This window comes from Leopardus geoffroyi, chromosome C3 (genome assembly GCF_018350155.1).
Source record: "Leopardus geoffroyi isolate Oge1 chromosome C3, O.geoffroyi_Oge1_pat1.0, whole genome shotgun sequence".
NCBI lineage: Eukaryota > Metazoa > Chordata > Mammalia > Carnivora > Felidae > Leopardus > Leopardus geoffroyi.
The window spans coordinates 112152178-112398843 of record NC_059338.1 but is presented as its reverse complement, the minus strand read 5'-3'; the positions used below and the strand labels follow the sequence as shown (position 1 = coordinate 112398843).

Genomic DNA, 246666 nt, shown 5'->3' with positions numbered 1-246666 from the left:
TCAGGAGCTGGATCAAGGGAAGCACTCTAACAGGGGCTTCTTTAAAGACTTCTCCCCATGTCAGATGGTTAATTAATTTAGGTTTCCATTTAAGCAGTTCCTCATTAATTACAAAAACCAACATAAACTCACGTTCATTGATAAATGTGCATGGTTCAAGGTCAACTACTGACACACCACACATTTTCACCATATCATTTAGGTATTTTTTCCCACCTGTTTACAATTTCATGTTCATCATCATCATTATCCTCATGATTACCTGTATTTAACATTTTTTTAGTGTTTATTTTTGAGAGAGAGAATGCAAGCAGGGGAGGAGCAGAGAGAGAGAGGGACAGAGGATCTGAAGCAGGCTCTGCACTGACAGCAGTGAGCCCAATGTGGGGCTCAAACTCACAATCCGCGCGATCATGACCCGAGCCAAAGTCTGATGGTTTACCGACTAAGCCACCCAGACGCGCATGATCATCTACATTTAAAACCGTTTCACACACCCATTAGGTTGGTTACCATTAAAAAAACAGGTATTGGTGACGATGTAGAGAAATCCGAGCCCTTGTGCACTGTCGGTGGGAATGTTAAAATGATGTAGTCACTGTGGAAAATAGGATGACATTTTCTCAAGAAGACAGAATCACCACATGGTCAACAGTTCCATACAGTCAGATTTCTGGGTACTCAGAAGAATTGAAAGCAGGGTCTCGGATATATATGCACCCATTTTCATAGCAGCATTATTCACAATATCTAAAATATGGAAGCAACCCAAGTGTCCATTGACGAATTGATAAGCAAAATGTAGAACATACAATGGAATGTTAATTAGCCTTAAAAAAGAAGGAAGTCCTGCAATATGCTACCACATGGATGAGCCTTGGGGACACTATGCAAAGTGAAGCAGGCTAGTCACAATAAAGATAAATACTGTATGATTCCGCTTATAGAAGGTACTTCAAGTAGTCAAAATAAAAAACAGAAATTTTAATAGTGGTTGCCGGGGGTGGGGGGTGGGGGGGTGGAGGGAAGAATAGGGAGTTACTGTTTCTAGGTATAGAGTTTCCATTTTACAAGATGAAAAGAGTAATGGTGAAGCTTAGTGGCAAAGGTTGCACAACAATGTGAACGTATTTAATACCAATGAACTGTGCACTCAGAAATGGTTAAGATGGTAAATATTACATGCATTTTTTAATGTTTTCTTTACTTTTTGAGAGAGTGTGAACAGGGGAAGGGAAAAGAGAAAGGGACAGAAGATCCAAAGCAGGCTCTGCACGGACAGCAGAGAGCTCGATGTGGGACTTGAACTCCCAAACTGTGAGATCATGACCTGAGCTGAAGTCGGACACTCAACAGACTGAGCCACCCAGGCACTCCATTTTTATGTGTACTTTGCCACAATTATAAAAACCTTTGTGCACACAAAATCTTCAAAAACACTTCAGCAATTTTCTCACTCAAGACGTACAACAGGAGGACCGTTCGCAATGAGGAACATTCTTTGATGTCAGCCTAATACTTTTAGCTGAGCTGACAAACTTTTGGCATAAGGTGGTCTTCTCATTAGTGATATGAAATCCTTCAAAGTTTTTATAGATTTGGTTTCAAACATCACCCTAAGCCAAAGTCCATGCCAAGCATTTTCGAAAATAAATTTCTATTTTTGAAGTAATCTTAGATTTACAGACAAGTTGCAAAGACAGCACAGAGTCCCGTGTGTTTGGCACCCATCTTCTGCTAACATTAAATAACCATGGCACATTTGTCAAAACTAAGAAATTAGGGGTGCCTGGCTAGCTCTGTCAGAAGAGCTTGCCACTCTTAAGTTTGGTGTTGTGAGTTTGAGCCCCATATTGGGTGTACTTAAAAATAAAATATTAAAAAAAATAAATAAAAATAAAGTTTACTCAGATTCACTAGTTAACATTTTTTAAAAAGCTAAGAAATTAATAATGGCACAGTACTATTTACTAACGTCCACATTTTATCAGATTTCACCAGTTTTCCGCTAATGGCTTTTTTTTTTTTTTTTTTTTTTTTCCTGTTCTGGGATCCCGTCCAGGACATTTCACTACATTTAATCATCGTGTCTCCTTTGCCTCATCAAGTCTATGGCACTTTCTCAGTCCTTCCTTGTTTTCCACAACCTTGAAACTTTTGAGGAGTACTGGTCACATATTTTATAAAATGTCCCTCGATTTGAGTCTGTTTTTATGTTTCTCATAATCAGTGTGTGGTTATGCATCACATCAATGCCAAGCATTAAAAAAATTTTTTTTGATGTTTATTTATTTTTGAGAGAGACAGAGTGGGAGTGGGCGAGGGGCAGAGAGAGAGGGAGACACAAAATCCGAAGCCAGCTCCAGGCTACTAGGTGTCAGCATAGAGCCAGACAGGGCTCAAACTCACGAACTGCGAGATCATGACCTGAGACGAAGTCAGATGCCCAACTGACTCAGCCACCCAGGAGCCCCATCAATGCCAAGCATTTAAAAAAAAAAATTATTTTTTTGTTTTACTGTTTATTTTTGAGCAAGAGAGAGAGAGACACGGAGCGTGAGTGGGGGAGGGGCAGAGAGAGTGAGGGAGACACAGAATCTGAAACAGGCTTCAGGGTCTGAGCTGTCAGCACAGAGTCCGACACCAAGCTTGAACTTGGGAATAACAAGATCATGACCTGAGCCAAAGTCGGATGCCTAACTGAGCCACCCAGGTGCCCCTAGCATTTGTAATAGTAATTTATCAATATCATTCCAGGGTTTAGTTAACCGTATTAATGGCATCCTGAAGGCAGGAATGCCCCAGCCCCAGGAAGTCTTTTTATTTCTTTTTTTAAGATTTTATTTTTAGGTAATCTCTACACCCAACATGGGGCTTGAACTCACAACCCCAAGATTAAGAGTCACACGCCTCCGCCCACTAGCCAGCCAGGCACCCCTTCCAAGAAGTCTTTGACTCCGAGGCCCTTGTTAACTGCAGCAAGCAAGCACCTAAGACAGTTTTAATGTTTTAGGTGCTTTTGCTTCATCACAGAGGATATGATTGCACATCAGCATCACGAGAAGTTATGGCGGTTGTGGGGAGCACCTCTGTAGGAACAGTAAAACCTCACAGGCCTTCCTGACCAGCCTGCCTTCAGGAAGTCCCACTCCTGCCATACAGTCATTATTGACCAGTGGGAGGATTTCTCTGGCTACCGTGTTTTGTTTGCATAGAAAAGCCCAGGGAAATTATATACACCTTTTGAATATTTTGCCTGTTGTCCTTTCTCATTCACTGGTCACCCGCCAGTGTTATTGAGGTTTTTCCAGGAATGCAGCTTCGGGAAAGAGCTGTTTCATCAGCATTGTCCGTTTTCTCAAGAAAAATGTTTTACTCAGATAGGATTTTATCAGATTCATTAATATAATTTTCCGATGCTTCCTGATCATTAGAAGCTTCTCCCAGCTGATTTGCAGATTTTACACAACGATGCCTCTTCAAGTTCTGTAGCTACCTTGATGAATGTTCAGACGCACCTTCAAGGTGCAGTTCCTCAGGGTATGTTCTAGCTGTATTCTAGTTACATATTCACTTTCACTCAAGCAAAACGTGGTCAAGATCTTAAATTCTGGGGGGGCAGCTGGCTGGCTCACTCATTAGAGCATGTGGTTCTTGATCTCGGGGTTGTGAGTTCGAGCCCCACATTGGGGGTAGAGATTACTTTTTAAAAATCTTACATTTTTGTCCTATGCAATGTTTTCTTATTTTTATTGATTCTTGTTCATCCATCAGTATAAAACTTAGCTTCTGTTTCTTCAGCTCATATGTAGTAATGACTCTAGTCCATTATCTTTAGTAAAATGCCTCACGAACACATCAGGATCTAGCTTCTGTAGTAACTTCACTCTCTGTGCTATTGTGAATGAGAGGTGCTTCTTTTCTTCTTTTTGTCTTCTCACTATTACCAGAAAGGTGTCTTTGACTCTGATGTTTCATGGTTACCAAAGAACAACAACAAAAAAAGGCAACAGAATACCAGCACTCAGCAGATATTTTGAGAGGGATGTTGTGACAGCTGAGTCTTTGGTCAGTTCAAGCCTGTTTTGCTGCAAAATAAGTTTTGGTGCCAAACTTATGGGATAACTTTTGCTTTTAAGAGCTTTTCAGATCATAATTTCAGATAAGGAATTGGGGGCCTAATTTTTTTGCAGAGAATTTTTTATGCAGTGGAAGAAATATCAGTTTCCTGATATATTAAGAAATGCTTCCTGAGCACTGAGGACAGGGACTCCTAATTTTTTAAACCAGAGACCCCTTTAGTCTTGGAACAATGTATACATAATGGTCAAAGGTTCTGATTGCCGTGGATAACCAGCCTAATCACACTGAAAGGTTGTCATTTATAGGAAGAAACATTTTGACTGGCATACCAACTCAGGTTATACAGAAAATATATTGGCTTTATATTGTAGTTTAAATTTTTTTAATGTTTATTTATTTTTGAGAGACAGACAGACAGAGTGTGAGTGGGGGAGGGGTAGAGACAGAGGGAGACACAGAATCCGAAGCAGCTCCAGGCTCTGAGCTGTCAGCACAGAGCCCGACTCAGGGCTCGCACTCACGAACCGTGAGATCATGACCTGAGCCAAAGTCGGATGCTTAACCGACTGAGCCACCCAGGTGCCCCTGTATTATAGTTTAAATATATATTGAACATAACACACATTCCTTTTTACTAATCTTGCCGGAAGTCCTAGGGTGTTAGGCTGCAAACTTCCACATACGTGTCAGGCTCTGCACTCAGAAATAAACGTATGGCCCTTACTGGTGCCTGGGTGGCTCAGTCAGTTAAGCGTCTGACTCTTGATTTCAGCTCAGGTCATGACTTATGGTTCATGGGATCGAGCCCCCCATCGAGCTCTGTGCTGGCGGCATGGAGCCTGCTTGGGATTCCTTCTCGCCGTCTCTCTCTGCCCCTCCCCTACTCTCTCTTTCTAGATAGATAGATAGATAGATAGATCTCTCTCTGAAAATAAATAAACATTAAAAAAAAAAGGAAAGAAATGTATGGCCCTTAAAAGTACAAAAGTGAGTAACATGAGAACTCACACATACAAAGGTGAGTCATAGGTGTCCATGGTTCAGGACTTACAATTTAGAATGAGACCTGAATAGAACCCAGATCATGTCATCATAGGGCAAAACGCAAGTAGAGATAAAAGGGGGACTTGAGAGCAGTGAGTGATGAAGAGTTTGCCCAGAAGAAGCAGGGAAGACCTGTCGGAAGTGACGCCAGTACTAGACCTTGTAGGATAAGGGGGTGTGGGGGATCCCCCTCCCCTGACACCTGTCAGTAATACATCTAATTCAGCTGCAATAAAGACAGTTTCCCATTCTGCCTTGCAGCGAGGGGAGGCCACTGACTGAATATGAGTTAGTGCAATGTAAGCAGAAATGGGGTATATAACTTAGGCAGTGAGGCATGAAAGTGTGGCTGGTCTGAAGGTCACAAAATAGCAGAGGGAAGTAGCAAGATCGGTATAAAAAAAGAGAAGAAATAAAGCCTTGTGCAATTTCTTAGAGCCTGATGCAATGCTTTTCTCTCTGTGATTTCTCAATAGCAATTCAACACTGAATCTGAGGTGGTCCTAACACAACAAACAACACAGAGGCAAGCCAGACCCTTGTCCCGTGAGATCAGTACCACTCAACAACTAGAAACTTCCTTAATAGAACCATTGTCCACTAGTCCACCCGCCCAAGGGGAGGGCCAGTGCCCTGCCTCATAAATGGCCCAGTCCCTTTTCTATCCCACTGTCATCCTGTCGGCCACTTAGGTTTTATTTAGTATTTACATGTAAAAGAATTACTACAGAATAGGCCCAATTTCAGCTTACTCTACCTATTAAACAAGAACAGCCACAAAGAATGGACGCAGAAGACAGATCACTGGACAGTGTAGTATCAGCTTATAAACTCCTGTAGTAAAACTTAAACCCACTACAATAATCTAAGGATTGCAATCCTCTGGTGCCTACCTTTTCCAGAGTATCCCGTATGAGAGCGGCAGAGGCATTTACTAACATCTTTGCATTAGCCACACATCCTCTGGTACTTTAACACCCTTCCTGGAACACCCTTCCTGGAACTTCAGCTACAGCAGAGGCGTTGCTATCGTATACAACAGGAACCCACATCTCCCAGTTTCCAGATTAGTGTATTTTCCTCCAATATAACAACTGAGAGAAGTAAAAGTAAGCTCTGTCAAAATTTGACAATGAAATGTATAATGCTTTCGGTCTGAAATGGATTATTTTTGTGTAATGACAAGATGGTTGAATTATAAGTATATTGACAATGGCACCCCACCCCCAAACTGGCTCTAAAATAGAAAATGCAAAAGGGGTGTCTGAGTGGTTCAGTTGGCTGAGTGTCTGATTCTTGATTTCAGCTCTGGTCATGATCCCAGGGTCATGGGATCGAGCCCTGCATCAGGCTCCACACTGGGTGTGGGGCCTGCTTGGGATTCTCTCTCTGCCCCTCTCCCTGCTCATGTGCGTGTGCTCTCTCTCTCTCTCTCTCTCTCTGAAAAATAATAACAAATAAGAAAAAAGAAAATGCAAGGATAAAAAGGAAAAGAAAATGCAAAAAAAAGTAAATAAATAAGTAAAGGAAAAGAAAATGCAACCACAAAGAATCTCTAAGAAAAAATTTAATGTATCAACACTATAGAGATTTTAGAAAACATCAATAAGTGTAAAAATTCTGCTTAAAAAGTAGGGCAAAAATTCAGTTGCAACATAAAAGTAGGTCATCCACTCTTTGTCAAATCTTCCCCTAAAGTTTATAACCTCATGTGTTAATGGTTTACCAATCCAATTTTATAGCAAGGGTATAAGAAATAATTCTTAAGTTTATTCACTTTCCTTTAAGAATATACATCAATTTTGGGGTGCCTGGGTGGCTCAGTCGGTTAGGCGTCCGATTTCGGCTCGGGTCATGATGTCTCAGTTCTTTGAGTTCGAGCCCTGTGTCAGGCTCTGTGTTGAAAGCTCAGAGCCTGGAGCCTGCTTGGGATTCGGTGTCTCCCTCTCTGTTCCTCCCCCACTTGCACTCTGTTTCTCTCTCTCTCTCTCAAACATAAATAAATATTAAAAAAAAAAAAAAAAGAATATACATCAATCTTGTTCTCATGTTTGCTACTTAAGTACAAGGTATCAATAGCAGCCTCTGTGTGCTAATAGCAATCCCGTTACCCCCGAGAATTTCTGCAGCACTCTGGGGCTGCAAATGGACATTCTCTAGCACATGTTGTTGCCAAACGCTTTCTTTGTCAAATGTTTTAGGATCAGCAAAGCTGTCTCTTTGTTTCTTTTCAGTCGTTTTTTAGTTGCAAGGCTTTCTAACTTGCTCTGGATTACTGGATAAATATCTGTAATCTTTCTTTCCCCCCCCCCTCAGAAAAAATATTGCCTGACCTGTAAAACTCAAGAACTTCTAAGCATGTTGGACACCCCTCCTGATCACTGCCATCAACACGATCCAGGCTCATCTGGGAGAAGCCACTCTTCTTCGTGTTCCCTGGGGCCCAGGCTTGGTTTGAAGCAGGTAACCCTGGCCTGGGCCTCCCAGGATTTCCGAGGCAGTGGTGACAGGGTAGGTCCTGGGAGGCTGGCTGAGAAAGAAGTTGTCCGGGGAAGCCACCACAACAGACTCTATTAGTGTTATTTTAGAGGCTTTGTTTATCACAGATAAAGCCTGGTCAGCTCTTTAATTACCAATCCATTTTTCACCTTTGTAAACTTCTCTAGAGGCTATTTTTAGCCTATGAGATAGCTGTATAAAATATCACTTCATTGATTTCTGTGTGATGATTTACTCTTGAATATAGTTTTCGAATGTTTCTTTGACACGAATAATTTTATTCCTGTAATTCATTGTTCAGAGCACCCCACGTGGAGGTTGGTAGAGTGTATCCTTTTTCTGTCCCCAGGCCTGCCCGAACTAAAAAGCCTCCTTTTCCTATCCTCTTCACCCCCACCTCTATTACACACAGTTCTGTCCTCACAGGACCCCCAACACCCTCCTCTCCAACGCATACTCCACATTTTGCCCCAGGGGGGTGTTCAGTAAATGCCGAGCAACTGATAACATCCATCTCCCTTTTCATTCCTTATATTTGGATAGGAGGTTAATTTTAATTTAGTTAAACATTAAATTTTATGCAAAACCACCAGGCCAGGGTGTATTGAAGCAACTTTAGGACATATTCTCTTCAGGTAAATCATTCAACATCAAAAGAAAAAAAAAAACAACAAAAAAAAAAAGTTCGAAGTTTTATTCCTCTTATAGGAAACAAACCCCTCACTTCTTGTAGGAATCCCTTTGGTTCCTATCCCTTTGAATACGTAGTTTTTAGCTTATAGAACTTGAAAATAAAATATCACCCCACTAGATGCACCAGCATAATCAAGTGAATAAAAGCATTTAAAAATGCCCATCGCTTTCCTCCTTATTAAATGTACCCCATAATTACTGATTGTTACTTATTCTCAAGTAAGAAATCAAGTACCTGGGAATGTCATTTGTTTGGTGTAGTCGCCATGATTTGCTCTATCATTTTCAGACCAGGCATTCATATCTTTGAGTCCACCCACTGCTTTTGTCTATGCTTAGTCCATCCCAGCGGCAGAGAGGATCCTGTAAGACCTTTCAAGAGTGATGTCCCCTCTTCCCAATCCACCAGGCCCCCCGACCAGTGCGGAACAGTACTCGGTCTCCCACAGGCCAGTGTTCTGCTTCTGCAGACATCCTGAGTTCCAGATGGTTTGTATTATCTGAGTTCATTATCCACAATCAACACTATAAACCAGTCAAGTTAGCAACAAAGTCTAAAATACAGCAGTGAATTTAAAAATAAATAAAATATAGTAGAGAAACATTCAGAAGTCTACACTTGGAGCAATATATTAGGACCAAAATTTCTAAATAAAATGGAGCTGATTCAGGAAGTATCCATGGAGATGATAGATAGATAGATAGATAGATAGATATTTTTTTAATATACAATTTCTTATAGCCTTACTCACTTTGGCAGGTCACACTCCAAGTTTAAAGGAGGTAGCCAAGCAAGAAGGATGAATCTTAATAGTCCCAGTTTCGAATGAAAACGCGAGTTAAGGTCATGTTGAGGATCTGCTAAGTGCAAGACACTGGTGAAGATCCAGTGAGTGACCACCACCTGTGGCCAAGCTCCAAGAACCCCTAAGTGAAGCAGGATTACATGTGTTTGGAGAGATCAGCGTGCTACCCAGAGAAGGGCCTCATTGCATCGGGTCTCACTGCATCTAAGATACCACGAATTGTAAGAAAGCCCGTTTTGTGTGTCACTAAGAAAGAACAGTCACTTATGCTATGGCATGCCACTGACTGTGGGACACATGTGGATATCACAGGTGTTAAAGTGAGAATCAATGTGCATCTTAAAAGTGGTGGAACACGGACGTTTCCACAACAAGGGGAATGGAAGGAAAGAAATGTAGACAATTCAGAGGGAATAGAATACCTAGCAGGAAAAACAGATTTTTAAAAAACTCTTTTTTTTTTTTTTAATGTTTATTTTGAGAATGAGAGAGAGGGAGCAGGGGAGGGGGAGAGAGAGGGGGAGAGAGGGACTCCTAAGCAGGCTCCCTGTTAGGGCAGAGCCTGACACGGGGCTCAAAGTCACGAACCATGAAATCAGGACCTGAGACAGAATCAAGAGCCGGACGCTTAGCCAACCGAGCCATGCAGGCGCCCCAGGAGAAGCAGATTTAAACAAGAGCAGCAGATAAAAATTTTGGACCACATAACACCAGATGTTAGGACATTGCAAGTCAAATTTAGTGAGCTCCAAGCACCCCTTCTACTGGCTTGCGAGAGAGCCCCTTGTGTCCCTCTCCCAGGATCAGGCAAGAATGCTAGCAGATGGTACAATAAAAGGGGGGGGGGGCAGCTGGAGCTGGATCCCACTGTGGCTGCCGTCACTGCCAGGCAGCCCCACGTTGCAGGAGCTCCAGTGCCCTTCCAGAGCTCTGCCTCCCAGCTCTCAGCCCCTTGCCCTCAGAGAGCTGTTGCCTCAAGGGCTGGGTTTTACACTGAACAGCCTCTGCCAGCAACCCACAGCAACCCCCCATTTGGGGTACCACACCCAGCAGGGGCTGAACCTCCATAAGCAAAGGTCTTTCACTCCTGTCCCTGCTCATGGTCTCAGCCACGCTCCTGGGCTCCCAGCACTCACCTCTACCCATTCTCTAGGGCATACCCAGCTTAATCCTGGTCAGTGAGGCTGAACTAAAAGCTCTTTGATTGCTCTACTAGGAGCCAAGAGGGCATAAAGAGAACCCAGCCCAAATCAGTTTAAGCAAAAAGAGAAATCTTACTCACCTACACAATAGTCCAAAGGTAGAGCTTGATCAAGGCAGTAAGGTATATCACCAAGCAGGGCCGTCTCTCCTTCCCTTCTTCACTTCCTCCACACGGGCTCTGCCCCCAAGAGCCTCCCCGTTTCTGGGCTGACAGCATGGTTGTAGTTCTAGGTTCAGGTGTTCCTTGACTGAAGTCAGGTGGAAATGGGCCTCAGACTCTCTCTCTCTGCAGGCTCAAAAAGAATCTCAAATGCATCTCATTAGCTTTGGGTAGCTCACAATCCTATCCATGGGCTCACCGCTGTGGCCAAGGGGAGTGCATTTCTGCCAGGCCAGGCCTCATTCATACGCTTACTCCCAGATCTGGGAACATTCAGGCCATCTGTAACTAATGTGGATCATGGCAGGAAGAATAGAGGATCCCTAGATGAAAATAGGGATGCTACCATCAGAAGGAAAATGGTTGAGAATTTGCACAAAACAACCCATCTCTGCTTCATTCGATGTTTTCCCTAGTAGACGTATTCTTCCTCTTGATAACATCCTCCAGTGGTGTGATGATGGCTGCAGTAAGGGAAGGGTGCCACAGGAGCCCACGCAGGCTTCTCCCTTGCCTTTGTCAGAGAGAAGACACAATCATCTGCTGAGAGATCAGGACAGCTTTGGGTTTGAGTGGTCTCTCAAAGTGTGTTCCCTGGACCCACTGCAGCAGCCACACCTAGGAACTTGCTAGAAATACACATACTGGGGCCCCAACCCAGAATTACTGATTACACACTTTGGAGGTGGGACCCCGTGATCTGTGTTTGAACGAGCCCTCTAGGTCATCTTTTTTTCCCTCCAAGTTTTTATTTAAATTCCAGTTAACATACAGTGTAGTATTAGTTTCAGGTGTAGATTTTTAAAAATTTTTTTAATTTATTTTTTATTTATTATTTTTTTTTTAACGTTTTATTTTTATTTTTGAGACAGGGAGAGACAGAGCATGAACAGGGGAGGGTCAGAGAGAGGGAGACACAGAATCCGAAACAAGCTCCAGGGTCTGAGCTGTCAGCACAGAGCGGACACGGGGCTCGAACTCACGGACCGCGAGATCATGACCTGAGCCGAAGTCGGCCGCTTAACCGACTGAGCCACCCAGGCGCCCCTGTAGAATTTTTAAAAATAATTTTTTTAAGTTTATTTATTTAATCTCTACACTCAACATCGAGCTCGCACTCACGACGCATGCTCCTCCGACTGAGCCAGCTAGGTGCCTGTCAGGTGTAGAATTTAGTGATTCACCCCTTATATATAACACCTGGTGCTCATCACAGCAAGCACACTCCTTAATCCCCACCCACCACTTATTTAGCTCATCCCCTGCCCCTACCTCCCCTCGGGTAACCATCACTTTGTTTTGTATAGTTAAGTCTTTTTCGGTTTTCCACTCTTTACCCCCACCATGTTCGTTTCTTTTGTTTCTTAAATTTCACACGTGAGTGAAATCATATGGTATTTGTCTTTCTCTTGACTGACTTATTTTGCCTATTATTAGACTCTCTAGCTCCACCACATTGTTGCAAATGGCAAGATTTCATTCCTTTTTATGGCTGAGTAATATTCCATTGTATATATATATACCACATCTTCTTTATCCATTCATCAGTCCATGGACACTGGGGCTGTTTCCATAATTTGGCTATTGTAGATAATGCTACTATAAACACAGGGGTGCATGTATCCCTTCAAATTCGTATTTTTGTATCCTTTGGGTAAATACCTAGTAGTGCAATTGCTGGATCATATTTTTAATATTTTTAATATTTTTTTAATGTTTTTAATATTTTTAATATTTTTTTAATGTTTATTTATTTTTGAGACAGAGAGAGACAGAGCATGAATGGGGGAGGGGCAGAGAGAGAGGGAGACACAGAATCCGAAGCAGGCTCTAGGCTCTGAGCTGTTAGCACAGAGCCCGACTCGGGGCTCGAACTCACAGACCGTGAGATCATGACCTGAGCCGAAGTCGGACGCTCAACTGACTGAGCCACCCAGGCGCCCCTATTTTTAATTTTTTGAGGAAGCTTTATACTGTTTTCCAGAGTGCCTGAAGAGCCCTCCTGTAATTCTGGTGCTCACTCAAATTTCAGAACTGTTTGGTTAGAGCTTTGCTACTCAAAATGTGGCCCATGAACTCACAGCATGGACATCACTTGGGATCTTATTAGAAATGCAGCATCTCTGGGCGCTTGGGTGGTTCAGTCTGTTAGGTGTCTGACTTTGGCTCTGGTCAAGATCTCATTGTTCATGAGTTCCAGCCCCACATCTGACTCTGTGCTGACAGCTCAGAGCTTGAAGCCTGCTTCTGATTCTGTGTGTCTCTCTCTCTGGCTCTCTCTCATTCAGGCTTTGTCTCTCTCTCAAAAATAAATAAGCATTAAAAAAAAAAAAAAAAAGAAATGCAGCATCTCTGGCCCCACCCTAGACCTACTGGATCTGAATCTGCATCCTTACTAAGATTGCCCAGATGGTTCGTTTGCACATTAGAGTTTGATAGCATTGGACTTGGGGGCTCGAAGAGAGTAGAGAAAGGGAAGTGCATAGAGTTGATCAGAGGCATGCAGAATGGCCAAAGAATGGCACTTGAGCTTGTATACCCTAAGTATCTCATGGTCCTGCTCCCCACAATTGTGTGATTTTGTACCGTAGCTCTTGAGCAGCTCGATCATAGGAACAAAGTCCTAGACTGAGGTTGACATGAAGTCATGTCATGAAGTCATGACATTAAGTCATGTGGGAAAGATAAGAGATTCAGTTGAGCATGTAGTTGTGGGAATGGCCAAATGGTGCAGAAAGAGGTGTAGACTGAATGGGGGGGGGGGAGATGGTGGCCGCAGAGAAAGTGGGTGGGAGCCTGAATATTTCTAGTAACTTGAAGCAAGTAAAGTGGGAGAAACAGCTACATGGAGGAGTAGTGGTACTGGGTTGACTGAGGAAGGATCTGCCCCCATGTTCTCTGGGTCACTGGCAGTTGGCTTTCTTTGTGGCTGTAGAACTCATAGCAGCTGTCTCTTTCAAAACCAGCAGCAAACTGCTTCAAGTCCGTGACCCCTAGAGTCTCTTTCAAAGAGTTTGCCTGATTGGTCAGTCCTATCGAGGAGAATCTCTTTTTTGATCTTGAAGTCCACTGATTAAGGCTGTGATTACATCTGCAAAATCCCTACCTTTGCCATAGAATGTAACCTAATCTAGGAGCAGCATCCCCTTTGTCATATTCTACTGGTGGGAAGCAACAGGTTCAGCCCTCACTGAAAGGGAAGGGATTGGTTGTAGAAGCTGTAACTTACACAGGTCATCTTAGGTGGGTGTCCACCACAGACTGTGAGAAACCCGGCTCTCATTTTCTATCACACATTCACTGTTCACTGTATTCACTGTATACACATAAAATAATGACATAATTGCTATATCTCACTGCTATGTCTGTGAGAAATAGATCTAATAATTAGAGCAGGTTATTTGTGCAGTTTTGTCCCAGCTTTACATACCTGGTCAAAATACTGACTTCCTTTTGCTTAGTTCTCCCCCGCCCCTTTCCTTTCAGTGTGGTTATGTACTCATTTCTAATAGGTTCAATTGCCCTTGCTTCACCTTTGGGGTTCTTCCTCTCCTCCAAACACCCTGGTTGATTTTCATTTTTTATTGGGAGGTATTGGAAGCATTTCTATGGTTCTTTTTCTTTTTCTTTTTTTTTCTTTCTTTCTTTTTTTTTTTTTTTTTTTTAGCATTTCTATGGTTCTAAAAGCTGAAGTTGTACAAACGGGGATGCTCAGAGAAATGAGGCACTCCCTCATCCCCGGAGACCTGATCCACCTCCTCCCTTGTGTCCAACTCTTTTTTACCCATCCTCTGTAGGTGACCAGTCTCTTTAGCTTCTGGCTTATTCTTCCAATATTCCGCACAAATAGATACGTGTGTGTTTTCTTACATTCTTTCTTACATGAAGGGTAACTTACTATATTCTTTTGCACTTTGCTTTTTTTTTTTTTCATTTAAAAGTCTCAGAAATCAATCCAAATCAGTTCGTAGAGGTTATCCTCATTTTTTTTGGATTGATATGCATAGACCTCCATTGTGTGGATGTGTCATAATTTTTCCTTCTATTTTTAGCACTTAATATTTTATTTATTTATTTATTTATTTATTTATTTATTTATCTATGTACAAGTTAGTTAATATACAGTGTAGTCTTGACTTCAGGAGTAGAACCCAGTGATTCATCTCTTACATATGATACCCAGTGCTCATCCTGAAAAGTGCACTCCTTAATGCCCATCATTCATTTAACCCATCCCTCCACACACCTCCCCTCCACCAACCCCTCAGTCTGTTCCCTGTATTTAAGAGTCTCTTATGGTTTGCCCCGTCTCTGTTTTTGTCTTATTTTCCCATTCCTTCCCCTATATTTATCTGTTGAGTTTCTCAAATTCCACATACAAGTGGAATCATAGGATAACTGTCTTTCTCTGACTTATTTTGCTTAGCATAATACCCAATTCCATCCACATGTTGCAACTGGCAAGATTTCATTCTTTTTCACTGCCAGGTAGTATTCCATTGCATATATGTGTCACATCTTTTTAATCCATTCATCAGTTGATGGGACATTTGGGCTCTTTCCATAATTTGGCTATTGTTGATAGTGCTGCTATAAACATTGAGGTACATGTGCCCCTTTGAATCAGCATTTTTGTATCCTTTGGATAAATTCCTCGTAGCGCAATTGCTGAGTCATAGAGTAGTTCTATTTTTAATTTTTTGAGGAACCTCCATACTGTTTTCTAGAGTGGCTGCACCAGTTTGCATTCCCACCAATAGTGCAAAAGGGTTCCCCTTTCTCCACATCCTCTCCAACATCTGTTGTTTCCTGAGTTAATTTTAGCCATTCTGACTGTTGTGAGGTGGTAGCTCATTGTCGCTTTGATTTGTATTTCCCTGATGAGTGATGTTGAGCATCTTTTTATGTGTCTGTTTGCCATCTGGATGTCTTCTTGGGAAAAGTGTCTATTCATGTCTTTTGCCCATTTCTCCACTAGATTATTTGTTTTGGGGTGTTGAGCTTGGTAAGTTCTTTATAGATTTTGGATACTAACCCTTTATCTGATAGGTCGTTTATGAATATCTTCTCCCATTCTGTCGGTTGCCTTTTAGTTTTGTTGATTGTTTCCTTTTCTGCTCTTTTTGTCTTGATGAGGTCCCAGTAGCTCATTTTTGCTTTCATTTCCTTTGCCTCTGGAGACATGTCAGGTAAAAGGTTGCTGCCTGTTTTCTCCTCTAGGATTTTGATGGTTTCCTGCCTCACATTTAGGTCTTTTCATCCATTTTGAATTTATTTTTGTGTATGATGTAAGAAAGCAGTCCAGTTTCATTCTTCTGCACACTGCTGTCCAGTTCTCTCAGAACCATTTGCTAAAGAGACCTTTTTCCATTAGATATTCTTTCCTGCTTTGTTGAAGATAGTTGGCCATATATTTGTGGGTCCATTTCTGGGTTCTCTATTCTATTCCATTGATCTTTGTGTCTATTTTAGTGCCAGTATCACAATGTTCTGATTACAGCTTTATAATACAGATTAAAGTCCAGGATTGTGATGCTTCCAGCTTTGGTTTTCTTTTTCAGCATTACTTTGGCTATTTGGGGTCCTTTGTGTTTCCATACAATTTTTAGGATTGTTTGTTCTAGCTCCGTGAAGAATGCTAGTGGTTTTTTTTGATAGGGATTGCATTGAATGTGTAGATTGGTTTGGATAGTATTGACATTGTAACAATATTTTTTTCTTCCAATCCATGAACATGGAATATTTTTCCATTTCTTTGTGTCTTCTTCAATTTCTTTCATAAGATTTCTATAGTTTTCAGTGTACAGACCTTTTACCTCTTTGGTTAGGTTTATTCCTAGGTGTTGATGATTTTTGGTGTGCCATAATATTTTCAATCATTCTCCCCTGTATAAGGATTTAGGTGGTTTTCAAGATGCTGCATTCACAGACAATGCTGAAATGAATAACCTTCTGGTAAGTACAAAGGAACTAGATAATCTTTTTTCTTTTTTAATGTTTATTTTGAGAGAGAGAGAGAGAGAGAGAGAGAGAGAGAGAAAGGGAGGGGGAGAGGCAGAGAAGAAGAGAGAAAATCCCAAGCAGGCTCTGCACTGTCAGCATAGAGCCCGACTTGGGGCTCCATCTCATGATCATGACCTGAGCCAAAATCAAGAGTCAGATGCTTAAACGACTGAACCACCCAGGCACCCCAGGAGCTAGATAATCTTAAGCCACATGTCAAACTGAAACTTTGACATGCCCATCCCCACAAAACACCTTCACTTCTAACTTACCTTACAGACTCCATGTAGTCACTGCCTTTGAGATGTGATGGAGCTGCTAGATACCTCAGTCACTCCTTTACCTTGTTAAGTAGGCCTGGCAAACACTTCTCAGCAATGACTACTCACCTGCTGTTCCAGGGTTGGGTCTTTCATTTCAAGGTGCTCTTTCCACCTTTGGGGTGACCCCTCTTCATTCCCAGTCGCAATCTTTACCTCTCAGCTCAGAGTCTCAGAAATGATAAAGATCTGTCTTGAAATAGGCTAGTTCTAGAATGAAGAGCTTCCCCAAGGATTCATTAACATGGGAGATATTCTTTGGGTTGTCTGAATGTTTATTGGCCTAATTAAACTAGAGCTCCGCAATAAGGGTATTAATGGACACGAGGAACGTTCATATTGCTCTAAAATGTTTGCATAAGCTTGTGTCTGTATTTAACTGGGAAAGAGCCATTGAGAATTCGCCAACCTAGCTTTACAAAGGCTAAGAACTAGTGTATTAAATTCTGTATTAAATTCTCTATTTGGGGACACCTGGGTGGCTCAGTCGAGCATCTGATTTCAGCTCAGGTCATGATCTCACGGTTTGTGGGTTCAAGCCCTGTGTGGGGCTCTATGCTGACAGTTTGGAGCCTGGAGCCTGCTTTGGATTCTGTGTCTCCCTCTCTCTCTGCCCCTCCCCTGCTCACGCTCTGTCTCTCTCTCAAAATAAATGAACATTAAAAAAAATTTTTTTTTTAATCTGTATTTTTTTTTAAACACAGATTGGTCGGAAGGAAAAGGTACTGGCTGGAAGTCATTCTCAAATTCATGTTAACTTAAATGTTCATGCATTTCAGGTGAAAAATTTTAACATACTAATTTTATACAAGTTTCAAAAACAGTATTTAAAGTGAATAGTAAACATATATTCTGGGCAAGTAAAACTAAACAGCAAGTAATTTCATTCAGTTGTATCTAGTTTTAAGGCTGATGACCATAAAGATAAAATAAGAGAATCAGACGAATGTGAAGTTAAAGAACATTTTATTTACTGACAGATTAAAAACCACAACTCCAAGTAGTGCAAAACGCACCACTGAACTCAATTACAAAGAACTGGTGTTAATACACAATATTTAAGCAATGCTACACTTATTTTTGGCAAAGTGCTGTATTGTTTAGTCTGTGTATAAAACTGACCATCTATGAACCAATCAGTATAAAAAATTCTATAAAAACAAATTTAGACAGTGGCTCAAGAAAACAAGCTGCCATTTATGCATAGATGATGTACAGTATATAATCTAACCAAATGTCCCTTTTGAGTTTTCAAGTTGAAAAAAATTTGTGTTTAGGAATACATCAAGAAGGCACATAGTACAATCTACAATTCTCTTCAGTCTCTATAACTGATGCCCTGTCTTTGAAAAGCAAATGTGTTCACAATTTTACTTGAGACAAAAAAACCAAGCCACTCAAAAAAATAATAACAACACACAATTACTGATTAAAATTCCAAACTTCTGGAGGAAAATGCAACCAAAAAGCAAGCAAAAACCACTCATACACATCAAGCTTAGATACACACACATCTAGCTCCCCAAGTACTGATTTGGTTTTTAGAAATTCATCTAGAAAACAAATACTAAAACTTCAGGCAAATACAGAGCAAAATGGGGCATTTAACAATTATACAATTAAAAAAATATGTTGTAAGGAAAATTCTAAACGATATATAAAACATCCACTGAAGCTGCCTTCCTTTGAATAGTAACCTCTCCTCCCCCATAAAGGATACTGTTGCAAGGAGAAAGAAATATCCTTATCTGTATGCTTTCCGGTCCCTCTTTCTCCACCCCAAACCACTGTAATTGGTGTCATATTTCAAGTGAAATTGGTACATGGCAAGGCTGACACCACCGAATTAGGTAGGTTTCCTAAATAAAGCATTTCATATAAAATTTTCAGCATTAAAATAAGTAGATAAGGATGCCATTGATAATGCATCAACATGGCTGATGACAGTGAAGCCATCCATGAGAACAGCCCAACTTTTAAAAGAATTTAGCCAGCATGAATGGGCATTATAAAATGAAGATAGTTTTAAGGTAACATTACAAACATGCTAGTGTCTCCAGTACAAGGAGCAGTCTCTTAACCGATTCTAAAAACAAAGATACTTGGAAACTCTTAAACTTTCTCCACTAACCTATTTAAACTTAAATGTTTATCTTCTAGTTGGAGTCCTTCATTTTTTTTGTTTGTTTACAATTCAAAGAAAAACAGGATAAGAAAGACACTCTTTTTTGTTCTTTTTTTCTCAAGATATAAAAAAGACAATATATTTCCTTGAAGAAGAGGATAGTGAAAACACTTAGATTCAATGAAGATGTAAAGATAACAAACCAGTGTACTACATAGATTTGAGAAGGAAAAACAACAGGCGATGCTGAACGCCCTCTCAAGTTTTCAGTAAACTGTGTTCTCACTAGAATCAAAGCACTGATAAAACAGAGAAGGTATGTAAACAGGAACAGCCTGCATGGAAACTGGGAAAATGTACAGGAAATTAATGTAGAAACAGCTCGCTGGAGTAGAAAGTCAAAAATCCAATCACTGTGAACCTTTCTGTAAAAAAAATCCCCCACCTGCCCAGCCATATAAATGCATTGCCACAGAAGATAAATAATGCAGGGTTAATCTTCAACTCACAGTGCAATACATAATTAGTGGAGAAAGAAAAAGTAACAAACATAGAATACACATTATAAAATGTTTTATTAATGAAAACACAAACTTTGAGAAACACAGTGCGTTATAAAAACTAAGGGACTCATCCATGAAGCACTGCTTGTGCACCACACATTCCAGACTTTTTCCACGTAACGTTCTATATATTATCAGTTTAGAAGTAGAGCACTAAATTCGGAGGGGTCTTATTTCTCACTGCTTGAATTTTTAAGAAATATGCACTGAAGCACATTTATGTAAACCACTAATATTTACAAGAGCAAAAATAATAATTAACTTATAATAAATTGCGTTTTGGCCATGTTTCAAGGAATACTTAACAGGTCAACATCATCCTGGTACCACACGTAGTAGATGCCTAACAAACCCCTAATGACCAAGAACTTCAAATGAATTATGTAACCACTTTCTTCCATTGTAACATGTGCCAATTTAAGACAGAAAACTTAGATACTGATACAAAAACCACAGTATGATATGACAGATGGCATGATAACCCTAAAAAAAAATCCCAAGCCTGAAAGTATTTGTTTTCCAGGTATAAACCATAAAAAACTAGGTCCAGAGAAGGCCAGAAAAAAAGTCAATAACTGACAGAGATGTAGATGTATTTCAGGTATCAGGAAATTTGAAAAATAACAGTAAAAAAAAAAAAAAAAAAAGAGAGAAAAGACCCTAGCTATGTTATACACAAATCTGTTCATGCTGCCAAACAAATTCTCATGGCTGAACTTCTGTAGCTTGTGAGGTACTAACAACTTGCATGTAATATATGAAAAAAGAGACCCCCACGTAGTCAGCGGCTTATATCCAGAAAACATTTAGCTGGTCTATTTTCAAGTTACCAACATATGGCCCTAGAGACAGACACGATGTAAAACATACACACCTTCATGAAAACTCTACCTCACCTCTCAACTCTCTAAACACAAATAGTAACAAAATAACTTCTAGCTCAGTTTGACAAAACTTTACAGACTTGGCCCCTAGTTAGAAAACAAATAAATAAAGGGGTGGTTCAAATGGAAAGGGAATAAGGAAAGCAGGGGGTCTAGACTCTTGTTCTAAAGAGACATTCCTGGCACTTCGTCACAGCCAGTGGAAGAACCACCTACCGCCACCATCTGACGATGCTGTGTGACCTCTTCCGCCTCCAAACTTCCCAGCCCTGGTCAGAAAAGAGCTCAGCTCTTCACTTGAAAAGTCTCCCATAGTTCCCTGCATCCAGCTGCTACAGGGTTATTAGAAAATATAATACTTCACATAACTATATGCTGCTTTTTCCCTTGAAACCCTTGTATAGACATGTATTTACTTAATTAGGGTTGCAGAGGCATTGGAAAAATAAGCTCTTTGACCACAAAGGTGATACTACTGTTTGTCAGTAGAATGTGCTTTGGATTGTCTATGTTTAGTTTAGTTTGAGAGGAAATTGGTGAATGTGGATGGCTCAGCAAAACCCATCACAATCGCTAAAAAAATAAAGTGACCGGCTAGAGGTAAGATAGATTTTCTCTAAATGATAAATAACTGGCCTCCATGTGACTCGAGCCCTGAACCCTGGCCTCATTAGCACCAACACTCTGAAGAACAGTTGTGGCCCCACCCCCACCATCAGATTCAGTAGAGAGGCCCCTGGAATTTCACACAAGGTTCAGTCCTGGACAGGCCACCTCCATCAGTACACAGTGCGCACAACGACCGTGAGGGAGGTAAATACTACTACTCCCCCATAGGTGGAGGAAACAGAGGCCAAAGTGGTTAAAGATTCTGCCTGAAGCCCGAGTTAGGGAAAGAAAAAAAAAAAAAAAAAAAAAAAGAGAACTCAAGGAAGCCAACCCGTCACTCTTCATCTAGATGCTAGGAAAAGTTGTCACCAGGAATTCCTTCTCAGCCTCGCTTGCCACTTAGCAGGGCAGGCTCCACGGCAGATGATCCGTCACCGTATCAGAAATACAAAGCCTACCTCTTTTTCCTTGGACAGTTATAAATAAGAAGTCACTAAAGTGCCTGGACAGGTACTTCTGAATTTACAGCTGATGTGAAGTGCCAAGTGGGCAGAGCCGGCAGGAAAGAATCCACACAAGTCAAATGGTGGACTAATGGGGTAGGTGGAGACATACATTTTCCCAAACACAATTTCACAGATCTGACGGATCCCCTCTGCATGTGAGACAGCGCTTCTGTCCCACGATCCTTGTAATGTCTCTGTACCACGTCACACAGTCACATCGGAATTACTGAAAGCACTGTTCACTAACACTTAATGTACCTGAATTCCAAAATGAACTGTATGGCTAATCTGGAAAAAAAACACAAAAAACAAAAAAAAAACCTGTACACACAGAAATATATCAAGTTTTCTTTCAAGAGAAAGTTCAGCCATAATTCCATTATATCCATGGCAACTATCACCTGTTAATGCTCATGTTAGTGTGTAAAAATGTATTCGCTATATACAGAAAAGATTATCAAGTACTGGTCAATAAAGTGTATGGCTGACCCTGAGAATAAATTTTTGCTTACTCGAAATATTGATTAATATAAAATAAAATGAAATTGAAAGATGCCTATCCTCATACTTGGGAAGAAATGTCTTTAGAAGGCTAACTCATATACACCTTAATAGATTTAAAGACATCCCAAAACACCAAACACTGTAACTGTATTGATATGTTTCCAAAAATATTCTGAAAAAATTTACAAAAAAGTAAATGTTAAAAGCAAGGCATTATGTGATACACAGCATGTAAATCTGGTTTTCAAGATAGTGTCTAAACACATTGATAAAACTATGTGATTGGTCATCAGTTGGCTGAAACAGCATCTTCATTGTCCGTACACACACATCCACACACATATGCACAAACCAAGAGAAACCAATCAACCTTGAAATTCTTAGTAATTGTACTGACGTGGGCAGGGCTGATGGACGGCCCAGCCACTGTGCTTGACTTGCCTAGAGTGGCAGTCCCTGGTAAGATTTTGGCGACGAAGGCTATTTCTGTTTAAAGACTGTCTTTCACTATGTTCTTTTATCCACTGGGAAGGGCGAAAGCTCTTGGGTTGTTCCAGAAAAGCTGTATGAGCAGCAAGAGCTGCAACATAGCAGTGAATGTGCTGCCCCATCTCATCCTGAGCTTCCACTCTGAAACAGAAAAACACGAGGATGCATTCAGTAACAGAGTACGTTATTCATGAACTTGAAGAAGTTACTTAGTGATTCAATTTGCCACAGTGATTTGTGGCTGAAAGAGAGCTTACTGTCTGATGGCTGACAGACCAGTTTATATTTTGTGACCACAATGACTGATAATGTTAGAAAGGAGAAGCCACCTTTTCACAGAAATATGCCATATAATCCACAGCGGGGGTTGGAGGGGATTAAGTAGACTGTCTTTTAAAAAGTGCTTTACAGGGGCGCCTGGGTGGCTCAGTCGGTTAAGCATCCGACTTCAGCTCAGGTCACGATCTCACGGTCCGTGAGTTCGAGCCCCGCGTCAGGCTCTGGGCTGATGGCTCGGAGCCTGAAGCCTGCTTCCGATTCTGTGTCTCCCTCTCTCTCTGCCCCTCCCCCATTCATGCTCTGTCTCTCTCTGTCCCAAAAATAAATAAATGTTAAAAAAAAAATTAAAAAAAAAAAAAAAGTGCTTTACATTTTGAGTGAATTTCAATTATGCAGCATTAGATAAGTTTTTCTGTGAGGAGAACTAACATTTATTGCATATCTGTATTTGCAAATATAATGTATTTAATTCTCGACATAATCTTAAAAGGAAAACATATTAATTCTCAAATTTTACTGATCAGGAAGCTGAGGCTCAACAACGATAAGGTCACAACTACTACCTCATACAACCAAGATTCTAATACAGGTCTTACTCCAAAGACTGTTATGAAGCAGGTTGACACTGGTGAACTATGCTAATTGCACCTTCACACGTTTTCTGTCTCTAAGTAACGGTTCCAGGAAATAAGCTGCAGGTCTCTATGTAATAGAAACATGCATAGAAAATTCTACTCATTTAACATTTTTATAGATAAAAAGCTACCTGCTTACTATAAAATTTGTATCACAACAGGGCACAGTTTGGAATGGCATTTGCATAGAAATGTTACAAAGACCTGAGGAGAACATATCTTAAAATCCGGCTACAAACCATGTGGTTATTATCTGTCTTATATATTAAAAGCTAATTTAATAGGATAGATGTAAACTAAATTAACACATAACATGAAGAGTTTTAAGAGTTTTAGGGTTATTTTACACAACACGGGCAGTTATAAATTGTGGCTATAATCACTAGAGGAAAATGCTATTATTTTTTAAAGATTTTTAAAAAAACAGTAGAATTAAAGGGGGTCACACTAAGAAACTAATAGAAAGAAGTTAATACAAAGAGAGCAGTTTTTAAAAGGTGGGCATTTTGAGTTCTTAACCTTCCTGTTCAGACTGATAACACATATCACACAGTCTCAAAGGGAATATACTTACTCTGTGCCAGTGAGTCTTATAAGCAGCTTTTCCTGGCCCTACAAATGTTAAATGGTGAACTATTAAATCACTAGTAAGATTTAAAATGCTACTTAATTTTACTGTTAGGACATGGTGCATTTTCTATATTAAAACTGGCTTACTATGGGTCATTAAAGGCACATGTATTACTTGAGATTATGATAGCACATAAACCTTCATAAACAATAAAGGTCAAAATGCAATAAAACACACACTCTGAAGCCCATCTACTGTAATTATGAAGCACCTTATTCTTACATGCTTTATGTAATGCTTTATGGTAATATTCCCAAGGATAGACAGGATGGAAGCAATCTAACTTCTGAAAGACATGATTTGTTTCCTGCTCAGAAAATACAGATATTTACTACATAGCCATCCTAATGTTGGTAACACCTGATCTATCTTGATTTAGTGGGCTTTTGTAAATAAGAATTTGAAATCCAGAAATAAAGATGTTAAAAACATTTAGTTTTTATAAAACTAAGATAGTTTGCAGTACTTTCCTATGTTCAGAAAGAATTCATATAAAGTTAAGGGTATTCTTTTGATCCTATATATATGGAAAAGCGCGTATTTGTTTAACTTTCTTACATGTTATACCAAAACATATAACAAGATATAAAAACAAACAAGATACAGACAATGAACATAATGACTACATCAAAATCTCCAACACATAACCAGACGCAGCACATGGTCTTGGACTGGATGCTTGTCTGGGCAAAACTAGGTGAAATATTCTGGGCTCTGGTGCAGAAAACAGAGTATAGTTTGGGTAGTAGATGAAATGAAATTTTACTGGGAAAAAAAAAGGTGGAGACCATTGCCTAAAGAAGCAGATTACACAACTATATACGAGTATATACAACCTGATCCCTTTAGGTTAAAAATGTGTGTGTGTGTGTGTGTGTGTGTGTGTGTGCACGCGTGTACAAACTTGTGGGCATATAGAGAAAAAACCACCTGGAAGGATACACTCTAGGGTGTTAACAGTATCCATCTCTAGGTAGTACAAGTGTCTTTTTAAATTTTTTAATTTTTACATATTTGCATTTTCTAGCTTCCTGCAATGCATATGTACTGCTTCTGTAATAATGTTATTTATAAAGTGCTGTATATACATACACACATGCTTTAAACACTGAGAAGTAAGTACACAAATCCCAGTAAGTTTATAGTGACTATTAATCATGGGAAACTCTTGAGTCCAATTCCACAGAGGTGAGATCAGAACCAGGTGGGAAGGATTTCTAAGAACTGAAGAAATTAATTTGAATAGACTATATGGCAATTTAATCAATACCATGTCTAAAAAATCTTATTTTAAATTTTTGTTGAAATGCCTGAAACACTGATCTCTTGATAAACTTACAGCATTGAACAAAGTGCCAGTTAAAGTAACATTTCCCATCAAAGATCTTACCCAGTATAAAGCCTGGGTAACTATATAAGCAAATTATTTTTCAATTTGGTAAAGGATATGTTTATCCTCATAGAAAATGATGAGATTATCTACAATATTAAGACTTATGAGTGCAGCAAACTCTGGTAAAGTTAAATTAATGAGCTGCCTGGGTTTTGTTTATTATCTGGCAAACAGGAAATAGTAGAAGATATATACAATGATCCAGTTAGTCAAGGTAGAGCCTGGACAATCTAAAAAGAGGCCCTTTGGATTACAGGACTAACTACAGGAACATTCTGAGCTGCTCCAAAGATTCCAATTCACCTGTAGCCTTGACAGGTATTTAGGGAATTAAGTCGGTACCAACATCACCAAAACATCGTTAATACCACAGGCACAGCCCACTACCATGCATCATGACTAGACAGAATTCGAGCTGATTAACAAGGCCATAGACTTTATTTTAGCAGGTGGGAGCAATCTTGAAAATGCTCGCTGGATAAAGGTGACAGTATTTCTGTAAGTTTGCTTGGGAACATGTCAATCTTTACTGGCAAGGTACTCTCTCCCTGAACCTTTCCAAGCCCTCAACCCATCTGCCATTCAAACAGAGCCTTTCAGACCCCTTGAACTCCACACAACAAAAAAGTATTGTTTGGGTATGAAGCCTTTCCTCTGTAAGACAGAAAACTCATACTTGAGATCTGCCAGGTTTTTGAGGTTAAGTGCCATTTGATGCAACCCAGCTAAGACCACTTGGAAGAAAATAAGAGTTTTATTTTAAGATATACTATTCTTGTTGAATTTGATACACCAAATAACTCAGTGTATAAAGTGCCAGAGTTATATTCTAAGACACTTAGCAGAAATGCTAGTCTTTTCTTTCTGGTCACCAGCAGAGTACTGGTGTGTGTGTGTGTGTGTGTGTGTGTGTGTGTGTGTGTGTGTATTTAATGTTTATTTATTTTTGAGAGACAGAGACAGAGAGTGGAGGGGTGGGACAGAGAGAGAAGGAGACACAGAATCTGAAGGAGGCTCCAGGCTCTGAGCTGTCAGCACAGAGCCCGACTCAGGGCTCGAACTCACAGACCGTGAGATCATGACCTGAGCCGAAGTCGGCCGGCCACTTAACCGACTGAGCCACCCAGCCGCCCCAACCAGGAGAGTATATAAATGCAACAGTTCTGCATTATATAATTGGGGCTGTGTTCTAATGAATTTTTTTGAAAATGTAAAATGAACACTTTTTTTTATACCATCCACTACCTTGTGCACTATAGACATGCCTTCATAAATCTCTAATATTACTCTGCATCTTCTAAAAAATTAGCTTCAAGTTGTAGTAGAAACAAATAAAATGCATGCCAAACAGACTGCCCATGGACAGAATAAAATACAGTTGGCCCCTGAGCAACTCAGGGGTTAGGGGCACCAGCCCCTGTGCAGTTCAAAATCTATGTACAACTTTGGCCTCCCCAAAAACTTAACTGCGAACAGCCTACTGCTGACTGGGAAGCTTACCAATAACATTAACAGCCAATTAACACATATTTTGCATGTTATATGTATTACCTGCTGTGTGCTTACAATAAAGTAAGCCAGAGAAAAGAAAATGTTAAGAAAACCGTAAGGAACAGAAAATACATTTACAGTACTGTACTGTGTTCATAAAAAAAAAAAAAAAAAAAAAAAAAAAAAGAAAAAAAAAAAAGAAAAACAACTCTGTGTATAAGTACACCCATGCGGTTCAAACCCACATTGTACAAGGGTCAGCTGCACTTACAACGTACCTGGGGCTACTTGGGTTATGAAATTCATCAGCCCCACAGCTGGCCTCACTGACAGCAGGGCAGGAGTTATGCACAGCATAGACAGACATGCTGGGATGTTCGATGAGAAGGTTTTCCATAGGACTGGTTTCCACCTTGAGAGTGGTTAATCCACCTGCAGTAAAACATGGGGGAGGGGTGATAAACCAGCTCTCCTCCATTGGACAGGACTCAAATTGGAGGAAGCAGGAATCGCTTGTATCAGCCAAGCACTCAAGAGATGCAGGTAAACAGGAAAAGACTGAAGGGTGCTCAGTGGGTGACTCTTCACTGATGTCTTCTTCTTCATCTTCTGCTGCTGAGAAACCAGTGCAAGTGTCTACATCACAGTCCACATACGTTGGTGAAGTCCCACGGGAGGATGGGCATCACAATGACAGCAGATTGAGAGCACAGAAAAAGAAGAGATGATACTGTTAGCTGACGTTCACATTTCTCCTTTCATTTAGGACAGACACAAAAGCATTTACGTTCACTCAATGATTATAAAAGAACTTCTGAGCACCTAGTGTGTGTGTGTGTGTGTGGTGTATCACTGCATCAGATGTATTACGGTGGCTTTGCAGGAGACGAGTTTTCTATCCTGCTAAAGTAAACATGATGAGCAATGTGGGTTACAAGGATTTCCTATTAAAGTGCATCTGATCTGAGCAGGGTATGAGAGTTGCAAAACTGGAAGATCTGACGTCAATCAATTTCACTGATTATCTGGCACAGGATGTTTCCTGCAATTATTTTAGACAAACTCTTGCTTATTTACTTTAAAGGCTTAAAAACCTTCAGAGTTACTGGTTTACTTCTGCAAAAACTAAGATGCAAGAGTTTCCATTTTTGCTGTGATGATTCACCGCTGAGAATACCTTACCTATGAAGTCAACAAGAATCCATTCATCATCTTCTTTCTCACTAAATTCTGGTTCTTGATTGGAAGAAGTATTGACTTCACCCACAAACATTTTATTCAGTCTCTGGAACATCGTTAAGGCAAGATTGAGACTTTGGCGGGATGTCTTTACAGCTGAGATTTCAAAACACTGTCTTCAGTCAGCCTGATGGCACGACAGGAGATTAAAGTGCACGAGGTGCTTATTCAACTTAGGTGGGAAGCAAGAAGAATCATTATCCCTAAAATAAAACAGGAAAAGAAGGTTATTTCAAATCAGTATATATTTATATAATATGTGTGTGTGGTTTTCAAAGCACGTGCCCACACACACACGTGCACACCCCTCTAGAAGAAAGCTCATGCCTTAGTCTACAGTTACAGCCGTTCCCTTCCAGCAGGCATCAAACACAAGAAATGCAGTACCTTTCATCTATAAACCATTATGAATTGAGTTCTCAATGCAACCTGTGAACATCTTACATGTGAAATGAAAGGCTCTTTTCCACATCTGTGCTTTTATAAGGGATCAATCTAAATTATGTATTTCAAGGTGACATACTCCTTTCCTGTAAGAAGAGAAAAACTAGATACTAACGGTCTTGCTATATGATATTCAACTGCCCCAAAGCTGCCAAAGGAAGGCTGCAGCAGGACCAGATGTCTGCCATGTTTCCCTGGCTCATTTTCTCTTCTGTTCTGTTCTTCTACAGGGCTGCAAGCAGACCCAATTCCATTTAAAATCAGTAGGTACAGCATGATTTGGCCTTCAAAACAATGTCTACAGCTGGCACAGGGAAATTTATACCGTAGAAAACTGAGGACGACAGCAACTAGAACTGGAAACCATTCACCGTGTGGTGGCAAGCAGGAAGGTGTTGTAGTCAGTGTGCTTGGGTTCAAATGCCGTCTCTGCTGCCTACGCTCTGCGCGAGTTAGGAAGTTACACTACTTCAGCTGGCAATAGTTCTACCTCATGGAGTTCTGTGAGTTCTAAGTGAGGAACTCCAGGCTTGTCTGATCTTATTCCAGAAATCCAGATTTATATATCCATTTCTCCCTGGTTACTTGATAGGCATATCAATCCTAACACATACCAAAGAGAACTTTTAATTATTTCCCCACAAACTTACACTGTCCTTCTTTCTCTTCTCAGCAAGGAGAAGCAGCAGCACCCAGCGGTTACCCTTGACTCCTTCCACTCCCTACCCAACCCCTCAACCAAATTCTCACCAAGTCCTGTTGACTCTAGCTGAGCACGTGCCTCAAATCTGCCCACTTCTTGCCACCACTTTTATCCTAGTTGAAACCAATCTGGTGTCCCTTTGGACTTTGCCAATCACCACCTCCTAGATGGTCTCCCTGACCCCACTCTTGTGAAATGAGATAATGCAGGCAACCTACTTAGCAAGGCACTTGGCACAAATTCTCAGTCAGTGTCAACTATTATTCTACAAATATTTACTGAGTACGTATCATACATCAAGCAGAGTGCTAAGCACAGGGGAAGATAGGTAATGTGATGAATGCCATGGAAAAAGTACTGAGTGTTCCTCAGATCTACACAGGTAGACGTCAGGAAGGGTTCCTGCAGTAAATTACTTTGATCTGGAGTGGTTGAGAAGATCAAGAATGGAGGAAGGGGGAGAAGGAACACCGGAAACCTGCAGATGAGTGAGAATGTGGCACCTTCTGTATGGCTGAAGATCCAGATGTACAGGTGTGAGAGTGTGCTAGGGGTGCTAAGCAGGAAACAGATCCTGTAGGACCATGTAAGCCAGAAATGAAAAGTCAAGGATGACCCAGGTTTATGGCTTGGCCATCTGGGGAGATGGCGGGACCATTTAGTGGAAGAGGCATACTGCAGAAGGCGTAGGCTGGGCATCTTGGACGTGCTGAATTTGGGAATCTGCAAGTCATGAACCTAGAGATGTCTAGTAGACTGCTGGATATAGGGCTCTGGAGTTCAAGGGCGTGGTCTCAGCTGGGGGCACTGATTTGGGAGTTGTCAACAAAAGGGGGTGACAGAAACCATAAGTAGATGAGACCATCCAGGGATAGTGAAAAGCATCTTCCTAAATGATACTCTTTCTCACCAGCATCAGCCTTGAATCTAACTTCAGACTCTTGACATGTCACTTTCTTTTATTTATTTATTTATTTTGAGAGAGAGAGAGACAGAAGGCGAGCACACACACAAGCATGTATATGCACACGAGTGGGGGAGGGCAGAGAGCAAGGAGACAGAATCTTAAGCAGGCTCCACTCTCAGTACAGAGCCTGATGCGGGGCTTGATATCATGACTCTGAAATCATGACCTGAGCCAAAATCAAGAGCTGGATGCTCAAGCAAAGGAGCCACCCAGGCGCCACGACCCTTCACTTTCAAACAATCATCATTTTTAGCAGTACATGTAGTTACAATCCGTATTTGATGAGATTCTTGGTTGAATTCTTTATGTGCAAATGGGAGTGCTACAACTGTTTGGCATGCTACTACGAATGTGTAATACTACGAGTGTGTGTTCAAATAAATGACATCTGAGCACTGTTGTGGTCACAATCCATCATCATCAGCCATTAATTATTAAAAGAGAGTCAACAGGAAATGTTACTTGCATAACCAGTCTTCCTGAAAGCCTTCTGGAAAGCAGCAGGGCCAAACCATGAAGGCTGGAGCTCTAGTACAGAATTCAAATTCAGCTTTATGTTCCATGTAAAAGAAATTAGGAGAAAAGTGGGCTTGTGTAGTTTGCTGGACCTACTGTAGTGTAGGTGATGAGCTACCACAAGTTCTGACGTATGTAAAGGTTTTGAGCACGTTAAGTGAGGAGGGAAAAAAAGATACTTAAGAAATCCCCCCTTATCTTAAATTACAAAGGCATACATTGGTCCCAAGTACAATTCTGTGTCTGCTGAAATAGTTGAGAGAATAATCCCAATTCTCCAGAGTATAGGGCTGACTGCAGGCCCTGCATCAGCTAGGAAGGTAGAGCTGTTGGGCAGGAAGCAGAGCACCTCACAAGAAAACCCTTGCTCATCCTGAATGAGCACCTTGTCCCCCAAGAGCGATGCCACACCAGGGTAACTTAACAGGGCCCAGGCCAGTTAGGTGGCAGCGAGAAGGCAGAGAACAATGCTGGGGCCACTGTGGTCGGGCAGCTAGCTGCAGGTTCCTGACTGCAAATTGCGCTCCTCTAGCTCCAGCTCCAAACCCATGTGATGGAAGCCAGCTTACGCCTGGAACATATACAATTCTGCCACAGGAAAGGTGTCTCTGGAGGAACTTTCCACAGGGCAGCACAAGTCAATCTTCTTTTGGTTTCCTGAAGCAGTGGCTGCCTTAAGATATCCCCTATTTCCTGCAAGAGCAACCATCCGTGGGTGGGCAGAGTATTCAGGAGCCCAGCCAGGCAAGGGAAGAGCTCAATCTCATCTGTCCTGAGTCAGAGCTGGTATTTACATGACACACCTTTTGAAGCCTGAGGGCAGGACACAGAGTCGTCTTAGGGAAGGAGTGCTGGCCTGGGCCCCAGCAGTAGGGGGTTCTGGCTTTCCCCCTACCACAGGTGGCTCAGACTAAACAATTTAGCCCTCCTGAGCCTCAGTCTTACCACCGGAAAAATGGATCACATCTTTACTCTCTCCACAGACCTCTAGCACAATGAAGAAGTGGGGTTGGGCTAACTATGCAAAGTTCCTTTACCCTGCTTTCTGTAGGTGTCACAAAGGACAAAGAGCTGTTGGGAGAGACCCCAACATGCTAGAACGGTTCATGAGGTGGTTGCAAGGCACCCTGGGTGGATGAACACTTGAAATATGACTTGTATGACCAAAAAACTGAATTTCAAATTTTATTTAATTTTAACCCATTTAAAATTCAAATTTGGAAGTTGACAATTGAGCTATTTTTGGAAAAATTTCAAGTATGTTCAGAACAATTGATTAAGCATGTCCAATGAAATTTTTATATGTGAATTAAGATGTGATATAGGTTAAAATAGATACCAGAGTATATTTAAATTTTTTTAAAATCTTTATTTATTTTTGAGAGAGAGACAGAGTGTGAGCAGGGGAGGAGCAGAGAAAGAGGGAGGCACAGAATCAGAAGCAGGCTCCAGGCCCTGAGCTGTCAGCACAGAGCCCGATGTGGGGCTCAAACTCACGAACCGTGAGATCATGACCCGAGCCAAAGTTGGACGCTCAACCGACTGAGCCACCCAGGCGCCCCTACCAGAGTATATTTTAAAGACTTAATACCCCCTCAAAAAGAATGTAAGATAGCTCAATAATTTAAACAGGGTGCCTAGGTGGCTCAGCTGGTTAAGCAGCCAACTCTTGTTTTTTGGCTCAGGTTCTCACAGTTTGTGAGTTGAAGCCCCACATAGGCTCTGCACAGATAGCATGGAGCCTGCTTGGGATTCTCTCTTTTCCCCCTCTCTCTGCCCCTCCCCCTCCCTCTACTCTCAAAATAAAGAAATATTTTAAAAAATTTAAACATACATGTAATTCACATTACATATTATACTGGACAATGCAGTTCTAGAAAAATCTCTCCAGAATCTTGAGAGCCTATCCTGCTGACGACCCAGGGACCGTCCCTCTCCAGTCACTGCTATTCTTCACCTTGGCTCCTGCCCAGAAATGGAGGCTCTTGATGGGCCTGGTTCTATGTGAAGCCGTAAGTCAAAGCAGAACTTCAGACTTCAGTCCTCACTACATGTCACAGACTTTTAAAAAAATTTTAAGTTTTTAAAAGGTAAACCCCCAACATGGGGCTCAAACTCATCCTGAGATCCAGTTGGATGCTCTACTGGACTAAGCCAGCCAGTCACCCCTGTTGTGGACTTGTTGATATTTACAACTCTAGGGCAATGGATAAAACTAAAATGAAAATTCCAGAAAAAGAAGGTGCCCTAAGAGGACAAATTTACAAATAAAATTCTGGAATTCAGCAAAGAGGGAGGGGCAAAGAAGACTGGTAAGGTAGTACTGCTGTTTGAGGCATGTGCAAGCTTTCCACCCGATAACCAACCAACATCAGCCAACCTGCCAGGGCAGTTTCATCCCAGTGGAGAAAAGAAACAAAGTATCTGGGCACCAGCATTTTAAGAAGGCAGCTTTGTCTCTCTCTCTCTCTCTCTCTCTCTCTCTCTCTCTCTCTCTCTCACACACACACACACACACACACACACACACACACACACACACAGTCTTTTTCCTTATAAAATTAACTACATTATAGGAAGTTTGGAAAATAAATAAGGAAAACAATTATTCCACTGCCTTGTTACAATCACTGTTGGTGTATTATGCATTTCCTTCTAGCTTCTTCTACACATAAGGTTTCTTTTTACCATAAAGTCTAGTGAAGACACAATGCTGTTTCCTGCTTTGTTACTTAACATTTTATCATTGTTTTTCATATTATTACATGAGTTAGAAATGCTCAGTGGGCAGAAAGGTGGTTTAATACCTTTAAGTTTAATACTTAAGAGGAAGAGCATTCTAGTTCGAGAACTCAGAAAAGGCATTGCTAGTCTAGAAGAGCTTGTTAGTATAATTTATCCTATTTTTGAGACAGGCAAACAACCAACAGGCAGTGTGGCTCTGGAGTTACCCTGCTGTGTATGAAATCTTGGCTACACGACTTGCAACTTGTATGAAGTTAAGATATTTAGTAACCTTTTGGTGCCTCAGTTTTTTCATCCCTAAAATGGAGAAGATAGTGCCAATGTGAGGATTAAGTGTGTATCCCTTAGAATAGAGCCTGCCACATAGCAGGCAGCCAGTAAGTATTAACTCAGAATATGAAATATAACTTGGAATATTTAACTCCATTCCACGCCAGCTGTGTGACTGTAAGCCATTTAGCATCTTTGGGTCAGAATGCCTTTATCTACAAAATGTTTATATAATAATTACAGCTACAATCTACTGAATACTTGTGATATATAACAGTGAGTTGAGGTACTTATTTGTCACATTTTACTAATAAGGAAACTAGGCTCAGAAATTAAGTAACTTGCTTGAGAGTGATAGAGCTGGTCAGGTGTGGAGCCAGCAATAGAGCATAAGTCTGTGTGGTTCCAAGTGTCTTGCTTTTCCCTGCACATCATTTTGCTCAGGCTCCTTCCAGCCTCAACTCCGGCTCTATGAATTTCAGAGAACAGTGCTTTTCAGTTGGTTTTGGCTGCCAGTAGGCGGCTCCAAAAACAACATTTTTAAATTAAAAAAAAAAAAAAACAAAAAACAACCCACAACTTTGATGATCTAACTTCGAACTATGTGTACAGTTGTGGCTTCTTGACAGTTTCGAAATATCAGGTGGCTGAACTAACACGTCTTCACTGAAAAGCAGCCTCAAAATGATTTTTCTCTTTATATCCCACCCTCCCTATTTTAGAAAAATAAATATGCTCATTCAATTTAAAATTGATTTTAAACTGCAGAAAAACCAAGCCAAGAAAGCTGCCCTTGCTTGCTCCACTCCTACTCCGCCTACTCAACTGGTCATGGGGAGCTTTTCCTCTCAGGGACCCACCACTGTCTGCCCTGAAGGCTGAATGCCAGTGGACAAAGACAGCAGTAAGCGGTAACTCCTAGCCCGTTAACCTCAAATTTTGAAAGTAGGACCATTCCCAAGAGAAACAGGAGGGAACAATTGAGTGAGCAAGCAAGCATTCACAGAAAAGAACAAAAGAAGGGATGAAAAAACAAAAGAGACTTTGGTCATATAAATTAATGAGGTCTTGGTTCCAGATAGGAGCTCTTAAAAATTATGCTGCACATTCAGAATTATAGTGGCTGTGACTTAAAAGTCAAAAGCTTCCCAGGGATTTTCACATCTGCAATGAAAAATGTATTTCAATTACCACGCAAATGATTTCAGGATCTGGGGGTACCTCATTATTACGACTGTTCAATGACCCTATGGGTCACTTTCTCCTCCCCTTTTCGGAAACTACTCTGCATTCAGAAAAGGCTCTTTTAGCAACAAATGCCCAAGTTCTTGGAAGTTACAGATGGAAAGGGGCTCTTCCTTAACCCACTCTAATTTGGAATTGGCACAGAAGATGACGAAAGAGGTAATTGCGAAATACAATACAAAATGAGGAATGCCCACATATAAATTCATCTGCAACTTTGAAAGAGAAAACACCGTTTCCTTTTAATTGGCTGTGTGGCCTCGAGTAAAATAACTTAATCTCTCTGGGCCTCGGGTTTCCTATCCACAAGATAATAAAGCCTACTTCAGAGGGTCTCTGCGAGCAGCAACGGAGATAATGCACGTAAAGCCCTCGATGTCGTATCTGGCACAGAGTAAGGTCCCAATCGGCGTCAGCGACCAAAACGATTAGGATTTTACTCCTGACGGGCAAGTACAGTGTCCTTTCCACAGGTGCAATCTCATATAGTGATGTGTAAGATCAGGCAGGGTCAGGGGACATGCGGCAGACAGGCGGACACCTGGGACACTTAGGCGCTGGTCGCCGGGCAAGAAAGGGGGGTTCCCCGGCGCCGCAGGACCCTTGGTGCTACCGGGAGCGAGCCGGTGCCGCGAGGGCTGGCGGAGGAGGCGAGGAGCGCAGGGCCAGCGGGCCGGCGGACCGGGGCGCCGAGGTCGCTCCTCCCGCAGCCCCCGACGCCAGTCCAACGGCCGAGTGCTGGAGCAGGAGCAGGAGGAGGAGGAGGAGGAGGAGGAGGAGGAGTAAGGGGAGGAGGAGGTCCCGCCGCGGCCAAGAAAACAGGCCAAGCTCGCGGGAGGAGACAGAAACTGAACACCCACCCGCGGCCCAGCGCCGGGCTCGTCCGCCTCCGCCCGCACCCGGGGCCTCGGGCCGGCCGCCGCCAGGGGAGGAGGCGGGAGGCGCGGAGGGTGCCCGGCCCGAGGCCCGCGGGACGGCGGGAGAGAGCGGCCCGGGGCGCCGGCCCCGCCCGCACTTACGTGGGCCCCACCGGCAGCGGGGACCGGCGGCGAGGGAAGCGGGCGCGCCGCTCGGAGGAGACCGGCGCGCACGGGCGCGGGGCTCTGCTGAGGTAGCTGCGGCTCCCCGGCCGGCGGGCGCAGAGCGCGGAGCGCGGGGCGCGGGGCAGGTCCGGCGGTCGTGGTGCTGAGCGGCTGGCCGCCGGCCGCCCGTCTCGCTCCTTTTGTTGTTGTGCAGCGCTCGGAACAGCTGATCGGCCGCTGCGCCCGCCCGTCGGGCCCGCCCGCCCGGCCGCTCCGCCCCGGGGCCGCGCCAGGCCCGATCCCACCAATCGGCGGCGCGGGGGGCCCGGGGCCGCCCTGCGAGAGGTTGTCACTAACGCACGTGACCTGGCGCCGAGCCGGGCGACGCTCTCAAGTTAGAAACAAGCCCGGGCAACAAAAGCCGAGGGGCGAGAAGAGGGGCGAGCGGAAGGGGGGGCGAGAAGGGTGTGAGGGGGTGGGTGCCGGCACTGGGGCCACTGGGAGGGGAGGGGAGGCCAGGCGGGCCTGGGGGCGAACAGAAATGGGAACCCGCGGGAGTGTGAGGAGAACGGGAAAGGTGAGAGGAAGAGCCCGACCCCAGTGGCCCGTCTGCCCCAATAAGGGGGCAGGGGCCAAGGGGTTGGGGCACTGAGGGACACAGCAGTTTTTGCTGTGAGCAGAAAAAAAAAGAAAAAAAAAAAAAAAAAAAAAAAGGCGTTGAGAGTGATGGAGGCCAGAGACCCCAAGAGGCCTGTTCAGGCCAATATAGGGGTAAAGCCTTAGACATGGCTCTGTAAAGGCAGCTCCAAGCCCGCTTCTTGGCCTTCTTGGGAAGGAAAGTCTGGCTCTAGGTACAGGGGATGCTGGCCCCCTTAGCCTCCTTTTCGAGCCAGGCCCCAGCACCCTGTGGTGACTGACACTGGGAGCTGACCGAACTTGCCTGCAGGCTCAGGATTCAACCTGCAGGCAGGCAGAGCAGAAGAGGCCATGAGACCAAACCTGAAGGCAGTGAGGTCAGTGATCTGGCTGGGCTTCTGCTCCAGCAGACTTGAAGAACCCTGGAGGGAGGAGAGCGTGGAGAGCTGCTTCTTCCCTAGGCTCTGCATCCAAGCTCGCGAGTGACCCACGGAAGCTCTGACCTCTTACTGTTGTCATACCTGCATACCGTTGGCATTCACATGGGGCCTACCTGCTCACCGGTTATTTATAGTGAGAAGAGAATGAAAGGGTGAGCTGACAGATGCTTTCCAAATCAAAGTTCTGTATGCAGATGGATGGATTAACTGTGTCTGGCAGAGACAAGGGAGTCATGTTGATGCATCTCTTCTCTCCTGGTTCCTGTTTGGACTGAGATGCAATTCTCTGACCCAGGGCGAAATTTATAGCAACTGCTCACAGGTATAATCATACAGTGTCTGAAGAGCTCTCACCATTCTGACTCTCACAAGAATCCTGGTTTTAAAGGATGTAACTCAAAGTTCAGGGGATTTTCTGATACCCAGAAGTAATAACAAAAATAAGGTGGCCATTTGAACTTTCCTCAGGAGGTAGACTGAGGCTGTAACTTGGATTGGACAATCTCATGGAATTGAGTATGCTTTAGATTTTAGGTTTTGGCAAATCAGGCTCACCCCAATATTTTCTAATATCATTGCTATCTTTGGAGCTCCATAAACTCTTGCTCCTTCTTAGGAATCCATGAAGAGACCATCTCCCCATTCAGAATAAAGGCACGATAATTCCAAAGGTCTAATTCGTAATTTGAGACCTACCTTTTCCAATCTGATAAGGTTTATCACTGTTAAAGGCAAAATGTGAAAGCATACAATACTTTGTTATGATGGAGTAAACAATGTGAGGTAGATGATGCTTCCAAAGAGGGTCACAACAATATTTCTTGCATCATGAAGTGGAGACTGTTTTTCTTCCCCTTGAATCTGGGCTGGACCTGTGACTGCCTTGACCAATAGAATGTGGCAGACATAATGTTTCTAGCGTGTCTAAGACCAGACACTAAGCAAACCTGACAACCTCTGCTTTGCATTCTGGGGAAAGCCTGCTACCGCATAAGAAGAGAACACCATGCTGCGAGGAAACCCAAGCTAGTTATGTGGAGAGGCCACATGGAAAGAGAGACATGCCTGGCCAGCCCCTAGATTATTTAGCTCATGGTACCTGAGATCCCAGACATAGGGGTGAAAAAGCCCTCTAGGAAGTTCCAACTCCAGCAGACGCCACAGGGAACAACGATGAGCCATCCTCACTGAGCCCTGTCAAACTGCGGAATCACAAACAAATAAATGACTGTTGTTTTAAGGCACTAAATGTTGGCATGGTTTTACAAGCAGCAATAGATAACCAAAACGCAAAGCTAAACAATAGGGAGGCCCCTGGCAGACAGATCAACCTTCTCTAAACCCCACAAAGTAGAATTTGGGGGATAAAAAAAACTTCTTATCTCAGGGGTCATTTGCTTTCTGTTTACCCTCTCACTGATTTGTAATCTCCCCACCCGGTGCTTGTTTATCCCAGTAGCGTACCAAGGGGGTGAGAGAGGGTGTGTGGGAGAAGTCTGCCCCTATGAGGGAGAAGTATTCTATCCCTGTACATTGTTTGGAACTGTTGGAGCATGAAAATAATAAAAAGCAAACTGACTTTTACTTAGTTTTATTATTGTTTGAAAATTTTCTACAGACAAGCACACACACAGAAATTTTCTGCTTACTGTCTGCACCGGGAGTGGATTGCTCCCACTGACTCCCTCCTCGGGTATGCCACTGGTTTACATAGATGCATGCGGTCAGACTCAGGAGTAATGTCATCTCCACAACATAGAGCTGTCTGAATACAACCAAACTGTCAAATCACACAGCTGCACACCAGCTTCTCGTCTGTCTGCTGACAAAGACCCAGCCAGGTTCCCTGCCTGGGCAGACCCAGTGAATCCAACCATCCTTTAATAGGCAGGATAATTCTCAGCAGGTTGCTATAGTACCCACGTCCAGGCTGACTCCCTGCTGTGGGGGTGACCCTTTCCCCATCTGTCAGAGTCCTCCTGTCTGTTTTCCATGGAGCTCAATACACTCCCTTATCTACCCCAACAAAAGGGATTCAACCTCAAGTTTTGTTGTGAAGGACCACGGGGCAGGGCCACATTTATGCCAACATCCAGAAACAATACAGTTAATGCCCCTGCCTCCTGCTTACAAAGGCAGGCTGTGGCCATTGCCCTGCCAGTCGCTTCAAGGCTGCTAAAGAATGTTGCTTCCTATCAAGCCACAGATGGAGAACCCCACTGGGTGGCTACTCAGGGCAAGCTCAGAACAATAAAGCAACAAGTCGCCCAGTCTATACTGAGGAGGGTCTGAAAGTGAAGTCCGCTCAGGCAATTTACAATCGGTCAATCAGCAAATGCAGCCTGTTGGGCTTGTATCGTCCATCCAGCATGCTGTCAAGTGTCTGGGAAAGACAGAAGAGTTTTTGTTTAATTGCATTTTAGAAGAGCAATCACTTGGAATTCCAGTGAAATCTGTTCTAAGAGAAGAAAAGAAAGGGTCTCTCATGGTCTCCAGAAAGCCTGAAACAGAAGGAAGCCAGAGGTTTGGTGCTCTACTTTCTGAAATAAAAAACAGAAAACAAATCTAACTGGGATGCCCTTACCATCTCAGGAAGAAGTCAGAAATGATACCAGGGCCATAGGTGTTAACAGCTTTCCAAGCCCCTGGAACCTTATAACTCTTGCATATTCATTTTTTTTTAAACCCTATATCCTACCTATGTTCACATGGTGATTAGAAACAAAATCCTCAAAATGAAAAGAGCCTGTGTTCTGGCTGAGGCACCAGAAAGGAGAAGCGAGGTGGGCCTAGCCCATTCAGCAGCCAGTATTTGGGGAGAAGAGCCCTTGGGGCTGTGGTGGCATAGGCTGGATTATGAGTGATCGATGACAGTCTCCCAGACGCACAGTGCTCTCTCCAGTTCCTCTAAAGTCCTGAATTTAAAGGCTTCTTAGTTTTTAGGTGAATGCACAAATAAGTACTCAATTATTTTAAACTGTATTAAAACTTAGCTGCAGAGCAGAAAGGGAATCATCCTTATGATGATTATCCTTAATCATATCCTTAATACATATGGCCTGGATACATGATACAGAATGTCCCTGTATACACCATCCCAGCCCTAGGGAGCCGCAAAGCCCTAGGGACCAGTTACGTGGGGTAGACCCAACCGGGTGAAAGGGCAGTTGCAGTGGCTACCTGTGTGAGTGCAGGTCAGGTCTTCTACAACTCCTGCTGCCAAAGCTAACTCTTCACTCACATGCCTACTTCTGGGTCACTGCCCAACTGTTGCCATGTGCCAGAGGCAGCCCCGGGTGGGGTCTGTAGCCATGAATTGCTCTATTATGGGGACAGCTTGAGTAGAATGTGTCTTTCTGCTCTTCTTAAAAGGATGATGCAGATAATATGATTGGTACTTACATAAGCTATACACCACTTACATAGTCTTCCTAATTTAAGGAAACTTGTTTTTGGGTTATTCTTTTTGCTGGAATTAACTACCTTAAATATCTACTACATTTTGCAAGATTAATTTATGTTCTTAAATGTCCAGATTGTTCATGGCTTTCGCAAAAGACCTAAGCATGTTGATAATCTGAGGCAGGAGGGTTTTTGGTTTCTGTTCTTTTGGGGCCTCTTCCGCTTTAGTCCTCTTTGGTAGGAGTAGCCATTTCTTTCCCTTTGTAGCTCAGGAAGAGGGAACACATAAATATATAGACCTGTAGTGGTTAAGCCCCATCCACCCATTCATTCAGGTCTATTGTATTCACAGAATCCATTCATTCCTCCAATAATTATTTAATGAGCACCTAGTTTATGCCAGGCACCAGAGACTCAGTAGTGAACAAAACAAAGTCTCAGCCATCAAGAAGTTTCCACCTAGTGGAAGAGAAACAATAAGCAAGTAAATATATAATGTAATGAGTGCTGCAAAGAAAACCAAAGCTGGGTAAAGGGTTAGAGAGGCTGGTGGGGACATAGGATGGTCAGGCAGGCTTCTTTGATGAGGTAGCACTTGAGCAGCCAGAACAGGAGGGCAGACATGAGGGGAAAGGGTAGCCTAGGCAGCCAGAAGAGCCACGGCAAAGGCTGGAGGCAGAAGAGTTTTTGTGCTCGAGGAACAGCACTGTTCTTGAACGAAACAGTGTCAACTGAGAATTGGGTGTGATCTGGTATCTGTTGGTTACCTGAGCAGACCCACAGATCTATGAGAACTTTAAATTCCTTTGCAGTCTTTTGGGTTTCTGCAACACTTCCAGAAAGGCACATAGGTCCCTAGGAAGTAACTTTTCATGTTTACCATAGCATGGAACTAAATTTCAGAGCCCGGAGAACAGGAGTCATGGAATGGGCCTCAGGTAATCAATTACATTGCATGCTGGGAAGGCAAAACCACTTTGGAGCATGTGGTAAGCAAGAGGAGGAAACTGGGGGGTTCCTGCTCCGTATGGGGACATTACTTACCTTCTGAGTCCCTCAGTGTCCTCAACTGGAAGAGCAGGAAAATAATACCAACTTGGAGAGACAATGAAATCAGTAAAGCGTTTGGGACATTAGGTGTTCGATAAATATTTGTTTTCACCAGCACACAGACCTTTTTCTAAGGACTTTATTGTAAGGGTTTTGTTTCTAATCACCTTGTGGAAATAGGATTTTTTTTTTTTAAAGGAAAAATCTAAAGCTTAAAAGCTTTAATAGCTTCTCAGAACTTGAGCCTAAAAAAACCCAACAAGGTTAAGGACAAAATGCTCTCATCTTCTTTAATAAGTCTATACAAGCAAGCCACAGAGGTCTAGACCCATGTTTGAATTTGTCCCTACTTAACCTGCATTTTGTATTATCTGAACGTTTAAAGCCACAGTTTGGAAAATAAGCCCTCCCCAACACACACCGATACCCCTGAGTTACTTTACCTCCTCAAACACAAGTGCAACTGAAACCAATCAAGCCTGGAGGCCATACCGTCCATAATTAAGAATAGCATTTAAAGTGAGAAGCAGCTGTTTCTAATGGTTAAGAGTGCTAGTTTTGGAATCAGACCTTAGTGCAAGCTCTATGACCTTGGATCTGACCTCTCTTAGCCTTAGTTTTTTCATTTGCAAGTGGAGATAAGATTGTCTCTACTAGGTGGTCCTGAGGATTAAATGAGATCATGCATATAAAGCATTTAATATAATGCTTGACACTATAGTATGAGGTTATTAAAATGTTATAAGGGTAACCTGAGAGTACTGAGTTCTACAACCTTTAGGAGAGTGATATGTGAGACAGTGGGTCGAGAAGGTGAATTTTGAGCCAAGCCCTGAATGATGTAAAGGAGTAAGTAAGCTCTGTGAGGCTCTATCCAGTGACTAGTAGTAGAGGCAGAAGGAACAGTAAGTGTGTGCATAGAGGGCCAGCAGTGTGGCTGGAGGGTGGTGAGGGAGGAGGGCAGTGGAAGATGAGGTCAGAAAGGTCATGAGGAAACGTGCAAGCAGGGATGAGAAGTTTGGATTTCATTCTAAATGTGATGGGCCATTAGAGTTTCAGACATGTTGAGTTTGAGATGCTCTTTGGAAATCTAGGGGGCAATTGCATATTCTTGTGGGCAATTGCATATTTGAGCACAGAGCTAAAGGCACAGGTAGGGGCTGGTAACATAAATGTGTGACTTACCAGCTTTTAAATAATATTTAAAGCCACAGAATTGGATGGAATGACCAGAGAGAGGATCTGAACAGAGAAGGCTGAGGCCTGGGCCTAGGGCTCTGATATTTAGAAGAAAGAAGGATAAGGAATATTAGCGGAGAAGACTGAGAAGTAGCAGCTGATTAGGTGAGAGAAAAATTAGAGTGAGGTAACCTGGAATCTAAATGCCAAAAATGCCTTTAGAAAGGAAATGGGGACTGAGTGTGGAGAAGCCAAATATGATTAAGGACAGTCAAATGGTCTCTGGCTCCAGCAAGATGGTGGTCAGTGGTGCTAAGAGTATCAGTTTGCTGTGGCTACCATAACACAGTGTTGCAGAAGCGTGACTTAAACACCAGGCATTTATTTTCTCACGGTTCTGGAAGCTGGAAGTCCAAGATCAAGGTGTTGAAGGATTGGTTTCTCCTGAGGCCTCTTTCCGTGACTTGCAGATGGCTGCCTTCTCCCTGTGTCCTTGCATGGACTTCCTTCTGTGTTGTCTGCGTCCTAGTTTCTTCTGGTAAAGATGGCAGTCAGATTGGGATTGGGCCCAATCAGACTGTCTTGGTTTAACCTAAACCTCTTTAAAGGCCTTGTCTACAAATATAATCACCTTCTGAGGTGCTGAGGGCTAGGGCTTCCACATATTAATTTTGGGGTTGCGGTGGGGGGGGGGGGAGGTCACACACAATTCAGCCTGTACACTAAGCAATTCTTTTTTTTTTTTTTTTAATTATTTTATATAATAGCGTGAGCAGGGTACGGAGGCAGAGGAAGAGAGAGAGAATCTTTTTTTTAAAGTTTATTTGAGAGAGAGAGAAGGAGAGAGGGAGGGAGAGAGAGAGAGGGAGAGAGAGAATCCCAAGTAGGCTCCGTGCTGTGAGTGCAGAGCCTGACGTGGGGCTCAGTCTCACGAACCACTTCATGACCTGAGCCGAAATTAAAAGTGGGCACTTAAGGGACTGAGCCACCCAGGTGCCCTGAGAGAGAGAGAGAGAGAGAGAGAGAGAGAGAGAGAGAGAATCTTAATCAGGCTGCACTCTCACACAGAGCCTGATCCAGGGCTGGATCCCACCACTCTCGGGATCATGACCTGAGCCAAAATCAAGAGTCAGACAGTCAACCAACCGAGCCACCCAGGTGCCCCTAAGCAATTCTTTTTTAGGAATTTTGTTGTGAAGGAGAACAGAACAAAGGATTAAGGTGGAACTAAAGACATTCTCTCCAAATGGGGAGACAGGGAGGTTTTGTATTTATTTTGGATTTTTACTACGGGAGAAGTTCCAGTCGCTGGTATTGCTGGTGAGAACGGCACGATAGAGAATCTGAGACTGTGGCTGCAGGAGAGAGGGGGTTATTTCAGAAGCAAAGTTCTTGAATACCAGAGAAGGGATGGGATCAAAAGGTGTTAAATGACTTATCCAGGTCACTAACTTGTGAAGGGTAGGGCTTGCACTTGATCCCAAGGATCTTAACCCCAAAACACACTGTCCCACTGACTACATTTCAATACCTGTTCTTGGGAGCAGCAATAACCAGAACAATCCCCTAGGAAGGAAGGAGAGTAACACAACAAAGGAAATGTGTTCACATATGGAATTATAGCTGTCCTGGCCACCTATTACCACTTGCAGGGGTGAGGGAGGTTGTGAGGGGTTCACAGAAGGGGAAGGAGGAGAAACGGGTGAGGCTCTATTTGACTGATTGATGAACGAAAACACCCTCAGGAAGTCCAGTCCCCAAAGTGGTTGGATATTTCTGATCTGTGCCCTGGAATTGGCCTATTTATCTGGACTAAGCTTGGCTTCAGGTCACCACCAGTTTCAGACAGTTACATCATCAGCTTTCCGTATGCAGATTGCTACCCTCTTTCACCAGAGCCAAGAAGCATGTGGCTTTGTGATTTTGCTTCTACAAACTCTCTTATCATAGCACTTGCATGCTGGAGCCCAGATGTTAAACAAATCAATCAGTAAATAAACCTTGGCCTCACATTTTGTACGGACAAATTTAACACATACACACACACACACACACACACACACACACACACACACACACACACCACACAGTGTCTCTTAGTGGCTGCACAGCCTCCCAGTCACAGGATCTCTGCCTGTAAACACTTCATTCTCTTTTGCTACCTACCTTCCTTCCTTCCTTCCTTCCTTCCTTCCTTCCTTCCTTCCTTCCTTCCTTCCTTTTCTTCCTTCCTTTCCTTTCTCTCTTTCTTTCTTTCTTTCTTTCTTTCTTTCTTTCTTTCTTTCTTTCTTCTTTTTCTTTCTTTTCTTCTTTATTGAGCTACAACTCACCTGTTACAGAATCCACCCATTTGTAGTGTACAAGTCCTTGTCTTTCAGTGTATGTTTTTTGTTTTGTCAACACTTCATTCTTGACACTGTGGTTTTCACTTCAGCGGACAGGTCAATCTCCCGCTGTTGGGATGGCTCTGCTATTTCAGTCACAGCAATAACCCAACCTAAGGAGTTTATCTGAAGGCAAATATCACTCTGTGACTTCCCTGGGGCCTAGTGAGCAGCTGATGAACCATCCCAATTCACTGATGAAATACAGTGTTGGTTGCATGGGTGACTGCTGTGGAATGAATAAACATGGAACTGAATGAGCAGGTTTTCCTACAGTGAGGGACGGACAATCTACTTGGTGCTCAGACAATGGCATCTCAGTATTTTTAATCCAAATGGTAGAACACCAAATCCCTTACATTTGTCTCATATCTTCTTACCAACCCTTTCCCTTAAATACTCCATCTCATTATCCTCCAAAGTGTTTGTTTTGAAACCACGAATGTCCTCGTTCCTCTCATGGAAACCACCTGTAGCAGCAACAACTGGGGCTGATGCAAACATTTGTTTTTGATAACAGTGTATTTTGAACGTCTGTGGTTTCAATTTCTATTTTCGTCCTTTACTGTCGTAATTTTTTGATCTCTTCATACTTTGTACAGATAGTTTTGCTTTTCCCAGGCTTTTCTACTCTGCTGAATACATCAGTTACATAAACTGAACTCAGAACTTCTAAATTTCCAAAATCAGTACCGTTGTCCCATGACTTACATTTTTCAGTATGTTTTCATCTGCAATATTTATTTTATTTTTTAAAGGTTTTTTTTTTTTTTTTATTTTGAGAGAGAGAGAGAGGGGAGGGGCACGAGCAGGGGAGGGGCAGAGAGAGAGGGAGAGAGAGAATCTCAAACAGGTTCTGTACCATTAATGCAGAGCCCGATGCCGGGCTCCAGTTCACAGACCATGAGATCATGACCTGAGCCGAAATCAAGAGTCAGATGTTTAACTGACAGAACCACCCAGGTGCCCCTCATCTGCAATATTTAAATTGGTCTTCACAACAATTCAGTGAATAAAGTTGGGACAACCTTTATTATTCCCATTTTATAGATCAGAAAACTGTGGTCTCCTGGCTGCCCTGTAGCAAAAATTATATTTAAAAAATGGGCGAGGGACCTGGGTGGCTCAGTCGTTAAGTGTCTGACTTCGGCTCAGGTCATGATCTGACAGTTTGTGAGTTTGAGCTCCAAATCAAACTCTCTGCTGTCAGCATGGAGCCTGTGTCTTTGGATCCTCTGTCCCTCTGTCTTTGCCCCTCCCCTGCTCGCTTGCTCTCTCTCTAAAATAAATAAACATTAAAAAGAAAAAAAGGGCGATTTCAATTCCAGTCTAGGACTTTTTCCTTACCATACAACTGGCCATAATATAGGACTAGGGTTCTCCAACTTCAGCTGAATGGGAATCATTCAGAGGCTCATTACAGCACAGAATGCTGGGCTCCACCTCCAGCATTTGTGATTCCATAGGCCTGGGGTTGGGCCCAAGGATGTTCTCATTCACACCCTTGCTCCTCCACTTTCTCCCTTACCTACCCCTCCCTTCTCAGTTTTCCTTGCAGCTTGGGGTGGTCATGTGACACAGTTCTGGACAATAAGATATAAGCAGAAGTTTTCTGGGAAAACCTGTGTTTTCCTGATGCAAAGGGTTATACTTGGCTCTTCACCCTTCCTAATTCTTCCTGCTTAGAACTGATATGTGATGCTCAGAGGTAAAGTAGTCATCTTAGGACCAACACATTAAAACCAGCAGGATAGGGATGCTGGGTGGCTCAGTCAGTTAAGTGTCTGACTCTTGATTTCGGCTCAGGTCATGATGTCACAGTTTGTGAGTTTGAGCCCTGAGTCAGGCTCTATGCTCCGTGCTGAGAACACTGAGCCTTCTTGAGATTCTCTCTCTCCCTCTCTCTGCCCCTCCCCTGCTCTCTCTCTCTCAAAATAAATAAATAAACTTAAAAAAAAAACAAAACCCAGCAGGATAGAAAGATATGAAGCAGCTTTGTGTCTGACAGTTCTGAGTTGCTTACCTATAGACTTGTTTCTGTGTGAGAAAAATAAATCTCTATTTAGGCCACTGTAGTCAGGTTCTCTGTTACTTGCAGCCAGATGCATCCCTACCCAATACAGAGGAATGGGATAGAATGGTGCATGAGAGTCTAGGGGACCGCATGAGAAATGACGTTTAACAAGCATTTGTGAGGCCTTGTTCTTCAGCTGACACTGTGCCAGGTGAATGAGACATGGTTCTTATCCCCAAAATGTTCATACTCCAGGTGAAAAAGCCACAGGGTAAATACATGAATAATAATACATTGTGACAAGCACAGAGGTATGAGCAAGATGCTGTGAAATCCAGAGAAGGAACCCTGCCTAGGGAGGTCAGGGGAGGCTCCCAGGAGGTGACATCTGAGCAAAGCCCTGAAGGATAAGTAAAGTTCTGCCAGGTAGAGAAGAGAAAAAAAGCTTTCTGGGCTTGTGTCCCTTCTCACCCCTATCCTTCAGGGCCAGAGGCTGGCCTAGCTGGGTGGGGGCATGCTGGAACAAGCTGCTGGCAGAGTCAATAGCTCTGCAGGAAGCTCAAAGTCCAAAGAACCAGGAGGGAAGTTGTGAGGGTTGGCCAAAACCCCTGACAACAGGTCTAGGGAGCCAGAAATCTGGGGCAGAAAGACAAGAGCAAGAGATCACAGGGCAAGTGGGGAGGGGCAGGGCAGGAGCCCAAGAAGATGGGTCAAGGCTTGCTTCTCAAGGAAGTAAGAAATTCTGAGCACTAAATACCCCATTTCATTTCTTATCATTCAGCTTCATTTCAGCCCCAGGCCCTATCTTATTAGGCTTGTATGAAATTAATCTTAGTCCTTCCTGGGGCTTCCCCACACACCCATGGCTGTGCTAAAATCCTGGTGTGCTATTCAGCCTGCAGGGCCCTGCACCACTGTCTCAATGACACAAAACCCTGGCTGTAGAATCTCTTCTCGGTGTATCATGGGTAATCCCACCAAGTGCCTGCTATACCTTTTGGTGCATCTAGAAAGCAGGGCACAGGTTCCCTGATGCTGGTGGGTCCCAGAGACCTCTTTCCTCTCCCCAGGCCCAGGCATCTCATCTTGGTTTTAGGGAAATACCTCCCTCTGGCCCTGCTTCCTCCAGGGGCACACTCTCACCTATTCAGCTCAGCGGGCTTAGGGCTTGGGAAATGCAAGCCAGGAGGGCAGTGTCTCCAGGCCAACTCTGCTGTCCACCTGCCTAACCTCCCCTGAGACTAAGAACAGATTCTTTTAGAATGGGTGGAGGAAAAGGGGGAAGTGCAGGGAGTAACGTTTTAAACTTTCAAACTGTTATTGGGCCACCTATTGATGGTGACGGTGTGGTTTAAAGGATCAAGGGTGGAACATACACATCCCAAAAGCTGTGAAGACAGAGTCAGGAAATGGCCTAATATGTCTGGAGAATGGTGAGTTCCTGGGGAGAGAGGAGCAAGAAGCTGAATGGGATGCGATGGGACAGCTTCAGATGACCGTTTCTTGAATCTGGATTTTATTCTGTAGGCAACAAAACTCAGGAAAGGTCCATAAGCTATGCAGAGACAAGATCCTGTTTTGTTTTGTGTTTTGTTTCCCAAAGGACAACTCTGATAGAAAGGTGGAAGATTGCGTTGTGAAGAGCCTATGGTTGGCCACAGAAAGAAGCCAGGTAAGGGCTGGTAAGAGTAACACTGGAGATAGAAGAGCACGATCACAGTTGTAGGATAAAATCAACAGAATCTGGTCACTGATTGGCTATGAGGGAAGGATGGGGACCGACAGAAGCTGAAGAAGATTCCAAGATTTCTATCTTGGGAGACTGGGTAGTTGGTGAAGACATGTACCTGAAGGTAAGAAGAAGAGAATGGACATGGGTAGGGGGTGGAGATGGGTGACAGGAAGGAGAGAATTACAGGTATTTAGGGCTGGTTATATGACAAGCACTGTTTTACATATATTTGTTTCAAAAAAACCCTATGAAGTAGTATTACTATGTTCATTTCACAGGTAAGAAAACTAAGGCTCAGAGATGCCGTTGCTCACTCCAGGTTACTCAGAGTTGTGGAGTCAGGACTGGAAAAGATATCTACCTGACACCACAATCCATGCGATCCCCCGAATGCTTCTAAAGTGCCATCCAGTGGCGATATCAGGAGTCACTTGTGACTCTGGGTCTGGAGTCTGGAAAACTGGCAGGAGGCACAGGCATCAGTTTGGGAGTCTTTATTACATAGAAGTCATGGAGATTCTTGAAGTCATGGGAGCAGATGAGGTCAGCTGGGAAAGGTGTGTGCATGAAAAGAGAAGACAAGGACAGATTCTGGGGAAGTTCATATTTAAGGGTTATGTCAGCTATGCTATAGAGAACAGAAAAAACAAGATTAGGATTTGTATTTCTCTCATCACAGAAGTTCTGAGGTGGGGTTCTCAGGGTTAGTATGTTGGCTTCATTAGAGACATAGGCCCTCTCTTTTCTTCCACCATATTTAGTGTGTGTGTGTTTCATCCTCAAATTTGCTTCAATCATAAAATGGCCACATCAGGTCCCACCATCACATTTCAGGCAGCAGGAGAGCGGAAGAGGACAGACAAGTGAGCCTCTTTTAAGAATGTCTTTCCAGGGCGCCTGGGTGGCGCAGTCGGTTAAGCATCCGACTTCAGCCAGGTCACGATCTCGCGGTCCATGAGTTCGAGCCCTGCGTCGGGCTCTGGGCTGATGGCTCAGAGTCTGGAGCCTGTTTCCGATTCTGTGTCCCCCTCTCTCTCTGCCCCTCCCCCGTTCATGCTCTGTCTCTCTCTGTCCCAAAAATAAACGTTGAAAAAAAAAAAATTAAAAAAAAAAAAAAAGAAGGTCTTTCCAGAAGACCCACCCCGTAATGTTTGCTTACAGTAGCCAGAACTCAGTCACATGCCTTATCTTCAAAGGAGGCTGGGAAATGTAGTTCTTTAGCTAGGCCCCTTATTCCTTTAACCAAATCACGTTCTCTTGATAGAGAAGAAGGGAGAATGGAAACTGCATACACAACTGTAATCTCTGCCATTAAGGGGGTAGGCAGAGGAAAGAAAAAAAATAAAGAATATTTTGGGGCAGGGGAGAGAATGATGCTATAAAAACTGTAATAGTTAGGATGCTTTTCATTTCAAAGAATTGAGAACTCAGCCCAAGCTAGTTTAAACTTTGCTCAAGTAACCAAAAAATTTCCCAGGTAGGCCAGGTGTGTTCCCTGGGTCTCTGACTCTGCAAATGTATTTTCTTGGCTCTGCCCCCTCTGTATTGGCCTTGCATTCAGGATGGCTTAACAAATGGTAATTAAGTGGCTGAAGTAGTTTCTGGTACTCACATAGGCATACCTCACTGTCCTGAGCAAAACAGACCGTCTTCCCAGCACAACTGAAATTCATTCATTCATTCAGAAAAATCCTAAGTAACTACTGTGTGCCTTTTCTAGATGTCGGGGATAATGTGAATAAAACAAATAGTAATCCTGCTCCATTGGATCTTGTTTAGTCAGCTACTGCTGTGTGACACATTTCTCCAAAACCCAGGGCTTAAAACAAACATTTATTATTATTATTTAAATAATAATATTTATTATTATTATGTTTCTGTGGATCAGGAATTTGGGCATGACTTGGGGACTCTGGGTGCCTCTGACTTGAAGTCTCACATAAGGCCATAGTCATCTCAAGGTCTGCTAGAAGAGGATCTATTTCCCAGCTCACTCAATGTAGTTGTTAGCCTCATGTCTTCCTGGCTGTTGGCCAGAGACATCAACTCATTGCAGTGTGGGCCTTTCCAATGGGCTAGAGGTCAAGAAGCAGGATAGCAGTTAGTCTTTTGTAACTTAATCTTAGAAGTGATGTCCAATCACTTTTTCCACATTCTGTTTGTTTTGAAATAAGTCACTAAGTTCCGCTCACACTCAAGGGGAGGGGATTATCTAAGGGCAGGAATACTGGGAGGTCAGGATCATGGGAAACCACTTTAAGGTTTCTACCATAGAGCTATATTCTAGTCAGTGGAGAGAGACAATAAACAATATATACATCATATGTAAGTGACAACAAGCGCTATGGAGAAAAATAAAGCAGAGTAAAGGAAGGCCTCTTTCATGAGATGACATTTGAGTAGAGACTGAAGCAGACGAGGCAGCAAGGGTATCTGTGGAAGAGCATTTCAGGTAGAGTGCAGAACAGGTGCAAACCTCCTGAGACAGGAGCATGCTTGGTTATCTTGACTGAATCATACAACCAAGTTGGCTGGAGCAGAGTAAGCAAAGGAGAAAATAGTCAAAAAGGTGAGGTGGGAGACAGATTATGTGCCGACTTACGGGATGTGGTAAAGACTTTATTGGAAGGTTCCAAGCCGTGCTGTGACACCTTTTAAAAGGCTGTGGTATGGGGAACAGATGGTGAAAGGACCAAGAGAGAAAGCAGGAAGACCAGTTGAGATTCTACTGCAGTAGCCCAGGTGACAGATCTTGGATTGGGTGGAAGTGAAAAGTGATTGGATTCCAGATACATTTGATAAGATTTTCTAATAGACTGGAGATTTGGGGTATGACAGAGTGGAGTCAAAGATAACTCCAAAGTTTTTAGTGTATCTATAAGGTTGAAGTTGCCTTTTGCTGGGATAGGGAGGACAAGTCTAGGAGAGTAAATCAAAGATTTGACTTTGGTCTTGTGGCCACGTGTGAAGTTTGAGATGCCTGTTAAATATCCTAGTAGAGATGGTGCAGAGGAAGTTGGGAGTATGGAGTTGAGGGGTGAGGTCCCGGTCGGCAATGGAAATTTGGGAGTCACCAGCATGGAGTTGGCATTTATAGCCAAGGACTAAATGAGATTAATCACCTGGGGAATAAGACTTAATGAACAAGAGGAGACATCTCTCAGAACCTTTGGAAATGGGAGGATTAGGAGGATTAGGAGGATAAGGAGGGTCTGGTGAAGGGGACTGAGAAGGAGCAGCCCATGAGAAACAGCAGATAATGCTAGGGAGGTAAAATCAACAGGGTCCACCTTGGAGGTCACGGGGAGAGATGCTCTCCACCTTCCAGATGCTTCCAGGTCACGTGGGGGCCATAAGATTTCAAAGGTCGTAGAAGATCATTGGTGAATTTACAGAGAACAGCTTGGAAAGAGTCCTAGACTCAACAGCTGGATGATGGTGGATTCTGGAAAACAGTGGAGTTTAAAAAAGCAACCTGGGTATGAGCTTCTCTTCCAAGAATTTCTTCTTTTTTAAAAGTTTATTTAGGGGCGCCTGGGTGGCGCAGTCGGTTAAGCGTCCGACTTCAGCCAGGTCACTATCTCGCGGTCCGTGAGTTCGAGCCCCGCGTCAGGCTTTGGGCTGATGGCTCAGAGCCTGGAGCCTGTTTCCGATTCTGTGTCTCCCTCTCTCTCTGCCCCTCCCCCGTTCATGCTCTGTCTCTCTCTGTCCCAAAAATAAATAAACGTTGAAAAAAATAAAAGTTTATTTATGTATATTGAGATAGAGATAGAGCGGGGGAGGGACAGAAAGAGGGGGAGGGAGAGAATCCCAACCAGGTTCTGCACTGTTAGCATGGAGCCTGACATGGGGCTCAAACCCATGAACCATGAGATCATGACCTGAGCCAAAATCAAGAGTTTGATGCTCATCTGACAGAGCCACCCATATGACCCTCTTTCAAGAATTTCAATGTGAGAAACAATAGAAGTACAGGGGAAAAGCACTTATTAAGTTATACAAAGTAGAAAATCTCTATATCAATAAACAAACACTATAGCATTAAAACCCAGGCCACAGAAAGAGGGAAATTGTTTTCAGAAAATATGATAAGGTTTAGAATCTTTAAAATGGAAAAAAAACTTGGGGCACCTGGGTGGTTCAGTCGGTTGAGTGGCCAGCTCTTGATTTCGGCTCAGGTCATGATCTCACGGTTCATGAGATCGAGTACTGCATCAGGCTTTGTGCTGCTGACACAGAGCCTGCTTAGGATTCTCTTTCTTCTTCTCCCTCTGCCCCTCCCCCGCCATTCATGCTCTCTGTCTCTGTGTCTCTTAAAATAAATTAATAAACTTAAAAAAATTTTTTTAAATGGAAAAAAACTCATGCAAATTGATAAGAAGAACATTAAGACCCTGATAGGCAAATGGACAAAGGACACAAACAGACAATTCACAAAGGAGGAACTATAGCTAGTAAACAAAGATAGAGAAAAATGTCTGGCACCATTAGCAAGGAAAGAAATACAGACTGAAACCACAAGATGACGTGTTTTAAACTATCAAATTAGCAAAAGCTGTTTATTCCCTTTAACCCGGCAATTCCAGTTTAGAGAATCCTAAGAAACTAAGCCACATTGCAGATGAAAGAGCTGGCCACAGTTTTATTTACAACAGTAAGAGGAAATAATCCAAATGCTGAACACCAAAAAAATGGCTTAGAAAATTTTGGTACATTCACACAAATGTTAATATTAATCACATGCACACCACATGCACACACACACACAAATGGGAAGAATTTATGGGAACCCAGTATCTTAGTGCATTTGGGTTGCTGTAAGAAAATACCAGAGACTAGGCTGTTTAAAAAATTTTTTTAACGTTTATTTATTTTTGAGAGAGAGAGAGAGACAGAGCATGAGCAAGGGAGGGGCAGAGAGAGACAGGGAGACACAGAATCTGAAGCAGGCTCCAGGCTCTGAGCTGTCAGCACAGAACCCGATGCGGGGCTCGAACTCACGAATCGAACTGCAAGATCATGACCTGAGCCAAAGCTGGATGCAAGTTGGACGCATAACTGACTGAGCCACCCAGGCGCCCCAAGACTAGGTTGTTTATAAACAACGGAAATTTATTTCTTACAGTTCTGGAGGCTGGAAGTCCAAGATCAGGGTGCCAGCATGGTCGGGTAAGGGTCCTCTTCAGGTCGCACACTTGTGATATCTTCACATTGTAAAAGAGGGAAGCAAGCTGTCTGGGGATTCTTTTATAAGAACACTAATCCCATTTATGAAGGCTCCACCCTCATGGCCTACTGACCAAAGGCCCCACCTCCTAATACTACCACCTAGAGCATCAAGTTTTCAACATGTAAATCTGGGGTGGGAGGCCCAATTATTCAGATGATAGCACACAGGAAAATGCCTGCATCACATTAATTGAAAGCAAAAAGTAGGATTGCAAATTGTACATACTTTATATTCTCACCCCTGGGAAAAACATTTATAGAAGAAAGGAGACCTATCAAAATGTTCCCTCCAGGTCTCTCGGGAAGACTGGCTACCTTTCTTTCTTTGTTGTCCTCTGTGCTGGCTTCCACATGTCAAGTCCTGGGATTACAAAGATAATTCAGAAATTTCTGCCCTTGAGGAGTCTGTATCTAACCAAAACTTAAAAAACAAACAAACTGTTCTTTGGAAGTAAATAATAAAGTCTCAAAAGGTATGAACATTAATTGGGATCCCAAAATATCAGAGCAAAAATGAGCCACCAAGTGAACACCAGCCACATAGCTGGGCCTTCGGGGGCCCTGCCTAGACCTGCAGCCCTAGGGTCCAAGTGATCGGGTGCTGGGTGGGCAGTCGTAGCTGTCAGTTGAGTTCTTCTTGGAGACCCCAGCGCTGGAGTTGACGTGGCCCTGACCCCCAAAGGATTGAGAGTCAAGGAATAGCTAATGGAATTGGAGGATAGAGCTGAAGCTTCCAAACAATACGTGTTATCTAATTTCCTGTAACAGGTTTGGTGCAATCTTGCCTCCACAGGCCTTTGCTCAAAAGCACTTGGGCAATAATGTATGGGTCATTGTTGTCCTTTCCTTTCCTCTGCGGTTGCTTCTCTATCCTACTGATTTGGCAAAGACTGGCTTTGGAGGTTCTTGCTGTGATGTCAGGATCAGGCTGGTGGGAATGCTTCTGTTTTCGGGGTTCTCGTGGATGAAGAGCGCAGACAGCCATAACTTCTATTTCTCTAGTCCTTTATGTGTATTTCACATATGTTTTTAAAAATTCTGACTCACCTGAATATTGAAGAATGGTGTTGTTAGTTGTGAAACCAACCAGCTATTATTTCTTTTCTGGCAAGTGTCACCTCAACCTTGCTTCCCTCACGTATCAAATTGCAGCCATTTGACAAATGCTAAATAAGAAAAATAGTGGCTCTGATAGCATCAGGGAGAAAGCTCTCCTGGAAAGCTGTTTTCTGAAAAGATGAAAGAGGTTATTTTTCAAAATGATTAAGTGATTTTTAGTCAATAGCATGCAAGACAGATTTAGAGAACAGAGACGTGATCTTTAAAATTGGTCATAAAGGTCAAGCTAAAGGAAAATGAGCTTCTAATTACAAAAATAAGTACATTTAAAAAATTCAATTCTCAAGAGGAATTCTCAGGAATTGCCCTTGTAATTAGGATTGCACTGTTTAAAGACAAACTGGGTTCAAATCCTGGCTTTGCCACTAATAGCTGTGTGACCTTGATTGAGCAAGTTACTTAATTTCTCTGTGTCATCGTTTTTTCCTCATCTGTGAAATGGGGACAATTATAGGACCTACCTTATAAAGTTGCTATGAGAACTAAATGGGTTAGCATTCATTTTTTTTAATGTTTATTTATTTATTTTGAGAGAGAGAAAGAGAGTGTGCACTCACACAAGAGGGAGAGGAAGAGGGAGAATCCCAAACAGGCTCCAGGCTTTCAGCACCGAGTCTGATATGGGGCTTGATCTCACGAACTATGAGATCATCACCTGAGCTGAAATCAAGAGTTGGGTGCTCAACCGACTGAGCCACCCAGGTGCCCCAAATGGATTAGTATTCATAAACAGCTCTGAGCAGCACCTGGTATATGATACCTGCTATATATGTTGCTTGTTAAACAAAAATATTAATAAAATAAAAGTAACTGCTGATTTTTTCTTGCTATCACTTGTTAATAAGGCAATCATTAGAAGTAAAAACTAGCATGTAAAATAGTTCTGTGACAAAATATTGAAGTATTCATTTATGTTTCCTCTTTCTCTAGGCATCCTTCTCTCCCCCTTTCAAGCAGGGAGCCAGGCTCGCTCATGCCTGTGGCTTGAGGGATTCTTGCGGGCTGGGAAGTCCATGGGCGCCTGAACCCAGTAGCTCTTCCATTCTTTAAGGAAAGCCTAAGCCCAGTGAAGTGACAGATGATGCTGAGTGTCCCTGGAGAGGTGGAGGTGAGTGAGGAATGTGGGTGCAGGAAGACATTTCCTGGAGGAGCCCTATGAGCTAGCATGCCCCTGCAGGGCCCCAAGTGGTGGCATCCCCTCAGAGGGATGGCTGTGCTGTGCTGCAAGGAAGGCACACCCTTCCTCCCATGCCTCGTGGCCCAGATAACCTTTTCAACAAATGTTGCTAGAACAATTAGAAATCACAGACCAAAACCAAAAAAGAAACCCCCAAATCTTGGCCTATGTCTCACACCTTACACAAAAATTAACTCATGGACTTAAATGTGAAACTACAACACTTTTAGAAAAGAACATAAGGAGAAAAATCTCAGAATCTAGGATTCTCTGACTTGCACCAAAAGTATCATCTGTAAAGGGAAAAATGGTTAAACCAAACTTCATCAAAATTACAAACTTGCTCTGAGAAAGACCCTGTTAAAAGAATAAAAAGAGAAGCTACAAAACAGGAGCAAATATTTGCAAATCACATATTCCACAAAGGACCAGTATCTACAATATAAAAGAACTCTCAAAACTCAACAATAAAAAGTAAATCGTATTATAAAATGGGTAAAATGAAGAAACACTTCACCAAAGAGGAATACAGATGGCAAAGAAACACATGAAAAGATGTTCAACATCATTAGCCATTATGGAAATGCAAATTAAAGCCACAGTGAAATATTGGGGCACCTGGGTGGCTCAGTGGGTTAAGCATCCAACTTCGGCTCAGGTCATGATCTTGCAGTTCGTGGGTTTGAGCCCCCCATCGGGCTCTGTGCTGACAGCTCAGAGCCTGGAGCTTGCTTCGGATTCTGTGTCTCCCTCTCTCTGTCCCTCCCCTGCTTGTGCTTTGTCTCTCTCTTTTTCTCAAAGATAAATAAGCATTAAAAAAAATTAAAAAAAAAAAACCCAGTGAAATATAATGTACACCTATCAGAATGGCTAAACAAACAAACAAAAATAGTGACAATAACAATTCTGATGAGGATGCAGAGAAACTGGGCCACTCATACATTGCTGGTAGGAATGTAAAATGGCACAACGACTCTGAAAACTAGTTTGGCCATTTCTTTTAAAACTAAACATGTAACTATCACATGACCCAGCAATTGCACTCCCAAGCATTTAGAGAAATGAAGAGTCATAGTCACACAGAAACCCACACATGAATGTTTACAGGAGCTTTATTTGTAATAGCCCAGACGTCTTTCAATGTGTGAATGTTTAAACAAACTGTGGTGCATGGAAAACTACTCAGTAGCAAAAGGGAACAAACTATTGATAAAAGCAATGACCTGGGGCACCTGGGTGGCTCAGTGAGTTAAGCGTCCAACTTCATTCAGCTCAGGTCACGATCTCATGGTTTGTGAGTTCGAGCTCTGCGTCGGGCTTTCTGCTGTCAGCACAGAACCTGCTTCGGATCCTCTGTCTCCTTTTCTCTCTGCCCCTCCACTCTCTCCTGCTCTCTTTCTCTCTCTCAAAAATAAGCACTTAGAAAAATTAAGAAAATAAATAAAATCAATGACCTGGATGAATCTCCAGAGAATTATGCTGAGTGAAAAAAAGCTAACCCCCAAAGTTACATACTGTATCATTCCATTTATACATTCTTGAAATGACAAGAATGAAATTATGGACAAGAAGAACACATTAGAGGTTGCTGGGGGTCCTCTGCTGGGGCCAGAGGTGGGTGTGGCTATGAAAAAAGCAGCAAGGGGCGCCTGGGTGGCGCAGTCGGTTAAGCGTCCGACTTCAGCCAGGTCACAATCTCGCGGTCCGTGAGTTCGAGCCCCGCGTCAGGCTCTGGGCTGATGGCTCGGAGCCTGGAGCCTGTTTCCGATTCTGTGTCTCCCTCTCTCTCTGCCCCTCCCCCGTTCATGCTCTGTCTCTCTCTGTCCCAAAAATAAATAAACGTTGAAAAAAAAAAAAAAAAAAGCAGCAAGAGGGATCCTTGCAGCAATGGAAATGTTCTGTATCTTGACTCTTTCAAAGTCAATATCCCAGTTCTGATCCTGTACTAGAGTTTTGAAAGATGCTATACCATTGGGGGAAACCGGTAAAGGATACCGGAGATCTCTCTGTATTACTTCTTATAATTGCATATAAATCTACAGTTATCTCAAAATAAAAAGTTTAATTAAAAAATCTTTGCAAGGAGTGTCTTGATATACTTCCAAATAGAAGTCTCATGCAGATTAATATTTTATCAGCAAGATCCCAGCCCAAGATCCTTCAGAGGCAAGTTTATCGGTGGATGGAACTATCTTTTTCAGAGGGTCTTTGTAGACTGAAAATGCTAATGGTCCCTCCCAAACTAAATTCACTCCCTTTATTGTGGATAAAATGAAATCTAGTGTATATAAAAACATCTGGAGAAAGTTGTATAAATCCAGATATTTTTACACCCCTAAAAATAGATATCCATAGGGCATTATAACTATGTGAAACATATGTGCATAGCAAGAGCACATGCTTATAAATAGTTTGGAGAATATTACAGATCTCACCTGTGTGTTTCAGCTCTCAGGTCCTAGAGAGAGAACAGCTTCCGGTTAGTAACTGAGACTTGGTTGTAGGGATTCCTTCAGAAGGGCAGAATGACTGACCATCTGTTGAGTACCTCCTCTGTGCTAGGGGCTTTACATTATCCAGTTTAATCTCTAGCCCTATGCTAGGAGGTGGGCGATATTATCACCGGAACAGGTACCAAGTCTCTGAATGCCTCAGTGAAGACATTTGCCTCAAGCATTGACCTGAAATTGAAACCCAAGGCATTCAAGGTCCCAAACGAGTAAGTGGCAGCCAGGAAGTCAAACCCAGGTTTGTTTCCAAAACTCTAGCTCCTCACTGCTGTCTTTCTGGCCTTCCAAATTTACTGTGTGGGGTGCTTGCCAGCCCCACCTGTGTCATGCAAATACTAAATTGTCCGTAGGATAGAGCAAGCCTTTCTCTGCCCGCCCTGATGCTGCTGGGGCCAGCAGAGACAGAGACGGGGGTGGGTGGGATGGAGGGTCCCCTTTCATCCACATGCTGCAGGTGGCTTTCTTGAGTCTATTTTCCCCGTTAAAGCTGTCCTAATTGATCATTTTTGCCAGATTTTATCTTCCTAGGAGGGAGGTGTGGGAGTAGAAAAGAGTAGATGAAGGCACAGTGAGATGTCTACTGAACTATTCCTTCGTTCAAGCCTTCCCCATTTGTACCCTCACTGAAAGTTCCAGGTGTGCCTCCCAGGCCCTGAGTTTGAATCCCACCAAGGCTCAGGCAAAGGGGAGCCAAGGCAGTTAGAAAGAGCACACTTTCACAGAACTCCTGTGACCTGCAGCTGCTGGTCTCCCAGAAACTTTTTTGTTGCTCGTGTTTGCTAGACTTTTATATGGTGCTCTTTTGACTGTATTTACAGGATCTAAGATTGGGAATAGAGAAAGAGAGGGAGGGAGGGCTTGGGGGAGGAAAGAGGCAGAACGAATGCTGGGACATGGCTCATCTGAAAGGACTGCCTTCAGGTCATTTCCAGTCAGATATTCAGGTTATTAATTTTTTTCTGTCTACAATTTTATTTTATTTTATTTTATTTTCAGCATCATTAGCTGATTCTTTCTTAGGATCATGTGTTGTTGTTTTATAGCCTTCTGTTTTCGTTTTTTAATGTTGAGTTTTGAGAGAGAGAGAGAGAGAGAGGGATAGAACACAAGTGTGGGAGGGGCTGAGAGAGAGGGAGACAGAGGATCTAAAGCGGGCTCTGTGCTGAGAACAGACAGCCCAATGAGGGGCTTGAACTCACAAACCACGAGATCATGACCTGAGCCCAAGTTGGACGCTTAACCGACTGAGCCACCCAGGCGCCCTAAGCCTTCTGTTTTCATTTCATGAATGTGATTCCCTACTGGATAGCTGAAATCAACCTTGCCTGCACACTGGAATCACCTGGAAACTTTAAAAATACTGATGCTTGAGTCCCAAGAAATTCTGACTTAACTGGGGGTTAGTGAAGTCTAGGGAGCAGTTAAATGTGGTCTGGGGAGCAGTGGGTATCTTGATCTGCAAAAGCTCCTGGGCTATTCCAGAATGGAGACTGAGAACTGTGTCTCTGAGGATCTGAAATCCCTAATTTTCACATCCTCATTGTTCTGGTATCTGTGTTTTCTCAAGTGCAAGGTCCTCCTTTTGTGGAGGTTTCTGTCTCTTTTGGATGGTGCTGGCCTTTTTCAGAGGCTGGGTGAGCTCACCTGCTACCTGGACTGTATCTCTGCCTCCACCCTGAGTCCGCTGTGGCCTGGCTATGTTAATGCCCATGTGGAGGTTCCGGGATGGGGGGCCTCAGCTCCTCACATGGTTTCCCATCTCCCCTTCCTTAAGGAATGCTGCTCAGCCATTATGGAGAGGGGTCCTTCTTACTTCCAGGAGTGGCTATATTGTTTTTACTTTTCTCCCTCCGTCTCTTCCTTCCTTTTCGTATCTTTAAAATTTCTTCTCAGGGTCTTATAAGGAGGTAGAGATTTCAGCATGAGTTTAGGTCACATTCTTAAAACCTGATGATTTTACTTTTTAACTTTACACACTTCTGTGTTATTTGAATTTTCCCCCCACAAACATATTACTTTTGTAATAATCTTTTGAAATATATTTTTAAAATATTTATTTATGTATTTTGAGAAACAGAGAGGGAGAGAGCTCGGGCAAGCATGGGGGTGGGGGGCAGAGAGAGAGGGAGAGAGAGAGAGTCCCAAGCAGGCCCTGCTGCTGTCAGCTCAGAGCCCAACATGGGGCTCGATCCCATGAACTGTGAGATCATGACCTGAGCCAAAATCAAGAGTCGGACACTCAACCGACTGAGCCACCTTAAAATATTAGGTGCTCCTTAAAATATTTTTATAAAAAGTTATTACACTCATTAAGTCTATGTAATAATCTGGAAAGATGTTCATGATATAATGCTAAGGAGAAAAGTAGAAATATGTGTAGGAGGATGACAATAATGTAAAACAAGGCAGTGACAAAACCCAAACTTTATCCATGGAAAACAGACTGGGATGAAATATATATATATATATATATATATATATATATATATATATATATATATATATTTATTTTATAATGCTGGGGAAGTTGAACTACTCATGTTGAAGTTTAGTCCACTGCAGAAATTGCCCATGTTAAGAAATGGTTTGTGAGAGATACCCAAGCTCAAAGAAGCTGACTGGGGTACCTGAGGAAGGTGTGCCTGTGGTTATTGTCAGAAGAAAACTAACATTGTCACCTGATACCTTAACTGTATTGGGCATGAAGCCATAGTTTAGTTGATCTTTGTTTACCTCTATTCCCATTTTTTTCAGCAAGAGTGCCTTTTCTTGGTTTGGGCATCCATCCTTCCATAGCCCATGAAGTGTCTGGGGCTCCACCTTTGCCTCAAGAGGAATAGCACATGATCTAAGCCCACGCCAATCAGCATTTCACATTCCTCTTGCCTCATGATTGGTTCAAAGGTGAGCAAGTAATTTAAGCGAGTTAAATTGAAACCACTGTAAAGAGGCTCCTTTTCTTTCATGTTGTACTTGGACCTTGTGGCTGCAGCAACTGTAGCTGTAGCCATCTTGCTTCCACGTGGAGCCTGAGAATTACACAGTACATGGAAAGCAGCAAACCATCTGGCCCAATCTGGCCATGGTGAGGCCAGGTCTTCTGCAACTTAGATTTTCAGTAAGCCAGGTGAGTTGGGCTCTTAGATGCTTATAATCAAGATAGTTTTACAAACTGTGCTTATGGAGATTTGTTTTAATTTTTTTTTTTTAACACTTACTTTTGAGACAGGGAGAGACAGAGCATGAATGGGGGAGGGTCAGAGAGAGAGAGGGAGACACAGAATGTGAAACAGGCTCCAGGCTCTGAGCTGTCAGCACACAGCCTGACGCAGGGCTCAAACTCACGGACCATGAGATCATGACCTGAGCTGCAGTCAGATGCTTAACCGACTGAGCCACCCAGGCACCCCTATGGAGATTTGTTTTAAAAGGAAGACTAGAAAATAAGAATTGTTACCTTTTATTCAGTGCTTTCTTAAGAGAGTTGATAAGAGCTCTGTTTCTTGACCTCCACCCCTCTTGGTTGGACAGATGTATCCCTCCCATGCAGAAACAGTCATTTGTTTGCTTAACCTAGCATGATGAAAATATTGCCGCATGGCATCCCACTCCTATTTCTGATTCCAGATTTACCCAACTATCTTCTGACCTGTGATTTAGTCCCTTGACTGGGTTGATATTCAGGTAGGTACCCTCCCGTTGTCCATGAACATACTAGCATTGCATGTGCTTGGTCAGCCTCCTATGAATTTGGTTAAGCAAGTAGTTGCTAGAGTTTGCATAAACTGGAAACCTTGAGATTCTGGCTGCAAAGCTGAGAAGAGTCCCAACTCACTGGTGACCCACCGTAATACAGAGGAGCCAACCAACTTAAGACTCATTATATCTCTAACTTTAACAGGCTCATTCACATAAAGAGAAGATTCACAAAGGCAGAGTGTGAACATTCAGTATTGTGGTTCTGACAACACTAGTCGGCTCTGGGACATAGCACACCTGGATTTCCTGGCACTGCTTTCAGTATAATCTTGGGCAGGTCACCATCTCCCTCAGCCTCTGTTTTGATTCTCCTACTATAAAGTGGAGGTAATAACAATTTTCTCATGGGGTTGTTGCAAGAACTAAGTAGAAGAATATACATGAAGCCTGAGCACAATAAAAGCTACTTAGCAGCGGATTTTACAGGAAGCTAATGAATCTTCATAGTCTGCAGGCCAGGCAGTCTGCATCCAAAGGGTGTCCAGGGCCCAGGGTTTATTCATTCCACCTGGTTCCCTGAACTTAGCTGGGCTGAAGAATCACCAGAAGGTTCTTATTAAAGTGGAAATTCCATGGCTCACCTCAGAGCTACCAAATTAGGCTCTCTAGAGGAAGGACTTGGGACTCTATTCTTGGTATTCTTCCCAAATGAATTTGGTGAGTAGGTAGATAATTGCTCTTCAACTGTGGCCTCTGGTATAGTAAGAGTTCAATACAAGTTGGCTAAGATTGTAATAATTGTTTTTATTACAATAGAGACCTCAATCTTGGGTTTCACAGAGGAGGCAGAATTTAAACTAAGCCGTGGAGAACAGACAGAACTTTGTAAAAAGGGAACAAGGGAGGAAGCTCTGCTGTGTACATCTTCTACAAAAAAATGTGATAAAATGCAACCTCTGTAGTTCCTTTTATATGAACTGAAAGACACATTTACTGAGATCACATAAAGAGTAAAGTTGTTATCTCACCTAAAAGAATTTTGGTTAATTTTGTCTTTGGTTAACTATTGTTGCCAAAATTTGGTGTCAGCTGAGTCAAAGGTTTTTTTTTTCTTTTCTTTTCTTTTCTTTTTTCTTTTCTTTTCTTTTCTTTTCTTTTCTTTTCTTTTTTCTTTTTTCTTTCCTTCTTTCTCTTTTTCTTTTCTTTCTTTCTTTCTTTCTTTTTCTTTCTTTCTTTTTTCTTTCTTTCTTTCTTTCTCTCTCTTTCTCTCTCTCTCCCTTCTCCTCCTTCCTTCCCTTCCCTTATATGAAAGCTCTCTAGCTTACTTAAGCAAATGTGAAACCATCGCACTTGGAACCCACCTGACAAAGACCCAACATGGCCACAGAAGTATCTAATCAAAAGAAAAAAGTACATATCAACAATAAAGTACATTTTAAAAATGTTTATTTTGAGAGAGAGAGAGCATGCAAGACAGGGAGGATGAGCAGGGGAGGGGCAGAGAGAGAGAGAGAGGGAGAGAGGGAGAGAGAATCCCAAGCAGACTCCTTGCTGTCAGCACAGAGCCTGACATGGGGCTCTATCTTACAAACCATGCGATCATGACCTGAGCTGAAGTCGGACACTTAACTGACTGAGCCACCCAAGTGCCCCTCAACAGTGAAGAACTTTAACATCATTGACGAGCTGGCACATGTTCATACTCTGCATTGGCACTTTTTTCCCAAAAGTAAATGGAAGAATAAAGCTTCATGACTCATTGAATCTGGGGAAGGAAAGAAGAAAACCCTACCAAAAAGACTGCAGATTTTGTGTCTGAATTGAATCGAAACTAATTTCCCATGTGTAATATTTGAATATCTACTATACTTTCTACTAAATACATAACCATAAGCTTCAAAGGTTCTGAAACATGGAGAACCAATTAGTTTTTAATTTTACTTTTGGAAATTCTAAACACACACAAATGTAGAGTAGTGTAATGAATTCCCATGCACCTACCATCCAACTTCAACAACTATTAACATGTTACTGATTTTGAGAAGCAGGTTAAAAATCGATAAAGACCAGTGCTTATAAGTTAAAGAATTTGAAAGGGTGAAAATAGTCACTCCAATAATTTGGGAGAGGAAAACAACTGCTTTTAGGTCAACTTCCTAAATAATTTGGGCAAGAAATATTTTTATAGTTAAAGCACAGTGTAAAACAGAAAAAGACAATGTTAAACTTTTAGGGTGGCTCCTTTGTGCAATATCACTTCACTCAAATCCCCTCAAATACTATAATATGAAGAGAAACTTGTTTTCTATTAAATTTCCTTCTTCAGCTCAGAGGGCAAAACAGTTCAATTCAATTTGCCAGAATTGTTGAGCCTTTGTAGACCCTGTGCTAGACCTTATGTCGGGGAATTTCCCCATGTTATGGGAGACCAGAGGAAAGAGTTGCAAAGAATGACCAATTATTTGGAAGGCTTTACTGAGACAGTGGTGTTCGAGTGGCATCTTCAAGAGTGGACTCTGTGTCTAAAAGCAGATGGGGAAGGAGACAGAAGCCCAGGCTGAGGGAACTGAATGTGCAAAAGATGGGAGGCAGAAAGGCGTAGGGTGAATTTGAGGGTGTGGTACATTACAGACTTTGTGATGAAAAGACCATTTAAGAACTGGAATAATTTTAAAGGTGACATCATGGAGTAAAGCATTGGTTATGTCTGCTGATAGACCTGACTGGTCACCTACTACCTTGGCTGACAGTGCTGGTTGCCAACCCAAGAGCCATTCCCATTGTGTTTTCCTTGCTGGTAGAGCTGCCTCCCTCTCTAAAGGCTAAAAATTAACCAGCCTCTCTTGCAGCTAGGGGATGGCCACGTGATCCAACTCTGGCAAAAGAAACCTGAAAGGAAATCTACAGGTAGACTTCTGGAAAGAGTTTTCTCCCTAATAAAAAAAAGACTCTAAAGCAAAAACTTCTTTTTGCCTTTGAACACAGTTACATGACACTGAGTTTTAAAGCTATGGCAGCCATCTTGTGTCCAGAAGGCACAAGTTCAGGATGAACGCCAAGATGGTAAGGATGGCAGAGGAGGAAGATGGAAAGTGACTCAGACCTCAAAGACATCATTATGTTACTCTACATGTGCCACCCTACGTTTGGAACTCTATGTTGTATGAAATAATAGGGGCGCCTGGGTGGCTCAGTTGGTTAAGTGTCCGACTTCAGCCAGGTCACGATCTCGCGGTCCGTGAGTTCGAGCCCCGCGTCGGGCTCTGGGCTGATGGCTCAGAGCCTGGAGCCTGTTTCCGATTCTGTGTCTCCCTCTCTCTCTGCCCCTCCCCCGTTCATGCTCTGTCTCTCTCTGTCCCAAAAATAAATAAAACGTTGAAAAAAAAAATAAAAAAAATAAAAAAAATAAAAAAAATAAAAAAAAAACAAAAAAGTGAAATAATATATTTTCCTTATTGTTTAAGCCATTTTGATTTGCCTTGCCCCTGGGTTAACATCAGCCCAGAAGACAGAAAAGAAGTTACTCTCCTACTTAGATTATTTCTGCTTATTACAGCCTTTTCTTACTTTTAAAATTTGTTTAGAATATACAAGTATATGTAGACAGCAAGAACAATTCTTCTGTAGTTTTGAAAAATCTCATACCAAGCCAAATCACGCATGACAAATAAAAGGGCTTATGGGAAGAACAGAGTTAAGAACAGGCACTCAAAATCTTATGAAGTTTGTAAGCAGAGCCCTAATAAAAATAACCATCCTAATAAATATCCTGGCACACTTCACTCTCCATTCGCATTTGCAACCAAACACATGGCCTTTCTTTGCAGCCTGTATCCTGGCACCCCTGTTTCCTCCTTAGAGATGAGGGTCCTTAAAGGCCTTTGCTTCCAAAACAGATGCTCATCACCATAATTAAAAATACAATCTAGTTTTCTTGGGGCTCAATTGGTTAGGCGTCCAACTCTTGATTTCAGCTCAGGTCAAGATCTTGGGGTTTGTGGGTTCAAGGCCCGTGTTGGGCTCTGCGCTGACTGCACAGAACCTGCTGGGGATTCTCTCTCTCCCTCTCTCTGTTCCTCCTCTGCTTGCTCACTCTCTCTCTCTCAAAATAAATTTAAAAACTTATAAAAAATACAATCTAACTTTCTTGAATCACTTTATTTAAACATAAGAAGGGTCTTCATAATTTGCCATCTGCACTGCCAACTTCCCCAGACGGCTTCGGGTAGTGGAAAATGCAGAGGTTCTTGAAGCCACAAAACCAGCCCCTATATCCACTCAAGGAAGGCACTGATGTGGGATTTTCAGCTCTTTCCTTGGGGTCCTCAAATATGATGAACACTTCCTCTTTGTGAGAAGGTTTGCCCTGATCATTTCAAAATACTAACATACTGGAAAAGTTGTGTATGAACCAACTGCATTTCTGTGTCATGTTGATATTCACCTGTCACATGTGAGCCAGTATCATTAAAAGAACACCTGTGTGGTTAAAATGGTAAATCGTATGTATATTTTACCACAATTAACAAAAGATGCTGGGGCGCCTGGTGGCTTAGTTGGTTAAGCATCTGGCTCAGGTTCATGGGATCAAGCCCCGTGCCAAGCTCTATGCTGACAGAAAGAAGTCTGCTTGGGATTTTGTCTTGGCCTCTCTCTTTGCCCTTCTGCTTGCATGCATGCACACTCTCTCTCTCAAAACAAAACAAAACAAAACAAAACAAAACAAAAAGACTAACTGGGCACATGAAACAGACAAATTGAGGACTGGAAAGAGCTCTCATTTATGTGGTGGTGTCTCTCAACATTTACTTTGTTAATCGTTAAAACTGACAAACTGAAAAAAAAAAAAAAAAGGAACTCCATTGTGAACAGATGGTGCTCCTAACACTCCTGTACCCATCACTCAGCTTCAGAAATTAAACTCCTGATACCATTGAGTTCCTTTGCCTTTCCCTGAAAGCACTGCTTCTTTGTCACCTAGGGGTAACAACTATCTAGGATGGTGTTTACATTCTCATGTATTTCTTTACTGTATTTCTAAATTTGGATATATCCCTGGGGACATATAGTTTTGAAATTTTAAGCCAATGTAATCATACTATATGTAGTATTCTTCAACTTGTACTGGTTATTCTCGGTTTGTTCGCCCTTACAGATGAACAAGCAAATCAGAGATGCATTCTTCCTAGTACTGTATTAATATGCCTTGATGTTTTGCTCCTAGTCTCTTTCAGAAATTATAGTAGGACATTGTGAGATAATAAAAACTATACACTGATCTCTGCTCTTGGTTCCTGACACAGGGCTCCTGAAATCCTTGCAATTTCCTGGGCGATAGGAATGTCTTTTATTCTAAGAAGGCAACCCTGGGTGCCTCCAGGTTGAGGGCTGGTCACTAGAAACACCAAGCCATGATTAGAAGTTTGGAATTTTCAGCTCTGCTCCCCTCCCCCATTCTTTTGAAAAGGGAGAAGGACTGAAAACGGAGTTAATGACTCATCATGCCTACGGTGATGAAGCCTCCAAAAAAATCCCAATAGTACTGGGGGTGGGGGTGGGGTTCAGAGAGCTTCCAGGCTGGTGAACACATCCATCCCGGGAGGATGATTTTGCACCACAACTCCATGGAGACAAAAGTTCCTGTGCACAGGATCCTCCCAGATCTTGCCTTATGTATCTCTTTATCTGGCTGTTCATCTGTATACTTTATCATATCCCTCAATAAACTGGTAAATGTAAGGGTTTCCCTGAGTTCTGTGAGCTGCTCTAGCAAATTAAGCAACCCCAAGGAGGAGGTCACTGGAACCTCCTATCAATAGTCAGTAGTTCAGAAGCACAGGTAATAACCTGGGTTTAACAACTGGCATCTGAAATGAGGGTGTGTCTCTGGCTAGATAATGTCAGGATTGAGTCAAATTGTAAGACATCCAGCTGGTGCTGGAGACTTGCTTGTTGTTGTGGGGAAACCCCTCCCCCCACACATTTGGTGACCAGAAGTGTCAGAAGTGAAGTGTTTTGTGTGAGTAGTAAAAGAAACACTCAGGAGACAGACAGAACTGAGGGTTTCCCCCCCTCCCACAACAGGAGGGAAAGACCAGGTTTTTCATTTTAGACATACACTCACTCCTCTCCCTTGGAGCTTCCTGCCCTGAAGGAGGTCTGCTGTCCAAGAGTGCTGATTTGTGGGTCTCGTTATGTCTCCAGCCACGCCAGGACAGAGCAAACCATTAGAATAGGAGGTGCACTGGAATTAGAATATGTTTAGAATTAGTTCTTAGCACACAAATATTCATAAGAGGAGCAGCAGTCACTATTGACTGGAATAGTTCCCGGCTGGCAGATGTACCCAGATTTAAGCTGGCTAGCTAACTAAGTCCTGGAATAGGAAACCCCAAGAGAGGAAAGCTGGAGACAGAGGGGAAATGAGAGATGAACTGCAAAAAACTCACTGGGGTTGAAACATCAATTTGGTATTCTGCACAGTAAATTCTGACATCTTCTTGTTTATATCAGCCTCCTTCCCTTAGCCTGGCTTACTATGCTGGTATTTAATTGTGATGTTTCTGAGTTAATTTATTCAACGTTATTAGCCTTACTATATGCTATAGACTGGATATTTGTGTCCCCCCCAAATTCATATGTTGAAATCCTAATCCCTAATATGATGGCTTTTGAAGATGGTGCCTTTGGAATGTGATTAGGTCATGAAGATGAAACCCTCATGAATGGGATCAGTGCCCTTACAAAAGAGACCCCAGAGAGCTCTCTTGCCCTATCATCTGCTGTCTGAGGACACAGTGAGAAGATGGCCGTCTACGAACCAGGGAGTGAGTCCTCACCAGACGCTGAATCTGTCAGCACCTTGATCTTGGACTTCTCTGACTCCAGAACAGTGAGAAATTTCTGTTGTTTATAAACCACCCAGTCTATGATGTTCTTTATAGCAGCCTGAACAGATTTTCACAGTGTTGTGATTAATGTATTGAGACTGTTTTCCTAGTAGGTCCAGGTTAGAATCTATGCACTGTTTCACTTGCATATACAGTATATTGATTTTTATATCATAGAGCGTTGGTTGACAGTTTACACAAGACTCACCACATTACTATATGTTACAGTAAAGTTATCTGGAGAGAATACAAAAAATGATTTTGGCTTACCATTAGAGAAACCATTTGTAAAACTCATGTAAAGCTTATCAAGGAGTCTGGATTGGTTTTGTTTTACACTATATGGGATGAAGAAATGTCAGTGGAGCTCATTAAGGCCAGATGCTCTGGCCAAGCTACTGAAAAACAGAAGTTGGCTACTCTTGGAATTTGATCTAAAGCTGGACAGATTTGCTTTGTTATAGGGTCTTAAGTTGTTTTCTTTTAAAATTGAATAAAATCTCCATATACAGAAATAATTATTATAATGTAGTAGCCTCCACTACAATATCTCCCCACCAAGTGCCTCATCTAAGTGTATAAAACTATTGGGTAGACAAGAGTAATTGGGATGAATTTCTTAACATTTGCGTATGTGGCCTGTGGATTCTGGAGCCTGTGCCTTGGCAACTGAAGTTGAATGATGATGGCTGTTGACCTCTGATGTACTTCTTTTTAATCAGGAACTTTTTTCCTCAGTCTTAGCTCTCACGGGCCCATTCTAATGACCTATGGCTTGTTCACAGACAACAACATAAAAGAGAGACATAGAATCAGAGAAAGGGACAGGGGCAAGAGTGAGAACTATGTTCGGCAAAGGACCATTTTTTTATTGACTTTTCTTTTTTCCCTGGAAATTGGGAAAAACCTGTAAAAGGCAATAGCAAATAGTGAGGAGGCTGCTGAGGTGATGGTCCTAGAATCTATGTTGCATTTCTTAGCTTCATTCCCTATTGCACAATCTGATTGATAAATATGTTTTAGATAGAAATGAACATGTACTTTTAAGTTATGGGACCTAGTGGATTTTCTGGAATGAGCACTGGATTGGGAGCCAGGAAACCTGGCTTTGAACGATCCAATTATCTGCATTAGTTTCTTCACATATAAAATGAAATACTCCAAAGTATAAAATGAAGTGAAATACACCATCTATTAATTAATGGATAAATAAAATATGAAATATCAACATAATGGAATATTATTCAGCCATAAAAGGGAATAAAGTACTGACACATGCTACAACATGCATGGGCCATGAAAACATGATGCTAGGTGAGAGAAGCAAGACACAAAAGGTCATATTTTATGATTCCTTTTTAAAAAAATTTTTTTTTTCAACGTTTATTTATTTTTGGGACAGAGAGAGACAGAGCATGAACAGGGGAGGGGCAGAGAGAGAGGGAGACACAGAATCGGAAACAGGCTCCAGGCTCTGAGCCATCAGCCCAGAGCCTGACGCGGGGCTCGAACTCACGGACCGCGAGATCGTGACCTGGCTGAAGTCGGACACTTAACCGACTGCGCCACCCAGGCGCCCCTATGATTCCTTTTTAAGAATATGTAGAATAGACAAATCCATACAGATAGGAAGCAGATTAGAGGTTGCAAGGGGTTAAGGATAGGAGGAAATGGGGTGTGATTATTTAATGGGTACAGGAGTTCTGGAATAATGAAAAAGTTTTGAAACTACAGAGAGGTGTTGTTTATACAATACTGTGAAAACCCTAAATGTTACTGACTTTATTATTTTTTTTTAATGTTTTTATTTATTTTTGAGACAGAGAGACAGAGCATGAGCAGGGAAGGGGCAGAGAGAGAGGGAGACACAGAATCTGAAGCAGGCTCCAGGCTCTGAGCTATCAGCACAGAGCCCGACGCGGGGCTCGAACTCATAGACTGTGAGAACATGACCTGAGCTGAAGTCAGACGCTTAACCGACTGAGCCACCCAGGCACCCCTAAATGTTACTGACTTTAAAGTGTACTAAATGTACACTTTAAAATGGCTAATGATGAGGCGCCTGGGTGGCTCAGTTGGTTAAAGTATCCAACTTGGGCTCACGTCATAATCTCACAATTCAGATTTGAGCCCTGCATAGGGGTTTCTGCTTTCAGCACAGAGCCCGCTTCTCCCTCTCTCTCTGCCCCTCTCCGGCTTGTTCTCTCTCTCTCTCTCTCAAAAATAAATAACCATTACAAAAATAAAAGCCACTGAATTGCATACTTTAAATGTTAAGTTGTATGGTATGTGAATTATGTCTCAATAAGGCTGTTATTTAAAGGAAGGAAGGAAGGAAGGAAGGAAGGAAGGAAGGAAGGAAGAAAGAAAGAAAGAAAGAAAGAAAGAAAGAAAGAAAGAAAGAAAGAAAGAAAGAAATTTCCACCCAGCTCAAATATGTGGAGAGGCTCAAATGAGTTGTTTTCCAAATAAGAAAGGTATTTCAAACTATATAATGCTGATTATTTTTAGACTTCACTACTTCCTTCAGCTGGAAGCTGATAGGCTAAGGGCTCTCCAGTGACAACTGGCACTCGTGCAGATCGAGAGACAGAGCTCTGGCTCTGAAGCCTGAAGATCAGATGAGAGGGAGCAGTTTGAAGTTTGGGAGTGGTGAGGGAGAGAACTACAGCTGGACCATAAGCTCCTTGAGGTCAGGGATTGCTTCTCTGTCTTGTTCTGTTGCAAGCGCAGTGCTTAATATGACGTCTGGCTCAATACATACGAATGAATGAGAAAATGAGCAATGAATAAGTAGTGAAATTAATGAACTGAGGGTCCCTGAATGAAAACAGTGAGACACTGCCCAGCCAATAAACCATTTCACCAGCCAACACATTCAGATGTTTGCTTTGATGCTGACAGTGGATTGGGGGTTGGGGGGAGGGATCTGGGTGTCATACTTAATCCATTACCAAGGGAGTGCTAAGTCTCTTTCAAGTGTTGCAGATCACAGTGGTTCTTATTTCCCCTTAAGACCACAAAGAAGGAAAGTTTTACCCTACATTGACTTTAGCAGTGTCATAGCTAAGATTGCTTCATCTTCTATTAGTTGTCATGAGCCAAGGAGAGGCTGGTCTCCAGAACAAAAGCACCACAAGGTGTGGTCTAGTCATGCTGGGAGTACCAAAGGCCCGTGGGCCAAGGCCGGATGTCAGCTTTGCTGCAAGACAAAGGCAAAGTATTCATAAGGTAGTTTGGAACTAGGGCAACAATTTTGTGCGGTCCTTGCATTGTAAGTCACTGCAGTGAGGACAGGAGTCACCTCAGGAAAAAGCGACTACTCTATTATTCCATCTTTATCAGAGAACTGAGACATGGAGAACCCTCCACTTTCTACTATGGGTTCTGAAGGTTCCCCTCTTTTTCACTAAACTTGAAAAAAAAATCCTTGCCATTCAGAGAGTTCTAATTAGAACCCCTCTGAAGGACCACTCAGGTCTTACACATAAATAACAACCATGAATATGTAACCAATGGACTTCAGGATGTGAACTACTCAGAGTAAGAGCTACTTCATTCAAGGCTTGGATATTTCCATTTAGAAAAGGATTCTGGCCTAAGAGAGATTTCCTTATGACATGGAAAAAAGGACACAATTAGTTAAGAAAAGATCTAGAACACTCAGTATAACTTAACTGGGTGCCAAAACCTTCTTGTCGTTGGATGAACTCCAGACTTTTCCATTTATGCTCAGACAGTAAGTCCTTTCTACCCAGAAGACTTGTAGCAGTGATAGCAGAAGTCTTAACCAGGAAAGGACTTTTCTTCACCTTTTATTTCCCTTCCTTTATCTCCAGGCTTTCTTGGACCACATGTACAGGAGCTAAACAGCACAAATGCAAAACTTCAAAAGCTTCAAAAAAATTATTTGCCTAAGGGAACTGTATATACCACATAAAGTAGATCATCTTTCCATCCCCTCCTCCACTTATTGCTTCCAAACCAGACATCTAAAAAGCCAGGAAGCCAACAAAGGAACAAATAAACAAACACAAACTACCAGTAAAACCAGCCACTCTAATAAAAAAACATCTCCCAATCTCTAACCCCTTATATTTGCATAAACATGTTAAAATATGTTTGGCTATTACTTTTGATTATTCTGCCTTTGATGTCACTTATTTTAGATCATAAATCTGAAGACCAGGGGCCTGTGTTTATTTGGGGAACAGTTTGAACGATGTTACAGCATGGACTTTGGAGCCAGGCAGAGCTAGACTGGAATCAGGCTCCTTGTTTACCAGCTGCCTAAACTGATAAACAAGGCAAGTGACTTAGTTTTTCTAATCTTCATCTGTAAAATGGGGATAATAATACTTGCCTTAGATTTGTTATAAGGATCTAATAACATTGTATATAAATGGGAAAATAATCTAGGATGATCCTCTGTCCCTATCTACACCCTTCTCTCCAGGTAACCAATTCTATTTGCTTCTTATCCCTTTGGAGTTTATTTATGCAAATATAAGCAAATTTAAAAATACATATATTATTTGTATACTTATAAATGTATTCTTCTTTTGCCTACTTACTTACATAAAAGGAGCATACAACTGTTCTGTATCTTATTTTTTTCATTTAATCTATCTTGGAAATCTTTCCATATCAGTACAAGAAGAGCTTCCTCATTTTTTAACAGCAGGATAAGATTCCATTGTGTGTCTGTAGCACAGTTTATTTAACTGTCCCTTATTGGAAGACACTTGGATTATTTCCGACTTCCTATCATAAAGCTGTAGTGAATATCCTTGTACATAGTGCCATTTTGTATGGGTGTGTGTAAAGGATTTATGCATTTGTAATGTTTTTTAAACAAGTTTATTAAAGTGTAGTTAACTGCATTTATAATTTTGATTTTTTTTTTTTATTGCCAAATCGCCCTCCAAAGGGGTTCTTCCATTTTGCACTCCCCAGCAATGTATAAGAATGTGCACTAAACTCTTGGAAGTCTGTACTTCCAAAAGGTAGGGGTAGAGGGCCCAGAGAGGACTTCATTTTCTTTCTTTAAAAATTATATGGGAGAGGGGCACCTGGGTTGCTCAGTTAAAAATATTCAGGCTCTACACTTGGTGTGGAGTCAGCTTAAGATTCTCTCTCTCTCTCTTTCTCTCTCTCCCTCTACCCCTCCCTAGCTCATGTGCCTGCATGTGCACTCTCTCAAAAAAAAAAAATAAAAAAAAATTAAAATGATTATATGTTAAGAAAAAATTTACATGTAGCTATATCCTTAATGTAAAACATACCAAGCAGTAGAAATATACGGTAAAAATGTAAAATTCTCCTTGATGAATTTCTTCCCTGCCACCCATCTCAGCCCCTCTCACACTGCAAACTATTTGGTGTGTCAATTACCAATTTTCAAATCTGATGGCCATTTCCCAGCCCTCATCCTTCTTGAGATTTCCAAAGATCTCTTGCCAAGATTCTCTTTTTCTTTGGCTTCTGTGACACAAACATTCTTCTAGTTCCCTCATATTTCTCTGATCCTTTACAATTTTCTCTGGCTTCTCTTTCTTCTCTTGCCTTGAAAAACAGGCTTAATAACACATAATATTTATTTAATGCCAACGATGCACAAGAACAACAGAATTCCAGACCACAAGGAACATAAGGTCTTGGAGGGTGTGGCAGATTGTCGGATAAGCTATAGCCGCAACAATTCTTCCAGTCTAAGTGCACTAGTCTGCTGGGCCTACTGTAACAAAATACCACAGATCAGGGGGCTTAAACAGAAATTTATTTTCTCACAGTTCTGGAGGCCAGAAGTCCAAGATCAAGGTATCAGCAGGGTTGGTTTCTTCTGAGGCCCCTCTCCTTCGCTTGTAGATGGCTGTCTTCATGTTCACATGGCATTTGTCCTTCTATGTGTATCTGTGTCCTAATCCCCTCCTCTTACAAAGACAACAATTATATTGGGTGGTGCTCACCTTACTGGAAAGGACAGCAAAATGACCTTGGAAAGGAGCATGCTAGTTGGTATGAACTGATCCTGCTGTGCTCCCCCAAATTCGTATGTTGAAATCCTAACCCCCAGAACCTCAGGATGTAACTGTATTTGGAGACAGGGTCTTTAAAGGGGTAATTAAGTTAAAATGAGGTTTTCAGGGTGGGCCCTAATCTAATATGACTGGTGTCCTTATAAGGGAAGGAGGTTAGGACACTGGCACACACAAAGGGAAGATGATGGGGAAACACAGGTAGGAGAAGATGGCCACCCACACACCAAAGAGAGGGGCTTCGGAAGAAGCCAAGCCCACTGACACCCTGATCTTGGACTGCTGGCTGCAGAGCTGTGAGCAAATAAACATCCGTTGTGTAAGCCACCTGGTCTGGGGTACTTTGTTATGGAAGCCATAGCAAATGAATATAGAGGATCATGCCATTTGCTTTGCAATAAGTCTGGAAGATAACTTGTTTCAGAAAAGAACGTGTGTTTGAGAACATTAATCTGAAAAGGCCCATCTCAGGGCTCCCCATGTGGAGTCCATCCTCCACGCTGAGGAGAGGAACCAGATGCAGCACGAGGGAGCAAGTTCCCTGCTGCTTTTGCACACAGCTCTGGGGCAGGCCCTGACCTGGGGCCAGGGTCACCCCTGCCAGGATTTCAGCAGGCACTTCAACAAAACAGAAAGCGAGAGGGAGGGAGGGAGGAAATGGAAGAGACAGGTTTGTAATGTAATGTAAAAGGGAAAACTATCTTTTCTTCCACAACAGGTATGCTTGGAACACCTCAATGATACTCCTAAAGTAGGATGTATTTTGACTCAGAATCCTTTCAGTGACTTTAACAGAGGATGTTTTGCTAGGTTTTAAGAAGTATGCAGATCTCCACAGTCGTTCTTGTTATAACATGTAGAGTAGCTGGCTCTCAATTAGTTGTTTTATTAAAAGGATTCACAGGGTTACCTATTATTAGTGTATATTATTTTTCTCAATGCTTCAGACACTTGGGCATTTATTTTACTGTTGTCATAGAAACCCAGGTCTGTAATAAGCAGCTCTTTTAATTCTCATAATTAGCCTTATATAAAGGAATATTTTAATGAGGTGAAGAATTTGGAGAGCCCCATCAGAGGAATGCAGGAAGAAGAACCCTATTCTCCAAATGCTTACAAAATTAGCTTAGATTCTACTTTGTTACCATTGCCTTCTTTGACAATTGCTGAGTGTTCATTAGTCAGGCTTTCCTAAGGACCTGTGGTTTTCCATAAAGGTTGGAGGTTTGCTTATTTCTGGGCAACTGCAATTCCATTCACCCCAGTCTCCCCCTTACACCCAGGCTGTCCTGGTTAGACGGAGAGGCAACTTCTCCTTTTTGCTGTAAATCAGAAAAAGTCTAGGTTTATCTTTAAGTGTCACAGACGATACAGGCTTTTTTTTTTTTTTTTAAATCAGTCGAGAAAAAATAATTATGCCTTTCTACATGTGGGATATTTGGAAGCCATGAATCTTGTCTTTTTTTTTTTAATCTTGTCTTTCTTATATTCACTGCTTATAAAAGTATTTTGGAGGAATATTTATTAATTTTCATGACAGGTAACCCATGCACACAGCACAAAAATCAAGAGGCAGAGAGTGAAATAGTGTCCTTTCTATGCCTGTCCCCAGGTGGCAACCACTGTTACTTAGTTTCCTTTGTATTCTTCCAAAGCTACTCTCTGCCACCAAACACACACACACACACACACACACACACACACACACACACACACACACACTGGCAGCATGTTATCCACACTGTATGGCATCTTGCTTTTTCACTTTCTGCTGAAAAATTTGGATGCTTCAGTTTGGATGCTATTCTATTTTATTACATAAAGAACTGCTTTGTTCTTTGTAAAGGCTTTGCCCTGTAATTATTTGACAGTCATGTACTGAGTGCTACAGCCATTGTGTGGGGCCCTGGCATATGAGGTAAGGACCATGAAGTCCCCATTCTCAGGAACCCACACTAGTAGAAGAGGTGACTACCTGTCTAGTGAGCAGCACTGTGATGAATCAGGTGGAAGGGGAGGGGGAAACACCTGGTAGGGAGTCTGGATCTGCTCAGAAGGATCACAGGGGTTCACAGGGGAGAGGCTTCAGCAGCATCTTGAAGAGAAAGCCAGGGGCCCACAGGTAGACAAGGAGAGCAAGTACGTTTCAGGTAAAGGAAACAAGAAGTACCAGGTCCTCTAGAGCAGAAACTGGCATGACATTTTAGGGAACTGAAAGTGGTTTGTTATGGCTGGGGAGCAGGGTGTGTGTATAAATTAGACCTGACCAGTGGCTCTCCAACTTTTTGACTGCAACCCAGAGTTAAGAAATACATTTTACATCACCACACAGCATGTGCAAAACGGAAACAAAATTTCATGAAACAATATCCTCATTAAATGTACTGTTTTTTTTTTCCTACTGAATTCTATTCTTTTTTTATTTTATTATTTTTTTTAATGCCAGCTGTGATTCACTGCACTAATTTCACAAACCACTAATAGACACTATCTGCAAGTTGGGAAACTATGGACTATAGTGTCTAAAGACTCTGATTGTTGACTAAACAGCCTTTCCCTAATTTATATGACTGTGAACACTTTTTAAATTAGAATAGAATGACAAGAGTAAAGAAGCTTATTTGGAAATTCATTTGGCACCTACAGCATCTTAGACATTGTGCTATGTGCTAGAGGTACAGGGTCAAGGCAAAATAACATGGTCTCTACCCTCACAGAACCAAAATTTGGTCTCACAGATGAATTATGTGCTGCAATAACTTAAAAATGTGCATTTTAGTGTAACAGTAAAACATGCCTATTATAAAGAAAAATTCCAACTATGTAATAGTTGGAATAGTTAATCCCCTTTTCTTACAAGAAAAAAAAATCCTTAGGTGTGATATTGCCACTGTGACTACAAAACGTCATATTTTGAGATGTATAATGAAGTATTTTGGGGCGAAATGACATTTAATGTCTAGGATTCACTTTAAAATATCCTAGCCAAACCAAGAGGGAGATAGGAAACAAGACAGCAAAATAAGATGCTTATTGGATTTAGGTGAAAGATTCATGGGGGATTTTTTTTGGGGGGGGGTTATTTATTTATTTTGAGAGAGATAGAGTACAAGCAGGGGAGGGGCAGAGACAGAGAGAGAGAGAGAATCTCAAGCAGGCTGTCAGTGCAGAGCCTGAAGCGGGGGCTCAAAGCCACAAAAGTAAGATCATGACCTGAGCTGAAATCAAGAATCAGAGGCTTAACTGAGCCACTCAGGTGCCCATGGAGGATTATTATACTTGACTTTTGTGTATGGTGGGAAATTTTCACAATAGAGCCTATAAAAAAAGAAAAATATGACATGATGTAGAATGTGGTTTATAACTCAGGTTTGGTGTTTTATACTAAATGCTAATATGTGTTCATTTTTCTTTTTATTTAGATATAAGTAAATTTTTCAGTAAATATATGTAAATGCACCAAAGGGATGATGGAGTCCCAACAAACCATTCAAAGCACTAAGCTCTTCCTTCACAAAGTGCCCAAGAAGCTTCTTCTAAAGAGCAAGCTTGTGTCTACAGAGCACAAAGTAAAGCAAAATCATATAATCATCTGATGACAGGGAGTAGGATGCACAATTCAGATAATTCAGTCTTTCCATGTATATTCTGACCTGAATTGTTCAGTTTGGCTGTTTCAAAACTTACAATGCTTTAATAATTGTACATTCTTGGGGTGCCTGGGTGACTCAGTTAAGCGTCAGGCTCTTGATTTTGATCTCAGGGTTCGTGAGTTTAAGCCCCACATCAGGTTCTGCGCTGACAGTGCAGAGACTGCTTGGGATTCTCTCTCCGCTGTCTCTCTCTCCCTACCCTGTTTGCTCTCTCTCTCAAAATAGATAAATAAACTTAAAAATTTTTTTTAAAAAGAAAAAAAAATCCTCTGACCTTTTTGTGCATAAAGTTTCTGTATTTATTTCACTAGGGTAGAAGGACTAAATTTCCAGTTGGTTGAATCTCTAACCCACTGGGAACTGTTTTGGGGGAGTGTGACTTAGTTTCCCAGAGTTTGGTCACCCTTCTATGATGGTTAATTTTATCAACTTGATATGGCTAAGGGAGACCCAGACAGCTGGTAAAACATTATTTCTGAGTGTGCCTGTGAGGGTGTCTCTGGAAGAGATTAGCATTTGAATCAGTAGACTGAGTAAAGAAGGTCACCCTTGCCAATGAGGTGGGGATCCTCCAGTCTACACTGAGGGTGTAGAGGAATAAGAATGGAATAAGGCAGAGAAAGAATAAATTTGCTCTCTCAACTTGAGCTGAGACATTTCTCTTTTCCTGCCCCTCAGATATTGGTGCTCCTGGTTGTTGGATTTCTGCCTCACCCGGGACCAACACCATCATTCCCCCCTATCCCCAGCCCCCATTCTCAGGCCTTTGGACTCAGACAGAACTATATTGCCAGCTTTCCTGGCTCTCCAGCTTACAGATCAGGCTCCATAATCACAGGAGCCAATTCCTAGGATAAATCTCCTCCTAATATCCTACTGCACAAGGCATTCCTGGTTCCGTTTCTCTGGAGAACTCTTGACTAATACGCCTATCTTGAACAATAGGTCCAATCAAATTTCTGATCAAATGCAGAAAAGTTGAGGCCCTGAGCCTCTGGTGCTTCACCCTGGTAATGCCACTTTGTGATGACACCCTGCTGAGCAGCCAGCCGGCTGGTCTCTCCAGATCGTAACTGCAACAAGGAGAGCTTTCAGGTGACTGAGGACACCGAACAATGCTCTTACTGCTGAGGTGACATAATCACTTTGGGCATATTTGTCAGATGCCTTTTGCCTGATTCTCCCAAGGCTATCCAGAGATTAGACTAAGATTCCAAGATTCTGGCATAGACTTCTGCTTCAATTTGGCTGTCCAGCTGGACTCTTAAACCTCTGAAGGAGCTGAAGAGAAAACTGTGAGGAAGTTGGATATGATCACACCTGAGGGAGAAGGTTTGATTTAAGTTGCTCACCATTCATCCAACAGATATTCCCTTCCCAGAGTGTCTGCAGATTGAAAGCTTCAGGGTGGTGGTGCATGAGGGCCACAGAGTTGAATGAAGTTCTGCCACCATATTTAAGATAGAGCCGGAATAGTTGGAACAATGTAAGCTTCATCAGTGTTCTCTGGAGAAGCAGGGCATTAAATTAAATTAATCAATTAAGTTATTTAATTTTTTAAAAATATAATTTATTGTCAAATTGGCTTACATACAACACCCAGTGCTCATCCCAACAAGTGCCCTCTCAATGCCCATCACCCATTTTCCCCTCTCCCCCACTCCCCCATCCACCCTCAGTTTGTTCTCTGTATTTATGAGTCTCTTGTGGTTTGCCTTCCTCCCTCTCTGTTTGTAACTATGTTTTCCCCTTCCCTTCCCCCATGGTCTTCTGTTAAGTTTCTCAAGATCTACATATGAGTGAAAACATGATATGTGTCCTTTTCTGACTTATTTCACTCAGCATAATACCTTTCAATTCCATCCATGTTGCTGCAAATGGCATGATTTCATTCTTTCTCATTGCCAAGTAGTATTCCATTGTATATATAAACCTCATCTTTATCCATTCATCAATTGATGGACATTTAGGCTCTTTCCATAATTTGGTTATTGTTGAAAGTGTTGCTATAAATATTGGGGTACATGTGCCCCTGTGAATCAGCACTCCTGTATCCCTTGGGTAAATTCCTAGTAGTGCTATTGTTGGGTCATAGGGTAGTTCTATTTTTAATCTTTTGAGGAACCTCCACACTGTTTTCCAGAGCAGCTGCACCAGTTTGCATTCCCACCAACAGTGCAAGAGGGTTCCCGTTTCTCCACATCCTCGCCAGCATGTGTTGTTTCCTGAGTTGTTAATTTTAGCCACTCTGACTGGTGTGAGGTGGCATCTCCGTGTGGCTTTGATTTGTATTTTGAAGCAGGGCATTTTATAGCAATTGTGTTTATCTAGGGTTACACATATACGGGGAATCAGATTAACTTACTTGTATTTAATTGGAAAGAAATTTGGAGACAGTGAAAAGAGGATTTACTGACTCCTATGGTTGCTAATGTATACTTGTGGAAATGCTGTGTTTGACTTTATTTGTGAGTGGTTTTATATTTCCAGTATATTTGGTTCCTGATCTACTTATAAAATGTTTCTGAGCCTATTCTGCATTCTTCTAACACTTCCTGATAAAAATATCTTTTGCTCTCAGTCTAGAGCTTTGTTTCTCCGGAAGGATATATGTTACTTTCTTTCTTCTCTATTCATTTTCTATTCAGGCCAAGGCAATTCCCATTATTTGTTGAACATGTGCTGCGAGCGCCTCAGAGCAGAAACTGAGTCTCACTGTCTTTCTTTTTCCCTCTGTGCACATGGGAGAGCAATGAAGAAGAGTTAACTTTTACTGAGCACTTACTACACAGACTTAAGCCCTGCATCCAGTGTATTTATTATCTGGTAGGGAGAGATGGCCAATAATGCAAACAGCCAAAATAAGAAGCAAAGTCTGTAACAGGCCACTAGGAGTCACAGTTAGAGTTCTGAGAAGGATCCTATTTGGTCTGAAGGTTTAGTAAAATTTTTATAGATGGATATGAAATTGAATTGGGCCTGGAATGATTGTTAGGATTTCAATGTTTCTTTCACATTATTGGTCACCCTTTATGCAAGGTGCTGGGATTCAAAGTCTATGTCTAGCTGAGGACTCATTGAGACTCTTTTGGGAGCAAGTAAACAAAACCAGCTCATGCAGGCTTAAGCAAAAAAGGCACTTGAATGGCTGGTACAATTGTGAGTTCCAGGAAAGAAGGTGACATCAGGTGGCATCAGTCAAATAATGTGATCCCTGCCTGGGTTTCCGTCCCCCTCAGCCCCCCATTTCAATTGGCTTCCTTTATGTGGAAGTGGTTAGAAGTCAAGGTGTGGAAACTGGCCACAGACAACTTCTGGATGACATCATCTCAGCTAGTAGACCTAAGAGAGAGAGATCTTTTCACTTTCCATGTATATGATCCCGAGAAAAGATGCTGATTGGCCTGGTTTGGGTCATGTGCCCACAACTATAGCCTGATGGTCCTGGAGCCGCACTGGGAGTCATGCCAGATCCAGATGAGTGAAGAAAGGGCAATTATCTAACTGCACGGTAGATCTGTTGCCAAAAAAAGAGAGGGGCCATGGTAGAAGGGATGTTGGGCAGATGAGTACAGCAGATACCCTTGACAAATGTAAACAAAAAAGTTAGAATAAAATGTGGCAAGGGCTGTAATAGACATGTGCATTAAGTATCATAAGAATGCTGCTAAAGGAGTGTGATTTATGTCATGGAGAAGACATTCCTGAGGGAGTAAAATACATAAGCAGTGGACAGAGGTAAGAAAGCAATGGAGAACTTATAGTCCAATTTGGTTCACTATTGGGTAGGTCTACCAAGAGGAACAGAAGGGACAGAAGATGATGGGGAAGGTTTTGGGAATATGTCTGAAGTGGGACACATTTGGACCCCACTGGGGAAGGCTTTTAATGCGAGCTCAGTCTTTATTTAAGTTGGTGGATTCAAAGGGAGGGATGTGATTGAAATTGTACTTCAAAAATGCTCCCCTGATAAGTGTGGGTAGCATTCGGTAATGCTCTCCACTTCCTAACCCCTCACCCTGCTGGCTACTCCTCCCCCACCTTCAGAGCTCTGGGCCCCCTGGTAACTCCCCATGGCTTCTGCCTCTTCAGCCTTCAACTCTCCTGCACCTTCAATTTTGTACCATCTGGGGAAACCCTAACTCAGAGCAGGCCCCTCCTTCCATGCTCTCTCCAAATCTGACTCCGGTAGCTGAGCAGTGCTGGAGAAAGTCACCTATCACTGCAAGACAACCCACCTTCACTCCTCATTCCCTTTCCCACATGCTGACTTCAAACCTTCTCCAGTCTTTTCGACTTCTCTCCTTCAGTCTCACCCCCCTGCTGCCCCCAGCTGGTGGATCTCACCTTCTACTTCACAAGAGAACTGAATCCCCAATCGCCCTCATCTCTCCTTCTCTTCCTTTTGCTTTTTAGGGGCAGTTCCTCTTCCTGTCTCAGCCCAGCCACTGTACCCATGCTTTGGACTCTGCTGCTCTGCCTCAAGCAAGTTGCCCTTAGACGATCCCTTCATTCTTCTGTGACCCCTCTTTTCAATCAGTATCTTCCCCATCAACATCAAACATATTCAATTCTCTCATCTTATCAAACTTCTTGACGGACTTAGCTACAACCACCCACATTTCCTCCTCTTTTACTTACTCCTCAACCCACCCTGTCTGACTTCTACTACTATATTTCCATTGATCGGTTCTTGCTAAGGGGATCAGTTCACTTATTCACCTTTAACATTCTTAATTAACTACTTTCTCCTTTGATAAACTTTCTTTTCCTTGACTCCATGAGGCCACACTCTCTTGCCATCTTCCAAACTCTCTAGTCATTATTATTTTTTTGTGGTAAAACATACATAACATAAAACTTGTGTTTTTAACCATTTTTAAATATACAATTCCGTGTCATTAACAACATTCACCATGTTGTGCAACCATCACCACTATCTCTTTCCAAAACTTTATCACCCTGAACAGAAACTCTGTTCCCATTAATACATAGCTTCCCATCTCTCCCTTCCCCAAACCCTGCTAGCTCCTATGAACTCGCCTATTTTAGATACCTCATGTAGGGGCGCCTGGGTGGCTCAGTCGGTTAAGCGGCCAACTTCGGCTCAGGTCATGATCTCGCGGTCCGTGAGTTTGAGCCCCGCGTCGGGCTCTGTGCTGACAGCTCAGAGCCTGGAGCCTGTTTCAGATTCTGTGTCTCCCTCTCTCTGACCCTCCCCTGTTCATGCTCTGTCTCTCCCTGTCTCAAAAATAAATAAAACGTTAAAAAAATAAAAAAAAAATAGATACCTCACGTAAGTGGAATCATATAATTTGTCCTTTTGTGTTTGGCTTATTTATTTCACCTATAATGTTTCCAAGGCTCATCCATTTTTAGCACGTAAGAACTTTCTTTCTTTTTATGACTGAATAACATTCCACTGTATAGGTATACTACATCTGTTGATATACTTTTTGGCTTTTGTGAATAATGTTACAATGAACATTGGCATACAAGTATCTGTTTGAGTCCTTGTTTTCAATTAATTTGGACATATACCTAAGAGTGAAATTGCTGGGTCATATGGTAATTATATGTTTAGCTTTTTGAGGAAACCCCATACTGTATTCCACAGTGGCTATGCCATTTTCTGATCCCACCAGCAATATATGAGGGGTCCAATTTCTCCACATCCTCACCAACACATTATTTTACATTCTATAAATTATAGTCATTATATTAGTTTGCTCAGTCTGCCATAACAGAATGCCACATATAGGTGCCTTAAACAACATACATTTCTTTTCTCACAGTTCTCAAGGCTAGAGGTCCAAGATCAAGAGGCCAGTAGGGTTGGTTTCTGATTAGGTCTCTTTTCCTGGCTTGCAGACAGCAACTTCTCACTGTGTCCTCACATGGCTTTTTTTCTGTGCATATGCAAGTAGAGAGAAGGTGTCCCTTTCTCTTCTTATAAGGACATCACTGCTATTGGATTAGGGCCCCACTCTTAGTACTTCATTTAACTTGAATTACCTCCTTACAGGCCCCATCTCCAAATACTGTAACATTGGGGGTTAGGGCTCCAACATACAATTTGGGTGGGGAAACACAAATCAGTCCCTAACAGTCATCCTAATAGGTGTGAGGTAATATTTCATTGTGGTTTTCTCTAGACATTTTTTTTTTTATCTCCTTTGATGTTTCAACTTCTTTGATGAATCTCGTTTTAATGTTGTAGGTGTCAAGACTTGTCAAGACTTGTCAGAAGCCCTCTCCTCTTCTCATCCCATACTCTCTCTCTAGGCCATTTTGTTTTCCCTTATGATTTCAGTTACATGCCAATGAGTCCTAATTTTAAAATGGAGGGGCGCCTGTGTGGCTCAGTGGGTTGAGCATCTGACTCAATTTTGGCTCAAGTCATGATCCCAGGGTCTTGGGATCGAGCCCCTACATTCATTTCTACACTGAGCATGGAGCCTGCTTGAGATTCTCTCTCTCTCTCTGCCCCTCCCCACCACTGGTGTGGTCTCTCTAAAATTAAAAAAATTAAAAAAAAAAAAAAGAAGAAGAAGAAGAAGAAATCTCTTCTGAATTCCAGACTTCTGTTATCAACTCTATTCAATATTGGGATGCTTTATGTGTTGTCTATGTGTAAATAAACTTTTGTAGTGCTTACTATGTGCCAGGCACCATTTTAAGTGCTTTAGGTTCAGCTCATTTTCTCCTCATGACAACCGTATGAGAAAGGTCATATTATTCCTAGTTACAGGTGAGGGGGCTATAGCTAACAGATTTACATTAATGTGAGTGTGCTCCCGTAGCTGGTAAGGAGCACAGCCTAGCTTCAAACCCAGGCAGATGGCTTCATAGTCCATGCTTAACTACCTTGTGATGCTGTTTCTCAAATAGCCCCTTAAACTCAGCTTGTCCAGGGTCAAAGTTCTGATTTTCCTTCCTGTATTAGTTTCCTAGAGCTACAATCACAAAGTACCACCAACTGGATGGCTTAAAAAAACAGAGATTTGTTGTCTCCCAGTTTTGCAGGCTACAAGTCTGAGGTCTAGGTGTTGGCAGGGCTGGCTCCTGCTGAGGGCAATGAGGAATATTCTGTGTCATGCCTCTCTCCTGGCCTCTGGTAGCACAGGTATGCCTTGAACTATAGATGGTGTTCTCCCTGTGTCTCACATGGTCTTCTCTCTGTGCTTGTCTCTTTCCAAAATCCACCCCCCCCCCTTTCAAAAAGTTATTTGAGAGAGAGAGAGAGAAAGAGAGCAGGGGAGGAACAGGAAGAGAGGGAGACAGAGAGAATCCCAAGCAGGCTCTGTGCTCTGTGTAGAGCCTGAAACGGGGCTTGGTCTCAAGACCATGAGATTGTGACCTGAGCCAAAATCAAGAGTTGGACGCTTAACTGACTGAGCCACCTAGGCGCTCCCCAAATTCTCCTTTTAGTAAGGACAGCAGTCATTTTGGATTAGGACCCACACTAATGTTAACTTGGTTACCTCTGTAAAGACCCTATTTCCAAATAAGGTCACATGCTGAGATACTGGCAGTTAAGATTTTAACATACCTTTTCTGAGAGGACACAGTTCAACCGATAACAATCCCCAAACCTGGCCTACCATGTTTTCCTAGCTCAGTGAATACCTTAATCATTTGTTCAAGTCAGAAACCTAGGAGTCATCCTGGCACTTCACTCTCCTTCCTCCCCTGCCCCACCATGTCCAGTGCACTGCCAAGTTCCGTTATGGCTCCTAAGTCACTCTTCATCTCTTCACTGCCCTCCATCTCCATTGCCACCATGATAGGTCGTGCTCTCATTCTGTCTCACCTGGACTTCCACAATAGCCTAGAAGTGGTTTCTACCCACCCTCCAATTCAATCTCTGTGTTGTAGCCAGAGTGATCTTCCAAACCAGTTCTGGCATCTGACTGTATCCACCCATCCTCATTCCCTTCCTGAATTAAAATGCTTTGTTGGCTTCCCACTTGCTGTTAGGATATAAACCAAAATCCTTAACCTGGCTCATGAAGCCTCCCATGATCTGCCCTGGCTGCCCTCCCTCGCTCCACTCAGGCCACAATTCCCCTTCCTGTGCTTCTCTTTGCTTCTGGAGGAGCCTGGCTCCCTCCCACCACTGGCACTTCACCCTTCCATCTTCTGTGTTTAAATGCTCTCTCCAGCCATTTCTCTCCTCTTTCTAATCTCCTTGATCTCTCAGCTCCTGTCCTTTTCTCTGGGAAACCTTCCCTGGCTCTCAAAGTTGGTTCAATTTCCTTTATTATACTCTCTTATTGACCTGTGTTCCTTTTCTTCACCGCTTTTCCTTCTGTTTGAATTAGGCTCATTCTCAGTGGCCTTCACCAAACTGTCAGCTCCACGAAGAAAAGACCTGTTCTGTTCACTACTGTAGGCACTGCGCCTGTCGTGGACTACACACATTCAGTACGTATTTGCTGAGCAAATGAATAGATAGAGAGCTGCTTATTCTTCATTTGCCCTTACCCAATCCATTCCCTACTTCTCTGTACTGGGAGGCTGACCCTTGCAGATTGCAGACCTGATTCCGTTTGGCCGTCTGGCTTCTGAGTTGGAGCAGAGCATGGCTCCAATAGATCACAATGGCAGAAGAAGAGAGACGTTTCCCAGCTGCTTCCTTCCATGGTTGTAGCTCCTAAGGGGCAGGCAGCTCTGGAATATTTTGGCCCTAGACATGGTTGTAGTTTCCCACTGCTACTAGTTTCTGGATGTCTCCCTATTGCTTAAAAGAATTCTTTACCTTGCCCACAACTCTGTGAGTAGATCTCCCATGACCTGGCTAATAACACAGAAAGACCAGTTAAAAGACTACTGTCCAGGCAGTGAGGGCCCGTACCAGATACTCAGAAGAGAAATATGGGGAGAGGTATATGATAAATGAATCCTATACAGTTTAGTAACTGATTCCATGTATGAACTGCATGCTCTCTGGGGCCAGGAATTGTATTTCATTCATTCTTTAACCCCAATGCCTAGCTCTTAGTACATGCTCAATAAATAGTGGTGGAATGGTTGTTTGGAAGGGTCAACAAAGGTTTAAGCCTGTGTGATTTCCCTTAAAGAAAGGGGAAATCAAGTCAACTTACGAGCAGTAAAGTAACAGTAAGAATGACACAGAAAGATACTGTAGAAATAGAATCATTTTTAGGGTCAGATGGATCTAAAGCCCAATTTTCCCACCCAACCTCGGGCAAATGACTTGACATCTCTTTTTGAGGTCAGTTTCCTACTTTGTAAAATGGGAGTAAAACTCTCCAACTCATAGAGCTGCTATGAGGAATACTTGAGATTATATATTCAGAGCATACACCCACCCTGAGTGAGACCCTCACCAAGCTAGACATCTTGAGGTGTGACACACAGACCCAAAGACATCAGGGACATTCAGAGGGTTTCTCTTGAAGTATATTTCAGGTCACCATGAAACAAACCATTAGTTGTGGCTGTTATGCTCCTTCCTGGAATACCACTGCAGATTTTAAAATCTTCCTCAACCTGCCCGCTGTGGAATCCTAGAAAGTTACAGCTTGTGCCATTGTTCCTCAGTAGCTTGCATTTTAGCTCTTAGAACTCTGGGCTCTTCAGAGTGGGGCTGATGCTATGAGCCTTCCTCCTTTTATCGTGCTTTTACCTTAGGCACTTGTCTTAACACCAGTGGGAATACATTAACTCTGTAGCAGAGATGGAATTCAGACTCAAACTTTCCTTTCACCTTTGGTGCCCTTTATATCTTTTTCTCCTCTATTCTTCTCTGAATTCCCTTGGTCAAACCAATGCTATGGGTCTCAAAGATATAATTTCCCAACTGGACAGCTGCCTTCATATTTTAGTCTGTTAAGAGGTCTCAAAATGGTTGTTTCTATTACTCTGTACTGAATTTGCTGAAAGAACCATAAATGCTTCCCCAGGAGACAATGCAGTTATGGGGATTGGGAAAACAAGAAGTTCCCTTTCAGAATATTTGTAATTCAGATAATGACCTCTGTTGACCTGCTGCCCAGGATTAACCTTCCCTTCTAAGTCATGACAGTTGACTTTCTTATCATTCTAGTTGTCACTCCTTTCTCCTTTTTTTTTTTTTTTTTTTTTAATTTTTTTTTTCCAATGTTTATTTATTTTTGGGACAGAGAGAGACAGAGCATGAACAGGGGAGGGGCAGAGAGAGAGGGAGACACAGAATCGGAAACAGGCTCCAGGCTCTGAGCCATCAGCCCAGAGCCTGACGCGGGGCTCGAACTCACGGACCGCGAGATCGTGACCTGGCTGAAGTCGGACGCTCAACCGACTGCGCCACCCAGGCGCCCCTCTCCTTTCTCCTTTAAGACATCTCTGTAAGACCTGTCTTTCAAAGCACCTCTATCTGTCAAGTTTTATTTCAGCATTCCAAGCCTCAGGTGTCCAAGAACACTGGTTCATCATGCAGGCTACTCTGGTTGAATATTCATAGCTTCACACACGTGCTATTTCTATAAGTTTACCAAAGCAAGTTAGTGACTTCATGCAGAGAAAGTATGCTTTAAGGTGCAGATATTATGTATCTGAAATATGTATTAACATGTGGAAATAGTAAGACTGAAATACCCCTTAAAATTCACAAAATCCAATATAGAGGCAAAAAAAAAAAAAAAACCAACAAAAAAATGTTGCAGTGAGTTTTCATTTGAAGCATACAATTCATTCTTTCCTGTAACCTCCTTTTCTGGATTTCTTAGTCTATAGTTTCTTAGGTTTATATGCAAATACTCTTGCTTAAAAAAAAAAAAAAAAGAAAATACTCTTGCTACCTCATGGAAATATTTGCATTCTAACCAAATAATTTCGGAACTTTTCAAAGGCTGAAGATCCGTTGCCTCCATTATTTTTGAGGTTCCTAGTATAGTACATTTTTTTAAATGAGGTTTGAAAATTACTGTGTTTTGAATGTTTACATTTTTAATAATCAATGCCTTTAATACAAAAAAAAATTACAATACAAAACAGTTGTGCTAGTCAGAAGAAAATTTAAAGATTTAATTTTTAGAAGCTACTTTTAAAAGTTTGTTTGTTTATTTATTTTTGAGAGAGAGAGAGCAAGCGCATGAGGGGCTAAGAGAGTAGAGAGAGAGAATCCCAAGCAGGGTCCAGGCCAATTCAGGGCTTGATCTCATGAACCATGAGATCATGACCTGAGCTGAAATCAAGAATCAGATGCTTAACTGACTAAGACACGCAGGCACCCCAAGATTTACTTTTTAAAATCTATAGTACACTAAAGGTGATATAGTTTAGTCAGGGATCTCAATTTTAAATTTGGATGAGGCTGTCTTATTTCAATCCCATCAGCATATTTTTGTGTAATCTCTTTTGGAGGTAATGTCAAAAGCCTAAATGCAAGCCCCTTTATAAATGTAAGGACTGGGCCAGATAGCTTTCCAGCTCTGTGCCCGCTTCTTCTCCTCTTCCTTTCCCTCACCATAAACTGAGAATATTTAATCAATAATGGGGAAAGTACATTATTATTTAGCGAATTAAAGATGATGATCATCAGGTCTTATCCATTACCAGTTGTGTAAAGAAAAACCTTGAATAATCCTAGCTTGGGAAGTGTAACAAAGGGCAAATTCTAAGACCAGTTTGTCCCCCAGATGCTGAAGCCTAGGCCTTTCTTTCTTTCTTTCTTTCTTTCTTTCTTTCTTTCTTTCTTTCTTTCTTTCTTTCCTTCTTTCTTTCTCTCTCTCTCTCTCTTTCTTTCTTTCTTTTATTGAGAGAGAGGGGGAGAAAGTGAGTGAGGGCAGTGGGGTGGGGGAGGTGGGTAGAGAGAGAGAATCCCACAAGGGGCAGAGAGAGAGAGGGAGAGAGAAGTGGGGCTCACCCAAAGCAGGGCGCGTGTTCACCCAATGCGGGCCTTGAACTCACAAACTGTGAGATCAGGACTTGAGCCAAAGTCAGATGCTTAACTGGGTGAGCCACCCAGGTACCCAAAGCTTAGGCTTTTCTTAGCTAACTTTTATAGTATTGGTTTGATAAATCTTGTTTAGATCACAAGCTCCTTACGAGGAACTCTATTTATCCTGAGCTGTTACTAAAAACAGTAATTAATGTTATTGGGTAGTTCCCATTTAAACTGTTCAAGATTTTTTTTAAAGTTTATTTTTATTTATTTTGGGAGAGAGAAAGAGAGGAGTCACACGTGCAAGAGAGCTGGAGGGAGGCAGAGAGAGAATCCCAAGCAGGCTCTGCACTGTCAGCCCAGAGCCTGACTCAGGGCTCCATCTCATGAACTGGAAGATCATGACCTGAGCCGAGATCGAGAGTTGGCTACTTAACTGACTGAGCCACCCAGGCACCACTCAACTGCTTAAAATTTAAACAATTGTCCATTTATGATATGGGCTACACTAACACTTACACATACATATTATAAATGTGGAAATATTCTGAACTCTGTGCTTGTGAACACAGACGCCATCACTGTTAGCCAACATATAATACATACATACAAGGACACATAAGTAAACACTGTTCACTCAAATGACTGCCTTTGATTTGGAAACACTCTGTCTCAATTTTAGTAGCATAGGAAAGACACTCAACCATCTCTGTGTAATTTGTAGCTGAAATGACCCTTTCCTGTAGATGAGTTGGCTGTTTCATGGTATAGTTGGAAAACTATAGAAACCAGGTATAGTTGGACTTAGATCCTTAGCCATCTTGTCCAGGGAACTACTGGGTCAGTGGGGCATGGGAGAGAGAGGGTGGGTGGTGCAGGAGAGACCCTCAAAGCAGCAGCAGAGAAAGGTCTAGAGACCAGAGTCATCCTAAGAGGCTAAGAAATCTCACTGTAACCTCATCTGCTCCAGGCCAGCTGGGGCAGAAAGTGGATAAATGAAGGTCAAGCAGCCTGGGTCTGAAGTTGAGCTTCTCCTTTTTGTAAAGGAGAAAGAGCCAAGTGGAGATGTAATTTCAGCAGAGATCACACAAGAGGGCAGAGAACGGAGCGTTTAGAGAATAAAAGGAATTGATATGCATTATTTCTCTATTACACACCCAGAAAAATCATTTTGAGTGTCATCTTCCCCTTAAACATATTTGAAAGCTTATTAAACAAGTAATAACTATTTATTAATGTTATTTTAAAACATTTTATGCATTTTTAAAGTAATTTTTCTTCTTAACAAAGAATGCTTCTCCCCACAAAACACACTGTATTGAGTTAATATGACTGCAAATTCCCCAGCACATAGAATAGGCCAGAAAGGCGAAGTGGTCTTATGCATTGCTTTTCTGAAAAAGAAAACAGAATTGTCCTGTTTTTGTTTTTAATGTTTATTTCTTTTTGAGAGAGAGAAAGAGAGAGAGGGGGAGAAAAAGAGCAGGGGAGGGGCAGTGAGAGAGGGAGACACAGAATCCAAAGCAGGCTCTAAGCTCTGAGTTGTTAGCAGAGAGCCAAATGCGGGGCTCGAACTCACGGACTGTGAGATCATGACCTGAACTGAAGTTGGGACACTTAACTGACTGAGCCACCAGGCGCCCCTGGAATTGTCTTTTTAAGAAATACAACTGAGGGGGGGGGGGCCTGGTGGCTCAGTCAGTTAAGAGTCCAGCTTCGGTTCAGGTCACAATCTCAGGGTTTGTGGGTTCGAGCCCCATATCAGGCTCTATCTATGCTGACAGCTCAGAGCCTACTTGGGATTCTCTCTTTCTCCTTTCTCTGCCCCTACCCCACTCACACTTTCTCTTTCAAAATAAATAAATAAACTTAAAAAAAAAAAGGAAATACAATTGGTAAGTTGAAAACAATGAAAAGGAAAATATATCCATTAGAAAAAAGAGACCCTAATGATTGAACTTCTTGTTCTCCTTTAACAAATGCTAGTTTCTCTAGGTGGGTGTTACCACCTAGAATGACAGTAATCCTGAATAATGCAAACACAGGTATAATTATTTGGAACATCATCTGTTTTAACTAAGATGGCTGCAAAGTTGTTTTGTGTTGTTTGTTGTCTGCTTTTGTAACTGGAGATCTAGATTATAATTTTCAAGGGCTCTATGGATAAATGCTCCAATGTAAAGTGAGGGACTTTAATTGGAACACACTTTGAGATCTTTTCTTATTCTAAAACTAGGATTCTACTTTCATAAAATTTAGAAAGTTTTGTAGCAATACTTGTAGGTAATTTCCCCCCAGAATTTCTTTCATTTCTCTTTGACAACAAAAAAATGAAAAGGAATTATGTTCCTGAGGGAATCTGCGACTGTTTGCTCAGACAAAATCAGCCATCATTCAAGGTTACACAGTGATTGTGTGGTAGAGAACAGATTGGCAATTATTTGGTTTTAAATTCTGAACTTGAAATTAAAATGAGAAAAAGTTCCATTAAGTGTCTTAAAAACCCCCACTGGTGTGAGTCCGTCTACAGTTGTAAATGAGGGTCTTTAGCTGTGCCAAGTGGGCTCTCCAGGGAGCAGGTGCTGAGATGGGGAAGGGGTGGAAAAGGCTTCTGTAGGAGTAAAAGGTGAAGACAAAGGGGAGGCAAGCCAGCTTGGGCAGTGGGAGCCCTCCAACCCAGGCCAACTTGACAAAGGCTTTGCCAAAATCAGAGATGCTCACAGCACAGCTTACATGGTAAAGAGGCCTTTATCTGGCGAAAAGATCTAGCTCTTGTACAGGGCTTGCCTCAGGCATTGCTGGGGACTTCCCTGGGAAGAGCAGAACCCCTCCATACCCCCCTCCAAAAACAAAAACCAAAAAACACCAAAAGAACAAAAAAACAAACCTACAGCAGATCCTGAAGGAGGTATAAGCTGGAGGCTATCAGTCAACCTATGCGGCTCCCAGCTGGTGGGGAGGCGGGGGTAGAGAGGGATACCAGTGCCCTGTGCTGGGTGAGCCTCCCCTCACTCTCAAACCCCTCAAATCTCACCCATTTCCCTGACCGGCATCTTCTCCCTTGCCCTAGAAGTCTAGTTTCTTCTCACTTTTTAAAAAATTTTTGTTTAATGTTTATTCGAGGGACAAAGAGCTTGTGGGAGAAGGGCAGAGAGAGAGACACACACAGAATCTAAAGCAGGCTGCAGGCTCCCGAGCTGTCAGCACAGAGCCTCACGCAGGGCTCAAACCCACAAACCATGAGATCACGACCTGACCCGAAGTTGGACGCGCAACCGACTTAGCCACCCAGGCGACACTCTTCTTACTTTTTTTTCCACAGAGCAGTTAGTACGATAAAAATAATTCTTCTTTCCTAGTGAGAGGAGTCAACTTTTATATTCAAAGAGGCCTACCTACTACCTGGTCTTTCCCCTGGCTATAAATATGAAATATAAAGCTGCTCCCTTAATATGAGAAAGTGGTTGTGGCAAATTCTTGCTCTAAATAGGACTTTCTCCTTTATTTTTTTTAAATGTTTATTTTTTTTTTTTTAATTTTTTTTTCAACGTTTTTATTTATTTTTGGGACAGAGAGAGACAAAGCATGAACGGGGGAGGGGCAGAGAGAGAGGGAGACACAGAATCGGAAACAGGCTCCAGGCTCTGAGCCATCAGCCCAGAGCCCGACGCGGGGCTCGAACTCACGGACGGCAAGATCGTGACCTGGCTGAAGTCGGATGCTCAACCGACTGCGCCACCCAGGCGCCCCTAAATGTTTATTTTTGAGAGAGAGGCAGGGGAGAGGCAGGGAGGGAGGGAGACAGAGAATCTGAAACAGGCTCCAGGCTCTGAGCTGTCAGCACACAGCCCCATGTGGGGCTCAAACTCACAAACCGCGAGATCATGACCTGAGCCAAAGTCAGATGCTCAACTGACTGAGCCACCCAAGCACCCCAGGATTTTGTCCTTCTTCTATTATTATTATTTTTACCAGTTATTTATTCTTGAGAGACAGAAAGAGACAGAGCACAAGGGGGGCGGGAGGGGCAGAGCAAGAGGGAGACACAGAATCTGAAGCAGGCTCCAGGCTCTGAGCTGTCAGCACAGAGCCCGATGCGGGGCTTGAACCCACAAACCACGAGATCATGACATGAGCTGAAGTTGGATACTTAACTGTCTGAGCCACCAAGGTGCCCCTCTCCTTCTTATTATAAACATAAACAACTAAGGATGGCAAAAACAGAGAGTGACATTTGGGAGCAAAAGCTGACAGGTTTACTGCCCTGGATACCCTCCCCGCCCTTCTGACTTCTTGCCTTCTCAGCTTTGGGGTTTAATGGTTTACCTACACCAGAGACTGATTTAGGGTAGGAGTGGTAGAAGCTGAAGAATCATTTTCTTAAATATTCACAACTAAATCCCTAAAACAGCATTTTGAGGAATCTGACTACATCCCTTGCCTCTACTTGCCATTTGATAAATGTTGATTGTGCTATTTAATTAATTCTGTAGAGAACAGGAATTTTACTCCATAAATTCAAAAGTACAAGAAATAGCATATTCTTGATTTTTTAAAAACCAAATGGGCACCCCTGTGTCTTTCCTGTATTGAAATTTGGGAGTTTTATTGATATGTATCATTTTGAGGGATTCTTTTATAGGATAGATTCTTAAACATGGGATTTTTAGGACAGAAGGTCAATATATTTCAAATCTGAACATACAGTTCCATATACTGCCCCACACCCAGAAGTATGAAAGTTCCTGATTATCTACACCCTCACCAGCCTGGAAGTTATCAATCTTTTCAACTTTTGCCAAGCAGATGGGCAAAAATTCAATTTTGTTATTATTTTAATTTGCATTTCCCTGGCTACTGGTAATAGTGAGCAACTTTTTTTAAAGTCTATTTATTTATTGAGAGAGAGAGAGAGAGAGAGAGAGAGAGAGAGAGAGAGAGAGAGAGAATCCTAGGCAAGTTCTGCACTGCCAGCACAGAGCCTGATGTGGGGTTTAAACCATGAGCCGTGAGATCATGACCTGAGCCAAAATCAAGAATCAGAGGCCCAACCGAATGAGCCCCCTGGGGTCCCCCAGGATGGAGCAGCTTGTAACGTCTCTATGGCACCTGCACTTCCTTTGGTCCACTGGCTCATTTGTCTTCTTACTGATTTATAAAAGCCTTATGTAAGTAAGGGCTCTTAACTCTCTTTTGTGTAGTATGCGACAAATATTTTCTTTTACCACTTGTCTTTTGACTGTCTCTGGGCTAGCAAAGACAGAGCCTCCTGCCCCTCAGCTCACAGTCCAAAGGGGGCATCAGATGAAAGATGGATAATAATAAGACCACTTGATAAAGTTATATACAGATAATACATCACAATAAATGCCACAGGGGGCACTCCTAATATCTTCAGCAGGCAAAACTTGTTTTCATGTTAAAAAAATGCTTTTTAATGTGTAATGAACACAAGGTAACTCCATTGATGGCCACTGGCATACTTTTGTCATGAAGTCAGGCATAAAGATCACTACTTTAAGATTTTGCAAGAACTTGACCACTTTTAACCTCATTCAACTTCTACCACTTCTCACATGTCCTCTCTCAACCTACCACCCCCAAATTCCATTCTTCCTCCAAGTGTTTCTATCCAGTCTTCTATTTTCAAAGTAATGGTATTTGTTAGTCTGTAATAGAGATTTTGGATAGATCTCCAGTGAGTCTTAGACTCTGAATATGCACATCAAAGAAACTGGAGAAGCCTTAGTGTCTTCAAATACTTGACTTTGCAAAGAGAAGTTTCAGACTTTAATATTTTTAAATTGGAGAATCTATTTTCTTGTTTAGTATTCACTTGTTTACCAAATATTAGATTGCATACCTTCTATATGCTTAGGCACTGTTTTAAATAGTGTGGATGTAACATCATATCCACATGTTCATGGAATTTACATCTTAGTTGGGTGAGAGAGAGACATTAAATGATAAAAATAGGGGCACCTGGGTGGCTCAGTTGGTTAAGTGTCTGACTCTTGATCTCAGCTCAGGTCATGGTCTCACGGTTCGTGGGATTGAGCCCTGTGTCGGGCTCTGCGCTGACAGCATAGAGCCTGCTTGGGATTTTTTCTCTCCTTCTCTCTGTCCCTCCCTCACTCTCTTTCAAAATCAATAAATAAACTTAAAAAATGTAACATAAGTTTATGTCAATGGTGATACATACTATAAAGAAGAATAAGACAAGATAAGAAGAGTGGTATGAGTTGAACTGTGTCCCCCCAAAAGATGCTGAACTCCCAGTACCTGTGAATGTGACCTTATTTGCAAATCGGATCTTTGCAGATGATCAAGTCATGATAAGGCCATTAGTGTGGGCCCTAATCCAATAACAAGCGTCCTTATGAAAGGGGAAATTTGACACAGAGAGACATGTACAAAGGGGGAACACGGCATCAAGATGAAGGCACAGATCTGGATTATGCTTCTGCAAGCCAAGGAACATCAAAGATTGCCAGCAAACCACCAGAAGCTAGGAGTGGGACATGGAATAGGTTCTCCCTCATGGTCTTTTTTTTTTATTATTTATTTATTTTTTTTTAATTTTTTTTTTTTTTCAACGTTTATTTATTTTTGGGACAGAGAGAGACAGAGCATGAACAGGGGAGGGGCAGAGAGAGAGGGAGACACAGAATCGGAAACAGGCTCCAGGCTCTGAGCCATCAGCCCAGAGCCCGACGCGGGGCTCGAACTCACGGACCGCGAGATCGTGACCTGGCTGAAGTCGGACGCCCAACCGACTGCGCTACCCAGGCGCCCCTCCCTCATGGTCTTCAGAAGAAACTGACTCTGGGGTACCTGGGTGGCTCAGTCAGGTAAGTGACTGACTTTAGCACAGGTCATGATCTTGCAGTCCATGAGTTTGAGCCCCATGTCAGGCTCTGTGTTGACAGCTCAGAGCCTGGAGCCTGCTTCGGATTTTGTGTCTTCCTCTCTCTCTGCCCCTCCCTGGTTCATGCTCTGTCTCTCTCTCTCTCTCTAAAAAACAAATAAACATTTTTAAAAAAAAAAAAAAAAAAAAAAGAACAAACTGACTCTATCAACACTTTAAACTCAGACTTCTAGCTTCCAGAACTGTGACACAATAAATTTCTATTGTATAAGACTTTTAGATTGTATTTTGTTATGACTGCCCTAGGAAACTAATACCAACAGGGATATTCAGATTTTAGATGGGGTGATGAGGGAAGTTTCCATATGAAAAGAGAACAAAATACAGTCAAGAAGGTACCTGGGAGAAGCATAGACCAGACAGAGGGAAGAACAGGTGCAAATACTCTCTGGTGGGAGCACATGAGTGGCAAGTGTAAGGATCACCAAGGTCAGGTTTCCTGATGCATTGTGAGCAAAGGGAAGGAAAGGGGGAGGTTAGAGATAAGGTCAGACCACATAGGGACCAACTGGCCATGTGTGGACAGTCGTCTTCTTCCCTGGGAAAGAAGAGAAGCCATTAGAGGGCTGTGGGCAGAAAAATGCCATCATCGTTGTCAAAAGCAGCACATTCAGTTTTCTGTTAAGGAGAAAACAAATTCCAAGTTCCTGATTTATGGTTTCGCTTATGCATCTGTTTTAGCCAGGACTCCTGGGGTTGCAAGTGACACAGAATCAACTCAAACTCTCCTAAGCAATGGAAGGAAGTTATTAGCTCATATAACCAAAAAGCTCATGAGTAATTTACGCAGAGCTGTGGATAAAACCTGTCTCATCAATAATCTGTCTCCTTTTCTATTTCTTTCAATTCTCCTTTCCTCTGTGTTGACTTTATCTGCAGGTAGGCTTTTATTATTATGTGGCGAAAGAACCGCTAGAGGCTCTAGACTTTCACGCTTCTTAGTATTAGAAATCTCAGGAGAGATTCTTTCTCTCCTACCATTCAAACAACCCCTCAAAGAGTGCCGTTGGCTTCCTTGGGTCATGAGCCTTGTCCTACAATAATCAGTGGTGGTTTCTAGAGATAGTTCTCTGACTAGCCTAAATCACATGTCCACTTCTGTGGCAAGGAAGCAGACCCACAGATTGTACTATCTAGGTAGATGAGGTACATTTACCAAAAGAAAGAGTTATGTCAGGGCCACAAAGTTGTACAGCTTCAGAACTCTTATTCCTGTTCGAGTCTGTATGAATGGGACTCACTGCAGAGTACAATCCCTGAGAGAGCGTACATGGTGGCCCCTGGTTCTCTAACCTAAGGAATGGGGAAAGGAAGCTGTACATGCAAAAATAACAGGCATCCCTTGTTAGATGTAGAAGGCAGAAGTCATGAGCATCCACTGATGTAGTCCATACAGGTCAACATTCCAGGAAGAGAGCAGGATGGAGAGGAGAAAGAACAGATCTGACTGGAAAGGTCAAAAGATATTTTGCCAGAAGTCTCTACAGGATTTCTACCAACCTCCAGGTATTTAGCTGGTATTGTGCTACCTAGATTGATCCCGTTCTTCTTGACCATATTTCATAATTCATAGATGCTGGATATGTATTAAAATATGCCAAAGTGCCTATCTGCTGATTCATGGGATACCCTGACAACTAGACAAGTTGTGTCAATTCCTGCTTTTCTAGTTTCAGAGTTATTTGCTGCTTTATTCCCCCTCCCCAGTCAACTCCTAAAAATGTACAGTCCAATTATCCATACTTGGAACAACTCCCTAATTAAGTAATGAGATCCTTAAAGAAAGGCACTTTTGTCATCCTGCTATCACCTCTATTACTCATCTTGGTTTTTAAAAATCTTCTAGAAATTTTGAAATATGAAAAACACCATGGAGAAAAAGATAATGTCTTTCCATATATCCACCACGCTGATTTAGAAAATGTTAATATTTTGGGGCGTCTAGGTGGCTCAGTCGGCTGGGTGTCCGACTTCGGCTCAGGTCATGATCTTGCGGTCGGTGGGTTCGAGCCCCGTGTTGGGCTCTGTGCTGGTGGCTCGGAGCCTGGAGCCTGCTTCACATTCTGTGTTTCCCTCTCTCTCTGCTCCTCTCCCTCTCGCACTCTGTCTCTCTCTGTCTCTCAAAAATGAATAAATGTCAAAAAAAAATTAAATAATTTAATATTGTGACATTTGTTAAATAAAATATCACAGATAGAGTGTAAGCCTTCTTGTCACTTCTCATTACCTCCTATTCATTCATTCATTAATGCCGTCATTCATTACTTTCATTTTAAAAAGATTTATTGAGGGTGCCTGGGTGGCCCAGATGGTTGAGCATCTGACTTCAGCTCATAGGTCAGGTCATAGTCTCACGGTTTGTGAGTTCAAGTCCCACATCGGGCTTGCTGCTGTCAGCGTGGAGCCTGCTTTGGATCCTCTGTCCACCCCCCCCTGCACCTCTTCCACTCTCACTCTCTCTCTCAAAAATAAACATTTTAAAAAATAAAATAAATAAAATAAAAAGATTTATTGAACAACTATATACTATGTTATAACACCATGGGATAAAAACAAATAAGATTGAGACCTACTTCCTTTCCTCAAGGTTCTCCCAATCTAGTAATGATATCCCCCAAATGGTTGATAGTCTATTTTTAGTAGGTGGGTGTGAACATATAAAAGGGGGATGAACTAAAGAAATGACAGCTTCTGCATTGAAAAATTGACAATATAAGACCACAGTGGAAACCAAAGAGTGAGATGGATAAAATTCCAATTGCATTAACATAGTGACCACTTTGCCTCTTGTTTCTGATAGAATTGTATGGTAAATGTCCTTTTAGCAAATGAAAAACCTGCCACCAAATAGTTATTTGACACAGGTCAATTTTTATTACAGTTTTTGGTGCCTAGTCCATACTGAGCATAGAGACAGTATTAAAAGTTCAAAAAAAAAAATCAATAGATAACTTTCAGGCCTAAAATTGTATAATTTTATACATTTTAAAAATTGTAATTGAGGAGAAAGAACTAAATACATTACACTGAAAAGCATAATACAAATTCTTCTTATTCATAATTGACAATAAGTTCTCTAAAATCAGGTAACTGTAAGGCTTGCCTATTAAATGAGTAGTGGAAACTTTTCACAAGGGAAACTACTCTTTCAAGCTTGAATTTCTTCATATTCTGCCATTCTGCTGGGTCTGGTTTGTCTGGGTCTGCAATCGGGAAGACTGCAAGCCTCTGTAGTGTCTTGGTGCAAATTAGGAAGTACCCCTTCTGGGCTCAGACAGCCCTGCCAGCTAGTGCCTCTGTATGAAAAACTAGGCTCCCTTTCCGCAGAGACAGCCCCAAAGCAGCCCACACCAGCCCCACTCACCACCTTGGCCCAGCATGTTTGTGTACTGCACACTTTGTACAACCAGGTGCCTTGTTTCCAGTGCCAAAAGACATGGCTTTCAGCACACTACACCGAACACCTCCCAAGGCCGGGCACTTGGCCAGGCACTGGAAATAAAAGGGGGAGTAAGACAGAGTCTACCTTTGGTGTCTGGGAAGAGGGCCAAATAAACAGATCACCACAATAAGACCTAGTACAGTGATCAAGGAGAAACATAAACAGGATCACAAATGAAGGAACCACTCATTCTTCTTGGATGGAGCTGTGGTCAAGGAAAACTCAGAAAGGAAGAGGCTTCTGCATTGGGGTTCATAGAATGAGTAGACATTCATGAGGTGGGAAAAGAGCATTAGGACACTGATGACAAGGATAAGATTGAGAGTCTCTTCCTGCACCCCTGCTTTCTCAGGAAAGCACAGGGCTGCAGCTTTATCACTTTGACCTAGATTTTGGGTCCCACCATTTTTGTTGGGTTTGCCTATGTCTCTTTTTGTCACTGAAGTGATCCAGACAAGCTTAGCAGTGAGGCTTGTATAAACAGTGTAAAAAACAGTGTTCATTTGCCAGGACTGTCCCTCCACATAGTTCTCTTGGGAGTCTGCAGAGGCAGGAGGTGGCTGGTCAAAGGCCAGGGATTTGGGAACATGGCCAAATGGCCTCCTTGAAGATATAGCACACAAGGACATTCCAGGAAGAGGGAACAGTATAATACCACAGTATTTTGTTTGCCAGATGGAAATATCCTAGTGACAAACATATTTAATTTGGCTGCAGGTGTGACCCATGATTATGCAATAGAATTGTGGATCAGCTAGAATGTAATTTTTCAAAGACCTAGACTGCTTATTTCCCTAGAAGGATCAGTTACTTTTGCCCAGAAAAGCTGTTCTAAGCCCACAGACTACATTTCTAACTCTAATGAACCTTTCCCCCTGTTGGCCTGTGCTACTGGTTGCTAGAAGAATCAGGAGGAAGCATGTGTAGAGCATAGCTCCACAGAAGCCACTGTGACTCTCAGAAAAACAACTAGGTGTGTGTCCTTCTGGCAGGAAGTTAGAGAGGGCTTCTCTGGGTCATTAAGGGAGAGTGGTCATATGCAGTCATCAGACTGATTGTATAGGGTGGGGGCATCAGAGGCCATCACCTTTATTTCTTCCCCTATGGTAGGGACTCTGATGTTGCTGTGATGTACTAAAATGACAGTGTCCCCTGAACCTGTTTGTGGAGTTAAAGGAGGACTAGAAGCTTCACTGAGCACTGTTCTGCACAATAAGGATATCAACAACAAACCTGCTGACTGTGTTTTTACTGATTAGTTCCAAACTAGCTATTCCAGGCCACACACTCATAAACTAGGTTCTCCTTTGATGACCCCTGTGTTGAAATAAAAGGAGGTGGTGAGTTTTGCAGCACCAGCCCTCAGGAACTGCCTGAGAGCCCTCATTGCAACAATCTGATAACCGCAGAGAGCACTGAGAAATACCTCCCCGCCCATGTTTTCGATCCTCCAGTGCTCCAAACATTCTTTCTGAGGCTCTCACTGACTAGGGAATGGAAAACCTTAGCCCATACTAGTACCTAGGTAAGAATCATCATGAGAACAAGAGACAAACTCAGAAACACTTTGTAAACAAAAGAACATTCCTACAAAGTAGGCAGGCACATTAAAATATGGCATGTTAAAAAAAAATAATAACCAGACCAAGGATATGTTGGCCTGTATTTAAGGACCCTGCAAAAGGGGATCACATGTCAATGAATATCACTGAGAAAGTATCATAAAGACTTCACATTCTTCAGCTTAGGAATGTGAAAAAGATAACCCCATTCCAACAGTTGCATATGCCAAAACTACAGGAACCATCATTTATTTCTCTTCTCTCCACTACTTTTCCCCATCAGTCTGTCAGCAAGTCAATCTCCAAATTATATATTGATCTGTCCACTTCTTTTTATGTCTTCTACCATCATCTCAGTCCAAGCCACAATAATCTCTTGCCCAGACAACCTCAATATCCCACCTACTGGTTTTTCTATACTCACTTTGGCTCCCCTCCACCTCTGATTTCAGTACGGGAACGTCTTTCTGAGCATAAACTAATGGAAGAAATTAAGAAAGTAAGAATTATATATATTTGACAACAAAGAAAGCTTAAAATCTTGAATGTTAAAAAACATCACCACACAAAGCCCTTAGCAGAAGTGAGAGGGTTGGGGCAAAGAAAAAATTTACTTTTTACTATATTATCACTTATTACTATACTTACTATATTATTTCTGTATTATTTAATTCATTCAGTGAGTATGTATTTTAAAACTTCTTTTTTTTTTTTAATGTTTATTCATTTTGAGAGAGAGAGAGAGACAGTGTGAGCAGGGAAGGGGCAGGGAGAGAGGGAGACAGAATCTGAAGTAGGCTCCAGGCTCTGAGCTGTCAGCACAGAGTCCAACGTGGGGCTCAAACCCATGAATGGCGAGATCATGACCTGAGCAGAAGCTGGACGCTCAACCGACTGAACAACCCAGATGCCCCTCAGTGAGTATGTGTTTTAAAATAAAAAAAAATTGACACAAAAAACCATATTATAAATAACAAAAAATAAACAAAGTGTTAAAGTAGTTGACACAAATATAAGACTTAATAGATTTGAGAGCCTTAATATACAAAAGCTCATACAGATCAAAAAGAAAAACATTAAGACCATCAGCATTAAAATGGGTAAGGAAAAAAAATTATACTTTGAAATAAACTACTAGGTTTTTAACAAAAAAAACAATGAGTAAGGATGTTGACAATAAATCACTAGAAATCAAATACAAATACGTAGTAAACAAAAAATGTCCTATTTCACTGATGATTAAATAAATGAAAAATAAAAGTGAGATATCACTTTTGACATGTTAACATAGGAAGACTGTTAAAAAATTTAATAAATCTGGGGCACCTGGGTGGCTCAGTTGGTTGAGCGTCCGACTTCAACTCAGATCACGATCTCATGGTTCATGAGTTCAAGTTCTGCATCTGGCTCAAGTGCTGTCAGTGCAGACCCCACTTGGGATCCTCTGTCTCCACTCTCCCCTGTGCCCCTCCCCTGTCTCTCTCTCTCAAAAATAAATAAAAATAAATAAATTAAATAAAATAAAGTTCACAGCTCTGTCTTAAAGTTCTTAAAAAGAATTAATAAATCTATCACTTTCATCCACATTTTGTGGGAAGACATAATTTCTTTGGTAAGAATTGTGACAATGTCAGACGTCTCAAAAGTTCACAGCCTTTGACTAGTGATTTTACTTCTAGGAATTTATCACAAGGTAATAATCACAGATATGGACAGAGATTCAACTACAGTGGTTCATCTAAGAATTATTTATAAAATCAAAAATTGGGGAAAACATAAGGATCAAATAACAAGAGCACAGTTAAGTCAATGGTGTTATCAGTAAGATAAGTAATAACATTGTCATCAAAAATGTTTATGAAGGCTCAATATAATAAAAATACCTATTTTTGTAAGTTAGATATAAATTTAACATAATTAAAAAAATAACTTTAGAATTTTTTTAATAGAAAAACTGATCCTAAAGTTCAAATGGAAAAATAAATAAGAATGGCCAGGAAAATACTGGCAAGGGAAAAAAAGCAATGAGAAAGAACCAGTATTACCAGATATATATGAAAACATATTTTAAACTTGCAATAGGTAAGAGAGTACAGTGCTAGAATACTAATAGACAAATGGAACAGTATACACAGAAAACACATACATTAGTTCATTCCATGAAAGAGGAAGCATCTCAAGTCAAAGGGGGAAAAGGTGGACTGATGAATAAATGATGAACTAGATAGAAAGAAAAAAGTTGGATCCATGCTTTGCAACATTTATTTCCTCCAAAACAAACAAACAAAAAGCCAAGAAAGAAAAAAACTAAAAGTTAAAAGTATAGAAGTACTAGAAGAAAACAAACAATAATTTAAAAAAATTTAATGGGAAGGTCTTTATAATGATGATTCAAAATCCAGAAGCATTGAAAGTAAATATTGATAAAGTCTGACTAAATAAAAATATATTACAAAATTTCTACATGGAAAGATTTTACAAGAAAAGTCAAAGCCACAACAAACTGGGAAAAAAAGTTGTGATCTATGTCCCAGACATAGGACTAATCTCCCTCATGTACACAGAGCTCCTACAAAGCAATACAGAAGGCCTGTAACCTATAGAAAAGTGAGCAAAGCTTATGAAAAGACAGTCTACAGGAAATGATATAAGAATAATTCTAAAACTATGAAAAAATGCTCGTCTCCCCTTTGAATAATAGAAATGTAAATTAAAATTATACTGAAATACTACTTTTTAACTTATCCAATTGGCAAAAATGCCAAAACTTTCGAGAGAACTGGGTTCTCTCACATCTAGTAGGAGTGCAAAATGCCATAAACCTTATCAAGGGAACTTAGCAGCATCTATCAAAAACACAATTTTGACCCAGAAATTGTACTTCTGGGAATTTATTTATGCATTAGCATACAAAAGTAATGTACAAAGCTAATAATTTCAGTGCCAGTTGTCACAGGAAATGAATAGAAAAAAAACAAGTGTCTCCCACTAGAAGACCGGTTAAATTAACCAGTATGTACCTATAAAAAATTGGTGAAACTCACTATGACCTTCTATGGAAATACCTATAAGAGAAATTATGCTAATGTCATAATGTGAACAATATACTATCTTTTATATGAAAAGGTGGGGAGACAGCAGAATCTATGTTCATATTTGTATATATGTACGTAAATAAAGGAAATGACACTGTATTAGTATTCATGGCCATATAATGAATTATCCTAAACCTTAATGGGCTAAAACAACTGATATTTAATACCTCAGGGTTTCTGAGGGCCAAGGATCAGGAAGCTGCTTTGCCGGGTGGCTCTGGGGAGCTGTGGCACAGGGTCTCTCATGCAGTTGCAGTGAAGTTGTCAGGGTTGCAGTTCATCCGAAGGGGCTGGAACATCCACTTTTAATTTTCTTTTTTTAATGTTTAATTTTTGAGAGAGAGAGAGACAGCACGCATGAGTGGGGGAGGGGCAGAGAGAGAGACACACACACACAGAATCTGAAGCAGGTTACAGGCTCCAGGCTCCACACTGTCAGCACAGAACCCATCACTGGGCTTGAACTCACAAACTCCGAGATCATGCCCTGAGCCAAAGTCGGACGCTTAACCTAGTGAGCCACCCAGGTGCCCCAAAACTAAACAGATGCTTCAATACAGAGAACAAACTGGTGGTTGCCAGAGGAGAGGTTGGTGGGGGTAATGGGTGAAATATATAAAGGGGATTAAGAGGTACAAACTTCTGTATAAAATAAATGAATATAGAGATGAAAAGTACAGCACAGGAAATATAATCAGTAATATTGTAATAACGTTGTATGGTGACAGATGACGACTATACTTACCATGCTGGGCACTGAGTAATGTACAGAGTTGTTGCATCACTATATTGTAGAACTGAACTAATATAACACTGTATGTTAACTGTGCTTAAAAACAAAAACAAAACCCAACCAGCTCAGCTTCAAGGGGGTGGGGAATAGACCACCTCTGATGAGAGTAGCTGCAAAAAATCTGTGGCCATATTTAACACAGGAATATATTACTTATTCCAAAAGAATAAAAATGTTTATAAGTAAATCTTAATGATATGGGAAAATTCATGTTATACTGTGATAAGCAGAGAGCAAAACTGTATACAACTTATGATTTATATCTCTACCACCATTGTCTCCTGGCTTTCCTGCTGCCTCCCTGACTACTCTATTTTTAGTATTTTTTCCTGTCTCCACTAGAGATAATGGCTCAACTCAAAATGCTTAAATAGTAAGGAATATGGATTCTTTCACATAACAGAAAGTTAGGAGGAAGGCAGCTCCAATGGCTGAAAATGCATCTACTGCTAATGTCAGCAGGGCTCCAGGGCCAGGTCAGCATTTCAGCTAGATGCTCCACGCTAGTTTCCCTCATGGCTGCATGATGGCTGCTTCAGTCACGAGCATCACATTCAAAACTGACAACATCCAGAGGAAGAAGAGGTATGTGTCTTCCTTGTGTCTCTCTGACCCCTCATCTCTTCATTTTGAAAAATTTTAAATGTACAGAAAAGTTGGGAGTGGTACAATGGCGACCCATATACACTCTACCTAGATTCAACAACTGATGACATTTGCCACACGGCACAATTGCTTAACCTCCCACCTTCACTCTTTTTCCTGTATCATTTGACAGTAAGTTGCAGACATCATGACACTGTACACCTACATGATTCAGCCTGTATTTCCTAAGAATATATATGTCTCCTAAAGATCCACAACAACAGCATACTTAAGACAAATTAACAGTAACTCCCTAATATCACTTAATATAGTCTATGTTCAAATTTCCTCATTAGTCCCTAAAATGTATTTTATAGCTTATCTTTTTCAAACCAGAATCCAATCAAGTTGCATACACTGCATTTGGTTTTATATTTCTTTGGTCTTTTTTTTTTTTTAAGTTTATTTATTTTTGAGAGAGAGAGAGAGAGAGACAGAGTGCAAGCAGGTGAGGGGCAGAGAGAGGGGGAGACACAGAATCTGAAGCAGGCTCCAGGCTCTGAGCTGTCAGCACAGAGTTCGATGCGGGGCTCGAACCCACGAACAGTGAGATCATGGCCTGAGCTGAAGTCAGACACTTAACTGACTGAGCTGCCCAGGTGCCGTGATATTTCTTTGGTCTTTTTAAATTTAGAACATTCCCCCAATTCATTTCTCATGCCACTGTGTTTTTCTTTTGAATTATTCTGATATATTTCCTCATGACGCCATTTGTCTCGTTCCTCTTATCTTTATATTTCTTGTGAACTTCAAAATTATATTTAGAAGCTTAATTAGATTTCTGTTAAACCTTTTTGGCAATAATATTTCATAAGTGAAATTGTATATTGTACCTTTATTACTGAGGCAAATTTCTCAGAAGCCCCACAGTAGACTTTTTCTTAAGTGTCATTGACCAGAGCAGGGAAACATGCACTGGCCTGGACCAATCACTGGTGATGGGAGTGGAAATACCATGCTTAGGTTCTTTTGTAAGATGTACGTCTGTGGGCTGAGGATGGTACCTGGCTCTTCTAAGGGAGGAAGGGGAATACATGTACAAAAAGGGTTCTGCCAGGTGGAGGAAGCAGGAAGCATCCTTTCTCTGACCCCTTCTGTGCATCAGCAAGTTCCGCTGGTGCTACCTTCACCACATGATATTCACCCACTTTTCTCCATCTCCACTGCCACACCTGTCCACGTCCCCAACAACACTGGCCCAGGCTCCAAGCAGAAGCTCCTAACCAGTCCTCCTGCTTCCAGTCTATTCTCCAAATACGCACGAGAGCTGTCTTCTAAAATCTGAGTTTTTGGATTAGGCCAAACCCCTGCTTTAATCCCTCCAGGGCCTTCCTTGTGCACTTAAAATCCTCAATTCTCAACTTGGCCTACAAAAGATCACAGCACCAAGGTTCCTGCTTACCTCTCCATTTTCACGTGGTCCACCCTCCTGCACATTCGGTAAATGCCAGCTACAAGGCTTTCACTCTTTGAACGTGCCGGACCCTTTACTGACTCGGGGCTTGTGCACATGCAGTTTTCTTTTGTGGAACACTACCCCCACCTCCATGCACACACACACTCTTCGCCTGGTAGCAGAATGCAGTAGTTGTTATGGGCTCGAATTGTGTTTCCCCCAAATTCATATGTTGAAGTCCTAACGAACCTCCAGTACCTCAGAATGTAACTGTTATTTAGAGATAAAGTTTTCAAAGACACAATTAAAGTAAAATAAGGTCATTAGGGTGGGCCCTAATTCAATGAGTGGTGTCCTTATAAAAGATAATATGAGGACACAGATATAGAGGAAAGAGCATGTGAAAACACAGGGCGAAAGTGACCATCTACAAGTCAAGGAGAGAAGCCTCAGAAGAAATCAACCCTGCTGATACTTTGATCTTGGACATCTAGCCTCTAGAATTGTAAGAAAATAAACTTCTGTTGTTTAAGCCACCTGGTCTATGGTACTTAATTACAGCTGCCCTAGCAAACTAACACAGCAGGTAAGCAGGTAGACTGGAGCAACCTTCCCAGATGTAAATCCTGACTCTGCCAAATACTAGCTGTGTAATTTTGGGCAACTTACTTAACATTTTCATGTTTTGGTTTCCTTTTCCATAAAATGGGGATGACAACAATAGCACCAACACAGTGGCAGCCATCCAGTCTTCCCTAGACTGAGGGGTTTCCCGGGATACAGGACTTTCAGGGCTAAAACCTGAACAGTCCCCCTGAACTGAGCATGGTTGTTGTGAGACAGAATTAATATGGGCAGCACACTAGAAGAATGTCCAGCACGTGGTAAGCACTCAATAAGTAACAGGTTTGGCACTATTATTATTATTATTATTCATATTTCAGATCTCTGTTTAACTGCACTTTCTCAGAGATACTTTTCCTGATTCCATAATCTGGATTAGGACTCACTGTTAAATTTTTTCATAGTATAAAGTTCATTTTTTTTTGTTAGTGGTACCCCAATATCCATTCTCCTCATTTTCAGTAATAATAGGACCCGTGATTTCTAACTGGGCACATGGCTGCCTGGAATAAAAACTACTTCCCAGCTTCCCTTGTAGAAAACTAAATTCTGACTAATGCGATATGAGCAGATGTGATACATGCAAATTCTGGCTTGTACCCTTAAAGCAGGAGATTCTTAACCCAAGGGAGTTCTGCACGGAATTCATGGAGTCGGTGAACTGGAATGGGAAAAAAATTACATCTGTATTTTCATGAATGGCTAATGGAAATTTAGCATTTGCTTCAATTAAGAATACAGGCAACGAAGCATAAAAGTATTAGCAGTAACTATGATCTTGTCACCAAATGAAATCACAGATGTTTTCATATCACATAATAGTTTTGTAAATATCTAATATATCATGTTCATCACCACTATGAAATTTGAAATTAGACTCACTGCAACTCTTATTAGTTAATGCTTAATGAAGCACATGCATTGCTATATGCCATGGCATAGAAATGACTTCTTTAAAAAAATTTTTTTTAACATTATTTATTATTGAGAGACAGAGAGAGTGAGCAGGGGAGGGGTAGAGAGAGGGGGGAGACACAGAATCTAAAGTAGGCTCCAGGCTCTGAGCTGTCAGCACAGAGCCCGACGCGGGGCTCGAACTCACGATCTGTGAGATCATGACCTGAGCCGAAGTCAGTCACCTAACCAACTGAGCCACCCGGGCACCCCAGAAATGACTTCTTATTTATTTAATTTATTTAATTTGAGAGAGAGACAGCAAACGCTCCCTCTCAGAAGGAGAGGGAAAGAGAGAGAGAGAATCTTAGGCAGGTTCCACACTCAGCACGGGGCCTGACATGGGGTTTGACCCCACAACCTGAGCTGAAATCGAGAGTCAGATGCTCAACCAACTGAGCCACTCCCCCCCCCCCCCCCCCCCCCCGCCACCACCAAACCAAATGACTACTCTCTTAGAGAGAAGAGCATCTTGCCCCTTCTGCTTTCACTCTTGCTGCTGGCTGCCATGTGGAACTAGCAGTGGGCCATCCTGGACATACAGGTGAAGGCTCCACTCCTCAGATGGTAGAATGAGCAGACTGCAAGAGCCTGGGGCTCAGCGATCTTGGAATCTCCAGGCAACCTGAGACTGCTTGCACCCAAACTGCCAGAGGACTAAATGTCTACTTTGTCTGCAGCACTGTTATTTTGTGTCTTAATTTGAGCAGCTGAACTCATAGCTTCATTAACACAATAGCAGTTATCACATTTTGTAATTATATATTTATTTGTGATGACTTTTTGTGTAACTGTCTTTACTACTAAAGAATAAAGCTCTTTGAGGACATGGAACATGTCTATTTGCTTACCCTAGAATCCTGGTTCCTGGTACGGTGTAGGAACATAATAGACTTTCAATAAATGCTTTAGAATGAATGAAATAATAGCATAATAAATGTTTATGACCATGTTTGGCTATTCAAATAATATTATAGGGGCAATATATAAAAACAAGCAAAAAGCCTATACACAGAGAAAAGGTTAGATCTAATACCAAAATGTAAACAGTAACTGTTTGAATTATTGGTTTTAGCATGATTTTTCCCCCTACATTTGCCTATATTTTCCATATTTCCTTTAATCATATATATGTATAGCATTAAAGAATATGTGTGTGTGTATAATTAAAGAATATAAAGTATGTACACAGATATCATTAAAAGAAGTCTAAAATATATAGGCAAATGTGTGTATGTATGTATATATATATATATATATATATATACTATATATATTATATATATACATAATTTTATATATATATATATATATAATGAAAAACATGTAACAAAACAAAATGGACCAAGAAGTCAGTTGATCCCTGAGGGCCTTGGAGAAGGAGGAGAAAGTGTGTGGAGTATTTTTATCCTGGGAGATTTAACCAGCTGTGGTCTGGTGTAGACCTTCCCAGACCATTTAGATGCTCAAGGTGTCATGTAAAAGCCAAAATGCCAGACTGACTTTTAACAGAAGGAATGAAACTCACTTCTTGGCAGAGGCCATGAAAAAAATGAGAGGGGGAGAAATATTATGGGACAATAAGGCATAGCTCTTTAAAATATAGCAATCAACCACAGGACAATCTTTATTTAGCTAAAGCTTGGAAAGAAATGTTATTATATTTCATCCATAATTACACAGATGGAACATCTCACCATGGAGAGTCATATATTCAGAAAGGATATAGTGAGCAACTGTCACAGCTAAAGGCCAAGTTAACAAATTGTGACTCTATGGTTATTTACTTATAAAAGTCAATTTTGGAGTTAAGCACTGGGCTTTTGCCTTGATTGCAACCTTGACTGAATGAAAGTGTATGCCTATTTCAAATATATTCATTTTGATATCAAGTAATTAGACTAAGGAAATACTTTATGTGCTCATAACTCTAAAAAATTAATTTCAACGGGCACCTGGGTGGCTCAGTTGGTTGAGCGTCTGACTCTTGGTTTTGGCTTAGGTCATGATCTCATGGGTTTGTGGGTTTGAACCCTCTGTTGGGCTCTGCTCTGACAGTGCAGAGCCTGCTTGAGATTTTCTGTCTCCCTCTCTCTCTGCCCCTCTCCTGCTTGCTCTCTCTCTCTCTCAAAAGAAATAAACTAAAAAAAAACACATTAATTTCAAGATTAGCAAATAATAGATGTTCTTATAAATGTTAGTTGGTGACAGTGTGTTATCCACAGCATAATTTTAAAAGTCCTCAATTTTTCCTCTACTTCCACTAATTGGAATTCTGCCTTAAAGTTTATGTATCTATAGGCTCATAACACTTTTAGTATGCATGACTTTGATTTGCATTAATTTGTGATTGCTAGAAATGGTATTTTTCAATACAGATTGATTGGCCTGGAGGTGAGAAAACTAAATATGTCCATTAGACACATATGAAACTGGGTAATGGAAATAAAATAGAAGATAAGTTAATAATAGCTAATGGTAGCTGTTAAAGAATAGTTTTTAACAAAACTGTAGAAACATGACTCTCATACAGCTATAAAATGAAGACATGTCAAAAATTGCATTTAAAGAGTGCTTGGCTGGCTCAGTCAGTAGAGCATGTGACTCTTGATCTTGGGGTTGTAAGTTTGAGCCCTATGTTGGGTGTAGAGATTACTTAACAAATAAAATATTAAAAAAATTTTTCATTTAACTCATTAGTGTGGGAACCAGTAAGACGTTGCAATCAATTCAAAGAAATAATCAAAGTACCAGACTATATGGGCAGTCAGGAATGCTTAAGTAAATCTGCTTAACACATACGAAACTAGTCAATATCCATAGAATAATAATCAACTGAAACTCCTACGAACATAATTTGTATGTTTATGGACAAGAATAACGTGCGCTGTTGTCAATATTCTGTAACTTAGAGAAATGTAAAATAGCTCAAAGATGATGAAAGGCACCAAGAACTCTTAGACTCAAATAACCTGAACAATGTCTAGCTTACCATTGAGACACAATCGTTTTACTCCTTTTAAACTCTTTTGTTTTCTGGGGCGCCTGGGTGGCGCAGTCGGTTAAGCGTCCGACTTCAGCCAGGTCACGATCTCGCGGTCCGTGAGTTCGAGCCCCGCGTCGGGCTCTGGGCTGATGGCTCAGAGCCTGGAGCCTGTTTCTGATTCTGTGTCTCCCTCTCTCTCTGCCCCTCCCCCGTTCATGCTCTGTCTCTCTCTGTCCCAAAAATAAATAAAAACGTTGAAAAAAAAAATTAAAAAAAAAAAACTCTTTTGTTTTTTAATTTTTAAATTATATTTTAGAGAGAGAGAGAGAGAGAGTGTGGGAGCTGGGGAAAGGGGCAGAGGGAGAGAGAATCCCAAGCAGGCTCCAAGCTCAGCATGGAGTCTGATGCAGTGTTCGATCCCACGACCCTGGGATCATGACCTGAGCTGAAATCAAGAATTGGTCACTCAACCAGCTGAGTCACCCAGGTGCCCCTAAAAAGTCTTTCTTAATGTTTTCTGTACATAGCTGACTTGTGTTGAGTGCTATTTACGGGCAAGACACTGCCTAGGTGCCTTAAATACATCAGCTCATTTAATTTGTACAAGAACCTTATGAAGTAGGTTTTATTATTATTTCCATTTCCTAGGGCAAGTATCTGAGGCACAAGAAAAGGTAAATCTGTCACCAAAGGTCGCAGGGATAGTAGGAAGTGGGACCAGGATCTGAATCCAGGTTTTGTATCAGCTACAAAACCAAGTATGTGAGTATGTAAAGGAAAAGAAACTGATGGACCTGATCAGTCACATTACATTAGATATAGAAGAGGGAAGACAGAAGGATGACTCCACAGTACTTCCCTTGGTTGTGAGAAGGGAATTACTGTCCAGTTAAATAAAGAGACTAAAAAGTGGAGTTAGTGGACTTTGAAGTCATGGCAAGATGTCCAGATGGAAAATTCCAGCTGGGCAGGAGATCAGAACTAGAGATGTAGATGCATGATTTTTTTTTTCTTTTACATATCAGGCTAAATTGTGGTATCAAAAACACTAATAGTGTGTGTCTGTCAGAGCTAAAGAGAGAGAAGAGAACATTATGAAGGAGGGACTGAGGTCCTGCATAGGCTGCAGAGGCAGTCTTGGCAGTAAAACCAAAGCAGGGTTAATTGGAGAGAGTTGGTAGGACCATGCAACAGGGTACACTCCTTTGGGTTTAAGGAGAAACATTAAACTGGAGTCACAAATGCAAATAGGGTTGAGGCTGAAAAGTAAATAGAGGGCATATATCATGGAAGGGCTTTATCCAATGAGTAGTAAAGGCTGTCAAGCAAGCAAAGATCATGATAGGATGTACACTTTTTTTTTTTTTAATGTTATGTTTATTTATTTTTGAGAGAGCGAGATAGAGTGAGAGCAGGGGAGGGGCAGAGAGAGGGAGACAAAAATCCGAAGCAGGCTCCAGGCTCTTAGCTGTCAGCACAGAGCCCAACGTTGGGGCTCGAACTCAGGACGGTGAGATCATGATCTGAGCTGAAGTCGGACGCTCAACCGAGTCACCCAGGCACCCCCAGAAGTACACTTTAGAAAGAACCAGCCTGGCTACTGCATGAATAGACCGGGCAAATCTGGGAGGCAGGAGGTATCACTGGGATCCAGATGTAGGCGGAGATGGATGGCTTGGACCAGGTCAGGTCATGGCAACTAGACCCAGCTTTAATATTTGAGAGACTGCGGGTAAGAGTACCAAAGGAGGCTCACATACTATGTGAATACTGAAAAGTTATATATTAAGCTAGTAAACTGTCAAATAAAATATTCTCTATCCTCCTACCTTGATAAATACATCTTCGGAAGGACCCGGAAGGAAGGAGGAGAGACAGCGTGGGGTCCGCCGATTTCGGCGGGGCTTTTCTGGAACCCACAAAGCAGAAGAGCGCGGCGGCGACGACCCAGATGCAGAGGAGCACAGCGACACCTGGCTCCCTTCCGAGCGGCGTCCCCAGGCCGTCAGCCCGCCGCTGAGAAGTGGGCGGGTGGACCTGAGGAGGCGTGGCGGGGTCGGAGGGCACGCGGCGTCGGTGTCATGGCGGCCTCCGTGCTGGTTTCCACCTGCGGCCCGCTGCGGCTCGGCGTTACCGGCCTGTGCCGCCGCCGGCCGCCCCAGGGCCTGTGGGCTCGTGCGCGGCGGCTCCCGGGGCTCGCGGGGTCTGGGCGGAGCGTGGCCGCGGCCAGCGGATCGGGCGCCTCGGGCACCGACCGCTATTGCATGGAGCTGCTGCGGTGAGCGAGCCCGGCCTGCGCTGGCAGGTGGTCCGGGAGTGGCCCGGAGGGACCCGGGTGGGCGCGGCGGGACTCGGGGCTGGCCGGGGCGAGCCGGTTGGCGGGGACTGAGGCCACCGGAACTTTCGCGCAGGCCACGAAATCGTGGCAAAACTTCTCGTCTGTCACCTTGACTGAACCTTAATTTTTACCTAAACCTACTGCATGCACAGCTTTGTAAAATTTGACGGACGACTAGTAATTTTTACCTAAGCGAGTTCTTCTGTGTCAGGCACTATGCAAAGTACAAGTAGTTTACTTAATCTTCTTTACAGATTGTGATGCACAAATGTAGACCTACCGTTTAGGGTTATGAGGATTAACGCATTTAGAACAGTGCCTGGCACAAAGCAAGGGCACAGTTAGTACAGTATAAGCCATTATTATCTTATTTAATGGATGAAGATACGAAGGTTTAGAGAGATAAGGGAATTTACCAGAGGTTGAGTAGAATAGTATCATAAAGTTAGGGCCTAATGACAATTTTGTTCAGCCTTGATAACACCGGAAGGACTTGGCGCATGGCAGTCGCTGTTAATCATGCGCGGAATCATTAGAAGAATCAGGTCACCAGGTGACCTAGTGAGTCTGGGCAGGGGCCAGTTTTGGTATTATGCCTGACTGCAAAGATCAATGGCTTAGCCTCTGGTGCCGTTCTGCTGCCTTTGACTTATAACCTTGGTGAAAGGCTCAAAAAAGTACCTGGTCTGAAGAACTTCTGGGAGATGCTAGATTAAGCTACCTTGGATTTGACTGGACTAGTAAATCCAAATTTTTTATATTCAATTTTAGCAAAATGTAGCATAACAACAGAATTCTCATGCATTTCAGCATTTTGTTTTTAATCACTTTTTAAAATAATGTTTCTGCCCTATTTGTGGATTACTTACAGGGGAAACAAGATAACAATAGTGGAAATCAGAGCAATAAGCCAAAATTCCTAAAAAGTTACACACATTTTTATATATTTTAAAGTATAATTTTTTGATAAGAAACACAAGTTATCAAAATGTATACCGCCCATATCCACTTACTTGTTCAGGGTAATTTTTGACACCAGGAGTGTCCTAACTTCTCTATCCAGAGGTGAATAATCACTCTTCCTAATTTCTTATGTATTACTATATAGAAGTAATAGTATCATCACTATGTTATAGTATATGTATACACAGTTATTATACTATTCTTTTAGTAATAGTTTATGGGTATCACATGACAGTTTTCTCAAATGGGCAGATACTTTGTCTATGTAGATATTTGGGTGGAATGGAGCCTTCTGACTAGTGATTTATTAAAAAGCCTGGATTTCACAGGCATACTTCATCTGCATTTATTAATCCTGGGTTCATCATTTGGGAAAGTTGCATTAAAATTCAGCTATTTGCTCTTTTGTAAATTTCTACTCCTACGTTATAGCCTGGTTATGAGGGTTAAATGCGATGACGTATGTAAAAATGCTGCACATAACAAACGCACAATAGTAGTTTCATTCAAAAACAAAATAAAACTTGAAAGGAAGACTGCACTTTCTGGCTTCAGATTGTCCATTAATCTTTGAAAAATTTGGCCTCTGAAATTATTCATGCGAGGTTGTTTTGGACATGTATCTTATGCAAGGCTTCCAAATGTTGGAAAAGATACCAGGCCAGAAATTCGGGTTAGCCATCCAGAGCTCTGCTAGGAATCTAGGTTCCTGGGAATATCTCAAACCTAATTTACATAGGCATCTTGGGACTTGTTTCTGAGGAACCCCAAGGCTGCCTCAGGCTTTGGAATTAGTACTATAAAGGGGTAAGGAGATGTTAGTGAAGATGTCTGACAGTGCACCTGTTTTCCATCCTCCCTCCACCTCATTGGAGAACCACTTTTTTGTGCTTCAGTGGTACAGGTCCATGGAAATAGCACAGCAGTCCTGACAGCAGATATGCTTATTTATCATATGTCTGTCTCTCCCTACCAGACTGAGGTCTATACCTGTCTTCAGTGTCTAGACAGTGCTGGCGCATAGCGGGCCCTGAATAAATGTTGCAATTAGTGAATGAATGAAACGCCTTATTGCTGTATAAAACCGTCATAGTGTGGCATTTCTATCTGAAAGAGTTCAATAATTAGACCTTGGTTGGCTACTTAAGATATCCTTGTATACCAGTAATCAGTATTTATAACACTGATCCCGAGTGATGAAAAAATGGTTAAGTAATCAGTATATCTTACTCAATATAAAGAAGTTGGTAATATTGTTAGAAAAATTTCCAACCAAAATTAAACACACACACACACACAACACAGAACACAACAACTTTACAGAGAAACCCTTATTTGTGTAGAGTATCTTATTTCCCAAAGGTTGTTACCATACTAGTATATCTTCATTTTTCATTTCCCTGTAAGAAACCTGATGTACTTCACATATTGGTTATTTTTAGGAGATATGAAACAGGTAGGTTATCAAGCCTCATTTTGGAAATTAGGAAATAGATGTGGCGGATATCACTTCTGTCAGCTAATTGGATAAAAATTAAGATTGTAATCTTGATTGCTATTCAGTGTTTTCTCTCTGTTTCATATTAATTTCCAAACACTTTTGACGTTCAGAGACTTTTAATATTAAAATTTAATTTTAAAACACATCTATATGTATTTAAAAGTATAAATTAGGGGCGCCTGGGTGGCGCAGTCGGTTAAGCATCCGACTTCAGCCAGGTCACGATCTCACGGTCCGGGAGTTTGAGCCCCGCGTCGGGCTCTGGGCTGATGGTTCAGAGCCTGGAGCCTGTTTCCGATTCTGTGTCTCCCTCTCTCTCTGCCCCTCCCCCGTTCATGCTCTGTCTCTCTCTGTCCCAAAAAAAATAAATAAACGTTGAAAAAAAAAATTAAAAAAAAAAAAAAGTATAAATTAGGGGCGCCTGGGTGGCTCAGTCAGTCGAGTGTCCAACGTCAGCTCAGGTCATGATCTTGCAGTTTGTGAGTTCAAGCTCCGCATCAGGCTTGCTACTTTCAGTGCTTAGCCTGCTTTGGATCTTCTGTCCCCACCTCTCTGTGTCCCTACCCCACTTGTGTCCTCTCTTTCAAAAATAAATAAAACATTACAAAAAAATTAAAGTATAAATTAGAGAGCTGTTTTGCCCACACTGTCCATTTTGTAGCTGAAACCACTCATGGTGAGATTTTTTAGTAGAGCTGTTTTGTGATAACAGGGTCACTTGTTGTGATCCCTTCCTTTTGTTTACGTGGAAGTTGGAGGAAATTGTGAAGGGTGTGGCTAGAAGAGGTTTAAATTCTGTTAGGAAGATAACAAAAAGTGAACCAGTTGAAATCTGGGAGTAGTCTAAATTTCAGCATCTAAACTCCATGGAATCAAGTTGGACCTAACTTTATTTAGTTTACTCTTTTATAGGAAATAATGTTATAATAAAGTTCCAATGTATTATAGTGAAAGTAGCCTTGTCAATAGGCAGTCATCCTATGATGTATATATAATGACTATGCTGTTTTAAACTTTTTATTTTGAAGTAATTTCATTACTTTTTAAAAAAATTTATTTATTTTGAGAAAGAGGGAGAGAGAGTGGGGGAGGGGCAGAGAGAGGGAGAGAGAGAATCCCAAGCAAGTCCCGTGCTGTCAGCACAGAGCACCATCCCTCTCTGAGCTTGATCCCATGAAGGCGAGAGCGTGACCTGAGCTGAAATCAAAAGAGACACTCAACTGATGGGAGCCACCCAGGCGCCCCTGAAGTAATTTCAAATTGACATAGAAATTACAGAAATAGTACACAGAGATCCAGTATACTGTTCATCCAAATTACCTCATTGTTAACATTCTGAACATTTCAGAATAAAGTGTGGACATGATGTCCCATTACCTCCCCTTAATATTTTGGTGTGTCTTCCTTCCTTCCTTCCTTCCTTCCTTCCTTCCTTCCTTCCTTCCTTCCTTCTTTCCTTCCTTCCTTCCTTCTTTCCTTCCTTCCTTCCTTCCTTCCTTCCTTCCTTCCTTCCTTCCTTCCCGCCCTCCCTCCCTCCTTCCTTCCTTCCCTCCTTCCTTCCTTCTTTCCTCCCTCCCTTCCTTTCTTTTTCTTTCTTTCTTTTTTTAAGTTTATTTATTTTGAGAGAGAGAGAGAGCCAGAGCATGAATGGGGGAGGGGCAGAGAGAGAGGGAGAGAATCCCAAGCTGGTTCTGCTCTGTTAGCACAGAGCTTGACGTGGGGCTCAAACTGACGAACTGTGAGATCATGACCTGAGCCCATAAAATGCTTAACCAGATGCTTAACCGACTGAGCCACACAGGTGCCCCTAGTGTGTATTTCTTAACCCAGGGTTCCTCTCCCATATAACTATAGTACAATCAACAAAATCAGGATATTAAAATTGATCCAATTTACTGTCAAATCCACAGACTCCATTCAAATTTTGCTGATTATTCAGTTATGTCTTGCATGTATCTAGGATCATATGCTACATTTAGTTGTCAAATCTCCTTACTCTTTTCTAGGCTGAAACAATTTCTCAGTCTTTCCTTATTTTTCATGAGTGTGACATTTTTTTGAAGAGAGCAGGCCAGTTACTGTGTAGAATCTCTCTCAGTTTGGGTTTATTTAATGTTTCCTTATGATTTATACCTTTTTGGCAGGAATATTACAGGAATATGCTGTGCTTTTCTCACTATCATTTCAGGAAGCACATGATGTTGATTACCTTATTTCTGTGGTGTGAACCTTTTATTATTTGGTTGAGAGGGTATCTTCTGGGTTTCTCCCTTGTAAATTTAGTTAATGAGAATATTAGTGTATATTGGGCTCGGAGATTACACTGTGTCTCTATGTGAATATGGATAGTTAGCATTTACCTACATGTATCTGTCTACTTTCTCTTGTTTAAAAAAAAGGAAAAAAAAGGGGCAACTGGGTGGCTCAGTCGGTGAAGCGTTGAACTTCGGCTCAGGTCATGATCTTGTGGTTCATGGGTTGGAGCCCCACATTGGGCTCTGTGCTGACAGCTCAGAGCCTGGAGCCTGCTTCGGATCCTGTGTCTCCCTCTCTGTCTGCTCCTCCCCCACTCGTACTCTGTCTCTCAAAAAATCAATAAACATTAAAAAAAATAATAAAAAATAAATAAAGAAAAAAAACTTTAAAAATGGGGTTATAGAAGGTCAGCAAAGGGTGGGTTTGAGATTTTGGGTGGGTTTAAGTGGGCATTTTGGCAACATGGCTTCTCCTTTGGCATGTTTAACTATGATGTTTAACAGACATCCTTGCAGTTGAAGACACTTTTATTTTTATTTTTTATTTTCTTTTTAAGATTTATTTCTTTTTGAGAGACAGAGAGAGACAGAGCACAAATGGGAGAGGGGCAGAGAGAGAGGGAGACACAGAAGTCAAAGCAGGCTCCAGGCTCTGAGCTGTCAGCACAGAGCTGACGCGGGGCTCAAACTCATAGACTGTGAGATCATGACCTGAGCCAAAGTCGGATGCTTAAACGACTGAGCCACCCAGGCGCCCCTGAAGACACTTTTAAAGTAAAATTCTCTCCTAATGATGTCTTGAGCCCTGCCACTCGATGGGAATCATCAGAACCTGTAGGATCATATTTGGAATTGACATTCTCTATTGTCATTTTGTTCCTGTTTATTTTTAAATTTTCTTTTTGTTTCACTGGAAAGGAATGATGATGCTCAGTTTTAAAAGGTAAAAGTGTACAAGTTGCTTTGTTACAATACAACTAAATGTGTACACAAAGGAAAAGAAAGAATGTTAATTGGTAATACGTGTTTTGTGAGGAGATACTTCACAGCATATGTAAATATTCTATCAAACTTTTACCCATTTAACATTTTAAGACCTTTATTGATGATTTTTGTCTGACTCAATTACTTTGTTATCAAATGATGACTTAAAAAATATTTCATCATGTCTTCTAGACTTATCAGTTGGCATTGTATGGTTGTCGGGTTTTTCCCTTCCCTTCCTATTCATTCATCGTTTATTTATTTTGGTATGGGCTTATGGTGTTCTATTATAATGTTACTATCATTATTTTTTGATGCTCAGATTGACTCAGACTTGGCGAATGGGAACTTTGTCAGGCCAGTTTCTTTTTCTTTCTAATTATTTTTAAAATTAATTAAAACATTTTTTTTTTTTATTTTTGAGAGAGAGAGAGAGAGAGAGACCATGAGCGGGGTGGGGGAGAGGGGCAGAGGGAGACAGAGAATCTCAAGCAGGCCCCATGTTTACTGCAGAGCTGGATGGATGCAGGGCTTGATCCTGTGACCCTGGGATTATAACATGAGCCAAAATCAAGAGTTGGACGCTCAACCGACTGAGCCACACAGGTGCCCCTGTCAGGCCAGTTTCTTTGTTGTTTTGACAAGTCCCTCTACTCTGAACGTTTCATTACTTTCTGCTCAAGAAGATGTGATGTCTCTGGCCTATCTGGTATTTTTCCTGCCCCAGCCCTGGACTTAGTCATTCCTCCAACGAGCCCTCGTTTCTTTCAGTAGAGAATGGTATTTAGAAACCAAAGGTCTAGGTGTTAGGTGTGTTCACTGATACCGGGGGCTTAGGAGATATCATTGCTTCCACGTTCTCTCAGCAGATGCTACTAGGAAACATAAATATACACACACACCCACACTCCTATATTATTTTCTGTTTTTGTGTCTTATCTGTGTATTAAAGAGGTGCCTGGGTCGTTCAGTTGGTTAAGTGTCTGACTCTTGATTTTGGCCCAGGTCATGATCTCATGGTTTGTGAAACTGAGCCCCTTTTTGGGCTCTGTCCTGCCCATGTGGAGCCTGCTTGGTATTCTCTCTCTCCCTCTCTCACTGCCCCTCCCCTGCATGTGTGCACTCTTTCTCTCAAAATAAATAAATAAACTTAAAACAAACAAACTGTGAGTTCATACCATTACTGCTGGGATTACTTTCTTGAGTAGTCCACGTCAGCAGCTCATTTCAATTCTTACCAAAACCAAAGTGACTTGGAGACAATTAAAATTATAAGTACTATAGGGACACCTGGGTAGCTCAGTTGGTTGGGCATCTGGCTTCAGCTCAGGTCATGATCTCCCAGTTCGTGAGTTTGAGCCCCGTGTCAGTCTCTGTGCTGACAGCTCAGAGCCTGGAGCCTGTTTCAGATTATGTGTCTCCTTCTCTCTCTGCTCCTCTCCCACTCGTGCTCTGTCTCTCTCACTCTCTTTCAAAAATAAATAACACATTAAAATTTAAAAAAAATTATAAGTACTACATAAGTAAAAATAATAGAGAATATTTCTTTTTAACTGGTCTGGGATTGGGGGCAGATACATTTTTGTAATTATAAAGAAATAAGTAAGAAATTTCAGGCCTATTTTTTTTTTAAATTTTTTAACGTTTTTATTTATTTATTTATTTATTTATTTTTATTTATTTAAAAAAAATTTTTTTTTCAACGTTTATTTATTTTTGGGACAGAGAGAGACAGAGCATGAACGGGGGAGGGGCAGAGAGAGAGGGAGACACAGAATCGAAACAGGCTCCAGGCTCTGAGCCATCAGCCCAGAGCCTGACGCGGGGCTCGAACTCACGGACCGCGAGATTGTGACCTGGCTGAAGTCGGACGCCCAACCGACTGCGCCACCCAGGCGCCCCTTTATTTATTTTTGAGACAGAGAGAGACAGAGCATGAACGGGTGAGGGTCAGAGAGAGAGGGAGACACAGAATCTGAAACAGGCTCCAGGGTCGGAGCGGTCAGCATAGAGCCCGACGTGGGGCTCGAACTCACAAACTGTGAGATCGTGACCTGAGTCGAAGCCGGACTAATTCTGGTCAGTGTTTTTTTTTTTGTGTGTACAGTTTAGAACGTGAAAAGTAAGGGTCTTTTTTTTTTTTGCCTATTTGTTATAGGAAACGAGACTACGAAGGCTATTTGTGCTCCCTGCTGCTCCCTGCAGACTCGAGAAGCTCTGCCTTTGCACTGAGGGCCTTCAATGTGGAACTGGCTCAGGCTGGTATTAAATACCTTCAAAAATTATTTGCAAAAATGTTGAAAATATTTAATGCTGAACAATAAAGAAATATAGTTATAATTTATATGCTGGATGTGTTTAAGGTCTCCGCTGGTGATTTCTTTGTCCTTCTTCTAGTTAGGCTTATCAATTAAATTCCAAAAATAAACTAGCTAACAAACTTAACGATTCTGGAACTACCATTCTGGAATTTTAATTTCTTTTATCTAAGGTTATTATAAAACTATGCAATTAACATTTATGTTTGTTAGTTGAGTAGGTTAATCACAGTCTCACTGTTTATAGCAGTTTTCTTTTAAATTTTTTTTTTTTCAACGTTTATTTATTTTTGGGACAGAGAGAGACAGAGCATGAACGGGGGAGGGGCAGAGAGAGAGGGAGACACAGAATCAGAAACAGGCTCCAGGCTCTGAGCCATCAGCCCAGAGCCCGACGCGGGGCTCGAACTCACGGACCGCGAGATCGTGACCTGGCTGAAGTCGGACGCTTAACCGACTGCGCCACCCAGGCGCCCCTATAGCAGTTTTCAAAACACTTTTTAAATGGCGTTTTAGCTTTAACGTGAAGTAGGCAATAGAAGTAATTATAGCAAACCCAGGTCTTAGATCATACTAACTCGCTTTTGTCTAAAAAATTACAAAGGAAGGAAAGAGCCTTCTTTTTCTTAGAATGAAAGATCATGGGCTGACGTAACATGAATTGGAGGATGGAAATGTGGGAGTTGAAGTGGTGTGGCTTTGGTCTTCTCAGTAAATTAGATGGAGGGCTCAGACATTAAGAGTGAGGGAGCGGGGGAGGGTTTGAAATCTCGAAGAAAGTGCAAATTTTGGCAGGGCTTCTCCAGTGGATAGGATAGGAAGTGAGCTAGGAAGGAATGAAAGGATGTGAGTAGAGCACTGAGGCACAACTGAGGTGAGACACTGAATCTGCAGACAGTTTGATAGATTCTGGCTGTATTTTTGTTGGTGTCTTCTAGATGTCATGAGTCCATTTTTTTTTTTTTTTTTTACCTCATCCTTTTTCAGCCATAAACTGAACATCTGCATCTTCAGCACAGTGTAGCAGTAAAGAGTCCCCATTGTGATCTTCTCTTATCACTTTACAGTGATTACAATTCCATTTTTAATGAACAAACCATTAGGGTTCTCCCTGAATTGTCTGTCACCTTGTAGGAGTGTTTTGCTGCTGCTTTGCACACACAGTCTTGTTCATTCATTCATTCATTCATTCAATAAGTATTTGATTATCTCAGATATGCTAGGTACTGTTTTAGATCCTGGAGTATAACACTGAATAAAACATATAAAGCCCATGTACTCAAGGAACAAAACAAGTACTGTGTAATGTATCAGATAGAAGCAAGTACTATGGAAAAAAAAAATAAGGGGGATGAGGAAGGCTTGGTGTTGCAGGGGCTCTGATTTTACAGTGGTCAGGAAAAACCTGAGAAGGTAGCATTCGAGCAAAGATTTGAAGGAGGCAAGGGAGTAAGGTATGTGAGCAAAGAGTATTCTACACAGAAGGAACAGGAAGTACAAAGGCTCTGAGGTGCAAATGCACCTGATAAAAGGCCAGTGTGGTATAGCAGATGAGGGAGGAAGGGCATGGGAGGTTAGGTTAGAGGTATCTGGGCCCGAAAGGCAAGGTCTTGGAGAACAGTGCAGTCACTTTGGCTTCTACTCAGAGATGGGAAACCATTGGAAGGTTCTGAGCAGAAAAGGACATCAAAGCTTGGTCACATTTTTAAAAGATTACTCTTGATATTTATTGAGAATAGACCATATACCACCGGGATCTGAATACTAAACATTACTAAGAGACCCACCCACCACCAAGACCATTAACAAAAATAACTTTTCATGTGGAAATAATTTCACACACACAGAGGTAAGAATAGTACAAAAAATACCCATAGACCCTTTCGTTAGTATTCTGCCACACATGCTTTGTCGTTTTGTCTATATATTTAATTCTATGAATCATTTTAGAGTATCTTCACTACCCATGGCCCTTATCCCTTTAATCTTGAGTATGTATTTCACAAGTGAGAATATTCTCTTATGTAACCACAGTAATCAATTTGAGTAAATTTGGTGTTGATATAATGTTTAATCTGTCTGGTTTCCAATTTTGTCAAATGATCCAATAATGTCCTTTATGGCATTTTTTTCCCCCTTCTGTACAGGAGCCAATCTAGGATCATGTATTGCATTAATTTTCATATCTCTAACCTTTAATTTGGAACATTTTCACAGCCTTTGTCTTTTATGACATTGACATTTTTTTTTTTTTTTAAATTTTTTTTTTTCAACATTTATTTATTTTTGGGACAGAGAGAGACAGAGCATGAACGGGGGAGGGGCAGAGAGAGAGGGAGACACAGAATCGGAAACAGGCTCCAGGCTCTGAGCCATCAGCCCAGAGCCTGACGCGGGGCTCGAACTCGCGGACCGCGAGATCGTGACCTGGCTGAAGTCGGACGCTTAACCGACTGCGCCACCCAGGCGCCCCGACATTGACATTTTTAAAACAATACTTTTCCTTTTATTTTTTATTTTTAAAATGCTTTTAAAAATTAGAATGTTTCTCATTTGGAGTTGTTTTGTTTTTTGTCATGTTATGCATTTCTAGTCTAATACTACTAAGTGATGTATGTCCTTTTCAGCAAATCATAAGGAGGTATGAAATATCCATCTGTCTCTTATTGGTGATACTAATTTTGGTCACAGTCAAAATATTAATATTTTTTCCTTGTTAAATGTGAGTAGACATTTTAAGACCATGGTCCTCATCAGAATTTACCTCCTAGATGGGCAACAGGTACATGAAAAGTTGCTCAATACAACTAACATCAGGGAAATGCAAATCAAAACCACAGCAAGATACCACCTCACACATGTTAGAATGACTGGAATCAAAAACCCAAGAAATAACAAGCGTTGGCAAGGATGTGGAGAAAAGGGGACCCTTGTACACTGTTGGTAAGAATGTGAGCTGGTGCAGTCACCATGGAAAATAGTAAGGAGATTCTTCAAAAAATTAAAAATAGAACTACCCTATGACCCAGCAATTCCACTTCTGGATATTTATCTGAAGAAAATGAAAACACTGACTTGAAAAGATATCTGCACCCCCTTGTTCGCTGCAGCATTATTTACAGGAGCCAAGATACAGAAGCAACCTAAGTATCCGTTGATAGGTGAATGGATAAAGAAAATGTGTAAATATACAATAGAACATTTTTCAGCCATAAAAAAGAAGGAAATCTTGCCATCTGTGACAAGTTGGATGGACTTTGAGGGCATTATGCTAACTTAAGTCAGACAAATATATGATCTTACTCATATGTGGAATCTAAAAAACAAAAAAATCCCCAAAATTCATAGATTAGACTGGTGGTTGCAGAGATAGGGTGTGGGTGTAAGAGAAATGGGTGAAGGTGATCAAAAAGTATAAACTTCCAGTTATAAGTAAGTCATGAGGCTGTAATATATAGCATGGTGACTATTATATATTTGAAAGTTGCTAAGAGAGTAGATCTTAAAAGGTCTCATCACAAGAAGAAAAGGATTAGTAACTGTATGTGGTAATGGAGACTTACTGTGGTGATCATCCACAATTCATATATCAAGTTATGTTGTACACCTGAAACTAGTATATGTAAATTCTGTCTTGAAAAAAACCTTACCTCCTAGATTTAGCATGCATTGGTTACTCCTGCCTGAATCTAACAAGGCCATTCTTAATCAGTAGTGGGGAGATGGTATAATAATTTTCTTTTTAAAAATTACTTTGTGAATGAATGAATTTATTTAAATGGACATACAGTAAAAGTCACTTTTTGTGGTGTACAGTTCTATAGGTTTTTTTTTTTTTTAATTTTTTTTTTTCAATGTTTATTTATTTTTGGGACAGAGAGAGACAGAGCATGAACAGGGAAGGGTCAGAGAGAGAGGGAGACACAGAATCGGAAACAGGCTCCAGGCCCTGAGCCATCAACCCAGAGCCTGACGCGGGGCTCGAACTCACGGACCGCGAGATCGTGACCTGGCTGAAGTCGGACGCTTAACCGACTGCGCCACCCAGGCGCCCCAAGTTCTATAGGTTTTGAAACATGTGTAGAGTCATGCGTTGTGGTCATGAAAAAACAATTCCATCAACCCAAAAAATTCCCTCATGTGCCCCTTCGTAGTCAACCACTCCCCTCCCCCATAATCTTTTGCAAGTCCTTCTGGTTCCGTTATGGGTTGTGAGTGTGCACAGCATAAGATACACTACTTTTTTTTTTTCTTTTTTAGAGTTTGTGAGTGAGGGAGAGGGATCAGATGAGGGAGGGGTGTAGAGGGAGAGAGAGAGGGAGAGAAAGAGAGAATACATAAGCAGGCTCCACGCTCAGCATGGAGCCCAATGTGGGGCTTGATCCTGGGATCATGACCTGAGCCAAAATCAAGAATCAGACGCTCAGCTGACTGAGCCAGCCAGGCGCCCCTAAACTACCACTTTTTTGAGCCATAATTTCTCTATTTGTAAATGGGTATATTGGTAATGACCCTGTGAGTATGTAGTGAGGACTGAGATCAGATACTCTCTGGGACAGTACCTAGCAAAGGGCCTGGCACTCGTAGACATTTGGTAAATGTTACTTCCTTCACTGGTTCCTCTAGAAAGCCCTGGCCCTATTTCCTAGGTTCATCTCCAGAATTACACATAATTTTACCATCACTAATCTAATGAAGATTGTTTTTCTTCTCTTATGCCTACTTTTAAAAACGTTTTTATTATGGAAAATTTTTGAATATATATAGAATTGGGGAATGTAGTATAGTAAACTTCCATAAACCCATCACCCAGCTCCACCTGTTACTAGCTCATGGCCAATCTTGATTTTTCATCTCTCTCCCCACCTACCCCATCCTCACCTCCAAGTTATTTTGAAGTAAGTCTCAGATAAATTTTTCCATCCGTAAATATTGCCATATGTATCTCTAAAAGATAACTCATTTAAAAAATAACTACAAAACCATTGTCCAACACTAAAAATTTAATAATTCCTTAGTATCATTAAACATCTAGTGTTCAGATTTTTCCTAGTTGTCTCTTTCTCTTCAAATCAGGATTCAGATAAAGTCCACATACTGCAACTGGTTCATCTATCAAATTTCTTTTAATCTAATTGTCTGCCCCCCACTCTTTTTCTTGGCAATTTATTTCTAGAAGATGATCTCCTATTTTTGAATGCAGACCTTGAAAATATTGGAAGTAGTTTGCAGTTTTATTTAGGAACCTCTTAATGACAAGAATTTGATTGATATATAACTTCAAGGAAAAATTAAAACAAACATACAGAGTTAAACTTCGTTTTTGGCTGAATCATGTGGTTATGCAGTCCCAAATACTGATTTTGAGACTGTGAAGGAAGAGTGCATTTATTAAGGTTTTTGAATGCTGTTTACAGGTTAAGGACTCAGTCTCTGAGAAAACAATTGGACTGATGCGAATGGAGTTTTGGAGAAAAACCGTGGACGACGTATACAGTGACAACCCACCCCAGCAGCCTGTGGCCATCGAGCTGTGGAAGGTAAAAGCAAAATGCTACTTTAAAAAAAATTTTTTTTTAATGTATATTCATTTTTTGAGAGACAGAGACAGAGTGTGAGTGTGGGAGGGGCAGAGAGAGAGAGGGAGACACAAAATCTGAAGCAGGCTCCAGGCTCTGTGCTGTCAGCACAGAACCCGATGTGGGGCTCGAACTCACGGACCATGAGATCATGACCTGAGACGAAGTCAGGCACTTAACCAACTGAGCCACCCAGGAGCCCCACAAAATGCTACCTTTAATTTGTAAGTGTTATTTGCGCATACTTAAAAAAATTTTTTTTTTTTCAACGTTTATTTATTTTTGGGACAGAGAGAGACAGAGCATGAACGGGGGAGGGGCAGAGAGAGAGGGAGACACAGAATCGGAAACAGGCTCCAGGCTCTGAGCCATCAGCCCAGAGCCCGACGCGGGGCTCGAACCCACGGACCGCGAGATCGTGACCTGGCTGAAGTTGGACGCTTAACCGACTGTGCCACCCAGGCGCCCCCCAAAAAATTTTTTTTTAATGTTTATTTATATTTGAGAGAGAGACAGAACACGTTTGGGGAAGGGGCAGAGAGATGAGACAGAATCTGAAGCAGGCTCCAGGGTCTGAGCTGCAAGCTGTCAGCACAGAGCCCAATGTGGGGCTTGAACTCATGAGCAGTGAGATCATGACCTGAGCCGAAGTCAGACGCTTAACCGACTGAGCCACCCAGGCACCCCTTGAGCATACTTTTTGATGCATACAATTTGGCTAGTGGCTATGGGGAATCTATCCTGAAAAAATCTTAGGCTCATGTAATGTTCAAAGCTGTTAGTTTTGATAGGAATTTTAAATCATCTGCTAATAACCTGCACAGATCTTTACTGAATTTCTTTATTAAAAAAAAAAAGAATCTGGTCCCTTTGTGTTACCAACTACTTATTTGTTTTCCACATATTTGGTTGTAGAAATTAAACACCATACATTTTAGAAAATGTTTTATTTATTTTTAAGAGAGAGAGCACGAATGGGGAAGGGATGGGGGTTGGGGGGCAGAAGATCCAAGGCAGGCTCTGAGCTGTCAGGACAGAGCCTGATGTGGGGCTCAAACCCATGAACTGTGAAATCATGACCAGAGCTGAAGTTAGACGCTCAACTACTGATCCACCCAGGCACCCCAAACCCCATACATTTTGAAGCAGTGGCAGGTTAATTGTTCTATCTGCCCAGCAGCTCCTTATTCTAGTGCTCCAATCCATTCCGTGGGCTGTAGAAAAACGCATACTGATCTTTTGTGAAGGGAGACTTGCGATCACCATTGTCCAGACACAAATGTAAAACTGCCTTGTTGCATATTCATTGATGAATTTTAAGTATTAGAGAATGGAAACTTATGGGCTGGAGAATTATTCGGACAGCTAGATGTATACAGTGAATAGTTTCACATTAAAGCAGTTATATGGATCCCTCATTCATAAACAGCCACGCAGAGTTCTGAAATGTGCTGCACCATGACTGGAGGAAGGGAATTAGGTGCCTTTTGTCACTGATCTGTGTCCCCACTGTAGTGTGATGAGTGCTAAAAGACAGGTTCTGTAACGGAGCCATGGACAGGCCTGACAGGGGTGCCCCTCTTCTCAGGTCTGCACACCAGCAGAGGCAGGCCCCGTTCCTGGGCCCCCGACTGACTTCACAGAGCCCCAGTAAGGATGGAAAAAGCCAGGCCCTCCCAAGTCTGGGACTGAGAAGAAAAAGTGGATGGGAAGCTGTGAGTATTAGATTAGTTGTTTATCTCTGTTTACCTCACTTTAAGAACCTCAACCTTGGGGACTCCATTTAGAGAAAAATTTTCTCTAAAATCTAGAAAAACTATTCTTTTACACTCAGACATCCCCGCAGTGGGGTCTTATGCTAAGGCTTGCATCCTTAGAGATTCTTTCAAAACAAATTTATCTTGTCTTGGCCTCTCTCAAAAAAAAAAAAAAAAAAAAAAACAGAAGACCCATCTGAATTGTAGAATGTTTACACATGTGCCAATTGATCTGATTTTAACAGCTCTTTAAATGTTGATGATTGCTGTTGACCAGCTTTCTGATATGACCAGTGTTGAAGGTTATTATGAATATTTGAGAGAAGCAGGTGGTGGTCATAGCAGATGTCTTGATTGCATGTTTACCCTTCCACACTCTGCTGGAGCACATGCTTTTTGCACACTGTCCAGTAAAACTTTTCATTGGTTCTTTAGAGAGCATCAGGTTCTTTTAGAAGATTAAGTGGGGAAAGAGTGACAGTGTATTGTGCAGGGAGAACTCTTCTGCCACAGTGATTCATTAGTGCTTTTAGGATGCAAGATAATTGCATATCTATAATTACATGTGTATTTCATATGGTTTTCTCCATTTCTCTGTGTATTAATGTTAGTTGCAAGCTTGAACTTACGTTTATAGCCAAGGTTTTTGTTCTGTTTGGCTTCTGTTTTAAAAATTGTTGATACTTTATTCAGCAGATTTTCAGCTGCTTATTAAATCCTTGTTTTTTTTTACCTTGATCTCTGATTTCCTTCAGAATCAGACAGAAGAATTATATTTTATGGTCAAGGAACTATAGCTGTTATGGTTTCAGCCTTGAGTAAACAAAAATCTGACTTTCTATGGTTAAATACGTATTTAGTACCTTTATGTGCCAGGAATGGTACTTGATGGTGGTTACAAAGATCAAACATGCCTTGCCCCACTCAGACATGTACAAAATAAAACAAGATCAGGACTCTGTAATGACTGAGGAATCCCAAGCTGATTCCTGGGACTGGGGAGAGGCCTGCAGGGAGTCCTGCCATGTAATAGCAGCAGTGCTGAGAGCTTTGCAACCAACACCGTGCAGCTCCTTTAGCTTCTGTTAGTTCCTGGAAGGCAGAATGGGCTCTGTTCTCTGTGCTTCCAGTTAGTATCATTAGTCATTAGTATCAATGATGTCTTAGAGTCTTAGATGGAGTATAGGATATTCCTGAGACTTTGTTTCACTACCATATTTATTTTTTCTTCCCTTTTTAAAAAATTTATGTATTTTGAGAGAGAGAGAGAGGGGGCAGAGGAGGGGCAGAGAGAGAGGGAGAGAGAATCCCAAGCGTGCGGAGCCTCATGCTGGCTCAAACTCCTGAACTGTGAGATCATGATCTGAGCTGAAATCAAGAGTTGGGCACTTAACTGACTGAGCCATCCAGGTGCCCCTACCATTTTTATTTTTTATGAAAATATATCTTACTTATTGTTGACTTGGCAAGAAAACAATGTTTTTAAAACTTATTTGGAAATAATTTCAAACTTTCAGAAAGGTTGCAAAATTTAAAATGGTACAAAGAACACTTGCATAATCTACGTCCAGATTCACCTGTTGTTAACATTTTTATCCTGTTAATGATTTGTGCAGTGCCCACATACAAGTTCATGTGTGCTCTGTGGTGTGTGTGCATTTTCAAACTCATAATTTTTATCTGAATCACTTGAGTATACGTTCTATACTTCATGGCCCTTCATCCCTAAATACTTTAAGTGTTTCCTAAGAATAGGGATATTCTTTTATGTTATCTGAATAGCTACTAACTTTTGTAAATTTAACTTTGATGTAACACTTTTATATAATTTTCCATTTATATTCCACTTTTGTCAGTTTCCCTAGTAATGTCCACAATAGTATTTTCCCCTCGAGTATAGGATCCAGTCTAGGATCATGTATTAGTTGTCACGTCTCTTTCTCCTGCTTTAATCTGGAACATTTCTGTAGCTTCTATTTTCTATGACATTGATTGACTTTTTTTTTTAAAGTTCATTTTTATTTATTTTGAGAAAGATACAGAGAGTAAGCGGGGGAGGGACAGAGAGAGAGAAGGAGACAGAATCCCAACCAGGCTCCACGCTTTCAGTGCAGAGCGTGATGCAGTGCTGGAACTCATGAAGATTATGAGTTCTGTGAGCCTACTTTGGATTCTGTGTCTCCCTGTCTCTCTACCCTCCCCCGATCATGCTCTGTCTGCCTCTCTCTCTCTCTCAAGAATAAACATTAAAAAAAAAAAAAAAGAATCGGACATTTAACCAATTGAGCCACCCAGGTGCCCTGTCATTGACAGTTTTGAAGAGTATATAGCCTCCTTCCCCTGCTTTTTTAGAACATTCCTCATTTGGGAATTGTCTGATGTTTTCTCATGACTAATTCAGTTTATACATGTTTGGCCAGAATACTGCAAAGGTGATATGTTCTTCTTAGGGTATCACATCTGTTGGCACACTTTGTCCATCTGTTCTTTGTTGGCACTGTTTTCATCACCTGGTCAAGATGTTGCTTGGGTTCCCAGTCTGTAATTATAATTCCTCTCATAAATTAATCAACTTTAAGACTATGCACATATCCTGCTCCATGTCAGTTTCTTCCTAAACTTAGCATTCATTGATGGTTCTTGTCTGATTCAGTCTTTATTTGTTATGATTGCAAAAAGGTAATTTCCAGACTCTAGCACTTGGTCAACATTACTGGTTGGCACTTGGCATTCTAATATAAGGAAGAGCTCTCAATCTCTTGTATTTGTTTATTGATTATTGCTATGAACTCATGAATTCCTGTTTTTTTCCAGTATTTTGTAATTCATTACTATATATGATTATTTTGATGTTCAAGTTGTCCCAGACTTGGATAGTGGGAGTCTTATCAAACTGGGTCCTATGTCCTTATGACATGCACCCTCATCACTTTTTGGGGCACTTTGTATTTTCTGGCACAGTAAAATATTCTGGGATCACCTTGAATCTCCCCTGCCTCTGTTTCTCCAGAGCCCCGTTTCCTTCGGGGGGGAGTGGAACTGGAGACCAAGATCTGGGCACTAGGTGTGCTTTTTCCTACTGGAATCTCTATTTGCTAAGATAAAACTGTACCCTACAGATTATTTTCTTTGGACTTTTAGTTACTCTTTTCGTGTTTGGAGAAGTGGTTATTTTCACTAAGTAAAATTTTTGTCCTATGGAAAAAAGTTTGTGTGTAATAAATAAGCATAGAAGTCAAGATGAATCACATAACAGAAGCTTGTTATTTAATTCTTGTTTTGTTTTTATTTTTAAATTTTTTTTTTCAACGTTTATTTTATTTTTGGGACAGAGAGAGAGAGAACATGATGGGGGAGGGGCAGAGAGAGAGGGAGACACAGAATCGGAAACAGGCTCCAGGCTCTGAGCCATCAGCCCAGAGCCCGACGCGGGGCTCGAACTCACGGACCGCGAGATCGTGACCTGGCTGAAGTCGGACGCTTAACCGACTGCGCCACCCAGGCGCCCCTGTTTTTATTTTTAAAGTGGAATTGTTAAATTACTAATAGCATAAGAAAAAAAATCTAGTGGAAATGTTTTGGACGTGTTATCTATACTTGGAAATGTTTTGAAATGTTTTCTAGGGACATTTTCTTTTCCCCTGATACTTTAACACAGCTATCTGGTGATAGTTATTACAAGTTTCCTTACCTAGTTTTGTATTTGGTTTGTTCATTTTCAGGTCTGCTGAAGTCATTTCTAGTACTTTCTAAAAATTTACAACACTCTTGTTTTTTTCAGGCTGTCAAAAGACATAATCTGACTAAAAGATGGCTTATGAAAATCATTGATGAAAGAGTAAGTTGAAATTGCTCAAGTCGTAAGTGTTTTCTTCCTTTTTATCTGTAAGCTAATTCCTCAGGGAGGAAATGTTTTAATATGTGTATTACATTCTGGAGGAAGGAGATTTTAGAGAACTGTCATTGTATCCATTCTCTATCATTACATGTGCTCATTTCAGCCCCCTGCCCCTGCACCTTGAGTCAGACAGGCAAACACAGGCACCTAGGCAGAGACGGTTATGTGCACCCTACCCCCACTCTACTATTTTGTTTGGGTCTTAAATGGAAATGTTTGGACTTATACAAAAGTAGAGAGAATAGTGTAAAATACTTTCATGTATTTGTTACCCAGCTTTAATTAGTTATAAATACATATCCAATCTTGTTTCATCTATATTCTACCAACTCTTCTCATTAAATGCCACTGGATTATTTTATTTTATTATTATTTTTTTGCCACTGGATTATTTTAAAATAAACCAGCATATTATTAGCTTGCAAATATATATTGTATCTCGAAAAGATTTTTAAAAATGCTTTTAGAAAATATACCCACAATAAATGACCATACCTTAAAAAAATTACAGATAATTCCTTAATATCATCAAAACTTGAGTAGTCATACACATACCTTTATGTACACGCAATATTTGGATCTCTGTCCAGATAGTTGAGGGAATAGGAAAGTCTGATGGTTCTATTCTAGTGAATGGAATGCTATACTATGTTCTAAGAACTGAGTTCTACTTCCAACCAAGCATACAAATTACTCTCTGGCCTGGGCTAATTTATGTGATCTTTCTGACACATGGTTGGCTCAGTGTCCTCATTGGCCTGATATTTATCACATACTGTTGTCATGAAAATGTGAGTTCACTTAGTTTATTTGGATACAGCCTATTAATAATCATAGGCTATAGTAATTACAAACTAAAACAGGAGATAATGACTTCAGCATTTAAAAGAAATAGTTGCAATCCTAAAATTCATATGGAACCACAAAAGGCCCCAAATAGCCAAAGTAATTTTGAAGAAGAAGACCAAAGCAGGAGGCATCACAATCCCAGACTTTAGCCTCTACTACAAAGCTGTAATCATCAAGACAGCATGGTATTGGCACAAAAACAGACACATAGACCAATGGAATAGAATAGAAACCCCAGAACTAAACCCACAAAGGTATGGCCAACTAATCTTTGACAAAGCAGGAAAGAACATCCAATGGAAAAAAGACAGTCTCTTTAACAAATGGTGCTGGGAGAACGGACAGCAACATGCAGAAGGTTGAAACTAGACCACTTTCTCACACCATTCACAAAAATAAACTCAAAATGGATAAAGGACCTGAATGTGAGACAGGAAACCATCAAAACCCTAGAGGAGAAAGCAGGAAAAGACCTCTGTGACCTCAGCCGTAGCAATCTCTTACTCGACACATCCCCAAAGGCAAGGGAATTAAAAGCAAAAATGAATTACTGGGACCTTATGAAGATTAAAAGCTTCTGCACAGCAAAGGAAACAACCAACAAAACTAAAAGGCAACCAACGGAATGGGAAAAGATATTTGCAAATGACATATCGGACAAAGGGCTAGTATCCAAAATCTATAAAGAGCTCACCAAACTCCACACCCAAAAAACAAATAACCCAGTGAAGAAATGGGCAGAAAACATGAATAGACACTTCTCTAAAGAAGACATCCGGATGGCCAACAGGCACATGAAAAGATGCTCTACGTTGCTCCTTATCAGGGAAATACAAATCAAAACCACACTCAGATATCACCTCACGCCAGTCAGAGTGGCCAAAATGAACAAATCAGGAGACTGTAGATGCTGGAGAGGATGTAGAGAAACGGGAACCCTCTTGCACTGTTGGTGGGAATGCAAATTGGTGCAGCCACTCTGGAAAACAGTGTGGAGGTTCCTCAGAAAATTAAAAATACTACCCTATGACCCAGCAATAGCACTGCTAGGAATTTACCCAAGGGATACAGGAGTACTGATGCATAGGGGCACTTGGACCCCAATGTTTATAGCAGCACTCTCAACAATAGCCAAATTATGGAAAGAGCCTAAATGTCCATCAACTGATGAATGGATAAAGAAATTGTGGTTTATATACACAATGGAGTACTACATGGCAATGAGAAAGAACGAAATATGGCCCTTTGTAGCAACGTGGATGGAACTGGAGTGTGATGCTAAGTGAAATAAGCCATACAGAGAAAGACAGATACCATATGTTTTCACTCTTATGTGGATCCTGAGAAACTTAACAGAAACCCAGGGGGGAGGGGAAGGAAAAAAAAAAAAAAAGAGGTTAGAGTGGGAGAGAGCCAAAGCATAAGAGACTTAAAAACTGAGAACAAACTGAGGGTTGATGGGGGGTGGGAGGGAGGGGAGGGTGGGTGATGGGTATTGAGGAGGGCACCTTTTGGGATGAGCACTGGGTGTTGTATGGAAACCAATTTGACAATAAATTTCATATATTGAAGAAAGAAAGAAAGAAAGAAAGAAAGAAAGAAAGAAAGAAAGAAAGAAAGAAAGAAAGTCCCCAATCCTATATAAAAACAGATCAATTCTGTCCTCCTAACAACATGAAATCAAAAAAGAAAGAAAATTAAATTAAAAAAAAAAAAAGAGAGAAATAGTTGTTGGGGCACCTGGGTGGCTCAGTCAGTTAAGCATCTGACTGCGGCTCAGGTCATAATCTCGTGGTTCACAGGTTCAAGCCCCACATCAGGCTCTGTGCTGACAGCACAGAGCCTGGAGCCTGCTTTGTGGATTCTGTTTCCCTCTCTCTCTCTGCCCCTCCCCTGCTCGTACTCTGTCTCTCTCTCAAAAATAGATAAAGCCTTTAAAAATAAATAAATAAAAGAAATAGTTGTTGGCCTACAGAGTTAATTAGCACTAAGAAGATCTATTTTCCAGGTGTTTTCTGTTTTTATGAGGGAAAGACAATTAGAAAATTCAAGACAGGGATAACTTTTTGGTTTAATGGAAAATAACATTTGGCATTTGTAGGGAGGGATATTTAAGAGTAAAAGACTAGGCTCAAGTCTCCCACATTGATCTTTAGATTTAGTGCAATTCCTATAAAAACTCCAGCTGCCTTGTTGCAGAAAGTAACTAGCTGATCCTGAAATCCATATGGAAACACAAGAGACCCAGAATCGCTAAAGCAATCCTGCTAAAGAAGAAAGCTCCAAAGTTATAGTAATCAAACTGTGGATTATTGGCACAGCATAGGCATACAGATCAATGGAGCAGAATTGAAGTCCAGAAATAAACCCATAAATTTATATTTATAGTTGATTTTTTTGATAGGGGTGTGAAGATAATCCAATGGGTAAAGAATAGCCTTTTCAACAAATAACATCAGGACGACTAGATATCTGCATGCAAAGAATGAATTTGGATTCCTGTCTAACACCTATCTAACACCATATGCAAAAACTAACTCAAAATAGGTCAAACACCTAAATGTAAGAGTTAAAACTGTAAAACACTTAGGAGAAAACATAGATATAAATCTTTGTGACTTCAGGTTAGGCAGTGATTTCTTAGATATGATATCAAAAGGATAAGCAATAAAAGAAAAAGCAGGTAATTGGACTTAAACAAAATTAAAAATTTCAAGAAAGTGAGAAAGCAGTCCAAGGAATTGGAGAAAGTATTTGCAAGTTATATATATATATATATATATATATATATATATATATATATATATATATATATATATATTTGATAAGGAATAAGTACCTAGAATATGTAAAAAAAACTCTTAAAACTCAACAATAAAAAGACAAATCACCCCATTTAAAAATGGGGAAAGGATTTGAGTAAACATTTCTGCAAGGGAGATCTACCTATGACCAGTAAGCACCTAAAAGGATGCTCAACATCTTTTCATTATGGAAATGCGAATCAAAACCAGGATAAATTACTCCTTTACACTCATCAGGATGGCTATAATAAAAATATGAACAATAATGAGTGTTGGTGAGGATATAGATAAATTAGAAACTTTCATACGTTGTTGATGGGAATGTGAAATGGTATAGCTGCTTTGGAAAAAATTTGGCAGTTCTTCAGAAAGTTAAACATAGAGTTACCAAAGACCCAGCAGTATCACTCCTATATTTATACCCAAGAAATGAAAACATGTGTCTGTACAAAATCTGTAACAAATGTTCACAGCAGCATTATTCATAGTAGTCCAAAAGTGGGAACAACCCATAGTCTACCAATGAGTGAATAAAAACATAGTGTGGTATATCCATACAATAGAATATTATTAATACTTTCTCCAGTTAAAAAGAATCAGGTACTGATATGTGCTCCAACATGGATGACCCTTAAAAATGTGCTAACTGAAAGAAGCCAGATACAAAAAACTACATATTGTATCACTGCATTTTTATAAAATGTCCTGAGCAAACAAATCCATGGAGAGAGAAAGTAGATGAGTGGTTTGTTGGGGGATGAGAGAAGGGAGAAGTGGGAAGTGACTGCTTAATGGATACAGGGTTTCTCTTTGAGGCGGGAAAACAGTGTGAGATTAGATAGTGGTGATGGTTGTACAACTCTGTGAATATACTGAAAACCACTGAATTGTACATTTTAAAAGGGTACATTTTACAGTATGTGAATTATGACTCAATTTTTAAAAAATGTAAAAGATTGGACATAATTTTTTCCCCTGGGATCATTGCTAGTGCCATTTTCTTCTGATTAAAAAATAAAGAGGAAGGGGTATATTTCCTTGGCAGTAGGGTCTTTGTGGATGTATTATTATAAAAGTGGCTAGATGTTCTTAGCCTGAGATTTACATTTTTCGGTTTCTGGAATATAGTGTGATCAGGTAAAGTAATCACCCCCGTTACTTTATGGAGCTTGGTTTCTTTGGGGTGGGGCCTGGTTATGATCTCCTTTCCTTTTCTACACACCTTTTCTTTATTAAAAACATGGGCTTAACAGTTAAAATGTATAGATTTGAATCCTATCCCCACCATTTACTAGCTATGTGACCTGTGGCTCCATTTCCTCATCTGCAACATGAAAAAAGCATTAATTCTTTATTTTTTTTGGGGGGGGGGTAGGTTTCTAGGATTAAAAAGATAATGTCTAAACTGCTTAAGTCAGAGCTCAGTTAAGTCAGTGTCTCATGATTCCTTGGGCTTTTGAAGGAATTAAAAATTAAGCTAACCCCATGTCTGGGGTGATTTGTGCATTGAGATTATTCCCAAGGTATTATTTTGAGGGGTGATTTGTAATTACTGAATGTGTAGGACTTTAATATTTTAATTTTATTTTAATCTTATCATGTACTAAACAATATATACTAATTATTTTTATTCTTTATTAATTCTTCAGGGCAAAAAGATGGTGCTTTTCTTTATAAAATATTGATAATTCATCAAAATTTATTTGCATTTTGTTTGACTATAGGAAAAAAATTTGGATGACAAACCATATCGTAATATCCAGGAACTGGAAAATTATGCTGAAAACACTCAGAGCTCTCTTCTTTATTTAACACTAGAAATATTGGGTAAGTCTTTTTTTCCAGTTTTATAATTCTGTTTTCAAAGAAAATACCTCTCAGACTTCACTCTTTCATAATCTGACAGTCCAATTGGTTTAACACGAAGGTTTTCTTCACACCATCTGTAAAGGAATGGTTTTTTGTTTGTTTTTCTTTAGCAAAAAGGAGAATATATATATCTTTCTTTGGAGTGCAGACTAATCAAAATACTCAGGCTCTCATAAAAGTACTTTAGCTACCTCATGGGAATGCTGTAATCAATAATCTGGTAATTACAGGTGATTTTTCTTTTTCAAGTGTCTCCTACAATTTGGAAGACCTGGGGCCTGACTCTTCCTTCCCTGTCAATAAAACTTCCCCGTGTAAAAAAAAAATAAAAAGTAGAAAATATAAAACTGCGTTTCTCAAAGTTCTTGCAAGACTTTTCTTTCTCTGTCCTCTTAAAAATAAATAAAACAAACAAATTTAGATGATCCTTTTCCTCATCTACTTTGTTTTAAGTTGGTGAGGTCTTATTGTAATGAGGAGATTGTTTGGATCAAGGACAATACCCTCTCTTGTGAAGAAGGTAATATATCTTTATGTCACCCTAAAGGAGTAACACAAGTCCCTATTGAGATTCCCAGGCTCATTCCGCCTGTATGCCCGGTGACATGTTTGCCAACACAATGAAAGGAGGGAGCAAAGAGCAGACGGTTTGTCAAGCGTATACTTAAAATGAGGTCATATGGAAATTGCATTGAGGAGAAGAAATGGAAGACTTGTAATGTTTTTCCAAGATAGCTGATTAAAATTCCAAATGTGTTCTCAGTGTTCTGTAGTCTGAGAAAAACACTTTCATTTAAAAGTTGAGGTTCCGAAACCTGGTCAGTGGTAAACAGTCAGCTTGTCTTTGTGCCCAGTTTTGCTCACATAAGTCTTGTTTTTCAGATATAACACACAAGATAAACACCTACTTTTACATGTTTAGGTGATTTCTCCAAGCTGCCTCTATTGATTTGTTGTGCATGTAAGCCATGTTGCTTCATTTCTAAAATCCTAGGTGTAAAGGATCTTCATGCAGATCATGCCGCGAGTCACATTGGAAAAGCGCAGGGCATTGTCACTTGCTTGAGAGCAACGCCCTATCATGGTAGCAAAAGAAGAGTGTTCCTTCCCATGGAAATTTGTATGCTGGTAAGGCTGTTACTTGTTTCCTCTAATAATTTACTTCAGGAACATGGGGAGGGACATTATCTCTTGGTTCTTTGCTTCATCTGTTCAAGTGACTGCTTTGAAATGAATGCTAATTGCTTTTTTGCCCCAGTTATCACATCAGAATTTTATCAGTCGGGCACCTGAGATCAGTGGTGGGTCCATATGTTTCCTTGCTTGTATAATTTTGTTCTACCCGCAACTGTTGTTAAATAACATCTTGTCGCATATTCTTCTAGGAGTGTGTGTGTGTACGTGTGTCTGTAGGTGCAGACACAAGTGTGTGTACATGTATTTTCAAAAACAAAATAAACATTGTACTGTAGATTCTATTCTGTCACCTGTTGTTCTTGAACTAAGGTAAAGTGTGCTTTTAGATTCCTAACGTAATGTGTATTTTCCCACACAGCATGGCGTTTCACAAGAGGATTTTCTACGGCAGAACCAAGCTAAAAATGTGAGAGATGTGATATATGACATTGCCAGCCAGGCACACTTGCACCTAAAGCATGTAAGTAGGCTCTCTGCCAAATTATTTAGGAAACTACTATTTCTAGATGTGGCTGTTCCTCGAGCATAGTTAGGGTTCCTGGTCTTTACTCCATTTCTCATTGAAATCCCAGTAGATTTATCTCAGGCACTCTTGAAAACTTTCTCCAGTTTTTTATGGTCCCCCTGTCTCCCTCTCAGCAGATGAACACATCCTTTACCGAGCAAGCCCAGCCTCAGCTTCCTCGGTGAGCTCCTTTGTGTTCTGTGCACCCACCAGCTCTCACTCTCAGGGGACAGGCTGTCTCTGCCCTGCCAGGGCTGATGGCTCCTCTCCCAGTAGCTCATGTCCTCAGTGTCTGCAGCTGGCCTGATAACTCACCCCTTTTCTAGGCAGCCTTCGGATATTCTGTGGCACATTTCCCCCCTCCCGGTTAAACTTTTATGAGTAAGTGGCTACATTCATTGTTACCTCAAGGCCAGCAGGACCATGGCACCGTTCGTTGTGCTATCATTTCGCTTCCATCCTGCCTATTCTAATAATAGGCATCACTAAATAATCTCCTTATTGCCACATTAGGGGGCACTTAAAACTCTCATTCATGCTAACTCTTTCTGCTATTGACATCATAGACGTTTTTGCTCCTTGAAACTTTCTTTTCTTTTTTTTTAATTTACATCCAAGTTAGTTTTTAAAAAAAATTTTTTTTTAACGTTTATTTATTTTTGAGACAGAGAGAGACAGAGCATGAACGGGGGAGGGTCAGAGAGAGAGGGAGGGAATCCAAAACAGGCTCCAGGCTCTGAGCTGTCAGCACAGGCCCGATGCGGAGCTCGAACTCACGGACTGTGAGATCATGACCTGAGCCGAGGTCGGACGCTCAACCGACTGAGCCACCCAGGCGCCACTACATCCAAGTTAGTTAGCATGTAGTGCAATAATGATTTCAGGAGGAGAATCAGGTGATTCATCCCCTGGTGTTATATAACACCACCTCGAAACCTTCTACTATCTTCTTCCCTTGGTTCTCTGACTTAGCCTCTAAACTGGTTCCTGATTTCTCCTGCATATCACTTTAGGTGTTTTCCTAACAGTTCTTCATCTTTTCTCAATCTGTACCTTGTCTTCTGTTGACTCCCCGACATTTCTTTTTTTAAAAGATTTTCTTTATTTATTTTTAAGTTTTTTTTTAAAGTTTATTTATTTTGAGAGAGGGGAGGGGCAGAGAGAGAGGGAGAGAGAAAATCCCAAACAGGCTCTGCACTCTCAGCACAGAGCCCAATGCGGGGCCTGAACTCATGAACTGTGAGATCAGACCTGAGTCAAAATCAAGAGTCAGCCACTTAACTGACTGAGCCACCCAGGCAACCCTTTAAGATTTTATTTTTAAGTAACCTCTACACCTGATGTGGGGCTTGAACTCACAACCCTGACATCAAGTCTCAGTCTCCAATAACTGAGACAGCCAGGTGCCCCCTTCTCCCCTTTCTTGAAACTATGTCCTTCATCTGAATCATGCTATTCCTTCCTGATTCTCCTAGAACCATTACTTCATTTTAGTGTCTCCTGAAAACTTGGTGGAAACTTTATATCTCCCCGATTCTCATGATGCTCTTTCTCCCTGGTTCTTCTTGTGAACCTTTTTCTTTTCCGTTTGTTTGTTTGTTTTCTGAGCCTCAGTGGATCCTAAAGACCTTGTCATTTACCTGCAAACCTCAGGTCCCTTGTACTTGCTGTTTTTCTGCTTGGAAGATGTTCTTCACCCCCGACTCCTCCACTCCCAACCTCATAGGCAGCATCAAATATCACCTTATCAGAAAGATTCTTCCTGGCTACCTTATCTAAAATAACAGCCTCCTTTTCCATCCCCTCAGTCCCTTTACCTGGCCTCGCACTTCTCACTGCCTGACACAGAATGTAAGTGACTTTGGTTCTATGCTGCATTCTTCAACATCTAAAGTGCGTGGTACATTACAGGCACTCAGTAAATTTCTGTGAAATATTAAATAGGTAATCAGATTGTATTTTTTTGAGGGCCAAGATTCTATATTAATCTTTTCCTGAATTTTCTGAAGCATGGTTCTCTACCACAATGGAGGTATAGGTAAAATACATGGAACTTTAGATGAGAAATCACTTAAAACTAGCAGAGTTTTAGATAAGGTCTGAGAACACAACGGAATCATAAATGCAGGAATGCCCTGAGTTGGAACGTGACTAGTCCCAGTTGATGGACACTTAAGGCATCTGAAAAATACAGATTCCCAGGCCTTACCCCCTGGTGATACAGTAAACCTGGGATGGGGCCAGGAATTAAAATTTCCAAATGATTTTAAACACCAGGTTTGAAAACTACTGGTTTGTAGGTTATGTGAAATAGGATCCTGGAAAACAGGCTTGGAAGGGTGGACCAAAGGAAGATAATAGAGTTCGGGAAGATTTGAGAGGCACTGGAGCACAGTGGATGACAGTGCAGACTCTGGAACCAGAATCTGACTTTCAGTCCTAGCTCTGCCATTTCCTAATCACATGATCTTCACCTCTGCGCCTCACTTTCCTCCTGTGGGAAAGAGGGTCATATTAGGGCTGATCTCAAAGAGCTGTGATTTGGATAAATGAGTTAATGTGTGTAAGACTTTATAACCATGCCTGGCATATCATAAGTGACATGTGAGTGGGCTCCCTTCATCATCGCCACCATCAAGTAGAGCAGTGACAGTAGTGTTGCACATTAGAGAACCTGGCCAGCAGTGTTTGAGACGAATTTGGGGGGTGGGAGATCAGTTAGGAGGCTTATTTAGGAGAGAGAGAAAGAAGGTCTGACTTAGGGTAAGTGTTTAGATATGTTTATATAGATTTATACACACACACAACAGAGGAGGAATCAACTAGACTTGACGGATTGGGTGGTAGCAGGATCGGGAAGAAGGAAGGCTGCACAGAGTTCAGGTTTAGGTGATGATGGTGCCGTTCAGAGACTACTGTGAAAAGCAGCGGTGTGCTGGTCTGAATTTAAGGGGATTTGAGGCCACCTAGGGAGATGGGCTATTGAAGACTGCAGGATTGGGACTTTGAAGGGAGGTCAGAACTGGAGATAAAGATTGGGGAGTCATCCACATAGAAAGCCTCTGGTTAAAGTTCTAAGTGTGGGTGGTGTTGCCCGAGGAGAAAGTACATCTAGACATGAGGACCAAGGTCAGGACCCAAGGCCCACCTCCACTTCTCAGGTAGAAGGGAAAAAAGGGCCAGTTACTAAGAAGAAGGGAAAGGAACTAATGGCCAAAGAAGTATGTGCACTGAGAGTCAGTGTCTTGGAAACCAAAGGAGGAGAAAATTCTAAGAAAGGGGAATATTAAAGTTTTGCATGCTACAGAGAGGTTGAAAAGATGGGTATGGCGGTTAGTAAATTTTGGGTGATCTTGAAAAGAGCAATTTTAGTAGATGGTTGAGGGTAAGACCAGAGTGCAGGGGGTTAAGATATCAGGAGGTAGAGGCAGTATCTGACCATGTAAACGAAGACCCGCAGACAAGAGTGGGCTTGGTGAGCGCAGGATGATGGGCATCAGTGTGAGTGGATCAGGGCTTTGTGGTCCAGGGTAGTGGGGAGTTAGGCAGGATAGAAGAGGTTGGAGCCAAGATGTAGAAGCCCTGGGATTCCAAAATAAAGAGAGAAGACTTGGTGTATCAAGGGGTTAAGTTAAAGAAAGTAAAAATTTAAACAAATTAAAAAAAATTTTACACTGAAAGTAAAATAATTCATTTGGCAGCCTGTATAAACTGAATTAAAGGTCGAGAACCAGGCAGGAAGATCAGTTAGGAGGCTCTTACGTTCGTGTAACCAGGAGATACTGACGATCGAAGCTAGGGAGGTGCAGGGACTTCTTAATGCAAGTATTTCATCACTCACCCCTCACCACAGAGCTGGAGGGCCAAAGTTGTGGGTGTTATTAGGCAGCTGGAAAAGGCCAAAGCCAATCCGTAAGAAAGAATGAGATTCTTATTAAAGTACCTTTTCCGGAGTCTTTTAGGCTTAGGAGATTAATTTTAATTGGCAGGAGAGCTATTTTCTGACCTTTCAGAGAAGCCCTAGCTGTGTTGTTAAACTCCTAGTATTGCTTTGTGTTCACTTTCAGAGGGAGAGTGTTTATCTCCAGAAATATTTATGTTTGAAACTGGTTTCCTTTTGTCTTCCTTTGTAGGCTAGGTCCTTCCACAAAAGTGTTCCTGTGAAAGCATTTCCTGCTTTTCTTCAGACGGTAAGTGGATTAACAGAGAAGGCTGGTTAATTACTGAAGCAGATGTGTACGATCTCTTTTTCTGTTTTATAAAGTTCCCAATGAAGTTCTTTAGTTTGGAGTCTTTGTGTTTGCTTCCCTCCCTTAATGGTGGGTTTTGTGAGTTACATTCAGCTTTTGATTACGGTCATGCCTGTAGTTCGCAGAGGCGGGTGAGTGGAGTCGCCAGACTCCATAGGTCTATATAGGTGTGTTTGTGTGTGTGTGTGCGCGCGCACACACACACAAACACACACACACACACATACACACACACACACCACTAGCCAGACTTTCCCTTTGAACCAAATCCTAATTTGTGAATGTCCAGTTGAGCTCTAATTATGAGGTCACGTTTCACCTGTATTTAATGGAATCTTCTCCTAGTTGTAAAAACGAAATTCTCAGAATGGAGATTTAGACAATATAAAAATAATAAAAGAAAATAACAATCACCTATCATTCTGGGACCCAGACATAACCACTATTTATTCTGTTCTTTTTTTTTTTGAATGAATTTCTGTATATAGTTGAAATCACACTTTACATGTCATTGTCTTACTTATCAAGCATCTAGCCACATCATTAAATATATTTGTAACTACAATATTTAATGGCTATATAATATTCTATCATATGTTTGTACCTTGACTTCATTAACTATTCCTTAAATTGGATATTATAAACTATTAAAAATGAACATAGAATTCTTAGAGATGGAAAGTTGATCATAAAATATTAACTATCACTTAATATTACAGAACATTATGAATAATGTGAGCTCTTTTTTCTAAAAAAAAAAAAAAGACAGCATGTGAAAGTACATCAAAATATCTTCAAAGTTTTTTCTTTCATTCTCTTTAAAATTTTTTTCTTTTTTTTCATTTTTTTTTTTTTTTAGAGAGAGAGAGAGAGAGCATGAGCAGGAAGGGGCACAAAGAGGGGGAGACAGAGGAGCTGATAGCAGTGAGCCTGATGTGGGGCTTGAACTCATGAACCGTGAGATCATGACCTGAGCCGGTCAGATGCTCAACTGACTGAACCACCCAGGCATCCCTCTTTTAAAAATTTTAATGCTACAAATGAATCTGATATATCTATATATGTATGCATGTGTTATAAAGCCTAACATCACAAATACCCATGAACTCACCACTCAATCCAGGAGCTAGAATGTCACCATTAAATCCCACTCATGTGTTTTCCCCCATCTCATCCCCCTGCCTCTGCCTGCCTCCTCCAAGTAGCTATCCTGAATTTTGAATTTATTAACCTCTTTCTTTTATTCCACAAAGGCTTTCCCCCATTTTATATATTCCTAAACAATACATTGTTTAGTTTTATTTTTGAGCTTTATAAAAATGGATCATACCTGTTTATGTCTTCTAGGTCACACACGCGCGCGCACACACACACACACACACTCATCCATATTACTTCATCTAGCTATAGTACACTCATTTCACTGCAGTATATTTCATTTTGTGAATAGTATACCTTTTTTTTTTTTTTTTGGTCAGAGACCTTCTAGATTGTTTCCAGGTTTTTCGCTAATATAACACAAAGCAGCTGTGCACATTCATGCATATATCTCCTGTTATATACAAGTTTAGGGTTTAAAAAGTAGATGCTGAGTTTGTACGTATCCTCATCTGTCTTTAAGTGTATAGAAAAAAAGTCTGGGAGAAAATACAATCCTTCTTGTTGTCTGTTGGCTCATAGTCCAGAGAATCCACAGCAGGATCTCTGTTGGATCACACAGGGTGTACTGCAGACATTAGGGGGAGCTGTGCATGTGGACCTAGAGGGCAAGAGGTGCCTCTTAGGAGTCTGTGCAAAACCAAGTGGCTTCTCTGTTAAATAAATAAATATTTAATAAAATAAATTTTATTGAAATAAGATTAAAAGGTACAGATTAATAAAAATAACTGAAAACCATAAAATAAAGAGCACTGTGTTCCATCCTGTTCCTCAATCCTCATGAAAGCTGTATCGAGTTTTATGTGACGGGGGAGGCATGGGGTGATATTTATAGGGACCTGTGATGGTTCTCCCAGGTTGCAAATTGTTTTCTAGCAAGAACATGGAGACCCATTAAATTTTTCCACAAAATAAGTTTATAAATGAACAATTTGAGCTCCTCATTTCTGTGGGAGTGGGGTGGGGTGATGGAATTCACTGTCCTTGACTGAAACACCCCTTTTGTTTTCTACAGAATCTAGTAATAAGACCTGACAAACAGTAATTTCTCTAATCTTTTACACATTTCTGCCATAACCGTATAAATTATGATCAGAATTGGCTTGGTATTTCTAGTACTAGCTCTTTGATCCTGTTTTACTGGCCTAATAGAAACTTCTTAGAAGATGCCTTTGGGGCATCTGGGTGGCTCACTTGGTTAAGCATCTGACTCTTGGGTTTCGGCTCAGGTCATGGTCTTTTTTTTTTTCTTTTAATTTTTTTAAATCTTTATTTACTTTTGAGAGAGAGAGACAAAGTGTGAGCCAGGGAGGAACAGAGAGAGAGGGAGACACAGAACCCGAAGCAGGCTTCAGACTCTGAGCTGTCAGCACAGAACCTGACACGGGGCTTCAACTCACAGAGCATGAGGTCATGACTGAGCTGAAGTCTGATGCTTAACCGATGAGCATCAGAGCCACCCAGGCGCCCTATTTTCTTTTAAAAACTTAATTATTCTATGATCTAATGACCATTATTCTCCTTTTCCAGGTTGCCCTGGAGGACTATTTAAAGAAAATTCAACAGGTGGATTTTGACATATTCCACCCATCTTTACAGCAGAAGAATACACTGCTACCATTATCTTTGTATGTTCAGTCATGGAGAAAAAGATATTAAAATAATTTTATGGCACTGATCTTTACTTTTATTAGTTTTACAGAAGTATACTAGTTACGGTTCTTGTTTACAAATAACAGGAGATGTTTACTTAAGAATTTTTAGGAGGGGTGTGTGGAGCTCACAGGCTTGATGAGATGTTGTTGGGGGACCAGAGTGCCACAACACTGCCCAGGCTCTGCCACAGGCACCAGGGCTGTCACCAGCAGCCCAGACAGTGTCGGTGTCTGCTGTGCTCTGTCAGGTCGGAGCCCCCAGGAGGGAGTGTGGTTTGAGCTGTACTGATGCTGCAGGCCGTGTTCAGCCACCAGGGGGCAGGAGAGTTAACGTCTCCTCCCTGCCTCACCGCTGGAGAAGAGCACAGGGGCTCAAGGAGCACCCAGCTTGCGTGTGGAGCAGCCACAACTCGAGGGGCCAGTACAGCTGGGGGTCATGAAGAGCGAAGTTAATATTCGAGGAGTGTCAATCACTATCGTGAGGGCTTTATCTCCCTAACATTTCGTCTTTACGACTCTGTGAAAATTTACCATGATAAAAACTTCTTTAAGGTAAGGTAGCTGGCTGTCAAGAGCTAGAACCCTAATTTGACTTTAAAAAGCTGACTTGAAAGTTTCACTGTTTTTTTTTTAACCCCGCTGCTTTACAATCTGTCCCTCAGCATTATGACCAAAACTGCATTAACAAAATGTGTATTAATGTAAAGTATATTACCAAAATTGTATTGAGCATTCATAAAGGGGATACTACATTTTTAAAAACTAGTATACTAGCTAAGCTACTAGTATAAGCTCTGGCTGTATACTTTCATCCATGTTCTCATTTGATTTTGAAAAAGAGAACTAAGGATTTTTGGGGGGGTAATTAAAAAATATTAATCATAAAATATATACTAACTACAAAAAACGTAGTTGTGTGCACTTGCTGGTCATTGGAAGATCTGGACTCTGAGTCTCTGACTGCAAGGCCAGGGTTATGCCACAGTGTCCTTTTCCTGCCCTTTCAGTGGTCCTGTCTCCTGCCCACTCACACCTCTGGTGTTCCGTCCCTCTATCTCATCTCTAAACCTTCGGTTGGAATTAGTGCCTACTTCCATTGTGAATCAGTGATGGCTTAAAATACTACATTTTTGCAAAAAAAAACTCAAACCGAGAGCTGCTTGAGGGCAAGACTACATTGTTTTATTCATCGTGGGGTCCCACAGCACCCAGAATGGCTTCTGATACAGAGTACGTAGAGAATAACAAGTGTGTGTCTGTGTGAACATGCAAGGTGGTTGTATATGTGAGTATACTCTTGACAGTGATGCTGAAGGAATATCCTTATAGTTTGATTCTGTGACTTTAGAGCCTTTTAGCTTATCTACAAGCGGCTAGTACAAGGAAATGGGACACGTTCCTCTTGGGATTCGGAATGGCCCAGAGCTGAAGAGTTCATCAGAGACATTCTTTGTTAGGAAGCATTGCCTGTGGGTCTTCCCAGGTCAAACCTGGCAGCAATCGTCTACTAAGCATCTTGGTTCCTATCTAAAAAAGGTTCCTGTCTTAAAAAGAAGGGTTTAAACACGCAAGTGGATTACTGGATTCCTTATTGGCTCAGAAACCAATTTACTATTAGGTAAATAATTTCAAAATACTCTCTAAGCCATTTTAAATTTGATGCTTAGAAATTTGGATGAACTCAAGTTTGCAGTCTCCTGGAGATTAAAGTGGGGTCTTACTTAGTGACATTTACCGTACTATTAACTTCATGGCAGAAAAGACACTCCCTTAGATGGTGCCAACATTGTTTTTCACTTTTCAAATTTCTGGGATTTTTTTTTTATTAGAGCATTGTCAAGGAGTCTGATACGTTTTCAAACCATGTAAGATGTATTTTGGTATTGAACAGGTGGAGAGCAACAGATGACCAATGTTAAGTATAAATTACAGATTAATCTCAATGTAGGTAAAGTTGCACATCGTCATAAAATACGTTCTGAGTAGTTCCCACTCAACTGGCAGGACTCTTCCTCTCTTTTTGATTAAATGTCTCCTTTTGATAAAATTAAATTACTCTTGAGAAACGTAACAGCAGCTAACACTCAGTGGAGCCCGAATTTGGACAGACGAAAGCTCTGTACCATTATGCATTAATCTTTACAGAGTTACTTCTCTGTATTTATTTTCCAAAGGATAAAACTGCCTCAGAGATGTTCAGTTCGAGGTCACATAGCCATTATAACTAGAGCTGGATGTCAAACCCACATTAGTTCATTGCCAAAGCCCACAACCCATGTATTTTTTACCATTCTTGAGACTGTAAAATAAACGGCCAAGTTTAAAAGCTCCAGGGCACGACTTTTTCAAAAAGGAGTATTATTGTATGTATTTTAGGTACAGATTAGGTTAAAAAGTACGGTTACATAAATTCCAACTACAAATTAGGTGAGAGAAATAAATAGGCAACTGGAATAGATACTAAGTGCTGGCCATGGGGTCTATACAGGAGAGACACGTCGCCACTTTGGAGGTCAAAAAGGTCTCCCAGAGAAGGCAGCATGTGACGGTGTCAGGAAGGCTGGGTAGGACCCAGAGTTTGGGGAGGGGTGTAGCTGTAGGGAGGTCCTGGCCGAGGCGGCGGTGGGAACAAAGGCCAGGAGGCAAAACGGATAGCCTGTGTGAAGACCCAATATTTTGGCTTTAACTTGAGTAAAAAAGAACAGAATGTAATGTCCAGAGTTCTCAGAAAAGTCTGTGAATAAAATGTGGCCACATCCTCTGGTCCAGTGAGACATTCTGAATGAAGATCAAAGAGTTGTGAGTTTATATTTTGCCTGTTTCACCAAATCCCTACGTGCCCTTGAATCTGTTTTAGCTCTTATAAATAGGATTTCTCTGAAGACACTGGCCTAATAACCTTGTCCAGAAAGATCCACAAAGTTGTAAACATTATGCAGACAGTTACTGAAAACAAAACATTATCCTGTTTGTACCTGTAAGGAGGACTGAGCAAGAAACCACTAACACCCAGAATTGAGAAGGGTAATGGCAGTGGGTTGGAAGGAGCGGGGAGGAGCTGGGGAGTGAGGGAAGAATCCATTAAGTAACTGGCACTTCAACAAGGCCTGCTTTCTCCTCTGAGAAACATATTTCTTGGCTACCTAAAAAGGTATTTCTAAAAAATTCAGACCCTTCAGATCAGAAAGAGGGTGATAAGCAGGGAATGTCATTACATTTATGGAACAATGGATAGATGGATGTGAATTTTTCCATCAAATCGGTATATACCAGGTAAAGGGGTTTGTTCAGTAAAAGGGATATTTGGCACATTAAATATATAACTCATCTGTAGTATAAGCTGAGTAAAGACATTTTAAAAGTTTAGATACAGAGTAGTATGGTGTTTTCAAGCACTTCTTATAAGAGTGTGGGCTTCTTATAAGAGTGTGGACTGCCTGGGTTCAAAACCCAGGTCCACCACCCTGATAGCTGTGTAACTGCAGCGAGTTACATGAACTCCAGTGTCTCAGTTGCTCCATTTATAAAATGGGCAAAATTATATCTATCTCAACAGTTGTTATGAGGAGTGAATGAATTAATACACGTAAAGTGCCTGGAACAATGACTTAGATGTTCTAAATAGACATTAAATGATGTGTCCGTAATACACAGAAGTCACACACTGGCAGCCCGAACCAAATGAGGCCGGCAGGCAGGGCCTCTGAAAAAGAACAAGACACTGAATGCCTTTGGGCAGAATGTGTACTCTGCATCCGGCCTCGGGCCCCAGGACGGGGGTCTCCCACCCAGCCCGACTCCTGTGTCGGTGTTACTTGCCTGCTCTCTAAGCAGTCGTGCTTGCTGGAGAATTTGTGGGTGGTGGATTAATAACAAGGGAACGCCAATCTGAGGCTGGCTTCACAAGCAGGCCCACTTTCTCCCCCAACCATATGGTAACTGTTGTTGGTGCATCTGTCCCTCGCTCAAAGTTCTCTGAGTGCAAGACAATGTTTTATTCATCTCTGTGTCCCCAGAACCTCCCATAAACCCTAGAGCCGCTCCATGCACCTTTGTATCTGAATGAACATGCTGTGGCATAGGGGTGATGGGCGCTGAGGGGATGTGAACACGATGGGGCTCGTATGTGCAGGCCGAACTGGGGGTGCGTGTCAAGGGCGTGGCTGCTGCGTGGTACACAATGGCGTTCAAGAAACAAGGCTGTTGGGCACCGTGCAAAGCAGGGTGTGAGTGAGGAAGGAAAGATAAAGAAATCACAGACACACTCAGGTGTCTGGATTTTAAGAACGGGCACGAAATTTGAAAATAAATACTTCGCAAATTGTCCATAATACATGTATTTTGTGTATATGTACATGGATATTATTTGCAGTATTACTGGTGTAATCATTTCTTGGATAAGGAGTACCTTTGAGTCAAATATGAGATACAGTGTCTTTATTCTTAGTTGATAAGTCTGAGGGGACCTTTGATTACCTGTACAAATACTGTTTTCCTCTGAGTCACCCTTTTTTCATTAAACAGTCCTGTTTGGTGTACTGTGCACTTTCCCTTTTTAATCACGATTAATCTTCCCAGTCGCTTAGTTATATAATAATATCCCGTGTGTTTAAAACACAGGCCTACAGATTGAATTTCTCAGACAGCAAGTTAGAACCACAGGATCTCTTTTACGGGTGCTACAAAGATTTTTTTAGGAAGTCGACGTTAACGATTTGAGGAGCTATTTCACCCTCTTATATTAATTCCTTGCTGCAGTGGTTTTATCCTATATTAATCTTGTAGGTTGACGAACGAGTCGAGAAAGTTCTCATTTCAATGAATGAACATAAAGACACTTCCTCCATTCCTTGTGAGCTCCTCCATATGGCTGTTAGAAATCTGTTTCAGTCCTGGTTTGGAAGAATGAATAATGTACTCTTTCCTGAGACAGACTTTTTTTTCCCCTGAGATTTTTTTTTTTTTTGGTAACTAATGTGTTTGTTTTTTTACACAAGTAATGTACATGTGTTCACTGCAGAAATATTGGGAAAAAAATAAATACAAAAATATAAAGGAAAAATATTTTTAAAATCAACTATAATTTTACCAGGTAAGAGATGACTACCATTAACGTTTTGGTCTATGTTCTTCCAACTTCTTCCTTGGCATACAAAATATACAAAATTGGTAACTTCTGTGTGTTGTTTTTAGTCTGCATTTTAGTTTAGTGATACAATGTAAAGTAATATAGTGTAAAAAGATATTAGAAAAATATTCTTAATTTTTATTCTACAGAACATTAGTGGCAGTATGTTTTCTTTCTTATTTTGCAATGATAATCTAAGTTGCACCTAGGGCCCTCAGCCTCCTGAGGTCAACCTTCCCTTTTTTAAAAAAGCTTTCTTGTTAACATTTTTATCTTTTTATTTTTTTAAATATTTATTTTTTGAGACAGCACCAGTGGGGGAGGGGCAGAGAGAGGGAGACAGAGTGACAGGATGACAGCAGCAAGCCTGATGTGGGGCTCAAACCCATGAGCCGCAAGATCATGACCTGAGCTGAAGTCGGATGCTCAACTGACTGAGCCACCCAGGTGCCCTTTAAATTTTTATTTTAGAAAGAGAAAGTGAGCAGGGGAGAGAGAGAGAGAGACAGAGTGAGAGACAGAGGATGTTAAGCACGCTCCACACAGCGTGGAGCCCGATGAAGGGCTCGGATCCCACAACCCTGGGATCATGACCTGAGCCTAAATCAAGAGTTGGACATTCTGGGGCACCTGGGTGGCTCAGTCAGTGGAGCGTCCAACTCTTGATTTTGGTGGTTCATGAGTTCGAGCCCTGCACGGGCACTGTGAGTGCAGAACCTGCTTGGGATTCTCTCTCTCCCTTTCTCTCTGCCCCTACCCTGCTTATGTTCTCTCTCTTTCAAAATAAATAAATAAACTTAAAAAAAAAAAAAAGAAGAAGAGTTGGATGCTCACCCAACTGAGACACCCAGGTGCCCTTCAACCTTTCCTTCAATAACCAAATAAAGTGGTATAGGACATCCCATGGGATGCTCCTTGAAAAGCCAGCATAATAGCCTTTGTCAATATTTGTAAGATTTCCAGGCTCGAATGGAACACAGGATTTCTATACTTCTGTCACTTCTCCATACAGTTTCATTTGCCTTTCAATTTCTTTCCGTATTTTTAAAACAACTTCTTTTAATATTTTTGTGTTTTGATATTTTCACATTTAAACCACGTGAAATGAATTTGAGGCAAGATGTGAAATACGGATCTACAGACAGTTGCCCGATTGAACCAATACCATCAGCCATGCTAAGCATATACTCAATGTCCAAGTTGAATCTGAAGGGTAATTTAAATAATTTAGAGGAGGTCACTTTTTAAAGGAATGTTCTAAATTTGTTAAAAATAAAAGATGCTTTGAGAATTGGGCAGTCACTCTCAACACATTACACAGTTCTAAATCTCCTTGACTATTTTCTTTTTTTCTTGTGGTTTTGGACAGGTACAAAGTAAAACAGGATTTTCATTTTGTTTCCTGACGAGTTAGCTCAGTGGTGAGCCATTGTAAGAGAAGTGGCAGGCTGGGTGCCAGGCTTGACCAAGGAATGTGAGACAGATTAACAATAATTTAGCTCTATCCAAACGAATGTTCACTTAAGTAAAATTTCATGATTCATTTAGTGTGGATGGACCTGGTGCCCACGAGGACCATTTTCCCCACTCAAGGCATCGTCTCTTTCTGTGGGAGTGGGATCAGTTTCCATTACTGGTTATGTGAGGAGATGCTTGTGGGATCTGTTATTTCTGTGATGTTTAGTGTCTCATATAGATGGAGACCCCGCCCAGTTGTTCAGCTCACCTTTTAAACTAGTTCTGGGGGCACGAGTTCTTATTCTCTCCAGCTTTTTCATGAGCAGGCCTCTGTGTGTGTGTGGTGGCGGGGGGGGGGGGGGGGGGGAGGGGGCGGGGATGGTGAGCAATAGATGACACTTGTGTTGCCTGAATGTCAGAGGCAAAATTACACCAGTATGTGCCTACAATGTGTGGGCTCTGAAGGAAAAACCCAGCTGGGTCCTGGTGAGAACTGGAGGTGAAAGACACTTATTTTGCTCCCGCCAGAGGAAGACTTACTATTGCAACTAATCGCCAGTGCAGCTACAGTGGTCCCGGCTCATGGAATGTTCCCAGAAAATACACCTAGGAGGATGGAGAAGCAAGAAGGAAGAGGAAATTGAGGCAGGCATGGATCTGAGGGATGACTGCTTCCCGGAAAGGCTGCTCTCTTGTCCTGACCACGGAGCAGTTCACTGAGAGGCCTGGGCCTGGTTCTGCAGTTGTCCAGAATGCCCAGCGCATGGAGAGGTTGTTTTCTGGGGCAAAGGGCACTTTCTTGTCACTGGTAAATTTTCTCCCATAATTAAATGGAAAAAAAAAAAAAAAAAGCATCTGGCTCTTCCTCCATCTTTTTCCCTCTTTGTTCGAGGGAGAAAGGAGAAATGTCCTTGTCTTGATTTTTAAATTTTTCAATCTTGATGCAAACTCCCCAGATGGGAGGTTTTTTTGTTTGTTTGTTTTTTCCCAGTGACATTTCTGGGATATAACTCATTAGATATGTGGTAGCAACTTAAATCACTATTTACGTTGACATGGCACTTCCTGGTGGGAGTTTTATCTTCCCTGAACCAAGGAAACCACACTAGGGAGAAGAGAATGTGGTTAAATGTTAAGTGTGACCCTATCTTAGGGATAGACCTCTTAATTCTGATTGTGAACATCAGCAATTTCTTCATGCACGTCACTGAGTACATCCAGTGGTTCCAACTCCTCACTGTCTACACCTGGAATGAGTTGCCCAGGGAGTTTAAAAAACAAAAAGATTTGTTAGTCACTCAGCAAACTGGATGCTCTGTTAGGGGCTGGGGAAGCAAGGATATCTATGGTGCCACAGCACCCCCTGTCATGCCAACAGTTTGGTTTTATGAGCCTTCCAGCAAATTCTTCCCTTTTGCTTATGCAAGTTTGAGAGTTGAATTTCTGTCACTCATAACCACAATAGCCTGGCCAACTGAGGGGCTGAGAGCCTGAAGGAATGAGATATATGTGCCATATCCTTTGCTGAGTTAAAAGGCACAACCGTCATCTTGCTGCTATATGACAGTGGGGACCAAGTGTGTGCTTATGAGTCTGTTTGCATGCACAGAGATAAATGACAAACTTTCATCATAGCCACTGTACATGCACTTTAGTTAAGGTAGGAAATTGCCTATAGATGTTGAATGTACCTAGTATTAGGAAAGAGAAGTTGGGCTAAATAGGGGAGCTTCCAGTAGAGCAACATTTTGGCCAATCATTTTTTAAAACATCTGTGAATGTGGAAACATCTTTGGAAATCCAGATTTTCATCATTTTGGTTTTCTTAGAGTGCCTCCCCTGTCTTGGGTTGCTGCCCCCTATTTGGGAGAGGAAGAAAGGAGTTATCAGTTGTGGCAGATAAGATTCAGTCAGTATCAATTCATAATGAAAGTGAAATAAATTTTAAATCTTTGCTTTTGATGAACTAACTCCAATATAAACACAATGTGTACATCTAAATATTTAAAGTGCCAATAGGTCTGATTAATGGACTTTTTAAAATTGTGAGCTTTGGTCATAACCCTATCTTGGCATATATTCCATGGGCAACTGAAAAGACTATGTATTTTGCTGTTGTTGGGTGAAGTGTTCCACAAACGTCAATTAAATCCTGTTACTTGATGATGTTTTATAACCTTGCTGATCCTGTCTAGCTGTTCTGTCAGCTGTAGAGAGAGGCATGTTGGATTCTCCACATATAACTGTGGATTTGTCTACTTCTCCTTTTCATTCTATTACCTTTCGCTTTACATATTTTGTAGCTGTTTGGTGCCTCCATCATATTTAAGATTGCTATATCTCCTTGGTGGATTTAATCCTTTTGTCACTACATAATATGCCTATCACTGGTAAATTTCTTCACTCTGAAGTGTACTTTATTGATATTATAATAGCCACTCCTGTTTTCTTTTGATTAATGTTTGCATATGTTTTTTTTTTTTTCTATCTTTTTACTTTCAACCTACCTATATTGTTATATTTAAGTGAGTTTCTTGTAGACAGCATTCATTGGGTCATATTTTCTAATCCATTCTGCCAATCTCTTTCAATTGATGGATTTAGATTATTTACATTTTTGAATTATTTTTATTTATTTATTGAAGTATAGTTGATATACAATGTGATATTAGTTTCAGGTGTACAACATAGTGATTTGATAATTCTATACATTATGCTATGCTCACCAGGATAAATGTAGTTACCATCTGTCACCATACAATGTTATTACAATATTATTGCCTATATTCCCTATGCTGTAGTTTTCATCCCTGTGACTTATTTATTTTATAATTGGAAGTTTGTACCTTTAATCCCCTTCACCTATTTTGCCCCCTGGCTCCAACTCCTTCCCCTCTGGAAACTACCAGTTTGTTCTCTGTATTTATGATTCTGTTTCTGTTTGTTTTGTTTTTTAGATTCCACACAGAAGTGAAACTGTATGGTATTTGTCTTTGTCCTGTCTTATTTGACTTAGCATAATACCATCTAGGTTTATCCATGTTGTTGCAACTGGCAAGATCTCATCCTTTTTATGGCTAGTTCTCCATTGTTTGTATATACCACATCTTCTTATCCATTCATCTATTGATAAATACTTGGGTTGCTTCCATATCTTGGCTATTGTAAATAATGCTGCCATAAACACTGGAGTTCATATGTCTTTTTGAATTAGTGTTTTTGTTTTCTTCAGGTAAATACCTACTAGGAAAATTACTAGATCATAGGGTATTATATTTTTATTTTTTTGAGGAATCTCCATAGCTTAAATCCTTTTACATCTTTTTGCCTTCCCCTGCTTATAAATGCTTTTAAATATTTCCTCTATATACATTTAGAGGCACAAGAGACAGTGTTATATTTTTGCTTTAACCATTACACATAATTCAGAAGCTTAAGAGGAGAAGGAAATGTATTTACTCATAACTTTTACTTTCTGTTGTTCTTTCTCTCTTTGTGATATTCTGAGACTCCTTCCTTTTTCATTTCCTTTTTGTTTGGAGAACTTCCTTTAGCCATTCTCTTAAGATAAGTCTGCTGATGACAAATTCATTTAGTTTTTCTTCAGCTGATAATGTCTTGATTTTCCCATTTTTTCTTTCTTTCTTTCTTTCTTTCTTTCTTTCTTTCTTTCTTTCTTTCTTTCTTTCTTTCTTTCTTTCTCTCTTCCTTTCCTTTCCTTTCCTTTCCTTTCCTTTCCTTTCCTTTCCTTTCCTTTCCTTTCCTTTCCTTTCCTTTCCAGTAGGTTCCATGCCCAGTGTGGAGCTCAATGCAGGACTTGAACTCACAACCCTGAGATCAAGACATGAGCTAAGATCAAGAGACAGATACTTAACCAACTGAGTCACTTAAGCACCCCTCCCTGCATTCTTGAATGATATTTTCACTGGACATAGAATTCTGGGTTGTCAGTTTTTTCACTTCAGCACTTGCAAATTGTACCATTTCCTTCTGGCCTCCATGGTTTCTGATGGGAAATCTGCTATCCTTCAAATTGTTTTTGTTTTGTATAAGGTATTGCTTATGACTGCTTTCAAGATTCTTTTGTCTTAGTTTTTTAAAAAATCAGCTCTAAATTTAATTATATTGAATTAAAATTATATTGAAACAAATAGAAGTACAAACACTATATTCAGTTTTGAGAAATTTGACGTGGTATGGATTTCTGTGGTTTATCCTGTTTCTGATTTGCTTACATCTTGAATCTGTAGGTTTCTGTCTTTTGCCAAATTTGGAAAGTTTTCAGCCATTATTTCTACAAGTATTTTTTCAGCTTTGCTCTCTTTTTCCTCTCCTACTGGGATTTGGATGACACAAATATTAGACTTTTTTGTTATGGGCCCACAGGTCCCTGAGCCTCTGTTGTTGTTGTTTTTTTTCTTTTCTTTCCTTCTTTTCTTTCTTCTCTTCCTTTCTTCCTTCCTTTCTTCTCTTTTTTTTTTCTTTCCAGTCTGTTTTCTTTCTTATTCATATTGGGCAATTTCTATTGCTGTATATTCCAGTTCATAGATTTTATTTTTCTCTGGTCCCTGAATCCTGCTATTGAGCCCGACCACTGAGTTAACTTTAGTTACTGTATTTTTTAGTCCTTAAGTTTCCATTTGGTTCTTCTTTATATCTTCTTATTTCTGTACTGAGACTATATTTCCTTACTCAGACTTTCAATTTTTTCACATTCCAAGCATGTCTGTAATTGGCTTTTTAAGACGGCTTTTTTAGAACCTTTGTCAGGTAATTCTAACATCTCTGTCATTTTAGTGTTGGCATATATTGATTTTTTTTCTTCTGAGAGTTTTCTAATATTTGGTATATGAGTGGTTTTCAATTGAAAAGTGGGGCATTTTGGATATTATGAGAGTCTGGATCCTACTTAAACCTGTGTTTTAACTGGCTTAAAAAATTTTTTTTTAATGTTTATTTATTTTTGAGAGAGAGAAAGAGAGCATGAGCAGAGCAGGGGAACAGAGAAAGGGAGACATAGAATCCGAAGCATCTCCAGGCTCTGAGCTGTCAGCACACAGCCTGCCGAAGGGCTCAAACCCACAGACTGTGAGATCATGACCTGAGCCAAAGTCGGGCGCCCAACCAACCGAGCCACCCAGGCACCCCTTAACTGGCTTTTCTGATGCCAATCTGGCAGAGGAAGAGAGGAGCACTGCCTTGTTACTGCCAAGGTCAGAGAGGAGTCCACATTCACCACTTGATCTGAGTTCACACTGTTAGGGGCTCCTAGTTACTTCTGGGCAGCGATGGGAGTTCTAGATCCCACTGGGCATCCACTCATACATACCACCCTGGCTGGGAGGGGCAGAAGTGCCTTGTTACCGCTGACACCACAGGAAGGTGGCCTAATTATCCCTGGGCAGTGGCGAAAGTCCCAACTCTCCACTAGGCCTCCTTTGACACCACTCCAGCAGGGAGGGGGAGGAGTCCCTTGTTACTGCTGTCTGTGGGTGGAGTTCAGATTCCCCATGTGGTCTCCACTGACACTGTGGTGACAAAGGCCTTGTTACTGTCATGTGAGGATAAAAGTCCCAGCTGTCTATGGCCTTCTCTGATAGCACCTCAGCGTGTGTGTGTGTGTGAGTGTGTGTGTGTGTGTGTGTGTGTGTGTTGCAGTTGGAGCCCTTTGATATAGCTTGGTAAAGCAGGAAGTCTAGGCTCCTGATCCCCCTTTTGCTGCTGTGGGTGAGAGTGGGGCCACTGTTCTTCCTGTGGTTTTTAGCTGGAGCAAGTAGTTACTGTCTAAAAGGTTTTCGTCTTGTTAGGCTGCCCCTTTCCTGGACTTCTGCTTAGAAAGAATAGGCCTGTGTTGGGGAGTTTTTGTTTGCTCCTGTTGGCACTTCTAGGTTGCCAGCTTCTTAAAGCTAGAAGTCTGTGTATATGAAGCTAAAAGAAAACTCGGAGGACTCATTGCCAGGTTGTGCCTTGGATCCCACAGTCTCTGGTCTGGTTGTCTTCTCTCCACCTTTCAGAGTCTTCTCTTTTTTTGAGAGAGAGAGAGAAAGAGAGAGAGAGAGAGAGAGAGAGAGAGAGAGAGAGATGGTGCAAGTGAGGGGCAGAGAGAGAGGGAGAGGGTGGTATGGCAGGGGGAGAGATATTGAGAGAGAGAGAGAGAGAAATGGGGCTCACCCAATGTGGGACTTGAACTCACGAACTGAACCGTGAGATCATGACCTGAGTCGAAGTCAGATGCTTAACGACTGAGCCACCCAGGCACCCTCAGAGTCTTCTTATGTCTTATAAATAATGTCCAAGGTTTTTAGTTGTACTTAGTGGGAGCATTAGGAAACAGCACATCTAATTCCATCTTCCTGGAAGTGGAAGCCAAGACATAATTTAAAAATATTAGTTGGCTTCATGTTTTTGGAATTGTCCAGAGACCTATTTCCCGTGGTGTGCTAACCTCCCCTGCCAGAATAGTGTCTGGCATACGGTAGGAGCTTCAGAACATTCAGTGACTGAATCACCACTTTACCTATGAGAAAATTTAAGGAATTAAATAATCTCTCCCAGGTCTCAAGGCTGGCTAGTAAATAGGAAGAATGGAGATTTGAACTAGGGCATTCTGATTCCAAAGCCCAGGCTCTCAGATGCATCACTAGGGCACTTGTGAAATTCAAGGCCCCTTTTGTTCTCTTAGGACAAAGGACAAGTGAGAGGGAGCCTCCACTTGAGACAGCAACAAAGTGACAACATGACACTTTTCTAGTGAATTAACAATGTCCTTGCATTTACAAGAAAATGTCCAGTGCTGTCATCTCTTTTTCCTTCCATTCGCTGCCAAATTTCCTGTCTAGTGTCCCAATTACTCCTTAAGTCCCGTGCAAATGGGATTCCACTGCAATTTCTCTCCTGCGGCTACCCTTTCTTTTCAGCCCCAAAACCAAAAGCAACAGTGTCTTCCCAACTCTCACCCTTTTAAATCTTTCTGCGGTGCTTCCTAACACTGCTCACCACTTCCTGAACTGTACCCGTAGTCTTGGCTCTCACGGACCTCTACTTTCTGGGGTCACCATTATCCTGCTGCTTGCTATCCGTCTCCTCCTTCGGCCCCATCCTTTCAATGGCAATCTCATCCTCAAATTGCTTACCCAAGTCCATGGCCTCAACAAGACTGGCAAATTCACTCACTCACTCACTCACTCACTCACTCATTCCTTTCTTCAGTGTTCATTTATTGGGCACCTGCTGAGTAGCAGCCACTGTTCTAGAGCAGGGAACAAGGTAAGGTGGCCATTCTCAGGGAATTTATAATCTAGAGGAAGATACAGAGCGTCACAAAGAGCAACAAGTCATGGACTTGTCACGGACTTAGTTATGGAGCCAGATGCCATTTCAACAATACTAATCAAACCTGTAAACTTTTGTGTGCATCACAATGACTTATTAGATTCTAAAATTACTGGGGCGCCTGGGTGGCTCAGTCGGTTAAGCGGCCGACTTCAGCTCAGGTCACGATCTCGCCGTCCGTGAGTTCGAGCCCCGCATCGGGCTCTGGGCTGATGGCTCAGAGCCTGGAGCCTGCTTCCGATTCTGTGTCTCCCTCTCTCTCTGACCCTCCCCCGTTCATGCTCTGTCTCTCTCTGTCTCAAAAATAAACATTAAAAAAAAAAAAAAGATTCTAAAATTACTGAGGGTAAGAATTGTGTTATTTCCGTAAGACCAATGCTACCACCTTATATTTATTTATACTATGGTTTGCTTTAAAGATGTGCTTTCACATAGCTGGTGATTTTAAAACTCCTTTCAATTATTAAATATTTTTTTCTAAGAACTTTATTTACAAATACTTCAAAGCGGTTTAGTGTGTGCTTGATGTTACACAATGACTTTGAAACCTGTCCAGCCACAGCCACATACCAGCCACAGTGTCTGGGGCAGACTTCACTTCTCTGCACCTTGTTTATTCTTGTCCCAGAAGCTCCTTAACTCGTGAGCCTCATACCCACACAATGACTCAGTTCAAGGCAGGTGTCTTGAGGGTCCTCTGTATCCTAAGGAGGGGAGGGCCTTTTTTTTTTTTTTTTTTTTTGAGAGACACTTAATATAGAACAAGAACGTGGCTCTAGAACCAGGCAGCTTGAATTTATGCGCTGGCTCCTTCACTTCCTAGTGTTTGACCCCTAGCAAGTTATTTAACCTCTCTGTGCCTCAATGTTTTCATCCATAAAATGGGGTAATGACAGTGCCTACTCCCTAGAACTGTTGTGAAGATTAAATGAGTTAACACTGGCACTTAGTAAGTGCTACATGCATGCTGGCCATTTTAATCTATCCATATACATATCTATCTCACTTTGAGAGAAAACTGGGTCGCTATATTTTATCTGTTGGTATCTTACAGACATTAAGGTTTGAATCTTGGACTTTTATATCTTGGATGCTTTCATGATTTCAGGCTATCAAACAAATAAATTTAAGAGAGGAAATACATTTTTGTCTCTTTCGACTTCAAAGAATGAGCTTCTAAAAATAAGTGCTGAGTTTCTACTTTAGATTATGAAAAAAAGATATATATACATGTACACATATAGACATATATACACATATCTATATATAAACAAAAAAAAGCACATAAAAATCCATGAATTCAGAAGCTATATTTAAAATAAATAGGCCAGATGGCAGGTAATTAAGATACACTAAAACTGTTAATGTCGCACATAAGGATTAAAATGTATCAACAACCAGAGCTGGGCAGAGAATTTCTGGTGTCATAATTCGCTTCTATAGCACTTTGCTGCGTAATTCACCTGCAATTAAAAGCAGAAAAAGCCTCTCCCACTCTTCTCCTTTTCTCAGGTCTGTGATTTGGAAGCATGTTTCCCATGGCTTTTTCCCCCTCTAATCACTCTCCCTATATTATTTGTCTAAATCAGAGGGAGAAAATAACAAAGCAACAAGCAGTAAAAAGCAATTTCTATTACAGGGAAACAAAACTGGTGATAATCCAGATCCCTTAGAAGTGAAATCTACAGGGGCGCCTGGGTGGCTCAGGAGGTTAAGCGTCCGACTTGGCTCAGGTCATGATCTCTCAGTGTGTGAGTTCGAGCCCCGCGTCGGGCTCTGTGCTGACAGCTCAGAGCCTGGAGCCTGCTTCCTATTCTGGGTCTCCCTCTCTCTCTGCCCCTCCCCTGCTCATGCTCTGTCTCTCTCTGTCTCAAAAATAAATAAAAACATTTAAAAAAAATTAAAAAAAAAAAGTGAAATCTACACTCTGTGGTCAGTAAAACCAACTTGCTTTGCTTTGCGTCTGTTAGCACCCTATGGTCATTTGAAAGCCTAAGGCAGACTTCACTAGCACAGAGCCCCCATTAGTCAGCCAGCCTCACAGTCTCCCATGCACACCACCACAGGTTGTCCTGGGGGCTCCGGGCCTGCAGGGGAGTTCAAGAGGTTGGCCATTCACCAAGGCGGACCCAACAGCCTTTGCAGCTTCTCCACGAGGGCTTCAAGAGTCCTGCATCCGGTTCAGTGGGCACAGCGAAAATGGCTCCCGTCCTAAAAATAGCCAGCCTGGCTCCATTTGGCTGTAAGTAGTTCCTGGCAGAATTTCTGCCAGGAATGAGTTTGGATGGTTGGTGGAGAGGTATCCCTCCTACTTTCAGAGGTGGTGACTGGGTGGCCTGTGGGAATCTTAAGGGAAGTGGGCTAAAGCCCTTCCTGGTCCCTGGGCTTGGCTCCAGCAAAGCCCAGAGGCACCTCAGAGCCAGCTGTGACTAATGCCAGCCTTACGCCCGGGCCTTGTTTGAGGCTGAGGAATGAGCTATATTGGCAGCGAGTTTGGTGCCAGTCACGAGGGGTTTTCTTGCTCCTCACATCCGCTTCTTTCAAGTCTTCTTTCATTCAGCACAGACTGGTTTTATCTTCAAGGGAAAGGAGTGACAAAAGACGCCGGTTTCCACCTCAGCAATTTTTAACCCCTCTTCCCCAGAAGTTAATCTTTGTATGAATCTCTGCACCGGCACAACGCCTTCTCAACGCTCAATAAAATGATAGTTTCCTTTCCTTGCATATGTCCTGCCTTCCCCATCCTGGCCATTTGCTAAGACCCAGGGGCTTCCTGCTGGGCTGCCCCCACTTTGCAGCCCCACCTGGACCTGCCCAGGGCTGCTCCCCCTGCTGGAACCCTCTCAACCTTCATCAGAACTGAACTATCCTTTGTCCCACTCCCTAAACAGCTTAATTTTCATGTTGAAGCCATGGTATCCTTTATAGTAATCTGTATTTTATAGTACATTTTGAGAGCCATTGGGTATCTGTTAGTACTGAGTTAACCTTGTGCCAGAGGCCTTCGATGCCAAATAAAGCTGTGATTGATGCTGAGATTTTGGAAGTGTCTGGGCAGTTGGAAAAGGGGAGCTCAGTGGACTGTGCTTCTCAGCTCACAGGTTTCTACTATTAGGGCTCAGAAGCCCTGACCAGCATTTCCTTTTAAAGAGAGACCTTTGTGATGGGCCCAACCTCTTGCCAGAACTTTCCAAGACAAAGAACTTGATGCTCCTGGCTCTGCAGCAAGGCAGAGCAAAACAGCCAAATGGGCATTACCGGGACACAGGTGACCACGCTGTCTTGATCCACCAGCCTGAGACCAGGCGTGTCTGCCCAGTAGTGGCCTGTGCTGCAGGATGGAGTGTCCACAGGTTCTACCATGGAAGGCCCCAGAACAAGGGTGACTACACATAACCTTCACAGGCAGCAAGAAAGCGGTACACGGCAGTGGGGACAGTGGGTAGGAGGCACTCGGAAGAAGAGCCCAGTCCCAAGTAGTGAGGAAAAGCATGGTCTTGCACACGCACCCCAGGCTGTGTTTCTGTACTTCTAGAGGACAACCCTGTTTCCTCCTGTTTTCTCCTCCCAGACTGCCAGAGCTCCTAAGAGGAGACAGGTGGGGGCCCTAGAGGAGAAGCCAGCCGGCTGCTTTCTATGGAAGGTGAGGAGGGGTGAGCAATGCCCCTGCTCCCATGGGCAGCTCCGAGGTGCAGACACCAGCGTGGTCCCAGAAGAGCCCCCAGGTGTGAGCTGGCCATCCCACTTCAGCCTTGCTCTACCTGCCCTGTCACCTCTCCTGCCCAGGAGAGTCTCTTTCTCTACCTGCCCCTTCCATGTTGCCCTTTCTCAGAGCCCTCTCCTTATACTCCTTCTTGCTGATTCCATCCACAGCCATGGCTCTCTCTAACACCTTCTCTGGGCATCTTTTGTGTAACATTTAAAATAAAAAATGGGTCTGAATCTGATCAGGGCTTCCAATTTCTAGGTCATACAGGAGACAGAGGAACATGTTAAAGCACACCAAGAGCATGGAAAACTCTATGGGCAAAGAATTCCATTTCTTCAAAAATAAAGGGAGAAGATGGGGGGCGGGGGAGAGAATCCACATAGTAAAAGAGACTTAAAAACCTATCAAACAATCCCAATCTATGGTCTAAAATGAATTCTGATTCAAATAAACTGTTTTTTTTTTAATGGAAATTTGAACCTGACTTGATATTAATAATATATTACTCAATTTGTAAGGCATAATAATGGTATTGTGCTTATGTTTCTTAAAAAAGAGTCCTTATCTTTTGAAATTCATACTGAAATATTTATTACGAAAGATATGATGTCTGGAATTTGCTTCAAAACCAGTGCAGGGAGAAGTGGGTGCAGGTTGGGAGAAAACGAGATGGACCATGATATCATCATTGTCAAGGCTGGGTGATGGGAACACGGGTGCTCATTATGTTCTTTCTACTTTTGCTTGTTTTTTAAGTTCTCTATAATAAGAAGTTAAAAAATAGAAAGAAAAAAGGAAGAAAAGGCTATGTCCCAGCTAATTAGTCTCAAACATTGCCAGGGCTACATACAAGTATGTGAAGATAACCTGAGAAGATTTTTGTTACTGACTTGTGTGACTTTTCTGGTGCCCTCTGACCCCTAACTGGGTTGATCTTTGACCTGTTTTTTTGTTTTGTTTTGTTTTTGAGAGAGAGAGGGTGCAAGTGAGCTAGGGGCAGAGAGAGAGAGAGAGAGAGAGAGAGAGAGAGAATCCCAGGAGGGGCTGAGAAAGAGAGAGGCGGGGGGAGAGAGAGAAAGTGGGGCTCACCCAAAGTGGGGCTAGTGCTCACTCAGTGTGGGACTCGAACTCACGAACTGTGAGATTGTGACCTGAGCCAAAGTCAGATGCTTAATGACTCAGCCACCCAGGCACCCCGTCCAAATTCCCCATTTCTATTAATGGTTGAGTACTTCCTCTGCTGCTATCACAGACTAGAGCCAGACTATTGAGCCATCTTCAACTCCCCACTCTTCTTCTCTCTGTATATCCATTTAGTCAGCAGGTTCCATGGATTCTTCTTTCACAGTGTCCCTCAGACTCATCTCTTCCTTTTCACTCTTATAGTGATCCTCCAATCCCAGGTGTGGGTTCTTTCTGTCCTGTGTGCCTTTACTTTCTCACGAGCTCCTGTCCTTAGTGTCATCCTTCCAGCCATCTCATTACCCTTGGCCATTAGAGAGTGCCATTAGATCAAGAGCCTCAGGTTTAGTCTGAAGCCAAAAGAGGGGGAATCGTGATGTAGGCATTGCAAGGTGCCTGACAATCTCAAAGGAGTCTCATTCAAAGGAACCTGGAATGATGTTTATCAGGCAACCAACAAAAAGGGCTCCACACCTCATAGAGTCTAACGTGCAAAACATTATTTCTCAATACATCCTTCACCAATTGTTGATACGTCCATAATACCCCAGACCTGGTTGATCATCAAGCAGAATTCAAGGTCAAAAGGATTCCATTCAAGTGGGTCGACAGACAAATGAAAGAACTCTTATGACAGAAGGAAGATCCAGAGATTTCTGCTAATTTCTCTAGTATGCTCTATAGTAGAGCAATAATACATCAGGTTTTCTAAACCAAGGACATAAGATTTGACAAATCATTTTCAGATTTGTTCATTCATTCATATGAAATTTGTACAAAAGTGTACAAAAATCATAGTTATATACTTAAAAATCATCTTTATTGAGGAAAACTTACATTAAATGAAATTGGAACCGTCCAGGAAAATTCAGGCTATGGGGTCACCAGGGCCAAACAGCCTCAAAATGCTTGAAAATAAAACTAATTTCTTTGAGGCCCCCAAAGAGACCTTTATTATCAGCCTAGATTAGCACCCCCTTCTTTTGAGGAGGGATTTTCTCCTTCCTAGGTCAATCATAAGCATCTCTTGGGGCAGGGGTGGGTAAATGAACCAGTGTTTCCCTAGAATTTTGTAATTGATTCTGGTAAGGAAGGTCCTCTGTCTTCTTTGGAAGAAATTAAGGATGTAGCCATTCAGGTTGTGGGTCTTGTGCAGCCAGCCAGCCTGAAAGAATGAAGCCAACATAAGAGAGATTTGAAGGACTGGAGTTCTTGGTTCCAAGCATGACTGAGGCCAGCTGCATCCCTACCTCTCTAGTTACTTGGGCTTAGAAAACGTTTGGTTTTAACTGGTAGCTTTAGTCTTTTGTTTTTGTTTTTAATCAATTACCATAAGAGAATCTCTGACAAACACAGATCAGTGATAGCGTGAGCAGGGCAAGGTAACCACGTGAAATCAAAACAATAAAAGAAGAGAGCCACTTGCTGGGGTCTCCTGGAAGGCAGTAGAAAGACTTCAACTCTTTAAAAGTTTTAAGCAAGGGTAGTGATTGACACCTCCTAGAAAATGACCTTGTCATGTCATAAAAGGACCTGCTGATTTTATTTGAGAGAGAGAGAATGAGTGTGCATGTAAGTGGGGGAAGGACAGAGAGAGAGAGAGAATCCCAAGCAGGCTCCATGCTCAGGGGCTCAGCGTGGAGCCCAACACTGGGTTCAATCCCACGACCCTGGGATCATGACCTGAGCCAAAATCAGGAGTTGGACGCTCAACTGACTAAGCCACCCAGGTACCTCTAAAGAAGTCCATTTTATTTTATTAAAAAATTTTTTTAATGTTTATTTATTTTTGAGAGAGAGAGACAGAAAGACAACATGAGCAGGGGAGGGGCAAAGAGAGAGAGAGGGAAACACAGAATCTGAGGCAGGCTTCAGGTTCTGAGCTGTCAGCACAGAGCCCAACATGGGGCTCGAACCCACAAACTTTGAGATCATGACCTGAGCCAAAGTCAGACGCCTAACCGACTGAGCCACCCAGGTGCCCCTAAAGGATTTGATTTTCAAATGAGGCCTCAGTGATACTGTTACCTAATGTTACATCATGAGAAAGATCAACCTTTGACCAGAAAGAAGCAGGTTCCCCCTCCCTCCCCTGCCTAATTCACAATTTTCTCAAATTCTTAATAAAAGTTGCATATCTTTAGACAGAAGCTGCCTAATGCCAGATTTTACACTAACATTAAAATGCCATTTGCCTCAAGTTCTTCCTCTGCTCAAGACTTCTCAGGGCAGCTATGTTGGTTGCAGGGTAATTTCCGGATGCCTCAGTTGGGCACTCTGGGCTTCCAGAAATGGGCCTGACCTTCAACTTCATTTCCTACAGCTCAACAAAATAAACATCTTATACTGACCGTGCTATTCTCTGCATCCCTTCACGCTGGTCATGCTCACGCCTTTCCACAGTGTGGTTTAAGCTACTAACTCTGAAACCAGTCTGTGGTGCTTTGTTATAGCTGCCCTAGCCAACCGACCGAGAGGGCTAACATCCGGGGAGGAAGCAGGGCAGCAGGTACAACAGAGATTGGCAAGCACTATGCCAGGAGGCACATCCACCTCAGCTGTGGGGAACTTTCTCAGGGGGAGTTACTCTGGGTTGTAAAGCTCTTCAGAAGTGCCTGCCTTTCCCAAGGAGCCCAGGGGCAGTGGTCTTCCTGTGTATTTCACCTTCCTACTTCCACCCCATACAACCAGGTTAAGCACCTTGGAGCCTGTGTCAGGTGCATGCCTGACCCAGGGAGATGAACTTCAGACAGTGGGCCACTGAGCAAGCCCATCTCCCTTAGCAGGGGGAGCCGGTGGGGTGGGGGGAGGAAGCCGAGAGCTACTAAAGGAGACCACAATGGCCACTCATAAAACAAACTGGTGAGGCGCAGAAGAGGTCAGAATAAGCAGTCAGACAGGCAGAAGGAGCCAGTGGAGAGAACGAGAAGTGGAGGCAGGAGCCATAGGTGCGTGGGGGGGGGGGTCTCTGAGCAGCAGGGAGCTATGAGGGTTTCTGCTGGGACCGGTTCCCCTGAGGCAGGCACTTCCCCTGCTACCATAGAGCCTATTAGCGGCTTCATTTCCCAGGAATGGACAGGAGAGGACTTCTTGTGAGGCTAATTACTTTTAAGACATGGGTCCCTTTTCATGACCTTCCCAGATTCAGCACACTGAAGGAACTAGGTGGAGGATCAGAGAGGGGAGGCAGCGGCCAGGCCATCTGACTCACCAGGCCCTTCCCACCCTTTCCTGTGCCTTCCCTCTGCCCGGTAGGCATTTCCTTCCTGTCCCATCCTTTGCAGGGAGCATCACCTCCCCTGGGTGATCTTCCCAGACCTGGGGCAGCACACATCTTCCCTTGTACCTTGGTGTGTCCCAATTGCGACTATTTTGATAATCTGATTAATTATTAGTAATCAGTTAATTGTTGTAGAGCGTAAGTTCTGGGGGCACAGAGTCCACTTTTGCACTTAGTATCCCCAGGACTTAGCACAGTGCCTGGTACACGTAGGTTCTCAGTACATATTGATTGAGTGAAGGACCGATAGGTACTCATTATGCACATAAGGAAAGATGAGGCGATTTGCTTAAAGTCACACATCCAACAAGTGACCTGAGGAGAAAGTCAGATGGATGTGATGTAACCAGCACTTGGGTGTCACAGACTATCAGTCTGGAGTTCTCCCTTGTCCAGCAAGAGAGCAGACACAGAACTGAATACGAGAAACGCTAATGTCTGGGAGGAGACAAGAGCCCCGAACAGGTGTTTTGTCTCTGTATTTATTGAGCTCACAAGATATTACCCACATGGTGAACGAAAGAAAACCAGATCTTACACACATGGTGAATGTGAAGAAAACAAGATCTTACACACATGATGAATGTGGAGAAAACAATCAGACAGTAATCATAACTTGTATGCGTAAGAAGCAAAGGGTCTGGGGGGGGGGGGCAAGTGGATTTGTAAAGTACAATAGTATATTGGTGTCAGATGGAAAGTAACTTCCTGCAGGTGATATTACAAGTTACTTGTGATTCCATTACAATATCTCACTACCTAACCTTGGGCACTTTCCCCTGTGGTGGTGGCTTTCCACCCTAAGCTTTTTTTCTGATCCATTTATGTAAGTAGAACCTATTTCCCCACACTTAGGCAAACACACAGGCACACACATTCCCCTAAACCCCCCAAACCCTGCTGCGGACCTTTTCTCAAAAGAATAGAATACATTATGATTAATTAACTGACCGACGGGGGCAGAGAAACCAATTCTTGTAAATGCACTTGGGTGCCTATCGTGGGAGTGAGCTTTTATAACCAAACTTCACAGAAATAGAATTTGAGAGAGTACTGGGAAACAGAGGGAATATATTTAGAGGCTGTTTTCCTTTTACAGATCTTATTTTTTTTTAATTTTTTAAATCTTTTATTTATTTTTGAGACAGAGAGAGACACAGCATAAGCAGGGGAGGTGCAGAGAGAGAGAGAGAGGGAGACACAGAATCCGAAGCAGGCTCCAGGCTCTGAGCTGTCAGTACAGAACCCGATGCCCACATCGAACCCACAAACCATGAAATCATGACCTGAGCCAAAGTTGGACACTTAACCAACTGAACTACCCAGGCGCCCCTACAGATCTTATTTTAAATATAGTATATAGGCTCAGGTCCAAGTAATTCTGGTTTAGATCTACTTGATCTCTACACTAAAAACTGCACTGCTTGGTCCTGAATCACACTTGACAAATTACAATACCATCTGACAACTCCATAGTAGCATTTTGGCCAAAGACAGATTTCTGACGGCCCCTAGTAACTGGGATCAGATTTGCAGCACAAAAGCCTATTAGCTGTCACACGAAAATTGGACAGAGATCTGCTATTTTGGTAAACTAATGCCTGCCTTTAGGATCATCCAGGGTCCACTTGACCCATAAAATTCCCTTAGATTGTGTGATTCTAAGAATGAGAAAAACTTTAGATTTTGATCTGAGTTCAAAAACTTTCACCACTCAAAAGGAATCTGGGGCTATCTTTTCACATGCCTTTTCATTCCATACTTTACAAAAGACCTGAAGAATGAGAAAAATCCTATGAGCCCTGGCTCAGAGAATAGCAAGAGAACTAGACACTGTCACTAAGGTGATGGAAAGCTTCATCCAGAAGGTTCATAAAATCAGACAGGCAGTGGTTGAGAATGGAACCCTCTAGATGCCATACAGGCCTCTCAAGGTAGAACACAGGTCATCTTTGAAGAGTGTTGTACCTGCATTCCTATAGACCTCTTTAGAATCTTCAACATTATTCAAAAGATTTGAGGGACAAACATGGAAATCAAAAGATTAGGTAATTTAGCTAATACCCCTGTATCTGGTTCTACAGGCTCTGCAGATTGGGGCTGGAACCTGTTTTCTTGGCATAATTTTGAGTAAATTATCTCTTGGTTTAGAAATGGATAACACACCCTGATCATAATCTATTCTACTACTACCTGTCTGGGTTGCAGTATTCAAATGTGTGACCTCCAGAGATCAGAAGCTAGTGCATAGCCATCGCCCCATCACATGAGCAACAGTTGATTGGGCAACAGAAGGAATGAGAAGCTTCCTTTCATCTGACTATAGGTTATGTTCTCTGAACTGCCTTTAGATCAACCCAGATTATGGGGAAGATCTGGATTTCACAGAATACTGTCCTATGGACTGACATTGTCTGCTCTCAGCCAAAATGGGACTGAAAGAGAAACACCTGACTGATACTTAACAGTAAAAACCAGCTCAAATCGAAAAAGAAAAAAAGCAGCCCTACCTTTAACCATGCTGGGAGGACAGACAGATAAGGCCAGCTGCAAAATAAACAGAAAATATTTTTGTCTAGGCTGTAAAATGCCTCAATAACCCTCTCTGAGTGCTAATTGATTCGTATCAATGACGCTCCCAGACCTACCTTGCTATTTACCTTTATCACCGTGGATAGCCCACTGCTCAGCCACAAACAGCACTCAATTCTCAGTTAATCTCAGCTTCTCCTAATGCTGCCTGAGAACCAGCAGTCAATCTGGAAGTGGCCCCTTCTCTTACATTCTCCTCAGTATCCTGAGGAAAGATGCTTCCCTCCTTCCTGTGGTCCTCTGGAGCGCCCTCCCTCACTGCAATCAGGTCAATACACCCTAATGTCCAGCCACAGGAAGTCCATGGCTGTAAGGTGGTCACGACCATCGCCTGAGGGAGGGGTGTGCTATCTTCTGGGTGAACAGATGGTCATTTTGGGGGGGGTTACCAGGGGCCAAATTTCATGCTTACACCTTCCCCTTTCTCCTTTCTACATTATTTTTTCCTGTTTCTGGCTGCTTCTCACACATTTCTAGGAGTCCATATTTCTGCTATCCAGACGCTTCATCCCCATATCTGATACTTGGTACTTTTTTTTCCTTTCTTGTTGTAAGACACTCTGTTCCCTTTTATATTTCCCCTAGACCTTTTCTTCATTCTATCATTTGGCTAGGACAATTGCACTTTTCTGGCTGCTGTATCATTTCTCAGCCTTTGTGTCCTTGACCTATGCCTTTCATTTAAACTTCTGTGCAGCCATATGACTGCTTGCTGTTTAAAACCTTTCGTTGGCTTTCACCTTAAGTGTTTTTATTTTAAAACTTTTTAAAAAATGTTTTATTTATTTTTGACAGAGAGAGAGACAGAGCATGAGCAGGGGAGGGGCAGAGAGAGAGGGAGGCACAGAATCCGAAGCAGGCTCCAGGCTCTGAGCCGTCAGCTCAGAGCCTGACGCGGGGCTTGAACTCACAGGCTGTGAGATCATGACCGGAGCCGAAGTCGGACGCTCAACTGACTCAGCCACCCAGGCTCCCCAAGTGTTTTTAAAACATTTAAAAAACATTGCCTACCATTCTGTACTTCCTTGAAAAGAGATCCAAATATCCTTCCCTTGTCCTTTTATTTTACTTTGCATTTCTTTGTAACACACAGTTGCCAAGTGCTGGGTAACGCTGACCACCCCCCCCCCACCCCGGCCTTTGAGGCCCCCATTTCCACTCTTACCACAGTATCCGCAGTGAGGCAGCGTCTTCCGATTTGGATTTCACAACCTCCAATCTTTCTTGCACATTCGGTTCAGGGCCGGGGAGTGGCACACACCCGATTACAACAAAACGCCATTTCTCAAGACTCCCCTCGTCCAGCTAACAGTGGAAAGTCCAGCCTCGCCCCGGGGCGTTGGGAGACGAAGGCTGAAGGCCAACGCTCACCAGCCCTCCCTCCCTCCCTCCCGCCGCAGGGCGGAGTATCTCGTCCGCACGCGGGGTCTTATCGCAGGTGCCTGCACTTGCCACGCGCAGCGCCCCCTGCGGTCCTCCCTGCTGCAGGAGCCCTAGAGTCCAGGGCGCCCACCTGGCTTGACGGCCTCTACCCGCTGTGATCACTCTCTCACCTCTACTGCAGACTGGCCGATCCTGGACCCCTAGAGCCCTGCCAGGACTGGAGGGGGACAGGCATGTACATTAGATGGCGTCCCAATGTGACGCCTCGCCCATGCTAGGTTCTTTCTAGATTCCCTCCGGAAAATGGAAGTGAAAGGTTCAAAGTCGTTACCTTCCCCCAAGTGGTGCAAGAGCTGAATATTCTTCTATTGTACACTGTCTGACTGGTTCTGCTTCTTTCTACCCCGACTTCACTCAGTTCCCACCCCCACAACACCTCCCCCCCCATAAGTCTCCCACACGTTGTAAACCCACCAGGATGGGTCTGCAGTGGTAGCTCCTCTCTGCCAACTCCCCTTGTTCACAGTGCGCTGGAGATTCTGGCTCTACTACGCACACAGTGACCTAAGGCGTTGGCTTCAGAAATCGGGCATAAGGTTATTTTCAGCCAAACTACCTTCCTAAAGATCCCTCTGAAATTCCCTTCCGGTGTCACTTTATTTAGAAGAAATGTACATAGGTTATCAACTATTTAGGAGAGAAAGGAAGGGGGAGCTGTCAATATTCTTACTTTTCATATTTGATAACAGAATTTTTCCCTCTACAATTTATATCTCCAACCATCCTCTTCAACCTCAGAACTTTAGTGCTTTTTTCCTGGATGGAAACAGTCGTTCTCAGAAAGTTCCAGCATGGCTGTGCCCCACTTGCTCCCTCAAACCCCGGTGGTACCCTTCCATGGGAGAAGTGGGATGTGGCACAACCGGCAATGGGCACCTGTCTTCCAAGCTGGTGGTAGTTCCTATCTTGGGGGTGGGGCAAGGTTAGTCAGCTCACAGCCTGGGGATCATTTGCGCTTGTTGAGTTCAGTGTGGGGTCAGCTGGGCTCAGAATAAGCTTCTCTATCGTGTGTGCTTTTTGTGAAAATATTTTGAAAAATATCCTTCTTTTTTAAAGTTTATTGACTTGCTTTTGAGAGGGAGAGAGCAAGCAGGGAAGGGGCAAAGAGAGAGGGAGAGAGAATCCCAAGCAGGCTTCACACTGTCAGCACAGAGCTGGATGTAGGGCTCGATCCCACAAACCGTGAGATCATGACCTGAGCTGAAACCAAGAGTCAGACACTTAACTGACTGAGCCACCTAGGTGCCCTGAAAAATACTATTCTTCTTCTTCTTCTTCTTCTTCTTCTTTTTTTTTTTTTTTAACGTTTTATTTTATTTTTGTGTGTGTGAGAGAGAGAATACGAGCAGGGAGGGGCAGAGAGAGAGGGAGACACAGAATCTGAAGCACAGAGCCCGACGTGGAGCTTGCACTCACAAACCATGAGATCATGACCTGAGCCGAAGTGGGACACTCAACCAACTCAGCCACCCAGGCACCCCTGAAAAATACTATTCTTAATTAACTTCACAATAGTGAGGACTGTGTTTTGTGTTTAAATACTGGCCGCCACTTATTATACTATTGTGCAGTTTACTGTACTTTCCTACTGGTTGGGCAAATATCTGCCTCCCTGGGGCCCCGACGATGGGCTCTTCCCAGCCCTTCCTCTGGGATGTCTTCCCTTACCTCCTGTGTCCTGGGCACAGTGTGAGGGCTCCAGGGCCTTGTGCCTCAGCAGGTGTCACCTTCTGATTGGTGTGGGAAGCTCTTGTTAGGTATTTCAGATCACACTCGAGTCTACCCACCGGGCCCCCCCCCCCCTTTCCCAAATAACCCATTGTGGTGGGGGAGAACTCCCTGCACAGGAAGCAGCCCTCTCTGTATCACATTGGAGTTTTCCATCTAGAGGCCCCATCTCTAGAATTTCTCATTCCTCGCCTACTTAAGTAGCATGGTTGTACCCGCTACTGAAGTGTTATGATGTTAATATCCTTCTCCTGCTCTGCCTTTATCTCGTGTTCTACTGGTTTCTCTGGTTCTATGCTTCAACATCTCTTTTCTGGGAGACTTGACATTTCTACAGTGAACCTCTTATTCTTATCCCATCTCACCTTTCCCTTGTTAATTCCCCTGGGTGGTCTCCTCTCCCTCCTTTTCCTCCTCCTGGCTTGAGACAAACTTGAATCACGGTCCTTTCGTTTCCTCTTAAGAGCAATCTTCTCCCACTTACTATTTCTTGCTGCCGCTCTTGTTTATTGCTTACTGTCACGAAAGTCATCTGTCCCATCCTCCCAACACCCACACCAAGCTGAGATCTATCTTCTATGTTTTCTCCTGGAAGCTTTTCCAGGAAAACTCCCCATTCTCTTACGTACCCCCCCTCCCCGAAATTCTTCCCTTCATTCTTTCGGACAAATGAAAATAACTCATTTGTTCCTCTTCCCCTTTCTTTCATATGCCCTTCAGTCAAGCCTGACTCTGCCCACCTCCTTCTAATTTTGTCATGCTCTTGAGCAATTTGCCTAACTGTATGTTAGCTGTAAACAACTGGTCTTGTTTATCTTTCATGCTTATACTTTCTCACTTACATCTAGACCAGTGTTCCCAACGTCACATTGCACCCAAGAGTTTTGAATCACACCTGTGTGTCTTCTACTGTGTCTAAATGGAATTATCTAGCATGTGGTTAACCTCAAATTCCTCTTTGACATAGTTTTTTTTTTTCAGTATATGAAGCTTATTGTCAAATTGGTTTCCGTACAACACCCAGTGCTCATCCCAAAAGGTGCCCTCCTCAATACCCATCACCCACCCTCCCCTCCCTCCCACCCCCCATCAACCCTCAGTTTGGTCTCAGTTTTTAAGAGTCTCTTATGCTTTGGCTCTCTTCCACTCTAACCTCTTTATTTTTTTTTTTTTTTCCTTCCCCTCCCCCATGGGTTTCTGTTAAGTTTCTCAGGATCCACCTAAGAGTGAAAACATATGGTATCTGTCTTTCTCTGTATGGCTTATTTCACTTAGCATCACACTCTCCAGTTCCATCCACGTTGCTACAAAGGGCCATATTTCATTCTTTCTCATTGCCACATAGTACTCCATTGTGTATATAAACCACAACTTCTTTATCCATTCGCCAGTTGATGGACATTTAGGGTCTTTCCATAATTTGGCTATTGTTGAGAGTGCTGCTATAAACATTGGGGTCCAAGTGCCCCTATGCATCAGTACTCCTGTATCCCTTGGGTAAATTCCTAGCAGTGCTACTGCTGGGTCATAGGGTAGGTCTATTTTTAATTTTCTTTGACATAGTTTGATTCTGTACTAATCATCTCCAGGCTAGACCCCAAGCTTGGTCAAGCACCTTTTATTAGGCTCATAAGGCCTTTTAAAGTAAAAAACTCTCCTACATCCATCCTTATGTGTAGAAATAATATCCAAAATACAACTGATCCTTGAACAACATGGGTTCGAATGCATGGGTCCACTTATATGTAAATTTTTTTCAATAAATATATTGGAAATGTTTTTGAAGATTTGTGAAAATTTAGAGAAAGTTACAAACTGTGTAGCCTAGAAATATCGAAGAAAATTAAGTATGTCATGAATGTATAAAATATGTATAGATTCTAGGCTGTTTTATCACTACCATAAAATATACACAAATGTCTTATAAAAAGTTAAAACTTATGAAAATTTATGCACACAAACACCGATTGTACATGTTGCTATTCGCAGTTGAGAAAATATAAACAAACGTAAAGATGTGGTATTAAATCATAATTGCATAAAATTACTGTGCTACTGCAATAATTTCATAGCCACCTCCGGTTGCTGCTGTTGCACTGAGCTCCAATGTGAGTACCCAGTTAAAAAGTCATGTGATGCTAATCATCTCCGTGAAGAGTTTCTTTCCAGTGATTGTGTATCACCGTAAACACTGATCTCTCATGGTTCCCACATATTTTTCATCATGCGAGGACAGTACCATAAACCTGGAATAACATCCTGAGACCCATGTGAAGTGCCACTAGTGATGCTGAGGAAAGTTGTGACATTACAAGAGGAAGTTGAATTGCAAGGTACGTACCATAGACTAAGGTCTGCACCTTGCAGTTGCCCACCATTTCAAGATAAATGAATCCAGAGTCAGGATCATTGTAAAAAAAGAGAAGGAAATTCATGAAGTTGTTGCTGCAGCTATGCCAGCAGGTGCAAAAACCTTGCACTCTTTGCAAAATACTGTTTTATTTTATATATTGAAAATGCAGCTTTCATGTGGGTGCAGGATTGCTAGAAGAAAGGCACACCTATGGACTCTAATATGATTCGAGAAAAAGCAAAGTCATTATATGACAACTTAAAGCAAAAGAAAGGTGGAAGACCTAAAGCTGGAGAATTTAGTAAAGTAAAGGATGGTTTGATAATTTTAGAAAGAGGTTTGGCTTAAAAAATGTCAAGATAACAGGAGAAGCAGTTTCTGATGACGGAGAGGCAACAGATGACATCCCAGACACCAATAAGAAAACTGCTGAGAACAAAAGACACATGAAAAGATGCTCAATATAACTAATCATCAGGGAAATGTAAATTAAAATCACTATTACCTTACACCTGTTGGAATGTCTAATATCAAAAAGACAAGAAATGAATGTTGGCGAGAATGTGGAGAAGGAACACTTGTGCACTGTTGGGAATGTAAGTTGGTGCAGCCGCTGTGGACAACAGTAGGGAAATTCCTAAAAAAAATTAAAAATAGAAATACCATATGATCCAGTAATTCCACTACTGGTATTTACCCAAAGAAAATGAAAACACTAACTCAAAAAGATAATGCACCTCTAGGTTTATTGCAGCATTATTTACAATAGCCAAGATATGGAAGCAACCTAAATGTTTACTGATAGTGAATGGATAAGGAGATGTGGCATATTATATATATATAATATATATTTATATTTATAAATATAAATTTATTTATATATATTTATATGTAAATATATATATATAAATAAATATATATATAAAATAGAGTATAACTTGGTTATAGAAAAGAATGAGATCTTGCCATTTTGAGAACATGGATGGACCTAGAGAGTATTATGCTAAGTGAAATATCTCAAATACCATATGATTTCACTTCCAGGGAGAATCTAAAAACCAAACAAACATTTAAAAAAGCAGAAACAAGGGCGCCTGGGTGGCTCAGTCAGTTAAGCATCTGACTTCAGCTCAGGTCATGATCTCATGGTTTGTGAGTTTGAGCCCTGAGTTGGGCTCTGTACCGACAGCCCCTCTCTTTCTGTCCCTCCCCCACTCATGCTTGTGCTCTCTCTCTCTTTCCCTTAAAATGAGTAAATATTTTAAAAAAGAAAAGAAAAATATATAAACTTAAAAAGAAAAGAAAAGAGAAGAAGAAAAGAAAAGAAAAGAAAAGAAAAGAAAAGAAAAGAAAAGAAAAGAAAAGAAAAAAAAGAAAAGAAAAGAAAAGGGCACCTGGGTGGCTCAGTCAGTTGAGCACCTGACTCTTTACTTCAGCTCAGGTCATGATCCCAGGGTTGTGGGATGGAGCCCCGCATCAGGCTCCATGCTTAGTGTGGAGCCTGCTTGGGATCGTCTCTCTCTCCCTCTGCCCCTCTACCCATACACCCCACCCCTCCCTGCTCTCTATGTAAAATAAAATAAAATAAACAAAACAAAAAAGAAAGAAAGAAAGAAAAGAAAAGAAAAAAGAAAAGAAAAGAAAAGAAAAGAAAAGAAAAAGAAAAGAAAAGAAAATCACTGAGGAGAATCAGGATATCTACCTGAAAAAATTTTAATGCAGGTCAAAGTACCCTATTCTGGGGGGAAAAATGCCACAAAGGACATTTATTAGTAAAGAAGAGAAGCGAGCACCAGGATTTAAGTCAGGAAGGGATAGGCAAATGCAAATGTAGTTTATGGGTTTATGATCAGGACTGCCCTTATTTATAAAGTTGCTAACCCCTAAGCCTTGAATGAAAGAGATAAAACACAAGCTATCAGGTATTTGGTTGTACAACAAGAAGGCATGGACAACGAGAAACACTTTTCTGTATTTATTCCATCAATGCTTTGTCCCTGAAGTCAGGAAGTACCCTGCCAATAAGGGACTGCCTTCTAAAGTTGTTTTGATATTGGACAAATGCTCTGACCGCCTAGAACTCCATGAGTTCAAAAGTGAAGGTGTTTACTTGTCCCCAAATATAACGTTTCTAATTCAGCCTTTAGATCAGGGAGTCGTGAGGACCTTCAAAGCTTATTACACATGGTACTCTGTGGAAAAGATTGTCAACACTACAGAGGAGAACCCCAACAGACAGAACAGCATGAAAGTTTGGAAGAGTTACACCACTGAAGATACTGTTACAGAAAAAGCTATGTAAGCCATCTAGCCTGAAACAATAAATTCCTGCTGCAGAAAACTGTGTCTAGATGTTGTGCATGACTTCACAGGACTTACAGCAGAACCAATCATGGAAATCATGAAAGAGATTGTGGATATAGCACAAAAAAAAAAAAAAAAAAAAAGAAAGAAAGAAAGAAAGAAAAAGGTGGAAAGTGAAAGGTTTCAAGATATGGATCTTGGAGAAATTCAAGAGCTAACAGACACCACACCAGAGGAACTAACAGAAGAACACCCAATGGAGATGAGTTAGTCCAAACCAGGGCCAGATGATGAAGAAGAAGACATACAAGAAGCAATGCCAGAAAACAAACTGACATTAGACAAACTTGTGGAAGGGTTCTGGTTATTCAAGACTGCTCTTGACTTCTGTTATGACACGGACCCTTCTGAGACATGGGCACTGAAACGAAAGCAAATGGTGGAAGAAGGATTGGTACCACATAGAAATATTTTTAGAGAAATAAGAAAAGTGAGAAAGTCAGGAACTATGATGTATTTCCATAAAGTTCCACTCAGTGTGGCTGCCTCACCTGCCTCTACTTCCACGTCTGCCACGCCTTGTGTCTCTGCCACCCCTGGGAGAGCAAGACCAACCCCTATTCCTCCTCAGCCTATGTGAAGACGAGGAGGATGAAGACCGTGATGATGATCCACTTCCACTTACTGAATAATAAATAATCATCATGCTGTATAGCTGAAAAACTATCTGTTGTGTATGTGTGTGTCTTTGTGTGAAAACCTGATAACTGTCCAGCAAGAACTGTAGAAGACATTTTGGTGCCATCATCATCATCATCATCATCACTGCCTAAGTATTCATTGTGGAGAACATCGTGTGCCAGACTTGTATGGAAGTAGATAGCTTATCCTCACATAGGCATGAAGTGAGTGATAGTTAATAGAAAATAAGTAATATGTTAGTTATCTTACTGTTTTATAACCTTGCTTTCAGAGAATTACATTGCCATACAGTGTGCCTCTCTCATAATTGGAGAAACTACACATCAGCCTGTTATCACGGGCAAGTGGTTTTTTAAAAATGTAACAATGCTTCTAATACTGTATTATAAATATGATGGTAATGTCATATGCCGTAAAACGTTTGTAACCATTCATTAGTGTACAAACTAGGCTACTGTGAAGCAATCCTACTGATTACAGTGGGATACCATAGAGCAATCATATTGCTGCTTCTTCACTATCAATGCATGAATTGTTGTATTTGTAAATAAGAATTTCTTTTTCATATTATCTTTTCATTTTTGATGCCCAGTGTTAACAATAATAGCTACAGTGTTTTGTATCATATGAGACAATATTGACATAGGTAATGACAGATGATTCATCTTGTAAACAGAAAATATAAACTTATGGTATTGATAAATATGGTACAGTACTGCAAATGCATTTTCTCTTCCTTATGCCTTTCTTAATAATTTCCTTTCCTCTAGCTTCCCTTGTTGTAAGAATAGAGTATAAAATACTTATACAAAATATTTGTTACTTGACTTTATTTTATCCATGAGTCTTTTGGTCAACAGTCAGCTGTTAGTAAAGTTTTTGGGGAGTAAAAAGTTATACACAGATGTCCCACCACGTGGGGATCGGCACCCCATCCTCCGTGTTTGTTGTTCAAGGGTCAACCATATATTAATTTACACCTTCTAGTCTAGACTCTACAACTTGCTTTGGTTGGAATTAAGATAATTTGGCATTTCGGCAACTGGCCAAGTGAAAACTGCTTTTAATATTTGCCATCGATTCTTTCTGGTTTTAATACCTTAAAAGCTACTACAAAATATTCTAAGTCACAAGAGGTATTTCTAAACCATTAGATGTAAAATGTCAAACTATCACTGTAAACTTGATGTTACACTGATGCTTCTCTATAATGGAATCTAAATCTTGGGAAATCATTAACAATTTTATAAGTCATTTGTTTATACATCAGATACGCTTTTTCACTCCTTTATTCATGCAAAGCAACAAGGAAAAACCTGACTTTTATTAGCACAGCTTTTAGTTTCTCTACTGGCAGATTTAGATAAAATAGCCCCGAGAACTGCTTTTAAAAGATAGAAGCCTATAAAATTGGAGTCATTACACTCCAAAATATGCTTTATTATACCAAGTTAAAAATAAACTGGTTTCAAGAAAAGCCAGCTACTCAAAAATATAATCTTTTAACCTCACTGCCCTTGCTATAGCAGTTTGCTCTCCTTCTTCTATTTCTTGACACACTGCTCTGTATAATTACGTTCATTTATTTCACAACATTCCGTTTGTACATGCGAATACCAAAGTTTCTATTTACATATTTTATTTTTCTGAAACACACCATGGTGTATCATATTGGCTAAAATGCACAAACATAGGATTGTATGTAACAGTGGCCACTTATTTTTCCTAACACAGAAATACATTTTAAAGTAATTTCTAGAGAACTGAGTGCTTCAAATCCACTTCAAGCCCTTTCACTAAAACTCTCTCACAATTTAATAAATTTCATTCATGAAGTCCTCATCCAGACTGAGGTCTAAGTCTCCTACCTCAAGTTTACTCTATGTCAGGGTCCTACCACTGTTAAAGCAAGTTGATTTGCGATTTACTTGTAAGTTATTATTTTTTTAATGTTTTTATTTATTTTTGAGACAGAGACAGAGCATGAGCAGGGGAGGGGCAGAGAGAGGGAAACACAGAATCTGAAGCAGGCTCCAGGCTCTGAGCTGTCAGCGCAGAGCCCGACGTGGGGCTTGAACTCACAGTGTGAGATCATGCCCTGAGCCAAAGTCGGAAGCTCAACCGACTGAGCCACCCAGGCACCCCAGGTTTACTTGTAAGTTAAACTAAAGCTCTGAAAATAACTTTACGCCTTTACTTTTTAATCATCATTAAATAAGAACAAGTGGGAACCAAGTTATCTTGGGAAACCTAACACTTGGGTGTTCTGACAAATGTCAATTGACAATGGTTTCCAAATCCCCTGGGGTCTTAGGGTGAAGTTAGGATGAGTGAGGGGTGGGCCTGGTTCCTGGTTTCCAACCCTGCCTCCGGACCTCTCCTTTTATCTTATTTGTATACGCTACCAGTGAGTTCATTTTGCCTGCTTGCCCTTTTTTCTCTCCTCCACCTCCCTTTCTTTGTTAGGAGTTACATAACGTGCAGTCCTTCCCTTCTCCATCTGCACAATTCAGTCCTACAGACGTTAGGTGGGCCAGAACAAAGCAGGGGTCTGTGCAAAGGAGTAGCTGGTGTGGGGTGTCAGAGACTAGAGGAGGGTGTGTGGAGGGGGTGTGATGGGTGGGGGAGGGCAGATAGCCTGGTGCAAGGAGTCAGAGCCCAAAGACAGAAATGTGTCCACATGGGGGGAGCAGCTTGGCTTGGTGGTTGGAACCTGAGCAGAATGAGAGAGGGTATCCTTCCATGGGAGCAGCATAGTTCTCTATCCCAAGCATGGTGAAAAGGTCATTCACACAGGAGGAAGGCTGGGGGCCTGGTGTCAAAGCTCAAGCAGGGTGAGGAGGGTGCTCAGGTATGAGGAAGTCAGAGACCTCACAGGGTGAAGTGTCCTTGTGTGCAGATGGCTCAGAGTGGGATGTCAGAGATAGGCAGGGTGATGAGAGTATCCCCACAGAAAAGGGGTCCACTAATGAGGACTGGAACCCAAGTGTGGAGGGTATCCATATGTGAGGGCAGCGTAGAATGAGGTGTTAGAGAACAATCAGGATGAAGACATCCACAGAAGGGTGGAAGTGGGGGAGGCCCAGCATGGGGTATTAGAGCCTAAGTGGGATAAGGGGGGCATCCATGATAGGAAAAGCCTGGTATGAAGCATCAGAACCTGAATGGGGTTAGAGGTATCCATATGAGAGGTAGCAGTGGTGATGAGAGACAGGTTACATACAGGGAGACTGATCAAATAATTTAAATATACTAAAGCTAATGAGAACCAGTCTTTTACTCTCAGAGAAGAAACCCTATAGTGTTGTTATATTTGGAGTATCAGTATGAAGTCATAATTTCAATAGAGATAGGTAGAAATCTAGATTTCTATCTACACACACACACACACACACACACACACACACACACACACACACACACATCTAGATTTCTATCTACACACACACATACACATGTTCCCTAGATTTGTCTCCTAAACGGGCCTAGAGGTGGTACTCTTCCCAAAGCAACAGGCACACCTACTGCCCAGACCTTGGCTTTAAAGCACTCTCCACTAAAAGACACAACAGCTCTTTGGAGAAATGGCCAATTCCTGGGTTGGGGCAGGGAAAATTCAAGATGAGCCTAGAACATACTATTGTAGCAAAAATGTAAAGGACTCAAATAATGATTTGTCAGTAGACCACAGGAGCCAACTTGCCACTGACCAAATTTAGGGACAATAGGAGCATCAAAATAAATTCTGATAATAAAGGGTAATGGGCGCCTGGGTGGCACAGTCGGTTAAGCGTCCGACTTCAGCCAGGTCACGATCTCGCGGTCCGTGAGTTCGAGCCCCGCGTCAGGCTCTGGGCTGATGGCTCAGAGCCTGGAGCCTGTTTCCGATTCTGTGTCTCCCTCTCTCTCTGCCCCTCCCCCATTCATGCTCTGTCTCTTTCTGTCCCAAAAATAAACGTTGAAAAAAAAAAATTAAAAAAATAAATAAATAAAAAAAATAAAGGGTAATGAAGTATGGTTCCTGGGCCAGCAGCAACAGCAGCACCTGGAAACTGGTCTGAAATGCAAATTTCCAGGTCCTACTCTGACCTATAAAATCAGGAACTCTGGAGATGAGAGTCTAGCAGTCTATGTTTTCACAAGCCCTCCAAGGCATTCTCATACACTCAAGTTTGAGAACCACTGAACTAAGAAACCATGAGTCCACTAAAGAAATGAACAAAATGAAAGTTTGATGAGGAATATAATTTCTACATAGTCTCCAAAGTATAACTTCACAAAATACTTATCAGAAAAAGTGACTTTATAATGAAAAAGTCTAGCATATACCACCCAATGAAGTGATCAAAGTGAACATAAGTAATGGGACAAATTGAAATTGAGCACACCTGACATGATGAGGAAACACAGCTTCTGTGATACTCCTGCTACACAGATGCGTAACTGAATTTAATAATAAGGAATTATCAAACTTCCACTGAGGGTCATCCTAAAGATCACTGGTGCATCATCTTTAGAAATATCAAGGTCATGAAAATCATGAGAATCGTGAGTTTAAACAACTCATTCTTTTCCACAGTAGTAGACACATTAAAAGTGCTCAATACATGTTTATGAGGTACAAAGTTTGCCTTAAGTAGCTCTGGAATTTTGGTTTCTTCAAGTCATCAAAATATTCCTATAAAATATATAAAAAATTTAAGCTTAACAGTTTTACCCTATTACTTTCACAATAGTTTATCTCAAGTCATAATAGTTTATCTTGGGGTGCTTGGGTGGCTCAGTTGGTTAAGCCTCCAGCTCTTGGTTTTGGCTCAGGTCACAATCTCACGGTTCATGAGTTCAAGCCCCCCAGTCAGGCTCTGTGCTGGCAGGGAAGAGTCTGCTAGGGATTCTCTTTTCCTGTCTCTGCCCTGCTAGCTCATGCTCTCTCGCTCTTAAAAAAACCACACACACACACACACACACACCCAAAAAAACAAAAAACAAAAAAACTTAGTTTATCTTGAGACATTCTGATAGTAATTGGAGTACAAAGCCAAATATATTTTAAGGCAGCTCCAAATAACAATAAACCATGTCATCAGCATATGGAATATTTTTCTGAGTCTGCCCGCAATACATACAAAAGGTTTTACCCTACTGGCTTGAAACAGAAGGCTGATAGGAACGCACTGCTGTTTCACTTGCCTGGAAATTTGCTAATGAATGATTTAATTTACTAGGAAATCATTTCCAACTCTAATTTTGGAGGTAATATTAAGGATATGTTCTGGGTATCAATAACCAAGAGTCCTAATCAGACTCAGAGTTAGAAAACACTGGAGTAAATCTTCATGATCTTATGTTAGGCAATGACACCAGAAGAACAATCAATAAAAGAAAAAATTGATAAACTGGACTTCATTAAACTCTTGTGCTTCAAACAATACCATCAAGAAAGTGAAAAGACAACTCACAGAATGGGAGAAAACATTTGTAAATGGTGCTTTTGAGAAGTATCGTATTCAGATTAGATAAATAACTCCTACAACTCACTGATAACAACCTAGAACAAAGGATGTAATAGACACTTCTAAGAAGACATGCAAATAGCCAATAAGCACATGAAAAGATCCACACCGTCATTAACCCTTAGGAAAATGTAAATGAAAACCAGAGAGACTTCACATGCTGTAATCAGAGACAGTAGGTGTTGGGAAAGAGGAACCCTCCTGTACTGCTAATGGGAAAGTAAAATGGTGCAACCACTTTGGAAAAGGTTGGCGATGCCTCAAAAAGTTAAACATAGAGGTAACATATAACCCAGCAGTTCCATTTTGAGGTATATACTCAAGAGAAAGGAACACAGGTCAACACAAAAACCTGAACACAAAATGTTCACAGCAACATTATTCATAATAGCCCCAAAGTGGAAACAACCCAAATGTCAACTGATGAATAAATACAGGACATCCACATCATAGAATAGTATTCGGCAATACAAAGAAAGAAGTACTCATGCTTGATACATGAAGGAAACTTAAAAACATAAAAAGTGAAAGAAACCAGTCACCAAAGACCAAATAATGTATGATTTCATTTGTGAAATGTCTAGATAAGGCACATCTACAGAGATAGAAAGTGGATTAGTGGCTGCTTAGGGTCAGGGGATTGGGGAAGGAACAAGGAGAGACTGCTAATGGTGCATTTCTTTTTTATGGTGATGAAAATGTTCTGGAAATAGTGGCATGGTTTTAGAGAATATACCAAAAGCCACTGACATTTATACTTTAAATCAGTTAATTGTGTGGTATGTGAATTATATCTCAAAGCTGCTAAAAATGAAGAATAGTAAAGTATGTATTTTCTCTAAACACTAAGATAACAGGAGCATACAAAGTCTGATTAAAGTGGTACTTACTGCTACTTTGTTCTTGAAAAAACTACTAGAGAATACTGCAATCATTTTAACTAGTATAAATAATGTAACAATAACAGTTTGGATGCTGTATTTATACCTACAAATATGCTTTACTAAAAGTAGAAACTAATGCAGTGTGACAATTCTGTATTTGATAAATTTCAAATCAAATGTTAGCAATATTTTCAACCAACTTCCTCTACTCTTCAATTCTTGATAAATTAAAATGACAGGGTTATCATGCCAACCAATTGTATATATGAGTATACTGTTGTAAAAATTTTCAATTAGTGCAGATGCCAAGTATAACGTAATTTTTAAGAAATTTGACTTGATATTTAAGAGAATGCCACTGATAATAACCTTTACAAAAATGTACCTTTAAAGTTTAGAACACCCAACACTAAATCTATGGAGCCTGACAGAACAGATAATTAATAAATGATCTAAAATAAAGTTATATTTTTTATTGGAGAGAGCAAGCACACGTACAAGCGAGGGAAAGGCAGAGAGTGGGAGAGAGAGAATCCCAAGCAGGCTCCACCCTGTCAGCCTGCAGCCACACAGAATCCTATAAATTGTGAGATCATGATCTGGGTCCAAATCAGAGTCAGACGCTCAACCAACTGGGCCACCCAGGTGCCCCAAGGCTTTCTTTCAAAACTAAGTTATTTTAGGGGTGCCCAAGTGGCCCTTGATTTTTGGCCCAGGTTATGATCTCATGGTTCCAGGGTTCGAGCACTTTGTCGGGCTGAGTGTGGGGCCTGCCTGAGATTCTCTCACTCCCACTCTTCCTCTGCTCCTCTCCCCTGCTGGCGCACAATCTAAAAATAAAAATTAAAAAAAATAAAAAATAAAGCCTTAAAATTACCATCAATAAATTTCATGCATTTTAATCCTAGACTTCACTCTTAAGTTTTATTTATCTTGTAAAATGTATAGCAATCTAATACGTGTGGATGTGCAAATCATTGCTATTATATGCTTTAAAGATACAACAAGTATTTGAGAACAAAATTAGCCTATCTGAGAGAAGAGTGTGGCTAAAGTACTAGAACCTTTCAAGAATCATTAGGTATACAATTGAATACTTATAATTGAATATTACAATTCAATATAAGAATTTCAGCATGAAGGTAATAAAGATACAGAAACAAAATGACTTTAACTATGGACATTTTATGTACTGTAATAAGGTGTATTCAATTTAATATTTTTGGTTGGCATCTATGGAATCTTGCTTCCTTTACATCAAAAGTTACCAATTTGGTTAATGTACTGCAGGTACAGTCCAAGTAAATTTTATTCAAGAGGAATGGCATGAGAAATAGGCACCAAAGATTTACAGAAGCTTTAAACATTACAGAACAAATTCTGGAAGAAAATACATCTTGGATTCCATTTTGCATGTAAACTCTATTAAAAGGAGGGAAATTCTGTTTACTGCTCTGTCCCTAGTGCTTAGAACAATGCCTGGCACATAAAAGGTACCCCACAGCTACTGAAAGAGGTAAAATATGCAGAATATCATTACCTTAGAAAGGGAGAAAAATCTTCAAGTCACAGTATGCAAGAAACAGATGAGTTAAGTTGTAAAATATTTTTTATTGTAAAAACAGAGTCAACAAAGGTTGACAATGCAAATGTCATCCCAGATTTCCCCTTGGTTCTTGAATTTGCTGGGTTCCTATGTACCAGAAAGTCTCCATTAGCACTTCTCAGGCTTCATGGTCTTTTTGAGATATGTTGATTAATTATACTGCAATTATACTGTATATATTGCTTGGAAACAAATGTCCATATGATATTAAAACAAACAAAAAAAACTGTTGTGGCTTTGTTTCACATTTCCTACAGGGAAATCTATGTATCTCAGATGCTTTCACAATCTAACAGTAAAGTTAGTGCCTTAACCAAACCCAAAAATTCTCCGTCACATTACTGAATCAAACAGTCATGACATCTGCAATATATCCAGATTTAAATATTTAAAAACACAGAAGTTTGGAATTTAAAATAAACTTTAGGCTGATTTCTTCATATTTGAAAGACTGTAGTTATTTGCAGCATACAAATGGAGAGAATAGTGCAAAACGCATCAAGTTTTATATGATAAATATACTTTCAACCTAAATGGCTGCCTCAAAAGCAAAAAGTGAAAAATTACTAATTCTCAAAAGCAATCTAGGCTGACTCAATGAAGTTTACAATTTAGAAAGATCAACTGCTACTCTATTTCTATAGATTGCAAAATGATTTCAGAAACAGATTAACATATAATTGTTTTACAAAAATAGAAGTATCATTTGGGACTTTACAAAACTTTATAAAATATAACACTATATTTGCAAATTCAAGATAGTTTCGCACTGAAATAGACAATACTTCCACCAATATAAGTCTAGTCAAACTTAACTGGTCCGTCTTCATCATTCTTACACATTATTTCTTCCAAGTCTTCAACCCAAGTAGATCTATGCTCTATCGTGGGATTTTTTTTTTTTTTAAAGAGATTGTTTAATTTCAAAAGTTTTGTAAGATTTCTCATTCTAGAAATAATGTTAAAGCAGATGAATGTATACCTACAAATATGCTTTACTAAAAGTAGAAACTAATGCAGTGTGACAATTCTGTATTTGATAAATTTCAAATCAAATCCCTAAGAATGACAACCTATTAATTTAAAATATATATTTGACAATTTGGTACCTATAAAACATAAAAATATAATCACAACTATTTTATGGAAAAATATTCATATAGAATGAAGAAGCTCTAAATTTAGTTATTTGTAGCTTGCAGATGAGAAGTATTTTCTAATTATACCCATTCATAAACGCTCATTTTATCACCTCAAAGAGCACCAGTGTATTTTCAAAACAAACTAAAAGTGAGAAGGTAGGGGCTTATTTCATGTAACAGTGCTATTATGATAAGGCACCACTTGGTATACGAAAAAGCCAAACAAAGTATTTTCAAATCACGTTTTTTTGTTACTGGTGTCTTAACCATTACGTAGAATGGTTAGGAAAAAAGCTAATAATATTAGCTAACTGCGTTATACAACTTTTTCCATCATTTTTTGCTTTTAGTATTTCCATATAACAGAACATATAGTAAACATCAATGTAATACATGATCTGTTAAAAAAAAAATCTTTTCTCAACCTTCCAACAAAATAATCTAAAATTAAACAAGAATAAGAAACCAAAAATTTATCTGGTAGATTTGCAAAAGTCTATCCCTGTAGAAGAGCGGGGAGTTGGGTGGGGGTGGGGAGACAAAATGACAGGACCTATTTTCTATAGAATATATCGAGGCACATAGGTTAAAAGATTCTCAGGCAAATTCACGGCTAGAGCAAAACTGAGAGAAAGCTCAGAATTCTATGTTCCCCCAGAGCTGATTTCTCAGGTAGTCACACCCAATTAAATATTTCAAAATATGTCCTTAGTCACTGCTATCATCATCATCATCATCATCAGATACATCATTTAAAGGAGACTTCAATGACTGACTGTAAGAGTCTGATCTAGTAGGCTGGCACGTGGCCATGTCCCCGGTGGAAAGCAGGTCATAGCAGAAGTCACAAATCCGCACAGGCTTAGAGGACTGGCTTGGAAGAAGAAATCTCTTTTCAGAGCAGGGCCCACAGACAACAAAACCACATTTGCGGCAATGGTGACGACGATTAACAGGTGTGAATTTTGCTTTCTGACAACGCATACATACAGTTGCCTCAGAGTCAGGAACCCAGACAGCAGCATGTTCATTACTGGGTGTCTTCCCACTTTTGGAGAGTAAGTCAGTAACACATTTATTTATGTGATTCATCCATTCTGATTTCTCAGTGGCAGTGGCAGCATAAACTGCAAATGATTTAGTTGGTGTCTTGATAAGCCATCCATTCCTTAAGTCTCCCTCATCTTTGATGGAATCAATAGTGACATTTTCCAGGGGAATAATATGTTGTTTGTTATATTTTTTCTTCTGGATGACAATATTGCCATATACAAGAATATCATTAAATAAGAAAAATTGCCTTGCTTTGGGCTTTTTTCTGCACAACTTAGTCAATACTCCTTCTCCAATAAGAACCCTTCCTGGTATAGTTAAGGGTTGACCAGCTGCTCCAAAACAGTTTTCTACTATATTTATACGTCTAGTATTTGCTTCACTGTTTGCCAAGCGATCCACCATCTTCTGCTAGTAGCCTTTGGGGGAAAAAAAAAAAGAAGAAATTAGCACATAGAAATTGGAAATTCATGTAAGTTAAAGATTATATAACCTAAATTTAACAAATCCATACTTTTACTTATAGGCAAAATACTCCAACAAAATTGCTTCCCTCTAAGAAAATCACAAAGCATACAAAAAAGGTTAACCATCTCAATATAGCACTATACTACTGAATTAGGTACTTATAAAAAGCATAAACTTCTTACAGACATAAAGGAATAAGCAACTGGATGATAAATAGAAGTCCTCTCTGCAAAATAATAATCCCAGTCCCATGAAATTTAATCTCAGAGGGGTTCTGAAGAAGAGGACCAAATTCGGTAAAAACTAAGAGAAATTAATTAAGCTATTACCATTGAGCTAAGGCCTTATTCCTCTCATCTGGATTACCAGACTGTCTCCTGATGTGTCTCCTTGCCTTTGGTCTTGCCCCATAAATCAATCTTCAGGCAGTGATTTCTCAAATGCAAATCTCACCATGTCATTATTCAAAAGAACTCCCTTTGATCTACAAAATGCAGAATTTTTAGCATAGCATATAAGGCTGTTCATTATCTTGTTCTTGCTTACCCTCTTAGACTCATCAGAAGTCACTCTTCACCTCAAACTTGTTCTAAGAATATCCTACTATTTACAGTCCATTTCATCACACATGTACCTTCTCTTATGCTGTCGTATATCCTTTAATACTTACTACTCACAGCTAACTCTTACTGATCCTTCAAGACTCAGTTTAGGTTATATCTAATTCAGAAGTCTCCCTTAAACTCTATTAGACTAAATACATTCCTCTATGCTCTTTACATTCCATGTACCTTTTGGTTTCATTCTTACCAAAGGATGAAATCTGTCTCTTTCAAAGGCTGCAATGGAACCTAAAAGACAGAGGCTATCTGATCTTTACCTCCGAAAATGACACCCTCTGGCACAGCAAAGGTGCTCAAAAATGTTGACAAGAACATTTTGGCATTTCATATTAATCTAATCTTAAATGACCATAGATTTAATCTCTAGATCCAATACTGACTTCATTCAAGTCCTTGAGTTGTGCCCTATTTCAAACTTACTAACCTAATACTACCACAACCAAGTCATATTAAAGAGGAGCATTTAAAGTTTAAAGAACACAGTCTAAATTCCAGTATTCAGTTCATAAATTGATGATACTGTACCCCTTTTTGGTCTCCATTACAAAGATTCTGATTATTCCTGAATTTGTCTCTCCTCCAATCTTGGGTCCTTATAAAGCTCTCTTGCCCTCCACAAGGGTAGGCTCTGCCCTTAAAGTTGTTCCAAAGAATTTATATGATAATGCATGGCTCCAAACTGTGATGACTTCTTTTTCTAATTGCAGCAAATGTGCCAACCAATTAAAGGTCTACTGTTTCATGCACAGTGCGTCACAGGAGAGGAAATAAAAACACCTCATGAACACTAAAAGAGTCTCAATCTCATTCATAATTCAATGATATACAACATTAGGATATTTTTTACTAATCCGATTAACACAAATTTTTTAAATTTCCTAAGATGAAGTACTACTGAGGATACAGGGAAACAGGCACTCTTGTACACTACAGAAAATATGTATACTCACTGATCTAAGTATTTTATCTAAAGAAATTCCAGTCGAGTGCATAAACATATGTGCAAGTATATCCAACATAGCACTGTTTGTAACACACACAAAAAAGTTGGAGAAGCTCCAAATGTCCACAAGAGAAACTGGCTGAACAATTTATGATACACCCATAATAATATGCTAAGTATATGTTAATAATGAGATAGGTCTAAATATAGTGATATGGGAAAATGCTCAAGATATTTAGATGGGGAAAGAGTTGAATGTCATAATCTCATTTGTTTCAAATATATACTGTGTTTCATCAAATCTAAGATACTATAAGACACATCCTCGTTTTATGTGCCACTGAAAATGAAAATGCTGACAATTACATCATGGCATACCCCTGATTATATGACACCCCAAATTGAGACATCAGTAAAACATGTTCATCTTTACACACAGTGAAATATGGTTTAACATATAATCATAGGCACTTATAAATATGTAAGCACACACATAGAAAATAAAACTAGAAAACTATATAATGTCAACAATGGTTACTTATCTCTAAGAAGTACAATTATAGATAATTTTCATACTTTAGACTATCTTCAAACATTCAACAAGTATTTATTTTGTTAATCACTGATCTAGGTGCAGGAGAAAAAATAATATACAACACATGCAATGTCCTTGCTCAAGGCTTACATCCTAGCTGGTGAAAAGGGAAACAGAAAACAAAATCGAGAACCAAGTTGTAAATTAATGTACTGATTTTTTAAAGTGATTTTTTAAAAAATGTTTATTTTTGAGAAAGACAAAGACAGCGTGAGCAGGGAAGGGTAAAAGAGAGAGGGAGACAAAGTAAGCTCCAGTCTCCGTGCTGTCAGCAGAGAGCCCAACGCAGGGCTTGAACTCACCAACCATGAGATCATGACCTGAGCTGAAGTCGGATGCTTAACCGGCTGAGCCACCCAGGCGCCCCTTAAAGTGATTTTTGAAAAAACAACTAAGAAGCTACTCAGACTAGATGGTCAGGGAAGGCCTTTCTAAAGTGGTATTCTTTCAGCTGATAAGGAGGAACTAGATACACAGACATGAGGCGTGGAGATAGAGAAGTATATTTCAAGCAAAAGAAGTAACTGAAGAAGAGATTGGTGCTTTTAGAGAACTGAAAGTATCTATTTATTCCCATCTAAATCAACTGCAGATTTTACTTCTTTGGACATACAGATATTAATCAGCTCAAATGCAGTACAAACAGGTTTCCTATTATTGCTACTACTGGAATTAATACCATCCAAATTTGTGCAATACTTTTTACATTCATTATTTTCTGACTTTAATGGTCTCAAATTCCTGTGAAGTAATTAAACAAGTTTTTACATCTTCCAAAGAAGCATCTAATAATATTTGCTGAAATGTGAGCTGAAGGAGAAACTAAGGCACAAAGACAGACATTCAATAATGTCCAAGGCAAAACAGCCTGGAAGTTATTCTACTCATTGGGAGTCCAAGCACCCAGCTGAGCATTGCATGCATTACTGTATATCCTACTCAGGGCAACCTTACAATAGAAATGCACTATTAGCTCCATTTTATAGATGGGTAAACAGATATAAAGGAGTTAAGAATGCTGTCCAAGGCTGTCACAGAACTGGGGCTCCAATGTGTTTCCTCTGTGCAGTTATCAGTATATTATGGTACACTAATTATTCCTTAAGGCTCCATTGATTCTACAAGAATTAAGAAAGCTATTGCTAACCTTTGGACCTTCACTGCAAACCCTAAAAAAAAGAAAGAAAAGAATACCAACTGGGAAAAAATAACCTGAAAGGACAAGTCATCATACTTTATTTAGCCAGTCTCCTGAATGGATCATTCTTCAAATTTTACAATTTTAAGCCTGAATCTCTGTTCATAAATCTTGCCCCATTTAAGAATGAAGAAACAAAAGAGATGTTTGGGCATCATTAATTGATATTTGGCTAGAACAAATAGCTTTCAAAGTTTGACAGTGACCCACATAAAAAATACATTTCATACTGCAGGATTACAAATACATACTCATAATTCTTCCAACTATAAATAATGTATTCTGTTATCTTCATTTATTTTAATGATAGTTGCAGGCCCACTTGATTGAGTTCACTAATGGATTGTGACCTATATTTGAACAACAATGAACATAAAGACCTCTCCATTATCCCTGTTGGTCCTAAAATATTTCTGTATGGACATGAAGAAGGACATGAAGAAGGGAAGCACTGAGCTAAAAAACCCAGGAATAGACAAATGCCCTGTGTGCACAAGCACACACACAATACAGAAGTAGTTGGGTATCCAGCAGGGACAGCACATAGAGGGATGGGAGAATAGGGGGAAGTCACCAAAAGCAAAATCAAAGTACCACTTTTAGCTGGATTACTGCTAGGTACCCCAAAGCAAGGTTCTTTGGTAAACTGGATTAGGGTACTACCCTTTCACTCAGGGCCTAAACAAGGTCTCTGCCTTCCCCCAAAGCCCAAATTCAAATTTACCAAGAGCACAATGAGGTGCCTCAAGCAGTAAGAACTCTTAAAGACTTTTGTGAGAATATAGAATGTAAGATTACTCAGCCAGCCAAGGAAGGAGTCCTTTGCATAACTTACTCAATGAGGGGCACAGAAAAAGGACAAGACAACTCTAAGACATGGCCTAATTAAATTTTTATCTACTTTTCTTAGGAAGGAATACCACTGACTATAGGAAGAGTTAGGAAGAAAGCTTCCCCATCCTCTTGCAGAGATGATTTCTTTAGAACAGTTTTCAAGAAATAAAATTACTTGGTCAAAAGGCATGAATATTTAAGGCTGTTACCTTTTACAAAATTTCCATTCTGAGAGGTAACACCGATTTACCAAGCAGCACAATGACTGTACATACCTAATCTTGTCTCACATATTCTCAAAAATGTCAGCAAACTAGATACCAAAAATGGCATGTCACTCTATTACTTTCATTTACTTTTTTTATTTAACATTTATTGAACACTTTTTAGATGGCATTCTTATTCTCCTCTCAGAGCAGAGTCTACTGAAGGAGAAAGGCAGTAAACGATTCTGAAAGGTGAAGTGCAATGAAGGAAATCAGCAGGGTGTCAAGATACAGGGAAAAACTCATTTACTAAGTAATTCAAAAAGGGTTCACTGAGATGGTGCAACACACTGAGTCTTAAAGGATAGGGAGGTCAGCCATGCAAAGGACTTAATACTACGGGCAAAGGTCCTGAGACAAAAAATAATATACTACTTTTTTTTTTTAGTATAATTTACTGTCAAGTTGCCTAACATACAGTGTATACAGTGTGCTCTTGGTTTTGGGGGTAGATTCCTGTGATTTATCACTTACATACAACACCCAGTGCTCATCCCAACAAATGCCCTCCTCAAATCCCATCTTTTACTTTTAATTTAATTCAGTTTATTTCAGAGCTACCTAGTGAAGCCAACCACTTTCTAAAGTGTTTATTAACCACCCATATTTCTAAGCTTGTATATTTAGGAATTACTCATTTGTATGAGTGTTTCACACATAAAGGCTATTAACCCATTTATTTCTTTGCTTTTTCTAGTATATTAAACTGTATTTTATGGTGGTTGACACAGAGGCAGTTTTATTTCTTTTTTTTTTTTTTAATTTTTTTCAACGTTTATTTATTTATTTTTGGGACAGAGAGAGACAGAGCATGAACGGGGGAGGGGCAGAGAGAGAGAGAGGGAGACACAGAATCGGAAACAGGCTCCAGGCTCTGAGCCATCAGCCCAGAGCCCGACGCGGGGCTCGAACTCACGGACCGTGAGATGGTGACCTGGCTGAAGTCGGACGCTTAACTGACTGCGCCACCCAGGCGCCCCGAGGCAGTTTTATTTCTTAATTAAACTTAGACATTTCCCTTTGTGAAATTACATTACTCCTAAGCTCTCCTTATCCAGATATCAGGTGCACCTACAGGTTTCATCTGCTATTAGAAAGTAGAGCCTTCCCAGGAAACCTTTTGTAAACTGAAAAGGCTAAAAGCAAAAAAGCAATTCCCATTAATTTATATGGAAACATTTTTGGGTGTTCCCAGACCAAAAAAAAATCCCCCACTTTTAGGCTTTTCTGATACCTTAGGACAAATGTTGCTAATGGATACACAAAAATAAATCAAGATAAAACACAGATGCATTACCTAAGACACAGTTCAAAACTATGGTGGCTTGATGCAGAGATGCTGAACTCCAGGAGAGGAGCTTGGTGGTGCCACTGTCACTGCTCGGGGTATGTACTAACTCTACGATGGCTCACTGCAAAACAAATACTATTTTCTTTCTTTTCTCGTTTCTTTTCTCTTTTTTCTCTTCTTTCTCTTTCTCTATTTTAAATGTTTATTTTTGAGGCAGGGGAGGTATAGAGAAAAAGGGGGACAGAGGATACAAAGTGGGCTCTGCAATGACAGCAGAGAGCCCAATGCAGGGCTTGAACCCACAAACCGTGAGATCACGGCCTAAGCCACTTAACCAACTCAGCCACCCAGGTGCCCTTATTTATTTACTTATTTATTTTAATTTTTAAGGTATCTTTACACCCAATGTGGGGCTCAACCTCACAACCTGGAGATCAACGGTTGCATGCTTGGGGTGCCTGGCTGGCTCAGTCGGTAGAGCATGCAACTCTTGATCCTGGGTTCATGAATTTAAGCCCCACATTGGGTATGGAGCCTAGTTAAAAAGAGAGTGAGAGAGAAAGATGCATGCTCTACTGACTGAGCCAGCCAGGTGCCACAAAACAAACACTATTTTCACTTGTTTCACCTTTTTTTGTAAAAATAAAAATCCACCTTGGGTTTCTTTCAGCCAGTGAACAGAAGTACTAATGTAGGTCTTTCATAAAGTTCAAAAAGTGGGGGATACCTGTATTTATTATCTATGTTTATGATATGAACTTTACGTGTTTAATTCTGTTATCCATCTGAAATTTATTCTGACATAGGTAAAAATTCCTTTTTTCTTTTTGAACATTTGCATTCTAAAAGAGCTAGCCAACTGCTTTAGAATGGCCAAATACTAAGTGACCTCAGGTTTCCTCACTTGCAAATGGGAATAATAGTAGCAACAGCTTTGTCAGGAAGAGGATTAAATGATAACGTATATAAAATGTTCAGCAAGTAGTCAAAAAGTGGCAACATTTATTAATGGTATTAATCTAAGCTACTGATTTACAACACCCTCTTTATAGTGAACTTTTATATATTCTAACATCTGCTTCTGGGCTGTTTGGTCTAATCCATTATCCTGTTTTCTAATTCTTATGTGATTACCATGCATCTGGTAGGACTAGTCTAGGCTATCCTCATTACTTAACCTTTTAAAAACGTCTTACCTAATCTCCTCTGTTTATTTGTCCAGGTGAAATCTACTAGGAGAGTACTTCCCAACCTTAGCTGCACACTGGAACCACAGAAAAGCATTGACTTTCAATATACTGGAAAAAACCAACCATCTCAATCTACTAAGTTCAAAATACCCCTTTTGTTATATTTTAAGCCATTTTATGACTAAGTTATAGAAATAAGAATAAAGGAATAAAAAAAAAAGATTTTAAGAACAATCTTTATAAGACTTTAAACAGCAAATTTCTTATCCCACATTTGTTACTGAAGGTATATATATATATATATATCCAAAAAAGCAACTAATTGCTCATAAGTTATAACACCTGAGTCTATAATATATTCATTTCTTTTGTAAAAAATTTAGAAAACTATTTTTGGGAGAGGGAGAAGGAGAGGGGGAGGGGGAAGGGGGGAGGAGGGGAAGAGGGGGGAGGAGGGGATGGGGGGGAGGAGGGGATGGGGGGGAGGGAGGGGGAGAGGGAGAGGGAGAGGGAGAGAGAGAGAGAGAGAGAGAGAGAGAGAGAAACAGAGTGACAGAGTGTGAGCTGGAAAAGGTCAGAGAGAGAGGGAGACAGAATCCAAAGCAGGCTCTAGGCTCTGAGCTATCAGCACAGAGCTTGAGGCAGGGCTCAAATCCACAAACCTTGAGATCATGACCTGACCCAAAGTTGTTGGCTTAACTGACTGAGCCACCCAGGTGCCCCTGTAATATATTCATTTCTGTCTTCAGTACTGTTTATTTATTAATTCTGAGTTGGAAAAACCTCATCTAGAAAATCATCTGAACACTCAAGAGATTTCACTATAATGATTTGCCAATATTATTAGTTTAAGTATTGCTGTTTCTTTACACTCATCTTCTGACTAGTTCTGAAATGCCTACCTCTTCTGATTTTTTTCTCTGCAGTTAAAGATGGAAAATTAAAAATTAAAAAATCTAAATTCTCAAATATGTGAAATGTAGGCTTAAAACAAACAAAAGAATAAGAAGGATGAACATCTGCACACTGTTTTTGTATCTTTTTGAAAGATGATGCAGTACTTTCGGCAAGGCCATTATAAAACTGAAAGGTATGATAGGACACCAAAATAGTTAAATGCTTCAAAATGCAGAAAAGCAAGATCATTAAGATCCCGTATAGAGAAAAAGAATCACAAGCAGGCTTCAGGCTGCATGTGGAGCCCAACATGGGGCTTGAACCACGATCCTGGGACCATGCCCTGAGATAAAATCAAGAGTCAGATGCTCAACAATTGAGCCACCCAGGCACCCCTTATTCTACTTTTTATTAAGTAATTTTCTTTTTTGTTTTGCAGATCTCTAAAAAACAAAGGTTACAAAACATCAATTACTATGATAATTGAACTGCTTAAAATAGAAATTCAAAAACCAAAATGGAAGCCAACGGACTAATGATAAATACAAAGGGTTACAGAAATACTGATTCCTAGGTCCCTCCCCCAAAATAAAATATTCTAATTTTATTGGTCTGGGGTATGAAAGGTATGGCTAGACACTGGAATACTTTAAAAAGCTCCCTGGGTAACTCTTTATTTTTTATTTTTATTAAAAATTTTTTTTTTACTGCTTATTTATTTTTGAGAGAGAGAGAACACAAGTGGTAGAGGGGCAGAGAGAGAGAGGGAATCACAGAATCCAAAGCAGGCTTCAGGCTCTGAGCTGTCAGCACACAGCCTGGGGATGCGGGGCTCAAACCACCAACCGTGAGATCACGACCGGAGCTGTAGTAAGACGTCAGAAGTCAGACTGCTTCATCAACTGAGCCACCCAGGCGCCCCTCCCGCAGGTAATTCTAATGTGCAGCCAAGGTTTAGGACCATTTTTCAATTACAATAACTAAAGAACAAAATCCACTAAAATTTTTATGGACTTCATGCTACAACCATATGTTAATTTAGAGTAAGTTCCCATCTTCCTTTTTCTTTTTTAAGATTTTATTTTTAAGCAATCTCTACACCCAACATGGGGCTCAAATTCACAACCCCAAAATCAAGAGTCACATGCTCCACTGAGCAAGCCAGCCAGACACCCCAACATCCTAAATTTTTATTGTTCCTAGCCAGGTTGATAATCTCTTTTCCTAAGGTTTCAAATCTTCCTTGGTAGCCCAATAATTTTGTAGGTTTCTTCTAACAAGAGACATTTCTTTAGTAGGTTCCCAGGTATTTCATGCTTTTTGTTGCTATTTTGAATCTAATCTTTTCCCCATTGTATTTTCTAATTTGTTATTATTACTATTGATAAGAAAACTACTGATATTTCTGTTTTTTCTCCCCAATGCCCAGCCATTTCACAGAAATTTATAAATTCCCAGTTTTCCAAATGACTTCCCCTTTGTCTTCTTTTTTAGCAAACAGCGTCTGGCAGCGCTATTTCATAGTTACAAAGGGAAGAACTAAGGCAAAAGAATAAAAAACAAAAAACAAAAATGATAAAAACAAAAAAAAAACCTTTTAACTTTCATAAAGCCAGATTTACATACCAATTAAAAAAATTAAACAATCCAAAGCTTCAAGTTATCTCCTTCACAACTGCAGACAAGAACTACATTTCAATTGCTCAAGCTCCACCTTAGTCTTTGGTTACATCTTGTTTCTGAATATGCTCTTCAGTGGAGGTCTACCACCTGTTAAAAATGTAACACTAGAAGAGGCAAAATTTCTTCTAAAAAAAAGAGAACACTACTTACAATGGAGAAGAGAGCCCAACAGTCACAATACTATGGCCCAGTTCTCAATGAAAATCAAAACTTATTATCTCATCTTTGCAGTTAAGTTTAAAACAAAAAGTCATCTAATTAATTTCCTACACATACCCATGACATCTGATATAAGTGAACTTCAATATTCAACTGTGCATTATAGTTGGAAAAACTAATAAACTATGAACCAAAAGACCTGGATTCTAATCTCAGCTCAGGCACTAAAATGAGAGATTTCATAAAAATTACCTAACTGCTTAGGGTGGAGGCATACACCACTTTACACACACACACATTTAAAATTTATATCCAAGTTAGTTAGCAGACAGTGCAATAACGATTTCAGGAATAGAATCCAGTGATTCATTCCCTATGTATAACACCCAGTGCTCATCCCAGCAAGTGTCTTTCCTAATGCCCCTTGCCCATTTAGCCCATCCCCACCACAACCCCTCCAGCAATCCTCAGTTTGTTCTCTATATTTAAGAGTCTCTTATGTTTAGTCTTCCTCCCTGTTTTTATATTTTTGCTTTCCTTCCCTTATATTCATTTTTGTATCCACATATGTTTAATTCCACATCTGTTTAAATTCCACATGTGAGTGAAGTCATATATTTGTCTTTCTCTGACTTATTTCGCTTAGCGTAATACACTCTAGTTCCATCCACATTGTTGCAAATGGCAAGATTTCATTCTTTTTCATTGCCGAATAATACTCCATTGTGTGTGTGTGTGTGTGTGTGTGTGTGTGTGTGTGTGTGTGTGTGTATACACACACATCTTCTTTATCCATTCATCTGTCAATGGACATTTAGGATCTTTCCATACTTGGGCTATTGCCAATAGTGCCGCTATAAACATTGGGATGCATATGCCCCTTTGAAACAGCACACCTGTATCTTTTGGACAAATACCTAGTAATGCAATTGCTGGTTTGTAAGGTAGTTCTATTTTTAATTTTTTGAGGAACCTCCATATGGTTTTCCAGAGTGGTTGTACCAGTTTGCATTTCCACCAATGGTGCAAAAAGGTTCCTCTTTCTCTGCATCCTTGTCAATATCTGTCATTGCCAGAGTTTGTTGATTTTAGTCATTCTGACTGGTTTGATGTGGTATCTCATTGTGGTTTTTTATTATTCTTTTAATGTTTATTTATGTTTGAGAGAGAGACAGAGCATGAGCAGGGGAGGGGCAGAGAGAGGCAGAGACACCAAATCCAAAGCAGGCTCTAGGCTTTGAGCTGTCAGCAGAGCCCAATGCAGGGCTTGAACCCATGAACCATGAGATCACGACCTGAGCCCAAGTCAGAGGCTTAACTGACTGAGCCACCCAGGCACCCCCTCATTGTGGTTTTGATTTGTATTTCCCTGATGATGAATGATGTTGAGCATTTTTCATGTTGTCTGTCATCTGGATGTTTTCTTTGGAAAAGTGTCTATTCATGTCTTTTGCCCATTTCTTCACTGGATTATTGTTTTTTTAGGTGTTGACTTTGATAAGTTCTTTAGTTTTCGGATACTAACCCTTTGTCCGATATGTCATTTGCAAATAACTTCACCCATTCTGTCGGATCCCTTTTACTTTTGCTGATTGTTTCCTTCACCGTGCAGAAGCTTTTTATCTTGATGAGGTCCCAATAGTTCATTTTTGCTTTTGTTTCCCTTGCCTCCAGAGACATTTTGAGTAAGAAGTTGCTGTGGCCAAGGTTAAAGAGGTTTTTGCCTACTTTCTCCTCTAGGATTCTGATGGCTTCCTGTCTTACATTTAGGTCTTTCCTCCATTTTGAGTTTATTTTTGCGTATGGTATAAGAAAGTGGTCCAGGTTCATCCTTCTGATGTTGCTGTCTAGTTTTCCCAACACAATTTGCTGAAGAAACTGTCTTTATTCCACTGGATATTCTTTCCTGTTTTGTCAAAGATTAGTTGGCCATATGTTTGTGGGTCAATTTCTGGGTTCTCTATTTTGTTTCACTGATCTAAGTGTCTGTTTTTGTGCCAGTACCATTCTGCCTTGATGATTACAGCTTTGTAATACAACTTGAAGTCCAGAATTGTGATGCTTCCAGCTTTCGTTTTTGTTTTCAGGATCGCTTTGGGTATTTGGGGTCTTTTCTAGTTCCATACAAATTTTAGGACTGTTTGTTCTAATTCTGTGAAGAATTCCGGTGTTATTTTGATAGAAATTGCATTGAATGTGTAGATTGCTTTGAGAAGTATTGACATTTTAACAATATTTTCTCTTCCAATCCATGAGCATGGAATATTTTTTTCATTTTTTGGTGTCTTCTTCAACTTCTTTCAACTAGCTTGCTATAGTTTTCAATGTGTAGCTTTTTCATCTCTTTGGCTAGGTTTATTCCTAGTTATTTTATGGGTTTTGGTGCAAATGTAAATGGGATCGATTCTTTGATTTCTCTTTCTGCTGCTTCATTATTGGTGTATAGAAATGTAACCGATTTTTGTGCATTGATTTTATATCCTGCGACTTTGCTGAATTCATGGATCAGTTCTAGCAGTTTTTTGGTGGAATCTTTTGGATTTTCCATATAGAGTATCATGTTGTCTGTAAACAGTGAAAGTTTGACTTCCTCCTTGCCAACTGGGATGCCTTTTATTTCTTTGTGTTGTCTGACTGCTGAGGCTAGGACTTCCAATATTATGTTGAATAACAGTGTTGAGAGTGGACAGCCTGTCGTGTTCCTGACCTTAGGGGGGAAGCTGTTTTTCCCCACTGAGAATGATATTAGTGGTGGATCTTTCACATATGGCTTTTATGATCTTGAGGTATGATCTTCTTAAATTTTTTTTAATGTTTATTTATTTTTGAAGGAGAGACAGACAGAGTGTGAGCAGGGAAGGGGCAGAGAGAGAGGGAGACACAGAATCTGAAGCAGGCTCCAGGCTCTGAGCTGTCAGCACAGAGCCCGACGTGAGGCTCAAACTCACAAACTGCGAGATCATGACCTGAGCCGAAGTCAGATGCCCAACCTACTGAGCCACCCAGGTGCCCCCTTGAGGTATGATCTTCTATCCCTACTTTCTTGATGGTTTTTATTATGAAAGGATGCTGTATTTTGTCAAATGTTTTCTCTGTATCTATTGAGAGGATCATGTGGTTCTTGTCCTTTCTTTTATTAATGTGATGTATCATATTGATTGATTTGTGGATACTGAACCAGCCCTAAATCCCAAGTGTAAGTCCCACTTGATCATCGTGAATAATTCTTTTAAAGTATTATTGGATCTGGTTGGCTAGTATCTTGTTGAGAATTTCTGCATCCATGTTCATCAGGGAAACTGGTCTATAGTTCTCCTTTTTAGTGGAGTTTTTGTCTGGTTTTGGAATCAAGGTAATGTTGGCCTCAAAGAACAAGTTTGGAAGTTTTCCTTCCATTTCTATTTTTTGGAACATCTTCAAGAGAATAGGTGTTAACTCTTCCTTAAATGTTTGAATTTCCCTGGGAAGCCAATCAGTCCTGGATTCTTGTTTGTTGGGAGATTTTTGATTATGGATTCAATTTCTTTACTGGTTATGGGTCTGTTCAAATTTTCTTTCTGTTTCAGTTTTGGTAGTTTATATGTTTCTAGGAATTTGTCCATTTCTTCCAGATTGCCCATTTTATTGGCATATAGTTGCTCACAATATTCTCTTATTATTGTATTTCTGCAGTGTTGGTTATGATCTCTCCTCTTTCATTCTTGATTTTATTTGGGTCCTTTCCTTTTTCTTTTCGACCAAACTGGCCAGTGGTTTATCAATTTTGTGAATTCTTTCAAAAAATTTTTTTTCAACGTTTATTTATTTTTTGGGACAGAGAGAGACAGAGCATGAACGGGGGAGGGGCAGAGAGAGAGGGAGACACAGAATCGGAAACAGGCTCCAGGCTCTGAGCCATCAGCCCAGAGCCTGACGCGGGGCTCGAACTCACGGACCGCGAGATCGTGACCTGGCTGAAGTCAAACGCTTAACCGACTGCGCCACCCAGGCGCCCCATGTGAATTCTTTCAAAGAACCAGCTTCTGGTTTCACTGATCTGTTCTACTGGTTTTTAAAAATTTTGATAGCATTGATTTCTGCTCTAATCTTTATTATTTCCTGTCTTCTGCTGGTTTGGAGTATTATTTGCTGTTCTTTTTCCAACTCTTTGAGGTGTAAGGTTAGATTGTGTATCTGAGACCTTTTTTCTTCTTTAGGAAGGGCTGGATTGCCATATATTTCCCCCTTATGACTGCTTTTGCTGCATCCCACAAGTTTTGGGCTGTCATGTTATCATTTTCATTGGCTTCCATGTACTTTTTAATTTCCTCATTAACCCATTCATTCTTTGATAGGATGTTCTTTTTATTAAAATTTTTTTAAATGTTTTTATTTATTTTTGAGAGAGACTACGAATGGGGGAGGGTCAGAGAGAGAGAGGGAGATACAGAATCTGAAGCAGGTTCCAGGCTTTTGCTTATCTGGAAAACCTCTCTCCTTCAATTCTGAATGATAACCTTGCCAGTAGAGCATTCTTCGTTGAAAGTTACTACTACCTTTCGGCATGTGGAACACACTGTGCCACATTCCCCTCTGGTGTGCAAAGCTTCTACTGAAAAATACTCTGACAGTGCCTTCTTTTGTTACCAGTTGTTTTTTCTCTTGCTGCTTTTAAGGTGCTCTAATTTTTTACATTTTACTTATTAATTTATACTTATTTTTGAGAGAGAGACAGTGCACTTGAGTGGGGTAAGGGCAGAGAGAGAAAGGGGAAGAGGATTTGAAGCAGGCTCTACGCTGATAGCAGATAGCCTGATGTGGGGCTTGAACTAATGAACAGGGAGATCATGACCTGAGCTGAAGTCAGATGCTTTAACTGAGCCACCCAGGTACCCCAAACATTTTAATTACAATATGTCTTGGTGTGGATCTTTTGGGGTTCATCTCATTTGGAACTCTCTGGGCTTGCCTGACCTGAATGTCTGTTTCATTCCCAGGTTAGGAAAGTTTTCAGCCATTACTTCAAATAAGTTTTCTCTCTTTTCTTCTCCTTCTGGGACCCTGATAATGCAAATGCTATTCTGCCTGATATTATCCAATAGGTCCTTTAAACTATCTTTATTTTTTAGAATTCTTTTTTCTTTTTGCTGCTGTGTGGGGGTGAGTTATACACTCCCCTGACTTCTAGACTACTGATCCCTTCTTCTGCTTCATCTAGTCTGCTGCTGAACAGCTCTAGAGTATTTTTTCAGTCCACTTATTGTATTCTTCAGTTCTGTGACTTGTTTAGTACTTTCTTCTCTAGATCTGAAGTCTTCACTGGGTTCATTCTTCTCCCAAGTTCAGTGAGCATCTTTATGACCATTACTTTATCAAGGCAGAACCCCCTGGCTCCTCAGGGAGAAGCTCCATTTGTGAGATCCATCCCAACTGAGGGTGGAGTTTTTGGCAAGATTGTATCTCTGTCTTTTCTACCTGTCTCAATGTGGTCCTTTTAACAGTTTGTTGTGAAGGAGTTGTTCGGCTAGTTTTCAAGTTTTAATCAGAGGAAACTGTTCCATAGGTAGCTGTAGATTTGATGTGTCCATTGGAGGAGGGAGTTCCTATGCCAGCATCTTGAACACTCTTCCACAACATATTACAGAAATTAGTAATGATTTTTTAAAAAGTATATTTCTTAGATAAGAAAAAGAGGGACAAGCTTTTGTATTTTAATTTTAAACTCATATAAAGCTGAGTTGAAAGGAACTGAAACCAAAATTTTAAACCACATATACAGAGAAGCCACAGTAATTTTTTAAGTCTCCTCTAGGCACCAAATCTGCCCATTACTGAAGAGCAGACTCAAATGCATTATTCTACAGGCTTAGCGAGAAAAGGAAAAAAGAAAAGTTAACATGTACTCAACACCTATACAAGTGTTAGGCATTTCCACATTTTACTGTTTTAATGATCTAAATTTTGTTAAGTGGTAATTATATACGTTTTACAAAAAAATAGAGTCATGTATAGTTAAACAATTTTCCCATGGTCTCACAACTAGTTTTTATAAAAATGCAATTTTTTTCTAATATACATTGTTACCTTCAGAAATAAACATTATAGAAATATTTAATTTATGTGGACCTTATTATGTATTTGGGGAAAGCCACTGAGGGAAAGAACCGAAATATGGTAATAAGTATTAAAATGCTAAAAATAATCATTCAAATACTATAAGGGAGTAAAAAGTAAAAGCTGTGACTACTTTAGGGTGTCAGTAAAGGCAATTTCAAACAGGTTAGGCTTGGTAGAGAAATTCACCATGGTGTGTAAGAACTAAGTCATAGTTGAGAATTTTTAAAAAATTGGAAAAACAGAATAAAGACACTGGGAGTTACAAAAGATCTTTAGAAAAGTTGGAGATAGAAGGAAGAATATGGACCTCAAGTTTTAAACAAGACCTCTAGACTTTAACTAGCATTTAAGCCATATAACCCAAGGCAAGATTAATATTCTTTAACTATACTATAATCAGGTTAACTCCTCATTCAAAAACCAAAGGTTCCCTGGCCAACCAAATCAAATCTAAAATCTTTAACCTGGCATTCAAAGCCCATCAGTCATGCCTAAGCTTGTCCCCAGTCTATTTTTCTAGTTTTACCTCTTTCTATATGTTCTATTATAATCAAACCAGATTACCACCTGTTCCCAGAATATACTCTGGCTTCCTCACCTACCTCTGAGCCCAATATGTGCCCCTCTCCCCTGCCATTCTGAAATCTTACCAATTCTTCAAGATGTAGTCAGCTCAGTAGCTTCATACCCAGAGATATTGTTTCATCTTTAAATTCTCCTATCATTTTATCTGTACCACTTCATGGCACTTTATGTTCTATCAGGTTTCATAAAGATTTATATACCTACTTTTCCCTAAAATATTTGGAGGTTCCTAGAAGCAAGAATATTATTTCCTACAATTTTGTATTCCCCAAAACACTTACAAAAATGCTTGCATATATATGCCATCAATCTGGACTGAGGTGAGTATAACCAGCAGTTAAAAGTGGCAGAAGCTTCTCAACCTAGAGTTTGAAGAAAATCAAAGACTTCATTTTTGACATCTGAACTAATATTCACAGAAAACAGGAACCACACCCTATACATCAACTGCTTCACTAGACCCACAGATTTTAAATTTACAAGCAAATGTTCAGGTCCATTCAGCTAGCATCTAATTATAAATTCTAAGTATTGAGCATGGCAGATCCTGTTTTAAAAAAATCTCAATCTCATGATAATATATAAAAATTATTTCTTCTCTTGCCAAGAAGCACAGCTGTTTAGTTAGCAAACAAAAAATGATGATGTGTGCATATTTTTACCATCAACAAAATCCAGATAAAAAAGTGCATCATTTCAAAAAGTATTTGTACAGGGGCAGCTGTACAGTGCTGACTGCTGAAAACAACAACAACAAAAAACCCACCGTATAATATTGAAAAACAAAGCTAGTAAAGCTCAACTAAAATACTACTGTGGAGTTGATTATTCCATCACATCCCTAATAAATTTTCTTTAGTATTTTTCAAAGCAGTTATAATCTGCTCACCACATTCAAGGCTTTATGCTTTGTGTCAGAGGGAAAGAATGAATGAGATGCTGGGAATCAAGACACATTACCACAAAATTTTAATGAAAAGCACAATAAGATAAATACTGTGATCAAAATAATAAAGTGGTAAGGAAGCAAAAAAGGAAGAGTGAAGATATGGCTTAAAGAATGTAGCATCTGAACACTTGAAATAGGTGTGAACAGTATGTGGAACCTCAGAAGGTAAAACAATGGTAAAGGCACAAAGCTCTACAGGAAAATATGTTTCAAAAAAAAAAGTCACATGTGCGGTGCCTGAGTGGCTCAGTTTTGTTGAGCGTCTGTCTTCAGCTCTGGTCATGATCTCACGGTTCGTGAGTTTGAGCCCCACTTTGGGCTCTGTGTGGACAGCTTGGAGCCTGGAGCCTGCTTCAGATTCTGTATCTTCCCCTCTTTCTGCCCTTCCCCTGCTCCACTCTGTCTCTCTCTTAAAAATAAACATTATAAATAAAATAAGACAGAAATTCACATGTACATCTGCAGCAGAGGCTAGACAGAGACATTTAGTAGAAAAATGGGGAGAGAAAAAAATAAGACTACGATGAGTTTTTGTTTGTTCCTGACAGTTTTTTCTGAAGCTTTTGGAAGGAGTGGTCTGATAAGAATTGATAAGAGTGAAGTTTGCAACAGAAAAAGAAAGAATAGAGATCAGGTCCAGGATTGCTATGACTGACTAGATATGGAAGAATAAAGCTGAAACTAACTCCACAGATTTTTGGTCTAAGCAGCGAGGAAGCTGGTAAAACTAGTATTAACTTTCAATAAACATGAAGTAGTAGCAAACATTTATTGACCCTTACTTTGTACAAAGTAGTGATAAAAGAAGCACTCAAAACTAGAGGCGCCTGGGTGGCTCGGTCGGTTAAATGTCTGGCTTTGGCTCAGGTCATGATCTCACGGCTTGTGAGTATAAGCCCTGCATTGGGCTCTGTGCTGACAGTTCAGAGCCTGGGAGTCTGCTTCAGATTCTGTGTCTCCCCCTCTCTGTGGCCCTTCCCCGCTCATGCTGTCTCTCTCTCTCAAAACTAAATACTAAACATTATAAAAAAAAAAAAAAAAAAGGAGCAGAGGAGAACAAACTAAAAATATTTTTAAAAAATTAAGAGTGATGAAGCCCAGGGCCAAAAAGTTTAGTTGGGAGATAACTGTAGACAGGGGGAACATCTAGAAACAACTCTATAATGACTAGAAATTCAAGCTGGGCCTTAAAGCAATAGTAGGTCAAACTATTTGGGGGAGAGGGAGAGAGGAAGACAAGGGGGACGATGATGTACAAACATTTTCCCCAGAGAAGAAACAGTTGAGTCCATAATAAAGGGGGTAGGGCCAGGAGAAAGTACAGTGGTTGAATAGAAATCTGGTAAGAAAGGGAAAAGCAAACAGCAAAGAAAAGGAAGTATCAGATTGAACAGTTTAGACTTTATTATACAGGCAACAGGAAGATTAAGGCCTTCAAATAGGAAAATATCAATCCATATACAAGAGCAGTACACAGGATGGACTGGAGAGACTCCTGAAACTAGACTGAAGGCAAACAAAAAAACCCAAAAACCCAGAAAAGTAACAAAAGCCTGAGTCACAATAATTAAGAGCAGAAGGGGAAGAGAGAATTAGTGAGGTATAGAGGACAGGATTTAGAGACCAACTGAATATGTGGATGAAAAGTGAGTGAAAGATGACTTCAAAGGTCTAAGCATAAGCCACTGGCAGGTGCTGGTTTTGCTTTAGGAGGGACAAGAAATCAGTTTGGGACATATTTATCTTGAAGTACCTTTAGCATATCCACAAGACAGACATCTGTCAGACAAACAAATGCTAGGATGAGCAGGGAGCTCCAGGACTAAAAAGATGGAGTAGTCATTCATGTAGAGATACTGACTGATACTCTGGAAGAAAGAAGAGTGCAAAGGACTGACCTCTTAGGAACACCTAGAGAGAAGCAAGAGAAGGGGAGAAAAGAGAGCACAAAGCACCTTTTCAACATAATTGCACATGTCTCACAAGCCTCACAGACTAAACAACCTTATTGTGCCAAAAGGCCACAATAAGCAGTGAAACATGTGGACAAATCGAGGACTAATGGTGATGTATAATAATAAAATACTTCAGAAAGCAATGCCCTTTGACACTGGAATTTTTAATCACAGAAATTTATCCTGAGAAAGAAACTCTTGAGGAGGGCAGGGGGAGGGGCACACATCTGTGCATAAAAAATTTTCCCTCTGGCATTAACTCTAATAGTGAAAATGGAATCTAAATTCCTAGCCATAGACAGGAATGGTTAAATGTAACATGAAAAGCCAAATATCTTAAAAGAAAACATTTACCACATAAAATTTTAAAACTTCAACATTGAAAGGAAAAAGCATTAATGTTAAGAAAAATATCTGTAACCTATGACAAAGGGTCAACATTTTTAAGATACAAAGGGCCCATGTAATTAAATCAATAAGAAAAAAGTAAAATATCCCCAAAGAAAAATGGGTAAGATACAAATGGCAATTTCCAAAACAAATAAAAATGACCAGTAAATAGAAAAATGTTGGTTCTCAGTGCTAATCAAAGAAATAAAAAGGGAAATGATGTATTATTCACCTCTCCATGATATGGGGAAAATGGGCACTCATATTCTTGACAAAACACACTGGAACAACTTTTCTGAATGCCATTTTTGGCAACAGAAGCACTTTAGAAAGTTTACACAATCGGGGCGCCTGGGTGGCTCAGTCGGTTGAGCGTCCGACTTCAGCCCAGGTCATGATCTCGCGGTCCGGTCCGTGAGTTCAAGCCCCGCGTCGGGCTCTGTGCTGACAGCTCGGAGCCCGGAGCCTGTTTCAGATTCTGTGTCTCCCTCTCTCTCTGACCCTCCCCTGTTCATGCTCTGTCTCTCTCTGTCTCAAAAATAAATAAACATTAAAAATTAAAAAAAAAAAAAAAAAAGAAAGTTTACACAAAAAATCTATTTCCAAGTATATATGCAAAAAAATTTAAATCATCGTACAAAGTTATTCACATACTGTGGCTTTGTCTTAGTAATGTTGAAAAGTCAGAAATAACCTAAACATTCAACAATAGGAGACTGGTTAAGTAAATAATGCCATTATCTATATAACGGATTTTTTTGACAGAACAGAGATTAATATTTAATGTGGAAAGTTGTTAAATAAGGCAGTTTATTAAATAAAGGTTTCTAAACAGCACATATAAACTTTTTTCTTTTTAAGTCTAGAAAATACACATCAAAAATTTAGTATAGGTTGTCTCTGAGCACTAGGGTAAAATATGCTTATATTGCCCAATTGTTATTTTTTTAATGTTTTTATTTATTTTGAGAGAGAGACAAAGTGCGAGTGAGGGAGGGGGAGAGAGAGAGAGGGAGACAGAGTCCAAAGCAGGCTCCAGGCTCAGAGCTGTCAGTGTGGAGCCCAATGCGGGGGGCTCAAACTCATGAACCGTGATATCATGACCTGAGCCAAAGTCGGACGCTTAATCCAATGAGCCCCCCCAGGCACTCCTGTACTGCCTAATTATTTTTATAATGAGCACATATTCTCTGATTTAAAAAAAAAAAAAAAGAATAAACCTTCTTAAGTAACAAAACGCAAAGAACATGTAGAAAAAATCAGGTGTAAAAAAAAAATGCAAAGTTATAGGTACAATTGATTAAAAAAAAAAATCTTTTTAATTCCCCCCCCAACTACTGTTAAATTAAACAAGTATAAAGAATTAAGGATAGGGGCACCTGGGTGGCTCAGTCAGTTAAGCGTCCGACTTCGGCTCAGGTCACGATCTCACAGTCTGTGAGTTTGAGCCCCACGTTGGGCTCTGTGCTGACAGCTCAGAGCCTGGAGCTTGCTTCGGATTCTGTGTCTCCCTCTCTCTCTGCCCCTCCCCTGCTCAGGTTCTGTCTCTCTCTGTCTCAAAAATAGATAAAAATATTTTTTTTTTTTTTTTTTTCAACGTTTATTCATTTTTGGGACAGAGAGAGACAGAGCATGAACGGGGGAGGGGCAGAGAGAGAGGGAGACACAGAATCGGAAACAGGCTCCAGGCTCCGAGCCATCAGCCCAGAGCCTGATGCGGGGCTCGAACTCACGGACCGCGAGATCGTGACCTGGCTGAAGTCGGACGCCTAACCGACTGCGCCACCCAGGCGCCCCGATAAAAATATTTTTTTAAAAAATTAAAAAAAAAAAAGGATAGCTCCACTTACAAAAAATGTAAAGAAAAAAAGATGAAAAAGTTGATACAAAGAGGAAAATAGAAAATTCATATCGCAAAATCTTAATCATATTAGAAGGAAGCATGTTCATCTCTAAGAGTCAACAATTTCAAGATTGGGGTTAGCAACCTGAGTTAAAGTAAAAACACAACAGAGAAAATGAGTCAACTTTGGGATGAGAAAAGGATTAGAAAGCAACTAGTACACAGGCAGCTGGAAAAGAAATATTTAACAGTTACCAAAGCTGTGACTTTTATCAGGAGTGCTAGGCAGAAAAAGGAAATGGCGGTATTTACAGGTTGAAAATTGACCAGTTATACACAGCAAAGGTCAAGGAGAAGAATATGAGGTGCTAGTGAGTTCACAGAATATGAACTACAAGGTTCAGCACTGGAAAGAAGGAAGAAAAATAACAGCCTGGGAGGTGACAATGAGGACACAAAGCTGGTTGGTTCATCAGGTATGATGGAAAACAGAAACAGAAACACGGGCTCTTGAATCATCATCACCTCTGGTGATTTTAAGACTTGAGGTAGTTAAGGATGATGACAAGGTTAAGTAACTCAGTCGTCCACACAGGTTACTGATGCAGAGTAGAGGTGAAGGTCACTGGAGTTAGTGAACTGTAGTTACAAATGTGGCCCACCTTTATGGTCTGAAATGACTATAACTGTTACTTTAACCTCTGTAATCCTTTAGTTTCCTTTGACTCAGATACATCCTTTTCAGCCTGAGAGATAGGAATCTGGGTGGCACTTCTCTCTGCATTTTATTCAACCACAAAATGAAGAGAATAAGGAGATGGGATAATGAATTAAATCAATGATTCTCAAACTCTGACTGAACATTAAAATCACAGGTGGTTTAAAAAAAACAAAACAAACAAACAAACAAAAACAGACGAAACTACCTATGCCTGACCCCAAACCCAGTAATTCTGATTTGTTCTAGGGTGGAGTTCAGGCATCAGTATTTTTAAGAAGCTCCTCAGGGAATCCTAATGTGCCGGCAAGGCTGAGAACTAAACTGCCTATTTCTAAAGGTTGCTTCCTTTTAAAATTCTATGATTCTATGTAAATGACAGCCACTTTGTTCATTTGCTAATATAACTTACTATCATGCACCAGGCACTTTCACAAACATATTTTAGTAGATCCTCACAACTCTTTGAGGCAATATTTGTGTCCATTTCAAAAATGAGTCCAGTGTAGTTTAGAGAAATGAAGCAACTTGTTCAGGAGTCACAAGCTAGTAAGGAGGAGAGCTAGAATTCAAATTTGTTGGTTATTTGTTCAAGTCTATCATATAAGCAACCTGCTTTCTCTAGCACTCACAGCAACTACTTGAATGCCTCCCAAATTGAGCATACCAGTTTGTGGTTTATGGATCAATTGGAGAGAAAGTTACTTTGGATGGGGGCAGAAAATTGACCCCAAATTCTACAGTAATTTCATTATAGAATTACTAAACACCTTCACCTAGAGAGATCTGCAACTTGAAACAGCACTCTGAAAGTGTATCTACATATATACTTTATTCAGTTAAGCCAACAAGAACATTGCTATTAAGCATGCAGCTGGCATACAAAGCCAGTTCTCAAAGATAAGCTTATCAATAGAAAAGCAATTTTTAAATGCTTTGCATTGAGTAAGGCATTCCAAACCAAAATTTTAAGACAATTCTGAAAAATTGACAGAGAAATGAGAGTTGCTCTACCAAAGAGCTTCAATGTATAAACATGACCTTCAAATTTATCAGGCATTATCTCTATTTTACACTTTAAAATGATTATTCTTTTGCTGACACACTGCTTCTTCTTTGTTGATTATACTTCAGCCCATTATCTACATGGAAATTTCATAAACATTCAAGTTCTGTATCCCTAGGCCAAAATTTGAGTTAACAAATTCCGAAAGAAAGAAAAAAAGAAAGAAAGAGGCATTAGAGAAGATTTAACTTCTATGCCCATGCAAAGGGCAATTTAATAAGAAATTCACGAAGTACATTTATATGGGACATATGTGTCTTCGTCCATTCAAACCTTTACTGAGTGAGCATCTGCTGTGTTCTCGGCACACTGGGGGATGAAGATGTAAATCAGATTCCGTGCGGTGTCTGTGGTCAAGGAGGTGCCAAGACAGATCAATGTAATATTTATTGGAATGCAATGTGATAAGTGATTTATTCTTGGGGAGAAAAGGGCAGTGTGGTAAGGAGAACAGCATAGGAAAGGTTTCAAAAAGTTAGGCTCGAGTGAAAATTTCACCACAAGAACCCCTGTCAGTCAGCTTTCTAGGAAATAAGTATACTGAAGAACTAAAATCAAGAAGAGCAGCAAAGACAGAGGAGACAGGGTGGACAGAGATTGCTCCACAACTGTGAGTTATGGATTCTACAAAGTTATGCTATAAGAAAAACAAGAAGGCTTCAGAATCCTAAAGACCTCAGTTAAATACCAGTTTGGTTGCTAGACCTGTGAAGTTAATTAAGTCACCTCATTTCTAGGTTAATTCTTCATCCAGAAAAACAAATGTGTATAATGGTGTTTACTTGACAGTGAAGCAAAACAAAAAGGATTTTTTTTTTTTTTTTAAGAACTAAGGAAATTAGCAACCAAATCTGAGCAGAAACTATCTTTACCTCTAGATTAAGAAAAGAAATTCTCCAAGACATGATTTAGGGTTTATCTTACTTGTGGTTAAGAGTCCCCTCAGTTCATTTAACAGAATTTTAAAGCTAAGATGCCTCTGTTTAAAAATATCAATTTACATTCATTTACTGGGGTAATTCAAGCTGAATCTCTGATGCCTTGGTGAGTACACCAGTTTTATTTTTTGAGGCGATAGCATGTGCTTTCCAATTAAGGACAGAAACTTAATACCATTCACCTCCAGCGCCGTCAGGACCCAAACAGATTAAAAATAGAAGCCTTCGTTAATACTGAATTAACCTGAGGACCCCGTGAGCCACGAGAATACAGAAAAAAAGGTAAATGCTCAAAACATGGCAGGCATGCACCTTTAAAAAATGAAAAGGAGAAAAAAAACTTCGTAATGGCAAGATCACTTCACCTTATGACACATGCCCGTAAGTCTCTCAAAGTTCGTAAGTCTTTCTTTAGTCTCCTCTGTAACGAACTATAAAACACAACAAAGAAGCTATTTAACAACTTACATACTTTGTGAGTCTTACAAAAGGGCTTAGTTATCTGTAACCTTAATACTACCATTGCCATCGCACACTCACAAGTGATTGCTATGATGAAAGAACACACAAGGGAATTCAAGCAACATGAGCAGCAAGCTGTTGGCCCTCCGTAACATTTTAAAAAGAAAAAATAAATTCGGCAGACCATACAACTTTAAAAGACTCGACATAAACAATGCGTTGGAGCCAACGCTTCTATCCGAGCAAATTCTGCGGTGCCGTATTTTGCCAAGTCACATAAAAATATGCTGTTCAACTTACAACGTCCCTAATGCCCAGACACTGCAAACTTTTCGGAAAGAAAAACGTTGGGGCCCCAGGACGCCACCGGCCGCGAACCGGACCCCAGTCCTCACGCCCCGCAACTTCTCTTCTCGCCGGACCTCGGGGCCCCGCTGGTGCCTCGGCCCGCCCCCCGCCCCCGGTCCCGCGGCCCCGGCAGGCACCAGCGCGGACCCTCCGGACGGCCCCCGAGCCCGCGGGCGCAGGCGGCTGTGTTCTACGGGAGGGCGAGGCTCGCTGCCGGCGCCCGCGGGCCAACGCCAGCGCGGGGAGCGGCCCGGGAGCGGCCCGGGAGCGCCCCGTTTCTCACAGACCCCAACATGGCGTCGGCCGCCGCCCGCGACGACGACACCTCCCCGCGCCGCAGACGGCCCGGAGACCGCGGAGGCAAGCGCCGGAAAGTTTCGCTTCTCCTCTCCCGGCCCGCCAGGGACGGGCGCACAACCAACCTCGGGCTTCACCTACCCGGCCGGGCGCGGGCGGCGGCGACGGCAGCGAAGGTCCGACTCCTCGTCGTCCCGGGCGCCGGGCGCGGACTCTGCCCGTTCCTCCGCCCCAGTCTCCCAGGGTGTGTGCAGCCAGCGGCCCCGCGCAGGCGGCGCGATCCGGACGCGGCGGGCGGGCGGACGACCGGCACAGCCGCTCGCAGGTGACTCCCCCGCCCCTCCAGTCGAACCCCACAACGGCCGCCGGGGCTGGCCTCTCCCCTGCGCGTGCACGGGCGCGCCGCCGCCCACACGCCAGGCGCGAGCGCTCGGGCACGAGCACACCCACACCACTCACTCCCCCGCCCTTTCTTGCTTGTTCCCTCGCCCCGCCCGTGCGGCCCGCGCGACGTGCTCGAGGGGGCGGGGCCTCTGTAGTGGACACACCCACCTAGGCAGTCCGAGGCAGAGGGTTCGTTCCTCCGCTCTGTGTGCGGTCAGCCTCTCCGGAGCCCCTCGGATGCACGTGGGAAGGCTTACCTGGTTTGCGTGGCTCTGGCACTCCTTTGGAAAGGATTGTTCATCTCTTTACGAGGTTCTTGGGAAGAAGGGAAGGAAAGCTGGGTTCCCTTTCCCCTACCACGAACGGGCCTCCCCAGGGAACTTAAGAACTTTCTGCAGGCGGGAAAGAAAGGCTTTGTAAATGTAGATGCGCAAAGGCGTCCGGGCGTACGTCTGTTTGCTAGTTCCGCTTAACACGGCGTTCCTGCCCATCACATGTTTCATTTGCTCTCCCTAAAGCCCATACCTCTTGAAACCGAAAGAATTGCGGTTACAACACCTACCCCATGTACTTTGCACAGCCCTTTAAGGGCATGCCTTTATTGCCTGCCTTAGAACTCTCGTCTTCCCAGAACTTTTCTCTGACGCTGCAAAACCTCATCTACCTACTTCAACAGGCTTGGAAACAGTGATGATAGTATATAAGGTTAACCCGCCCTTCCTCATACCGCAGCAACTGTTTGCTAAGCGCGCTGATGGGTACGTGGAGAGATATCAAAGATGTCTGAGAATGGACAAGGAATGGGGGAAGGGGACTGTGGCATACTCAACACAAAAAGTGTGTAGGTGTAAATTAGATTTGGGTATTATTTCAAGAATATTTAACCTTTGTTTGACAGTTCTTGAATTAGAGCCGCCAGCATCCGAGCTGCACATAACTGAGCACCCACCAAGGGAACATGAGCAGGCCTTGATCCTGATCCTCTTTCTTTTGATGTGGGATTCTATCATCTTTAGGTCTTCGGCTCCTATCCTCTCCTATTTCAACATCTCAGAAACAAAAAAAAAAAATTTTTTTTAATTAGTAGCTAGAACAAAACTAGCAAGGGTGAACTTTAAAAAATTTTAATGTTTTTATTTTTTATTTTTGAGGGAGAGAGAGACAGCTAGGGGGGAGGGGCAGAGAGAGAGGGGGGCACAGAATCTGAAGCAGTCTCCAGCCTCTGAGCTGTCAGCGCAGAGCCCAATCTGGGGTTCGAACTCACAAATCACTAGATCATGACCTGAGCCAAAGTTGGAGGTCAACCTACTGAGCCACCCAGGTGCCCGCCCCAAGGATGAACTTTTTTTAATGGGGAAACTTTTAGGATCATTACACAAATCTTCACATATGTTAGCTGTGGTTGTCTCTGTAGACAAGTACAAATGTCTCCAGGACACTTGTCTCAACCATCACCCTACCCCACCTTCATTCAGCCTCATCCCTCTACGTGCAAAGCACATTTCAGTGGGGAAAAAGATGGGCTTGATCATCTCCAAAATCTCTTTAAATTTTGAGATTAGGAATTGCTATGTCTAGTCACCAAACATTTTTGGTCACTCAGCCATCAGTGAACATATTTGCCCTCTCTCCCTTCCCAGCGTACTTATTTAGCTTAACCTAAAATGCATGGAGTTAGAAACTAAAAGAACTATAATGAAAGTATCTACATCATAATCTCATTATGAAGATTAAATGAGTTAATATTTGTAAAGCATAGTGCCTGGTACATGGTAAGTGCTATGTAAGTGCTAGATAAAAATTATTGTATAGGATGTATATTAATTGCATATGTAATAATGTATGTGATATATGGTATGCAGATATACATCTATTATTATATACCTAGTATACCTATATTAGGTACATTATAAAACATACACACAAAAAATCAGAAGTAATTATGTAAGACATTGTATGTGTTTTCTTTCTGCACTCTGCGTGTTCTGTACCTTCCCTGGGTTGTAGCACAACCCTCTTTGGACCTCACTGATTTAGAGCTATACTGACAAATATGGTAGCCACTAACTACATGTAGTTATTAAAAATTCAGTTCCTCAGTCACACTGACCACATTTCAAGTACTTAATAGCCACATGACTACTGGACAGTGCAGATATAAAATATTTCCATCGTTGCAGAATGTACTCTTGGATAGCACTGATAAAGCTGAAATAAACAAGGGACTAAGGCAGTAGGATCAACTTGTGACTAGGACCTGTAACCATGGCACCATGTTCAAATCCAGTGATAAGATCTTTCTCTGAGCCTCACATCTCCTCTATAAAATGGAAATAAAAATGGGAACTACCTCATGGACTGCTGAGCAGAGGAAATGAGATAAGGTATGTAAAGTCTCTGGCAGAATACTTAAAACATAGAGGAACTTGAAAATATTGGTAAAATTTGAGTTTTACCCAATTTGATAAACCTGAAAGGTTGATTATTGTCCTTGATTCTAATGGGTAAGTTTTTCAAGGATATTTATTTTTTAAAAAGTTAAGAATTTGGTAAACTTTTAGTTGAAAAGAGCATTCAAGGGGAGATGGCAAACACCTGGATTTTAATTACTCGTTGATTTCTTTGTTCTCCCCACCCATAGGCCCCCATCTTCTCCCAGTTGGGCTCATCTCAGCAAAATGGCACTGCTACCCTCAAACCTGATGAGTCATCACCATCTCATCCTCTTTCCTATCTCCTTCATCCAGTCTCTTTGCTTCTAAAATATTGTAGGATCTGCCTGCAAAACACCTCATCTGAAATCCTCTCTCCTTGTGTCCCCTCTGCAGAGGGACAACACAGGATTGTTCAACTTCCCCACAGAAAGCCTTCTATGACTCCCCATGGAGGCTGCAATTTGCAGTTGTACAGGTTGTAGTGGAACAACCCACCCTTTGGAAGACTGCCTTTCACATTGGAACACTGTAAATTTTGTATTTTTTTTTAATTTTTTTTTAACGTTTATTTATTTTTGAGACAGAGAGAGACAGAGCATGAATGGGGGAGGGTCAGAGAGAGAAGGAGACACAGAATCTGAAACAGGCTCCAGGCTCTGAGCTGTCAGCACAGAGCCCAATGTGGGGCTTGAGCTCACGGACCGCGAGATCATGACCTGAGCCGCAGTCGGACGCTCAACTAACTGAGCCACCCAGGTGCCCCAAAATTTTGTATTTATTACAAGTATTCTCTGGCAGATTTCAGTGAAGTGCCTTGTTCTACTAAAAGTATTTTACAACAATTTCCCAACAAGATGGAAATGCTTTGAGAAGTGGACGCTCTTTTCTAATTTGCCCAAAGGTGCCACATGGGGTAGGAACATTTCTATTTCACTTTGAACAAAATGCCAGTTGATCACTAGGTCCTATAAACCCCAGCACAATACAACCTCTGCCATCCTCTCCACCATAAAATAATGCCAAGCTCCACCAAATTCCAGTCATATTGATCTCCTGTTGTTTTTAAAATATACCAAGCTCTTTTCTGCTAGGGGACCCACTGTCCTGGCCACTTTTCTACCTAGAAAGTCAAGCCCATCGCACCCCACCCTTCACATAGCTGTGGCTCCTTGTCATCTTTCAGTTCTCTGTGCCCCGAGAGAGTGCCCCTGTTATTCTGTTACAGCCCTGTGTTTCCCTCATGGCACAAATAGATCTCCCTGGAGACAGTACGCTCCATGAGGACAGGGAGTTCACGGTCTTCTTTGTTCTATCCCCAGCTTCTCCATGGTCAACTTAGCACTATTGCCACCCCTCTGTGCGCTGTGGGAGAAAGCTTAGAATTCCATTGTCCAGAAGACTTTTCCTTAAATGTTTCCAGGTTAAATCCCGCCAATGGAGACACATGTATGAAATTTGAAAAGCAGAAGAAAAGGAGAAACCATTATTCTCCAGTACAGCTTCAAACAGGCAGCTCAGATCAGAGGGGGCTGTTTCCATAGACTTCTGGGAAAATATCAGACAAACCTGAAAACATAATATTCCGTTTTTGAAAGGGGTGGTGGGGCTGTATTCTTAAAAAGGGCAATGGAAATGTTCCAGATTAAAAGAGGTGAGGGACTCCTGGGTGGCTCAGTCTGTTAAGCACCCAACTCTTGGTTTTGGCTCAGGTCATGATCTCACAGTTTGTGGGTTTGAGCCCTACTTTGGGCTCTGCGCCGACGTGTGGAGCCTGCTTGGGATTCTCCCTCTCCCTTTCTCTCTACCCCTCCCTCTGCTTGTGCTGTCTCTGTCTCTCTCAGAATAAATAAATAAACAAACTTAAAAAATAAATAAATAAAATAAAAGAGGTGAAAAGACATGGCAACTAAATATAATACCTGACCCTACTAGGCCCTCTAGCAGAAGGGGAGAATGTTACAAAGGACATTATTGGGCCAATTGAAAAAATCGGAATATGAACAGAAAAGTAGACAAAGGTATTATATTAAAGTTAAATTTACTGTCTTGGTCATTTAAGAGAAAGTCCCTATTCTTAGGATATACACACTATTTAGGGGTAAAAGACCATGAGGTATATAATATACCCTCAAATGATTCAGAAAATATTTCATACATAACATATAATGTAAATATTACCTCTAAAAGAAAGAAATCACTTACATAACTGATAAAGCAAATGGAGTAAAATGTTAGTAGATGAATCCAGGTAAAGAGTTTATGGATATTCTTGCTATAATTTCTGTTTGTGCAAACTGTGAGTTTGAAATTACCCCCACAAAAAAACAACAACAACAAAAAACAAAAAAAAAACAAAAAAAACCCATTTAAAAAAATATATATATATAATAAAGCACTAAAGAAACAATACTTAATAATTCAAAACAAACTAGGATAGCTGTCTTAAATATCCAGTCTCAAAATAGGTCCCGACTGACAGCAACATGATTAAAAAACAGTGTACTTTATGTTTTCTAATTCCTCAGTGAACAAAAGTGAATTTTTTCTTCTTGCGGAAGACAAGATGCTCCCTGGCTATAATCTATCATACACAGTGGGTCTTTCTAAACATTTAAATATGGGATGTTTGTGGCTTTGCTTGCCACTGTGTCGTACAAACTAGTTTGGCACAATCACATCCTGGGCTGCAGGAAGTAGGAACAGCTACTATATTCCTTATAAAACTTCATTATGTGAAGAGAATAATCCAAGTTATAACCACATCCCCCAATTGCATCATTGTCTACTTTTTGCTTTAAAGCAAGAAGGCCTCGTGATGCGTGGAAATGTAGTTCTATGCTATTTTATTAGAGAGCCTTATAGTCATCTCTTAGAAGATCATTTAGAAATGTTTTCCGATTAAATGACAAAGAAAATTCTCTCAAAAATATTGCAAGACAGTAAAATGATCAGTGGTTGCCAGACATTAGGGGGAAGGGAGGGATAAATAGGATTTTTAGGGCAGTGAAACTTCTATATGATACTATAATGGTGGATACATGTCACTATATAATTTGTCAAAATTTATAGCAGGGGGGAACTTAATATAAACTATGGACTTTGGGTGATAAGGACACGTCAGTGTAGGTTCATTGACTGTAACAAATGCACCACTCTGGTGCAGGCTGTTGAGAGTGGTGGAGGCTTGCTTGTGTAAGGGCAGGAGATTTATGGAACTCTGTACTTTCCACCCAATTTTGCTGTGAACCTAAAACTGCTCTAAAAAATAAAATCCATGCAAAGGGAAAAAAATATTGCATATGTCTCTTGGAAAGGTTAGAATTTAAGGCTGGGGAGTTGAGAAGCTTTTTGGAAGGAATTTTAATTCATTTCTTGAAAGATTTATTGTAAATTGTATTTCTTGACTATGCTTTTAACAATCTGTCAAGCTATCTTACCTCAGAATCAAAAAATGACATTTTTATTATTATTATTTTTTATTTTAGATAGAGAGCGTGAGCAGGAGAGAGGGGCAGAGGGAGAGAGAGAGAGACTCTTCAGCAGGCTCCACACTCAGGGCAGAGCCCAACACAGAGCTTGATCCTATAACTCTGGGATCGTGACCTGAGCCGAAATCAACTGTGAGCCACCAAGATGCCCTTCAAAAATGACATTTAAATTTGAACACAGAACCTTATTAATATAAAAAAAATAAATTTTCTTGGCAGAAATTTGATGTTGGGACACCTGGATGGCTCAGTCAGTTGAGCACCTGACTCTTGATTTCAGCTCAGCTCCTGATTCCAGGGTTCTGGGATTGAGCCCCACGTTGGACTCTGCCCTGCATGGAACCTGCTTGGGATTCTCTGTTTCCCTCTCTCTCTGCCCCTCCTCTGCGTGTGCTTTCTCTCTCTCTCTCTCTCTCTCTCTCTCTCTCTCAAAATAAATAAATAAACTTAAAAAAATTTTTTTTATCTTGATCTTGGGAGTTTTAACATATGCATCTAGTATACATCAAGAATCCTGTGAATTTTTCCAACAGTGGATATAAATTGATCAGGGATTTGTCTCACTTCAAACTGAGTTTATATATTTCCAACAGGGACATCATGTCATATTGGAAACTAAGGAACTAGTTCCATGCTCATCTCTGTTTTTCTAGAAACATAAGGCTCAACACCCCATCCTGAAATAAATTCCAGGTAGGATAGTAAATTACATGTAAAATATGGAAACTTTTGTATAAAAGGGACATGTAAAATATACAACTACATTAATTTTTTTTATCTTTGGTAGAATTATACATGATTCTTTTTCTTATGTGTTTTACCAATATTCTATAATAAGTATGTATTGTTTTATTAAAAAAAAACACAAGGCATAATCATGGGTAAGTTTTTCAATGAAGTAAAAATCATATTCAAGTACTCTATCCACAAAAAGGCACAATGTCTGCTTTCTTCTGTAGAAAATTCCTAAATTATTTGCACATTACCTTCCCTGCCAGTTGAGTGGAATTATACAACAAATGCCTTATTTCTCAACATTAACTCTTGTAAATGACAAAACGTTGACCTCCACAAGCAGTTATTGAAAAAGTTTACCTTCTATAAACTAGCTTAAAATAAGTATGGAAACTGCAAAATGAGAATGCTGTATTATGTTTTTAAAAGTTGGTGCCAGATTAAATAAAATTCAACAGAAACTTTAAATCCAAATATTATTGAAAGAATCTACTTTAAAAAGCAATATACTTTTCTGGAGTAGTAGTATAAATAGGTCGTTCATACTTTTATGGAAAGGGAAGAAATTTAAGCATGATTTCATTAAAAATTCATTTTCAAATAAAAATAAAAACTTTCATAGTTTGAAGCCAGATAGACCTGAGTTCAAATTCTGATTCTACAACTTATTAGCTTATAACCTTGTGTAAATGGCTTAACTGTTCTGTTCAATTTTCTTGTTAGTAAAAATTGGTAAAAATGGGAAAATAATCCCCTATGCCCTAGGATTATAAAGATTGGGGTTAATATAAGCAAAGCACATAGCAAATAGGAGATGCCTAGAAAATAGAGGGTCTTAAATAAACAGTGGATGTGGTGGTAATGTTATAGTACTAAATGTTGTTGCTGTTGAAATTATTAATAAAATATAAATTTTATCACTTATGTGACAAGGCAGGAAATAGTATATTAAACCTTGACATGCCTGATTTATAGATCTCTGGCCAGTTCTTGCAAAGGTCCTTCCTTCATATCTGTGCCTCTTTAGTGACTCTTCATACACTCTAGATTGACAACAAATGAAGAATGTTCACAAGCAGAACAAATCCTATGAAAACAAGCCATCATTCAGTTGTAACCACCCAACTGCACTCCTTACCTAGTCTCCCTCTGGCTCTGTATGGAGCAGCCCCTAGCACCCATCTCAGTCCCTGACTTCTATCCAAACCCACCCATATGTTTCTTCACTTCTTAGCCCAAGTTCAGCCACCAGGCCCGGTGGGTGCCAGAACAGGCAGACATGGCCAAATACAACAGGGCCCCTGGTTCTAGAAGAGGGGTGAGGTGCCTGGACCAAGAGTACTCTGGAGAAAATGTCCAAAGTCTTTGCAGAGTAGTAGCCCTGCTCTGCCTCATTTGAGCCTCAGCACATACAATCACTGTTTATTGAACTATGACTCACACATAGGAAACCTGAATTTGGAAATGAAACTGAGTGGCAAGGCAGGAAACCAGCCAAGAAACAGGGAACACAGTCAAGAGACAGGCTTACAGCCAGAGACCATAGGACGCGGTGCAGAGTACTATTTCTAAAGCTGGGGTCAAAACTCCTAAAGGTTAGAAAGAACATTTTGATCTGGAAAACACTGAATAGCTTTTTAATGATAATGCAAAGGTATGAATGGTCTCTTCTGCCATACAGCACCTTCTTTCCATATTCTCCAAGTACTGAACGCTTTTACTGTCTTTTTTTTCCCATATCATCTCCAGCATATATTTACCTTATTTTCTCCTAGCTTCCGCCTTCCTGTGTGAGGAATCCTGACACACATTCTACTTTCCCAGAAATGGAGTGTCATGTATATGTATAGAAACATAAATATGCACATCATGGATTTGAAAACCAAAATAATCCATGGACATCTACTTGGTGATAAGGTTGGGGTGGAAACATGAAATAGAGTAAATTAGTCCTACTTATTTATAAAGCAATTCATTAACTTATTAAAAATATCTATTGACTGCTGTGAGTTAGATATTGTTCTTAGAGTTGGGGGTAGCATGGGGTATGGAGGGAAATCAGACAAGAACTATGTTTTTAAGGAGCCTAGATTCTAGCAAGGGGAGAAAGCACAGAAAATAAGATAATTACAGACAGTGATGAGTGCAGTAAAGGAAACAGACACGGTAAGTACAATGACATCGCCCAGGAGTGTTTAGGGTGGGAGGTGTTTTATCCCCATAATATTCATCAACCCCACCACCACTATTACTGGTCTTTGAGAAGACTACTGATAGTCTCTCAGTCTAATGTAAACTGCTATGTAAATGAATCTTCAAGACATGTGTCATAGCCCTTCCCACCATCCCACATTCTCAACCAGATTATTTATTGTCCCTAAACTATTCTTCAATAAAAGTTCTGGAGCCATCACAGAGTACTTAATGGAAAGTGACTGGCTATTTTAAATAGAATAGTCCATACAGCTTCTCTAAGAAGACGACAATCGACAAGACAATCGAATTGAAAGATGAGAAAGAGGCAACTCCAGGAAGAGGTAGAGAAAAGTGTTCAAGGACAGGAAGGAACACTATGCAAAGGCCCTGAGGCAGAAAGAGTTTATAGTGAACTCAGAGTTGAGAGATCAGTGTGGCAGGGGAGGAGCTGGTGTTAAGAGCTCCTTAACTAAGTGAGGTAGGTAGAAGCCAGAACCGTTCTGGGCTGAACCAGAGGGGCCTGGCTATAAGCAGGAGAGTGACGCTATATGATTTACAGTTTTAACAGATTTAACTCAGAATTGAAAACCAAAATGGAAACAGGAAGACCTCTCAGCAAAACATCACAGTAGCTCAGGGGAAGATGATGATAGCATGGCCTTGTGGGCAGCTTTGGAAGGAGAAATGGACAAATGAGGTATACCTTGGAGATAAAACAGGTAGGACTTGCCAACTGACTGCAAGAAGGCAAGGGAATGGGAGGAATGCAGAGTAACTCCCAGGTTTAGGCGTAAGCAGTTGAGCAGATCATGGCCTCATCGACTGGGATAAGGATGCCTAGGAAAGGAACTGGTTTGAGAAATGGAAGGAGAATCAAGAATAATTTGACATATTTGGTTTGAAATGCCTATTAGTGATCACAACTAGTGATGTCAAGTCTAGAGTAAGTGGAGAGATCAGGACTAGAACTATAAACCGGGGCACCGTCCACAGGAAATACAGTTAGGGATGATGTCAAGAAATTTATTAGGATAAAACCTTATAAAATCAAGGATCTAAAGATGAATGAATGTAATTTATCAAAAAGAAATAATGCTTTATGCACAAAGATATTTATGGCAGCATTATTTATGACATTAAGTAAAGGGGGAAAACACTAAATGTGTATTTCGAAGCAGTTGAGTGCTTTATCAATGAAATATTATTCAATAATTTAAAGTCTTGAGGCACCTGGCTGCATCAGTCTGTAGAGCATGTGACTCTTGATCTTGGGGTTGTAAGTTCGAGCCCCATGTTGAGTGTAGAGATTACTTAAAAATAAAATCTTCAAAAAATAACAATAATTTAAAGTCTTTACTAAGACTTCTGTATAAGAAAGGGCTATATTTATATTAAAATTCTAAGTGGGGAAAAAAACACTATAAACTTACCCACATGGCATGATCACTATATTAAAATATGCATAAAAGGTAAGAAGGAAATATGAAAGGTTAATCATGGTCATTCTTTTTCTTTGGACTTTTTCATATTTTCTATAATTCCCATTCTGTTCGATAGCTTAAGTGAGTCTTATGCTAAGGTAACAGACAACCCCCCAAATTTCTATGGCTTCACACATAAAATTTATTTTTTGCTCATCCCAAGTCCACTGTAGGTCAGATATAGCAGATAATAAAAGATGGCCACTACCAATATTTACCCTTCCTGTACCATATGCTACTCCCTATATCAAATGTAGGAGTCCAATTTCCCTTGCTTTGAATCTGGATTGGTTTTGGTGACTTGCCTTGATCAATAGAATATGGCAGCAATGATGGTGTGTGACATCTGAGGATAGGTCATAAGAAAACTTTTAATTCCTCCTGGGTCTCTTGGGACACACACTCTTGGGCTGCTTCCTCTCAGAACCTAGGACCCATGCAGTAAGAAGCCCAAGACATACAGGTGCTGTGGTTGATAGCTCCAGAGCACCCAGTTGATAGCATCAATTCTAACCATTTTGGACTACCAACTCAGGTGAGTGGTCAAAAGACTGCAGATTTAGCCAACAACTTTCTGCAACAGTATGAGAGGCCCCTAGGGAGAATGGTCAAGCCGAGCCCACTCAGCACACACAGAACTATGGGAGGTAATACAAAATTATTGCTTGAAGCCAGTAAGTTTTAGAGTTATTTGACACACAGAAATTGATAACCAGAGTATGTGACTACTTACTTTCCAAGGAAGCTGCTTTGCTCTTGTGCCTCCATCATCTCAACATCTGGCCATCATTATCATCCTAAAGGAGAAGGCAGAACTAAAAGTTTACACAGGACCTTTCTCTACCTCAGCCCAGAAGGGACAGATATCATATAGGCTGCCTACAGCCTATAGGTCAGCACAAGGTAAACAAGGAAATATAGTTTCTTGGGTATGTGGCAAGAAGAAAAAAATGATATAATGTATACCATGACTTTACATTACTTTCACTTTTTAATTGTAAAATATTCTAAACATAACAAAAGAGTACAAAGACGAAAAGGCATCCATCTACTCACTAACCAGACATCAAACTCTTACAACCACACAAAAAAAAGCCTTATTAAATGGCTCTGGAGAGCTTTCTGTAGATGTTGGGTGATAATTGCTGAATCTAACCCTTCAAAGGATGTTGAGTTCAGACTCCTTAACAAACCCCTTCACTATGACTACTTTTCTGGATAGTTTGCAATTTTCCTCCCAACACTCCATACAGGATATTGGGTTTTTTTCCCTCCTTGTATCCATATACTCCTCTTTTGGTAAAACATTGCCCCCATTTTCTTTTGCATAACCATTTCTACCCCATTCTCAGCAAAACAGTTTACATGTGATTAATTCTCCCTCTGCTCCAGGGATGAGCTTACTTTTGCCCAGCATGCTACCCCATATTCCTGGATCCAGTAAATGGTCTCATTCCTGGAATGAAACCCAGGAGTTTATTTGATAATTGAAGAAAAAGATGTTCTCTGTCCTTCTGACATGAACAAGGAATCATATGACCTCAGAACTATTGACATTCATCTTGCAACCATGAAGGAAGTCTGCCTGGGGGTACAGCTTCCATAGTAGAAGCCAGAACAGAGAGAGGAAAAGAAATGAGGCCCTTGACACCATCAAGACTTATCTCTATGGCCTGAATCGTCTCTGGCCTGAACAACCTCTTGCCTTTTAGGTGAGACAATGAATTTCTTTTGTTAAATCAGTGTAAATTGGATTTTCTGTTGATTTCAACAAAAAGACTGATTGTTACTAATTAATACCAACAATGATCCAGCCACCCTGCACTACCTTCGGTTCTCTAGAATATGTGTATTTTCACTTCAAAATAAGGTGAAACTGAGCCGAAAATATATTGAGAATAGTTACCACAAAAAGAGTGGTCCGGGCCCCTGTTGTTATGGTTGCAGAACAAAATTATCACCTGTAGCATCTATGAAATATTTTAAAAAATCAAGAACATCTCATATTTTCAGCTGTTGAGGAGTGTCATTCCTTAAGTGTCATCCCTTAAGTCCACAAGTTGACTTGTGGACATCAGTAATTTTAGGGCATCGGTCTGGACAAATGACTATGGGAAGCTCTCTGAGGTCCAAGTTTCTCTCAAAACTATCTGTTGAGAGGTGCTTGGCTGGCTCAGTTGGTAGAGCATGTGACTCTTGATCTCAGGGTCGTGAGTTCAAGCCTCATGTTGAGTGTAGAGTTTACTTAAAAAACAACAAATAACAATAACAACAGCAGCAGCAACAACAAGCTATCTGTTGAGCAATTGGGTTTGATGCCCATGAGAATAAACTTTGGCACAGTGTAAAGACCTTCATCTGAGGCCTGACAGCTTGGATATGGAAAGTATGTGGACAGAAAAATTCCTGTTGAGTCAAAGTTATGCTTCTAACTTCCCAGTGTGGTCATACGAATGGGGAAGTGTGTGTCCCTTCAAGTATATGCAACTCAGCTCCAGCCAGTGTGACTGAGTCAACTCGACAGGGTTTCGAGGTGACATAAAAGGGGAAAATGGAAAAACGTTTTTCAATCAGAGGAGCCAGACCCCCCCTTACCTTCATATTACAATTCTCTCACCTTTTCACCACATTTGAACAGCTAGAGAAGCCTCCAAGAAATGATGATATAACAACACTTAAAAGTTGCCAAGGTGGGACGCCTTGGTGGCTCAGTTGGTTAAGTGACTGACTCTTGATTTCGGCTCAGGTCATGATCTTGCAGTTGGTGGGATTGAGTCCCACGTTGGGCTTTGTGCTGACAGTAGGGAGCCTGCTTGGGATTCTCTTTCTCCCTCTCTCTGTGCCCCTCCCCTGCACACGCGCACATGCGCAGTCTCTCTCTCTCTCTCTCAAAAATAAACATGAAAAAAAATGTTTTTAAAGTTGCCAAAGGGAGACCTTCCAGAAATAGTGTAGTAAATGAAACACATGTTTTGTAGTCGTCTCTGCCATACAAATCCATCTTTTCTTGAGTCACTGTATATTTTTCCCTCTCTCCTTCAGCCCTCTTGGTGTAAACACATATTGAGGGTTTAAGATGAACTTTTTAAAGTTCAATAGCAATGATGGACAAGGCAGATCTAGTGAACACAAAAAAGAATTTTTGAAGACTTAGTCATTTGGTAAGATGAGCATACACTATGACAGGCTCTACAAATGCAAGGCTATCTTGATATACACTTTTGCTGATTGCAAATCTCAGAAGAACATTTACAGTAGCTTATTTGTAACTTCAGATCTAAGTTGCAGCACGGGTGTCAAAGTCAGTTTTAGAAATCTCCATGGGATATTAAAGAAATAAAGATATTTTTGTTTGTTGTTGCTATTTTGGTCTCAGAATAAAAAGAATGTAGGAGAAAGTAAAAACATAATTAACACCTGTATTCCCAGAATGAAAAAATGTGATTATAGAACAGTGGTAGAAAATATATACAGAAAGTTGGCGAGATGACTCATAAGTACAAGCACCAAAATAGCTCAGCTTTTGTATACGGTGTGACAGATCTGCCAACAGCTAACTAATGTAATAGAATAATGAATCACTTGAGACTAGATTTATTTTAAAATCCCTGTAAGGCACACCTACGTACGTAGTACCAGAAAAGGCCACCGACTGTCAGCAAACATGGCCATCATAATATGGGGGGTTGGGGAGTAAAAGCAAGGAGGTCATGCACTGGTAAGTTCCATTGTACCAGCTGCTCTTCACTTTTAAGTCGGCTTCCCTCACTTTCCCGCCACCTGTCTGTGCAGGGAGCACTGAGTGTTCAGTGGTTAAGCCCCAGGGGCCATGCCTGTGGCTGAGGCTGAGGTAGGTCTCCTTGGTTCTCCTTTTTCTCTACTACAGGCCTCGGGCTGCCGAGGGCCCTTCCCTCTTTCAAGGCAACACTACCCATTCTATCTCTGGCTTCACTTCTCCACTCCAAGGCTGGAGACACAGGTTGGCTTGTTTTACCCAGTCTGCGCATCACTCACATAAGCGCATGTGTCCTTTCCGTGCCAAGGTTTCACAGGGTCAGCTCAGGGAGGCGGGAGGGGAAAGAACCAGCAAATGCGGGGAAACCTCAGGCCTCAGGGAATCTTACCAAGTTCCCGCCTTTGGGGTTCTGGCTGTCATTCCCAGCTTCCCCAAAAGTCCTTCAGCCTTCCATGTACTCTGAGTTACTCTGCCATGGTTGTATCCCAAGCTTGGAGCTCATCCCTCTCTGGGGTACCAGTGGGAGAGTGCTCCACACCCCTGCTCACTTTCCCCTGGGGTTGATGCATTCCTTGGCTCTGAGGCTCCAGCTGGGACCGAATGATGAGTCAACTTGTATCCCCTCTGATGCCATTTTTCTGAAATAAATAATTCCTGTTTCTGAGGGTCCCAGATTGAATGGCACTTCTTTCCAACTATTCTCTACTCCATAGAGAAATGACCGTCTCCATGCATTTCCTCAGCTGCTCCACAACAGAACTCAGAGTCAAGCTGCCTGGCTTCCAGCCCCTACTCTGCTACTTGCTTGCTAACTAGTGACATATGGCATATCACTGAACCTTTTTTAGCCTCCGTTTCCTCACCCATCTAGTTGTGGTGTGGTTTCAAAGATATAGGCCACTTAGCACAGTTCTGGGTACACAACAAGAATTCCCATCGGGACTCTTGCCAATATCTGCTAGCCATGATCCAGCACCTAAAGAGGTAATGCCTGACACAGCAGGGGCCTCCTGGACTTTGCTCCATCATGGCAGCCAGCATCCATTCTGGCCGGTCAGCACCGGTTGCTTTTGTGTTGAAAGCAAAGTCACTCAGAGAAGTGTGTACTAACAGGTGGTTAAAGCACAGGAGAGGGGAGACAGGAACCACAACCGAAAGCGTGGAGGGATGGGAAAGAGCAGGATGGAAAGGTGTCTTTTGTCTGTAGTGTGATAGGCAAACAGGATCTTAGTGGCTTACAGAACAGAGAAGTGTAGGGAAGGTTGTTGTAGTATTGTCTGTGGCTGCCATAACAAATGACCACAGAAAGGGTTTTAAAACAACAGAAAGTGACTCTCTCACAGTTCTGGAGGCCAGAAGTCTGGATTCCCTCTGAAGGTGTTGGCCAGGTTGTACTCCCTCTGAAGAGAATCATTCCTTGCTTCTTCCAGCTTCTAGCATCTCCAAGCTTTCCTTGGCTTCTGGCAACATAACTCCAATCTTTACCACTGTCTTCACATGGCCTTGCCCCTGTGCGTCTCTGTGACTCAAATCTCCTTCTGTCTTTCTCTTAAAAAAATTTTTTTTTAAACATTTCATTTTTTTTTTTTCAACGTTTATTTATTTTTGGGACAGAGAGAGACAGAGCATGAACAGGGGAGGGGCAGAGAGAGAGGGAGACACAGAATCGGAAACAGGCTCCAGGCTCTGAGCCATCAGCCCAGAGCCTGACGCGGGGCTCGAACTCACGGACCAAGAGATCGTGACCTGGCTGAAGTCGGACGCTCAACCGACTGCGCCACCCAGGCGCCCCAAAAAATTTTTTTAATGTTTATTTATTTTTGAGAGAGACAGAGTGTGATCGGGGGAGGGGCAGAGAGAGAGGGAGACACAATCTGAAGCAGGCTCCAGGCTCTGAGTCGTCAGCACAGAGCCCCACGTGGGGCTCCAACTCATGAACTGTGAGATCGTGACCTAAACCGAATTGGCACTTAACCAACTAAGCCACCCAGGCACCCCTCCTTCTGTCTTTCTCTTATAAAGACATCTGTTGTTGGAGTTAGGGCCACCTCAATGCCAGGATGATCTTATCTTGAGATCCTTAATGTAATTATATCTGCAAGGACATTTTTCTTTCTCTTTTTAAAAATTTTATGTTTGTTTAAGTTTACTTACCTTGAGAAAGAGGGAGAGAGCACATGCACACACAGAGCATAGGAGGGGCAGAGAGAGAGGGAGAGAAATCCCAAACAGGCTCCTCACTGTCAGCCCAGAGCCCCACACAGGGCTTAATTTCACAAATCGTGAGATCATGACCTGAGCTGAAATCAAGAGTCAGACGCTTAACCAACTGAGCCACCCAGGTGCCCCAGGAACTTTTTTTCAAAATAAGGTCATATTCACAGGTTGTAGGGGTTAGGACTTGAACACATTTTGGGGGTACCACTATTCAACCAATTATAATTATGTACTAAAGCAGAGATCTTTGCACACAGAGGGCACTTAATAAATATTGTGGCTGATATATGTCTACAGATTTTCAGAAGACTAATTCTATGACATCAAAGAGGATAATGTGGGAACCTCGGCACTTACTCAGAAATGTTCCTCAGCACCATTCTTCTGTTCTGGCTTTAGGGGAGAATCAGTTTTTTCATTTTACCAGCTTCTGGAGGCTACCTATTTACATCTTCTTTCTCTGACCCTGGCCCTCCTGTTTCCCTTTTATAAGGACCCTTATGATTATGTTGGGCCCACCCAGATAATCCAGGGTAATCTTCCTGTTTCAAGATCCTTATTTTATTTTATCAGCAGAGTCTCTTTTGCCATGTACAATAATATAATCAGGCTCTAGGGATTAAGATGTGAACCTTGTTGGGGCCATAATTCTGTTGACCAGAGTTGGGAACTTGGGTTTCATCCTAAGAGCCCAGAACTCAGTGGTGGGTTTTAAGTAAGAGAATGGAATCAACAGAATCAGGATGGCAGAAGCAGAAGAAGAATCACACTGGACTGCAAGGACAGAAGTGTTAACCACGACCAGAGGATTTTTAAAGTTAACATAGAATCAGTCTATACAATATTTGATATGTGGTTATGTGTAGGATAACTGGTACATAATAAGTTTTTATTCTTTCAATCTGGGTTTGGTCTTTTTAAATTAATTCTTTATGGATTTTATGAGGCCCTGAGTCCCAGGACACCTTTGGTTATTGTTGGAGGTAGCCAGCTGGGCAAGGTGGACCCGGATGACTATTCAGAATTCAAGATTCTATGCCCACAATGAGTACGAGCCCAGGTGTACGTGTGCCTGGGAGAATTCTGCTTTAGCAGGCACAGGTCCACAACACCTTATCAAGCATTGTCCAGTAGAGAAAGATATTGGAATTGCTTCAAGGGTAGGGAAATGGCCAAAAAGCAATAGGAAGGAATGTTATAAAAGATCCAAGAATGCGGACTGTGTTGATTCCTAGAAATGCTTTATTAACACTAAGTGAAAGAGCACACAGAATTGTCCACGCTGATTATATGCATATTTAAGGGATGTGAAAATTAATAAAGATTTGAATAGAGTTTTAAGCATTCTCTGAAGTTTGGGAAGTTTATTCAAACACGTCAGTACTTCTGGCAACAGCTTCCTTTCTCTGATCTTGCACAGAGTCAGTCAAAGTTGCCTGGAAAGCCCTCTAATGATTCCTTTTGGCTTGCCTCTTCCTTCTCCTATCTTTGCTGGGTTTCTCAACTCATTCCACTCTGCTTTAGCTCTTTTGACCCACCTCAATGCTACTTTGTTTAGGTGACCCTGCTAGAATAAAACTCCTGAGTTCATTATCTGTCTGTATGTATGTCCCCAATCTGTCTGAGAGTCTTGGTTCCAACTTCATAGCCATGGGTGAGAACCTCAGGCTTCCTGCCCAGGCTACTCTGGGTCAGATAAGCAGGGACAGCCCACCAGGCTTCACCTCCAAGTAGGGGATTAGAGACATGGGATAATAATTCCTTTCTAGGGATGCCTGGCTGGCTCAGTTGGTAGAGCATGTGACTCTTGATCTAGGGGTTGTGAGTTCGAGTCCCACATTGGGTGTAGAATTTACTTAAAAAAAAATAAAATCTTAAAAAAACCCAATAATTCCTTTTCAGAAACTCTTTGCCTGAAAAAATTACAAGTTATTTACTAATCAACATAAGAAAAACTGCATTCAGCCAGAAATTTTCCATAGCAACACAAATTATAGCACTGACACTAAACATTGGGATGCAGAAAGGATATTAACCAATGGCATCTTGATAAAGGGTTGGGGTGGGGGGAATAGTCAACCCTGAAGAAGGTCAAAATGCCCTTCAGGAGACTGAAAGACAATGTAGTGATGATGTATAATTACCCATTATATTAAACCATATAGTACAGGAGAGGCAGAATAGTGTAAAGATTTAAAAGCACAGATTCTGACTCCAGATTTTCTGGGCTCAAATCCCAGCTCTGCCACTTACTGGCTGCCGCTTTCAGAAAAGTGACTTAACAGCTCTTTATTTTAGTTTCTACACCTGCTCAATCAGAATAATAATAGCCTCTACCTTACTGGGTTGTTTTGAAAATTACATGAATAAATGTATAGAAAGCACTTAGAGGGGCACGTGGGTGGCTCAGTCGGGTGAGCATCCGACTTCAGCTCAGGTCATGATCTCGCAGTCTTGTGAGTTTGAGTCCCACGTAGGGCTCTGTGCCGACAGGTGGGAGCCTGGAGCCTGCTTTGGATTCTGTGTCTCCTTCTCTCTCTGCCCCTCCCCCACTCGTGCTCTGTCTCTCAAAAATGAATAAATGCTAAAACAAAATTAAAAAACACTTAGAACAGTCCCTGGGACATAGCAAGCACTCAACACGTATTAGTTTTAATTTTACTGGAATGTGTCCAACACTCTACACCACTGACAGTGGAAACTGCTTAAGCAGCCCGTCTGGCGTCTGAAGTAAACGGCACCCATGAATGATAGATACATCACAGAGCAATGAAATTGTGTCTATTGATACAGAGTTTCGCAAAGGCATCTTAAAAGTTGCTGGGTAGGGACCTGAAGCATGTTCTGTCTGGCGTGTGGTTTTTTGGTTAGGCAAGATGCTAATGGGACCACAGCTGTAGAGTTCAATATGTTCATTCTGTCCCATGACCCCCAAATGAGGCCTTTGCTTCTCTAACCATCTCTGAGGTATATACCACTAGTCCTAAGGATGCCTGGCCACCATTATTTGCTACTATTGGGCTAAGGGCGCCATTATTGGAGAAACTGCCCCAACTCCATGGGCAACATTAGGATCCCCTTCCTGAATTAATAAGAATGCATTCTATCATCATTCAGGGTGCTGGATAAAGGTAATTCAAAGAAAATAGAGAAAAGTAGAATTGTTATAAAGACCTACTGATACACAACTTCAAATTGTTTGGAAGTGTAGCAAAATATTCCATGAGAAGAGGCAGAGATGGCCCTACCTGCATAATCTTGGATAAGTCACTTTCATTTCACAAATTAAAGTTTGTTTCCTTATCAGCAAAGGGAGTAGGGAGGTTGCAGACAGTGACCTAGATCAGCTTTATTGGAAGACCAAATCCTTTCTTACCTAGAACATGCAGAATCTCACATGACACATTAGAAACACTATCCTAGAGGGTCTGTAGTGAGGAGCATCTCATTTATGATGCCCCCAGTGCACCAGCAGCAAAGTTCACCTGGCTCAGACAAGGCTTTTCTCCTCAAGCCTCACACAGCTCATCCTCCCCTTAGCCTGTCCCAATGTTCTTGGGCCTAGATGCCAAGTACATTTATGATATTCCAATTTGCAGACTCCAAACAATATGAATATGAATATTTATGCATGAGCTTGGAGCTACAGAGAGGAGAGTCCCTAAGAATTCCATGTTGGTCTGAGAGTCATCTCAAGCCTCTGCTCAATTCTTCTGGGTCCTTTATTTTGCTAAAACCTGAGTGATGGTCTCTGGTGTCATTTAATGCCCTATCTGGGTTAATCTCACTGCACTCCTTCTTAGGCATTCTCCACTCCACAGTCTCCACTTAGACAGTCACCTCCATGTAACTGGTTTCCTTTTCTGTACAAAATAGCATAGCAATTTCTTTACAGTGGCTGCATCATTTTACATTCCCATCAGCAAAGCACAAGGGTTCCAATTTCTCCACATCCACACCAACATTTGCGGTTTTCTATTCTTTTGTTAATAGCCATCCTAATGGATGAGAAACGCTAGCAGATGTTAAGATCATTTGAGTGGGAGGGCTTGTCAATACTACCTAAGTAGACACCTGCTGCCCAGACTATTTAATACCACAGTCAGGGGCCATCCTGGTCCCCTCAGGTTTCCTTGGGACTGTCCAAGCTCTTAGGTCACAAATCCAAATGACCCAGGGCATGTGGTTATACACTCCCAAGCTCCTCCTATTCCTTAAAGGCAGACTCAATCTGTCCCACACATTTATCCTTAATGACTTCCCTGGTATCTTCAAAAAACCCAATAATTTGTATTACATTAGCTTTTCTTTTAAAAGCACTTAAAAATTAAAAAAAAATTGTTTTTAACGTTTATTTATTTTGAGACAGAGAGAGACAGAGCATGAACGGGGGAGGGGCAGAGAGAGAGGGAGAAACAGAACCGGAAGCAGGCTCCAGGCTCTGAGCCATCAGCCCAGAGCCCGACACGGGGCTCGAACTCAGGGAACGTGAGATCGTGACCTGAGCTGGAGTTGGTCACTTAACCGACTGAGCCACCCAGGCGCTCCTTAAAATTTTTTTTTTAATGTTTGTTTATTTTTGAGAGACAGACAGAGTGCAAGTGGAGGAGAGGCAGAGAGAGAGGGAGACACAGAATTTGAAGCAGGCTCCAGGTTCTGAGCTGTCAGCATGGAGCCTGACACCAGGCTAGAACTAATGAACCTCGAGATCACGACCTGAGCCAAGTCGGATGCTTAACTGATTGAGCCACACAGGCACCCCTTTAAAAAACACTTTTTAAAATCAACAGCTTTATTGAGATATAATTCAATACCACAAAAATTCATTTTAAAGTAACATTCTTAAAGGCAACTTTCTGTTTCCTAAGGGTGATTAACGTGGTTGCTCCCGCATTCACGGTCCCTTTCTGGAAGAGGAGTATTTTGTGATAGAGCAATAGTGTACTGTTTCTCAGCTAGATGCCTGTTTACAGGCATGGCCAGCTGTCTTGGTCAGGGTCCTTTGGTTGATTGAAACAAAGAGTCACTCAAATCTTTAGAAAAAGAGCATTTATGATAAAGATATTTGTTAACAGAAACTAGGAAGCCATCAGGAACCAAAGCTACTTTTTCTCTGTTTCTTGGGCTACTCTATCTCTGTCTCTGTTTCTTATAGCAACATTGTTTCTCTGTGTGCATCTGTTCTGCTCAAAATTTGACTTGCTGTTACCATTTTGTGTCCCCAATTCTAATTTGTCTTCACTCTTTCTAGGCATCCTTTCCTTTCCTGCTCCTATTACTAGCAACTTCATTCTCTCAAAAGAGAATTCTGATTGGCCAGGCTTATCTTGCCCAGCCAGACCACAGGGTAAGTGTTGACCAGCTAATGTAATGCTGTCCTGGAATCAGGGACCCACACTGGCCCAATTTTCTTTGCCATGAGTGGGGACTGAAGTCACATAATAAAGAAACACAGCTGTTGCTGTAATGTGAAGAGAACCCAGTGGGAACTACACACACAATGGGGTAAGTTACAGGAGGGAAGCCTATGGTTAGGAAACACAAATCTTGTTTTACAATGGGCAGTAATAATACCCTTTGCTCCTGAGGAGACATTATCTTTTATTATACTGGACTGTGAACATGACTGCCCTTTGCTCTGCAGGGAGACACTATTTCTATATTCCAAGGCTATTCACTGTATAAACATCCTTAGGTGAGGCTAAGAAATATGATCTAGAATAAAGGGAGGTCAGTACCTGTCCTTGCAAGCCATACAGAAACACCGAAGATCCATGAAGAATTGTCTCCCAACAGTAGTTACCGGCAAATCTCTTCTCCTCACTCTGTGTGTGTGTGTGTGTGTGTGTGTGTGTGTGTGTGTAAATAATGTGAAGATCATAGGATTCTATTGGGTACGCTGTGATGGGCTCTTCATGAATTTTTTCAAAAAACCAACTCTTGGGGCGCCTGGGTGGCGCAGTCGGTTAAGCGTCCGACTTCAGCCAGGTCACCATCTCGCGGTCCGTGAGTTCGAGCCCCGCATCGGGCTCTGGGCTGATGGCTCAGAGCCTGGAGCCTGTTTCCGATTCTGTGTCTCCCTCTCTCTCTGCCCCTCCCCCGTTCATGCTCTGTCTCTCTCTGTCCCAAAAATAAATAAAAACGTTGAAAAAAAAAAAAAACCAACTCTTGGTTTCGTTGATCTGCTCTACAGTTTTTTTAGATTCTATATTGTTTATTTCTGCTCTGATCTTTATTATTTCTCTTCTTCTGCTGGATTTAGGCTGTCTTTGCTGTTCTGCTTCTATTTCTTTCAGGTGTGCTGTTAGATTTTGTATTTGGGATTTTTCTTGTTTCTTGAGATAGGCCTGGATTGCAATGTATTTTCCTCTCAGGATTGCCTTCGCTGCATCCCAAAGCATTTGGATTGTTGTATTTTCATTTTCATTTCCATTTGTTTCCATATATTTTTTAATTTATTCTCTAATTGCCTGGTTGACCCATTCATTCTTTAGTAGGGTGTTCTTTAACCTCCATGCTTTTGGAGGTTTTCCAGACATTTTCCTGTGGTTGATTTCAAGCTTCATAGCATTGTGGTCTGAAAGTATTCATGGTATGATTTCAATTCTTGTATACTTATGACGGGCTGTTTTGTGACCCAGTATGTGATCTATCTTGGAGAATGTTCCATGTGCACTCGAGAAGAAAGTATATTCTGTTGCTTTGGGATGCAGAGTTCTAAATATATCTGTCAAGTCCATCTGATCCAATGTCTCATTCAGGGCCCTTGTTTCTTTATTGACCGTGTGTCTAGATGATCTATCCATTTCTGTAAGCGGAGTGTTAAAGTCCCCTGCAATTACCACATTCTTATCAATAAGGTTGCTTATATTTGTGAGTAATCGTTTTATATATTTGGGGCTCCTGTATTCGGCGCATAGACATTTATAATTGTTAGCTCTTCCTGATGGATAGACCCTGTGATTATTATATAATACCCTTCTTCATCTCTTGTTACAGCCTTTAATTTAAAGTCTAATTTTTCTGATATAAATATGGCTATTCCAGCTTTCTTTTGACTTCCAGTGGCATGATAAATAGTTCTCCATCCTCTCACTCTCAATCTGAAGGTGTCCTCAGGTCTAAAATGAGTCTCTTGTAGACAGCAAATAGATGGGTCTTGTTTTTTTATCCATTCTGATACCCTATGTCTTTTGGTTGGCGCATTTAGTACATTTACATTCAGTGTTATTATAGAAAGATATGGGTTTAGAGTCATTGTGATGTCCGTAGGTTTCATGCTTGTAGCGATGTCTCTGGTACTTTGTCTCACAGGATCCCCCTTAGGATCTCTTGTAGGGCTGGTTTAGTGGTGACGAATTCCTTCAGTTTTTGTTTGTTTGGGAAGACCTTTATCTCTCCTTCTATTCTAAATGACAGACTTGCTGGATAAAGGATTCTCGGCTGCATATTTTTTCTGTTCATCACATGGAAGATCTCCTGCCATTCCTTTCTGGCCTGCCAAGTTTCTTTTTTTTTTTTTTTTTTTTAAATTTTTTTTTCAACGTTTATTTATTTTTGGGACAGAGAGAGACAGAGCATGAACGGGGGAGGGGCAGAGAGAGAGGGAGACACAGAATCGGAAACAGGCTCCAGGCTCTGAGCCATCAGCCCAGAGCCTGACGCGGGGCTCGAACTCACGGACCGCGAGATCGTGACCTGGCTGAAGTCGGACGCTTAACCGACTGCGCCACCCAGGCGCCCCATGGCCTGCCAAGTTTCAGTAGAGAGATCAGTCACGGGTCTTATAGGTCTCCCTTTATATGTTAGAGCACGTTTATCTCTAGCTGCTTTCAGAATTTTCTCTTTATCCTTGTATTTTGCCAGTCTCACTATGATATGTCATGCAGGAGATCGATTCAAGTTATGTCTGAAGGGAGTTCTCTGGCCTCTTGGATTTCGATGCCTTTTTCCTTCCCCAGATCCGGGAAGTTCTGAGCTATTATTTCTTCAAGTACACCTTCAGCACCTTTCTCTCTCTCTTCCTCCTCTGGAATACCAATTATGCGTATATGATGTCTCTTTAGTGCATCACTTAGTTCTCTAATTTTCCCCTCATACTCCTGGATTTTTTTATCTCTCTTTTTCTCAGCTTCTTCTTTTTCCATAATTTTATCTTCTAGTTCACCTATTCTCTCCTCTGCCTCTTCAATCCAAGCCGTAGTTGTCTCCATTTTATTTTGCAGTTCATTGATAGCATTTTTTAGCTCCTCCTGGATGTTCCTTAGTCCCTTGATCTCTGTAGCAAGAGATTCTCTGCTGTCCTTTATACTGTTTTCAAGCCCAGCGATTAATTTTATGACTATTATTCTAAATTCACTTTCTGTTATATTGTTTAAATCATTTTTGATCGTTCATTAGCTGTTGTTATTTCCTGGACGTTTTTCTGAGGGGAATTCTTCCGTTTCGTCATTTTGGATAGTCCCTGGAGTGGTGCGGGACTGAGGGGCACTTCCCTTGTGCTGTCTTGAATAACTTGCGCTGGTGGGCGGGGCTACAGTCAGACCTGATGTCTGCCCCCAGCCCACCGCTGGGGCCACAGTCAGACTGGCGTGTGCCTTCTCTTCCCCTCCCCTAGGGGCGGGATTCACCGTCTGGGCTACTTGCACACTGCCAGGCTTTTGGTGCTGGGGATCTGGTGTATTAGCCAGGGCGGATCGGCAAGGCGCACAGGGGCGGGAGGGGCAGGCTCAGCTCGCTTTTCCTTCGGAGATCCGCTTCGGGAGGGGCCCTGCGGCACCGGGAGGGAGTCAGACCCGCCGGGGGGATGGATCCGCAGAAGCACAGCGTTGGGTGTTTGCGCGGTGCAAGCAAGTTCCCTGGCAGGAACCGGTCCCCTTTGTGGTTTCAACTGAGGGATGGGCGAGGGAGATGGCGCTGGTGAGAGCCTTTGTTCCCCGCCAAACTGCGCTCTGTCGTCCGGGGCTCAACAACTCTCCTTCCCGTTGTCCTCCAGCCCTCCCGTTCTCCGAGCAGAGCTGTTAGCTTATAACCTTCCAGATGTCAAGCCCGCTTGCTGTCGGAACACACTCCGTCTGGCCCCTCCGCTCTTGCAAGCCAGACTCGGGGGCTCTGCTTGGCCGGCAGGCTGCCCCTCCGCCCTGGTTCCCTCCTGCCAGTCCGTGGAGTGTGCACCGCCTCTCTGCCCTTCCTACCCTCTTCCGTGGGCCTCTCATCTGCGCTTGGCTCTGGAGACTCCGTTCTGCTAGTCTTCTGGCGGTTTTCTGGGTTATTTAGGCAGGTGTAGGTGGAATCTAAGTGATCAGCAGGATGCCCGGTGAGCCCAGCGTCCTCCTACGCCGCCATCTTCCTCTATTCCGGGCTGTTCATGAATGTGAATGTGGACATTCTAAATTCTTTTCTGCATGGTGGTTATACCATTATAATAACCACAGCCATGCTTAACTGCACAGGTAACATGCCTATTGTCATTTTATTCTTTTAAGAATTATAGAAATAGACCAGCCTTTGCCTGGGCCCTTCTAGGCTCACTTGGTAAGAGTTGACTAGTCCCACCTACAAGAGTACGGATGGGCATCCAACTAGTGGAACCAGGCCACCCAGAATGGCAGGGAAGGCACCAGTTATAGGAGGTCTAGCACAGGGGTTATACATTTAAATGCCTACATTGGCCAGGCAGGTAAGTAAATGAGTGAGGTGGCCAGTTGTAATAAATGGGATTCGTGTGGACTACAGCAAACAGGAGAGATCATCCTCAATCTCAAGGTGGCAGCTGCTACTCAGGTCGAGCTGATCGTTTCATTGTGAGAATGAGGGTTCTAAGTCACTTATTTTTTTTCACCCAAAGAACCTGAAATGAGATTTGTACGTGATATCACCCCCTCTTTAAATGTTGCAACCAATTCAAATTTAAAATACTGCAAGTGCTGTACCCCAATGTTTATAGCAGCACTCTCAACAATAGCCAAATTGTGGAAAGACCCTAAATGTCCATCAACTGATGAATGGATAAAGAAGTTGTGGTTTATATACACAATGGAGTACTACGTGGCAATGAGAAAGAATGAAATCTGGCCCTTTGTAGCGACGTGGATGGAACTGGAGAGTGTTATGCTAAGTGAAATAAGCCATACAGAGAAAGACAGATACCATATGTTTTCACTCTTATGTGGATCCTGAGAAACTTAACAGAAACCCATGGGGGAGGGGAAGGAAAAAAAAAAAAAAAAAAAAGAGAGAGAGAGGTTAGAGTGGGAGAGAGCCAAAGCATAAGAGACTTTTAAAAACTGAGAACAAACTGAGGGTTGATGGGGGGTGGGTGATGGGTATTGAGGAGGACACCTTTTGGGATGAGCACTGGGTGTTGTATGGAAACCAATTTGACAATAAACTTCATATATTGAAAAATAAAATAAAATAAAATACTGCAAGTGCCCAGAAAATAACCCATAGGAAAAGTGGTTGGAACTGACAGAGCCCCATTAAGGAGGGAGCCAGATCTGACAGATGCCTGATCTTCCAAGGAGGTAGCTAAAACTTCAGGTAACCATAATCTTAATGGGTAAACCCAATTAACCAAGCTAGAGAGTGTAGATGGGACTCTGCTAGAATTACATTCCTGTTCTCTTGCCCCACCCTTACGTATTCTTCCCAGGGGAAGAAGAATAGTTTATTTTGCAGGGGCAGGGAGTGTTTAGAAAGAAGAGTTGTGGGGCACCTGGGTGGCTCGGTTGTTAAATATCTGACTTCCGCTCAGGTCATGATCTCACGGTTCATGAGTTCAAGTCCCACAGAGAGAACACAAATCCTGCTTCTGGCGAACACAAGCCCCACTTGGGATAAAAACACAAGCCCTGCTTTGGGTGAGCCCCGCTTTCTCTTTCTGTCTCTCCCTCTGCCCCTCTTGGGATTTTCTCTCTCTCTCTCTCTGCCCTTTATTCACTTGTGCCCCCCCCCCCATCAAAAAAAAAAAAAAAAAAAGAATTGTGCATATCTGGATCAGCTCACTTCTCTCCTCTTTGAGATTTGTCTAGCTACAAAGAACACAAGATTTGGTCTACTCATCTCTGTCTATGCCATAAGTTCATAAGTTTTACAGTTGCCAGTTCATATGGCCTGAGGGCCAGGGAGGTATGTAGGGTCCTGTGGGCTGTTTAGTGCTACCAGAGATGGTGACAGCCCCTGAATGGCATTTGATATCGGCCTTTCTCCCTAATAAAGCTAACATGCTATACTGCATCCCACTGGCTCTTGAGCCTATTTGTCAAGTTTTTCTAAATGTGAGCAGGAATAAAGGTGTGGCATTTTAAAAATCCCTTCTAACTCAAATAGACATTATTATTGTTTGTACTTTACCAAGGTGAAAAAAGAGAG

General features: G+C 41.2%; 3 protein-coding genes, 1 long non-coding RNA gene and 1 other non-coding gene across 20 annotated transcripts; 2 read left to right on the top strand and 3 right to left on the bottom strand.

Moving 5' to 3' along the window:
• Positions 1-17760: 17760 nt before the first annotated feature.
• On the bottom strand, positions 17761-36304 carry TP53INP1 (tumor protein p53 inducible nuclear protein 1). Of its 3 annotated transcripts, XM_045454181.1 has the most exons (5): positions 36069-36303; positions 28103-28362; positions 27199-27556; positions 23980-24017; positions 22524-22632 (listed from the first exon to the last, which is right to left on the bottom strand). In XM_045454181.1, exons 2-4 carry the CDS (start codon positions 28212-28214, stop codon positions 23996-23998), a joined length of 492 nt encoding a protein of 163 aa, XP_045310137.1. In that variant the 5' UTR covers positions 28215-28362; positions 36069-36303; the 3' UTR covers positions 22524-22632; positions 23980-23995. The 3 variants fall into 3 exon arrangements, with proteins under 3 accessions (XP_045310136.1, XP_045310137.1, XP_045310138.1); XM_045454180.1 differs by lacking the exon at positions 23980-24017 and having other exon boundaries at positions 17761-22632; positions 36069-36304; XM_045454182.1 differs by lacking the exon at positions 22524-22632 and having other exon boundaries at positions 23127-24017; positions 36069-36304.
• A 2418-nt stretch (positions 36305-38722) lies between these two features.
• On the bottom strand, positions 38723-175891 carry LOC123585750. Of its 5 annotated transcripts, none has more exons than XR_006706398.1 (7): positions 115368-115623; positions 106308-106453; positions 103470-103523; positions 80576-80729; positions 54032-55184; positions 45109-45391; positions 38723-39530 (listed from the first exon to the last, which is right to left on the bottom strand). It is a non-coding gene; the product is annotated as an uncharacterized LOC123585750 (long non-coding RNA). The 5 variants fall into 5 exon arrangements; XR_006706399.1 differs by lacking the exon at positions 38723-39530 and adding an exon at positions 40912-43313; XR_006706400.1 differs by lacking the exons at positions 38723-39530; positions 45109-45391; positions 115368-115623 and adding exons at positions 174018-174054; positions 175265-175891 and having other exon boundaries at positions 53996-55184.
• Positions 115611-149437, top strand: NDUFAF6 (NADH:ubiquinone oxidoreductase complex assembly factor 6). Of its 5 annotated transcripts, none has more exons than XM_045454175.1 (9): positions 115611-115816; positions 123738-123837; positions 129315-129437; positions 135015-135071; positions 140509-140611; positions 141648-141781; positions 142209-142310; positions 146489-146545; positions 149294-149437. In XM_045454175.1, the coding sequence occupies exons 1-9, from the start codon at positions 115620-115622 to the stop codon at positions 149420-149422; spliced, it is 1002 nt and encodes a 333-aa protein (XP_045310131.1). In that variant the 5' UTR covers positions 115611-115619; the 3' UTR covers positions 149423-149437. The 5 variants fall into 5 exon arrangements, with proteins under 5 accessions (XP_045310131.1, XP_045310132.1, XP_045310134.1 ...); XM_045454176.1 differs by having other exon boundaries at positions 115704-115816; positions 123738-123841; XM_045454177.1 differs by having other exon boundaries at positions 115753-115843; positions 123738-123841.
• Positions 175892-190617: 14726 nt separating the features above from the next.
• On the bottom strand, positions 190618-219419 carry PLEKHF2 (pleckstrin homology and FYVE domain containing 2). Of its 6 annotated transcripts, none has more exons than XM_045454172.1 (2): positions 219263-219419; positions 190618-193246 (listed from the first exon to the last, which is right to left on the bottom strand). In XM_045454172.1, exon 2 carries the CDS (start codon positions 193230-193232, stop codon positions 192483-192485), a length of 750 nt encoding a protein of 249 aa, XP_045310128.1. In that variant the 5' UTR covers positions 193233-193246; positions 219263-219419; the 3' UTR covers positions 190618-192482. The 6 variants fall into 6 exon arrangements, with proteins under 6 accessions (XP_045310128.1, XP_045310125.1, XP_045310127.1 ...); XM_045454169.1 differs by lacking the exon at positions 219263-219419 and adding an exon at positions 218763-218870; XM_045454171.1 differs by lacking the exon at positions 219263-219419 and adding an exon at positions 218747-218853.
• Positions 219420-231502: 12083 nt separating this feature from the next.
• TRNAK-CUU lies at positions 231503-231575 on the top strand. The gene has a single exon. It is a non-coding gene; the product is annotated as a tRNA-Lys (tRNA).
• Positions 231576-246666: the final 15091 nt, after the last annotated feature.

What these genes read in the sequence shown, in the direction of transcription:
- TP53INP1 (XM_045454180.1), bottom strand. Translation starts at nt 28,214, where the DNA reads ATGTTCCAGAGACTGAATAAAATGTTTGTGGGTGAAGTCAATACTTCT. An exon ending in GATTCTTGTTGACTTCATAG is followed by an intron (nt 27,557 to 28,102) that starts GTAAGGTATTCT and finishes ACTGTGATGTAG; the next exon opens with ACACTTGCACTGGTTTCTCA. An exon ending in CATAACCCAAGTAGCCCCAG is followed by an intron (nt 22,633 to 27,198) that starts GTACGTTGTAAG and finishes TTTCTGTTTCAG; the next exon opens with AGTGGAAGCTCAGGATGAGA.
- NDUFAF6 (XM_045454175.1), top strand. Translation starts at nt 115,620, where the DNA reads ATGGCGGCCTCCGTGCTGGTTTCCACCTGCGGCCCGCTGCGGCTCGGC. An exon ending in TGAAAATCATTGATGAAAGA is followed by an intron (nt 135,072 to 140,508) that starts GTAAGTTGAAAT and finishes GTTTGACTATAG; the next exon opens with GAAAAAAATTTGGATGACAA. An exon ending in TTCCTGCTTTTCTTCAGACG is followed by an intron (nt 146,546 to 149,293) that starts GTAAGTGGATTA and finishes CTCCTTTTCCAG; the next exon opens with GTTGCCCTGGAGGACTATTT.
- PLEKHF2 (XM_045454172.1), bottom strand. Translation starts at nt 193,232, where the DNA reads ATGGTGGATCGCTTGGCAAACAGTGAAGCAAATACTAGACGTATAAAT.